Source organism: Triturus cristatus, chromosome 11 (assembly GCF_964204655.1).
Source record: "Triturus cristatus chromosome 11, aTriCri1.1, whole genome shotgun sequence".
In the NCBI taxonomy this organism is placed as follows: Eukaryota; Metazoa; Chordata; class Amphibia; order Caudata; family Salamandridae; genus Triturus; species Triturus cristatus.
Window position 1 is genome coordinate 105973532 of NC_140594.1, and position 285496 is coordinate 106259027.

General features: G+C 47.1%; 2 protein-coding genes across 3 annotated transcripts; one reads left to right on the forward strand and one right to left on the reverse strand.

Annotated features, from left to right (window-relative positions):
- The first annotated feature begins 39048 nt into the window (after positions 1-39048).
- LOC146783428 (glutathione S-transferase theta-1-like) lies at positions 39049-234153 on the forward strand. Of its 2 annotated transcripts, none has more exons than XM_085633002.1 (5): positions 39049-39403; positions 204316-204403; positions 226268-226418; positions 229162-229338; positions 232972-234153. In XM_085633002.1, the coding sequence occupies exons 1-5, from the start codon at positions 39127-39129 to the stop codon at positions 233164-233166; spliced, it is 888 nt and encodes a 295-aa protein (XP_085489128.1). In that variant the 5' UTR covers positions 39049-39126; the 3' UTR covers positions 233167-234153. The 2 variants fall into 2 exon arrangements, with proteins under 2 accessions (XP_085489128.1, XP_085489129.1); XM_085633003.1 differs by lacking the exon at positions 39049-39403 and adding an exon at positions 125856-126471.
- LOC146783429 (myb/SANT-like DNA-binding domain-containing protein 2) lies at positions 157214-159388 on the reverse strand. The gene is given in 2 exon segments (XM_085635067.1): positions 157214-158446; positions 158619-159388. Coding segments are annotated over 2 exon segments (1614 nt in total). The 3' UTR covers positions 157214-157602.
- Positions 234154-285496: the final 51343 nt, after the last annotated feature.

Below are 285496 nucleotides of genomic sequence, written 5' to 3' on the forward strand. Positions count from 1 at the left end.
CCAATGCACCACGACCGTCAGCCTGGGAGTTCAACATGACCTTGTTACCCCTGAGCTATTTTTACAGACACCTACTGGAAAATAAATTTGGTGATAATAACAATTCCTTGTTATAGAGACCTACAAAGTTCCCTATGCACCGACCTTGCTTTACAATACCCACCTATAATAGATTCCAGGCCTTTGATTCCTTAGACCAAAATGACTGACTCAAGATGGTAAAGGCTAGAAGAATAATAGGACCTAAATGGGAAAAAGGAGATAATATAAGTGGTCAATCAACTCCTTTGTTAGTACTATCGGAACAGGAACCATTAACATTAAGTAGTAGTAGAGATGTAGAGGACGATGCACCAGGTATAACCAACAGGGGCATATCCCCAGTAACGTTGGTTACAACTATATCAAATAATGCATCTGCATTATTTTCAACTGATACCATGAGAGGTGACTCAGTCCTAGAAATAGGTTATAAACTAGTTACATGGAACATCGCAGGGTTATGTAGAAAACTGGATACACCATTTTGGGCGGACTTTATTAAGGCAGGATATGACTTCATTTGCCTCCAGGAAACATGGTGTAAAGAGAGCATCCATATAGAAGGTTACACCTCCCACTGCTTGAATGCATCTCCATCTATGGTCGGGAGAGCTAAAGGTGGTCTTCTTATTTTGATATCCAACAAATTATCTATGTGCAAGATCAAAAGTTATACCACAGTAGATACTCATTGTCAGTTGTTGCGATTAGAATTTACTAAAGGTAAAGACCTTCTTCTGGTGAATTATTATAACAATGTTTTTGATGTAACTAGGGACAAAGTTTTAATCCCGCTCGAAAAAGAAATTGAAAGAGTACTTACATCGTCACGCAGACAGACAATTATTCTTTGGGCAGGTGATTTTAACATTCAACCCTGTCGTTTGGCTATGACTAATTCCTGTGGTTTTAGGAAGGAGATTGGTGATGATGACGGGGCTGACCATTTACACTTTCCGCATTGCAGGTATGGCAGAGCACTGAACAAGTTAATGGTAAAACTTGATCTGGATCTTTTAATTTGTTCTAAGAACATGGCTAACATCACGTGCCCATCTTTTACCGGTAGGAATGCGCAGACAAACATTGATCACATTTTACTCTCCAGTAATATCGAATTTTCAAATGTATGGATTGAGGAGCAGGCCTTAAGTGATCATAACAGTATTTCCATCTCTCTATTATGCTGGGGCAATAAGTATCCCAATGCACCAGATTGCATTGATGATGTAGTCGCTACCCGGATCAATGGTATGAGAGTAAAATGGGCAGGAATTGAACCCCAAAAAATGCATAAAAAGGTAGTAGAGAAGTGTAGGAAGGAGATAGATTATTGCCTTAACGATGAAGTAACCTCTGAGATATTATTGATTAACTTTGTTAACATCAACAGAATCATAGAAGGTTTATTCACTAAAAAAAGTCATGGTAATAGGGAACTAAACTTAGGTTGGTTTGACAAAAATTGTACCAGAACATTACATGACCTAAAAGACGCCCTGAGTAAAACACCACGTGACAATCCTTTGATTAAAATTCTGCGGGCCAACTATAAACTGGCACTTTCAAATAGGAAGAACGAACTTAGAGAAGAAGCATGGAATAATCTTAACCTAGCAGCAGACACCAATAATAGTAAATTGTACTGGGCAACTATTAATAGCCCTTTTTTAAAGAATGACAGTGTACCGGAAATAACTTCATATGTACATTGTAACGCATGGATTGAACATTTTTCAGAAATTTTTAACCCCGATAGGTGTATTTTAAATCCAACTATTTGTAATGAATTTCAGTGGTTACCATTACCACTGTCAGTAAACTTATACGAAGTAAAAGAGGGTTTAATTAACAATAAAGGAGGTAAAGCGCCTGGCCCTGATGGGGTGCCGGTGGATCTTTATAAAACCGAAATGAATCTCTGGGCCCCAATTTTAGTACGATTTTTTAATGCAGCAGTAGTAGGTAACCTCCCGGAAACATGGGGCCAGTCCATAATCATCCCTCTTTTAAAAAAAGGATCCAAATCTGAGGCATGTAATTACCGCCCAATCTCTTTATTAGATGCATCTATCAAAGTAATGAGTAGAATTATTCTGAAGAGATTGGACTCATGGGCAGAAGAGAATGGGATTTTATCAAAGGTCCAATACGGTTTTAGGAAAGGTTTGGGGACATTAGAACAGTGTATTAATCTTGACCTCCTTGTTAATAAATACACTGTTGCTAAGGAGGGCAATTTGTATTTTTGTTTTGCTGACCTAAGCAGTGCCTTTGATCTCGTGGATCACGCCATTTTATGGCGTGTCTTACTTGAATTAGGGGCACCCAATGAAATTGTACATTTTTTAGCTAGGCTGTATGCAAAATTAACTTGTAAAGTATGTTTTGGTCCTGCTGGCGAATGCACTCCTTTTTTTAAAGTTACCAGAGGCATTCGCCAGGGATGTGTCTTGGCTCCACTTTTATTTTCACTATTTATTAACAAAGTCGACACAACCCTTGGCCAAATTTCTGCTGATGCTCCGCTTATAGATGGGAAAGCAGTGCCAATTTTACTATATGCGGATGATGCCGTTTTAATATCACGTACCCAGATTGGTTTGCAACGATTAATTAATGCGTTTTCCTTATTTATTTTAAATAGAAATCTTTTGATAAATAAAACCAAGACTTTTGCGATGATCTGTGGGAAAAAAACTAAATTAGTGGGGTCATCATCATTTTTCATTGACAATGTAAAAATGCAAACGGTTAAAACATTTTGCTATCTTGGTCTAACATTCTCAGGGGACGGTAAGTGGACACAGGAATATGACAATATTAGTCTTAAAATGAGTAGGAACACCAATAGCATATTTAGTTTCTCATCTAAATTAGGGACGAGACGCATCAGAGATATGATGGCGATTTATAACGCCAGATGTGTTTCATCAGCACTCTATGGAGCGGGCGTATGGGGTCACAAAAGTTTCCCAACGCTGCAGCAAGATGAGAATAGATTCCTTAAGAAGTTGCTGTGCCTCCCATCCTCAGCCTCAACAGTTTTAATTCATGCTGAAGTGGGAATTGAACACATTTCTGACTTATCCGCATTACGCCCCTTGACTCTTTGGCGTTCAATTTGGTCAAAGACTGAAACAAAATTTATTCAAGCAATCATTAAGGATTGCTTGAGGCTTGACCATTCAAATCGAATCCCGTGGCTTACATACATCCAATATTGGTACCATCTTTTATTTGGATGTGATATTTTTCTTGAACCTGAGGCCGCAGCTTCAATCCCAAAAAAAGAGTTAAAAGAGAGGTTTTTAACCTACAAGAAGGAGATAAGGGAAAGGTCATCCAGGAAGTTACCAACCGTTATTTTTTATCAGGAGTTAAATTTAAATATTGGGTTCCAGACCTATCTGTCCTCTATTACCCGTAACTCGCATAGATTTGTTTTAACTCGTCTTAGACTGGGAATTGTCCACCATTTAGTGGCGTTTCCGCAAATGAAAAGTGGTACTAATTCTCTTTGCCCATGTGATAATACCTCAAGACAAAGCTGCTGTCATTTTTTATTGTTTTGTAAGTTTTATTATTCCTTGAGGAAATTTTATCTTAAACCTATCTTTTTAAAATATAATGTTCGATCCACAAAAATGGCTATGAAGTTGGGATCATCCCTAGAAGACTTCGATATCTGTTTTTATGTGGCTCTGTATATATTGAAGTGTATAGCTGCTAGGAAAGCAAGAATTATTAATTAGGATTATTTTACCCGCTGAGCACAATGCTTGATGCTGTGTTAATGAGTTAATGTATTTTTGTCTGTATAAACATGACTCATTGGAGTATGAAGGACCCTTTTAGAAGGTCATTATGCATTTAAATATTTGTGGAATATGTAATCTCCTCCAATGTGAGCGGCATTAATTGTTAATCATTAATTATTGGGTTTTGTAATCTACATCACAGCTATGTTGGGTTTTTAGCTTATGATATAATGTATGTATATTGCTTTGCTTATATGGTTATATTTTATAAACCAAATAAAAGCTTTTGAACTGAACTGAACTGAACATATATGTGGAGTTAGGTATAGAAAATAATGATTTACCTTGAAGCTATATGTATCACATATGTACATATATGTGGAGTTAGGTATGGAAAATATAGATTTACTTACCACTTGTTATTTTTTTCAAATATTCTTAGCTCGATGTTTTGATATTCACCCTCAGACGGTCCATCCATCAGACGCTATGGTTTCCGTTTCTTCACCAGCTGGTGGAAGAGGTGCTTTGCAACAGTCATGTCTGCCCAGCATTTCATTTGGGCTGTGGTTGTTGGTGACACCACCTGCAATTCTTCTTGGAGCTGCCAGTGAACAGTAAATTCCTGCTGTCGACTTCCACCACTGGCACGGTCCGCGCCACCACTGGTGAGGCCTACTGTGGCATAGACACTGCCTGCAGTCTTCTCACCACCCCTCCGGCTATTGTTCGATTGTAAGTGAGGAATACATGGTGTTCGTGAAGGGTGCTATCATTTTTATCTTGGAGTCTTGAATGTTTGCTGTTAGTTCACACAACAGATTAGCCTCTTACAAGCACTAATAAAACCAACATGATCACAAACCACAAACCTCTGGGATTCAGGCATCTAAAACTGCACTCCCATCCATACATTTCACGGCCGTCCATTATTTGGGTGTCACATCCTTTGTCCGTCATCATTCCTTTCAAGGACCCCTTTTGTTCGCAATTTTGGGAATTTCATCAAGCTGTGCAGTTCCCCTGCGAGAAGCCCCAAGAGTTTTAAAGTGCTCCCTGTTGGGCACCAGGCACTTCTCTTTTAAATTCTAGAGGCTGACTTCACACAGACTGTGGACTGGCCGATGGCCATTGTGTCTGCGGCTGACTGTCATACAGAATGATAATGGGCCCTATTGTGATAACAGCAGGTGGTGTGCCTTCTCCTGCAGCGGTCTAGGGCACGGCGTTCTGCTTTTGTCAAGGAGCCATGTTGGAGAACCATGCTGCGTTTCGAAATGTCCGACAGCCTTAAAGCCAAAGACTCTTATGGGGTACGTGCTCCTGGGCTCTGTTTATGTATTAGACCATCGGGTCCCCATTATCCATCCAGGGCTTTGCATATCAGACCTGAGCTCCTCTAAATGTAACCCATGTATCATACCACTGTTTCTTTTTCCCTGTTTTTGGAAAAATGCATAATATAATATTTCTGAAATGAAAAAAAAACTTCTTTGTATGCCTGCAATTTTCAGGTCATAACAAAAATGTCAATTTTAACTCTGGTGATTAATGTATCTCTTGTAGCGATCTGAGTTTTGCCTAATCCCAGTTTTGCTTCATCATAAAGTAGCGCAGAGGGATAATGCGCCTCTTGCAAAGCACAAAGTGTAAAATGCAGATAAAACAATTCATTTGGATAATAATAAATATCAATTAGTAAAGACAACCCTAACTACTATGCTATGTTTTAAATTCTGAGTTTGCATTTCCCCAAGGCAAGCACTCTTAACATATAGTCACAGCCACTATAATTATGCGATTGTGTGGCTGCAGCATTTCTCCATATAATTATCGCTTTGCAGCATTTGTCACATAATCCATCATCTGCTGCATAATCTGAAGATTTAATTAAAAATAGTTTCTTGCTCAAATGGTTTAAAAGTTATTCAAAACGCAGTGACACATGTGTCAAAGCCCCTTTGCAAAGGTTGACTGGTCACCTTTCATTCGCATTTTGCTATATTTGGGTGTTAAACCGGCACTAATGATGAGCAACGGTAAACAACCTTTACAACGAAACTTTGACAACGCGTGCAGTTACATCGCGGATTTTACAACGAACGCGATGTAACCACGCGATGCCATTACAACGCAAGTCTTTACATCGACTTGCGCTAGATGGCGTGCTAACATTACAAATAGTGTAGTTTACTATCCCAACACCTTCCCTACTGTTAAGTGGACTGGAGTTGGAATAGTAAATTACGCTTTTCTAATGTTATCACGCCATCTAGCGCAAGTCGATGTTAAGACTTGCATTGTAATGGCATCGCGTGGTTACATTGCGTTCGTTGTAAAAACCGCGATGTAACTGCACGTGTTGTAAACACACGCATTGTTACGTCATACATCCATGGGCAACCTATGCCCAGAAAGTGTTACCAAGTGTAACAAGCATTTGCAATGCAGTAGGTCTCGCATCTGCAAGAGTTTGAGCTATTGGCACTGTAAATGAAAATGCCTATAATTTATGTTTTTTGCAAACTTGCAAGCGGTGCGTAAACACGCACTTTGTTCTCATAGTCCTTGCTTAGGAGAAGCAAGACTGGCAGTTAAGAGGCGCAGTTACTGCCAGCCTTGCTTTATTTCAGATAACTGTGTTCTACGTTTTATTACACTAATAGTGAATAATGTGCTATTATTCACTATTAGTGTAATAAAAAAGTGACACAAAACAAAGAGTCGAGCCCAAACCAATGCCCATAAGGACGAGCTGCCACTGTGTTCCTGGCACTGATTTTGCCACACTTGAGACCAGGAGTCACGAAGGCAGTACCAGGGGTAGCAATGGGCAAAGCAGGGGTCATAGCTGCGACCTCTGGTGACCCCTAAATGACATCTATGTTTCTAACTCTAACAATTAGACAGTGATTAGTGTAGATCTGCTCCTGGCAGCAGTTGATATTGCCAGGGCTACTGCAAAATAACCTGACACACTGCCTGAATCAACTAGAATAAGACAAGTATCTCAAAGGAGACATGTACACTGATAAGTTTGATTTGTGGTTTGAGCACATGCTGCTGAGATTGTTAACATGTACCATGTTGCAATCTACATTTGTCAAGCTGACCTTTCACATTCTGAAGCAAAAAGAACTGATGGACAGAATGCTGAACATTTTAAAACAAGCCCTCCCAGCCTCAGATTTGGGTTTAATCCATTGTTTTTTTGATCACTATATCACCCTAGTTTGGACCCAGCCATATGCAAATCAGTCTTGACCCTGCGCCCCATGGGGACAGTCCAGCCCAAACTGCCGGGCCAGGTCCTCCTTGGACTGGAAACAAGCATTCTGGGACCGGTTTTGGGGTTTCACACTCTTAAGACCAGTTATGGAAGTCCGAATAATCAGCCATTAACTAGAAGTTATGGTGCAGCATATGCAAGTCAGGACAGCATGAGTGTGTACAGTAAGTAAGCTAGTTGGGTGCCGGATCTCTTATACAAGTAACTGCAACTGTGCAAGGCACATGCTTAAATGGACGTTTCTGAATTTCAGTCCGTGCCCTTCATTCTTCTACAAAGTGCCAGCGCAGTATCACACCGCTCAAATTAATTTCATATTTCCCTATACTAATTCCCCACTAATCCTGTTTGGGTTCCGGAGAAGAGTGGCACCTGCCAAAAAGCACTTCAACACCTCAACAGGGGTAGCAAGTCTATATAAATGCAAACCTTTCCCTCTTCTATCCCTCCACTATCCTTCTCAATGCAAAGAACAGACTAGCATATCCACCGCTCAAATTAATTTCATATTTCCCTATACTAATTCCCCACTAATCCTGTTTGGGTTTCGGAGTAGAGTGGCACCTGCCAAAAAGCACTTCAACACCTCAACAGGGGTAGCAAGTCTATATAAATGCAAACCTTTCCCTCTTCTATCCCTCCACTATCCTTCTCAATGCAAAGAACAGACTAGCATATCCACGGCTCAAATTAGTTTCATATTTGTCTATACTAACTCACCACTAATACTTTTGGGTTCCGAAGTAGCGTGCTACTCGCCGAAAAAGTGCTTTGACGCCTCATCAGGGGTAGTAAGCGCTACATAAATGCAAGTACAATACCATACTACTGCGTTGGGATGATAATGTCAGTTGTTCCTGAACATAAACAGAAATTGCCTGCCTGAAGCAGAAGGCATGATACATGTGAATGTAATTATCAGATGTGAGCGGGGTATTTACATGGACTTTTAAATATAGAGTGTTACTCCTTCTAACACAAACGTGTGTACAAATGCAAAAAGTGCATATATCTGGCCTTTCACAAGGGCATAACAGAGCACAAAAGGGAGCGCAGCTCAAAAGGTGCATCCTCAGTGGCTAACAAGGGCCTAACTTGCATTTTGTTTTCCGCCTCAAAGCCTGAATGGAAAAAGCACCAGCTAACTTCTTCACGCATAGTGTCTGAGAACTATAATGTTCCAAACTCTGAAAAGATTAGTGGTGTCTTTAAATTACAGGTTGGATACATGTAATTAGCATCTATTCTCTTTAATTGATGTCGGGCAAAGGTGGGACTTTGGTGCGTTCTCCATTCATAAAATCTTAATATGAGTATCTGTAATTCAATACTATTTCTGGGCACCAAACAAAATCCCAATTAAAAATTATACTATTGTGTGTTTTTATTGTGCTAACTTTACCAGGCGCACTGCCTTTTCAAGCTGTAAATAAGCGGAATTATAATGCAACTCACTCGATGTTTTGTGTTTAACATCCCAAAGAAGGATGAAAATCGGAATCAGCCCTGCCGTATTTGAAACTGCAGGTTTCACACCGATGTCTGTAGCAGGTTCATTAATGCAGACGTCGAGGCTTCTGCAGTTCTAAATCTCTGCGTTAGGCGAATAGTTTTTTATTCGCGCACTTTCACAGTTCTGGATATTTGAAAATAAAAACAATTGTAAATGAAAAAGATGGAAAGATATCTCGGCGCCTTGACTGGCCCCAGCTCTAATCAACCTGCAAGTCACCAGCGTCCTAAAAAGCCAGGCTTACAAGTTAGAGAAAGTCGGTATGGTTAAGTTTGGGCAACTCGTAACTCATTGATGTAACTTACAGCGCTTCGATGCCGCACACACCTAACAGTTTGCACTACATTATAATACAGCTAGGGAATCTTTGAATGTCTGATGTCGGTACATTTTGTACACAACTGTTCCACCATCCGTGACACAGCTTACAAGGTGCAGGACTTGTCACACGCATGCGCTGTTGCAATTTACGAGCATGCTAGACTGCAGGCTATAGTAAGAATCTAGACTTCATATAGGAGACCTGTGGCTTGCCTCATAGTTCAGTAATAGCATTGCCATGAGGCCGGAGACAGGAATGTTTCTCGGTTCAAGTTTAAAAACTCTCACTTTTAGTGGATACTTCAACAATGCAAAGATATACTCTGATGTGCTAAATTACAACGCTTCCTCCAGTTAAAGAAAAACACATTTTGTTTTTAAGACACATTATAGTTTTTACACGCTTGTTGCATGGTTTTCGTACCAAACATGTCCAGGGCTCTGGTCGTTCTCGGGACAGAGCTGACCCTTGGCTCGTGACCCTTGGCTGCACTCTGGCTCTGCTCTCTTTTAATTTCAGAGAAGAAACGCCGTGAGCGTGCACGTCGGTTGTCTGGGCAAGTGCACATCTCACGCCGTGAGCGTGCACGTCGGTTGTCTGGGCAAGTGCACATCTCCTGTCCCCCTTCGGATGCAAAACCCACAACAATAGATCTCGCCAAGATGTGCGAAGCATGCGCTGAGTCGCTAGGAGAGACCTAAAAATTAGACAATATTTTAGTAATACTATCACAAAGTTTCCTCCATTACGCTCCATAATTTCCGTTTTCTTGCCTCCTAATTTGGTCAACCCTGCAGCATAATTTGGCTCTCCCCTGCTGCATACTTCCAGTGGCACTGCATATGATACCTACCAGTATGGAAGACATGTGACTCCTACACCTTGCAGCACTCAGTATCTTAAGTACCACTTCCTATACATTGATTTACACACATATGAGTCATTGTCTGAAATATGTATGTTAGGTAAAGCACTCTTGAGACTCTACATTAGGATGATTAGCACTACAAAAGAAATAAATACACATGAGAGAGGGTCTACATAGAGATGAGGGACACCATTGGAGGCTGATAGTGAGGGAATCTGTGCAGAAGGAGGTCTTTGGTGCAGGGGCTTGACAAGGCCCCTGCAGCCCCTGTAGTGCAGGGGGGCAACCCTTCAAGAGAACCCCAAACACAAACCTTCCGCAAGCCCCATACAGCCCAAGGCCAATGTACTGCTATGAGAAATGGGAGACTCGGTGGCCCCTCAACTCATTCTGCAGAGTGCCCTCACCCTTTGCGTTACACCACTGCACTCGCGGGAGGGTGCATCAATAAAGATTGCCACGCTGACATCACTAAAGCCGGCCCGACCAGTGGCAGAGCTATCATTTCTGCAGCCTGTGCCCTGCTCCAGAAACTGAGGGAAAAGCACTTCAGGAGCTGATTGTAGGAAGGAAAAGCCTATGAATGGGGGATTTAATTTTATTATAACCTCTGTTTCTGTACAGTTTTTATTTCAACATTTGCAGTTAATGGAGAAGGAAGAGCACAATTAGAAATGTCTAACATAACAAAGCTGGAGTGACCTAATCCCAAAAGCTTGCAGTGCCCCTCTGTAATCTGCCAGACAAATGCTCAGAGCTGGATCCTTGGATACATTTCTCCCTCACTCTGTTAAATGGTAGCGGCAGTTTCAGTCGATAATCTTTCAAGTATTTGCCCGGCGGTAATCGCCTCTCATACCACTCGATAATTTACCAATAAAAGAGGCAGGCGCCGGAGACTGGAAGGCAGGAAACAAAGTTTTATTCCGTCGGAGCAGAACACATCAGATCAGACAGCAAGGTATCGTCACGAGGTGCTCTAACTGCATCTCTGAGACCTGGTCTCTTATACACTGGTTTATTGCTTTATTACACATAGTATATTCTTGAGATTCCCTTGATGCCTGAAAGAACATCCCCTGAAGCCCCGGCTCAGATCCGATCCCACACATAGATACAGTAGAAGTTCCCACCCTACCCGCAGTGGGAGATGGCTATCGCGCAGCAGGGAATTCCGCTAATTCCCGGGGGTGTGTGCAACCGGCCGGGTCTCAGAGGGTAGGGGCTTTGATCTACTGTAATCCCTTTGATGTGGGGTGTTTCCCTTACAGTAGGGGCAATAAACTGCATCCGCAGGGCTAGGTGATGGCCTGGGACTAGTTCAGACAATGGGGCGCAGAGGAAGGGGGTTATCAAAGGAGAGGCATGACCATGTATGGGTTGTCGGTCGGAAGTGGTTCCGTAGCAGGGTCGCGCAGAAGGAGAGGGTTTATGGCCTGTATGAGAGAGCGGGGGTGGCCAGCGCGCGGGGGGTGCTTGCAGCGCCAGGGGAAAGCGCTGGCGGTCGAGAGTGAGCGGGGAGAGAGTGGGGTGCCTAAAATGGCGGCCGTGCATTCGCTGTGCGTGGCGCTGGGGAGAGGCAAGATGGCGCAGATAATGTTCAGTTTGCAAGCTAAATTTCCACAGTCCTCCCTTTTAACATATCTCGCCAGCTTGTCCGGCCAATATTCACCTTTGTTAGCCTGTCAGTTACAGTATCGTCAATGTTCGTCACACATTTAAAGATACAGAGTCGTTAGGGTAGGCTGGAGTAATCTGACACATTTGTACATTGTCTCATACAGTTTGATAAAGTAGGCGAGGAGGAAGTACATTCAAAGTTGCAGTATAGTCGTGTACATGGCTGGTGTTGTATGAATGTTACTATACAAAGTTACATTTTCTTAACTTCTCAGTGTATAGTCGGAAGTGATTGATGCAACATCATGAAAACTTGATAAGAAGATAGTTAATATAATAAGGTGGTTGGGAGAGGATTTTCAATTTTGACATGGGTTCTTCTTTCCAGTGTCCTTGTTTTATAAAGAGCTATCACTGGTAAGCTCTCATTGTTGTTCTTCTTTCGTTGGCACTGTTGAGCACCGGCGGTGGAACTAAGGTCCAGCTCAAATCCGATTTCTTCACGTGGCAGGGTGTGACCACTCACTGCTCTTTGATCACAGTCCTGTTCCTTAACACAGTTCACCACAGGTACTTTTGAGACAGGGTGCCGGCCTTTTGTTCCTCGGTAGTAGGTCAAAGTCATAGTCCAAATGAAAGAGGAAGAGAGAATGGGGTGGCATGGGATCGGATCAAAAATGCGGACCAAAGGGGGGGGGAGAATCTTTTCAGCACTGGGCCCATCAATCGGGCCCGATGGGTTGAGACTTCAGGCACGCTGGTCAGTGAGCAGGGGCCTCGATGTAGCCCTCCGCGCTCATCGTTCTGATAATGGTGTCTCGTCTCACACCCTTGTTGCTTCGTCGCTTCCCCCTTGGTCGATGTCATAGATGCTTTATGATCCGCAGCCAGACTGTGCGTCACGTCCGACCCCTCTCTTCCGATGGCTGCAGGTTATCCTTGAATAGGTTATAAGAAACGAAAGTCTTAGAGATCTTGGCAGGGAAGACATTTACATACTTCATTCTCTCTCCCAACCACTGAGTAGTTGCGGAAATGCTCTTATCTGTTACTACATGATTGGTGCCTATTAACTCTGATGTTAATGTGCGTGTTACTAATCTATTAATTACTGCTGTGGTGCAGGGTTCTGTGGGTGTCCCTGTCCATCGTCTGGCCTTCTAGGTGTCGGTTTCTGCGCCTTATAATACAAGGTTTGGTAATACCCGTAAGTGCGAGGTGCTACTGTCATGCGTTCATGAGTATCCTTTTCATACAGTAGGTGACCCTTTATCAGTTTAAAACAGGGCCATCAGCTGTTTCGTTCGGGATACTTCTGAGATGGCTAGTATAGGGCTGGAGTTATCTCTGGGAGAACAGGGTGCTTTAGACGTTCTATTTCGGGCTAATTGGTCAGGGGTAATTCTGGGTGGTGGAGATGGTGTCCTTTAAGAACAAAAACCACTGACATATAGTCCCCGTGTTGAGGGTCAGATTGGGAGACATCAGTCGTCTTACCTGTCCTTTCCTTCTCAGCCGATTAGGCTTAATGTTTGTAAAAAGGAGAGGTAGTAACGTGGTAAAGTATGGTCGTTTTTGTTTCTGTCAATTTGTTCGAACACCACTGTGTTCAGGCCAATTATACACTTACCAAAGGGGTGTATGTCGTTAATTTATTCAAGAAGAAAAGAGGGCAAGAGAGAGCCTTTTGCGAGGGAGGGGGAGAGAGAGAGAGAGAGAGAGAGAGAGAGAGAGAGAGAGAGAGAGAGAGAGAGGGACGTGTGCATCAAGTAGGCTATTTTGGCATACATACGACACAAAACGAGAGAGAGAGAGAGATGGGTAAGATAATAGGCCACTTGGTGCACACACAACATGGAGTAGCATGGGTCTGTTCCATGTAAGAAAACACAAGCGGGGAAAAGACATAAATTCGGTGATCACGTACACACAAATGCCGGATAGGGTGTGACAGTACATGCATCAAGACGGAGACTCAGGGCTGCGTCGAGCACGGGGACCTCTCCTTTCCTGTCCTCTATTCCTATGCATGCTGCGTACCTTCAGTATTTTGTAGTTCATCTTATGGGTTGTCTAACCCTTTATTCTCCTCCCTTTGATCGGTGGACGCGCACTTCAATCATACAATGACGCTCTCTTCAAGTGATCTGAACATGAAATGCATACACATTCATATCGTATAATCGTAGTACACACGCACAATCATATCATACAGTTTTTCATGTTCCCAATGGTGGTCTGTAATTTTACGCACTATCTCACAACGTTTGTCTATGTTTTCCTTGATATTGAACTTGGTGCGGTCCATGTCCACTCCACTCTTCAGTCGGAACTTCGTCGTGACCTATAGAGGGGAAATAAGAGGGGAGGGGAGGTGCAGTATTCAAAATACCCCAGCGCGCGCAGACACGAAAGGTTCTACTTACCATGTACCAGGCTAGCCGCAGGGGTGGGTAATACCACGGACCCATTATTCTTTAGTTCGAGGCAAAGATGCTCTAGTTCATTCATCTCCTAAATTCGCGTTCCCTGGTCGTGCATGTATTTCTCAATTGGTCGTGTATTATGGTGCAGGATACCATACCTTGCATGCGACATATACCTTAAGTTATAGTTCATTATTGATTTGACAATTCTTGGAAAAAGGGCAGGCGTGATGGGTACAAATTCCGTTAAACAAAAAGATTTTTAGGCAAATTGTGTCTGTATTATCTGTATGCTTTCGCTTAGGAGTAACAATCATTTATTTAAAAGAAAAAAACTTTCAACAACCCAGATGATTAGTCATGACACTGATTTCGTAATTCCTTTTTAAGAAGCCCTTTATTTAAAACAATGTCAGTATGGAAGTACGGGCCTACAGCCGCCATAGACCGGCCACGGTGTGAGAGGCGTCGAGCAACATGAGCAACACTGGATTAACATAAAAATCGGTTCCCCCCTTTTCCCCACCATCATGTGTGTAAGCATCGCATATATATATATATCTCTCTTTTTTTAACACAAATGTCACGTGACTGGAACGCCACAAGGAGTTGTAGGCCACTCCTACATCAGCGCCATCTTGGGGCGGGGTCGGGTCAGTGCACAGTCTAAGTCTTTCCATGAATTAGCTGTTGAACCAGGATTCCTTTCGGTAGTTCGAGAACTTTCGTTAGCGTCAACTTTGCGTCAGCACGGCGTCACTGCAACCTTGTAGCAATGCCATGGTTCGTTCTTAGGGCGGGGCAGCAGGCGGGTTCTTCCGCCGACGCTTTACTGTCTCACTGTATTAAGCGGAGGCAAGGTGGCTGCCGCTCGGGGGGCAAAAGAGCAATGGCGGTGGTTTTGTCCTTACCGGAAGTCCGCAGGAGTCGAATGTCAAATGACTCCAACCAATTCTGCAAGGCTGAGGGGAGCGTTCTGTCAAGGGTGGGGCCCATGCCCTAGCAAACAAGCTTTCGAGTCCAGAATTGTCTCACGGTGGGCCAGGCCTGGAACCGGAGGGGTCAACCGCCGGAGTTCAATGGCAGCAGTAGCAGCAGCTCTTCGGTACGGCTATCGGAGAGGGGCCAACAGCAGCTACAGCGGCAGTTCAGATGGTATTGCCACCGGAGTGGTTCCAGTAGCAGCGACAACAGCAGTTCGGATGGTATCACCATCGGAGTGGGCCCCTACTTACTTGGCTGCGGGGGCCCACTCCCCGCGTCGGGTGCTAGCGGCAGTCTTGGTGAACCCTGTGCCTGGGTGGTTGCCTGGCGGTCGCGTGCAGGGGTGCCGGCTCAGCCGAACAGCGAATGAAGTGGCAGGGCGCAACTCAGCTGGCTGACGTGTGAAAGATGCGGTTGGGGTGCCCTCATCTGCTGGCGAGCCTCCACCTGGGGAGGTGGGGGAGGCCCGTCCGCGTCGCCTCCCCCCGCCAGGGCACCCTCCGTTATTGAAGGAAGAAGTGACTGGGAAGACCCGCACAGCGTGCCAGGGTGAAATTCAGCAGGCCGATGAAAAAGATGGCTGGGTGCAGCTTAGCTGGCCGGCGAGTTAAAGACGGTTGGGGTGCCCGGCGAGCCTCCACCTGGGGAGGTGGGGGAGGCCCGTCCGCGTCGCTTCCCCCCGCCAGGGCACCAGCCCTCATTAAGGAAAGAAGAAGAGAAAGCGGAAAGGCCCGCACAGCGTGGCGGGCTCCGCCTTGGTGTTGCCAGAACTTCGGCGCTTCGTATAGCCTCCGGCCTATTCGCACAATCGCTCGCCACTGATGTCAATGGATTTTTGCATGGCTTTTATAGCCCAAAGTCAACTAAGAGGGACCGCCCAAAACAGGCCAATGTTGCAATTTCGAGGAAGGAGAGGCGAGGACGGTGTCACGTGGACGTTAAGGCTTTGGGATGGAGGTTGCAGCAGACTGTCATGTAAATAGTTGTTTTAAAACGTGTTTTAACCTGTTTACCCTGTTGGTGTGTTTGTTATATCCTATAAGTTATTAAAATGTTATAACTACATTACTTCGTTGGAGTGTTTGTACATATTTGTAGTCTGATGACGAGCACAAGGAGGTTACTGTGCAATCGGAAAAATAACATAGCCCAATTGTGCGCGATCTAGCCCTAGTTTGGTGACGTCGATGGTGGGTGTCAGCAGGCTTCCGTTTGTGCGGGATTTTGTCATGCTTATTGGGCGGGGTGGGCGGTAGGGCAGACATGTTTAGGTAGCGAGAGTAATGGAGTCGGGCTACCTCGCGGTCGTCTCGACCGTGAGCTTGACTCCTTCCCTTGGTTTCATATGTCCCACAAAGGGCTAACTCCTAGCGTTATTTTAGTTTTTGTAAGGTCAGAAAGGATCCTACCAGTGCCTTTACTATCTTGTCGATTCCTGTTCGTTCATCCTTAGTTAATCGATTCATTCTGGTGGACTCTTTCTTTCCTATCTCATGGTCGTCTAGCGTTGTAGTCGACGTTGGGTTCGGCACAAGAGGCTCAGCCGGCGCGGAGGCCGTGAGGGCCGAGGCCCCTGTACTGCTTTCGCTCGTGTTCGGGGGTTGTGGGTGTTGCACTATTGATTGGGAGGGTGCATACGGAGGGGGCATGTAAATGATCGGGGGACCTAACAGTAACTCGTCATTCGTTCGCTGCTTGGAGGACAACTCAGGGTAGAGCAAAGAAGGGGTCCTAACAGCGTACTGGCCTGAGGTTTCGGGCTCCTGTCTTAGTTTAGTTTCCCTTCTCTCCTTTATGTCTTCTTCTAACTTTCTAGCGGCAAGGTGAGCTGCCTTTCGTAATTCCTTTTCTGCTTTTACTTCTTCCCTCTTTTTCCGTTGTGTCGCTTCTTTGCGCCACATGCCAATACTGTCAAGCATAGTAGGCGTCGTCTTATTGTTACGCAGAGCTACTTCTAGCGCTTCTATCTTGCGGTCGTCGAAGGATCCCATCAGTGGCCACTGACTTTCGGGGTCCTTCTTGGTATATTTATGCCACAGCTTGCTATAAGCTACGGCGACTAGTCCATATTTAGTGAACATGTCCTTATTAGGGGTGCCTTCCAGTGGAGCCGGGTGGTTCACCTCTAATAAGCGGTCCGGGCAGAACCAACTACCAATCAGTGGGGAGAAGATAGGCATGACGGGTTTCAACGGGGACAAAAGTCAGCACTACCTATCTTTTCACTGCTTGCAAAGACTAGACAGAATATCTCTATTCCTCGTTATTTGTAAGCAGAGAATACCTCCAAAGAACCAATATCGAACAACTAGTGTTCGGACAATCAATCAATCAATCAATGGGGAGATAAAGATAGGCACGACGGGTTTCAACGGGGACAAAAGTCTGCGTTACCTACCCTTCACTATTTGCAAAGACTAGACAGAATATTCCTATTCTACGTTATTTGCAAACAGAGAATATCTCAAAAAGCACTATTCTTCAAAACAATCAATGTTCGGACAATCAATCAATGGGGAGATAAAGATAGGCACGACGGGTTTCAACGGGGACAAAAGTCTGCGTTACCTACCCTTCACTATCTGCAAAGGGAGAGAGAGAGAGTATTTCTACTCCTCCCCGTTTGTAGACAGCAAATATCTCAAAGAGAACAATCAATGAGCAATACTAGTATTCAAACAATCAATCAATTATTTCGCACTTTTGTCGTATTTCACGACCTTACCCGGACCGCGTGGACAGTTTCTCGTCTTCCGCCTCCAGCGCCCGATCGTCCTCTATTCTCCGTATTTGCCGCGGCACTCCTGATGGTTCCCAGTCAGGACCGTAGATCACTCGAGAGAGGTCTGCTCGGAACCAGTGAAGTTCGGATGATCGGCTGCCAGACGAGGGTCTATTGGGCAGGAGCTCTCCCGATCGTTGCAGTCGTTCACTCTGTCGTCGGGACCTCTCCCACTGGATCCACGTGTCGCTGATGGGCCCCACGTTTGGGACGCCAATTGTTAAATGGTAGCGGAAGTTTCAGTCGATAATCTTTCAAGTATTTGCCCGGCGGTAATCGCCTCTCATACCACTCGATAATTTACCAATAAAAGAGGCAGGCGCCGGAGACTGGAAGGCAGGAAACAAAGTTTTATTCCGTCGGAGCAGAACACATCAGATCAGACAGCAAGGTATCGTCACGAGGTGCTCTAACTGCATCTCTGAGACCTGGTCTCTTATACACTGGTTTATTGCTTTATTACACATAGTATATTCTTGAGATTCCCTTGATGCCTGAAAGAACATCCCCTGAAGCCCCGGCTCAGATCCGATCCCACACATAGATACAGTAGAAGTTCCCACCCTACCCGCAGTGGGAGATGGCTATCGCGCAGCAGGGAATTCCGCTAATTCCCGGGGGTGTGTGCAACCGGCCGGGTCTCAGAGGGTAGGGGCTTTGATCTACTGTAATCCCTTTGATGTGGGGTGTTTCCCTTACAGTAGGGGCAATAAACTGCATCCGCAGGGCTAGGTGATGGCCTGGGACTAGTTCAGACAATGGGGCGCAGAGGAAGGGGGTTATCAAAGGAGAGGCATGACCATGTATGGGTTGTCGGTCGGAAGTGGTTCCGTAGCAGGGTCGCGCAGAAGGAGAGGGTTTATGGCCTGTATGAGAGAGCGGGGGTGGCCAGCGCGCGGGGGGTGCTTGCAGCGCCAGGGGAAAGCGCTGGCGGTCGAGAGTGAGCGGGGAGAGAGTGGGGTGCCTAAAATGGCGGCCGTGCATTCGCTGTGCGTGGCGCTGGGGAGAGGCAAGATGGCGCAGATAATGTTCAGTTTGCAAGCTAAATTTCCACAACTCTATGAAAAATAGCCCTTTTTCTTAACAATCTGATTTTCTGTCTGTTTGTGTGAAATATTTTACTTCTGTAGCGTGACCCTAGCTAAAAATGCAGCATATCGCTCTACAAGGCTCAAGACACCATTTATGTCTGGACACCTGTGCCAAATTAGTAATGGGGATATTTACTAACATTTCATGCAACACAAGTAGCTGCGCTGGGTCACCTGAGCGGAAGGAGCAGCACAGCACCGTATTGTCAAAGGTGTGGGTGCGGTTCTGCTTTCTCCTAGCACTAGGGCACATGTGACTGACTGCCCCGTGCCAAAACATTGTGGTCAGGTACGTTTTTTGTACAGGAAGGGAAACCTATCCTTTGCGGCCATTTCCTCTTTGCATGTGTGCTGCAGAATGCAGGAGACATGCAAAGAGGAAGTAACAAGGAGACATACAGATATTTCTCCTCGTTACACCAGCCGCAAATAGGCACAGCATTCCATCACAAACCCATGTGTACCGGTCTTTGTAAATATGGGTTTACATCAGGATACATGGGTAGATGCATGGGAGCGCCCATGCACCACCCATGTAACGCCTACCTGACAGAAGATAATGCGAGGCAGCGCCATGTACAAAGCCACACCAATCAGGATTGGCACCAGTGTGTGCTGGAAGTGCTTCTTTAAGGCTAACACGACCGGGGCATATCTGCCTCATTCTTCACACAGCCCATCTTGGTAACTGACAGCAATCTTACCACAGAGGATGATGGAGGAATGGCAAGAGGGATGACCAGAGGGCACACCGGGACTCACTCTCTTTCACAGCTGCAAGGTGCCTCCATGCAGTGCTGGGCACATTTTGTCAATCTCACCACAAAGGATGATGGAGGAATGGCAAGAGGGATGATGAGAGGGCACACCGGGACTCACTCTCTTTCACAGCTGCAAGGTGCCTCCATGCAGTGCTGGGCACATTTTGTCAATCTCACCACAAAGGATGATGGAGGAATGGCAAGAGGGATGACGAGAGGGCACGCCGGGACTCACTCTCTTTCACAGCTGCAAGGTGCCTCCATGCAGTGCTGGGCACATTTTGTCAATCTCACCACAAAGGATGATGGAGGAATGGCAAGAGGGATGACGAGAGGGCACGCCGGGACTCACTCTCTTTCACAGCTGCAAGGTGTCTCCATGCAGTGCTGGGCACATTGTGTCAATCTTACCACAGAGGATGATGGAGGAATGGCAAGAGGGATGACAGGAGGGCACGCCGGGACGCATTCTCTTTCACAGCTGCAAGGTGTCTCCATGCAGCGCTGGGCACATTGTGTCAATCTTACCACAGAGGATCGATGGAGGAATGGCAGGAGGGATGGCAGGAGGGCACACCGGGACGCACTCTCTTTCACAGCTGCAAGGTGCCTCCATGCAGTGCTGGGCACATTGTGTCAATCTTAGTTTTAAACTAACAGAGCATTGCCGGGGTGTAACGCGGGGCTCCTGTGGCAACGTGGAGGAGCAGACCACCCTTCAGAGGGCCCCTCGGCAGCCCAAGGTCTATGAATATCTGTGAGATGTGGGTGGATTGGGGGCCCCTTGCCATATTCTGCGGGTGGGGTATCATTTTCTGTTACGCCGCTGGAGCATTGTGTTCCAGGACATGTGGTTCAATGCAGTCTCACTTTTGGGGCCACGCAGGTGCTTAGCAATGATAATCATTCATTCCTTCATATATTAACGGGCAGTACTCTCTTCAGGGGTAATCATTTTAAGTCTTGAAAGGATCAGTTGGCCGTGCCAGAGTCCAAGCTGTGGCATAACATTGGCACAGAAACGTCTGCAACAGACATTTCAATCATTCAGGGTTTCTGCGGGTTTGGTTAATAATGCAACTCCGCTGCCTTGGGAAACCTGTTTTATTCACAGGGGAGAGTCTGGCTTTCTTGTATATCTGACTGTATGTAGTAGGTTTTTGTGATGTTTGCCACAGACCTGCAAATGGGATGATGACCAGTCTCGGTCTTGGCCACTCTCAGAGACTCCATTGACTTGAAAAGGAGTATTGGGAGCCTTCCAACTGCAGGCAGCCAACTACGACTGGTAGGTGACAGGAGTCAGCAGATCTCACAGGTCCTTCAGAGAGGGCAAACAGCCTGAGCTCCCGAAGCGCCGCTGCCCTTGGGGCTCAGCAGGTGGTATTCTCATGCAGGGGAGTGATGTTTCAGTCAACACCTGGGAAGTGAGAAAAAGGAAACCTGAAAATCATGTAGTGTCTTTGAGAAACAGTGTCAGCAATGCATTTGTGCACATGTAAGTGACCAGGACATTCAGTGACGTGCAGTGTGCACAGGAACCTCAAATACGGAAAAGAGAGGAGAAGCTTTAATGAGCTGCAGTTGCGATTCAGCCTCAGCCTCAGGCACCGAAGGCAAAGAGAAGCTGCAGGGTGTTACAGAACTTGAGGTCACGTTGGGTGAGCAGGAGCCTTTTGGAGCCAAGATTCAGACTTGAGCCTTTGAGGCCTGTACATGTGCTGGAGCCTTGAGGACCTAATTTGAGCACAAGCTGGGGACCTCAGAGTGAGCCTGTGGGGTCAGAAGAAGCTTTGTAAATCTAGTGATGAGTGGGAACCTCAGGGTCTTTGTGTGTGTAGAGCGCCGGGAGAGCTGGGAGTAAGCAGAAGTATCAGCGAATCTCATGGTGAACATGGTCTTCACTGACCTGAGGGTAAGCAGGAGCTTCCAGGTAAAAGTGAGCAGGAGATACAGGGCCTGACGGTGAACAGGGACAAGACACTAGAGAGTGAACAGAGCTGCAAGAACACCTGAGCAGAAGCCTCCTGGGTTCTGTCTGTGCGCAGGGTCCTCAGGGAGGTCTCTCAGCAGGAGTCTCAGCGGTCCAGAGAGTGGAAGCAAGTTTAAGGGTCCTGAGGATCAGTGGGTAGTTTTAGGACCAACTGATGATGAGCAAGAGCTTCACTGTCTTGGGCCTTCATGGTGAATAGAAGTCAGACCTAAGGATGAACAGGACCCCCTGAGGACCTGCAGGTCAGTGGAGAGTGGGGATCCCCGTGAATGAGCAGCAGTGTCAGGACCTAGCTAATGTTACTGGCCTTTAGCTTATAAAAGGCCTTATTTTCCACAAAGCTCTCCCATAATTAATCACCATATACTAATCAAGGAAAGCTTCATGAAAGGCTGTAATCTGCAAATGTATGCCACATTTGTTGGGGGTGCAGGTAGTTGGCACAATGGAGGAGAGAATGGGAGTGAGGAAGGGTAAGCATCACACACAGCGGTGAGCAACACTGGGAGCTGAGAGAGAAACAAAGAAGGAGTGAAGAACTCAGCACTAGGGTACAGGGGAGAGAAGAACACAGAGCACAGGGGGAGAAGCAAAGAAGAAAGCGAGAAGCACGCAAAAGCAGGGGAAGAGATGCACATGAGGGTGAGAGCAACACTGAGTGTGAGCAGGGTGGGTGAGAAGTTCGCAAGAGAGAAACATTTCACAGGGGTGGGCATTTGGGTCGAGCACATAGAGGCAAGAAGGTAGAAGCTAAAAAACTCACGCTCTCTCATGGAATACTCATCCTAAAAGATTGCTAAAAGTAATCAGTGGAAAGATAGAAGCCAGTCAATAAGATAAATGATACGCATGCTATGCTCCAAAGGAGGAACAGATACAAGATGAACAAGCGGGGACAATGAAAGCCATTGAAATAGAGGCAAGTAAATGAGACTGACAATAAAGGCAACCAAAAGCAAGCAATGGCGGGCTGTAAGCCCCTGTAAGTTCTTGAACCCTCTGCCAAACTCGACCTATTAGTGTACTTCACACATGAGCCAGCAGCTTTTAGACTTGCTAATTAACTAATTGCATACATTTACATGTTTGTCGGGTAACAGGCACCCTGCAGAGAAGGCTTGTTTCTTCTGTAGCTGTCCGTCCCTACTCTCACTTCACACCATAGGAGACAGTCTATTTCTTTTGCAGTCTGAGGCTACTGGAAGTCAGGGTTAACTGTTCAGGAGTGGCTGTTTTAGAAAAAATGATGGGATCTGTTTTGGTAAAAGTAAGAAAGTTTGGGAATGTTGGTTCCTGTGTTATAAACCCCAATGTCCCCCAATATAGGCCTAGGTAGTTACACAACATTTAACCTATATTTGTCCTACCATTGTTCCACATAACGGGTTTGGTGCTGACCTTTTACCTAGTTAGGTGCTGCATAAATGTTGTGTGGTTTTCTCTGAAAACTAGCCTCATTTATTATGCATGAGGATTCTCAGTATCACAGCAGGATTACCAACTTCTGCATAATAACTCTGTATAAGGGTCATCACTATCGTCATCTTTGGCCGATAGGCCCACAGTACCATGATACATATAGATAGAACCCCTGAGGGTGCGTTTTGGTAATATAAACATCACATATTCGCTGAGCAAACCAGAGGAGAAAGACTTCCATGCTGACACGGGATGCTACAGTCCCTACACGCATATACTCCAGCATGCAGTGGTCTGACATCCCTCACGTGGTGTTCAACTAGAGACCAAGACTGGGTCCTACGCTCTCTCACATCAGGTAATGGGTTGGCCCTTTCCTAGGGGGATTCTTGGCTATCCATATATATATATATATATATATATATATATATATATATATATATATATATATATATATATATATATATTACCTACTGGCGGTCGCCAGCAGGTAGTTATAGTTAGGACCCTGTTTCCATAGGAAATCCGCAACATTCTATTTTGAATAACTTTGGCGCCGGTCGACGAATCCTCGCGAATTTCTCAAAATAGGTGGGGCGCTACGCTCCGCTCCTACCCTGAAAGTCTCGGGGGGATTCGTCAAGCGGGGGCTGAGATAAAAGGGGGGTCCCAAAACGCGTTTTTCCCATGCATTTTTCCATAGGACCTTTAGACAGGGCTACAGCCCGAACGGCTGAACAGAATTACTAGAAATTTGGCAGAGAGGTAGTCCTCAGGTCAAGGAAGTGCCTTTTGTAGGTTTGGTGTAAATCTGTTCAGTAGATTCTGAGAAAATAGCCTTTAAATCAATATATATATCTGAGCCAGCTTACGGTACGCTTACCGTAAGCTTACCGTACGCGTACGGTGGCGTGCGCGAGCGCGATTCTGATTGGCTGTTAGATCTTAGTAAACATTCGAATCGGCCGAAACCAGGAAGCGGCGGCCGCCATTTTGTGTATTTCACTCCGGTAAAAAAGAGTGATATCTTGAAAAGGGGGCAAGGGAGAGAGTTACAGACCCCCTAACATTTGTAAGGGGGTCAAAGAAGGACAGAAAAGTACAAAGAAAACATTTATTGATTTTAAAAAAAATCGCGGGGTACGCGTACGGTAAGCTTACGGTAAGCGTACGGTAAAAAAAAAAATAAAAAAAGAAATGAAATTCAGATTTAAGTGTTTAGATATTAGGGGGCTCTAAAAAGAGCCGTTGTGTTTATTAAGTGATTTTTTAGTGGTACCTACAAGTAAGTACCGATGCAGAGTCTAAGGTTCAAGAGGAAGACTCTGTTCCCTTCATCATTGAAGTGCACACCATCTCCTCTATAAATGTCTTGCATGTCGTAACGCAAGTTGTTGTGGTAAATGGAACCCATACCATAGTCACGGAGGAAAGCAGAAACAGATTTGTTGACGTGCTTTCTTGCTTTGTCAATCTGCGGACAGAAATAATTGGACCAGTTCCATTTTTGCCTTTGGCATATGTTAGAAAACACAAAGGCAGTTTTAGGGAAAAGTGAAAACAGTTGTGCAAAGGTGTCCTTCATAAGCATTTCCAGACCTACCCCAGTCAAAGTGCCTAGGTCATTGCCACCACAGTGCACTATTATGAGGTCAGGGTGTTGGATGTGCATGAAGGATTTCACCAATGGCATCAATTGGTGCCACTTTAACCCTCTCTGACCAATCCATTTAATGTCTACATTTGGCAAAGCAAGGTCTCTCACCATACCTGTTTTCTCTGCAAACTTTTCACTCCAGAAGACATAGCTGTGCCCTACAATCCACACTGTGAACATCTTCAAAGGAGAACTGGATGGACTCAGGAGGTGTCTTTCAGTAGAATGGCAATATGAAAAGAAAGACAGTTTGGAAATGGAGGCATACATATTTTTTTCAAAAAAAAAAGAACTGATTGGCTGTTTCATACCATTCTAGAATAAAAACTAGGCTGTATGAGTAAATTAATAGAAGCATGTTTTGTATTGGTACAGAAAAATGTGTTACCAAAGAACAGTACTATGGATTTGCTGTTAGGTTTGAAAAGTCAAGCACTCTTGCTCTGTGGAATTGAAACATTGTTTGGCGAACTTCTGACCTGACTCCACACAGCAGTGTTCCATGAGCTGTTGCTATGGTAGCAGGCAGAAGTCAAGTTGGGGGAAGGGTACTAGGCAGAAGTCAAGTTGGGGGAAGGGTACTTTTGGAAAAGGGTTGGTTTTCAACCAATAGAAATGTGTGATTACATTTGAAAAAATGGGGGGAGCACTGAGATTTGAAACTTACATGTATATGTGTGGAAAAATAGAGGGAAACTTTGCCATTATCTGGTTCTGCTGAGAGGAGAGAGGTGTAGAGAACAGAGATCCTGGCTCTGATAATCTGCTGTTTGAGTGCCACATTTCTTTCACAACTAACTAATTTTAAAGGTGAGTTTAGAGTTTGAGAGGAGATGTATATGGTAAATTAAGAAATGAATAATAGAAATGTAATTCTTTTTGTTGAAGTTGTGTTTATTATTTTCTGTTTTGGGAGAAATTTAAATGTGAGGAACATGTAAAATAATATGGACTATGTTTTCACGATAAATTAAGGTGTATTGGTGTAAAAAAAGAATAGTTTAAGGGTTTGCGGTTGGACTCAGTAATGCAAATACATTCAGCATCACTAAGGCTGGTTGCCCTTGCTGGAGTGTAGGCAGTCACCCAGGATACACATGGTGGTGGTCTGGACATGGGCTTTTTAAAAAATCTGAAAAGTGGATTCATAATGTGTCAGTCTGTAAAAGTGATTATCACTTGCCAAAAAAAAAGAGCAGTAAGTGTGCTTTCAAATTGGCAAAGAAATTTCGTTTTGTGACTAATGTGAAAACATGTGAAAGACATAGCTGTGCCCTACAATCCACACTGTGAACATCTTCAAAGGAGAACTGGATGGACTCAGGAGGTGTCTTTCAGTAGAATGGCAATATGAAAAGAAAGACAGTTTGGAAATGGAGGCATACATATTTTTTTCAAAAAAAAAAGAACTGATTGGCTGTTTCATACCATTCTAGAATAAAAACTAGGCTGTATGAGTAAATTAATAGAAGCATGTTTTGTATTGGTACAGAAAAATGTGTTACCAAAGAACAGTACTATGGATTTGCTGTTAGGTTTGAAAAGTCAAGCACTCTTGCTCTGTGGAATTGAAACATTGTTTGGCGAACTTCTGACCTGACTCCACACAGCAGTGTTCCATGAGCTGTTGCTATGGTAGCAGGCAGAAGTCAAGTTGGGGGAAGGGTACTAGGCAGAAGTCAAGTTGGGGGAAGGGTACTTTTGGAAAAGGGTTGGTTTTCAACCAATAGAAATGTGTGATTACATTTGAAAAAATGGGGGGAGCACTGAGATTTGAAACTTACATGTATATGTGTGGAAAAATAGAGGGAAACTTTGCCATTCATAATGTGTCAGTCTGTAAAAGTGATTATCACTTGCCAAAAAAAAAGAGCAGTAAGTGTGCTTTCAAATTGGCAAAGAAATTTCGTTTTGTGACTAATGTGAAAACATGACTCTGTGTGCAAATAGGAATTACAGGCAGAGATTTATTGCGTTTTGCTCTGGTGATTTCACAGTTGCATTAGTAGGAAAAAGGGGGAGCGATTTTTTGGTGCAGAAGCAGACTCTTAGCACACACCCAGCTGCTTTCCATGTATAATCATGCACAGTATTTACAAGCGAGTGGGGTTTGAGGTTTCAGTCTGTAATGCAAATACATTCAGCATCACTAAGGCTGGTTGCCCTTGCTGGAGTGTAGGCAGTCACCCAGGATACACATGGTGGTGGTCTGAAAAAGCAGTCTGGACATGGGCTTTTTTAAAAATCTGAAAAGTGGATTCATAATGTGTCAGTCTGTAAAAGTGATTATCACTTGCCAAAAAAAAAGATCAGTAAGTGTGCTTTCAAATTGGCAAAGAAATTTCGTTTTGTGACTAATGTGAAAACATGACTCTGTGTGCAAATAGGAATTACAGGCAGAGATTTATTGCGTTTTGCTCTGGTGATTTCACAGTTGCATTAGTAGGAAAAAGGGGGAGCGATTTTTTGGTGCAGCAGCAGACTCTTAGCACACACCCAGCTGCTTTCCATGTATAATCATGCACAGTATTTACAAGCGAGTGGGGTTTGAGGTTTCAGTCTGTAATGCAAATACATTCAGCATCACTAAGGCTGGTTGCCCTTGCTGGAGTGTAGGCAGTCACCCAGGATACACATGGTGGTGGTCTGAAAAAGCAGTCTGGACATGGGCTTTTTAAAAAATCTGAAAAGTGGATTCATAATGTGTCAGTCTGTAAAAGTGATTATCACTTGCCAAAAAAAAGAGTAATAAGTGTGCTTTCAAATTGGCAAAGAAATTTCGTTTTCTGCCTAATATCAAACCATGACTCTTTAAAAATTGTTTTGAAAAATATGTAAATATGTGTACTGTATTATAAAATGTTTTATTAAATATTAATACTTTTTTCTTTTTTTTCAGATTGAGATAAATTTTTTTCGAAAACTAGAACCATTTTTAAAGCAATTAAAATTAAATTTAAATGAATAAATATTTTTTTGAGTGGGTATGGTAAGTCAAAAATTTCATGGTCCCTTTTTTCCACTTCTCTACAATCACATTTTCAATTTTTAATTGTAGTCTCTCAAGGACCTTGTAATGTGATAATTGATTTTTAGTGTTTTTTAAAAAAAAAAAAAAAAAATTACGCGCACCGTACGCGTACGGTAAAAAAAAAAAAAAAAAAGTTTTTAAAAACATATATAAAAAAAAGATGAAAGATAAGGTTGGCTCTTAAAAGAGCCGTTGTGTTCATGCAGGGACAGAGGAAAGAAAGATTGGGAAAATTAGTCTCTGCGACAAGTGTGCTGATCTATTTTGTTGTTCACTAGGGAAACACTGGTCTCCCTATGACAAATTAGATCATGACAAGAGGCGCATCGAATATCAACCCTCAGAAATCGAGGGTTAATTTCCAGAGGGCCAGCAAAAGGAGATGCTCCCCCCACAGATGAAGGGCTCACCTGACCTGCAGAAGAAGGACTCGGCACTGCAGATGATGGTCCAGGCTGAGCTGCTGTGGATGTGCTTGGTTGACTTACTGAAGGGTTACCTCCAGTAAGTCGAGCATGTGTCCTTCTGTGTACATCCTTGAGGTGTCTCATCATGGTATGATTCCCAAAGGAATACTTCCTGTCAGGATTACCTCTTGAAAGTACACGCTTACACAGCTTACAAGTTACTAAGGGTGCATTTACCTTTTGCTGGCCTTCAGGAAAAGTAAAATAATCCCATACATAAGAGGTCTTTTGTTTCCTCGCTCTCTGCCTCAAGGTAGTGCTGCTAGTGCTAGCCTCACTCTCAGAAGAGCTCTGCTGTTCTGCCATCGTATCACAAAGACAACCCAGCTCCTTCTCCTAAGGGATCACAAGCAGAAATGAGGGGAATGGGTGTGGTGTAGGAGAGTTCTAGAACTGAAAGTAGTTTCAACCAATCAAAAGTTGTGTTTCATGATCACATGACCTACCGTACGCTTACGGTACGCTTACGGTGCGCTTACGGCAAAAGTACGCATGCGCGTAAAAAAGACACGCGCTTGCGCGCATGCGCTTAACAGTCATTCCCCGACACTTCCGCATAACGTGCGCGTGTAGCGTACACGCGGACACGTCCCACGCAGAGTACGCGCGGCTACGCAAATTGCGTAAATATACGCAAACAGCGTAGATAAATTACGGACGTTGCGTAAACCGTACGCTTACCGTAAGCTTACGGTACGCGTACTAAAAAAAAAAAATAAAAAAAAGGAAAAAATGTACTGCAAATAAATTTTACATGTTTATTTTATAAAATATATTAAAAAAAACATATTAAAGAATTTTAAAAATTTACCCATAGTCTTTATAAAAGGATAGAAAATTAAAATAAAAATATGTTTAAAAAAATAGAAGAAAAAAAAAAATTCGCATTTAAAAAACCTTGCAAATTCACTGAAAAAACCATGGGTTTCACACACGTTATAGTTAGGAATTAGCATTTAAAAAACCTTGCAAATTCACTGAAAAAACCATGGGTTTCACACACGTTATAGTTAGGAATTAGCATTTAAAAAACCTTAGAAATTCAATGAAAAAACCAAAGGTTTCACACATGTTATAGTTAGCTGGACATTTAAGTGCAATTGCATTCACATTCGAGACAATATATTATCCTCAGAGGAAACACGCATATCTACTAATGCATTTGCCCTGATTTTCTTACTAGACCGCCAGTACCGTCTCCTAAGTTCGCCCAACAAATCTATTGGAAGTACGCTCTCTCCGTTCTATTCAACTCATCAAACTCAGACCGCTTAGTGTGAATCTGAACACATTTTTAAGTAAGTCAACCAACACTAGCCAATTTAAGCTGCCGTTCAATACCACCTTTTATGTGAGTCACAACCACCCAATTACATGTACTTGTCCTATTCATTCTTTCTACCATCAGATTTTCTTAATTCTATTTCGCGTCACGTAACCTTCAGAGAAAAGCGGATTCGTCTTAAAATTGTAAGTTATTTCTTATAACTTAGGATACAGCCCACGTACAGATCCTTAAGACCGGTTCTGCACCATTTATTTCATTTTATTTTATTTTCCTCCTCTTAGATAATTGAAAGGGTCGTAGTCCCCCTAAAAGGATCGGTCACTATACCTTCCCACTTGTCTTCAACTACAGTCTTCATAACGATTCCATTCATCCCGCATACCGTCATTGAGGTTAGCATCATCCGTTCGCCAATATGGTACACTGCATATGCAGGTCTTCGTTTGTTATTTTACACTTTTCCTTCTCTTTATTTAATCCAGACCTCATTTAGTGACAAACTCACAGAGGAATTGAGAAGTTTCATGACACACGAGTAGGACGTTTTCCCCTCTTTCCATCTTCCACTCGTAAGTCTCTATTTCTCTCAGGTGACTTAACCAGGTGTCAGGATACAGCTATATCTATACTATTCTCTCCTTATTCTTTAATTCTCCTTGTGTTTTCCAACACTTTAGTATTTAAGTTTAGACACTCTCTCACCAATAGATTGTTTAAAGCAAAAAGTCACATTTTGGTGATGGGATTTGATAAGGTGGACAGCAATTTTTAGTTCACAACTAGAAGATGTCCAATAAGATGTTATTGACTAGTGATTTTAATTGTTCTGCCATAGAAATTGTTAAGATAGGAGACTCATTATGATCTCTGGTTTGTTTTTTAACATTATTACGCAGCATACTCTTGATGGTTGTTCATGTTCTCACTTAGGTACCAGAGACAAACTTTGTATGGCCCCCTGATGAAGGCACATGCCGAAACGCGCGTAGGATTGTGGATACATCCTAAGGCCATATCAACGCTTAACCCTTTGTTTAACAGTCTTTGAATATCTGCTTACCACATTTGTAACCTTTGTACTTTAGTTCACATTGAGGAGATTTCCCTTGTTAACTGTGTCAAATATCTCTACACATGTTAAACCATCTGAAGAATTGTGATTTATTTACAGATGAATAGCAAATTCAAAATATGCAATTGTAAATATGGATATATATATTTTTTTTCTACAAATTTATAAAAATAAAATGATGCATAAAAAGCACTTTAGTTCTTACTAATTTTGGGTTCAAGAGTTATGCTGTTTTCTGCTATCTAACCTACATTCCTAAATCCATGTTTTTTCACATTCAGTTCTGTCTTACCCTGATTTAGGAAAAACAATTAGGGGTAACCCTCTGTTCTTTACACATGTAAATAATCAGTTTCAACAGAAGTAAAATCTTGGCTACCATTCTTTTAGGAGGGAAACAACCTATCTGGAGGTTCCCAGCATCCATTTTTCCAAACCCACACGGACTGCAGACCCAGTCTTTTTTCCTGGTACAAGAATGAATGATGGAGAGAACAAAATGTGTCGCTCACGTGCAGCAGCTTCCCCTCCATGCGGACATCCTGGAGATGCCACAAAAATGAAGAAGACAATGTCAGGGTCAAAGGCAAGCTCAGTTCATCTCAGTGTAAATGCACTGGGTGGGCGACTAGGGATGGGGGGCAGAGCTGCAGGACCATGGATGCCAATTGATCAAAATACCAGGGGGAGCGAGTCTGACATCCCCCGGCCTTTGGCCCCTCCAATCACATCACACAGCTGTGAGCCCTGGAAGTCTCTGTGCCTTTCTATTGGATGCTGAGGCGCTAAGAGAAGGGAAAGAAGTGGAAGCTACAGAAAGTAAACATGATTCTTAAACCTGTTCAAGTTCTGTTCATGCTGCTGTCCCCAGGGTCAGCAAGGGACGTGCCAGGCGTACCAAGTTCAAGCCAGGCACGGGTGGCAGCTGCCCCCCCTTGCTGTCCCAAACTGATGTCAATGAAATGACTCTGCGACAGACTCTTATTACTGGGACATTGGAAGACATTAAGAAGGTGAGAAAGCTTAGGTCAAATTTGATAAATAAAATAAAGCTTCAACCGAGACCTTGAAGCAGCGCAGCATTTCTGGGAATTGACAGTCACCAATGTATGGGCCCGATTCACAGAACTAACCTAAAACAAAATCCTAAACTTACTAACATTTTGGTATTCACAGAAGGTACTTACTCATTTCGGCATTCACAGAAGGCATTTAGGAGTCCTAAAGTTAGGACTCCTAACTTTACTACTCCTAAACTGAGAAAAATCCTAACTTTAAGACTTTCGGTATTCACAGAAGGCATTTAAGAGTCCTAAAGTTAGGAGTCCTAACTTTACTACTCCTAAACTGAGAAAAATCCTAACTTTAAGACTTTCGGTATTCACAGAAGGCATTTAGGAGTCCTAAAGTTAGGAGTCCTAACTTCTGTGAATACCGAAATGAGTAAGTCCCTTCTGTGAATACCAAAATGGTAGTAAGTTTAGGATTTTGTCTTAATTTTGTTCTGTGAATCGGGCCCTAAGTGACCTGCAATGATCTCTCTGTTCGAAGTACAGATCTGTACTGCACCCAGGAAGCAAAGGAACCTGCTACATAGATGGGAGTGGGCCAGAACTACAATACAACTTGAAAATGGGGGGGGGGGGGGTACAAGTTCTCAAAGATGTCAGGAAGAAGAAGGAACTCCTAGGCACAGACTGGTGGACTTTCCTCCTCCTGTACATCCACCAAGACACAGATCAGAAGGAGAGGGGTTCAGGCCGGCACAGAGAAGGTTCCAGGGCCGTGGCACCGCTGCAGGCACTTTCCCGGGAGTGAGTGAGAGGTACCTTTGGCACCAAGGTGTGTCTATCCTTGGAGCCAGGGCCAGAGAAAGCCCTTCCTGACAGCTGGGCACAGGCTCGGAGGAAGTGACGGGGGGCGGGCACAGATACAGAGCAGGAGAGCGAACAGAAGCCAGAGGGGAGGTGGATGGTGAAAGAAGGTGGTTTCTGGAGAAGCACCGGACACAGAAATGCTGTACCATTTGTGTACTTTTTTATCCAAGAAAATTGTATTGGTTTTCGAAATAAAAACACACAAGTAAAGCCTACGAAACAACTTCAGGCAGGCATAAACATGTCCGTTTTTGTACTTTTTGTATTGGGGAAAATCCGTATTATCCCTGATTTACATCCCCCCAGAATTTTGAATTATTTGAACTATTGAGGCCTTGAAAAGGGCCAGAGGGCAGGTATTCAGTCAGGCAGGTTTCTGGAAACTATAGCAGTCTGGGAATGTCCTTGGTGGGGAGAGAGTTTCATTGGCCTTGTATTCCTCAGCCTTCCTGAATGGACAGCGGGGCTAAGAGCATGGTGCGGTGTCCTGCCTCCACCCAAGTGCTACCAAAGAAGTGTGCAGGCTGTGCTGACAGGAGAGGGCTTCCCATGCCTGATGGTGGTGGGCGGCAGCAGTGTCCTGAGGTCCATGAGAAGAAACCTCCTGCCTCGTGCCTTTAACCCTGGAGACAGCTGTCAATGAACAGTATCACCATTCCCCAATGCAGGCAGAACGCATCTCTCTGGGCAGGCGAGAAATACACAGATGGGTACATGTTGCACTCCGATTTTAAACAAGCACTGGCAAAGCCAATGGATCTGGCACAGGCTTCCAATCTTTGGGTTTTTCAATAGTTTTTATTTTCTCTTACAACTTTTGTTAAACTTTATTGTGTGGAAGCTATTAGCTCTCTCCAATTAAAAAATAAATTGGGTAAAAATAAAAGTAGCATTTTTGTCTCAAAAAAGTATGCATTGCCATAGCAGGTCCTGGCACTGAGGGGTAATCATTTTCTGCAGATGTGCTCTTTGTGAAAGAGAAGAATGCTCTCCCTTGCAGTGAAGTTAGCTTAATGGCTTAGGTGGGCTGACGATTGCTGTTTGCTGTAGGGGGGGGGAAAGATAAATGGGAATAGCTCAACGATGGGCCAGTGGACGAAGAGGGCTGACTGCAAGCCTCTATAAGTTTCTAACATATATAGAATTTTATTATAATCAAAAGGTTTTGTCTAATGCCAAACCTAAAAATGGAGTGCATTCCAAGGTGTCCAGACCGTCTACAACCAATCTGGATTCTACAACTCATACAGTCAGATGGGAGCATCACATGCATTATGGACCCTTATTGCCCCCACTCATCCAGGACAAGGATGGTGGAGCTGGGCACTACCTCCCAGCTCCCAGGCGTCATAGCTCACCAATCAATCAGCATTTGTAGAGCGCCCCACTGTCCCCCCAAGGGGTATCTGGATGCTGAGGGTGCTAAGTTTCTGTCAAAAAGCCAGGTCATGAGTTTCTTTCGGAAGTCAGCCAGGAAGGGTGCTGTTCAGAGGTGAAGGGGCAGGTTGTTCCAGGTCTTGGTGGTGATGTAGGAGAAGAAGCGGCCACTGCTGTAGCTGGGACAGATGCATGGGGTGTGTGCAAGGGTGAGTGAGGCGGAGCGAAGGTGTCCTGTGGGCAGATGGAAGTTCAGCCGATGGTTGAGGTGGGATGGTCCTTGGTCAGGTAGAGCTTTGTAGGCGTGCGTGAGGATCTTGAACTGGCATCTCTTCTGGATGAGGAGCCAGTGGAGATTTCTGAGGTGGGGGGTGATGTGGGTTAGTTTGCTGAAGTCCAGGATGAGTCTGGCTGCAGTGTTCTGTGTGGTCTAAAGTCTTGGTGTAAATTCCAGCATAGGGAGCATTGCCGTAGTTGAGGGGGCCTCCGCGATTGTCTTTCGGGTGTTGACTGGGATCCATCTGAAGATTCTGCTGAGCATGCGAAGGGTGTGGCAGCAAGAGGAGGTAACTGCATTGACTTGTCGTTTCATGGTCAGTTGGCTGTCAAGGATGATGCCCTGGCTGCGTGCATGATCTGTCAGTGTGGGTGTTGGCCCGAGTCCTGCTGGCCACCAGCTGTGGTTGCATACAGGGAAGTTCTTCCTGTAGGTCAGTACTTCTGTTTGTCGGAGTTGAGTTTGAGGCAGTTGTTCCTCATCCATTTGTCTACATTGGTCATGGCATTGCAAAAGTTGGTTTTGGCATCGGTGGGGTCCTTGGTGAGGGAGAGGATTAGTTGAGTGTCATCTGCATAGGAGATTATGTTGAGTCCATGGGATCTGAAGACATCTGCGAGGGGGGTCATGTAGATGTTGAACAGGGTAGGGCTAAGGAATGATCCTTGGGGTATGCCACATATAACCTCTTTGGGTGCAGAGGTGAAGGGAGGAAGTCACATGCTCTGTGTGCGTCTTGTAAGGAAAGAGGTGATCCACTTGCAGACGTTTTGCTGTATGCTAACTTTGGGGAGTTTGTTGAGGAGGGTGTGGTGGTAGACTGTGTTGAACGCAGCTGAGAGGTCGAGGAGGATCAGGACCACAGTTTCTCTGCAATCGAGAAAAGTTCTGATGTCGTCTGTGACAGCAATCAGCGCAGTCTCGGTGCTGTGATTGGCACAGAATCCTGAATGTGAGGCATTGAGTTGGTGGTTTTGTTCAAGATAGTCGGTGAGCTGTTGGTTGATTACTTTCTCTAGTACTTTGGCTTGTAGGGTAGTGTAGAGATCGGTCGATAATGTTTGAGGTCCAGTGGTCGACAGATGGCTTCTTTAGGAGGGGACCTAGTCTACCCTATGTCTGGTCCCAGTGACATCCTTGCCTTTTCGAACCCTCTCCAAAATTAGGGGGAAAAAGAACATTGTTGCTGTCTGAACAAAGTGGAGCCCCTGGGCCTATACTGATGGAAAACGAACCCACCCTCCAGGGGCAGTTTCTTTATTTTGGCGTGAGGGCGCTGCCCCCTGTTTATTTTGTTGCACTCAGGTCTTATTATCCGGACACTTTCAGAGACAAGCTCTTGAGAAGTTAAAGCCCTGAAGAAGCAGTAGGTTTTATCCCGACCTCGGCGAAACGCGTTGGCACAAGGGATTGGAATTAACGGAATTAAAAGAAGACTATTATTAGGATTCAATTGAATTGTGTTTGGATTGGTGCTTTACTTACATTGCTGAATAGCGTTGTATTAGGTCCCATAAATGTTTTGATTAAATATTGGTTTTTTTTGCTAGCCGCAGCAGTGCACTGCTTGTTTTATTGCAGCACGGTGAGTTTCCTTTCAGCATGAGTGAGGGTGGACATGTGGGGGGTGGGGGTTTTCTTACACAGGTTCAGAGTGACGGCTGGGCCTTAGAGTGAAGTGCGCAAGTCGGGTTGGACAGAGGCCATGCTGTGCGCAGCCCAACATGCGCACTTGAACCCTCTCCTATTTGCGCAATGTTAGTCCAGGGGATTAAAGCAACAGCCCCCTAGTCTCCTAAGGAGCACTGGGTTCGCCTGACTGAGCCAATCCTCGGGCTGCTCCCATGCTGCTTGGAGGAGTGTGGCTCAATGGTTAGAGCGGCAGACCCTGAAGCAGAGTTCTGGCCAGGGACCAGGGTTCGATTCCCGCCTCGGCGGGGCTCGGGCTCAATTTCCTCGGACCTGTCTATTCTCGCCTCGGTGCCTATTCTAATCACGGGCCCCACGCTGCAACTCTGGGCAATAGCTTGCTTAGCCTCCACACCGGCCCCCAACAGCGCTAAGGATGCCTGGCTTCACCCTGGGGTCGCCCAGGAGTGGACACTTCACAGGGAAAGCCAGGAGGGGTTCCACAGCGGTATGAGTATCAGCGCCAGGAAACCGCAAAGGCGACACCGCAAGGTGGCCGTCTGGTGACAGTGCGCTCTATAAGTACCTTGACATTTACATTTACATTTACATTTGCTTACTAACATAAACAGCAAGGGAGCAGCTTCTACACTGGCTCAGAGTCAGGTGACCCGGGGAGTGACTGGCGCAATGCACCATACCAGAGACCCGAGAGTGCAGAGTAATTGCGAAGGGGCATCATTCCAAGGACAAAAGGCTGCTTGCCAAGTGACCCAATGAGGCAACGTGCCTACATACACAAGGAAGTATCGTGCCCACAGCCCAGACCAGAGCACCAAGGGGGAAGCCCATAATATTATAGGGGTGTTGTGCCCAGATATACATCAGGAAACTCACTCAGCCTCCGAAGCAGAGCAGCCGCTCTGGTTCATCACAGCGGAACTAGGTAAGTTAAAAAAGAACCTCTATCCCCGGACCATGCTTCGACTTTATGGAAGTTGAAAGTTGGCCCCTGCGCCGCAGGTTGCCTTTTCTGTGGTGGGAGGTAGGGTTAAACCTCGCAGCCTCCACACTCCCCCACCTATTCTTAATGTGCCCACTCCTCCAAGTTCGTAGCGCCTTGGGGCGATTCATTTCGAAGCTGCTGAGCGTGCGCATTTCCTTACTACATGCCCCAGTCTCGCACCCTGAGTTGTTGTGAATATCAGCTGTGGCCTGTCTCCGGTGCCAGGGAGGCTGGCATCAGCTGTTATTAATCCATGCTTCATTGCATCAGTCCAGGGGCAGCTGTACACGTGTCCGCACGGTGCGATTGGTGGTTGCAGGGATGGCATCTTTTTGTTGGCAATCAACTCCTGTATTGTTTGTGACACCTGTGCCCCTCTGCCCCGTGCTGCACTCATGTGAGATTACACTGGGCCGGGCTCAGCTGCGAAGGCATCGGTGTGGCGCTCTTCCAGGAGTTCTATGATCACCCCCACACTAGTGGGGCTCCGAGGGGTCCTCTTGACTCAAATAGTACACACAGTGTATCCTCCCGGTTAGAAGCATTGTGGTTGATAGGTTTGTGAGACTGAAGGGATGGTGGGGGTGGAGGTGGGAGGGGGCAGCTGTCAGTGAGGGGCCAGCAGCCCAGTGCCTTTGTGTTTTATTACACACGCACTCGTTTGCCCTGTTTTTCCTCAAGCATTGCCCTGCTTTGGCATAAGTGATGCAGACGGGGTGCTTGGATGACAGTACCAGCCTCTGTGCCAGTTGTCAATAGGTGGGTATCTTTCGCAGTTGCAGGCTCCAGGCTGATCAGGGCTCCCACTTCTGCGACGATGAGAAATATCCAATGTCTGCAGAGACACCACCGACCTCTTGGCACCCACGAGAATCCAACAGAGGTGTGTAACTCCAAAGCGAAAGCACATCATTGACATAAAAAGAGTTCGAAACGTATAGCACAGGAATACGAACGTCTTGAATTGCTGCTCTCGCTGTTCAGGGTCGGATTGGCCTATTGTCAGGGTCACTAAAATTATGCGATTGTTTTGGCTGCCAGTTTGTCCACATAATTTGATTTGCCACACGTGCCACATTAGCTATCATCTGCGGATTGAAAAATAATGTCGAGCTCAAAAGAATCAAGTTACGAAAAACATGGCATCGTGTGCTGCCGGCAGCGCCCTTGGCATAGGTTGGCTGGTGATCTCTCTGTTGCTTATTACTATTGTTGGGTGTTAAACTGGCACTAAAAAGGTGAAGCCTGTTCCATGCAGACAAGTGTAAAAACGGCAAAATACGTGCAGCAGTATGCGGCACACTTCGCTTGTCCTTGCTACATAATTTCAGTCAACCCTGCCGCATAACTCGAGCCAGCTCAATCTTTCTCCCTCGATGGTGGATGAAATGAGGGCCACTGAGTCGTGGAAATAACCCAGATCTACATGCAGCAGCAGCAGTGATTTTGTCACCCCTCTAATGCATTTTAGTTAGGGGGCACCTTCTTTTTGTGCAGCCCCATGCGCTGCCTCCATAATCCCCTTAGTCGAATAAGAGGTATTGTTCACCTATGCCGACCCCTTGTCCTGTTCCTTTGAGGAATCCTGGTTTTACGTCTTCATGTTACACCTGCGATGGCTCAGATGAGGGTTTAGTTGTAAAGATGTTAAGGATGAGGGGTGAGGACCACGCAGAGGATGTGACGCGATAGGTGTGGACGGGCAGGTCCATTTCTCCTGCCAGTTTCCCCGATGCCCAGTGTACTTAATGGTCTCTAGCCTTTTTTTCTTTTTACAGTTTTATATGGCGCAAACTCAAGCGAAGGAGAGCTTTGCATGGGTGCTTGAAAATGCACCTTTTGCCCACTCTTTTTCAAAATGTTCCTGTGGGGAGACCCCTCCTCATGACAGTTGGGCTGCTCTCTATGATCGTTAGACACTCGTCCCGAACGTTTACGTCACCACTTTCAAATATCAGCAACCGTCACTGCCACCCTCTCAAGGCTAATGAATATTGGGTGGCGGCGCCAGACATAAATACAGACAACGGAAGCAGGATTAATGTTCTGACAGCATCTTCGCTATTTATCAGATAATTGGTGCAGAACAAACTGCGGGTCCTCCACTATCAAAGGAGCCGCAAGGGCCCAAAGGAATCGATGTCAAACTGCTTACTAGCTATTTTACGTCTGTTTTAATCCCTTCACTGCTATTGGACTTCTCCTCCATGCAGAGCTGGTTAGGTAGGGAAATGCCCGATACCCACATCCATCGACAGAGTTGGTGAATCTACAGCAGTAAATGATCAAAAAGGAACAAGCACGCGCTTCTCCATTAATTTTTAGGGTGAGCCTAGGCAGTGCGCATGCGCTGTCCGGAAGACCTGAAGTAATCCAGATACAGAGAGTAATCCCGCCTGCTGTTTGCGATTGGGTCTCTTCGGCGTTTTTCTGACTCCTAATTGGCTGGCAGTCCAGAAGTCACTTCCTTTTCATCGCAGACAGCCCAGACCAGTTTATTTGCGCTGTAGGGCTGTATCAGTTTTGTGTAGGGACTACTTTGTTTCTTTTATCGCACCCGCTTCATGGGCCGCCATGTGCATATATGTTCAATATGCACGGGCGTTTTCATCATTATTACTTTTGTATTACCATGGCTTAACGTATATGTGCACGGGCGCCACACTTTGTTTAAGCACAGCACCCGTCCGTGCACATATTTCTAATGTTGTGGTCTTTCTCCTTGTGGCCTGTTTCTTTCCACACAATGCACGTCCCAGATGTGATGTCACTGCGGTGAGCTCGAGAACCTCTCACTGCATTCCGAAACCACATCCCGGGATTTCATTTTCTTGCGATCGCAAACAAAATGGTAAGTGGTTTTTCTTTTTATCATTTGTCGGACTTCACATTGCGCTGTGTGTTTTTTACTTTGTTACTTTTTATTATTCCTTTATTTTGCGCGTTAAACAAGTGAATTTATTTTTTCCATTCCCATCGGATACACTTTGTACACATGTTTTTACACTTTCTATTGGATCATAAAATCCTCTAATCGCAAACGCAGGTTGCTTCTTGCACCAGCATCCAGTTTGCCCGTGTACTCCAGAACTGCTTCCTGCACAGTGAGCTGATCAAAAGCAGGTCCATATTTCAAAGTATTTAAAAAGTAAAGCGCCGAATAACAGCGCTCCTCTCAATCTAAAATCACTCCCAGGCATCCGACAAATTGTTGCAATCACATACAGTATAACACATTTTGAAGAACAAATGCTTGTATAGTTTTTACTGGATAGCTCTATCCACCAATCACAAACACGGGTTGCGTGTACTACAAACACCCGATTTGCTCGAGCACTCTGGAAATGCTGCCTATATTTCGAGCGGACCAGATTGGGGCCCGTATTTCAATCAGTACGATTGGTCAATGAGATATCCAATGACAGCATTCCTTATAATTTAAAATTATTCTGAGGCACCCACGGAAGTGTTACACTCACGTATAGTACAAACCGTTATGCCCGAGATGTTACTCGAGCATATAGTACAAACCATTCATTATCCTAACGCACGGTTGAAACACGATTCCTTTCACTGCATAGTGCACAGCACCATACCAAGGGAGTAGCGTAGCCAAGGACAGAGCATACCCCCTGCTTTAAAGCACATCGAGAATGGGTTTGAACGAGCGAGGAAGCAAGCTCGAACTTCCTGTTGAAGGGTGGGGGGGGGGGTGTTCTCTCACCCATTCATCTTTTTTTAATTCAAATTTGGATTAGTTGGTTCATATTACAATTACATTTCAAACAATATGGCCAAAAAGCTTCACTTGGAAGGGATCTCAGAAAATAATCTAAAAAATAAATACCGAGATCGGCCTTTCCTGTGGGGTCTTTACACTCAAGAACAAGCATTTGCAATGCAATAGGTCTCGCATTTACGCGGTTCTGAGCTATTGACATTGTAAATCACAATGCCTTTTATTTATGTTTGTTTTTGAAACATAAATAAAAGGCTTTGTCATTTACAATTCTGATAGCTTAAACTCGCGTATATGCGAGACCTATTGCATTGCAAATGCTTGTTTAACAGGTAAATTCAGAGAGTTCAGTTTTCCTTTTTACCCAGTTTAAAGTGTCTAACACAATGGCATTGGCACAGGCATGGCAGCTACCACATTTATGATTACCAGAAACAAGTGATCGATTTATGGATGAACTTTACTCCCTCCTCACAGGCTGCTTTAACCAACGAGTTTCTCAAATTACGATTGCATCTGAGCACATACTGGTTTGGGAAGTGTTTGTTGTTGTGTGGGCTCCGGTATTTAAATTATGCCACTGTGATTCTGTGATCTGTCTCATTTTGTTACTGAGGTTGGAGTGTCGGTTACCACAAACCAGTTTTTCTTCCCTTGTCTTGGGTTTATTTCGAAATAAGGTTTCCCTCTTGTAGTACTTCGCCCTCTTGTATGAATCTCTAATAAGTCGTCTAGGCAGCTGCGGCCCGTGCAGGTAAGAGTGGTGGGGTCGGGTTGGGGGGGAGGGGATTCGATAGACGACCATAAGGGAAAATAAAATAAATAATTATTTTTCCCTCCTCGTCGTCTGTCGAAACCCCCCCCCCCCCACCCGGCCCCAAGATGCTGGTACAGTTCCTGCACAAGCACAGGAACAGGCTGAAGGGAAAACCCTGTTTTTGACATCTGGATTGGTAATTATCAAAATACATGTTATCTCACACATTCCTGTCACTCTTATGCATATATATTATGTATTCATTGTTGTATTTTTCATGTTTCAGACCGTATAAAAATCGGATACAAGCCCCCTGATGCTCTGCCCTCTCAGCTTGGATGGCTTGTGCCACCACATAAATACTACGTTCAGTGCCCTGATGAAGGTGGCATGACTATTTTGATCGGGAGCCTTTACTACTATGTAGCGGATAGGTCTGGGTAACTCCATCCTATAAAATGATGGGGGACTACGACACTCCGGACTACCCCAGAGGCTCAGGATGAGCCTAGTGTCCAAACTTTCTACTCTTTGGCTACCCTCAAAGAATCACTTCTGGGGAGGGCCCCCTAGGATAGTACATCCTCCTTACCTAGCAGCGGCTCGTAGAACCTGACTCATTTCCTCCAGAGCATTCTGACCCAGGCAGAGTTAGGCACCCCCATACGCCAACCTGACCAATCACTGTATTATTCTGTGCACCCTGGGAGCCCGGCCCCACCCATACGGCTCTTAGTTCCATCCTCTTGCCACCTATAACTCTTGGAGGCAGATTTACAAGCCCCTTGCGACACTTTTGCTCCACCGTTGCGTCATAGTTATGATGCAGCGGCCGCGTAAAAAAATGCGGCCAAATGACAACGTGACACATCTAGGGAGATGCGTCACGTTGTAAAGCTCTGTGTCACATTATACCTGCGTCAGGTATAATGTATGCAGGGTGGGCGTTCCCATGCAGGAAAGCCTTGTAAAAGTGACGCAGTGAAATCTACAAGATTTCACTGCGTTACTTCTAGGACGCCACTGCGTCAAAACCTTACGCCTTATTGAAGCAGGCGTAAGGATTGACGCAGTGTAATGGGAATATAGGCCTCAAAATGCATTGCTGGAGTTGCGTCATGCTTGCGAAACGACTCCAGCAATGCGTGACTTTCGCACCAACAGATGTCACGCATCTGTCAATCCTTGCACCATGGTGCACGGTATTGTAAATACGGCGCATCCTTGGTGGCGCAAGGGTTTCTCAGGGTGGCGCAGGGAAAGTGACGAATCTTTACAGATGCGTCACTTTCTTGTAAATCTGCCCCTTGATTTGTTTGCATTCTCAAATGTATTAGTAGCTTCTCGAGCTGGAAGTTTGGTGAACGTATTGCACACAGAATTTCACTATGGCATACAGATGCCTTGTAATCGTTTCTGCTGCATTAAAATACATTTACAAATGTGAAAGTTGGCAAGAAAACTGGCAGAGCAGGTGCCGGCGGAGAATTTCCATCATAACAACCTCTAGACATCTGAGCCGCAGGTGGTGACAGGTCCCCTAGAGACAGTTCCTTGACATAGAAGCCTTGTTAGTGTGGGTAATGTGCAGCTGGGAGCGGCTGTGGTCCCAGGTGATGGTGGCTCCTGCGTCTTGCGCCTACTGTTGTTCTGTCCTGGGTCACAGATCCTCACGCTACAAAGACCAGAGCCATCTAAGAAAGGCGACTGATGGTTAACACTTTAGAAAATTAACTTTTATTGTTTTTTGTATATGACCAACGGAAGCCATGGATCATCGGACAGGTAGTGAGCAGAAACTACAGGCAGATTACATTTATTTAGGCCAACAATGGCCTAAAACCAAAATGAACTAGATAACGCAGAATGTCTTTATTTGTGGTGTTCGCACTGAAAATGTACATTCTTTTAATGTAGGTGCTAAATGCAGTGGTTGTTCTGATGTAGCCTAGTGGGTTCAATTAAAGCGAACGAAGACTGCAAATCCCAAAAGGCAATGATTTGCTAAGTGCCTTCTAAGATTCATGGAGTTGCCTGGTTACCACCTTTAGTGGGAAGGAATCGAACTCTCTTCCATAAGCCTTGTATAGTCAAAGCAAAGCAGAGAAACAAGAAGAAATGAAAGTAATGATGGTATCTAGTCAAAATAAGCCAAAAAATCAAAAACAAATTAAATGAAATTGGAAAAACGGAGCTGTTTTTGATATTCTAATTTAAAGCTAAAAGCAAAATATTTGGACAAGATAGATAGAAATAAAATGCAACTATTTAAGGGAAAAGTACAATAGATTGAGAAGTGGTAAATTAAAAAGCAAAAGTAGCTGGGGTATCATAAGTCAGGTAAGGGCTGCATGGGGAAAGATCAAGAGTGACAGATGGAAAGTTGAGAATTTGAAGAACCAGCAAAAAATAATAAAAGAAAATAACAAACTGTGGGGGATATCTACAAGGCGGCAGTATAAAATTAATTTTATCGCTATATTAGCAAGGTCATGCTATCGGGTGAAACCTTGCCTTAGCGCCTGAATTCCTAACGCCCATCTTTGCATCTCTAATGAGATGCAAAGTGGGCGTTCCTCCCCAGGATAATGGGAGAAATGTCACTGAGCGACATTTCTCCTATTCTCAAGCCTCACACAAAGCAGCGTAGAGACAAGAAAAGTAGCCATAACCTCTGTTATCACTACTTTCCTTACGCCTGCTTTGAAACTGACTTAGCCATGATATCCTATGTAAGGTGGATATCATGGCTAAGTATGTGAGGCCCTATCAGCAAGCTATCGCCAAACTTTGTGGGATTATTGCTGGGTTTCCAGCTATAATCTCACGTATGGCAGTTAGCGCTAGGATTTTTATTGCTTTTGAGATAAGCATTGCTAATAGCACGCTATCTCAGCGATAAAAATCCACGCTAGCCGGCGATAATTATCCTAGCACTAAGTGCGCTTAGCGATAATTATCGCCTGTTGTTGCTGATATGCCCCTACGTATTTTAGGTTTAGATGTTAGGTTTAGAAGATTGACACGTTTTGTGATATTTTCTCTATTTTTGTATAAAACCGGCAGCTCTTTCTACGACACAGCCCTTCATATGGAATATGTGAGTCAGGGGTTTGCATTGCACAAATTTAGCACGTCTCTCGCCTCACCTATTTCTTGTTATTTAATAATCTGTCAGCACCACCATTAACACCTTTTGTATAGTGCATAAATGACATTTGCACTGTCTTTTAGCGATGTGCGCCTGCCGGGATGTATGCTTCTGCCAGATTAGCGCTGTGGGCCCGCCAGCATGTGTGCTTCCATTAGATTCAAGGAGGTTTCTCGCAGATGAGGTGCTTCATTTACAATATTTTGCCATAGGGCAGTGCCCCAAGTCTTCCTGATGCACTGCCTTACGGCAAAAGAAAAGGGCAGGAATGCGCCGTATCTATCAGATACGGCGCATCCCTGTCCTCTTTCCCTATGCTGGCGCTCAATTGGCTGCCGTGGGCCAACACAGACACCCTTAATTATTAGATGCATGCCATCATGATCGAGTACCCTCTCTGAAAAACGTAAGGTTCGCCAGCCTGATTTACAGTCGGGCAGACCGTATGTCGGCGACGGAGCCTACTCTGGCTCCATCGCTGACATACTCCTCCAAAGGCCCGACGGAGAAAGGGCCATCAAAGGTTTGCCATTTGACTCCCCTTCCAAATTAGAGTGGGACATATTTTCCCATAAATTCTTAAAACCCATATCTACGGTTCCCCTTATTGGATTTATATCATTCTGGTGTGATTTTGTTTATTACACTTTACAATTTATTTCTAATCCGGTTTGGGGTTTTTATCGTTTTGCATTTTTACTTTATTTCAGTTTTGCGACTATATAAAAACTTCATACATTGCATAAGTTAACCCTGTCTGCCATAGCTACCAGGGGGTTGGTCTCAGGTTAATTTAGTGACTTTGAGGATAAACACTGACTAGAGCTGTGATCATTCCTTATAGTGGGCAGTCGGCCACCTCAAATTATAATCCAATTTCTAACAGACACCAATGCCCAGCTCTATAATGCAGCCAGAATCAATTTGACTTCTCTCCACTACTGCAGAGCAGACGTTGCAAAAACCTACAGGCCTGCATCTAAATCCACTAGAAACGATTTGTAACTAGTCAAGTGAACATTTCCACCAAAGATGTGTCGGTGTAAAACAAGGAACTTCTTCTCCGCTTCTCCTATGTCCCATATATTGGCATGTTCGGGTCTTCATGGGTTTGTGCTTTGATCTGTGAACATCAGTTCCTTACTGTACAGGTGACAATAGAAAGTACAACACACACTTAAAGTAGTATATTGTTCCTTGTAGCAATGCTTATTTTTGTAGCATGCACCACATCTTCCTTTTTGCCCTCGTTGACTCTCTCTCTTCCACTTAAGCTTTTGTGAAAAACACTCTTAAAATCCGCATTTTGTGCACCTGCATTTTTGTGGCAAGTGTGCATAAGTCTACACTGCAATACTAGCAGGCCCAACAAGTTTCCGGTCTGCTTATGTGCGATAGTTTCATGTTTGCATTGTGTTGAAGTGGGACAATGTTACGTTTTATGCGTAACACCTCAAATGATACTTCGTGAAACAGTGAAACATCTCTACCAGTATTAAGTGTTACACCAGTTGTTTATTCACTTGAACCCAAGCACAGGAATTGCTGTACACAGTACCAGAAATGCACCCACAGGGGCGTAGCTGGGTCAATTAAATTGAGGGGTGGGGGGAGGTGTGAGCATTAGATTTTCTAAAAATCACGCTGGGATAGCTTGCTAAAACACAATATATGAGAAGCAGGATATAGTGGGGCTTTATGGGCAGTGGAAACAGAGAGGAGAACATATTGTTAGGGCATCTTAAAACACAACATTTTTAAAACTAATCATTTTTTTAAGGCCTTCAAAACAGAGACGAGAGAGAGTGTGTGTGTGCATTTTTATTTGGGGGGGGCATGTAAGAATCCCAGGTGAAACAGGACAGACACTTCACCATACCCGATTGTAAACACTTATACCCAACTATTTACTACAGAATACCCTTTTAAGGGGGAGGGATAACACCCTCCGCCCCCCGCCGGAAGCTGCGCCCCTGTGCACCCTGCAGTATAAATGACTCAGGTTTCCAGAGCTTCCTTGTTAGCCAGTTCCATGTGTGAGAATCCCATCCGGTCAGGGTGTTTTCTTTGCATTCTGGTACCTGAAGTCTTGAACTCGGAATCAAATGAGAAGGATGAAAGGTACCAAAATCAGGGCGTAACAAACACCCCCGCAGCCCCCGTGGTGCGGTGGGGGGGCCCAATCTTCAGTATGTGAAGGGGGCCCCCCTCAGCTTATCTGTGGAGAGCTGTGAGAGGCTTGCTCTAAAGCAGCTGCAGTGCTCAGCCTGCTGTGAGCTTCTCCTGCTGACCCAGGACTGAAGAGAAACAAAGTAACAAGTTACATTGTTTCTCTTCAGTCAGAGCCAGGCCAGAAATGGGATGGGGGTGGGGGCCCTCAGAGAGAGCATTCTCCACAGGGCACTAGAAGGGACGAGGCAGGACAGAGCTGGCAGGGACAGGAGAAGGGTTGCAGCTCCAGGAACAGGTTCTGCTGGGACACATTGGAAGGTAAACAAGCATTTGCAATATAAGGTTTTGCAATATATGCATTTGCATATATGCAAGTCATAGATGGTTTGGATTGGAATTGTTAGTTGTGGAATTGTGTTGTTATGTTATGTTATTTTAATTTGTAAAGCGCGCAGCTACTCGGAAGTGTCCCGGCGCTGTATAGCGCTGGGGAACCCATCCTGGCTTTCCCTGTGAGATGGTCCCTACTGGCATCTCCAAGGTGAAGACAGGCATCCCCGGCGCTGATGGGGCCGTAAGTGGAGATTAAGCAAGCTATTGCCCAGAGTTGCTGAGTGGAATCAATGGTTAGAGTGGGCACCGAGGCGAGAATTATCGAGTCCGCTGACCTTGGCCCAAGACCCTTGTTGTGTGGATTGGATCTGTATAGTGAAATAATGTGGCATGGTGTGCAGTGTAATTATGTGGATAGTAATTGTGTTGTATTGAGTGCACTGGAATTATGTGGAGTGGGATTGTGTGTCATGGAGTGGGATTGTGTGTTTTGGAGTGAGATCATCTAGAATGGTATTTTGTGTTGTGGAGTGGTATGTAGTGGAGTTACTTATGAGGTGTGCTGTTAAATATTGTAGCATGATGTGGAATTTTGTGGTGTAGATTGGATGTATGTGGTGTGTTATGTAATTGTGTTGTTAGTTTGAATCACGTAGTGTGTTGTTGACTTATGTGGTGTGGAATGGAAATGCGTAGAGTTGAATTTGTGTGACGTGGAAGTGTGCGCTGTTGAGTGAAAATTGTGTTGAGTGGTATTATGAGGCATGGTGTGAAGTGTAGTTATGTGGAATGTTGCTACCTGGCAGAGACTGGATTAATGTGGAGTGTATTTATGCAATATGGAGTAGAGCATAATTATGTGGAGGTAAATTATCTGGTGCTGAGTGGTATGTGGAGTGTAATTATGTTGTGTGATGAATTGTGTGGAGATGAATGGTGGAATTGTGTGACGTGTGGAATTATGTGGCCTGGTGTGGTGTATAATTGTGCAGAGTGAAATTATGAAGCATGTTGCAGAGATGTATTTTGTGGAGGGTAATTATGTGTTTTGGAGTTGAGTGTAAATATGTTGTGTGAAGTATAATTATATAGGTTGAAGTCGAATTATGTGTAGCTGAATTGTGTTGTGTGGAGTGTAATTATGTGTGTGGAATGTTATTATGTGATGTGGAATAATGTGGTATGGAGTGAAGTGGAAATATGTGTTTTTAAATTTTTAGGATTGTAATTATGTGGTATGGAATGTTGTAGGGTTAAATTACTTATAGTTGAATTGTGTAGCATGGAATTATGAGATGTTCAAATGTGCTGTGTGTGGTAGAATTAGCATAGCTGCCAAGGTTTCAGATTGCTATGTGTGACATTTTCACAATTTCAGTGTAATTAGGAGTGACATTTCAACGACTATGAGTGACACTTTCTCGTGAGCAAAATCAAGCAATGAAGAGGAGGGAAACATATAAATATCAGAAATTACACCCATCTGAGCAACTAGAATCTCTGAGAAAGTCACTGAACTAAAGTGCGCTAACAGCAGGCTACTGAAAACTGAGGAGGGTCAGACTGCGTGAATGTCACCCATTATTACAGTTAAATTATGAAAATGTCACACTTACCAATCTGAAACCTTGGCATCTATGAGTGAATCAGTGTGAAAATAAGCTCTAATTGAGGAGTATTCCTCTGCACCCTCATGGTGACTAGCCTGCCAGGTGTCTTTGCAAATTTGTAAGCGCCAAGCAGTTTTTCATCAACTACATGTTAATGTAACTCTACAAAATAAATACATAGGATGTTCTCTGCAGAAATCAGAGGCTTGCCTGCGCCAGGTTACACTTACTCCAGCACTTTAAAAGTGGCAGGTCATTCAAGGTCCAATCAGGCCTCCCATAATGTCTGGTTACTCTGCGTAGAAATGCTAATCTGTGGTCAGATTAAACCTACCAAAAAGAGCTGCTTTCCTCTATGAGTAACCAGTCAGTTTCTGGGATGCTAAAATCACAGTAAGACCCAGTGACCTACCCTCTTGTGCCTCCTCAGTGATCTCCTGTCTGAGATAGGATGCAACTGGGATCTAACATGTTTTAGGGCTATGTGGTCTAGACTGCCCTGGGCCGAAGCTTTTCGTCCATTTAGCCAGGAGTGTGAGAGGAGGGGCGATCCGAGCCTGAAGCAGTATGTGCAGTGGTGCCTCTGATGCTCCCAGACTAGAGTTAGGCCACAGCTCCCTGCGCCACGGTAGGCACCTAGACCCTCGGCGCAATCAGCTCGTCTGCGGAGCAAGGTCTGTAGGTGCATTAATACAACACCTGCTGGACGTAGGGGGACCTGAGGCCTCTTCTGTGTGTGTGTAAATTGGGCCTCATGGGCCTGCGACCAGCAGGCAGAGACTCAAACTTGAGAGGCTGGATGAGGCAATATAGTGGACAGTTGGAGCATGCCACTCGATGGACTCTTGTCAAAAGAGGAGCATTGAGGACCGCAGGAGGGCCAACAGGCGTTGGATGGCTGCGAGGTGACTGACCACTGAAATAGGTGGAACTACGAGAGATGACTGGAGGCGCTAACCCTCTGAGGAGCAATAATTCATGGCAGTAAGGAGAGGGGAGGTTATGTCTATGCACTCCGAGAGTGTAATGTGCTGTATTAATACAATGTCACCTGGGTACAGTGACGCTTTCGGAAACCATCGTCACGCATTTAGCAATCGCTCAATGTAACACCTCTAATCAGTGCAGCTATATATCTATCTTGCATCTGAAGAAATCAACGCTCTGACACAGGTAAGAGTTACCAATACACCTAGGTCACAGGAGTTACGGGACCTTCACAATTAATGTTTTTGTTTTTCATTCCGGTATGGCTGACGCTGAAAGTAGCTTTTACCGCCATGTGAAAGTTTCGAAGAAAACAAGTAGGAATCAGCCTGGAAACAGACTCCCGCATGTTATTACTTTAATACTTACTCATCGTTATTTCCGATCCCCTAACATCAAAACAGCAATGAAATTGGGCACTTTAGCGCTGTGGTGTCATCGTGTTGGAATCTTAGATCCTGGCTCCTCCATGCAGAGCAGCCGTTTTTGCATATCACTCCCCGCAAGGAGGCGGAGGTTATTCCGGGTCACAACATCACCCACTCCAGAGCTCTGGTGCCCTTCTCAAGTCCCTTGCTCCCACCAGGAACCAGTTCTTGCAGATGTCGCACTTGAGGCGGCTGACATCGTAGGGCTGCAGGTGCGTTGCGCTCTCGTGCCTGCAACAAATCGTCACAAGACCTAACTTTATGGACACACTACAGAAATACGGCAAAATGTTGTGGGCATAGAAAAGGGACATTCATTACAGGACTGCCACACAGGCAGCTGTACTGCATAACAAAATTTACCGCATCGCATTTAGGAGACAGGGGAAGCACCAGAAAACAGACGGCGGCCACATGGAAATAATACTACACCAGCATTGATTAGCAGCACTAGTACCCGACGAGGCGCAATGCCTGTTCTGCGTGATTTTGCATTTCAGTGCGGTGATGTGGGTCACCACACTGAAATGCGTTAGTCTAACGCCAGATGCGTGGTACTTGGCAGGGCTGAATTAGGTGACGTGGATTTGGACAAGCTGTGCACGCTAAGGATTTTATGTCATGGGGTATAAAGTGGACGTTTGTCTATTTTTCTTTGTAAAAATAATATGGGCTGTTTCTTTACCTTCCGGTACATTTCTGAACAATTTGTTAAGCTAAATTGTATTGTTGCATTGTGTGCGCATGCAGGGAAGAACGAGTGTCTGGCAGATATGCAAAAAATCATCCTACGTCTCAGTATTAACTTCCACACTTCTAAGCCGTAATTCCAATCCTAGAATGAGTTACCTGTTTACTTTAAAACGACAGTTAGTAAAACAGGTAAGTGCTTTGCGAGCCTGTATAAGTAGAAAAGGTTTTAAAGGGACTTGTTTTTGTGCAAGGTATTGCTTTTCTCAGTTCACGGAAAGGGTAAAAAACATCTCCAGATAATAATAGGGTTGACAGGATGGTGCGATAGCAGAATATTGATACGTGTGGATCTGGTGAGGACTGTGGGCAGCAAGTGCTTGATACGCTATTTGCATAAGAAAATACTAAATATTTTTTTGTTATCCTCCATTAGTTATTAGTAAGGAAGGGGGAAGAGAAGCGTTCACCGACAGCATTTGGTTAGTCTTAGGGAGTCTTAGTTAGTCTTGTGTTCTGTGGTAGATGCCGCCCAGAAGTCATAGGTATATGTATCAGAAGCTGCCATTGAAAGGAAGTGGAAATGCGCTTTAGATGTTGTTGGTATTGATGGCTACTGTGCGGTTGCAGACTTCGCTGGGCTGACAGTGGGTGGGGAAATGCCACGTTGTCACTGTAGGTTTAATTACATGAATCGCTCATTATCTCTGGTGTTTGTCCTTGGGGTACTTGCTGACTGCTGCTACACATGGGATCAGGTTTGCCTTTGACGGGAGGTATGGTTTAGTGGGGTACATAGTGTAAATTAATGTTGGTGTGAGCAAACAAAAATCGGACTCTTTGTACATTTAATATTATTGTGTGCATCATGCAGGGGATGAAAAGTTGCAGGAACGGCTTTGATGCCGTAGAGTCTAGTAGGAAGAACCGTTTTGGGGTGGTCAGTCGAAGAGATTGTTTAACATGTTTTAAACTACTACAGTGGCATTGGGGAGGGCAGCAGCTGAAAGGCTCTGTCTTTACTGGTAGGCAGTGGTTTGATGGGGACCGGCCATCAGTCTTTCTGTCGGTGGTGGACAGGGGAGCAGTGGGTGGCAGTCACAAGTTCACAGTGACATCCGAGAAGTGGTTTTAAAGGCGGTACGAAAAGCATAACTGCGGTTTTCGTAGGGATGAGGGTAGAGTTAATGGATGTGTTAGTAGCAGGCCCGAAGGCTGTGGTCTGTGTTTGGAGGTGGCCAACTGAGCGGGCTTCACTTGAAGGTGGCTCATCAAGTAGGAGGATGTGTTAGGTGGGCCGGCTGGAGACAGTGTTATGTAACTATGCTGGAGGGCGCAACAGCAGTATTTACTGATGTATGTAAATCACCCAATGAAAGGGCGGATGTGACCAATGGAGAAACCAGAATCCTTTTTGGGTCTCACCCTCCCTCCAGTCCTCCCTACCTGTGTGTGCATCCCCTTCCCTCCCATCGTCCATACTGTCTACGCCCTCTCTGAATTTCTCTCAGTACGTTCCTTCCTTTCTTCTTTCTTCCCTCTTATGTACTCTCCGTCTCTCTCCCTTTCTTATCTCGCTCTAATCTCAGCTCTCTGCCCTCTTTGTTGCCTCCCTCTCTCTTCTGCAAGACTTTCCCATTCTATCCCTCCTTTCTTCCTCTTCCCCATGCCATGTGTCATTACTGTGTCCTTTGTCCTGTCCTTCTGCCCCTCCTTTCTTCCTTCCCACCACGTGTCCCTACTGTGTCCTGTCCTTCTATTCCTCCTTCCTTCCCTACACGCCACGTGTCCTTTCTGTGTCCTGTCCTTCCGTCCCTCATTCCTTACCTCCACGCCACGTGTCCTTTCTGTGTCCTGTCCTATCTCTCCTTCCTTCCCCGATGCCATATTTCCACTTCCTCTTGTTTTCCTTTTGCTTGTCCTTCCTCCCTGTCCTCACATCTTCCTCTTTTTCCTCCCTTCAAACAATTTTAAGTCATTCTTTAATCTCGACCTCATCGCTTCTACTCTAACGAATTTCACAAGCTTAGTTTTATTAATATTAAATGCAATTAGCCTAAACAATAAACAACCCTGGCTATGTCAGCTATAAATTAAATCATTATCATTATATGTGATACCCGTCATCATCGGGGCTGCATATTGAAACATGGCACGGATTCTGTTTTTCTTGCAATGACCTAAAGCGCACAGAAAATATACAAGTTACCATAAATATCTCCATTCTGCTGATCATTGAGTAATTTCTATAAAAACAGATCAGAGGAAGAAAAAGCCAGCTCTCTTTCCGTTCTTGGAACTGAGGCTGTACTTATGCCTTGTGAACTATAATAAAACAGTAATAATAAAATCAATGTTAAATTAAATATAGAAATGTAAGATAACACTTGCACTTACTGACTAATTCATTGAAATTAATTAATTTAGAAAACAACTTTGAAATTATACAAAACCTTAGTAAGTGTTTAACAGTTATTAGTATTGAAATTGATCAATATCATTTAAATTAAATATTTAAATTCAAAATTCAAAAATAGTGAACCAATCTTATTAAATTGGAAAAAGTTGAATATATTTAAGGCTCCCAATTTTGGTGCCGATTCCGATCCGGTAAAAATAATTTGCGTACGACCCGTATCCGTATTTTTTTATGTACGAGTCGTACAAGTACCGTACAAACTGGCAAGTATGATTCGTCCGTGAAAAATAACTACGAATAGCGTCGGGAAAAGTCTACGAGAGTGCGTCGGAAAGTGTTCACGTCCGAATATCGTCGGGAAAAGTGTACGAAAGTGATCCGGACAGTTTCACGTGCAAATCGTAAAACACAAGTCCGAGCGCGCAAGTACGATCCCGACCGTCTGTCCGAATACACAATCGCACGTAAAAAGGCCTGTACGGAGCCAACGCTGGTGCACACATGTACACGGGTAAACTCATGCCCGTGTATGAGCCGTACAGCCCCCCCACCCCCAAATATGTGAGCACCGTACACCACCCTGTCCGCACTGTACCCCAGCCCCGCAACTGTATGCGCCGTACCCCCCATGTACATGCCGTACCCGCCCATGTACGCGCCTTACCCCCCTGTCTGCACTGTACCCCAGCCCCGCACCTGTACACGCCGTACCCCCCCATTTACGCGCCGTACCTCCGCATGTACGCGCCGTACCCCAGGGTTGCACGTGTATGCACCGTACCCCCACCGCATGTACGCGCCTTACCTCCCATGTACGCGCCGCACCCCCGCATGTACGCACCATACGCACCGAACCCCCACCGCATGTACGCGCCGCACTCCAACACCGTACCCCAGCACCCTCACCCAGCATCACGTATGTACGGATCGTACCTACACGAAAATGACTGTTACAGAACCAGAACACTGTAAAACAGCACAAGGAGGGTCAATTCGACTCGCACAACACCACAAAACACGTCTACATGACAAAATACATCTCAGTGACTGACCTGGCACATCCAAACAGGCAAACAGAGGCCCCAAATCACAACCACCACTTATAACACACCCACCAAAATTCAAACACAGCCACACCCAAAAACGGACCAATAAAAAGGGCCCACACACACAACCCATGAGCCTTTGCAACAGACCTACTGCTGCCAGACCCCACTGAGAAACAACTCCACAGAGAAACTACTCCACATCACTCATACCTCCACTACACCTTCAATCACACACCTTCACACAACCTCATCCACAAACATCCCCCTCTTCACATTCACACACACACCGTCACATTCACACCCACACACCCACAACCATCCACACCTACACCCACACCATGCCCACAGACAAGAATCCAAAGTTCACAACGGCGGAGCTGGACCTCCTTGTCAACTAAGTCATCAGAGTCGAGCCACAGCTGTTTGGAACATTGGTCAGACAGACCCGCATATCTGCAAAATCTGCCATGTGGCAGAGGATTGTCGACAAGGTGAATGCTGTTGCGCCCATCCGAAGGACCAGGCATGAATGCCAAGCCAGGTGGTACGATCTGCGCAGGGCAGTCAAGAGGAAAATGAATGAAGAATATGCCCAGACTAACATCACTGGAGGTGGGCTGCCCCGCAGACCCGTATACTACCATCCCTGGGAGGAGAAGGTGATGGCCCTGCTACCGCCGGTGGGAGTACACGGAGTCGAAGGAGTCGCAGAGCCTGGTGAGTACACAAACAACTTACGTAACATGGGGGCAATGGGGTCCACACCACATACACATCAAATGCACCCAACGTCCCCCAAGCACTCACCGCAAACAACTACACTCAAAAACCACGCTCATGCCACCAACGTCACCATGCACCCTTCACAAATCAAGGCAAGGCCATGTCCAAGCCTACAAAAACCACAAACACAAGACTGGATGTCCGGGAGGCTGGGAGGGTGGGCCCCACACAACACATTGTGGAAATGAGACGCAGACACCAATGCCCTCAGCCCATATGGCATAGGTACATAACCATGCACAATGCACAGGGACTGGCAAAGTACTGACAAGGTAGATGACACTTGGCCCTGCTGTATGCAGCACAAGGCCCTCCTGGGACCACTGTACACTCAAACACCAACTCCACAAGCACAGCTATCTAGCACAGGAACTCACACTCACTATCATGCCAGCATGCACCATGAGGGGACAGACACATCACCTGGGAGACCCAATGACAAATCACACTACACACAACAGCAGGCCCAGTCACACCCCCCCCCCCCTAACACAAGCACACACACCCGGGGCAGGCAACGGATTTACACACTCCCACAATGGACATGTGAGACAACAAGACCGATCCAGAGCCAAATAAGCATCAGAGCAAACAATCTACAGGTCAAACACTCAGATGAACATCCCAATCTGTCCCCCGCAACATACCCATCCCCAAGTGGACATTGAGAGGAATGCTAGGCACATCCAACTACCTGGAGGAAATGTGTCAACTTGAATATGTATGAAACATAGATGTCGCATGAAACACCATTAACATTGTCTCTCTCTCACACACAGGGCAACGTTGTCGATCTCCCCCAACACTGCGGGGGAAGAATCACTGTCCCAGGCTCCGCGTGAAGACGATCCCACCGGCAGCGACGACTCTCACCACTCCGTGGATGACCCCAACCAACCTGGACCCTCTGGTGCCCAAGCCCCTGCAGCACCTGCGTCAGGTACATCTGTGCCAACCACCACCCCCATTCCTGCCACATCCCAGGACACACCCAGGAGCCCTGCTCACACTGAACAACACAGCCAGTCTGACCAGGAGGGACAAGGTTCTCCGGGCACCCAGGAGGAGGCAGGCAACCCTGCAAATGCCATCCCTCAGGGGTCCCGTAGACCCGATGTGCCCACAACGGCAGGCCAGGCTCAAGTGGGCAGGGGTGGTGGGAGTGGAGGCAGGCGGAGGTGCGAACCTGACCAGCCAGCTCAGGACCCCGGTATGTCACACATACGCAACATCCTGGACTCATACCGGCGTGACACCAGAGGCATCAACCAGGTCGTGTCAAGACTCTCCGAGATGCACGGGACCCTCGATGACATTAAGAACCTGCAGGTCGAGCATCATGCCAGTCATCAACAACACCAAGGACGAATGGAGGCAAGACTGGCTGAGCTCCTGGCAGTGCACAGGGACGTGAGCCAATCACTCCGTCAGATCGCCCAATGCCTGGCAAACCCTCCCTGTGCCACCAGGCGTAGACCAGCACCAGACACAGGGAGGGAGGAGGAGGAGGATTCATCTGACGGAGCGTCCCCAGCATCGTCAAGGCCTGCATCTGAGGGTCCCCAGAGGAAGGTGGGTCGTCCACGGAAAAGACCGTGAGAGTCAGCGGACAATCCCCATCTCCCAGGTCACCTGGCCTGGCACTTGGCCCTCCGGCGCAACAGCAGCACCTCATCCAATGACATTCTCTGCCACATAGACTTGCTGGTCACAGTCTGACCAATGATGACCAAGACTGTGGTCTGGACTCTGATGACTTCCAATGCCAAGGATACCATCTGCCCCTGTGAACTTTGGATTCTATTCCCCCGGTACAGCACCCAATTGTATCTACCAAACCACTTACCCCACCGTAAATAAATATATTACTTTGGTCATGAGATGTTACTGTCATTTTGCATCATTCAACGACATATGTGTGTGGAAATGTCAAACTATGCCTGAGTGTTGAACCAACTCCAGCCAACCATACCCTGGGATCAGAGTCTGGTACAGGACACACATGGGTCACAAGGTATCATTCAATGTAGGCATGGAGCACAACACTCACCTGTGATGGCCTCCGGCTGCTGAGGGGGGGCTTGCTAAACTGTGCGGAGAGACCTATTTGGGAGATCATCATCAAGGCGTCATGGCTCATGTGGAGTTTCCCGGGGAGGGAGTCCCAGGTATGTGTGGCCAGGTGGGATAACAATGTCCTGTATGCTGGAGTACGGTGGATGTGAAGAACGGTGGCCAGGGCAAGGTTGGATGCACGGAGATGGCCCAACGGGATCTAGGATGACAGACGTACAAGGTTGGTTGGGATCGGGGTTGTGGACTGCCTCCTGAGTGTGGGTGGCGAGTGTGGAGGTCACCCTGCAGCAGACAGTGATTCATTGCAGCTATCCATGGTGGACGGTGAGGTGGCTGGGGCGCAGGGTGTTGAATCTGAGGTGTGCAGATGCCCCCTGGAAGTGGACCAGTTTCCTGGGAGTTTGGATGTACTTGCTCCGTAGAGGGAAGGGCAGTATTTGACACGGATGTTGTCATGGACCTGGGGGATGGTCTGTCTTTTCTTGGAGTGGATCCATCTGTGGATCATGTGCATAATGCAGAGGGCGTTGCAGCATGAGGTACAGATTCTGTGGACTAGCATGGCATATGTGAGCGAGCCAAACATGATGCACACCATCTTGTGTGTGTGGTACTGGGTGCTTGTGCAGGACTCTTGCGGGTGGGACACAGGCACTTGACCCAGCTGGAAGGGGACAATCCTCAGATGTTCACCTCAGTCCTGTACAAGTCCAGCCTCAGGTGGCTCGTGTGCAGCCATCCATCAATAGATCTCATGCATACTTGAATGATGGAACTGCCAATGTCTGTGTCTTTGTTGAGGGTGAGGAGCACCTGGCTGTCAATGGCATACGAGCTGATGATGAGGTGCTGTGCACATGTGATGGTGGAGAGGGGGGTCCTGGACACTCAGTAGATTGACATGCTGAGAGATGATACCTGTGCCATGTCCCAGACGATGACACCATACTACATGCTGAAGCCTTGAGTGCCACTCCCATGCCCTTGCTGGGCTACAGAGCCGGTGGGGAGTATTAGGGACGTGACCTGGTTGGTGTGACAGGGCCTGGAAGGCGGGGCAGCGCAGTGTAGGCAGTTGGAGTTGCACACGCAGCATGCAAAGGTGTCGTGTGTGTGCCCAGGGTATGTCTGACAGCAGGCGCTAGATGTGCGGATGGACATAGCTCGGAGTGTGGCTGATACATCAGACTGTAGTGTGATGTGGGTAATGCAAGGACAGGATGGTGGTGCAATGTGCACCTTGCATGTGCTGATGGTCCAGCCTTTGGCACCGCGTGGCGGCAACAGTGGCATAGACAAGCTGAGGACAGCAAAATGAATGGGTGGAGGGAGGAAGTGAGGAGCATCCTGGAGGCCTGTGTGTTGCCAAATCTGGATACTCTGTTGGCCCTTGCTGCAGGGGCCGCAGCAGCAGGCGGCATCTCCTTGCAAAATGACAGAATTTGCACACATAGACTAGGATGTCAGAAGGACAACTGCAACAGGTGCGTGTGTAAAGTAAGGAGTGTCCAGTGTCACATGGCACACCCAGAGACAATGCATGCACAATCACCAAAGAAGCATGACACCGGATCAGGAAACTGAAGGCCGACCTGCGCACAGGAGACACACCCTCAGCAGCTGTTGGTGGCCCATTGTGCGGACCAACATGCCAAAAAACATACACGACCATGTACTTCATGCCCAATAGGGAGCCTAAACCATGAGCAACTGCATGCATGTTGCTAAACTACACATGGACTCCTATGCATAATCTTCCACAACTATGCCAGATATGCCGCATGCAAAGTGGCAAGAGACCTGCATTGACAGAGATGAGGCACCTTGGAGTATGACAAACACCTTTATTACTCAGCCGCACACTAAGGGAAATGCATCAATTGGAACAGACTCACAGGTCATTTGGCTGCCCATGTGTGACCTACACTGGACACCCCCTTCAACACACAGATGTGTAAATCCTACTGAGCTGGCACACAAGTGAAGGGGTTGAGCCTAACACCCCTTGCTGCACACGGAGAGTCTACAATTCCCCATTGAGCCTCATATGGGGATGTCCCACACTATGTCCACCATTAGCATCCCGTATGTTCCTTGGAGCCGTTGTACACGCATTGATGCCTTCATCAGAATCCACACACCATTACAGATGACTGTCAGGAAGGGTGACCATCAATTCATGGGAGCCATGCAACACGTCATGTGGCCCATGGTGAGTCGACATGTATGCATGGTAACACAACATGCACAGGAGCAGTCCCCACATATCACAAACACGTACCACCCACAAAACGCCTTGCTGCACTCCTTACCCCAAATGACTTGTCACCATGTTTGTGCATGTAACTCTGATCCAGCACACGTTGCCATACTCATGAGGAATAGCAGGAGGGCAATGATGACATGAGCAGACGACAGCCGCAAGAACCTGGGGAGGACAGACACACAACAAGTCAGCGAAGAGCTAGTAATCCTCAGACATGTACATGTACTCTACAGGAATGATGTTGTCACCATGCCCTTAACAAATTTAGTGTCCCAGCTAATATGTGTGGAATGACATCATCACTCGAATGACACATCAGAACACACCTCCAAGTCACTTAGCACACAGTCAGCTGGACACACACATTGCAACACATGCCACACAAGGCTCAAAGAGTGCACACTCAGACACAGGGACTCACCATCATGAGAAGAAGTTGCGGATAAGCTGACTCCGGATGTCCTCATCCTCATCCTCACTTGCCCCGTGCCCGAGCCCTTCATCCTCCACGGGTGGATGATCCTGCTCATCCGGATCAAGGATGAGTGGCACGGCCTTCTCCACTGCCATGTTGTGCAGCATGCAGCACACAATGAAGATTTTGCAGACCTTCACCGGGGCATATGGGAGTGCGCCGCCGGTCTTGTGGAGGCACCGGAATCTGCTCTTCAGGAGTCCAAACGTCCTCTCAATCACGCGCCTCGTCTGCCCATGGGTGTTGTTGTACCGGTGTTCTGTGGCTGTTCTGGGGTTGCGGAGAGGCGTCATCAGCCATGGCATGTTGGGATAGCCAGAGTCCCCTACATGGAAACATCATGTGAAGAAGTGGGTCAGGAGATGCCGTAAGAAACAAAGATAGCGCTGAACACAGGACTAACAGAGTATACCCACCAACAAGACATGCTCGTTCCGCGTGCAGCTGCTGCATCATTTCTGGCAACCTGCTACACCTCATGATGTATGCATTGTGTGCGGACCCTGGAAAACGTGCACAGACATGGGAAATCAGCATGTTAGCAAGACACACCACAAGGGCATTAACCCCTTCGCTGCGGCGCGAATTCCGCCGCGGCGCTGGGGGGGTGCGGGGTGAGCGCGGCGCCGCCATGCTCATGATGGAACCACGCCGTCATGAGTCACGGGCGAGCTGTGCTCATGACGGCGTGGTTCCGTCACGACTCCGCCCACTTGCATTGTTCGCCCGCACAGGCGGGGAATCAGTGCCGCGTGGGCGGAGCGGCCGCAACGGCCGCTGTTATGATGGAACCACGCCATCATGAGCACACGCCGCCCGTGGCTCATGACGGCGTGGTTCCGTCATGAGCACACAAGGGGTTAATGGAGTGGTAATGTTTTCTGTTTCTATAGGCTACCTCCTCTGTCTGTGGTGGTATCAAAGCCACATGTGTCCCATCAATGGCCCCAATTACATGAGGCATCCCTCCCAGGGCATAGAACTCACCCTTGACACCTGTCAACTGCTCACGAGTGGGAAAATGGATGAATTCATCCAGGTGCAACAACATGGCTTCTATAACATCATGCAGGACACGGCTGAACATAGTCTGGGACATGCCACCGACATCAGCTAGGGTCAATTGAAACGTGCCGGTTGCAAAAAAATGTAGGGCTGCCATCACCTTCACCTTGGGGGTCAGAGCTGTAGGATACCTGTGTTGTGGTTGGAGGTGTGGTGCAAGACCGGCGGGTCAAGTACTCTATCAACTCTTGAGAGAATCTGTATCTGCGTATGCAGTCATGTTCACGCATGGCATCCAGGTCTGGCATTCGTCTGGGGAGAGGCGGTGCCCCGCAGAGATTTGGAAGCAATAACGAAGAGTGAGTACATTACCACACCAATGTCACTGAGGTGAGCACATGTTCAACAGCTAATACACATCTGCTTAATACAGAGTCTGTGCTGTGCAATACATCCAGGACACGTGGGCCAGCCAGGTGATACTCCTACGAACAGCCAGCCACAATAGTTGCATAGCAATATTGACGTGACATGCCATGAAATAGCTGTTGGACAGTGTAAGTGACAAGCCAGACACATTACATGAGTGACAGACATCCACATATCAGCATTAGAAGGATGTCATCTCATACAGACAGCTGGCGGGAGTCTAGACGCACAGGTCACATGTAATCTGGAAATGGACAGATTACACACATTTCCATTAAGGGGTCCATGTCAAAAACTTATGTCACAGACATTGAGACAACGCAGACATTGCCTCATGTCAGGAAGTCATCTGCGAAACATCATGACACATGTAACGTGTGAGTCCACATGTGGCATGGTGTGCGTATATGTGTGGCATGCACAAATGCACACATACACATGTTGGATGCTGCAACAGCAGATGGAGTTGACGGAACACCAGCGGAAAGCTCATGGGAACACATGACACACACATGACATAGTCACATCGTGGCACACTGGGAGTCACATGTCAGGTGTAATTATCCGTGTACCTGGCATCAGGGGACAGTTGCGGGTGTTGCATTCTGTGCCATACCAGTGATGCAGTGCTTGACACGTGTGTCGCACATGCACACATGTGCAAAGTGTGAAGGGGAAGTGTGCCACGTAGTGCCCCATCACACATGACATGTGTAAACAGCTCATCACACATCTATTGTGCCACAACATGAGGAGACATGTGCCACATCACTGCCTGACACACCTAGGCCCTGCACATGAAGGACTGCACTGACAATGACTTGATGTACAGCCTTGTGCGAGTCTGACACCTCCATTCCTTTCGTGTGCGCCTCCTATCACCAGTGTAAGCAGTGAAACGCAATACACATGCTCTGAGGGCGTGTGTAGGGCCTGTACTCACGCGTGTACGGGCCGTACACGCGTGAGTACGTCCCTATCACTATGGTTGGGGGTACCGTAGGCCCCAGTGATAGGCACGTACTCACGCGTGTATGGTCCGAACACGCGTGAGTACGTGCCGTATCACTGGGGCCTACGGTACCCCCAACCATAGTGATAGGGACGTACTCACACGTGTACGGCCCGTACACGCGTGAGTACGTGCCTATCACTATCGTTGGGGGTAGCGAAGGCCCCAGTGATACGGGCCGTACACGCGTGAGTACGGCCCGTATCACTGTAGTGATGGTGCCCTAGGGGTACGTGTGAAAAGCGCCGTACCTGTGTGGGGATTTAAGAATTACAATGGTGAGACATGAGGGACAAGTATTAGGGCCTAAATGCATGCTGGTTGTCATGGATACCGAGTTTCAAGTTCAAATTTGTACACCATGTGATCAGGAAAAATCAGTTGGCCACATTTAACAATGTTGCAAAGTGGTTGTTGACTTGACATGATGCTGCTAAATCGAAAGATGCAAAGGCTGTCACTGGTGTATGTTTAAAGGGATTGGAGGAAACGTAGGCTGCAAATTAGTCTGACCAATCACTCTGTACTCCTGTAAAAGAAATAGGCCATCAAGGCAGATATAAGGCAGGCAGAACCCATGAGAGGGCACTTGCCTGCACAACATGTCAGTCGATACCACTGCTGCTGTATTGTCTCCCTCTGGCACCATGTCAAGGACTGTGGAGAGGGCCCAGCCTTTTCCCCAGGAGGAGAACGAGGCCCTGCTGGATGTGATCCTCCCACAGTACCCCATTCTGTATGGTCGACCAGGGGAGCAGGTGAGTGCTGACTCCAATACCTTTGCCTGTGCACCTTATGTCTCTCATGCAGGGCTTGATGTAGTTCATGTGAGCACTCCTCACTTGCATTGTGCTTACTGTGACATTCACTGCATAGTGCATGGCACATTCCGCCAGTCAAATCCTCTTGGGCATTCTTGTTCTATTGTCCTGTGGTGATTCAGTGGTCACCCCGCTGTGACAGGTGACTGCACCCACAGAAGTGTGTGAGAGTTGAGTGGAGCTGTGGTGAGAGTGTCCAAATGATGTGTACGCCCCCTGGACATTGATGTGTGTGAATGTTTCTTGTCATGTGGATGAGTGTCTATGTGGAGTGTTGCACCACAGCTGCATGGAGGAGGCAACTGCTCAATCCATCTGATGTGTGAAGTAAGCCGTGCTGTGTGTCTGACTTGCTGAGCTAGCCCCACACGTGTGACCCCCGCCTGGCAAGTGGCACATGTGCAGAGTGAGGTTTGCATCCGCTGTTGCCAATGGCAGGTGATTGATGTGTGCCTGTGTGTGTCTGTGTACTCTGCTGATGTTTCATCAGTGGCCTGGCGCATGTGACTGCTTAGCGTTGCTGTCCATCAGCCTTGTGTTGCTTGGGATGCACAGTGTGTGCCATGATCAGGGATTGGTTCGCACCCCTCATGCCACCTGTGTACTTACTATGCCATGTAGTGCTTTGCTGCGTCCCCATTGGAAAAAGTCCCTATGACTGAGGTGCTATTACTTGCCAGTATACTATGCCCTGTTCCACAAATCTAAGATGTTCAACTGTGTGTCTCTGTGACATGGTGCAGGTGTAGTGATGTTGTCCCACTTTGTCATCCACACAGGTATCCCCCTACCACAAGGGGATGATCTGGAAGGACGCCGTCAAGGCCGTGCAATCGGTGGAGGGTCGCAGTCGGCGCCTGCCACAAGTGAGGAAGAGATGACAGGACATCCGGTGCTGGACCCGGAGGATCGCCCGGGTCATGCTGAAGGAGGAGGCTCCTCGCAAGCATAGCGGGCGCCGGCGCCTGACCCACCAGATGTGGCGTGTCCTGGCGGTGGTCTTCCCTGACCTGGATAGGCGGATACGGGAGTTACAGCAGCAGGAAGGGGGTAGGTACATGTGTGTTTGTTGTGTATCGCCAGCTTTTTATGCTGCTCAGTCGCCTGGAGACACTGCCAGGGTATATATGTGCAGTGCATATCCTGTTCCCCCAAAGTCAACCTGTGCTGTTCTTCCTCCCTTCCCCTCCTTGATATGTGTTACCTGGTCTGTGTGTGATCACTATTGCACATGGTCATCTAGGCTGCCAGTTTATCAAGGTGCACACTGCTTTCAGCATCATGTGTGGGGGTGGTCTGCCTGTGCCCTGTTCTGTACAGTCATTAGGGGGTGCATATTTGTTGCCACTGATGCTGATTCCCAACATAGGAGTGTGAGGTTTCAAATTAACAGACTTGCTGCATGCATTACCAATGTTGTGGCCTCAGACATGATGTGCATGAGTGGGATATATGCATAGTGGCGGGACGGTTGCTCCTGTAACAGTCAGCTCATTCCAGGACCATGGAGCAGCGTGCACACTACAGTCCCCTGTCACAGCCTGCCCTCCTACTCATGTGTGTCATCCAACACTGTGCACATTCACTGTGGGTTCATAATGGCTCTGCCTCTGTGGCATTGTTCCCTGGCCTGGGTAGTAGTTTTCACATGTGTGATACATTTGCCCACTGGACAGGGATACAGCAGTTTGCTTGTGCATACTCACACTGGGCAGTGCCTGTGTGGCTATTCACAACAATCTGTTGATGTTTGTTTGTGACCAATGTGTTTTTGCAGCCCTACAAGGTGATGTCGTGTTAATGAAGCTAGTTTTCAAGCACAGTTATTGTAACCCTGAATAAGAGCTCTCACTTCTTGATTGGTATCAGTCACATTGACTCAGGTATGGGTGGGTGTGCGCGGGAGGGGTGTGCATGTTCAACCCTGATGTTCTGACTTGTGTGTGATGATTCGCAGTACAGAAAGTCATCGTGCAGTGCCCCCGTGATGTTGGCCAGTGCTTGCTGTTGGTGCTTCATTGCCTGTGTCAGTTCTTGGCAATCATGTATCCTGCTTGGACATTTTTGGCACCTGTGTGTGGTTCAGATGCTACACAGTTGTGACTTTGTGTGCTGATATCTGTGGGTACATTCTGGCTGGGTGTGGACATGTGTGCCACTCCAGATGACAGTCAGTAGGTCATATGTGTAGCCAACTGTGTGATCAGGTGACGGATAGCCATGTGACAAATGACATTATTCAAGTTGTTACTCTGGGAAAATGTGCATTGGCACTCACTACACCTGTCAACAAGTCTCAATATTTCATATGCTTGACCTTGTTGTTTGGTTGTGAAGGACAATGATGTGCCTGCATGACAGATGTCTCCCAGGGAAGTGCACAAGACACCACCTTTACACTTTCCAGGGACACGCTGGCACATTTAAAAGTAATGCACAGTTTAGACAACACTTGTTTGGAGTTCATACATGTACCCACAGTGTGCTAGCATTTGGGTTAGTCCTTGGTTGTTGCTGATACAAAATTACGAGTGTCAAGTCATCCAGCCACCCTGGTGCCATGTATATTTACTTACTGCTACGCCATTTCTTCCTAACAGTGGCTGATTTGAATGAGTCTGGCAGCTCAGACAATGACTGTGTACATGTAGTTTGGTGTGCACCTCCTTGTGTGACTTCTGCTATACAGACTCATGTGTGTTGTGTTCACAGAGTGCCACATTCACACATGGTAGACATGTCCATTTTGGAAAGGGTTGTGATTCTCCAGGAGTCACAATGTATTTCTTTGGGGTGTCAAAAGTACTCACAGGTCTCTGAGTCTGGGGACACCTTCTGCATTGGCATGTGGTATTTGGCCTTGGGTACGACAATACTGTTTGTTTCCCAGTGAACAATAGGTGGCATGCCTTCATAGTCTTGCTGTGCTCAACTGATCCCAGACACTAGCTTCTCATGATCTTGTGAATTCAAGTCATTTGCTGTTGTGTCCTAATTTTCATTGTTTGCAAGTGGCATGGTGCGTCAACCAACTGGGGAGTGCAGGGCTTACATATGTGGGGAGTATCCTAGATGTTACTCCTGATGCCTTTCCTGATATGCACTGTTGCCTATTTTGTTTGGACTCATGTGTCAGATGTATACAGGTGACTGATTTTTTCCTATCTCTTCACCTTGCCGACAGCATCTTCGGAGGACACCGAGGGAGACACCGGCACGGACGTGGAGGAGGGATCGAGCAGTGGTGCCACCACTGCTGAGGAGTCGGTGGAACCAAGTGGCACGGAGGGCGAGGGGAGTGAGGCGGAGGACCTGCCCAGTACCAACACAGACTACGAGGCAGACGGGTCCGAGGCTGAGCTCCCAGAGGGGGCGGAGGCTGCTCCCAGAGCTGAAAGCAGCAGTACATCTCTCGCCGCCCCCTCCATTCCCATCACCGCCCTCCCACTTGCTCGGGTCCCTTCTGTCCGTGCTAGGCCACACCGTGTCTCCTTCGTGCCAGGCACCGCACCCCCTGCCCCCCCTGCTCACCTCACTGCCGAGTCTGTGGACATTCAGCGGCAGTTGCAGGTTGGGCAGACATCGATCCTGACTGTCCTCCATGGCCACACCAGACTGCTGACCCAGATGGTGTCGTACATGGAGGGCATGTCATCAGCGATGTCTGACCAACGGATGTTGCTGAGGTCCCTGGACTCGTCACTGACGGCAGTAGCGAGTCACCTGCAGTGCTGCCTCCCCCCCCTACCCATGGCCCATCCACAAGTCCAACATCCATGCCTGTCCCAAGCACACCCAGACATCCACACACAGGCACCCCACCAGACACAAGCTGCACACCACCACGTAAGGGCAAGCGCACACCTCCTGACACGCCCACTCAGGGGGTAGCAGGCACACCCACTGGGTCTGGGGCACACAGGCAGGCACACAGCCACAGTCCTCGTCCACATGACTCACTCCCCAGTCCCTCCGATGTCACTCCCCTTAGCTCCCCTGCCCCAGATTCTGAGAAGGAGGCCTACTTTGCTGGGCTGGGCCTCAGCCCCACTAGTTCACCTTGACGCAAACGGTCAAGGCACTCCACGGGTAGGGGAGTTAAGTCCCCCAGCCTGTCCACCACCTCCCCCAGTAGCGCTGCAACCCATCCCTCTGACTCCCCCCCCCCCTCCTTGGGGCCTGTTGTTTCTCCGGGTGCAGGGGAGACGCTTGAAGAACTGGCGGAAGTGTGCAGCGCCGAGCTCGCCTCCACCTTTGGCGCTGCCCCACCCCCTGTGGTGGAGTCGTCCGTCCCTGCACCCACCACACCTACCCTTCCCCCTCCTGTCCCTGCGGTGCCTGGTCCTTCCCCACATGATGCCCCCCCCCCCCCCCCAGTCGACGAAACACTCTTGTGATGTGCAGGCAAGCTAGGGGAGACGCATGGCCATGTGTCCCCCCCCCAAGGACTGCTGATATGGACTGGCCATTGGCCTTTGTGAATAGTCTCGTTTACACATTACTATTTTCTTTTTCTTTGGAACAGTCTTGCATTTCAGGTATTGATGTTAATGCTGATGCTACAGGAGTTGGGGTTGTGGGCATGTGTTATGTTTCAGGGATATGTTGTGGTCTGCTGCTCATGGGGTGGAACCTGGTATCTGCGTGCCATCACGCGATCTCTGCAAAGATTCTTTGTCGTGTATGCTCTTTGTGTTTGGAGACATTGTCCCAAGGGGTGTTCCTTCCTCTGTGGCACCTGACATCTCTCCTGCAGAGAGTTGCACGATTGTTGTGTTGCCCTGTGTCTACATGTCCTTTGTTGGTGATGGATCCCTTCAACTCTGTGAATGCCTGCTCAGCAATGTGTCCGCCTGCATTGTCTGTGCCATCCTTGGTACTCACTGTACTTATGTATGGAGTATTTTGCCATGCCTTCATGGATAAATGGTCCCTTTTCCGCACAATGCATGTGTGTAATCCCAGCCTAGTACACATATGGTACTTGTTCTGCTGGGTATTTGAACACCTGACTCACAATTGTGGGCATTGTATCTGTGGGAACTCCACACTATTCCTTCCATGACAGACAACATCTTGGTGGCTAGCCCAGCACCTGAACATTCCTATCAGTCCTGGGATGTGCGTGACAGTGTGTGTTCTCTTTGGCTCTCTTAGTTTGTTAGGCAGTGACATGACTATACAGTCTTGTGGCATGATCTCAGTGTGTGTATTGTGCTGCATCTGCCAGGGGTGGGTATGCATGTATTATTTGTCCTCACACCCACATGTGGTGTGTCATGCAGTGGGGGTTAGACCTCCTTCCTCCTGGGAGTGGGACAATTCTGTCAGTGATGTGTTGTTATGGCACTATCCTCATTGTCCTAAATTAGGGATACGTACATTCACCCATGGAGCTGTGGTCATCTGATTATGATGTACACCCCCCCATGTCTCTGTCCACTGCTGGGAGTGATAGGCACCCACCCCTCATATGTCTGGGCACTGCTGGGAGTCCTCTGCACCCACCCCTCACATGTCTGGGCACTGCTGGGAGTGATAGGCACCCACCCCTCATATGTCTGGGCACTGCTGGGAGTCCTCTGCGCCCACCCCTCACATGTCTGGGCACTGCTGGGAGTGATAGGCACCCACCCCTCATATGTCTGGGCACTGCTGGGAGTCCTCTGCACCCACCCCTCACATGTCTGGGCACTGCTGGGAGTCCTCTGCACCCACCCCTCACATGTCTGGGCACTGCTGGGAGTGATAGGCACCCACCCCTCACATGTCTGGGCACTGCTGGGAGTGATAGGCACCCACCCCTCATATGTCTGGGCACTGCTGGGAGTCCTCTGCACCCACCCCTCACATGTCTGGGCACTGCTGGGAGTGATAGGCACCCACCCCTCATATGTCTGGGCACTGCTGGGAGTGATAGGCACCCACCCCTCACATGTCTGGGCACTGCTGGGAGTGATAGGCACCCACCCCTCACATGTCTGGGCACTGCTGGGAGTCCTCTGCACCCACCTCTCACATGTCTGGGCACTGCTGGGAGTGATAGGCACCCACCCCTCACATGACTGGACACTGCTGGGAGTCCTCTGCACCCACCCCTCACATGTCTGGGCACTGCTGGGAGTGATAGGCACCCACCCCTCACATGTCTGGGCACTGCTGGGAGTCCTCTGCACCCACCCCTCACATGTCTGGGCACTGCTGGGAGTGATAGGCACCCACCCCTCATATGTCTGGGCACTGCTGGGAGTCCTCTGCACCCACCCCTCACATGTCTGGGCACTGCTGGGAGTGATAGGCACCCACCCCTCATATGTTTGAGCACTGCTGGGAGTCCTCTGCACCCACCCCACACATGTCTGGGCACTGCTGGGAGTCCTCTGCACCCACCCCTCACATGTCTGGGCACTGCTGGGAGTGATAGGCACCCACCCCTCACATGTCTGGGCACTGCTGGGAGTGATAGGCACCCACCCCTCACATGTCTGGGCACTGATGGGAGTCCTCTGCACCCACCCCTCACATGTCTGGGCACTGCTGGGAGTGATAGGCACCCACCCCTCACATGTCTGGGCACTGCTGGGAGTCCTCTGCACCCACCCCTCACATGTCTGGGCACTGCTGGGAGTGATAGGCACCCACCCCTCGCATGTCTGGGCACTGCTGGGAGTCCTCTGCACCCACCCCTCACATGTCTGGGCACTGCTGGGAGTGATAGGCACCCACCCCTCATATGTCTGGGCACTGCTGGGAGTCCTCTGCACCCACCCCTCACATGTCTGGGCACTGCTGGGAGTGATAGGCACCCACCCCTCATATGTCTGGGCACTGCTGGGAGTGATAGGCACCCACCCCTCACATGTCTGGGCACTGCTGGGAGTGATAGGCACCCACCCCTCACATGTCTGGGCACTGCTGGGAGTCCTCTGCACCCACCCCTCACATGTCTGGGCACTGCTGGGAGTGATAGGCACCCACCCCTCACATGTCTGGGCACTGCTTGGAGTCCTCTGCACCCACCCCTCATATGTCTGGGCACTGCTGGGAGTCCTCTGCACCCACCCCTCACATGTCTGGGCACTGCTGGGAGTGATAGGCACCCAAACCTCACATGTCTGGGCACTGCTGGGAGTGATAGGCACCCACCCCTCATATGTCTGGGCACTGCTGGGGGTCCTCTGCACCCACCCACGCACCTGCGCCCTTGCTGTGGTACACTGCTGTCCTGCCCATACACCACCCCCAATTTACAGCTGATGTGCTGCACCAAGCCGTACACCTACATCCGTGGCGTGTGTACGCCTTGTATCCATCATGTGTTGGGGCTGTAGGGGTACGCGTGTACGGCCCGTACTCACGCTCTGGGGGCATGGGTACGGTCCGTACACGCGTACCCCTACCTCACCACTGCAATGGTGGTACAGCCCATACCCACGCTCTGGGGGCGTGGGTACGGGCCGTACCACCATTGTGGCGGTGACGTAGGGGTACGCGTGTACGGCCCGTACCCACGCTCTGGGGAACGTGGGTACGGGCCGTACCACCATTGTGGCGGTGACGTAGGGGTACGCGTGTACGGCCCGTACCCACGCTCTGGGGAACTTGGGTACGGGCCATACCACCATTGTGGCGGTGACTTAGGGGTACGCGTGTACGGCTTGTACCCAGGGCCGGACTGGGACCCGAAACCGGCCCTGGCAAAGTGCTCGGCCGGCTCCCCCGGTGCTTGGGGGTGCCGCCGAGCTCTTTGCCAGGGCCGGTTTTCGGCCGATTTTGTTACAGGGCCGATTTTGCAGCTATGCTGCAAAAACGGCCCTGTAACAAAAACGGCCCCCAGCGGCCCAAAACCGGCCCCCACCCATGCGGCGCACCGGGGGATTGCCCGGTGCACGCTACGGCCAGTCCGGCCCTGCCTGTACCCACACTCTGGGGAACGTGGGTACGGGCCGTACCACCATTGTGGCGGTGACGTAGGGGTACGCGTGTACAGCCCGTACCCACGCTCTGGGGAACGTGGGTACGGGCCGTACCACCATTGTGGCGGTGACGTAGGGGTACGCGTGGTACGGCCCGTACCCACGCTCTGGGGGGCATGGGTACGTCCCATACCACCATTGTGGTGGTGACGGGTACGTGTCCACGTCCACTTCCGTTGTGGCGGGACGTGGGATTGGTGGACACGCCCCCAAAGTGACCAGACCATGGAGGTAATGAATGTGCAGGATGTATTAGTAATTTGTGTGGCGTGGGTTATGTTTCCTGCCCCTTGCACCCCCCCCCTTTGCCCCTGGGGGTTGTTCTGACCTTCTGCGGCGTCTGCGGCGGTTTCTGTACATGAGGTGGTAGGCTATGAGGGCCGGGATGACGCGTAGGTTGGGGTCCATCGCTGTCCGTCGCGTACCGGGGCTCCTTGTTCGCGTCGTCCTCAATTTCCCAAAGCAAAACCAAAGGAAATGATGGACGGAGTGTTGAACATTGCAAGCACTCACCCCCAGTCAACTGATCTGGGTTTAATCCACCACTGTTCTTTAGCCCACTCTGCCACCCCAGTTCAGACATGGCCATATGCAAATCAGTCTGACCCTGTGCCTCATGGGAACAGTCCAGCCCGAACTGCCAAGCCATGTCTTTCCTGGACAGGAAACAAGCTTCCTAGGACCGGTTTCTGGCATTTCAGCCGTCTTCAGCCAGGCTTGCTTGAATCCAGTGGCAAAGTGAGCAAGGGACTCATGTCTGAGCATACCCTGCCAACTTATGGCGAACAAAGCAAAAACAAAGGAAATGATGGACGGAGTGTTGAACATTGCAAGCACTCACCCCCAGTCAACTGATCTGGGTTTAATCCACCACTGTTCTTTAGCCCACTCTGCCACCCCAGTTCAGACATGGCCATATGCAAATCAGTCTGACCCTGTGCCTCATGGGAACAGTCCAGCCCGAACTGCCAAGCCATGTCTTTCCTGGACAGATAACAAGCTTCCTAGGACCGGTTTCTGGCATTTCAGCCGTCTTCAGCCAGGCTTGCTTGAATCCAGTGGCAAAGTGAGCAAGGGACTCACGTCTGAGCATACCCTGCCAACTTATGGCGAACAAAGCAAAACCAAAGGAAATGATGTACGGAGTGTTGAACATTGCAAGCACTCACCCCCAGTCAACTGATCTGGGTTTAATCCACCACTGTTCTTTAGCCCACTCTGCCACCCCAGTTCAGACATGGCCATATGCAAATCAGTCTGACCCTGTGCCTCATGGGAACAGTCCAGCCCGAACTGCCAAGCCATGTCTTTCCTGGACAGGAAACAAGCTTCCTAGGACCGGTTTCTGGCATTTCAGCCGTCTTCAGCCAGGCTTGCTTGAATCCAGTGGCAAAGTGAGCAAGGGACTCACGTCTGAGCATACCCTGCCAACTTATGGCGAACAAAGCAAAACCAAAGGAAATGATGGACGGAGTGTTGAACATTGCAAGCACTCACCCCCAGTCAACTGATCTGGGTTTAATCCACCACTGTTCTTTAGCCCACTCTGCCACCCCAGTTCAGACATGGCCATATGCAAATCAGTCTGATCCTGTGCCTCATGGGAACAGTCCAGCCCGAACTGCCAAGCCATGTCTTTCCTGGACAGGAAACAAGCTTCCTAGGACCGGTTTCTGGCATTTCAGCCATCTTCAGCCAGGCTTGCTTGAATCCAGTGGCAAAGTGAGCAAGGGACTCACGTCTGAGCATACCCTGCCAACTTATGGCGAACAAAGCAAAACCAAAGGAAATGATGGACGGAGTGTTGAACATTGCAAGCACTCACCCCCAGTCAACTGATCTGGGTTTAATCCACCACTGTTCTTTAGCCCACTCTGCCACCCCAGTTCAGACATGGCCATATGCAAATCAGTCTGACCCTGTGCCTCATGGGAACAGTCCAGCCCGAACTGCCAAGCCATATCTTTCCTGGACAGGAAACAAGCTTCCTAGGACCGGTTTCTGGCATTTCAGCCGCCTTCAGCCAGGCTTGCTTGAATCCAGTGGCAAAGTGAGCAAGGGACTCACGTCTGAGCCTACCCTGCCAACTTATGGCGAACAAAGCGGTACAAAAGGGGGTGGTGATGGACGGAGCATCAGAACAAATCAAACACTCACACCCAGTCAACAGACCTGGGTTTGATCCATCACCATTCTTTAGCCCACTCTGCCACCCCAGTTCAGACATGGCCATATGCAAATCAGTCTGACCCTGTGCCTCATGGGAACAGTCCAGCCCGAACTGCCAAGCCATGCCTTCCCTGGACCGGAAACAAGCTTGCCAGAAACCGGTCCTAGGAAGCTTGTTTCCGGTCCAGGGAAGGCATGGCTTGGCAGTTCGGGCTGGACTGTTCCCATGAGGCACAGGGTCAGACTGATTTGCATATGGCCATGTCTGAACTGGGGTGGCAGAGTGGGCTAAAGAATGGTGATGGATCAAACCCAGGTCTGTTGACTGGGTGTGAGTGTTTGATTGGTTCTGATGCTCCGTCCATCACCACCCCCTTTTGTACCGTCCTCAATTTCCCGGCAGTTTTTGGCTCCCGTAAAAAATGCTGCGTGCGGAGTGACGTCGGCACGAATCGTACTTGCTGGTCCGTAGAACGCTGCCTGACTCCGTCCGGACGTCGCTTATGCGCCGTCCAGATTCAGATTTGTATGTATTTTTTTGCCGGTCGGTGTTTTTTACGACTCGTACGGAAATGGTGTTTCTGTGCGAATCGTACTTGCGAGTTTGTAAGCTGTTTTTCCCGGGTACGAGTCGGACGGAAAAATCGCTCCGTACGACCATTCGTACCCGGGTTTTACCGGATCGGAATCGGCACCTTTATGGTATTTTTTTTACATTTCTGACTGTATTTATCTGTATTGTTTTTTTGGGCAGCTTGCTGGTATTTATCAATATTTACTGTATGTTTTGAGAATAAATGGAGTCATAAAATTGTATATTTCCACATTTATTTAACTGATTAACATGCCCACATACTTTAATGCCTGCGCGTTTTAGCAAATTAAGCAGCCAAATATATAAATGTTAACATGTGCCTGTATTTAGGGAAATCTAAACCTTTTTTTAACCCTCCACGCTGTCTATCTGCTCAGCTGTTGTCCTGGAAAGCACGAGAGATAGCATGGAGAGTCACCCACAAGAAGCACCATTTTCTGCATTTTTACACTTTTAATAATAAATACAGACAGCAAACACATTGTTTTATGAATGTATTTATCTGTAAATATAAATAAAACGGAAAACTGGGAGCCTTTATTATATTATGTTAAAGGAAACTAAATAGACGATCTTAACTATAAACATATTACATGCTCAACTGTATAAATATAATAAAACATAAAATATTGAGCCTGGAACTCTAACAAATATATCACTCAAATTTAATAAATTACTTCGAACTAAAAGAAATTGTGACCTCGACTCGAAATGAATGTGTTAATTTAGTTCTATTGAACACTTATTTATTCATACTAAACATCAAAGAAATGGCGTGTCTCATTATTAGGCTGGTGAATTTATTGTATTGGACAAGCCGATATCGCTCCAAAAATATATGAAAACTGCAATCCACGCATTTCCCAAACTCCTTATCAAGAGTGAGATGCAAGAAAAAGGCAATATAAATGGCTCCCTTGCACGTGTCAGCAGTGGCTCGCGAGCTTCAATGCTGCGACAAAGCTTTAACCGATATCAAAAACCGTGCACTCTACTAAAAGTCATAGTGGCCTATTTACAAACCCCTTGAGTCACTTTTGCGTCACTTTTCCCATGTTAAAAATAACGTAAAAGGGACTTGCAAATCTTCCCCATAGAGTTCCCTATTTTCACTCAGTGTGACTATCAGACATGGGAAACGTGCTTCGAAAGTGACCACAGTGAGTAAAGTGGTTCCAGATCCGCACATTTCGATGTGCACCATTTTTACTGCATGTGTAACACAGAACGGTTCGAGCTCTGTCTGCAGCGGGTCACACCGTGCTGCACACGGATTGGACGCTGTATATATAGTTTTCTTTTCAAGTCTTAAAAGGATGAAGCTGTGTCTTTCCTCTACTTTTCACATGTGAATTCGGGTCGGGGTCTGAGACAAACTCAGTTTGACTGTGTTTTGTCAAAGAAAATGAGTATTTGTAAACAGGATTTATTTGTTTAAATCCCTTTTTTTCCGCTTTAAATCATTTATAAACAATCGCGTTGCAATCGGTTTTATAATCCGATTTCTACATTTTTACCGCTGTGCAGAAGTGGGTTATGGTGTGTAGCAGAGAAGCAAAATCCGTCTGCTGCATTCTACACACAATGGTAGGAAAGAATGTGTCCAATATTTTTTGTCACCTCTTTAAAGTTTCTGTCAGTGTCGCCAATTTACAAGACTTATAGAAGAGACCCGTCATGCATCTAATGACATCACAGGAAGTGACATGACATCACATGCGGTCAGGGTTGGATTGGGATTAAAAATCGGCCCGGGCAGGTTTAAAAAAAAAGTGGCCCTCATTTGCATATTGCCTTGCAAAACACTACTTTAGCGAACTTTTATTAAAAAAAGGGGGAGGGGGGTGTTTAAAAAATGCACGGATTAGTTTACACTGATGAAACACCTGAAAACAAGTGAGGCCACTTTTGCTCAGGCCCCCTGCCCCGCTCAGTATACATATATTAATGGGCCAGCCCAGGGAGAGAAAGGGACTGACACCTCTGCCGTTTGATAAAAGGGAGGTAATGGACGCCCATTTACCTCCAGAAAGGCCACTCAGGCACCCACTTGGCCGCTGGCGGCATTGAACAATGCAGAAACCGCCCAAATCGCCCCCCCCAGGCTGCTCAAAAAAGCAGCCCACAGCTCGAACTGGACACCAAACTGGACACCGGCCCCTCGGGCATTGCCCGAGTGCCCTCAGTAACAATCCGACGCTGCATGCGGTCACATCAAGGCCCTTGTACCGCGCATAAAAACAAATCTGGTGCTCATGTAAAGCGCTCTAATACCCTTGGGTCGAGTTTTAAAACTGCAAAAAAAAACACAAGCGTTGAGTTCGCGATATATACATCTGCAAAAAAAAAAAAAAAAAGACAAGCATTGGCATAGCCAATAAGTCTCGCCTTTGGGACCTTATAAGTGTTTAACCATGCAACAGTTAATGTTGTTGCACCAAGGATATTGTGCTGCATAACTAAATATTTATAAGGTCCCAAAGGCGAGACCTATTGGCTATGCCAATGCTTGTTTAATGGCTGGGGTGAGCCCCTGCAGTATAGCGGGTCGCCGGCCTGAGAGCTCTTGACTGACGCAGAGAATGGGGTGCCCTTTCATGTACTTTGCAGGGGGGCCCTGTCAAGTTTCGTTACGCCACTGACCAAATTATAAAAAACTAGAACTGCATGCAGTACTAGCACATGGAATCGGGCAGGCATGGTTCGACAAAACCGGGACCTGAAGTACTGGGAATTTTAAGCCCAGCGGTGCAGGGGAACACACCCTAAGACTTCGGGTTCTTTCCAGTTTCAGACCTACAGAAACACAGAGTCTTCTAGGTGAAGTCAAAGATCAGTTTATTGGCTGCAGACCAATTACAGGTATCCGAGAAGTACAACAGCATGTATGTTCTCAGGAGACTGCTTAAAGTTACAGAAACGGGCTTCTCCTTAAATACAAAATATCATGCTTCAGGCACAAATTCCTTGTTTTACGATATGGCCATATACATGTATCCATTACAAACGAAAAGGCAGAGTCATGATGACCATCCCACATTCCAGTTAAGCCAGCCCACAATTATTTACCCAGCAAGGCTCAGATCCCACATCAGATATCAATAGGCCCCAATAAACACGAACATCTCCTGTTTGGAAAACAAGCCATAAAGCAGGAAGGGTCAGGTGTGAAAGAGATTAGCCGGAGGCTCGTGTGGGATGAAAAGGCTTTATGGTGTGTCAAACCCTGATGCTAATCACAGGTGGCCGTAGGACGGGGAGCTCGTGAGACCGGACTGACCTGGGGCAGCGGAGCCAAGCTGCCCAGGTCACAGAGAAGTCAAAGGAAGGCACATGTGTTCTAAAGGCCCGTATTTGCTCGTAATAGGTAGCCTATGTGAGGGCAACCATAAGATGGCCACCGCTCCTAGATGGAACCCACGAAGTCAATGCATAATAACGTATACATAGTGCATTTATCAATGAAACGTTATATAAAGCACTTGTACATACCGCATTGACCATTCGCTGTTCGCTAATACCGGGATAGACAGGGGTAGGGCCCTGTCTCCCACGCGGTCCCAAATTTAAAAGTACCACAGACCCTCCTTTTGCCCTAACATAGGCAATAACTATACTCGCATCAATCCGAGTCTAGGTCAATATTCACGAAGTCATGGAGATGTTGCTGTAGCATCATCCTATTACTTAGCTCGTCCCTCGATACAGGTTTCCTTACACATAATGTAGCACAGAGGCCACATATCGCAGGAGCACACTGTATGCACAGACAGAACAGGAAAAGAATGGCTAAGATCATTCCAATGACCATCAGAATCTTCCAACCCCAGGCAGATATCAGTTCCCAGAACCACCCCACCAGTGACCAATCTCCTTTATCCACGTGTATAGATTCAGATATTTTATGTAGTTTGGAGATGGCTTGATAAACTGTTGGAGCGTTATCTGGTATGAAAATGCAACAACTAGATTGGATAACCTTACATACCCCACCGCGGTCTGCAAGTATGACGTCTAGAACCATGCGGTTCTGCAAAGTCATGAGGCGATCCGCTTGGAGCTCAGCTGTCAAATTACCAAGGGCACCAGCCGTAACATTGACAGTGGATTCAACCACACGAGTCAGTTGTCTCAGGTTCCTACTATTGACCATCGGTCCCCAAAACGGCAGGAAACCCAAAAAGAAGTCTCCCGCTTCCTGACCGGCAGTATCCTCCTTACTAATCACGCCTCTCACAACTCTGGTCTTGTGATAGTCAGAGGCAGCAGTAAATGTTGGCGGTAGCAATTTTGCAATATAACATGTGCCCGAGAAGTCAGGGGGCAACCATGTATATGCTCGGTCATTGCAGACAAAATATGTACCCTTGGCAGCCAAAAACGCAGGGGAAAACTGTGATGGAAAAGTGTACGTTTCAGTACAGTCACTTCTCCCCAGTTGAGCTCTTGGATTCTGACCATTACCTTGTAAACAGAACTGACCTATGTGGGGTACGACCCAAATTGGGGATGAAATTTTCCGCTGCCTTTCACCTAGACTAATACTATACCCCGTCGCGTTCCACCCTACATAAGCTCTTAATTCATCTTTGGGAATAGATGAGTATGCGTCGATATCTCTGCTCATATCGGCAACTCCTTTCATTAAAGCTTTATTACTTGTGCTAGGTCTGATGGAACGCGGTTGTCGCGGGGAGTAGGCATCTAGTGCAAAAAGAAACATGGTCTGGAATGCCCATGACGATCCATTGTAACTAAACGACAGCACTAGATAAGGAATACCCTTGTTAATGGTATGTGGCATTAACCCACACACCCAGCAATTGGTTGTATTCATGACTAGTTGGTGCTGGTGCAGGAGCTGAATAAACGAGTTGTTTACAAACTCTGATCGTCTAGCTTGTTCATGTTCAGGCAGAGGGTGAAAAGAGTGTGAGGAGACAGTAGAGGAGGTATGGGCTGTACAGTGGGTGCAATGGGCTCTTGAGAGGAGAAGAATACAAATCCTACGGTAAACACTATCATACTACATAGTATAAACAGACATAATAATACAAAACGTTTGCTCTTCATTATTTTACATATTTTTGCTTTAAAGTTAATTTCCTCAGCGAGTCTCTCCATCTTGAAAAACTCCATCCTCTAATCGTGCCGCTCGCGGCGGGTGAGTATCTTCTGCTAAGGAGTACGCCTGTCGGTCCAGGGAACGCCCTAGACCAACCAGAACCGTTGACCTAACGTCTTCGGCCTGTACCCCAAAGTCTTGGCACCGCGACCCTGCGGCTGAACCCGGATGGTGGTTCGAAAAACAAAAATCAAGAAAGTCCTACAGATGGGAGAGCTATGATATCAAAAGGCCTTGGTCTCAAGTTATAGTGGAAACGGCCAGGTACTGTCTGATCTTGAAACAAGAGTTCAGGCTCTGTGGTGTCCAATCGAATTGACGGTGGCACAGCTTCTTGCAAAATATTGTCACTCTGTTGTGCTGGAGTTGTGCCTCTTACGCGTGCATCACTGAATGGTACAAAACGAGGTACAGTGTCTGTTTCAGAATCGGCGATACCCTCCTGGACCCACTGGTCATATGGTAGAGGCAAAGGTATCCTCTTGATGTGGGCGCCGTGGATCCAATTCTTTTTCCCCTTTACTCGAACAGCTGATCTTGTAGACAGAAGTACGAGGTGAGGGCCAATCCAACGGGGCTTATCGTTGCTCTTTCGCTGGAAGTTCTTGATGAGCACCCACGTGCCAGGGTCAATAGGGTGTCCTGGAGCTTCAGAGGCCTGAGGGAGAGTGCACCTGTTGGTGTAAAACACGCAATTTAGCCGTCAATTCATACAAGTAATCAAGCAGTACTGGATGTTCGATTTCGCTGAATTTCGTCGGTCTTGGTACACCCCATACATTGGCCGGGCGGCCAAAAATTATTTCATATGGGCTAAGTCCCACTCGTGAATGCACGGTCATTCTGGTGGACAGGAGTGCTAAAGGCAGAGCGTCAGGCCATTTAAGACTGGAGCTCGCCTGGATTTTGGCCAGCTTGAGTTTTAGAGCGCCATTGTAGCGCTCTACTAATCCAGCTGATTGGGGGTGATTTGCAGCGTGGAACTTTTGCTTTATCCCCAACCCCTCACACACATTCTTCATCACTTGACCCACAAACTCACTCCCATTATCACTCCACACCATTCTTGGCATTCCAAACCTAGGGAAAAATTCCTTCACAAGGGCTTTGGCTGTGGATAAAGCAGTGTTGTCTTTTAGGGGATATGCTTCTATCCATTTTGAAAAAGCGCAAACAACAACCAATACATATTTCAGGTTGTTGCACCTTTCCATGTGGAAAAAATCTAGCTGCAAAACTTCAAATGGATATGACGGAAGTGCAAAATGACCAGCTGGAGTTGGGGTTCCCCTACCAGGGTTGTATTTCAAACATACCATACAATTCTTGACCACATTCTCTGCACACTTGGGAATTCCAGCATTCTGCCATACTGGAGCCAACAACTTACAGATTCCTTTCATACTGATATGTGCCATTCCATGTGCCATAGTAACCACTGGAAGCACATATGCATCAGGTAACAACCATCGCCTATGTTCTGACAGATCAATCCAACAACCATTCTCATCCAATTTACCCGTACTTTCTCTCCACTTGCTCAACTCTTTCTCTGTGGCTTCAGCTTGAAGGGACTTCACACTCTCTATCATGTTTCCACACATTCCGACATCACCAACCCATCTTGCAGGGCCCGCAACATACATTCGAGTCTTCACATCTTTTGCTGTTTCTTTTGCGATTTCATCAGCAAACGCATTACCACGACCAACATCATCAGTGATTTTCTTGTGCGCACTGCATTTCATAATCGCAACTTGTAACGGTAGGGTCAGTGACTCAAGGAGATCATTCACCAACTTGCCATTCTGAATTTTAGCTCCATGCGAAGTCAGGAACCCACGTTCCTTCCATAGGCGCCCAAAACTATGAGCCACGCCAAAGGCGTACTGGCTATCCGTATATATGTTCACTTTCATTCCTTCAGACAACACGCATGCTCTTGTAAGGGCAATTAATTCTGCTGCTTGGGCCGAATTATGTGGCACACGTGCAGTTTCCACAATCGTGTGCAAAGTTGTGATAGCATATGCAGCAGTCGTATCACCATTTGGAAGCTTGAAACACGAACCATCCACCCATAAAGTACCATCACACTCAGTCAGGGGAGTATCTTTAAGATCTATTCTCCCTTTTGTCTCTTCTTCTGTTCTGAACAGACAATCGTGTTGCTCAATCTCATCTAGGTCTGCTGGAATTGGCAATAATGTAGCTGGATTCAACGTGTTGCATCTCTTTATGTGTATATGATTTGCTAACAGTGTTAATTCATATCCTGACAGTCGCGCACTAGTTAAGTGCTGTGTCTTGGTCCTGTTTAACAATGTGTCCACAGCATGTGGAACCATAACAATCAATGTGTTATCCATCACCAGTCCAGCAGACTGTCGAATAGACATAGCTGCAGCGGCTGTAGCTCTCAAACAACTTGGCAATGCCCTCGCTACTGGGTCCAAGGTTGACGAAAAATATGCGCATGGACGCGGTCTGTCGCCAAAAGGCTGTGTCAACACTGATAATGCGCAACCGTTCTTTTCGTGAACATACAATGTAAAAGGCTTACTGTAGTCGGGGGTACCCAACACAGGAGCTGAACATAATGCATTACGCAATTCCAAAAAACTTTTCTGACACTCCTCAGACCATGGGATAGGATTCGGTGTGTCTTTACATGTTAATGCTAACAAAGGTTTTGCCAGCAAAGAAAAATTTGGTATCCAATGCCTACAGTATGAAGTGATGCCCAAGAAAGCACGCACTTCTCTCTGTGTTCTAGGCACACTCAACTGTGCAATGGCTTGAATTCTTTCTGGGGTCAGTTTCCTTCCCTCCTTCGATAAGAGATGACCTAAGTAGGTCACTTCTTGTCGACAATATTGCATCTTTGAGAGAGACACTTTGTGATGGAAGGCAGACAAATGACGCAACAATGACAATGTAGCGTCTTTACAAATCTTTTCAGTATCCGCGGCGATTAGCAAATCGTCAACATACTGAATGAGGGTAGCACCACTAGGTAAAACAAGTGCATCAAGCTGCGCTTTCAAAGCCTGACTGTATATTGATGGACTTTCACAGTAGCCCTGTGGAGCGCGTTTAAAGCGGAAGCTGCGACCTCCTAAACTGAAGCCAAAAATGTCTCTGCTCTCCTCTGCAATTGGGATGCTAAAGAAAGCATTCTTCAGATCGATCACTGAGAACCATGCAGCGGAGGCTGGAATCATAGTTAACAAGGCAGTTATATCAGGGACAACTGGAAACTGTGGCACAACAATCTTATTAACTTCTCTAAGATCAATCACAAATCTGTAAACAGGTGGCTGTGAAGGGTCCGTTCGTTTTAAGACAGGCAAAACAGGACTATTGCAAACGTTGCCTCTTGTCTCTTCGAGTACACCCTTTTTAATCAAATCACTGACAATTGCTAGCAACGCTTTCTGACCTTCATTGGAGATCTTATACTGGGGAATACGTGGCAATCTAACATTGGCTTTTAAAGTGACCACGTATGGTGGTATTTCCAAAAGATTAAGAAAGAAAGAGTATGCTGTTCCTCCTGGTCAGGGGAGGTTGTGTGAAGTGTACACTCTACCCCAGGGCGAAGACAAAGTGAAAAATGATATCTAGACGGCCTGAGGACTCAATGCACGTGGTGGGTGGGGGACCCACAGGGGTGGAACTAAAACCCTCACACACCCAGCAAGCTAGGTGTCATGCTTCATCATCGGGTTTTGCTCCTCGTCGGGTCGGCGCTGCAATTCCCAACGGGCACCCAAAGAAGGGGCTCTTTGTCGGAGATCTTTTGTTCCTTGCCGAAAGTTGAGTGCAAGTGAGGGCCAGGTAGGTGTAGATGTTGGTGAGTGTATATAAAACAGGGTTGGTTAGTCTGAATAACGAGTTTATTGGGTCAGTAAACCACCCTATTTAAAAACGATATGAGTGGCGGTAGTCTGGACACAGTGGGTCAAAGACTCGCTCCGCTCAACTCAGATGGTCAACATGTTTCTCGCCTAATGGTCAGGAGGATCCAACGACAATTCATCAGGACCAATGTGGTGTAAACTATCTACAAACGTGAGGGTGTATGACAGGATATCACATTTATGTGTATGTGCCTAGTCAAATCTGCCCTATGAAAGTGTGGAAAAATCTAACACTTCCGCAAAGGTGTGGCCTAAAGATTGAGCTAGTACAGCTCCAGTCGGTGCGTGGCGAGCCTCTTGGGATGGCGTAGTAGCCTGGATTCTGTTGCCCAAGGGTGGTTTATGAACCTACCCCGCTCCGCCGAAACCGGTGAGGAGCAAAACCCAGATGATGAAGCATGACACCTAGCTTGCTGGGTGTGTGAGGGTTTTAGTTCCACCCCTGTGGGTCCCCCACCCACCACGTGCATTGAGTCCTCAGGCCGTCTAGATATCATTTTTAGGTCTCGGCTGCGAAAGGCTGCGCTTGCGCAGTCTCGCTCCGAGATTTAATGAGTTGGAGTGACTTTGAGAAGAGGGGCTTGCACCCGCCCATCTTCTCTCCTGTTCTCCATTGGCTGGCCTCTTAAATGCTGGCCAGCCACTGGAGAAGAGGTCCAGTCACTCCGTTGAAGCCCCGTCCTTTTCGGATCGGGGGGCGTGTTTTTTGCGAGAAGTCTCAGGGAGGAGACAACAGCAAAACACGCCCCCAAATCCGAAAATGAGGCTCCCTTTCTCCGAGGCATTTTTGCTGTGCCTCGGAGAAAGGCGGTGGTGTCTTTCGGTGCCCTCGGCTTGTTAATCCAGTCACAAGCTTTACGTGGGGGTGCGCGCGCGCTGCTTTGAGGTCCCCCTTTCCCGCAGAATCGCTGCTCGTGGTTTGGCTGCCTTGCTTCCCGTTTGAGACCAACTTTGATCCCGACCGGGGCGGAACTCTGCGTGTCTCTGGGAGCAAGCACATTGGAGCAAGTTGGTGTCCGAGGGGAGCTCCGGCGATCTTGGGAAAGCGAGCATGAGCCGCACGGATTACTATGTTTATCCTATCTCGGATTACCTCTGAGCTGCACAGCCTGCGGACGACGAATACGAAGACCTCTAGGAAACCTCGGACAAACTGCACCGGGCAAGCAAAAACATGGATCTGCGAGCACGTAAGAAACTTCGTCAGCTGTCGCTGCCCCCCGCGAGCCCTTTGCAGGCTCTGCTGGTGGCAGCGTTGGCCCTAATGGGGTGTTTTCGGCATTCAACTGGTTGCTGGCGCTCATTGCTTGTGGGGGTAAGCTGATCTGTTTTTATTTCTGTGTATGATCCGCAGTGTTGGAAAGTGTATTTTTAGCGTGAATGAGACGTGATTGCGAAGAGCTGGTGCAGAGGTGCAGGGACACTTTGTCCCGGTGCTGCACTATTATTAAACGTGTGGAGGGAGTGTAGCTCGAACACACAAGTCCTCGTGAAAGGGCGCACGTCGCTTTCGTAATAGGAAACCTTTGGAACAGGTCTCCGGTGGCGCTGTTAATGTCTTTAGTTTCGTGGTACCGCAGACTTACCTTCATTGTCTGTGCCGCTGCCATCATAATACACTGCGTCTGGTCAGGAAGTCTCGGCCGCTTGGAGGGCTGCGCGGTTATCATGGTAGAAGGAGGCGGCGTTTTCTCTGCAGATACCCCTACAGAATGTCGGTGTCCAGTAATACCAGCACTTTAGTTTTTCGCTAGAGCGTCTGCGATAGTGTTAAATGTAATCACCTAATTAAACATTTAATGGACTTCTTTTGATAAGATACGCCTCTCTTTTACACCCATTCCAACATGGCCGCCGCTTTCATCGGACGCCCTGCAGAAGGCGCGGCGATACGGCTTTTTATCCTTCGCAAGCGACAGCAAGCAACTTTAAAGTAAATTTTGATGGTGTTTCTGACTGTGCGAGTGGGGTTGGTTGCAGGGAGGGAGGTTGTAAAGGGTTTGTGTTTTGTATTGTGATTTACCTGTGTTAGGTTTATCAGAAAAAGTTATCCTGGTTTTTGATTTTTATACTTCAACTTTCCGTTTTTTTTTTAATCTGCTCCAAGTTCTGTGTTTTTTACTTGTGAGCGTTTAGGAGCAAACCACGAACAGAGGGCGGGAGGCATCGGAAGGGATGAACGGGGGGGGGGGAGGGTCATAAAGACGTGTGCGCGTGTAGGGCTAGGAGTGACCCACAAACTGGACCTTTATTCCAAACCTCGCTGCCGCGAGCCAGGCCAGCCTCTGCCCTCGAAGCCTTCATTCAATGCTGATCATGAATGAGCCCCGTCACTTGTGTTTGGTTTGAGGGGGGAGTGGAGGGGGAGGGCGTGGACTCCTCAGACACAGGTCCACCTCTGCGCCTCGGTTTCTGTGAGCGCTTTTCCCAGAGCGATGGTCGGGCGTGTTCAATGCTTGTTGAACCTGGCATTCTATAAGTTACTTAAATGTCTCCTCGCCTAAAATGTCAATTATGCTGTGTATTTATTTCGTATTGTTTTTTTCAATGAAAATTGCCTTTTTGAACGTTTTTTCAATCGGCATCGATTTCTATTTACACCCGCTGCTGAGTTCTGAATGTTTTATTTCGAAGTTATAGGGGCAAATCAACAGTGAAAACGGGGCAAACAAACGCTAGAGAGCGGTCGAGGGCGATCTCTAAACCCGCATTAAAATGCAGACAATTGCTATTACATTTTTCATATTGGGTTACTTCAAGCCAGCCAGAACTGCAACACCCAGAATGCACTAGGTTGTTTCATGAAATGAGTTGGAACGTTTCAGGCATGGCATAAATCCGTTCTAGTTAAACGCAGCACATTTATGGCGCGTGTTCGGGACATTGGTGTATTCAGGATGGATTTTAGCTCGGTTTCTTGAAGACCCGCGCCACTGGTGAAACGTCACATCCGTTGTAGTGAGCAGGCCCAGACTGACGCATCCCCCGCTGTTCTGGTGTGTGTGTGTGTACTTGCTGGGGTGCAACAGTCACGGTGGGAATTTTAAAAATTCCTGCTTTGAAAAAGCTTGTTTTAAACTTGTACGGCTTGTGCTGAACGGGTGTGGTTAGAAGGGGGTCCCGTGTCCAAAATGGGTAGATTTTGTGTACAAATGGTAGGAGCCCGTTCATACAAGCACAGCATATAAACACAAGTTTCTTAATCTGACATGTTGCTGAGTCGACTGTTCGTTTTTTTTTTTAGCCCATCTCTGGTAATGTGAGTGGAAAGTCAGCCTTCGTGGCAGTGCTTAATTTGAAAAAAAAAAAAAAAAGTAAATTCAGTATGCTGAGTCATTTCTTCCCTGATTTTGCACTCAGGTTTTCTGATTCTACATCCGAATCCCAACCCAGGCAAAGTTGTTTCTGCAATTTTGCTACTTGCAGTGTACACCATCATACATTCAGGATTAGGATTTTCGGAAGTCATGCATGAAAAATGTGGAAACATGAAATATCCTGTGGTTCAAATATGTGAGAGACACCCTAGGCAAGATTGGGTGTAGTGATCTATGGGAAGCATGCAAGAACCACCCAGCCAACAGCAAATCCACGATCAAACCCAACTATCAGTTTAAATTGGGTCAGATTCCAATATAGGCACTATGAGGGACCAATTTCTCAAAGTTAAAGTATCCAACAGCCTTGAATTTTTCTTTGATGCTATCAAGCCCCTAAAAAAACTGCCTTTAATGGGACGTTTTTGCCCCACTTGTGGAGCAGAGAGGGAAACTATAGAGCATGTATTCTTTCTCTGCCCCACCTATACATTATCCAGGAAAAAGTGGCTTATCCCTATTTGCCAGGTCATGGGCACCACAGCTCATATTATTGCATTCCAAATATTTAAGAACGATGTAAGTTACTTAACTGTCTATGCAGTATCCCGTTTTCAATTGGCAATGTGGAGAATCAGACTGTGGTGTACACAAGATAGAACGTCCCTAGCCCGTAGTGTACAGGCTTCTTTTAACATAAAACTAGATGGGTTTATTCATACATTTTTAAATTAAATTGTCCCAGTCGTGTTTATATTTTCTCCAGTCCTGTGAATTTGCTCAAAGATAAAAGCCAAATAATCATTAAGAAGGGAACTAATGGATGAACTATTACATATTTTTAACATGAGGACGCCTGACTAACAAGGGCTATAATTAGTGACTGCTTGAATTGTGACAAAGGTATGTCAATCCCATGGTTGGCTTACGTGAAAAGCTCTTTTGATGAGGATGGTCTGTCATATACTTTTTCTGATACCACCACACATGTATCCATTAATAAAAGAAAAGTTTCATCAATGTTATTAGCACAATCGCTTGATAAGAGGGTTTTGGAGGAGTATAGGAAAGCATTGATTGGAAAATATCTGTCCGTGAATACGGAGGTTACATCAGGTAGCTACATATCGAAACCAAGGAGGACCTGGGAGCGCTCTCTATTATTTAGATCCAGGGCAGACAGTAAAAGACCTACTTTGGTTTCCAATACGGTATCACACCAACTTAGATGTGATTGCATGCCTGTGTTGTAATGGTGTTACTCAGTCTATGATTCACTTACTCTTATTCTGTAAATTTTACGTGTTATACACGTAAAGCTTCTTGGCTCCATTAATAGGGAGAGAATGTGGCCTAACGGCTAGGGCGGTCACCTCGCAGCTGGGGAATCGGGTTTGAGTCTCAGCAGGGACGCTCCACATTCTGTGATTCTGGGCAAATCACTTAATCGCCCGTGCCTACCCAAAACAAGCATTTACAATGCAACGGTCTCGGCATTGTTAAAGTTAGAGCTATTGCCATTGCTCATGACAATGCCGTTTCTTTAAATGTTTTAAAAACAAAAAACATAAACAAAAATAATGTCATGAGCAATGCCAATAGCTCTAACTTTACCAATGCCGAGACCATTGCATTGTAAATGCTTGTTCACTTTGTCTTCGCCCTGGGGTAGAGTGTACACTTCACACAACCTCCCCTGACCAGGAGGAACAGCATACTCTTTCTTTCTTAATCATTCCAGGGCATGTATGCTGGACCTCATTAAATATAGCCCACCCGTTTTTACTTCCTCTCCCTTGTTGAGGTATTTCCAAAAGACCCACATCATTGGGACCAGTAGCCCAAAGGACATCCGGAAGGGATGACAATTCAGGTGGCATTGCATTCTTAGACAAATACATTGGGGAAATCACCTTCTTACCTAATGTAAGTTGTACTCCTGAGGGAGAACAATATAGAGTTGCATGCAATCTTTTTAGCAAATCTAATCCTAGCAGATTTTCACCACAACCTGTCGTTAGGATGAGGGGTGCTTTTAACTCGCAAAATCCAACAGAAAGTGACATAGGACTAGAAATCGGGTTCCTAACTGGGGCGCCAGAAAAACCTACTGAAACATTTATTTCGCCAGACAAAGGCGCGCCAGGGAGTTTTGAGTGCATAATTGAACTCTTTGCAGCACCAGTGTCTAGCAGAAAGGGCTCTGTTACACCCGCTGTAGTCACTTTAACATATGGTCCGCTCTGATCCACTGGCACTGAAACAACTCCCTCTCTCTGTCTACGGCTGCCCTAGTAATCATTACCTTCCACATTGTCGTCTTCTGCATAATAATCATGATTGTAGTACTGAGCTGTATTACCAGTTGCATTGGCTTGCTGATCAAAGCTATTTATCGTATTTTGAGGCGGAAGAGGACGCGCGTTCTGGGGAACATTTCTAAGCCCCCTACCTCTAGGAGCTTGCTGACCACCTCTACCTCTTGCGCCATACGCATTACTGTTACGCTGCATTAATTTAGGACAACTATACTTGAAATGACCTTCCTCTCTGCAATATGAACATTGATTGGGACCTACAGGGATATGTGATGAAATGAAATGAAATGAAATGAAATTAAATGAAATGATAATGAAATGATATCCGATTTATAAAGCGCAACTAAGCCCAAAGGGCATCAAGGCGCCTAACCAAAAAAGCTAAAATAGATTAAAAAAAAGACCACTTACTGGTATGCCTGAATAAAACACCATGTTTTAAGCGCTTTTTTAAATTGAGCCAATGACGGTTGAGCCTTAATTTCTGATGGAAGAGAATTCCAAAGGCGAGGGGCCAGATTCGAAAAAGCTCTGCCACCCCATCTAACTTTCTTCACGCGAGGAACTACAAGTAAATTCTTCTCAGAAGAGCGTAAGCTCCTACTGGGCAAATAGGGAGTTAATAGAGAATGCAAGGCATTAGAGGATCCTGGGGAGAGAGCTCCAAACACCAAACAAAGGAGTTTAAAGGAGATCCTCTGCTGAATTGGAAGCCAGTGGAGACTTTTCCTGGCTAAAGTTGCAGAGGACTGAAAGGGAGCAGCGATGACAAATCTTGCCGCAGCATTCTGTACTACCTGGAGGCGAGAGATGAGACCCCTGTTGATGTCAGCATACAAAGCATTGCAATAGTCCAGCCTTGAACCCACAAGAGCAACCACCGTCTGCTTACGAGCCTGAGGGGAAAGATAGTGAGTAATCCTCCTCAGGATCTTGATGACCCCCCAGCAGGTAGCCACAGTTCTGTTAACCTGCAAAGTCATATTCAATGAGCTGTCAAAGATCACGCCGAGATTTCTAGCCGAACCGACAGGCATAGGACAGATACCCAGCGATGGAGGCCACCACTCACTCGACCACACATCTTGGTTTTTACCAAAGATCAGCACTTCTGTTTTTTCCCCGTTCAGCTTCAGGGAGTTTAAAATCATCCAGTCAGCAACTGCTTCCATGCAGTTTCTGAAGCTGAGCACGGAAGTGTGGGCCGAATGAGCTAGGGACACCATGATTTGGGTATCATCGGCGTACGAGACAACTTCCATCCCCTGAGATTTCACCAGCCTAGCTAGTGGAGGCACATAGATATTAAACAGGGTCGGACTCAAGGCCGACCCCTGTGGGACTCCACATTGCAGGGATTTACTAGGGGAGAGAAACTCTCCAAGCTTAACCCTCTGTTCTCTAAGCTCTAAAAAAGAGGACAGAAGGCTTAATGCCGGACCTGATATACCAAGTTCCCCCAAACGAGATGTTAAAGTTGAGGGAGATAGGGTATCAAAAGCTGCTGTAAGGTCCAGTAAAACCAGAACTGTGGTTTGGCCTAGGTCCACCTTCATTCGGATGTTATCCATCACCATAGTAAGAGCTGACTCCGTACTATGGTGCTTTCTGAAACCGTGCTGCGAATTGTCCAGATAGCCAGAGGAATCCAGAAAGTTTGACAGATGAAAGTTCAGGTAAGACTCAAGCATTTTAGCTGGGGCAGGCAACAGAGATATAGGACGGAAATTTTTCAGTACTTCTGGGTCCAGGCTAGGCTTCTAAAGCAGGGGCCTTACTATCGCCTTTTTCCAGGGAGCTGGAAAGATTCCCTGTATCATGGCCTCATTCATAATCTGCAACATAGGAGGTAATAGCGTATCCTGACATGATTTCAGAACCTTCAAGGGACAAGGATCCAAGGGAGAAGCGGATTTGGTCTTTTCCAACAGCAGGCCAAGCTTTTCAAGAGACATCGGAGGAAAGTGGGTGAGAGTCTTAGAAGGATCTCTATTCCACAACTCCATTTTCGCCAAATTTGTGGAGAGATGCAATCCCAGAGTGCTCTTCTGCAGTTCCAGAGTAAGGTGGATGTCCTCAATTTTGTTATGGAAGAACTCCGAGATTTTATTGCATAATTCTTGCGACCCTACCACAGGATCAGGCATTTGAAGAGAGCACAAGGAGTCTACGATCTTAAAAAGCTCCTTAGAAGAGGAAAGGGATGAAGTAAGATTGGAAAAAAACTCCTGTTTTTCCTCAATCACCCTGACCTTATACACTCGCAACAGATGTTTATATGCCTCTCTTTCCATAGGGTCCCAATATTTCCGCCATTTTCTTTCCTGTCTTCTGACGCCCTGCCTCAGAAGCCTTAGGGGTTCAGAGAACCACGGAGCTGAGGGTTTGAGTCTAGCTGCATATCGTAGAGAAGGGGGGGCCAGTGCATCAACGGCTCTAGATATAGAGTTAACAAGATCCTGCGCAGCCTCCCCTACATCTTTCGGTGAAGAATGTGAAAGATCCCTAACAAAAGGGATAAGAGACTCATTAGTAATATTCTTAAAACATCTCTTAGATACTCTATTAGAAGAGCTCAGTTTAGGTGGCCCTGCAGAGGAAACAGCTAAGTCCAAAGGCACTGCCGAATGGTCGGACCAAATCAGCCTAACAGGGGCACCGACTGACAGTCTCGAATCATTCAAAAACACCCCATCTAAAATGTGGCCTGCTTGATGGGTTGGAGCCCTTACCAATTGGCCAAAACCACACGCATACAATGAATCAATCAGCGACAGAGTATCATTGGATACGTGGTTGATAATACCCATTCATTTGCTGATTATTCTGAAATTGTTGGGGTTGCTGATAGATACCTTGTGTTTGCCTATAATTATTCTGTCCTCCACGTGGCGGATAAGCCTGCTGTAAAAGGACCTTCGTTTTCAGTTTGTTTTGTTTTCTTATCTGTTCTATCCTTCTCATCTTTATCTCTATTTTCATAATACTGTGCAGTAGCCAGTATTTGCGCTGAAGAGGAAACAGCCCAGGAACTTTCTGAATCTTTTAATTTCTTACACAACTCGGGAAGTAGATTCTGCACAAATGTATCCACAAATAACCGTTGGCCACCTTCAGTACTCATGTCTTGACCACTGTGGTCGATAAACGTTTCTTCAAACCTTGTAAAGAAATCGGACACTGTCTCATCTTTCTTCTGCTTAGATGCGGATAGTTTATCCCAATTTACGTGCATCGCGGGCATTATAGTCTTCATGTAGGTAATAATTCTACCAGGGAGTTCTGCTACCAAAGGGTCAGGCTTCGCACCACCAACTTGGCCAGCATCTGCAGCAATGATATTAACCCATGTGTTACCCAATTCTGCAGCGTGATCTACATTACGAATGGATCCCCATAAAGGCTGTGGAACCACATTCCCAAACAACATATCTATGTCAGCCAGATTCATTACACACGATTCTGCAGTTTGTGATAACTCCTTATAATATCCTGTAGGATTTTTACGGGGGTCAGGCAATGTCTGCTTAAGCGCTAACACCTCAGAACGTTTCCAAGGGACATGCACCCAAACACGCTGAAAATATGGCTGAACAGGTGGGTTAGCAGCCAAATCACCAGGTCTCCAAACTGGAGGAACCTCACGCATTGGATATTGGCGTGCTTTTACCTTCTTCCCCACAGGGAAATCCTGCTCAAACAACGATTGCTGGCAATCATCATTTCTGAAGGACAGTAAAGTCGCAACTGCTTTATCTACATTGGGACCCACAATTGTACCTGTTCCAAAATCCAAGCGCACTCGACACAACTCCTGTGGGTTTGGGTTTGAACCATTATCCTCCAATTCCTCACAGAGGAATTCACACATTTTATCAAAGACATACCTCTGTTTTGGGGCATCCCATTGGTGAAAAACATTAACAACTGATTCCACATTATAGAGTGAAGGGAAACCAATCCACCTACGCGCCAGATGATCTAACACCTCCTTCTCGTCAGAACCAGGCAGCTGACTACGCAATTGCTTATGCTGTAAGCCAGGAGTCGCACTAGATGACCCAAAGAGAGGCGACATTAAACTAGTAACTACATTAGCTAGTCGTTGTCGTGCTGAAGGAGAAGTTGAGGCGAAAACGGGGGGATAGACAGAGGGAAGAAAAACGGAGTCAGATACAGGTACCGGGGTAGTGCAAGAAGGAGCGCCAGGGGAGGCAGCTGATGTGCTAGGCAAAGTCGCAGGAAGCGCGGGGGCAACAGGTAACAAAACTGGCGGCCCTTGAGAGGGCTGCACTATAGGGGTAGGAGCCAGCTGAGGAGGAGCTGGCGGTTGTGGGAAGGCTTGCGGCATATTTACTGGAGGCTGCACATTTACAAGCTGTGGAGGTGCTGTGGCATTCTGCGCATACGGGGGTGGCGAACTTAGCAAATGGGACATTAGGGAATCTTTCTCTTTCGTCTCATCTTGCACAAGGGGTGACAAAACAGGGTAACATTTATCAATCCCTAGTTTGCGCTGTCTATGTAACTGTTCATTCATTTGTTCCTCCTCATTATCTTTAAATTGCACAGCTGCTTGCATCATTGACATACCTCTTTCTCTCTTATTCCGTTTTGCTAGCTTAATTTCCTTCTGTTTGGCTTCCTTTCACCATAGGCGGAAAGAATCAAACATCGCCGGCCGGGCTTTCTTTTTAAACAATTTAACTTCCAAATTATCTAAGATATCTGTATCGAAACTACCATTTTGGGGCCACTTTAAAACACCGTCCTTTCTGGTGTATCGGATCCATACTTCATTATATGCAATGGGGCCCACGCCATGTTTTACATAAAGCTCATAAGTTGGAGTTCCTATTGGAGGAACCGGACATGAATCCTCTAACTGGAAATCCCTTCCACAACCCAAACAAAACAATCTTCCAAATACACTAGCACCAGGCATCTTCGCTCACTAGTCTAGTTTCAAACTTCAAAGGATTATCGATTACGATAGTCTCGTGAATACACGAGTCCTCTGGCTTTGGCGTTTGCAAACTCCAAATCAAAATGATCCCGAAGGATACCAAAAATCCCAAAGGATACCAAACAAACTGGGAGACGCTCCACTTATACTTAACTGAATATCGATGATCGATGGCGTCACCAGAAGACTCTCTCGATTGTTTCGCTCTACCAAAATCGTCAAGGATCCAAAACAGGGCGATTAATCAGGGCAGCAGTCCTTCGTAGCCGTCGGGACGCGGAGAACCTCGCAGAAAAGACTTTCGGACCACGTCGACATGCAGGGGTCGATGAAGTGGCGGCCTTCCTCCGGAATTTCCACACGAAGCTCCTCACGAACCTCTGGCTTGGACTGGTACCGCTGAAATCGTCCCGAGTTGGGCGCCAACTGTAGTACTGGGAATTTTAAGCCCAGCGGTGCAGGGGAACACACCCTAAGACTTCGGGTTCTTTCCTGTTTCAGACCTACAGAAACACAGAGTCTTCTAGGTGAAGTCAAAGATCAGTTTATTGGCTGCAGACCAATTACAGGTATCCGAGAAGTACAACAGCATGTATGTTCTCAGGAGACTGCTTAAAGTTACAGAAACGGGCTTCTCCTTAAATACAAAATATCAAGCTTCAGGCACACATTCCTTGTTTTACGATATGGCCATATACATGTATACATTAGAAACGAAAAGGCAGAGTCATGATGACCATCCCACATTCCAGTTAAGCCAGCCCACAATTATTTACCCAGCAAGACTCAGATCCCACATCAAATATCAATAGGCCCCAATAAACACGAACATCTCCTGTTTGGAAAACAGGCCATAAAGCAGGAAGGGTCAGGTGTGAAAGAGATTAGCCGGAGGCTCGTGTGGGATGAAAAGGCTTTATGGTGTGTCAAACCCTGATGCTAATCACAGGTGGCCGTAGGACGGGGAGCTCGTGAGACCGGACTGACCTAGGGCAGCGGAGCCAAGCTGCCCAGGTCACAGAGAAGTCAAAGGAAGGCACATGTGTTCTAAAGGCCCGTATTTGCTCGTAATAGGTAGCCTATGTGAGGGCAACCATAAGATGGCCACCGCTCCAAGATGGAACCCACGAAGTCAATGCATAATAACGTATACATAGTGCATTTATCAATGAAACGTTATATAAAGCACTTGTACATACCGCATTGACCATTCGCGGTTCGCTAATACCGGGATAGACAGGGGTAGGGCCCTGTCTCCCACGCGGTCCTAAATTTAAAAGTACCACAGACCGAGTGGGAGGCAGCAGTGAAAGCCTCCCTCACCAAACAGGGACACCACAGAAAGCAGTTGTGTTTCACAGCCTCTATCACATGACACATGTACCACATGGAGAGACCAAGTGCATGCCCCAACCACAAAACACGTTTAATTTAATGTGTTAGGTTCCCCTACACAAAACATGCAAAGCATGGCCAGCCAAGAGCAAGCTTCCTTCACACAAAACAGATACAGTACCGGAAGTAGCAGAGCATAGGTAATCCTGGCTTTTTATCTAAAATCACTTTGCAAGCTGGACTTTGAAGCCGATGCTCATAATGGTAAAGACCGAATGAGGTCCAGAATAAAATACTAAGGCGATGGTTAAAACGCAGGGGTTTCTGAAGGCACCACATATGGCAGCTATGAGCGCGTTGAGTGTCCTCCGTGACATGATGTAGCTAGCACAACAGTTCCCTCTAAGCTGCACGCCCGCCCTGCTTCCCCCTTTATGCGGCGCAAAAAGGCATTATCAGTCAAGTCAAAACTCTTAGTAATGATGGTAGCTTTATTATTAACCTTTTCTCGATGCAAGGTAAAAAAGAAAAAGGTGTTGTAATTCTTTATTAAAATTTTGCATAAGATTTCATCATGAAAACAATGACTTCAGCCTCACTTTTACAATAGATAAGTGAACAAATGAATAAGAAACAAGTGCGACTTAAGCCTGTTAATGGTTAAAAAGAACACATAAATATATAAATAGATATCAAGCTCAGGAAGGAAGGGAAAAGGAAGGGGAAGTGGGAGAAATACGAGGAGTCATGTACAATGCACTGAAATCTGTGTATACTTCTAGTACTGCTTATAAATCGGTTGTAGCAAATAGAGACTCTGGTGATCGCTCGCCCGCAAGGTTACTTTTTCAACTGAGTTTCCTTTCATTCTAAATAGAGTGAGGCTAGCTTAGGGAGTTGAATGCGACCGGCTTGCTTTCAGTGCGGCGCAGGTCGACACAGCTTCGCAGTGTCCATCTCCAGCTTTATCAGCAAGCTTCGTCCGAGAATAGTGCCTTTGGTCTGGGAATGAGCTTCGCTGTAACTGTTCGTGTCACACGGTCAGGAATATGCCCGACCTTCTAAACAATGCTAAACATCAGGGACAACTCCTCGGGGGACACACAACGAGTGTATCACCCCAGGACAGCAGCAGGAGGAGCGTAACAATTATCACAATTCTGGAGTAAAGTCTCTGACCTACAGGCAAGGCCGAAACACACCAGAGAAATGCATGAAATCTGATGGGGGGCATAGAGTGTCTCCATCACCATCAGAACCCCCTTCAAAACAAGGATAACACTGAGAACAACCAAAGTACATGAATTAAGATGCTCATACACACACACACACACACACACACACACATGCTCAAAATAGAGGAATATAAGGCGGGAGGAGGCTTGCTGTGAATGCAAAGGCTGACTGCCCTGAAGTCCCCCTCCACAATCCACCACCAAACACATGCAAATACACCCCCCCCCCCCCCCCATGCCTGCCTCACTTGGCCCTACTCTCTTTTTAGTGCCTCCTGTTTGCCCCTCTAGCTCCTTTTGGGGGGTCCTACATTACATTTCTGTTGCGCTGGTGGTAGAGTGTGTGCGTGGTGCAGAGCGGTGCAGCGGTGGGTGGAAGTGCTGAGCTGGGCGAGGCATAGAGTACGTTGCTGTGGAGGTTGTGTGTGCTGGGTGCATGCAGCAGTGATTGGCGGGCGGCTCAGTGTTGGAAGTGTTGGTGCAGCTCTGAGGCAGGGAGTGCACTGTTGACATCGGTGTCGGTGCTGGGAGATAGATGCCCCCGACAGGCATTTGACTCAGTCCGGTCTAAACATGAAGCCTCTTAAACTAGGAATAGGGGCACAACGGATGGCATTCTAAAGCCCGTGTGTGCTCCATCAGCTGTGAGGTGGATGGAAACAACATGAAAACCAGGCCCTTCACACAATGTTCATTTGTAGGTCAGGCCGAGGTATTTGATAGCTTTAGTTGTTTCAAAAGCCTCATGTAATCAAGAGAAATCATTTATTAAAAAACATGTGCATACATAAAGAGACATTGTGTCAGCCCTCTCCATCCACTTGACTGGTCAGATTGGCATTCCCATTTTGCTTCTCCATGCTGCTGGAAACAGCAGGGGGCAGCCAGTCAGCCCAGGTCAGCAATTGGTTCTCTTGCACTGTGGGGGGCGGCATTTTGATTGGCCACGTGCACACATCAACCTAAAAAGAAGTGCACGTTAGTTCCAGGGCGGGTAGGGCAATATTTTATTTTGTTTGCTATTATTATTTTGTTTCTATTCTTTATACTTTTCTATTTTTAGTCACCTTTGTGTGTTTAAACGATGTCTTCAGGTTGCAGGACTTCAAAGTCTATAGTAATTTATCTTTGTGTCAATAAGAATTATGGGGATATTTATCAAAGTTATGCATCACCCCTGCGCCACGCAAGGAAGCCCAAGGGCGACACAAAACCTAGGTGAGATTTAGCAAGCCACGCAGGGCCACCTTGCGCGGCCCTGGGCGGCTTGGTACTTCTGGAGTAAAGCATGGCAGCGTAAGTGCTGCCTTGTGTTACCCTACGTGGTGGCGGCGTTACATGGGTAGAGCGAGGGCGTTCCCATGCATCCACTTGTATTTCTGAGGCATTCCCAGATTTACTAATACTGGTAGACCTGGGAATGCGTCAGAATTGTACGCTTTGCTACCAAAAGCACAGCAAGGAGAAATATCTTTATTTCTCCTCATTGTTTCCTCTTTCTAAGTGTGCTGCATTCTCCAGCACACTTAGAAAGAGTAATATGCCTCCAAGGATGTTTTTTGTGTGCGGGAAGGTGTCCCTTCCTGCTCCAAAACAATGACACAAGGGTGCCTGACTTGGCGTCAGTGCAGGCAGAGGACAGGAATGTGCCATAACTTGATAGATCTCGCACATTCCTACCCTATCACTCTGCGCAGCTTAGCAAGTTGTCTTGCTGCATTGCGCTGCATAAAAGGATGCTAAATATGGGCCTGTATTTTCAAGTTATGTGCATTAAAACTAAACTGAGTTTCCATATCTGCTCTAACCCCACTTGCATGTTACTTAAAACCAGTACTCTTCTTTTAAACTTGTATCGACGGCTCATTATTTTATTGAAAGCATTGGCTCCATATTTGGGCAGTGGGATGCTTCCAACAAAGAAAACTAAAAAATATAATCCTTGCACCAACATTTCATGACAACTTGTCATTGACTTCACCAATGCTTGTTTCTATTAAGAAATTGCCAAAACTGGTGGCCCTAGCTCCGAAGCTGAGTGGCTTAGAAATTGAGGGGCATATGTATCAATGTTTTACATCGCCCTTGTGCAAAACCTATAATGAGAGTTACCAAGTCACGCAAGGCTATCTTGCTTGGCCCTGCGTGGTTTGGTAAATCAGGAGTAACGCAAGTTAATGCAAGTCTCTGCCTTATATCACTCTTCCCGAGGGAGGCGTTCCATGGGTGGAGGGTGGGGGTTCCCGCACATCCACCAATGATTTCTGAAGCATTCCCATATTTACCAATACTGGTAGACTTGGAAATGCGTCAGCATGCTATGTCTTAATTGGGGAGGCGTACAAGAAGAAATATCTTTATTTGTCCTCATGTTTTCCTCTTTCTATGTATGCTGCAGCACACATACAAGAGGAAAAAGTCTTAGTGGCATATGTTTTAGCCTCTTGCACCGCCGTATTATCACTTTTTGTGATGCTTAGGCGGGGCAAATGACCAAATCATGTTGTGTGTTTCAGTGGCGGCTGGTGAACTATGAAAGTGGTAGGGCGTAAATAACTAAGTGTAACATAGATCATGTGGCTAAGTGAAGGAAACAAGTCTGACTTCCTTGGGGAGACTTTTTGTTGAAGAAATTGTGTAATTCGCAGCATAATTTTCACGTATTAACAGAAATAATTAAAGAGGCTTCTAAACCACACATTTACACTCAAAAGAGTGTTGGGGTGCTATTTGCATTCTGCCCCTCTCTACATTTCTTCCCCAGTCTTCTTCTCTGTAGTATGTCTCCATCTCTTCACTGCTATAATCTTTTCTGATGTCTGTCCATTCTATGCTTTCTCAGTCTACCTATTGTATCTTTCCTCTCAGGAGTTTGTCTTTCTGCTAAACTTTCTCTTTTGCCTGTCTCTTGATCTTAACTCTGCTATCCCTCTTTTCTGCAGAACCTTCATTTCTTTCTTGTGTCTTTCCTCTGCTACTGTCCCTCCCTCTCTGCAGTGTCTCACTGTTTTTCTCTGTTATCATTCCTCTCTGCTGTCTGTCTCTCGTATGTTATTCGTCATTTAATCTGTTTCTTAATATTGCTCTGCTATCCTCAGTTTTTGTTCTTCTGACCTTCCTCTTTGCCGTCTCCCCTATCCTCTGCTCCTGTCTCCACTCAGTCCTTTCTCAATGTCACCTACCTCTGTGCTGCTCACTAACCTTTCCTCAATTACCATTCCTCCCAGCTGTCCCTCCACTGCTCTTCTTTCTCTATGATATGCTTGAGTTCTCAAACAATCCCTAACCGTCTTCCTGAAGCGTCATAAGAGGCAGCTTTGAAGCACTACGGGGCTTATTTACAAGCCCCTTGCGCCACCCGTACGTCACTTTCCCCATGTTAAAAATGACGCAAAAGTGGCGCAAGGGGCTTGTAAATAAGCCCCTACATGTTTTCACTGTTTGTGGACATTTTCAATGTCAGTGAAAAAACTGTGAGACTCTAACAATGTCGACTTGTAAACGTTATTCAGTGAGTGATGAGCAATGAATAAAAACAGTGACAGAAGAATTGAGGGCGCATCATCAAGTGAACGTTTCACTACCATTCTTCAAGCACGAAGTTAAGTTCACCAAGTAATTGCTCTATAAATCCTTTTCACCTATTTCACGCCAAGTGTTAAAACACATTAGACCATTCTTTCCATTTCAAGGTGAAGACGTAGGATGATTAATGCTAAAAAAAAAAACAAATATCTCCTGTCAGAATAATGTGCTAATCATCCAACAAAAAAATCATTTCACACAGTGAATGACATCACCTGCCACTGTTACCGAGCATGCGCAGCAAGGAAGATCATGCTCTGGTTTGCTGCTGGCAGGGACTAGTGTTTCAGGTTCCAGTCTGTCAGCTCGCCATGCCTGGGATCTGGGCACCAGTGTTTGGGAGCAGGCCTCCTCTCTGAAGGCTACCCTGGGAACAAGTGTCCCGACTGAGGAACGCAGACCATGTCCTCCCTGCACCCCTCACCAGTCATGATTAATGCACACAGAGGCCGGCCATTCCCTCAGTGGGTATTAAACTACACATCCACTTAGAAGTGTCAGAAGTCCGATGTGTCGCACTGCATGTCACACAGCATTATTACTGTCACCAGCACTTATCTTTGAGGATTCAGAACTCAGGGGACCCCTCCATTATTATGGGCTCTGAAACAAAACCAGGGTGTCAGTGACCGAGACAGAAGCAGCGCCTTGAACACCTTATGTCAGCACAGACTTCTATAGCGCTGCGATGCCCTGTATACTAAACTGTGTAGAGTCCCAATGCCTTTGTCTTCCCCTTACACTGTTGGTTCTATAATTTCACATCATTACCAAAACCAGACTCAAGGAGCTCTGGCAACAAACTACTACCAGCAAAATCCCAGCCTTAGCAGTGTCTACAAGGCCCTTGAAATGTATTATGTGTCTACTCAAATCACTCCAAATATAGTTTGTTTCACCCAAGAATGGATCCGGTTATAGGTTAGGAGGTGGGTGTGAGACCCCAGATCACCTTCAGGAAGGCGCCATCAATGAGGGACACATGAGGAAAGAGGGAAGTGACGACAAAGAAAGAACAGAGGCTAAAATCACAGAACAGGTTCACAAAATGTAATAAATGTAAGGCACGTGTCCATAGCATTAACACAACAGAGAGCGTTACACGCTTTAATAGAAACATCAAGAGAAAAGCAGCCCTGAGCTGTAAGGTGGAATGTGTAATGGATGTGTGTTCTGCCCCTGTCCCAAAACCTATATGGGTAGTTGTGAGACCGGCCTCGTGGCGTGGGCCCTCCCGACCAGCAAGCCACCCTGCAACCGCACCTGATCCCCGATGTCACAGACTTCCGGCCACCCTAACCCCACAAACCCGATGGCCGGCCGGGGCACCAGCCGAACCCACAACACTACCACGCATGCCCGGCCGAGGGAGCGGGAAACCCCCAAGCAAGACCAGGAGACGCCGTCTCAGTCACACCTCTGCTCTCCCCCAGGGAGGGTTTCGATCGGCCACCAGGCCCCCGTTGAGCGGGCGCCTCACCTGCTGGGCGTCAGGAGTCCCTCCCAGACCCACCTGAACAGATCAAAGGGCCGAGCGACAGGAAATCCCGACACACCGCCCCCAGGCACCAAGACCCCTCTCGGCGAGGACTCCGGACTTCAAGAGGAGGGGGAGTATTACAAGGGGTGCTGAAGGGACGGGAGGCAGAGAAGACCTGGACCTGCGAGAGCCCTGCTGACCTGGTCGCGGCTCGATCGACCCCTGAACCGAAGAACTCTACCCGAACTCTGAACCATCTGAGCCCTGCTGACGCCGTCGCGGCTCCCCGAACTCTGAACCATCTGAGCCCTGCTGACGCTGTCGCGGCTCCCCGAACTCTGAACCATCTGAGCCCTGCTGACGCTGTCGCGGCTCCCTGAACTCTAAACCACCTGAGCCCTGCCGACGCTGTCGCGGCTCCCCGAACTCTGAACCATCTGAGCCCTGCTGACGCTGTCGCGGCTCCCCGACTCCGAAACCACCTGTGCCTGCTGAGTGACTCGCGGCACTCCCCTCCAGGAGAATCGGCAGAGATTGCTGAGAGAAACAACATCCCCCAGCTCGAGGATTGAGAGCTGTGCGAAGGATACTCCGCAGAGACACTGAATTCAAAGACTGTCCCGCTACCCCCATACCCCCATCACGAGACCGCCGCCGCTTGTGGCATTGATTTAATACCTGCATTTCGGATCATAAAGATCCATTGAAACTATCGATAAAGTATACTGTCTTACAAAGAACTACTGTGTGGTGTCCCTCTGTCAGATAGTGCAAGCTCAGCGTGTGCGATCCTAGGAACGAGACCCTTCCAGGAAGGGCCTCCTCACCCTTGCTCGGCCTAACTCTGGGAGAGGTGGGTCAAAGGGTGGTCAGGAACGTATTCCGAAGCCCCCCGGAGAACGCCTTTCCAACATTTGGTGGCAGACAACGGGATCCGAGCCGACACCTAGAGATCGTGCAGTAAACGGCTGACGCACTACCGAAAAGAGATGGAAGGAGAAACCTCCCTAGGTGCCGCAGGTACCAACACAAGCCCGACATTCCGAGAGGACCAGTTGGAATATTATACGCATCGAGAATTAAAACAATTCTGCAAAGACCTTGGAATCGCTACCACCGGATTAAGCATGAAAGAAGATTTCCAGGGAGCATTGAAGACCTGGGTCGAGGCAGGAGCTTCCCTGGCCCAAACAGAAGGAGAGCCGCCAAACGAACCACGAAGCATCCCGGTGAGGAGCAGCGCCCCAGAGGGGGGCCTATCCCCGGAGGAGCTAGCGGACCGAGAAAGGGGCCGCAACCACGAACTAGAACTAGCAAAACTGAAAATAGAGGGAGAGCTAAAACTGGCCGAGAAAAAGTTGTCAGTAGAACAATTACGCCTACAAGGAGAACTCGAGGAAAAGAAACGCCAGAGAGAACACGAAGAAAGAAAGCTCCAACTAGAACACGAACGCAGCCTGAAAGAGATCGAGCTCAAGGCTAAAAGTGAGGAGTCCAGACCCTCGGGAAATCAACCACCCTCCTCCACCGTGGAACCAAAGGTCCACATCCCCAAGGATGTGGTGAAGGAATATTACAAGAACGACGACATCCAGCAATGGTTCAAGGCCTACGAAGTTGCCATGACCTCCCACCGAGTTCTGCAGAAAGACTGGGGGGCTGGTTTGTGGGGCCGGTTCCTGAGCGAGGGGAGAGATACCCTGCTGGACCTGCCCTCCACGGTGCTGAACTCCTACAGTCACATGAAAGAGGCCCTAGTAGCCAGATATGGGCTCACCCCCGAAATGTACCGGCAACGGTTTCGAGACTGCAAGAAGATACCCGGTACCACATGGGTAGAGTACGTGAACTTTTACAGCCGGGCCTTGGACGGGTGGATCAAGGGCAGCAAGGTCTCCACCTTTGAGGAACTGTTTGACCTAATAGCATGGGAACATTTGTCCGCAAATTGCTTTGTGGAGTTACGCCAGCACCTCCTGGACAGCAAGCTCACTGACCCTCGAAAACTGGCCGTCGAAGCTGACCGATGGGTGAACACCCGGGCCTCCCGGGGTCCCGTGGGAGACTACGGTCGCCACAGTCAGGGACCCCCCCGCCAGAGGGGCGGAGGGAACCAAGGCCGACCGAGAGAATTCCATGGGGGCTCCCAGCACAGTTCCCCCAGAGGCCAACCACCGCACTTTCCAGCCCCACCTCCAGCCAGCACCGGGCCACCGGGGAGGCCGGGACCCCGAGTCAAGATCACCTGTTTCCGCTGCCAACAGACCGGACACTATGCCAGTGACCCCCAGTGTCCCATGTACCAACGACCCGCAACGACAACCCCTCCGGCTCGACAAATGGCCTCCGTAGCCCTAGGAGAAGAGATGGAAGACTCTGAAGAGTGGGAACCAGCCGCCATGGCCCTGGTCTTCCTAGGGGACCGAGAGATGGTCCCCGGAACACCCCTACCCGCCAACACGAAGAAGTACCGACAGCAGGTGACGGTCAACGGTCACCGAGTCGAGGGCCTCCGCGACACCGGGGCCAGTGTCACAGCGGTCCACTGCCACCTGGTCTCCGAAGACCAGATCCTGCCTGACGCTTTCTGTCCAGTCATATCTTCGGACAATTCCGAGAGCCTCTGCCGGATGGCCCTGGTACCCTTCGAATGGGGGGGAGTCACCGGTAAATTGAGGGTGGCAGTCTGAACCTCCCAACCCGTAGACTGCCTCCTGGGCAACGACCTCGAGAGCTCCCCGTGGGGACAAGTGGAACGAAGAGCCCATCTAGAGATGATGGGCCTACCCGAATGGGTATGGGCCACCACGCGCTCCATGACTACCCGATTGCCTTCCTCCGAGGGAGTTGAGGCCATACCGCTGAACACAGTCGCCGTCCCCGAGGACCGGGACACGCTACCCGAGCCCGACGACCCTCTTCCGGAAGAAGAAACCGTTCCCGATGACGGGTCAGTGCATCCAGATCCCGAGCCACTGAGCTCGGGGACCTGCCCGAGATGGCCCAGTGGCACTGCGAGGAAGGTCCCTCCCGAGAAGAATTCTGCAGGGAACGGGCCACCTGCCCTTCCCTCATTGGACCCCGACAGCAGGCCGAAGCCCAGGCAGCAGGCGACCAGTCCGGAACCCACTGGGTATATTGGGAAAACGGCCTCCTGTACAGCGAACAGAAGTCGGCCGAGCTGGGATCGGCCCGAGTACTGGTGGTACCCCTGCGCTTCCGAAGTCTCCTCCTGGGCCTAGCCCATGATGTACCCCTGGCAGGACACTTAGGCCAAGACAAAACCTATCAGTGACTAGTTACCCACTTCTATTGGCCCAAGATGCGAGCGAATGTGGAGGCCCACTGCAAGTCATGCCTCACGTGCCAGGCCAGCGGAAAAAGTGGTGGGAAGCGCAAGGCTCCGCTACAACCCTTCCCCGTTGTTAGTACCCCTTTTGAGCGGGTGGGAATCGACATCGTGGGACCCCTGGATCCCAAGACCGCCCAGGTCCACCGATTCATCCTCGTCCTGGTGGACCATGCACCCCGCTACCCCGAGGCCATTCCCCTCCGCACCGTGACGGCCCCCGTGGTAGGCCGGGCCTTGATGGGGATCTTCTCCCGCGTGGGGTTCCCTCGCGAAGTCGTGAGTGATCGTGGCATAAACTTTATCTCCAAATACATGAGGTCCCTATGGCAGCAGTGCGGGGTATCATACAAGTTCACCACCCCATACCACCCCCAAGGGAATGGCCTAGTCGAGCGATTTAACAGGACCCTGAAAGGGATGATCATGGGCCTCGAAGAACCCCTACGCCGGAGATGGGACGTCCTCCTCCCTTGCCTGCTGTTCGCCTACCGGGAGGTTCCCCAAAAATCTCTGGGGTTCAGCCCGTTTGAATTACTGTACGGACACCCCATCCGGGGACCCCTGAGCCTGGTCAAAGAGGGCTGGGAAACGACTCTCCGGGGGACCCCTCCTGATGTGTTCCGCTATATCCTGGGGCTCCACAACCAGACCCGGAAATTCCGAGAGCTCGCTGAGGCAAACCTCGAGGCTAGCCAGGAAGAGATGAAGCGCTGGTATGACCAGAATGCCACGCTGGTCGAATTTCAGCCGGGCCAACAGGTCTGGGTCATGGCCCCGGTGAAACCCTGCGCCCTCCAAGACAAATGGACTGGTCCCTTCAAAGTGGTCGAGCGGAAGAGTCAAGTCACGTATCTAGTTGATGTGCAGTCCCCGCGGAACCCCCTCCGGGTCCTCCACGTGAACCGCCTCAAACCCCACTTTGTGAGGACGGAGTTGAGTTTGCTCCTGGCCACCGACGATGGGACTGAAGAAGACACAGAGCCCCTTCCAGACCCCCTGTGTGCTAAAGAGACAGATGGCTCTGTAGAGGGGGTGAGACTGTCAACCACTCTCACCCCCCAACAGTCCGATGACTGTCGCCAGCTACTAAGACAATTCACAGACATCTTCTCCCTAACCCCTAGGGTCACCGACTGGTGTGTCCACGACGTAGACACCGGCGACAGCCCGCCAGGGAAACACCGAGCCTACCGGGTCCCTGACCGGGTCCGAACCTGCATCCAGACCGAAGTAACCAAGATGTTGGCCCTCGGGGTGATTGAACCCTCCGACAGACCCTGGGCCAGCCCGGTAGTCCTGGTCCCAAAAGCGGCCGCCCCTGGTGTCGCCCCGAGCTGAGATTCTGTGTGGACTACCGGGGACTCAATGCGGTCACCCGAGCGGACGCTCACCCTATCCCCCGCGCAGACGAGCTCATCGACCGCCTCGGGGCCGCTCGCTAACTCAGCACCTTCGACCTAACCTGCGGATACTGGCAGATTGCGCTCACTGAGGGAGCCAAGGAGCGCTTCGCCTTCTCCACCCCGGATGGGCACTACCGCTTTAGGGTGATGCCGTTTGGAATGAAAAATGCCCCGGCCACCTTCCAGCGACTGGTGAACAGTGTCCTGTCCGGACTAGAGGAGTTCAGCGCAGCGTACCTAGACGACATAGCAGTATTCAGCTCCCAATGGACCGAACACATCCAGCACCTCCGACAAGTACTGCTGGCCCTGCGCCAGGCCGGCCTAACCATCAAAGCCAGCAAATGTCAAATTGGGCAAGGCTCAGTGATCTATCTGGGGCACCAGGTGGGAAGCGGGCAGGTCGCCCCCCTCCAGCCGAAGATCGACGCCATCTTGTCCTGGGAACCCCCCACGACCCAAACGGAAATCCGGGCCTTCCTGGGCCTCACCGGTTACTACCAGAGGTTTATTAAGAACTATGGTAGCCTCACAGGCCTTCTCACAGAGTTAACCTCCAAAAAGCACCCGAAGAAGATACAGTGGACTCCCCCGGTGCCAGGAAGCGTTCGATGCCTTGAAAGCCGCTATATGTACTGCTCCGGTACTCAAAGCCCCCGACTACTCCCAGGAGTTTGTGGTCCAGACGGACGCTTCAGAACACGGCATCGGGGCAGTCCTCTCACAGTTCAACGACAAAGGCATAGATCAGCCCATAGCCTTCATCAGCCGAAGGTTGCTACCTCGAGAACAGCGGTGGAGCACCATTGAAAGAGAGACCTTCGCAGTAGTCTGGGCCCTCACAAAGCTACGGCCCTACTTGTTCGGAACCCACTTCCGAGTTGAAACGGATCATCGACCCTTGCGGTGGCTGATGCAAATGAGAGGAGAAAACCCCAAGCTGCTACGATGGTCAATCTCCCTCCAGGGGATGGACTTCACTGTGGAGCATCGCCCCGGGACGGACCACGCCAACGCTGACGGCCTGTCCCGATTCTTCCACTTCAGCGAGGAGAACCCCCAAGTGTATGGGTAGTTCTCCCCGCCTTTCAGCTGGGGGGGGGCACGTGTGAGACCGGCCTCGTGGCGTGGGCCCTCCCGACCAGCAAGCCACCCTGCAACCGCACCTGATCCCCGATGTCACAGACTTCGGCCAGCCTTAACCTGGATGCGGGAGCGAACGCGCAGCGGACGCGCGCAGAGGGCGCGCCTAAGGCAAGCCCGTCTGCGCCCGTCCGTGGCCGTCCGGGGCTAGGGGCCATAACCCCTGGTCCTAGGTTGAGATACTCTGCCGCGGAGCTGCTTCAGTTGGCGACGGGTCATCAGGTGCTCAATAATGCCACCATTGCTAAACTGGATAAGGAAAACATTCGGAGGCCACAGGCTACTAGCAGCCATATTTTTCAGAGAAAAGCACCCCTGAACAACACCAACTCGGATCATGCTCCGGGTCTAAATATAGTGGTCTTGAATACTAGATCACTACAAAAACATCACCTGGAGATTTTCACGCTCCTCCAGGAGGGGGACGTTGACATCCTGGCATTAACAGAGACCCGGCTGGGTGATACCTCTGCCCCAGATATTATTGCTGCCCTTCCTGGGGAATTTGATGCCGTTTGGCATAACAGGGAGGATAGTAAGAGAGGGGGGGGGGGCGATTTTCTTCAAAGCCAAGTGTAGTATCTTCATATAAGGTTTACTGTTCTCCTGTATCTTGTAACTAGCTGCTCAGCCAGTGTGAGTGTTCCATGTGGAATGATGACCTGACTAGAATGTTGGTGTGTGAGAGAGACAGTTGAGAGGATGGGCTGAGCAGCTAGCAGGCTGCTCCTGGTGGGGCTATACTATGGACTTGACCATCTTAATAAATACACCTAAAGATCTATCCTGGCTACGTCTCCTGTGTCACATCAACCTATGGAACCAGGTCACTTCACCAAGCTTATGGCTACCAAGATCATCGCAGAGAGCTTCGATAACACCGATTTACTAGGAATCAAATTTTCCCTTAAATCTTCTTGCCTCCTACTCTTGGTAGTCTACCGCCCGCCGGTGACAACTCCAAGGTTCTACGACTACTTCACTGTGATCGTATCTGATCTCAGCACCCGGTACCAACATCTCATGGTAGTTGGAGACTTCAATCACCACTGGGAAATGATCCTGAGAGAGCCTCAGGCCAGACAGCTAGAAATGGCAATGTCCTCCTTAGGGCTCGTCCAAATAATCGATCGCCCATCCCACATAAAGGGACATACGTTAGATTTAATCTGGTCCTCGGATGAGCGGGACAGGCTCATGGACATCAAACCCTGTGCATGGTCAGATCATTTCCTAATCTCATGCTGGGCGCCCGTGAATGGCCCTCCTCCACTGGCTCCTCTCATTTGGAGGAAGGTACGGAGTTGGAACAAAATCCAGGCTGAGACTTTAGGAGCGATAGTACAGAGGCTATCTCCTCCCATCCCCGACACAGGCAACATTGATCTAGAAAGCATGACCTTGATTAATACCCTTCAGGCGGCTATTGATCAAGTAGCCCCAGAGCGGGTGGAAAGTATTCGACACAAACAGAAGGGGGCTCCCTGGTTCAATGAATCCTTGAGGGAAAGGAAACAAAGCCTCCGTCAAGCTGAAAGACGCTGGCGGAAAGTCTACGACCCAGTCGAGTTAACTGCCTATAAATCCCTCCTTACGCTGTACAAAAAGGCCATTACTTCCAGGAAAGCCGATTACTATGCGGAGCGTATTGCCAGCGCACCGAACATCCAAAAAGAGACCTTCAAGATTCTGAAAGAACTTAGCAAAAAGCCCGACATCAATCCTGCTGCTACACCCTTTGACTGCAACGCTCTTCAGGTTTTCTTTTTACAGAAAGTAGCCGACATCCTTCTAGAGATTAAAGACATTCAGATCACTACAGGCACCTCGGAACCGCCCTCTTCCTCTCCTCCTAAAGGCAACTTCATCTCCAGCTTTCCGCTCTTGGAAGCAAGTACTCTTTCGCTTCTAGCCTACGGGACCAAGTCCGGCTCCCCTATAGACCCTTGTCCTCCTCGTGTCTTCAGAATGGCACTTCCTGCGTTAGAGAATCAGATTCTTATGCTCCTGAACAAATCCCTCACAATCGGGCAGGTCCCTGCTAATATGAAGGAGGCCAGAGTTATTCCACTTCTAAAAAAACCTAGTGCTGATAGAGCCATACTTAAGAACTATAGGCCTATCTCTCCGCTTCCCTTTCTGGCGAAGGTTTTAGAGAAACATGTTCTGATTTCTCTATCAGCATTTCTGGAGAAGCATGAGATTCTCCAGGTCCACCAGGCAGGCTTCAGAGCCCACCATAGTACTGAGTTAGTGATGCTGTCGGTCGTGGATGAACTCAGACGAAAGGCCGATAATAAAGAATCGAGCGCCCTGATTTTACTGGATCTGTCAGCGGCGTTCGATACTGTCTGCCACCAAAAACTACTCTCTCGATTGGCAGACCTGGGCTTCCAAGGTCAGGTCTATAAATGGCTAGAATCCTTTCTTTCAGGACGAACGCAGAGGGTCCAATTTGCCGAGCAGGTATGTGACAAGGGCAACATGTCTTGCGGGGTCCCTCAAGGATCCGCGCTATCCCCCCTTCTCTTTAATATATACCTGCAGCCCCTGGTGACTGCGCTAGCCAAAATGGACTGCAGAGTGTTCAACTATGCAGATGACACCCAGCTCATCCTAAGGATGGAGAACTCGACCCAAGCTCAACAGTCTGCTCAGAGCATACTCAGGTTCACGGTTGGCTGGATGGCGGCTAACTCTTTAAAAATCAATCCCGATAAAACGGAGGTCCTTGCCATTTCAACTAAAGGCAACCCCTGGAATGAACTGTTTTGGCCGCAGGAGTTAGGAGCCCCCCCCATGCCAGCACCTGTGGTGAAAAGTCTGGGTATAAAGATCGACTCTGAACTCTCCATGACTAACCAGGTTAACGCGGTGGTCGGTACTTGTGTCGGTCTGCTGCGACAGCTGAGGAAACTTGCTCCCCTCCCCTCAGTCTCGACCATGAAGACAATTGTAGCTGCTACGATAGTCTCCAGATTGGACTATGGAAATGCTCTATATGTTGGACTACCTCAGAAGCTGACAAATAAACTGCAGATAGTTTTGAACGATGCAGCCAGGCTCATTTTTAGACTACCAAGAAGATCTCATGCTACCCCTCTGCTAAGTGAACTACACTGGCTACCCATTAAGCAAAGAGCAAAGTTCAAGGGTCTGTGTATCACACACAAAGCCCTCCATGGACATGCCCCTGAGTACATAAAAGAACGTGTTCTCAAATACGTGCCTGGACGGGAGTTACGCTCAGCAGAAGCTAGCAGACTAATATGTCCTCGCTTTAACCTCGCATCTAAAGGAGGCAGAGCCTTTTCGATCCTCCTGCCTCAGCTTTGGAATCAGTTGCCCGGAGAGCTGCGGAAAGAATCTAGACTTCTTCCCTTCCGTGGAAAACTTAAAACCCTCCTTTTCAGAGAAGCATTTGATCTGGCTGTAACCTTTAACATCTAAGGACCCAGCCTGTTCTCGTTGTCTTGTTTCTTCCTCTGTCTGAGCGCTATGAGACCTGTCGGTATATATGCGCTATACAAGACTGAATTAACAATAACAATAACAATAACTTCCGGCCACCCTAACCCCACAAACCCGATGGCGGGCCGGGGCACCAGCCGAACCCGCAACACTACCACGCATGCCCGGCCGAGGGAGCGGGAAACCCCCAAGCAAGACCAGGAGACGCCGTCTCAGTCACACCTCTGATCTCCTCCCCCAGGGAGGGTTTCGATCGGCCACCAGGCCCCCGGTGAGCGGGCGCCTCGCCTGCTGGGCGTCTGGAGTCCCTCCCAGACCCACCTGAACAGATCAAAGGGCCGAGCGACAGGAAATCCCGACACACCGCCCCCAGGCACCAAGACCCCTCTCGGCGAGGACTCCGGACTTCAAAGAGGAGGGGGAGTATAACAAGGGGTGCTGAAGGGACGGGAGGCAGAGAAGACCTGGACCTACGAGAGCCCTGCTGACCTGGTCGCTGCTCGATCGACCCCTGAACCGAAGAACGCTACCCGAACTCTGAACCATCTGAGCCCTGCTGACGCCGTCGCGGCTCCCCGAACTCTGAACCATCTGAGCCCTGCTGACGCTGTCGCGGCTCCCTGAACTCTGAACCACCTGAGCCCTGCTGATGCTGTCGCGGCTCCCCGAACTCTGAACCATCTGAGCCCTGCTGACGCCGTCGCGGCTCCCCGAACTCTAAACCATCTGAGCCCTGCTGACGCTGTCGCGGCTCCCCGAACTCTGAACCACCTGAGCCCTGCTAACGCTGTCGCGGCTCCCCGAACTCTGAACCATCTGAGCCCTGCTGACGCTGTCGTGGCTCCCCGACTCTGAAACTACCTGTGCCTGCTGAGTGACTCGCGGCACTCCCCTCCAGGAGAATCGGCAGAGATTGCCGAGAGAAACAACATCCCCCAGCTCGAGGATTGAGAGCTGTGCGAAGGATACTCCGCAGAGACACTGAATTCAAAGACTGTCCCGCTACCCCCATCACGAGACCGCCGCTGCTTGTGGCATTGATTTAATACCTGCATTTCGGATCATAAAGATCCCTTGAAACTATCGATAAAGTATACTGTCTTACGAAGAACTACTGTGTGGTGTCCCTCTGTCAGATAGTGCAAGCTCAGCGTGTGCGATCCTAGGAACGAGACCCTTCCAGGAAGGGCCTCCACGCCCTTGCTCGGCCTAACTCTGGGAGAGGTGGGTCAAAGGGTGGTCAGGAACGTATTCCGAAGCCCCCCGGAGAACGCCTTTCCAACAGCAGTGCTATATTGCCAGCACATGAAAGAGTCCAACTCCTGTTGTCCTGTACGCCCATGACGAGGTTATAACACCATAAACCGCCCACGGTTTACAGCATTTGAATGACATTTCATTCCATTTATGGAGGGCAAAGATATTAGATGGCAATGCATTGTGTCTGCCTCCCTCTCCACCATGACATCCATCCATGCGACAAAGCCCTAAGGCTAAACAGGCCTATATAAATAAACAAATGCCAGCCTGGGCCTTACCTGGTGAACTTCCCAACTCCTGAAGTCCCAAGTTCACAAGTAGCCCTACTGTCCTAGTAGTCCAGACAGCAACCTACAGTGCTGTGCACAGCGACGACCAACCAGGACAAGCTCAGGTTCAGCTGCTGCCGCACACTCGGGCCCTTGGCTCCAAATAACATGCAACATTGACGAAGACTCAGGCACGGAAAGCAGTTTCAGGTCGAGTCTGCTCAGACTTGATTCCCAGGCTTCCCGCCTGCCACACCCCTTCCCAACTCGTCACCACACCACACCCTGTAATGAGATGGGAAAGGGTGGGGTGGCAAGCTGTTCACTCTCTGATTGACGTGGAGGGTTAGCAATACCGGGCTTGTATTTAAAACGCCTGGGGTTAACTATACCTCCATGCCATCAGGGGGTGGAGAATGCGCCTTGCAGCTAGGTCTTTGCTGAGCTGAGGACCTCACAGCCTTCAGGGCTGTGAGGTTGTCAGCCCGGCAAACACGTAGGCTTGTTTGAGCCTGCCCGGGGAGCAAGCAAGCAGTCAAGCAGTGTCACGTGGCAGTGTCCACAAATGGTCAAAGGCCAATGGCGGTAAAGTCATTGAATGGGGCAGACAGTGCCTGGTGTTCTAGTAGTAACTAGTAAGTAGACTACTACAATTCAAAATACCAAAGGGGGTATCTTTTTTATTAAAACGAAATATGAGCATTGGACATATTGTAGAAAGTAACGGGGCAGAGCCCCGATGCCCTCGAAGAGAAATCGCCGCTGGTGTGTTTCCTTTAGGGCCCACTTAGTTTGCCTGTATTTTAGTTTGTTTGCACATTTAGGTTGCTTTTTGTCAGAGAACTCACGATTCCTCGGAAGCAGTATCCTCAAAATCCCACTTTCCAGCAGCACTGACTCTGTGTTTGGAATAATCAAGGGTATCGGAGAGGCTAGACGAGGGGAGGGAATTAGGGAGGGTACTGGGCGGAGGGAGACCTGAAAAGACAATGTCCGCGATGAACCAAATATTCCAATTCTTTCTATAGCTCTTCTAGTGTTAAGTCTTTTACTGTATTAAGGCAGCCTTACCTGAAAAGGAATCTGTGAGGATGATATTCAAACTATAACTGTTATTTAAGAAACCAATGCTCTTTAGTCCGCAAAGTTTGTGCTTTAATGTAACGAGGAAATTCTTTGTCACGGGGGGCAGAATATCACCAGAAAACAATATAAAGTTTGAGTTCTGATTAAATGTTTTTTGTTACATTCCTTTATGCAATTCACACATCAGTAACCCGATGAATTGTTTTTAATTGCAAGGAGAATTCCTCTAACAATGTAGTTCTTTATTCTGTCTATTGAAATCCTCTATGAGCACATCCTTAATAATAGTTTGCATGGGATATCCAAAATTATGCACGATATCCAAAAGCAATAGAAACAAAGAATACATGCCTTCTCTTTGCTGTAAATGTAATACGTCTCCTATAACACAGCTAGTATTATAGGATATAATAAACACTTCACAGGACCTTGAATATAGAGAATTTACAAATAATTGAGAAGAAACGAAGGAAAAGAGTCCTCCTTAGGTCCGTAACCTTTCCATGCTACCAAGTACCACAATTTGCCATAACGTTTACGAACGTCTTTAATGGCACTTACTTTGTACTCGGGGTGACCTCATACCATGAGTGGCAAGGTGCATTTGGTAGGAGCCCCTTTAGCAGGTTTCTACAATGAGGTATGAAAGACCGGGTGAAGTTTTAAAGAGGCTGGTAACTTGAGTTTATGTGTTACAGGAATGATGTTTGCGATAATTTCAAACAGACCGATTAACTTTGGATGGAATAAATTTTGATTCTTAAAGCAAATTTGCTTTGTGGACAACCATAGATACTCACCTCTGGCATAATGAGGCTCTGGTCTACGTTTCCAATCAGTACACATTTTGTATTGCTCCATGGCTTTAAGGACATGCAAGTGTAGTTTTTTGAGTATTTGTGACATTTGTGTAGAATGAGTTTGAAGGGATGGTATATGACTTTTCTGCAGCTGGCGATAATATTGGTAAGAGATAAGGATGGCAACCATAATTTGCAAAATATTTGACATTTGCGTGGTAACATTCCATAAGTTATTATAAGCGAACTCTGCAGCCCAAGGAAGAGACAACCATTAACCAGGTACATTGGATAAATGACATTGGAGATATTGTTTTAGCATCTGGTTAACCCTTTCTGTCTGAATGTCAGATTCTGGATGGAAAGTCATGGACAGGTGTGTTTTAATTTGTAGGGCATTACACCATGCTTTCCGTAAATTGGGTAGCATGGTCTGACACTATCGAATTTGGCAATCCATGATAATGTATAACATTTTCTAACAATAACTGTACTGTGCATCGGAGGTAGGAATATCAGAGCATGGTATAAAGTGTGCCATTTTCGATAACTGATCTACTACTACTATTATAGCATCTTTTTCATAGTCCTTAGGTAGTGGCATTAGAAAATCTAAAGATAAGTCTTCCCATATTCGATTCGGTGTTGGTAGGGGTTGTAATAAACCTTTTTTGGGTGAAAGGTCTACTTTAACTCTATTGCATTTATCACAGATGTATATAACGAATCGCATCTTGTCTCCACTTTGGCCACCAAAAGTTCCTGGTAATGAGTTCTAATGTTCATGTTTGGCCTGGATAACCAGCCAGTGGATTCTCATGACGCCATTGTATAACTTGTTCATGTAGTATAGCGGAGGGTTCATACCATTTTGATCCCTGAAAAGGTAAATTATCCTTGATGGATCAACCTTGTTCTTTCCTTTTCCACACATGACATTGGGATGGAGGAAAGGCTTGTCAATTCTTCCTTAAGAAACAGTCAGATTGCACCACGCTGATTATTTGGTCTTGAGGGATTATTGCTGGTGCTTCAGAATGGTGTTTCGCAGATGATATTTCTTGTCACGATAGGGCATCAGCCTTATTGTTTGCACTGCCCAGTCGGAATGTTATTATGAAATTGAACTCCACAAAAAAAAAGCTCCAGCTAAACTGTCTTGGTGTTAAGGCTCTTGCATAGCAGAGGAACTAAAGATTTCTATGATCTGTATAGACTGTAACAGGATGAGTGTAGCTCAATAAATAGTGTTGCCATTCTTTAAAAGCGGACCAAATGGCCAGTAACTCCTTTTCGGCCATTGTGTAATGTTGTTCAGAAGGTAGCATCTTTTTGGATAGATACGCTACTGGATGTAGCTAACCAGTGTGAGTGTCCCTTTGTGATATGATTGCCCCAAATGTTGTGTTGGAAGCAAACGCCTCAACGATGAAAGGTTGGGTTGTGTCTGGATGTTTCAAGATAGGGTTTGAAACAAAAGCCATTTTTAGACACTGAAAGCCTTGCTCAGTTTCCTCAGTCCAGAGAAATGTTCCCATAGAAATTGGCGATACCCAAGAATCTTTGTATGTCTTTTACTGTGGTTGGTGTAGGCCACTTGACAATAGCTTGGATCTTTCTTTCCACTACTGAGATTCCTCTTGGTGTAAAAATGAACCCTAGAAATTCTACCTCTCTGGTGTAAAACCCACACTTAGACAATTTACAATAGAGAACATGGTGTCGCAATGTGATCAAGATCGTTTTTACATGGGAAGTGTGGTTGGCCAGAGAATAAGAATAGATCAGAATATCATCAATGTAAACGATGACAAAATAGTCAAGATATTCATGAAGAACATAGTTTACAAAGAATTGAAATGCCACTGTGGCGTTACAGAGTCCAAATGGCATCCACCAATATTGAAAAAGATCATATCTAGTCCGAAACGCAGTCTTCCACTCATCTCCTTAACAGATGCGCACCAAAAGATACGCACCTCTAAGGTCAAATTTTGTGTAGATTTGTGCACTCCATACTTCATATAACAATACTGGAATGAGTGGGAGGGGATAGCAGTTTTTAACAGTGATGATGTTTAAGGCTCTATAGTCTATACAGGTTCTTGGCTCTCCATTTGCAAGGCACAAGTAAGAGTGGGAATGCAGCAAGGGATTTGGATTGTCGTATGAACCCATTCTGCAGGTATTTGTCAAGGTATTATCTTAGATGCTGATTTTCTTGTTCATTCAGTGCATAAATACGACTACAAGATATTTTTGCCCAAGGAAGGAGGTCAATTTGGCAAGCGTACTCGCTATGCGGGGTCAGAGTTTCCGCACCAGAGGTACTTAACAAGTCCTGAAAAGCTGCATATTCTTGGGGTAATTCTGTATCTTGTTTGGCTGCCGTGGCTATCAAATGGCACATGTTTTCAGGTTTTGTGTTAGAAGGACCTTTGGGGATGAATGGTGTAAACAGTTTTTAAGACACCAATCAGGGTTAAAGGTAATATGTCTTTTGGTCCAATTTAATAATGGATTATATACTGTCAACCATGGTATACTGACTATGACTCCAAACCGTGTAGCTGCGATAACATCAAAATTAATAACCTTTCTGTGGATATCGGTGCTCTGCTTACACCATTATTCTATGTCGATCATTTGATGAGTGATAAGTCCAGATGTCAGCAACAATCCATCCACTGCTCTTAGTGTTTCAGATTTTGTTTTCTTGACTATGGGTATTTTTAATTTAGAACAATACATTACATCTATAAAATTTCTGGTTGCACCAGAATCTACCATGAGGACTATTTGTCTTGGTTTGTCGCTGACATGTATTTGAGCATTCAAAGTCAGATGTGGAGCTAAAATCTGCAGCGTATTTGCTATAGCTTGATCAGGAGATGAGATGGAAAAGCTTGACAAACTCTCCTGTAGATTTCCCTAGCTATTTAGTTTTCCGGCTTCTTGCTAGCTCTCGGACCTAAAGTTTTTGGACACGTTGGGCATTCTTTAACGAAATGTCCCCTCTTTCCACAGTATAGGCATAATCCCTGGCCACGACGTTGTTCCTTTTCTTCTGAGGAAAGTGGTTTCCCGAGTCCACCTATTTCCATAGGTTCTCCAGCATCTACTGAACTGTGATTTCTTCTTTCTGTGGGTCATACCAAGACTCTGAATTCTACCTTTTTATTATTGCCTTTTCATTCATGTACACGATGATCTAGGCACAAGGCTAGTGCTATTAAATCCTCACAGCATGTGGGTTGTGGGTCGATTTGTGCAATAATGTCTTTTAAATCATCCTTTAAACCTTGATAAAACAGGAATGACCTTTTGTCTTCGGGCCACCTAGTCTCAGATACAAGACGAATAAAGTGGGTTAAATATGACACCAGATCTTTGTTGCCTTGTCGCAATTCCAATAACTCTCTATCTGCAGACCCTGTCATTGTTCGTCAATTGAAACCTTTCTCAAATTCAGTTTTAAAATTCTGCCAGTTGTACAGAAGTGGATCATCAGAGTTCACCAAGAGGACAGCCCACATAGCTGCATCTCCACTCCAATAGGAGATTAAAAACGCTATCCGAGATTGTGCGTCAGGAAATGCAGCAGGACACACCATGAAATGTAATTACATTTGCATCAAAAAGGTCTGTACTCTCATCGGATCACCTGTGTAGCACTCTGGGGATGCCAAAGGAACAGGCGAAGGTACTGTAACTGAAACTACTGGTTGGTGACCAGATGGGTCACTGGTGATGGGTACAGATTCTCGTTGTCTAGGGTTACCCTGATCCTGTAATTGGGACATCCTATTGGCTAAAGAAGCAGCCTCAGTGCGCGTAGCTACAACCTCCTTTTGTAGATTCTGCATTAGTTCACACAGTTCCTTAAGAGCGCTTGGGGATATTGCTGAGGTGGAATGGAATACCATTGGACATGCAGTTCTGACAGAAAACTCATGATTCCTTGGGAGCAGTACCCTCAAAAGCCCACCTTCCAGCAGCAACGACTCTGTGTTTGGAATAATTAACAGAGTATCAGAGAGGCTATACGAGGGAAGGAGATTAGGGAGGGTACTGCGGTGAGGGAGACCAGAAAAGACAGTGTCTGTGATTACCCAAATATTACAATACTTCCTATAGTACTTTAATTAAGTCTTTTACCGTACCACACCTGTTATGGCAGTCTTACGTGAAAAGGAAATTGGGAAGATGATATTCAAACTATAACTGTTATTCAAAAAACTAATGTTCTTTTTTAGTCCACAAAGTTTGTGCTTTAATTTAACGAGGAAAGTCTTTGGCACAAGGAACAGAATGTCACCAGAAAACAATATGAAGTTAGAGTTCTGATTAAATGTTGTTTGTTACATTCCTTTATGCACTTCAAACATCAGTAACCCGATGAATTGTCTTTAATTACATGGAGAATTCCTCTAAAAACGTAGTTCTTTATTCTGTCTATTGAAATCTTGTATGAGCACATCCTTATCAATAGTTTAAGTGGGGTATCCAAAATTATGCACAATATCCAAAAGCAAGGAAAACAAAGAATACACACCTTCTCTTTACTGTAAATGTAATATGTCTCCAAAAAACACTGCTAGTATTATGGGATATAATAATTGTTGCGGTCTTGTTCAGGCCTTGCAAACGAGCTTCACGCCAGAGCCTAACAAACACACACGCACTCTGGGTTGCAGTGTGAGCCGGAAGTCCCGAGCAACCCCGGCCTGTTTATTTAAGCCTTCTGGAGATGCCTGGCCAGAAGGTGATACAATATGTGCAATGTCTTCCTGGGTCATGGCCCGGGCCCCGCCTCTGCAGGACTCGTGGTTGTTACATCCCTCCCCAAGTTAGTGTTCAACAGAAATTGCATAATCAACAGATAAAGTCTTGAAGCCTACGACTGGGAGGGGGGCATGTCTCAGGTTATACCTCCCCTGGCTAGACCGCAGACTCGTGGGTTGACTCTGTGGTGATGGTGTGACCGAGTCAACACTTGGGTTGATAGTCATGGTAGCCGGTTGGGAAGAGTCTGTGGTGCTCTGAGTCCCGGTGGGGACGGATAACGTTCCACCCGCTGCCTCCTCGTCGTGTCTTACATGAAGGGACTCATCGCCATCTCGGTCAGGTGGTGGCACTCTCTTCAACCAGGAGATGTTTCTTGTTATTGTGTTGATACCCTTCTGGATGGTAATCGCAGTGCCATTCACTTTTAGGACAGTCCATAGCCCTTGTTCATAGGCTGTCTTGAACTTCCCTCTGCTGCGTCAATTCCACACCAGCACAACACTCCCTGACATGATGACACAAGTCTTGACTTTCTGTTGTCGACTGGCGTGATCGTTGTTCCTTTTCCACCGATCCTGGCTGTTGTTTGGTTCATAGGGTTCTGGGGAGCAGGCTTCAGCCGCAGGGATTGTGTCACTCTGATGCCCGGCAAGCATCAGGGACCATGATGATCTCTGAGTTGTGCAGTGTGGGGTGCTGTGGTATTCCCTCAAGAAGCGTTGCAGTGCTGTCTCAAGGTCCACTGTGATTCCTAAGATCTTGTTTAGTGTTCTCATGAAGCGTTCTACTTCACCGTTGGCTTGTGGCCACGCGACATGAGGCAACGATGGCATACTCCCAGCAATGTGAGCAGTTCCTTAAACTACCCTCCCTGAAAAGCCGGGCTGTTATCAGTCTTTAACTTGTGGGGTAACCCCAACAATGCAACTTTTCCAGGACGGGTTGTTGCTATTTCTTGGAGACTCACTGGAATGACAATTCGGGATCCTCGCAGCACTAAACCTTCTGCTGCTGTGCTCAGCTCATCACGCACCCTCCACAGCTTCCCTAGGCGTTCTCTCTCTTGTCTGTTCCACCTGCTGGTGTCACATAGAAAGTCTTCCGAGGATCCTTGCTGCAGGAAGGTCATCACTTTGTTTAGAACTGGGTCTTCGATGGTTGCTGCTGTAATCCCTTTGATGGTGAGAGCTTAGGGACATGCCCATTGTGAGATCATGACAACATATTCTTCTGTTGTTTGGTCCTGGTTGTTGTCTTCTTGCCTTGAGCTAGGTGGATGGCGTGAGAGGAAATCTGCAGGATGTTTTGCTCCGGGACGGTATACCAAATCCATTTGGAAATTTTGCATTTGTATGGCCCATCGTTCAATCTGTTGTGGGGGATGCTGAGCTGTGCCTTTGAATAGTGGAAGCAGTGGTTGATGATCGGTCACTATTTGGAATAGGTGGCAGTTGATGTATAGATTGAAGTGATTGCACGCCCATTTGATTGCAAGCTCTTCCCTCTCAATTTGGGAGTAGCGTGCTTTGGTCGGGGTGAAGGCTTTACTCGCAAAAGCAAGGGGCGCCCATTTGCCCGGTTCAGTTTCCTGTGTTAGGAATGCTCTGAGGCCCACCGGGCTGCCATCTACCAGGAGTTCGGTCATTCTGGTGGCGTCGAAATACGCCATGGTGATTTTACTTAATAGCGTTTCTTTCACTCTCTGGAATGCTTCATCTTATTCGTGTCCCCACTTCCATGCTGCGTCTTTCTCCGTGAGGGTTTGCAATGGCTCTGCAACCGTGGCAAGACCAGGTATAAACCGCCCACAGTATGTGGCCATTCCGAGGAAACTGCATATTTCTTACGCGGTGGTTGGGGCCTGCACTTGCTGGATGGCGTGACATTTTTGGGAATGAAGTCGGACGCCATCTAGGCTAAAGACATATCCGAAGAATTCAATTATGTTTTGAAAAATGAGCACTTGTCTCTGTGGAGAGTTCCTCCGTGGTCAGTAAGCCTCTACGACCTAGCTCAAAGATGCCTGTGGTGTTCTTCAATAGTTGCTGAATGTATAAGTATGTCATCACTGACATTCAGTACCCCTTGGAGGCCTGACAACATCTCACGCACTGCATTTTGGAATATCTCAGCTGCGGATGAAATCCCAAAGTTTAACCTCTTGTAGCGAAGCAGCCCTATGTAGGTCAAGAAGGTCATAGTGTACCGGCTCTTCTCTTCCAGCTTTAACTGGTGATAGCCGGCGTTGAGGTCTAGTTTGGAGAACCATTGGGATCCGTTGAGATCGGCAACTATGTCATCGACTGTTGGGGTGATGTGTCTTTCCCTTTTGATCGCCATGTTTATACATAGTCTCAGCTTTCCGGGTGGTTTTGGCTTCTCCGCTATCACCATGGGCGAAACCCATGGGGTCGGTCCAGTGACCTTCTCAAGCACCCCTTGTTGTTCCAGATTGTGGAGTTCCTGTTCAACGAGTGGCTGTAGGTGAAATGGTATGCATCTGTAATGCAATGCTGTTAGTTTCACTGCCTTGTCAATGTGCAATTTGATAGGCGGCCTCTTAATGCACCCTATACCCTTGAAAAGTTGAGGGAACAGCTCTAGGACATCTTCTGTCTGCAGTGCCTTGACAGCTCGGGCAAACGTGATGAGGCCGAGATCTACGGCCATGTGGCTACCCACCAGCGTGTCAGCTTCTCGGTCTACTATGTGGAATGTTGTCGTAACTTCTTGACCTTCTGACCTTACTGGCACAGTTATCTTGCCTTTAAGGGACAGGCGTTTGCTACCATAGGTAAGGATCTTGACATGTGACAGGACCAGCACAGGTTTTGGGTGGAGCTGCTTGTACTTATGACTCCTCATAACATTCACGGATGCCCCTGTGTCGATTAATGCAGTGACTCTGGACACGGCAATGTCTATGACGCACGAGGGTTGTGGGCATCTCTGTTTTAGGTTGCTGGCAAAAGAAATGAGGTACCATTCACCTTCATCCTCCATGGATGGGTCTTCTATATACTGTTGCCCTGACAAGGTCCTTGCTGTTTTCATCTTGTCATGATCTTCTAGTGGCAGTTGCCTAACTGCCTTCGAGGGTGGTCTCCTTTCTCATGCTCCTCTACTCCTCGGACCACCTCTGCACGCGATTGTGGTTGTGGGTGCCACATTTTGAGCATGTCCTTCCTTGAGCTGGGCATTCCTCCTGTGGGTGTTCCTCCCTTACGCAGTATCCGCAACATGAACCTGCTGAGTTCTTTGCTGGTCAACGTCCTCGGTTACCTTTGTTTGACATTCGGAGTGCGTCCGCACGTTCTGTTTTAATGGTCGTGGACTTCTCCGCCTGTTAGGTGATGGCCATATCCATTTCTGTCACCCTTGTGTCGGACAAATCATGCGATCTTGCCATTTGAGGATGTCCTCCAGCGAGATTCCGAGCTGATGAAGGATGAGGGTTTGAAGGGTCTTATTACGGCATCCCTGTATGACTTGTGCCCTCTCTTCCTTATTCTGGTCGTCGTCAATGCAAGTGCTGGCCAGCTCCCCCAGTCGTGCATGGAATGTATCGATGGACTTGCCTTCTCTTTGCCGTGCCTGGCGCAGTTTGAATCTCTCATAATAAGGGTTCAACTGAGGATCGAAATGCTCATTTAGGGCCCTGACAGCAGCGTCATAATAATTTGCGGCTCCGGTATTAGGCAGGTGTGCAAATAATTTGTATATCTCCTCACCTGCAAAATGCAGCAGTAGGTACCTTTTCATGGTGCCCTCGGACTCGCGCGTTGAGGTGAAATAGTTGTTTAAGTGGCTGATCCATATTCTCCATCTTGGAGACGCTGTGGGCGGGTCGATCAGTTCGCTGAAGGGTGACAACGCATTGATCTGGGTGTGCTGTGTGTTGGCCTGGATGTGCTGTAGGCCAGCCTGTGGGCCTAGTTGTGCCGGTTGCAGTGGTGGCGCTGCTTGCGCCGCTGCGTCAGTCGTTTTCCTAATATGGTCCTGTCCCCTTTGTTGGAGCTGTAAAAAACACACTTTGATGTAGTGGCTGTTGGTTTGTGTTTTTTATTTATTATTGGGTTTTTTTCTGAGTTGACCTTTCCTTTGGGACCTTAAATATCTGGCTGTAGAGGACCTTCAATGACTGTCTTTGCCTTTGGGCTCTTCAAGCATGTGTGCAGTGGTGTCCTGGGCTTCTGCTTATGTGCCCTCGTGTCAGAGGCTGTGCTGGGCCTCGAGTGAGGCAGACAGTTGCCCTTCTCAGCTGCTGGGATCCTGGGCCAGAGCGGAGACCGGTGTGCAGGTGTGCGGTGTCCCGGGCGGGGCCGCAGCACTTTGCTGGCTCGCGGAGTCGTATAGCCAACAGGGAACTAAACACGTTTGTGCGTGGGCACGGAGGGCAGCGTAGGCAGGCAGCTGTAGCTGTCTCTCTCCGCCGATGTTCTTCTGCTCAGCAGGACGGCAGACCGATGTGGGCCTCAAGTCACAGCAGGCAGAGTGTGGGATGTCCAGATGCAGGGATTCACTCCGGCAGCAGACAGGTAGGGCTGCCAGCAGCGCGATGGCTCCCTAGCGTGAAGCATCGAAGTCGGCTCTACGGTGTTCTCACCGGGTACGCGGGGTGTTAATTTTGCACCACCCTCGTCGCCAGTGTTGCGGTCTCGTTCAGGCCAAACACACATCACCACTTAGGGAATGGGGTGCACATAGCACCCCTCCCATGCCTCGGCCCCGCCCCTCCCTACAGCGCTGGTTCAGAGCCAGCAAATGCAAAATAGAATGATATACGGACAATGTTTTGTTTTTCATTTTCTGGCTCTGATCCAGGCAGTGGGCGATGCTCCTCCGCCAGTGCAAAGGAGCCGCCACTTGCCTGCCTGTAACGCATGCACTACTCTTGCACCATGGCAAAGGGGCACCTGCGTTGGCGCTAGGCAGCAGTTTGTGCAATAGTGCAGGCAGAGGGCAGCAATGCGCCATATTGTGACAGATATGGTGCATTCCTGCAGTATCCCTATCGTGCAGTGCAGCGCCGAGTGGTGTCTTGCTGCGTTGCGTGAAATAATGATACATTTGGCCCAAAATCTCCACTGCATGCAGGCGGTCTAGCCATCGTAGCCGTCTGCAAAGAGCAGTGGACAGAGATTCAAACTCTTTCCGGGTGGTGCTGAGGTTTACCCAACCACACTGCTCCGTCAGCCGGGCCCGCCCACTTCCCGCATTCTGCAGGGAAACAGAAGTTTTGAAGTAAAACTGAAGAAAACTTTGTATCAAGTTAGCAGTGAAGACAGCGACAATATATATCTGCATTTGTCACCAAAAAAAGGCAGTGCATGAAACACGGACTATGAAAACGCCTTAAAAACGTAATGTTTATTGCTGGACCGAGGGTAAAATGTAATTAATTGATCCTATTTACATGAACCTCCAGTGTCAGGCTGCAATCCTGGGTCACTTGTGCAGTTCTGGGGAATATGTTGGAGGGAGGCAGTGCTGTTGTACAGTTGCAGTGCAGGGTCAAGTGTGCAGTTTTGGTGGGTGTGGCATTGCTGTGGATTAGATGCAGTGCAAGATCAAGTCTGCGGTTCTGGGGATGTGCAGTGTTGGGGGGCAGTGCTGGTGGACAGTTGCAGTGCTGGGATAAGGGCGCAGTTCAGGGAGATGTGAAGTGTTGGGGGCAGTGCTGGTGGACAGGTGCAGTGCTGGGATAAGGGTGCAGTTCTGGGGATGTGCAGTGTTGGGGGCAGTGCTGGTGGACAGTTGCAGTGATGGGTAAGTGTGCAGGTCTGGGAGATGTGAAGTGTTGGAGGGCAGTGCTGGTGGACAGTTGCAGTGCTGGGATGAGGGTGCTGTTCTGGGGGATGTGCAGTGGTGAGAGGGTGGCAGTGCCGGGTCAAGGGTGCTGTTCTGGGGGATGTGCAGTGTTGAGAAGGTGGCAGTGCCGGGTCAAGGGTGCTGTTCTGGGGGATGTGCAGTATTGAGGGAGTGGCAGTGCTGGGAGTCCGCGGCAGTGCCGGGTCAAGGGTGCTGTTCTGGGGGATGTGCAGTGTTGAGAAGGTGGCAGTGCCGGGTCAAGGGTGCTGTTCTGGGGGATGTGCAGTATTGAGGGAGTGGCAGTGCTGGGAGTCCGCGGCAGTGCCGGGTCAAGGGTGCAGTTCTGGGGGATGTGGATTGTAGAGAGGGTGGCAGTGCTGGGAGTCCGCGGATGTGCCGGGTCAAGGGTGCAGTTCTGGGGGATGTGGATTGTAGAGAGGGTGGCAGTGCTGGGAGTCCGCGGCAGTGCTGGGTCAAGGGTGCAGTTCTGGGGGATGTGCAGTGTTGAGGGGGTGGCAGTGCTGGGAGACCTCTGCAGTGCCGGGTCAAGGGTGTTATTTACGAGGATGTGCAGTGTTAGAGGGTGGCAGTGCTTGGGACATCTGCAGTGGTAGGTCAAGTGTACAGATTTGAGGGGTGTGCAGAGTCTAGAGGAGGGTGGCATTAAAAGGGAACAGGTGAGTGTTGGGTCAAGTGTGCATTTTGAGGGGTGCGCAGTATTGAGAAGGCCCTGCATTGCTAGGGGCTGAGTTAAGGGTGCAGTTCAGGAGGATGTGCGGTTTTGAGAGGGGTGTTATTGCTAGGGAACCGCTGCAATGCTGGGATGCGTGTGCAGTTCTGGGGAGATACGTGTGCAGTTCTGGGGGACATGCAGTGCTAGGGGTGGCGTTGCAGGGGAACATTTGCAGCACTGGGTCAAGTGTGCAGTTTTGAGGGTAGAATCCCATTGCTGGGGGGCCTCTGCAGTCCCGGGTGCAGTTCTGGGGGATGTGCAGTGTTGAGTAGGCACTACGTTGCTGGGGCACAGGTGCAGTTCCGGATCAAGAGTGCAGTTTTGAGGAGTGTGCAGTGTTGAGAAGACGGTGGCATTGCTGGGGCATAGGTGCAGTTCAGGATGAAATGTGCAGTTTTGGGAGTATGCAGTGCGGTGTCATTGTGGGGAACCGCTGCAGCGCTCGGTCAAGGGTGCTGTTCACGAGGATGTGCAGTGGTGAGAGGTGAGAGGCAATGCTAGGGGTCAGGCGCAGTGCTGTGCTAAGGGTGCAGTCCTGCGGGAGTGCAGTGTTGAGAGATAGCGGTATTGCTAGGGACAAGATGCAGCGCTAGTTCAAGGGTGCAGTGGTACCGTTAATAGGCAGACACAGTGCTGGGTGAGGGGTGCCGTTCTGGGAGTGCAGTGTTTAGAGGATGGCATTGCACGGGCACAGCTCGAGTGCTGTGTCAAGGTTTCAGTCTTAGTGGACGTAGGGCTGTGTTTGGAGAGAAGTGACATTGCCGGGGGCCGATGCAGCGTTGGGCGAAGTGTGCAGTCGCGTGGGATGAAGTGCCGCGTTCGGTGCAGTGGTGCAGACAGCAGTGCCAGGGCAGGGTGCAGCGCTGGGTTACTCCCTGCTGATGGAGTGTCAAGCACTGCAGTCAGTGGTCAGGTGTGAGATAACAAACTGAAAGTAGTCATGACTGATGGGCGGGGCAGAGGAGGAAGTGTGGATGGGCATGAAATACATCCGCGTGTGCAAGCGATGCATGCGGGGGCGTGGCCTCGACGAGGGCTCCATTGTCAGCTTCCCTGCCTCACACCTCACTCTGCTCTGGAGGTGTATGTGTGAGGGTGTGCTCCCACACAACACTGCACTCTGCTCCGCGGGGGTCTCCCGGCTCTGGTCTCCTGCCGTTCTCTCCTCGCCCAGACTCTGGCCACCTCTTTCTCCCTCAGGCATCTCGCATCTCTCCACGGGGCTGTTATCACCTCTCCTCTTGTCTCCACCCTTTTCTACTCTCTTCTATCCCTCCCCGTGTAGCCCCTCTCCCCCAGGGGTTCTCTCCTCTCCTTCTCTGTGCTATCCATCCTTTACCGGCTTCTCTCGCCGCACGGGGGTCGCTTCTCTTCCTCCACAGGGTCGCCCTCTCCCCACCCCCCACACACACGCACACGCTCCCCCTAGCTCCTCTCCTCTCCGCTCAGGAGTTCTTCCCTCGCCAGGATGCTGCAGCTGTACTTGGACCTGACGTCCCAGCCCTGCCGCGCCGTCTACCTCTTCGCCAAGGCGAACAACATGGACTTCGAGCTTCGGGAGGTGAAGCTGGTCAAAGGTGAGGCCGGCCGGTGGGTCAGGGAGGGCGAGGGACATCACTCGAGGGAGCGTCTGGCCAGGGCGTGGGTACCAACCGAGCTACCGGAAGACCTGCTGGGAATCGATCACCAGACACCGCGATCAGAATAGTAATTAAAAGTCGATTCGTGTACACCTGTCTCAGGCTAATATAGACACATAGCCCGCCGCCGAGGGCTATACCGGTTGTTAAAGGCCCTTGCTGCAGGTGAGGACCTAAAACGAGGTTCGAGAGCCTTTAACATCCCATATGGCACGAGGCAGAAGGGCTCTGAAGCCATTAGAACATTCCACCCACTGAGGGTAGAACATTCTGAATTAAAAAGGGAGAGACAGGAAGACACACGTTGGAATGTTGGCGATCCCGGCTTCCACTGGCCATTACTTGGCTGTCTCAATGGAGCTCTCAACATTCTAATGTTCGATTACATTATTTAATCAGAAACTTTTAGTACAGGTTATAATTGTTAAATGTCAATATTATAATGATGTATGATGTAATGGGATGGCGAAGCCATTCGCGAACTAAGAGAGAGTTGATGTGTGCTAGGCAATTAGTCGAGAACAATAGAATGTTAAAGCATGTGTGTATCAAAATGTGCTTATAGTGCAAAGTCTGAATTGATTCAGGTATGCATTCCCATATTTGCTTTCAATAAGTCACAGTTAAGGTTCATGATTTTCCCAGAATCACACATTTTGACCAAGTTGGGAAGCTGGGATTTAAGCCCAGGTGCACCAGTCACGCATTCTGCAGATGAGGCACGGGCAATTATTTTTTCCTTTTTCTAACTATTCCAAGAGGGATCAAGGAGATCAAGTGGGGCAGGGATCTGGAAGGTCACATGTGGGAGCAGAGATCAACATGACCACCTAGAAGGGATCAGAGAGGCCACCTGGATGTATTTATTTAGAAAGTTTTATACAGTGCGAACATGACCCTTGCCGGTATCAGAGCGCTTTACAATAGTTCAGAGACAAATAGAAACAATAGTATCAAAAGTCGAAAACAAAGGATAAGGCATCACCCCTGATGAGGGAGGGTACGAAACAATCTCAGGAACAATAGATCAAATACAATAACATGAAAGGAGAGCAACAGTCATGAGCGCAATTGACACGTCGTGAACGATCCGAAGAGAGGAGATCCTCGGATCTAGGGCAGAAACGTGTTCATAAGTAGTACTTTAAATTCTTTCTTGAAAGCTGCTGTTGAAGGATTTTGTATGATTTCAGGGGACAAGGCATTCCAAGTTCTTTGAGCGATACCTGAGAAAGCGTGGTTGTAGGTTTTCTTTTCTGGGAATCTCTGTGGTCTCAGCAGTAATGTGCTCGAGCTTCTGGAGGATCTGCAGCCGTCAGACAGATCCAGCTTCTGAGCGCGGTATCTCGGGGTGTTGCAGTCGGGCTTTATGGGTCATGCAGGCAATTTTTAGCTGAATTCTTGCTTCGCAAGGTAGACAGGGCATTGGAGCTTTCAACTCAGGGGTGATGTTGTTGTTTCGTTTTGATCCAGAGTTAAGAGAGAGGGTTGCGCTTCCCTAGGCCAATCTGGGAATCACCAGGGCTTGCACTGCAGAGCTGAAATTGTTAGAGGAGAGGAAGGGTTTTAGTTTTCTTAAGATGTTCATTTGAAGGTGTGCTCCTTTGGTGGCCGCACTGACGTGTTTCTGCATGTTAAGGTTCTTGTCAAAAGTTATTCCCAGTGATTTTGCTGAATCAATAACTTGTGGCACGCAGTTGAGGGCTGTTAGTTGCTTCAGCCATTCCTCAATGACAGGTGACTGGTTGGGTGGGGCGATTAGGAGGAATTCAGTTTTTAGAATGTTTAGCTTGAGGTGGTTTTTGTGAAGATATCTTACGTCTCACAGACAAGAGCACGCACACACTTAGGAAAAGACAAAAGAAAACTACAGCACACAACAGACAGACGAGATGTGCAAGTAGGTGGAAACCATGGATGAAAGGAGTGTACCTTTTGCGGGTTTTCAGTGTCCGGGGTTTTCAAGTGTTTTTTAGCAGGCCCAAGATCACAATGCCCATCAACGGAGAAGCTGGAAAGTCTCACCCACCATGGGTATTTTGGTGGACACAACCCCAAAGAATAGAGAACGAGGGTGTTAGGTCCTTTCTCTGCTTCCTCTGAAGCATCCCTGGCTGGTACTGCCCTTTACAGCTGGTGCCCTAGGGGGTCAGGCACTCATTACTGTGCTTCAACTGGGTACCACCAAGGTGCTTCCACGATACACCTGAATCTACAAATGAAGGCCTCCTTCATTCAGGAGGTGGTCTGCAGCAGTATGACTGCAAGCATGTCCACTCACAGCTATCACTTTTAAGAAAGCCTTCATACAATTGGAGGGGGTAGGGTAAGGGAAATAAAATAACAAACAATGAAACAGAAGGGCCTTGCACTTTCGGGGGCCAGTATATGACTTCAAATGTAATATCGCTTGTGCTCTTCGGCAAAATCCCTACAGTAGCATGGGAGTCTGTGGGACAATGTCATCCTGTGGGCTAAAGGATCACGGCTCTCCTGCAATCACTGGGCACCTTTGAGCATCAGATCTTAACTACAGACTGTTCCCAAAGGTGGTGGATGGAGTGTTAGAAACCTGGTGTATACCTGCCCCTTGTTCTGGCTGCGCAGAATCCCCCAGTTTGGAAAGGGTTGGACAGTCACGAACAAGCGGGTGTGCGACCAAGGAAATGAGAATTTGATAAGAACCTCAAAACCTCACCACCCAAGAGTGAACGGGGATTCCCAACACACACAAACTACACCAAAGAGGAGTGACCATATTTTATGTCCATGGACAAACCATGCTCAGTGTACATTTAATTACATCAGGGGATCCACTGGTTATTGACAGGGTAATAGTCACAGTTCAGGAGGGCCCAGAAACAGCTCTAACAGGTCCCAGAGTCCGAGGTGAACTAGGACAAACAAAGTTTAGGGGACTATAGTCCATAAACCGCTAGTGACGGTCAAGGCATCAGGCGTTGCCTGCACCCGTGGGACCTGGGACACTCACTGGTTCCCACTGTCAACTAGAGAAATGTGGACTTTCAATCGACAGTCATGGTCCTACCACACACACCCTTGAACAGCAATGACACTTAACTGTACCTGATAAACAGATAGTCCAAATGGTTATAAAAATAGGGGTGATATAACCAAGGGTGAAAGTGAAAACTCCTTTTGTCCATCAATGGCTGAAGATAAGGGGATGCGGGCTTGTGTAAAAGCCAGGAGAGGGTCAGCTGGTAGTGCAGTCCCAGCACAACCTTGAATGGCAGAGAAGTGGACGTTGCCAGCTGACCACAGACACTGGGGGTCCAGGCGAGACTCCATGCCTTCATGAACATCCTTACAGGCGGGGTTTGCACGTCCTTCTGGGTCAGGCAGATTCTTTGCTCTCCATGAGAATCCGCTGTTCGAAGCAAAAATTACAGAGTTCAGGAGTTCCATGGCTCTAGAAGGAAGAAGGAAGACAGAGTGCAAGAAGATCACATGGACGAATCTAAGAGGTCACTTGATGTGATCAGATGGTCAACGTGGTCATCTGTGTTCTAGCAGATCACAGGAAGTGATCAAGATCATCACATGGGGCAGTGCAGATCATCATTGGGGGCATGGATCAAGGAGATCACATGGAACACAAATCTAGGAGCTTGCAATGGGAAAAGGATCAAGAAGATCCTAATGGGGTAGAGATCAAAGTGATCACAAGGGAAGTTGAGGTCACATGGGAAAATGGTTTACAGGGATGCAGTGGGAATGGAAGGGTCGAGGAGATAATCAAGTGGCGCTTGGATCAAGATCACCACCTGGCATCAGGGAAGAATGAGATCACCGTGGGGAAGTGATAATGGACATTTCATGGGGAATGGTGCAAAAACATCCCTTTGTGCGGGGCAGGATTAAAGGCAATCCCATTGGGGACATAGACCAAGGAGATCTGCTAACCTTAGATCACATAGGGAACACGTAGATTGACCCCAGGACAGGAGTAAGGAAGATCACATGGGACGGGGTTCAAGAAGGTCACCGCCAGGATTGGGATGCAGATCTGGAGGACAGGGCTGAGGGGGATCGGGAAGACAGAAATCAAGATGATGACTTGAGAAATAAGAGCATGTTGATCGGGCAGTACTCAAAGGGGCGCAGATATCCTAGGGTGAGCAAGACAAATCAAAGAGACCGTAGGTGAGGCAACAATTGTTAGGTGAATATCTTCACAAATCTTCATTTCTGGAGAGCTCCGTCAAACCTCACAATAGAAGAACAACGTTTTGGTCCTACTTGGGAAGACCATCGATCTAGCATAGATAAACATGGACAGGCTCGGTTGAACCCAGCATTGTCGACAGGTGATCAGCGTGGAGACCTTTCATGGACATAGGGAGAGAGAACTTTGGTCTGGAGAGCTCTCATGATCTCTGGACTTGGTGAAACTTCAAGATTGGCAGAGTCCTATGTGGATAGAAATGGCTAGCAAAATCCAACTTGGACCACCATGGTCAGATCTAGAAAGCACAGATATGGACAGACCTCTGACATGGAAAAACCTAGTGTGGATCTGCCTGGGTGGGTCTGATATAGACCTACAAGGGCAGAGGTGGAGGCAGGCATGGGCCCACTTGAGTCTGTCTGAGTGTGGCACAACCTCAAGTCTAGCCTTCAAGCCTGGCATTCTATTGAGGGCAGGCACCAGGGACCTTGGCTTTACTTCACATGACCAGATAATTTCTTAGAAGAAGGCCGATGCATGGCTGCAAATTTTGCATCCATTGCTTCAGACCATCGGTCTCTAACCACTGCAACTGTGAGTAGCAGGTTCTTGCAATAAACGCCACATGCAATGTAATAACCACCAAACCTGCCAGCACCACACTGGTCCCCTCATTCAAAGAAATATGCCTTAATTGTAACTCAGAGTTTGTGTAGTGAAGACAAACAAAGCATTCCTAAAACACACACATACATGCAGGGGTTGAAATTGTGGTTATGAAAATCTGAGGTTCTTTTCCTATGTTCTTAGTGGTCCTTCTAATTTTTACATTACATTGGTCTATTCTAATATAAGTAAAGGAAGTAGAGAATGTGTGGGGGTAAAATGCTTCATGACAAAGGCTCTCATACTGCAATGCTATCCGTGCTGCATAGATGTCCTACAGATCTTTAATCCATAATTAGTTTGAGCCTCTCATTCATTAAAAATTCTATTCTAGGTTTCTATCTTACTAAGTAAATATAATTTAAATAAGAAGATGCCTGGATACCCTGAAGGGTGACAAGCAGTGCTCTACAAATCCACCTTACATTACATTACAAGGAAGTCCATATCTAATACAACCTGTGATCCCATGCTTGCATCTTATACACCTTCGCACTCACTATCCATTTCAAGGAGATGTGACGGCTGAATTAGGGACATGCGGAGGTTCAGAACCACCTATTTCCTCTGTCACACAGTGTAGCTCATGTTTCCAAATATATCAGATGGTCACAGCTAATACAGTGCACTTCTTTACATTTTCTTCCTGTTACCTGCAGTGTTCTACCTTGTATTATAGATACAGGAAACCAAGACCGTGGAACATGTCACAAAGCCATTTGCAAGCATGCGGTATAACGCAATAAGGGTATGTTCACAGCGCACGTCATAGCAATTGACAAAGGCCCACTAAGAAATATATTTTCACTTTTTAAAGATCCACATACAAAAAGGAAGGCTTCTAAATTGGGGACAGTCTCTTCCAAAGTCAGTAAGGCAAGGAGAAAACCAGGGAGGGGTGCAGGAAGCCTTATCAAATCCATACACACCTACAGAAGCATAAGTGAAGCTCAAGTTACGAAGCCCACTCATGTAGCATTACGCGCCATCCATTCTCAAAGCTACATTCACCCAGCCTTGAAATAAGCCATGCACCACACAACAGGCACCATTGGAATTACAATGCATATACAGAGAAAACAATGGGGACAAAGAATAACACTACCAGGACAAAGGAAACAAAAGTGTGGCAACAGCCACAGACCTAGAGTTGGCACCATAACAAGATCCACAGACATAAGCAAGTTAGTAAAAAAATATTTGAAATAGAAGCATGAAAATACACACTGGAAGCATATGATATGTACATCATTCAAAATAGATGCAGGTAGCTGTCCACTTGGCGATAATCAGCAGAAATCCAAAAGAAAATGCATACTTGAAACTATTTACACACCTATCAACCTACCAGACCTGGGGAGGGTCGGCGGAGACAGCTGACAATTATGCACCACGTCCCTTCCCAGCTACTTCTTATCAAGCCACTCACAAATCACAATCCACCCCAGCTACTCCTGATCAAACTACCAACCAATCACAACCCTCCTCAGCTGCTCCTGATCAAACTACCAACCAATCACAACCCTCCTCGGCTACTCTTGATCAAACTACCAACAAATCACAACCCACCTCAGCTACTCCTTATCAAACTACCAACCAATCATAACCCTCCTCAGCTACACCTGATCAAACTACCAACAAATCACAATCCACCCCAGCTACTCTTGATCAAACTACCAACAAATCACAACCCACCTCAGCTACTCCTGATCAAACTACCAACCAATCACAACCCTCCTCAGCTGCTCCTGATCAAACTACCAACCAATCACAACCCTCCTCGGCTACTCTTGATCAAACTACCAACAAATCACAACCCACCTCAGCTACTCCTTATCAAACTACCAACCAATCATAACCCTCCTCAGCTACACCTGATCAAACTACCAACAAATCACAATCCACCCCAGCTACTCTTGATCAAACTACCAACAAATCACAACCCACCTCAGCTACTCCTGATCAAACTACCAACCAATCACAACCCTCCTCAGCTGCTCCTGATCAAACTACCAACCAATCACAACCCTCCTCGGCTACTCTTGATCAAACTACCAACAAATCACAACCCACCTCAGTTACTCCTTATCAAACTACCAACCAATCACAACCATCCTCAGCTACACCTGATCAAACTACCAACAAATCACAATCCACCCCAGCTACTCCTGATCAAACTACCAACCAATCACAACCCTCCTCAGCTGCTCCTGATCAAACTACCAACCAATCACAACCCTCCTCAGCTACTCTTGATCAAACTACCAACAAATCACAACCCACCTCAGTTACTCCTTATCAAACTACCAACCAATCACAACCATCCTCAGCTACACCTGATCAAACTACCAACAAATCACAATCCACCCCAGCTACTCCTGATCAAACTACCAACCAATCACAACCCTCCTCAGCTACACCTGATCAAACTACCAACAAATCACAATCCACCCCAGCTACTCCTGATCAAACTACCAACCAATCACAACCCTCCTCAGCTGTTCCTGATCAAACTACCAACCAATCACAACCCTCCTCAGCTACTCTTGATCAAACTACCAACAAATCACAACCCACCTCAGCTACTCCTTATCAAACTACCAACCAATCACAACCCTCCTCAGCTACACCTGATCAAACTACCAACAAATCACAATCCACCCCAGCTACTACTGATCAAACTACCAACCAATCACAACCCTCCTCAGCTGCTCCTGATCAAACTACCAACCAATCACAACCCTCCTCAGCTACTCTTGATCAAACTACCAACAAATCACAACCCTCCTCAGCTACTCCTGATCAAACTACAAACCAATCACAACCCACCTCAGCTACTCCTTATCAAACTACCAACCAGTCACAACTCTCCCCAGTCGTTCCCCATAAAACCAATTAATCGCACACAGATGTGCACCATAAGTATGTCAGCCAGAGGAACAACTTTTCAACACATTAGTTATCAGTGTTTGTTGCACTGCCTCTCAGCTTCAGCACTACTCAAGGAGGAGAGAGATGGTATAGAACAGCAGTTCTTAACCTTTTGACAGCTGTGGACCCCCACTGAATCATTATTCACATTCAGAGACCCCCACTGCATCATCACGGGAAACCAAGGATATGAGCCAAAGGAATCTCTATGATTTGAACCTCAAAACAATACACAAAAATATGGATCAGGCTTACATCTTAAACAAATTCACAAATGCTGAAATATTTTACCAGTATAGAAAAATCGAAATGAAATTTTTATAGTAAAATTGGAGCTTTTCTAAATTAGGATTTTTTTTCTAAAAGATGACATGATATGCTAGACTTGGCTTATTACTGTGTGTTTTTGCTCCTAATGCATGCTCTCTTTTTTGTCAGCATTTCACTTGAAGTCACGGCTCGCCTATCGTCCATACTAGGTTCTGTGTTCTGTACTTGTGCCGCCCCCACGAATCAAGCCATGGATATCAACTTCATTTTCAGACTTCAATCTCAAATTCCTTCACATTTCATAACTTTTTATTGTTTCTGTTTTACCCTTGCTTCTTTATTTGTATACACTTTATTAATCTGCCAATATTATTTAGTTTCCTAAAGTGTCGCGGACCCTGAGTGAGCGTTGCGGACCCCCGAGGGTCCGCGGACCACGGGTTAAGAAGCTCTGGGGTAGCAGAGTGCCAGGAGGACGTAGTGTGGATACCGCCTGCCTCCAGACGTGACCCCGGATGTGTTTGTAGAAAGGTAGCAGGGCCCAGCGTCCACCGCAGCACACTCCCATGCCATACCTGCCCATCTCAAAATACTGGCTGCACCACTGCTTTGAATGGGCCGGTACTGTCCGGCTACTGAGTACCGACACTTTTCTATTTTGAGAGGGGGAGTGCCTGCCAGGGGCGGCCTTAGGCATGTGCAAGCTGTGCACATGCACAGGGCCACCAAACCCCCCAGGGGCCACCACGAGGAATCGGATACAATACATATTCGTGGCGGCCCCTGGCAGGGATTTGGCGCATGAACGACTGAGGCGTGCTAAATCCAATGTGATGCACGCTGAATGGTTGTTCTTATACTCTTTTCCTTGCTAACCCAGTCTCGTCTTTGTGTGGGGTCGGCCTTGTTTCGGGCTCTTCTGGTAGGTCTTGTGCTTGTTTAGAACTTTTTTTCCAGGAGAATCGAGCTTGTTTTAATAGTCCAGATCTGGCACCTCCGGAGGCTCGCATGCGCGCGCATGCGCAGTGCCCGCGAGTCCTGCAGCGAAGGGGTTACAGAAGCGCCACGCATCACTGGCGGCAGGAGGGGTGGCAGCACCCGTGCCCGGCGTGCAGCGAGCAGCACCGAGACCGGCCGAGGCCATGCACCGGCACGCCTAGAGACCCTGGGCAAGAAAGGCCGCCTTGCAGAGGATAGCATGCCAGTGTGCAACCTTTGGTGCCAGCTGCGAGGTGAGCAGCCCGAGGGTCAGGGCATGGGGAGGGGGAGTGAGGAGGTCAGCGTGTGCCACTGCAGAGTGAACCCGAGGGAAGGTGAGCCATTGGACGAGGGTGTGGGGAGCCCTGGGGAGGAGGGCAGATCAGGCTTAGGAATGTATCCCAGCCCGTGGGGGTGAGGAGCCGGGGGCGTGGGGAAGGTTGGGTGAGGATGTTATTGTAGATGGTGTGTGCTTTGGGTCTGGGTGGAGGTAAGCCATGTGAGGTGGCGAGCTGGAGGTATTCTGGTGGTCATGGGAAGGGAGGGCATGATGAATCGTGAGAGAGAGCCTCTCTCTCACGATTCATCTCTGAGAGGGCGCGGGTCGGAGAGGTGGTCACCGTGCGCCAGGGGTAGGGAGTGGTACAGATCGGCGCTGTATGTTGAGGGAAGTGTGAGTCAGGAGTGCAGGGGCGGTGTTTACTTGTGGCTGAGGGGAGGCATGGTGACTTTTGGAGGTGTAACTTGGGAGGCACGGTCGTATTGGGGGGAAGAGGAAAGCAGGGTATGAGGTGTTAGACGTAATGTTAAGGATTCATTAAAATGATTACAATTACTTATCAACAATCATGAAAGCAGAGTATGACGCTGATACTTGTGATCTAATGAGTGGATCTGCCTGCACAAATCTTTTAAAACATCGAGTGTTCGAATGTACTTGGCATTTGGTTATATCTGTTTATATGGTGTTGAGGCAGACATGAAATGCAAGCACCTATGGATGGACGCCTGGAATAGGATGGCAGTGCCTACCCATGTTAACTCAACCTAATGCCCTTTTGCAGAGACCTTGGTAGGAGACTGGCTTCTTGATCATTTCTTTAATTGCATTCCAGTGCTTGTCATGTGACTAGCAGAGAAAACTAGTTTAACTAGTCCTCAGTTTGCAATTGGTGAAGCAGCCTTCTCTGTCCATACTAGGGACATAGTTACCATTGGTTCAGCAAGTACAGTGGTACTGAGACCCAAAACCCTCAGGGGCCCATTGAACCCTGATAATTGCTATATTTTACTTCCTGAGCAGCAGCCAAAGGGGCCATTTTCCTTGCTTATGCCACAGCCCATGGGGTCGTTGGTACGCTGTGCTAGTGATTCATACGTCTGCTTGAAAGTTGTCTCCTGACTGGATGTTCCTTGCACATTAATTTTGCTTCAGTGAACCTCTAGTGCCTTTTCATAGCCTTAGGACTCACTGTAATTAATCCTTGTTTAATAGGTGCTCTGAAAGCGAGCAGAACTGGTTGCTGGAATATGGCACTATACAAGAAACCTTAATTAAATATATTGTATTTTGTCTTTTGACAATGTGGTAAAGTGGACGAGTCTTTGGTTACCTGTAGGCTGTCTTCAGGATCAGTTAGTGACGTACTGAGACAGGTCTCTGTGTGCCAGGTCTCTGTGTGCCATGATTTCAAGGTAGCTTACTCTCTTCCTGCTAAGGTCACTTCCCAAATAGATCATGAACTATTCTCCAGGCTCTACTGTTCTCAGTGGACTGAGAAAACAGACCTTGTATGCCAAGTCACATGATCTACCCTATAGTTTTATAACACTCTTCAAATCAACCTTCCATATGTGGCTAGTCCTCATAATGTGTCATACATGTAGTGGGAAGGGTAATTACTATCAATCAGTCAGGGTTTGTAAAGCTCAGCTGCTTCACACATAAGGGTCTCGAGGCGGTGTGGGATTCATGCTGCTGGATCATGCTGCTTGTTGGTTGAACAGCGAGGTCTTGTGGTCCTTCCTGAACTGCTGGAGCGATGGTGAGGCTCTGAGGTGCAGGGGGAGGGTTTTCAGGTTTTCACTGCCAGGTGGGAGAAGTAGCGGCCTCCACTGTTTTATCAGCGGCTGCATTGGGTGGCTGCTAGGGAGATGGTTCTGGAACATATTTTCCTGGTAGGTTGGTGGAAATTCACTCGTTCATTAAGGTATGCTGGTCCTTCATTGTGTAGTCCAGAGAAGACATGGCTTGGCAGTTCGGGCTGGACTGTTCCCATGAGGCACAGGGTCAAGGCTGATTTGCATATGGCCATGTCTGAACTGGGGTGGTGTGGTGAGCAAAAAAACGATGGATTTAGGCCCAGATCTCTGTACTGGGGTGAATGTATGACATTGTTCTGCATTCTGTCGATCAACTGTTGTTTTTGCAAGAAAATAAAAATGACACATCAAAATCTTTCAGCAGCCGCCACTGCTGATTGTCTTCTTTTTTTCCCTACCCACTGCTAGCCTCGCCCGCTGCATTGCAAGCAAAATGAAGAGAATTCGAGTACACAAATCTGGTTATTCGAATCGAAAGAGAACGGTGACTCAGCAGGCTTTCGTAGTGTCACAGGAAGGAGCAATCCTGAACTTTATCACCCAAGGGAAACCTAAAGATGGAGAATCCTCTGGCCAGAGTACTGCTGATGCACTAGGTAAAACAGGCGCTGACGACCATAAAGAAGAACATAAAAATGATGATATCCATGAGCAGAATGATACTCATGAGCAGACCAATGAAAATGAACAAGGTGACTGAAATTGATACAAACATGCAGCAATTACCAACTCAGGATGAGGATTATTACAAAAGACCCACAGACAGAGAAACTGAAACATCATTCATCGGTCCATCAACATCTGGCATTCTGAAGGAGGTTCAGAGTTTACAGACGGATGATGCTGGTATTGAAAAGGAAGCCAAAGAGCAAGACCATGTTACAGACCCGTATTCTGAATATGATTTATGTGATTGGAGGGATCCTACTTTGTGGCCGAACTCTCTTACGGACACGCAACGTGTTTTTCTTGTTGAAAGGGGTCCCTCCAGAGACCCAGATTCTAAAACAAAGTATCCAAGTGATGAGCACTCAAAAAGTAAACGTCGTTTTTCTGTTACCATGTTACTGGTCATCTAACGCCTTTTCTGGACGTTTTATTAAAACTCCTTCCTGAGCTCCGCCCCTTCTGGGGCCCCCTACCTGCGCTCCCTGCACAGGGCCACCATGAGCCTAGAGCCGCCCCTGTGCCTGCACTCAGTGGCGTAACGAATATTGAAGGGGCCCCCTTCAAGGTACGTGTGGGGCCCCCTCTGGACTCTATCAGGAGCTCTCTGACCGAAGTGCTGTGCTGAGGGGGCCCCCAAGAGCTTGGGGGGACCCTCCCCCCCCCATACCGGGGGCTGCGGGGGCCTGTGTTATGCCCCTACCTGCACTTCTCTAGAGAGACGTAATACTTTGAATAGGAGAGTACCGGCACTTCTCGGAAACGTGTTCTCAGAAACAAGCACGTACGCTGAAACAGAGTACCTGCACTGGGCTGCGCTACTGTTTCTGACCTGCATCACTAGTATCGGGTGCACCTGTGCAGCAGCCTGCCAGTCACTGAAGGGCGAGCCACAGGTGTCACGGCAGTCCCTTTGCCTTAGCCCACCTCCCTCGTGTGCTTGGAGACACTGACTGCTGCACTTCGGCCACGCAGGCGTAGAGCACAGCATTATCTCAATCAAAACTGCCGGCACTACATCAGTGTGCGCGCTGGTGGCAATGCCGGGGGTCACGCACCACGTTTGTATGTCACATTTCCGGGTTCAGCCTATGTGCGTTCCCCATCCGCCAGCTGGCGACTGCCCATCTATTGATTGCTGGGGATTACGGAGACATATGGCTGATGGGTGAGCACAGCCACCGCACAGAGGACACTCCCTTCCTTCCCAAGCCACTGGCTTCCCAGGCCCGGTTGTGCCGGGCAGATCGCAGTTCTGCATGCCCTGGAAATTCTTTAGTTTTTTTCTGAAAAGTAGTAGGATCTGGAGCGCTGCAAGATGTACAGGGCACCCACCAGGGTGATGTGACCTGTCTCCTCTCATTGTGGGCTGGCCCAATGCCCCTACCGAACCGCCCCACCTGTTGTGCCACCGGCCATCTCCGCCCCCCTCAGAAGGTGTGTTGTCCTCACAGCCTGTCAGCATCCCTTGCCCGAGGAGGTTGCTGTGTTCATCGTCCTGGTAGACACCATGCCTGGGCTTTACGCCGGGTTCATATTCCTATTCAGCCTTAAATCACGAATTTGGATTTTCCTTTTTTGTTTTGTGCATTTAATTTAGAACTTTGATTTGCAGAATATGTTTATTTGGAAAACCCACACCCTGCAAGTCGATGACCCACCCCTATACCTCGACAGCACTCTTGTTACTTTGTGTACAGGCTATGGACCCCCATCACCCCACATCCCATGTTCGTTGGTCCTATCTCCATCCACCCTTTACTCTTTTTCTTTATACATCATCAAAAATTACTATCGTACTTATTCCAACTTTATTGTTCTCTATGGGCATCCGCGTGAGGATGCCTCTTGATGTTGGTGTGACAATGTTGTTTCATGGTTCCATGCACATACACTATTGCACATTAAATAATGGACATCAGGTAGTTTTGTGTAACCCTTTTTATTGTGATGAGGGTGCTGGTAGGTACGTTTGCATTTGTAAAGATTGATGACATGTTCACATACAAGAAGAGTGTGTGTGTCTAGTCAGGGTGTGTGTTCAGTGATTTGTGGTCACGGTAGGAGGGGTTGGTGTATATGCCCATGCGAGGCCTCATCTATGCCTCTGGAAACACAGTATAGGGCTAAGTTTGGGATTAATCAGGGTTTTCACTGCAAGCAGGTGGCTGGACATGATAGGGGGACTCTGCAGACAATTGCAGTCCACCACATCTTCCCAAGGCGGCCTAGGTCCTGCGGGTGTGACTGGTGGGCTTTTTGCCACGGCCAAGAGGTATTGCAGGCCCTCATTATGCCTCAGGAACTGCTGCTCTCCACTCTTACCAATTGGGGATGTTCCCTGAGAAACACCCAGTACCGGCCCATTTAAAGCACCAATAGGTCCAGCACAAACTGGTTCTGGTTCTGCTAGAGCTTTTTGTGTTTTTCCTGTAGCTTTGAAGGAGGGCACTCAGGGTCCCAAGTTAGGTTGTCATAGAGGGCGTGAACCCTCCATTTTTATAAATATCACATCGCACGAAGTCCTGATGGGCGAGGAAATACTTCTCACTGAGAGTATCCCTTCCCTTCCCCTGGCCAACCCACCACACATGCGTGGCTGTCTCACTCGGCCACCTGTATGGATCTGGGATGCAAGGCTGTCTCTTGGGGTGCAGGGCTTTGGGAAAGGCCCTTTGATCCCTAGGGTAACTTGCCCATGTGATAACGGGGAGATCACTAGGATAGGAGGGTGCAACTGGGGGTTCATCAGAGACTCCTGCAGGGTGGGTGATAGTGATAGGGAAGTACTGTATAGATGGAAAAACACCCATCGCTTTGGTCCCCATGCCCGGGAGCCTGACACCAGGAGGTAGCAGAAGAGGGACACTGCTCATTGCCAGCAATTTCGTGTTAGGTGGACCATCCTGCGATGGGCAGGCAATGTTCTAGTCCTCTGCCACGTGTGCCTCTGCGGTGGTGGAATGCAGGAACAGGGAGTAATCCATTATGTGTGCCTCTGTGGTGGTGGAATGCAGGAGCAGGGAGTACTCTGCCACGTGTGCCTCTGCGGTGGTGGAATGCAGGAACAGGGAGTAATCCATTATGTGTGCCTCTGTGGTGGTGGAATGCAGGAGCAGGGAGTACTCTGCCACGTGTGCCTCTGTGGTGGTGCAATGCAGGAGCAGGGAGTACTCTGCAGTGTGTGCCTCTCTGGTTGTGGAATGCAGGAGCAGAGAGCACTCCTCCATGTGTTTCTCTGTGGTGGTGGAATATAGGAACAGAGAGTACTTTGCCATGTGTTCCTCTGTGAGGGTGGAATGCAGGGATTACTCTGCCACGTGTGCCTCTGTGGTGGTGGAATGCAGGAGCAGGGAGTACTTGACCATGTGTGCCTCTGTGGTGGTGGAATGCAGGAGCAGGGAGTACTCTGCCACATGTGCCTCAGTGGTGGTGGTATGCAGGAGAAGGGAGTACTCTGCCACGTGTGCCTCTGCAATGGTGGAATGCAGGAGCAGGGAGTACTTTGCCACGTGTGCCTCTGTGGTGTTGGAATGCAGGAGCAGGGAGTACTCCGTTATGTGTGCCTCTGTGGCAGTGGAATGCAGGAGCAGGGAGTACTCCGCCATGTGTGCCTCTGTGGCGGTGGAATGCAGAAGCAGGGAGTACTCCGCCATATGTGCCTCTGTTGTGGTGGAATACAGGAGCAGGGATTACTCTGCCACGTGTGCCTCTGTGGTGGTGGAATGCAGGAGAAGGGAGTACTCTGCCACGTGTGCCTCTGTGGTGGTGGAATGCAGGAGCAGGGAGTACTCTGCCACATGTGCCTCAGTGGTGGTGGTATGCAGGAGAAGGGAGTACTCTGCCACGTGTGCCTCTGCAATGGTGGAATGCAGGAGCAGGGAGTACTTTGCCACGTGTGCCTCTGTGGTGTTGGAATGCAGGAGCAGGGAGTACTCCGTTATGTGTGCCTCTGTGGCAGTGGAATGCAGGAGCAGGGAGTACTCCGTAATGTGTGCCTCTGTGGCGGTGGAATGCAGGAGCAGGGAGTACTCCGCCATATGTGCCTCTGTTGTGGTGGAATACAGGAGCAGGGATTACTCTGCCACGTGTGCCTCTGTGGTGGTGGAATGCAGGAGAAGGGAGTACTCTGCCACGTGTGCCTCTGCGATGGTGGAATGCAGGAGCAGGGAGTACTTTGCCACGTGTGCCTCTGTGGTTGTGAAATGCAGGAGCAGGGAGTACTTTACCACGTGTGCCTCTGTGGTGGTGGAATGCAGGAGCAGGGAGTACTCCGCTATGTGTGCCTCTGTGGTGGTGGAATGAAGGAGCAGGGATTACTCTGCCACGTGTGCCTCTGTGGTGGTGGAATGCAGGAGCAGGGAGTACTCTGCCACATGTGCCTCAGTGGTGGTGGTATGCAGGAGAAGGGAGTACTCTGCCACGTGTGCCTCTGCAATGGTGGAATGCAGGAGCAGGGAGTACTTTGCCGCGTGTGCCTCTGTGGTGTTGGAATGCAGGAGCAGGGAGTACTCCGTTATCTGTGCCTCTGTGGCAGTGGAATGCAGGAGCAGGGAGTACTCCGCCATGTGTGCCTCTGTGGCGGTGGAATGCAGGAGCAGGGAGTACTCCGCCATATGTGCCTCTGTTGTGGTGGAATACAGGAGCAGGGATTACTCTGCCACGTGTGCCTCTGTGGTGGTGGAATGCAGGAGAAGGGAGTACTCTGCCACGTGTGCCTCTGCGATGGTGGAATGCAGGAGCAGGGAGTACTTTGCCACGTGTGCCTCTGTGGTTGTGAAATGCAGGAGCAGGGAGTACTCCATTATGTGTGCCTCTGTGGTGGTGGAATGCAGGAGCAGGGAGTACTCCGTTATGTGTGCCTCAGTGGCAGTGGAATACAGGAGCAGGGAGTACTCCGCCATGTGTGCCTCTGTGGTGGTGGAATGCAGGAGCAGGGAGTACTCCGTTATGTGTGCCTCTGTGGTGGTGGAATGCAGGAGCAGGGAGTACTCTGCCACATGTGCCTCTGTGGTGGTGGTATGCAGGAGAAGGGAGTACTCTGCCACGTGTGCCTCTGCGATGGTGGAATGCAGGAGCAGGGAGTACTTTGCCACGTGTGCCTCTGAGGTGGTGGAATGCAGGAGCAGGGAGTACTCCATCATGTGTGCCTCTGTGGCGGTTGAATGCAGGAGCAGGGAGTACTCCGTTATGTGTGCCTCTGTGGTGGTGGAATGCAGGAGCAGGGATTAATCTGCCACATGTGCCTCTGTGGTGGTGGAATGCAGGAGCAGAGAGTACTCTGCCCGTGTGCCTCTGTGGTGGTGGAATGCAGGAGCAGGGATTACTCTGTCACATGTGCCTCTGTGGTGGTGGAATGCAAGAGCAGGGAGTACTCCTCTGTGTGTGCCTCTATGGTGGTGGAATGCAAGATCAGGAAGAACTCCGCCATGTGTGCCTCTGTGGCGGTGGAATGCAGGAGCAGGGAGTACTCTGCCAAATGTGCCTCTGTGGTGTTGGGGGTGGAATACAGGAGGAGGGAGTACTCTGCAATGTGTGCCTCTGTAGCAGTGGAATGCAGGGAGTACTCTGCCACGTGTGCCTCTGTGGTGGAGGAATGCAGGAGCAGGGAGTACTCCTCCATGTGTTCTTCTGTGAGGGTGGAATGCAGGAGCAGGGAGTACTCTGCCGTGTGTGCCTCTGTGGTGGTAGAATGCAGAATCAGGGAGTACTCCTCCCTGTGTTCTTCTGTGAGGGTGGAATGCAGGAGCAGGGGGTACTCTTCCGTGTGTGCCTCTGTGGTGGTGGAATGCAGGAGCAGAGAGCACTCCTCCATGTGTTCCTCAGTGGTGATGGAATGAAGGAGCTGAGAGTACTCTGCCACATGTTCCTCTGTGACGGTGGAATGCAGGAGCAGGGAGAACTCTTCTGTGTGTGCCTCTGAGGTGGTAAAATGCAGGATCAGGGAGTACTCCTGATACATATAAGGCATGGGAAAGGGGAGGTGAGCCCTTTCTCATGTCGTGAGGGTAGAGAGGCTCTTCCATCTTACGGAAGGGGTGCTGGAGGGATACGATCTCCCAGTTTATTACCTATAACCAAAGAGTATCCCACCCTGTATATGTCTAACACACGAGGCACTAGTCTCTTCAGGTGGTACACCGTCTGCTCAAAGACGGGAAAGAAAAGAGTTCCTTTTCTTTATATAACCCTCACACACTCTAGTGTCATGCTTCCTCATGGGGTCCCCCTGACTCCTAAAGGCCAGGGTGGGCTCGACTGTAGTTAATGGAGCACTTAAGATAAGTAGACCAGGGAGCATAAAGATTAAAAATCCTCCAAACTACTCCAGGGTATCCCTTTATTGACGGAGTTGTTGGGGATATTAAAAAAGAGAAATGTAGGGTATTGAAGATATGATGGTCCTAAGACCCTAAAACCAACATGCTTCAGCCCTACTCTTATGGCCTTGAATGGTCCTGGGCTTTTATCAGGGTGATCAGTCTCACCTGCCTGGTATATAAAGTTCACAACACTTTCAAAACTTTACACAAACTAATGTGCAGGTACCTACCTGCATTAAATGGACGAGCTTATACGTGCCCTTTACTTTTTTCTTTCTTTTCTTTTCTAGGTCAAAGAACAAAGCACAAAGAAGTGTCTTGAACCTCTCTCTTAAAATATCTGAAATCTACTTGACACAGCAGGCACCCCTTGGCTTCATCTCCTATCAAAAGCTCATAACATGTGGGAGGATCATTACTTGAGGCATACTCCTTACTTTTGTCATAAAACAAAACAGTCACAATGTTGCAATGCCGTGGCCCAATAATACAACTGAAAATTCGGGACCCCCCTGTTCTCTCGAGGGGGGTCAAAAGCTTCAATGCTCTCTGAGGTCTGGCATAGGCCCATAAAAATCTCCAAGTCATCCTATCCAAAGCCTTAAACCAAGAATTATTAACCTCAAGGGGTATGGCTCTGGAAAAATATATAATTTTGGATAGAAGCATTATTTTAACTAAATTGCTCCTACCAATCTGATTAAGTCTAAGATTGTTCCACCGCCGCAGCTCCACCTTAGTTTTACTAATTAGAGGGTCTAAATTTATCTCCACAATTTTATGTGTATCTGCCATAATATTAACCCCCAAATATACTGCATTCGGCACCACCCACCTGTCATCACATTGCACATTGCTGTTAATGACTATCTGAGTTTTATTCCGATTAAGTCGGTACCCAGAGATTCAGCCAAATTGCTTGGCCTCTAGTTCAATTTCCTCGACTGCCCTAACGGGATCTGGGGTAACTATTGCCTGGTCATCTGCACATGCTAAGATCTTAGTTTCCCACCACTTTGTAGGCATTGGTGAAATTAAGGAATTACCTTTAATTTGCCGAATTAAAGGATCTATGTGATGGGGAAAAAAGAGGGGGGAGCCTTGCCTTGTGCCCCGTTCAATCACCACCATCTCGGATAATCCCCCCATTAAGGAAATCTTAGCAATAGGGTTAATATTCAATGTTTTAATCAAAATGATAAATCGGATCCCCAATCCCTTATCACCCACAAATATGTCCAGGAGACCCTATTTAGCACTTTCTTGGTGTCCAAGAGCTTTAGAGTCATAGGGTCTCCCGAGATCTTAGCCACGTCAAATAAGGTAATGACCTGGCAAATATGATCTGTTGTATCTATTCCAGGGATAAATCCATGTTGTACCGGGGACACAATCTTCTTTATTATACCAGATAAGCCTGTGGCTAATACCTTGGCGTAGATTTTAGTATCACAATTGATTAAGGTAATTCGTCAATAAGATCCTAATTCAAATGCAGATTTACTCTTTTTGGGAAACACCACTATCTTAGCGGAGGCCCATGAATCAGGGGGCGGCCCCTCTTTTGAATTCGCAGAAATACCTCTAAGATATACGTTTTAAGACTAGTAACAAAAGTTTTATAAAATTCTCCCAGAGTGAAATCCGCCCCCCCACTGCCTTTCCAGATGCTAAGTTAGATATGGCAGATGTGACTTCCTCTATTGAAACGGGTTGCTCCAAAAACTCACGATCCTCTTCACTTAGGACTTGCCAGGTATTTTGATCCAGGTATGCCCACATCTCTCCAGCTTCTACCTCTTCCTCAGCATATATTTCTGAAAGGCTGCCCGTATCCCGTCTGGATCAAAAAAAATTCTGAGACCAGGGTCTTGGATTTCCTTAATATCGCCAGAGAACATCTGCTGTCTCGCACGAAACACTAATTTGTGCCCCGCGTGTTTTTCCAAGCTGTATACTTAGCCACAGCTTTCTTTATCGATACGTCTACTATAGCAGCTTTGGCCATTGCAACGTTCAACTGGGCCTCTTCACTCCCTAGTCCACTTGACACAGCCTCTAGCAACCCTAACTCTGCCACCGATAAGGCTTGATAGAGTTCCTGCAGATGTAACTTCTCCTTTTTCTGTCGGGTCCAGCTAAACCTGGAGGTTTCCCCACGCACCCTCGCTTTAAAAGCATCCCAAATTATACCGGTAGGGGCATTCCCTATATTTTTGGCCATTAAAATTGGGATCCACCTCTTCATATGATTAACGTAATCCTCATACAGCAACAGGGCCCTCTCAAAAGACCAACCCCTGATAAAAGATGGAAGAGATTGTATATCCAATTCTAAAACTAAGGGCTTATGATCCGACATTCCTCATGGGTACTTATATATTCGACAGGCTTGTAACAACCCCCTAGATATAAATAAATAATCTAGATGAGTATGTACTTGATGAGGTACTGAGTAAAAGGTATAACTAGGATCCATTAGCTCCATCTCATCCCACACGTCATGTAACCCATGAATAGTTGCAAGCTGAGTCAAAGACTAAATATCTTAGGTTTATGCCCCAGGTAAACATTAAACCCTGCTTTTAAGCCAGCCCCCTTAATGTTTATATTAGAGTCCCCACAAATCACCAATGGGAGCGACCACCCAGTTAATTCACCACCAAGCCAGTCCAGTAATGACGGATCATCCGCAAAAGGCCCATAGATAGAGAACAATGTAAAGGAACCACTTGTATAACAGCATTCTGCTATGGCTCATCTACCATACCTGTCTTCCTTAGTTTTAGAGAATCGAAGCCTGCCCTTTCGTGTAAGGATAGCTACACCACATGTGCGGGTCTCTTGCGAAGTACTACATATATTCTGATAACCCGAAAACTCCAACATGTGTGTTCTGACCCCTTCAATGTGGGTTTCCTGCATTCACACAATATCTGCTTTTAAATATTGGAAGTGTACGTTCACACTTTGCTTCTTCCGAGGGTTATTTAAACGACAAATATTAACTGAGGCTACTCTCAATTTACTCATCTATTATCTGTGTAAACCACTGCCTGCCCTCTACCTTACTAGATACAAAAATCCTTCGAGCGCCCTTCATCACCCCCTCAGAACCCCTCCCAACCAAATCCCGTACCTCCCCCCCAGTTCTCCTCATCCATCCACCCACTTACCACAAGCAAATGGGTCAGCAATGACCCTGGTGATGCCACCTACTACCATTCTACCCCCACCCCCTCAGCTCCAGCCCAGTCATCCTATCCCTCCATTAATTCCTACAGAGAAGCCAGAAAAAGAAACCCTCTCGAAATACCCCCCTTCAAAATAGATATACCATCACCATCACCTCAAGGACAGAGAGAAAAAAGAAGGGGGGGTCAAATACAGGAAGCGTCCATAAGCATCAGCTCGGTCTAGCCTCATCTGAAATCTCTTTTAAAAAATGTTGAGATTTAATTTTTGACAAGAATGCCCGTGTCCTTCCCTTGGATTTAACATTGAGGCGGGCTGGATTCATCCAGAACACTTCACCTCCTATTTGCTTAAAAGGTGTAAACAGTTGCCGTAGATGCCACCTCCTCTCAACTGTCACATGGCAGAAGTCAAGTCTGACAAAAAATGCATGCCCTTCATATGGCCGCTTTGCCTCTGACCTTGCATATTCGGAAATAGGCTGTCGTAAAAGGAAATTGCCAAAATAAACAAAAAATTGCTCTAGGCTTCTCTGCTTGTTGAGATTGATTCTTCTTGGGCATTAAAGGAACGCGATGGACCCTTTGTACCTCTGCCTCCCAGTTCCACTGGGCTAGGTCAGGAAATGCCCCTTTTAACAACCTCAGCATAAAATACCTTATATCATTTTCCTTCACATTCTCTGCCAAGTCGAGGAACCATAGATTATTTATTCTTTGGCGATATTCAAAAGCTCCCGCATCCACATAATTATTTGCGAGCTGAGATTCCTGACTATTCTGCCTTTTCTCCTCTATCGCTATGCCGACAGCTGCTTCCTCTGCCCGTTCTTCCACCGTCAAAATCTATTCCACCATTTCAGAACAAATTTTGTTCACTTTACGCACTGCTCCCTGTATCTTCTGTGTGGCCAGGTGAGCTTTTTTGTGCTCAGATCTTGCTTCAACTTGCATGTGTTTCAGTGTTGAATAAACCAAGCCCAAGCTGGGAGTAACTGCTGGACTTGCATCTATTGGCACCCTTGCGGGGTGTCTGTTTTCTCCACATAATTTTTATTATATATCTGACGTGTGGCAGAATAATCCCATTTTAACTGTCTCGTAATATTTGAATCAAATCCAGACCCTTTACCGCTCATCTTCAGTTTCTCACTTTGCCTTTTTTAACAGGGACAACTGCTTTTTCTTAGAAGGTTTGGTCATACAACTGTAAGAGCTCCCCCCTGAAATATCTGGGTCAGAATCCTCCTCTCTTAGCTCCTCACTCAGACAGGAGAGATCTGACTCATCCATAAGTGAAAAAAACGTTTCCATTCCTTCCGGAGGTTCTCCCTGTTGTGGTAGAGCCTCTTGATTTCTCTTAGTGCAAGACTTCTGACCTCCTGGTCAGGGAACTCTGCTGGCCCCCCTAGCAGCTCTGCCATTGTGCTGCTGCCGCCTACACCTCTCTGTCCAGGTAGGTGTTCGAGACCCTCCTCCACCCAGAGGCTCCTGCCTGCTCCTCATCCCTGGTGGTCCAGTGGGAGAGCCTTGCTCTTCTGGTGGTCCGCTCGGCCAGCCTTTTCTGTTTTGACGGTCTTTCTGTCTGTCTTTTCTGTTTTTACCGTTATTGTGCCCGTTTGACTGTCTTTTTGTCTGTCTTTTCTGTTCTTACTATTATTGGGCCTGTTTTTCAGATTTTTGTATTTTTTGCTGTTTGTTGTGTCCTCCATTTTACTGTGCACTGTGCCTGCTGCCCTTTTCCCGCAGCTGTTGCCCCCTTCGGCCCATCCCCCGTGCTGTTTCCTGCTCCCACCTCCCAGCTGCGTTTCCCTCCCCGTTCCCTATTTAATGGCGGCTGTGCGCAGCAGGCACACCAAAGGCAAGCTCGTCTGCGCCTGTCCACGCCCCGACAGCGACCAGCACCAGGGACCCTGGTTCTCTGACCACCCACCACTGCAAATCCACTACCCTCCACGCACTCAACCCCGGAAGAAACAACAACTGCCAGCGGTCTATGCTGAACACCCCCATGGCCAGTTCTCCTGCCGACACTGCTGACAAACCTTCACCAACCTCCGCACCCCCACAGCCACTGCCCTCCCACCGGATGGCAGCACACCTGAAGCCCTGAGGTGCATCCTCCTCAACGTACGCTCCCTCCACAGACATGCAGTAGAAATCTTGAACCTCCTCGACACCCTCTCGCCAGACGTCTCCTTATTCATGGAAACCTGGACCAACTTCACTACCGCCCACGACATAGCTACTGCTATTCCAGACGGATACAAGATCCAGAGGAAGGACCACCCCAACCACCCAGGAGGAGGACTTGCCATTTCACACAAGAACTCCCTTTGACTCACCACCTCCAGCATGAATGACTCCTCCTCTCCCATGGAACACCTCCATTTCCAGATCCAGACCAGCCCCAGACGACCCTACGCGGAACCCTCGCCTACAGACTGCCCAGACCACGAACCGCGTTCACCACAACCATCACCGACCTCTTCGGGCCCCATACCATCGCCTCCATGGACTACATACTGCTCGGGGACTTTAACTTCTACCTCAACAACCTCAGCGACCCCAACTCCACTGCCCTCCTGGACAACCTCACCAACATCGGACTAAACAGCTTGTCACCACCTCTACCCACAAGGCAGGACACACCCTCAACTCCATCTTCACAGGAGGTAACAACATCCACTTCAGCAACACCACGCAAACCCCATGGACGGACCACCACTCCGTACACTTCTCTTTAGACAAAACCACCACTCATAAACCTACACCTTGCCCTCCAAGAAGTAACTGGAGCAAGGTCACTGAGGAGCACCTCAATTCCACCCATAACTACGATCCCCCTCCCACCTCAACCGATATCAACTCTGTAGCCAACGAACTACACAGATGTATCACCATCCCCACAGACAAGCTCGCCACCCTCCGCAACACCGACAGATAGTGTCCCATGAAAGCTACCTGGTTCACCACTGACCTTCGAGAATCCAGATACCTGCAGACGTCTCGAGAAATTATGGAGAAACACCAAAACCTTGGAAGCTCAGACCACCTACAAGGACGTCATGACAGAATACCACCAATGCATCAGATCCACCAAAAGAACCTTCATCCAGAACAAAATCCTCGCCAACTCCAGCAACTCGAAGGAACTCTTCAAAATCATCCAGGAACTCACCAAACCCCCCAGCAAAGCCTCGGACGTCACTCCCTCCCAAGACCTCTGCAACAATCTCGGCTCCTACTTCCATCTGAAAATGAAGTCCCTCTACGACAACTTCAACGAACGGACACCAGACACCAAAACCACTCCTTTCTCCAGCCAGCCTACCAATTCTGCCTGGACCCCAGTCACCACCGAAGACACTGCGACAACCGTGAAGAGCATTCACTCAAGAGCCCCCACCGACCCCAGCGCGCCTCACATCTTCCACAGAGCCGCCGCCACCATAGCACCCGAACTACGATGCCCCATCAAGCCACCTTTGAATACGGCACGTTCCCTGATGACTGGAAATGCGCAGAAGCCAGGTCCCTCATCAAGAAGCCCTCTGCAGACCCCACTGGCCTCAAAAACTACCGACCCATCTCTCTCTCCTTCGCAGCCAAAGTCTCCGAGGAGAGCGTCAACATCCAGCTAACGAATTTCATCGAAGAGAACTCCATCCTTGACCCTTCCCAATCTGTATTCCAGGCAACCACAGCACAGAGACCGCCCTCCCCACCGCCACAGACAACATCCGCACTCTCCTCGACCAGGGCCACACCGCGGCCCTCATCCCATCAACCTCTCTGCTGCCTTCAACACCATCTCGCACCGCACTCTCACTGCCAGACTCCACGAAGCCGGCATACGTGGAACCGCCTTCGACTGGATCCGCTCCTTCCTCACCAGCCGAACCCAAAGAATCAGGCTCTCAGCCTTCCTCTCTGAACCCACAGAGACCAACTGTGGAGTACCCCAAGGACCATCGCTCAGCCCCACGCTCTTCAACATCTACATACCCCCCTCACCGCCATTGTCAGGCAACATGGACTCAGCATAGTATCCTATGCCGACGACACCCAGCTCATCCTCTCCCTCACAAAGGATCCCCACACCACCAGACTCAGCTTCCAGGAAGGAATGAAAGGCTTCGCACCCTGGATGAGCAGCAGCTGTCTGAAACTCAGCTCGGAGAAGACAGAAGTCCTTGTTGTGAGAAATTGGCCTGGCATATGCTGTCCACTAGTTATAGTGGACACCTTGCACTAGTCCAAGCAACCCCTTATTGATGATAGGTTAAAGACAACCTTTATTGAAAGCTATCCTAGTGGTAGCTATGGAGAGCAGCCCCCAGGCTAAGTCTTGAAGGAATGTAAAGCAGCTTGTTTTACCAGTCTATAATCTCTTGAATGACCAAATGAAAGGGAACCACACCAGGTATATATATAAAATATATATATTTATTTCTAAACACACCCTACTAGACTCTTTATGAGGCTAGAGGTCCAAACACATAAGTTACACTTCAAATATTACAGTAAAATAGCACAAATACACGTTAGGCTCTAGGGGCAAGCCAAACCATATAATAAAATAGTGGTATAAGAACCACAACTTAACTAGACACAAGGCCTAGAGCCTGTAGAATCGCTGGGACCCCAAGGAACCACCTAAGGTAGTGACACAGGGGACCCACGGGGGCCCTGTGCAGTGTGAGAACACAGCCGCGAGCTCCCGTTAGCTTCTATGTGGAAAGTCACGGTTAGATTTTTAAAGATTAGGGACACTTAGAAATGAGTCAGTGAGTCAGGACCAAACCATTTTGGACTTAGGAAGTTCTAGGGTCAACACCCACGGGCGCACCGGAGTACTCGTGTTACCTCACCCAGGGAAGTCGGGTGCTTAGGTGTCAAATGGTGTCGGTCACGTCGTCGTTTTCAATGGGAGCTGGCAAAGAAGTGCTGCTGCCGGGAAGATACGAAGTGTCCGAAGAGATACAAGCCTGGATTGAAGTCGAGAAGAACCTGAAAGCAGAGGGGACAGAGTCTGGGTCACTTGCCAGTGACCAGGGGCACGATAGACGAATGCCCACCGATGATTTCAGGTGAAGGAGGTGAACCTTGACTCTTCAGCCACAAGGACCAGGAGGCATCGAGGATGACCAGGAGCTGGATTCGAGCTGTCCCACAAAGGATGTTGAGTGCTGCAGCGTCAGTGCCCGGATTGGACACAACAAGCCTTGGCAACAGCAACCCACGCAGAAAGGAGAAAGATGCTTCGGTGCAGATCAACAAGGTCTGAGGGACTCACCACTTCGCAGGGAGTCAGGGCATGTCTGGAGCAACCAGGGAAGCCTAAGAAAAATCAAAGTTACCTTCACAGGGACCCACCAGTCGACAGACCAGGGATCGCGAAGGGACCTCATGAGGAATCACAAAATGGCGGCCCATGGGTCACTTGGGGTGACTAGGCCGACAATCTTCGGTGGATTCTCTGCTCGAGGTGGGGGCTACAAGTAACCCCAAGCACAACTTCAAGAGACATCGAGAAGTCAATGCACTTGCAAATGTGCACGGTGACCAGGAGTTCCGGTTCCACATTACTCATGAGGGCTGCGGGTCTCAGCTTTGCTGGGGACTCGGGTCGTCCTCTGAGAAGTCTGGAAATCCTCTTCTTGCATTACAAAGTCTTCGGCGTCCGGCGGGAGCTTCGGAGATGCAGACCGGCAATTGCTTCGTTGGTGCCTACCAAGCAGGGGAGTCACTCCTTGACACCAAGGGAGATTTCTTCAGTCCTGTAGTCTTGAGCAGAGCGTCGAAGTTCCAGGATTCAGTTACAGAGTTTCGTCCAGGGATATCTAAAGTCCTGTTGCCAGGGGTTCCTTACTTATACCTAAGGAAGGGGTTGGACTAACTCTAGGGACCCACCTATGGGAGGGTTTGGAAAGAGGGGTGGCTACACCCATTTCCTTTGTTCAGTTTCGTGCCAGAGCAGGGGCTGGAAGCCCCTGAACTGGTCTGAGCTGAACTATGTACAGGGACACCAAATGTGCCCCCAGTGCAGGACATCAAAGCACTCTGAGAAGGCTCCCACCCAGCCCCAATACACATCAGCCTGTCTGGGAGGTGGTTACACCACCCTGTGACAGGAAACCTATTGTCTAGGCCTCCCCTGCTGGAGTTTCGGTCAGCAGCAAGAGGCCAGACCCGTGTCTGTGGCTGCAGAATCCATTTTGTGATGCCAGGGCTCTGATAAGTTGGTACCGGGTATACCCGTGCTGTCATGTCTCTCCCTCTAGAAGGGTGGAATCATATTCTCACATCAGGATTTGATGTGGGGGTATGATTCCAAGGTGTTTGACACCAAACATGACATGTTTCCGTGCAGTCAGTCCAAAGTTAGCATTAACCGTTTTAGATATAATACACTTAAGAGTCTTTGGTCAGGCTGTACTACTGAAAACCTCGGTGGATAGATTCCAAAGGCTGCAGGGGGGCTCAGCTCATCCCTGTGCACCCTCTCACATATAACCAAGCACCCTGCCTTCAGGACTGATAAGGCCTGCCATAGGGGTGACTGATAGGTTTCCATGTGCAGTGATAGGTGAGATATAGTGAACCTATATCTCTGTAAGGGGTGCATGCACCACCTTACCCATGCTGCAGTAACAGACCTGTGGCGTCATTTTGGAGGGATTTCCAGGGGTGACATAATACATGCTTCAGCCCCTGGTAGGCCTCTGGGGTATCTATGCACTGGTTACATAGTATACCATATATTAGGGACTTATAAGGGCACCTCAGAATTCAATCTGTGGTGTACCTAAGGTACTAGGAATCAATTTAGAAAGGAAGCAGCTAGGCTGGGGTCCTGAATAGCAGGGCCCCAGCCAGACTAAAGTCAAAAAACAGTGAAACACCAGCAAAAAGTGGGGGTAACCATGAGAGGCAGATCCTACTCTCCTACACTCATCCTCAAACCCACCCCCTTAGCATGGGACAATACCTGGTGGCCCACTGCCCTGGTCAACCCCCCCACTCCCACGGACCATGCTCGGAACCTCGGCAACATACTCAACTCCTCCCTCACCATGTCCCGACAGATCAACGCCATTGCCTCCACTTGCTTCAACACCTTCCACATCCTTCTCAAGACCTTCAAATGGATCCCCCCTGAATCCTGAAAGACCGTAACCCATGCACTCATAACAAGCAGACTGGACTACGGAATCGCCCTCTACGCCTGAATCAACATAGCCCTGCTCCGCAAACTCCAGACCATCCAGAACACAGCGGCCAGACTCGTCCTTAGCATCCCACGACAGGAACACATCACCCAACACCTACTAGACCTCCACTGGCTCACCGCCGAGAAGAGAGTAGCCTTCAAGCTACTCACTTACGCCTACAAATCTCTCCACAACACCGGACCCCAATACCTCAATGAAAGAGTCTCCTTCCACGCACCCAAGTGAGACCTCTGCTCCGCCAACCTCGAACTCGCTGAAACCCACGCATCTGCAGAGCCAGAGCGGGGGGAAGAGCCTTCTCCTGCATTGCGGCAAAGACCTGGAACGAGCTCCCGATCAACATCAGACGCTCCCCCACTCTCCACACCTTCAGGAAGAGCCTCAAAACCTGGCTCTTCGGCTGACTCAGAGCTGCAAGCCACCCCCCCCCCCCCCCCAGCGCCTTGAGACTGTCACGGGTGAGTAGCATGCTCCACAAATCCCTGATTGATTGATTAGTGCAGTCTCCTAAGTCTTTCTGAAGGTTTGCAACCTGAGCTGCCACATCTGACAGCTGATATCTTCCCCCTCCAATATAGTTTTTCCACATGCTTCCTGCAACAATAATTTCTCCCCAATATTAATCTCTTTTTGTGGAGGTAAGCCTGTACCAGAGCTAACAGTTCCCGGGGGGAGGAGCTATCAAGTTGTTTTGCATGCGCCACAGGACCAAATGTAGGAGTAATAGACCTACCGTAGTTCCTTGCTGACTGTCCCAGAACCTTCTCAGTAAAGATTTCAGGGATTGAGGGCTGTCTCTCCATTAGTGCATCGGGAGCAGTCTGTATTCTCCTCACTCCCTAGGGCACCCGCCTTGGATCATCCACAACGACATCATATTTCCCAGCAACCAGTGCGGCAGCTTCTTCTGTCCGGGCACTGGTTTCCTGCTGTGCATGACAGCCCGTGGTGAAGCCCGCACCACAGACCAGGCCTGTTCCTTCGCCGTCTTGCTCCCCTTCGGCAGCATCCTCAAACTCCTGTGCTCCAAGCGGAACAACCAAGCAAGCCGCCAACAACACACGTGAACCGCCAACCAGCCTCACCCGCCCACAGAGGTACCGCAGTCAGTCTGCTATGCAGGTATCGTTGGCATGTTTAAAAAAAAAAGTAAATAAAGTCGAACATTTCACACTAGAGATCAATGAAGGCTTCATTTCCATTCCTCTTCGTTTCCACCGAATAACCGGATCCGGAGGGTCAGCTAGCGTGGCACACTATGCAGCCACCATCTTGCTCCATCATGTTTCCTCTTTGAATGCTTCTTCGTACTTGCTTTGAATTTATCGTTAAACTGGTCCATAGTCTCATCTTCTTCTGCTGAAGACCTGTTGGTATAAACGTACAACTTCTTTAGTTACACTGTTGAAAACAAAGCAGCAAGATGGAATCACATGGCATGTTGTGCAAAGAGGAACCAAAGCAACTCGTATGCACATGCTCGGGTCCTAGGGCAATCACAAAAACAGAAGAAGGACATGCATGTTTTGTGATAGCCAATTGAAACTGCCATGTTGGAATGGAAGAAGCTTATATATAATGCAAGTAGAAGAAAGCAGAAAAATAAAAAGGAACAAGACTTTAAACACATAATTTAGGGACATGTAAGATAAACATTATAGAGGTACATTGTTTCATCTGTAACTGTTAATAATTTAATTTAATACTAATGTCTATTTATTGATGTAATCTAAAATTCGGAATTACATCACTTTCAAATTATTTTAGATTAAACATATTTACAAAAACCTTATGGTGTCATCCTGTTCTCTTGTTCTGCACTTCATTGTTTCATGTGACATGGGAAGTTGTCATTAGATTTTTGTTTTTAATAAGCACAGAGTACGCACCAGTTTACCGCTGGTTCACCCCCTCTATTTATCAATCAAGGTGGACATATTGTAACAAAGTGTTACCCATTTCATGTATACAGAATGTTGCAGCAGAGCCCACAGAACGCGCAAACAAAATGCATCTATTTTTCTCTTACATATGTAAGAGACTACGTATAAATAGATAGAAGTGCATCAAGGTGCAATTTGTCAAAATACACTGCTTTTTTATTTCAGACCTGATAACATCTATCGGTGTACATATATTATATAAAGAGACGCATGTAAAAATGTGGCAAAACGAGTATCATACAGAAATTGAAAGTAAAAGGGATGTCCAATGTGGAATGTACTTACAGCAATTTCATACCAGGGCTCTACATTTGCTTTTATTAAAAAAAAATAAAAAAAATTCTGTTTCTTATATTAAAAACAGATCCAACACAAATTGTACATTTCACTTACTCTGGCCAAATGCATTATTTGTAAGCATGTTTTCAATAAATGTTCACATTTTAGGGTATATGCCCCCTGTGAAAAATTTGAGACCTCTTCAAAGATCCTTAATCAATCTGACAACCTACCGTATCAAGCTGAAAAACAGTCTGCGGCACTAATCCTTATGAAGGACAATAACTAGAAATTAAACTTTAAAGGGTATCCAATGGCTTTTTCCAGACACTCCACCAAAGACCCTGCAGAAAGAAAGTCTCGCTCCACTTCCACAAATTTAATGTACATAGTTTTGGGGAGAACCCCTGCTTCAACTTTGCAGTTCTGAGCTAAAAATTCATTAATTGCAGCCCACTCTTTGCTGTGACATTTAACAGTAGACTGAAAGTGTAAAAATAAACACTGCTGAAGAGTTCTGCCTTCGGCGATCCCGAGATAGCAGTAAGTGATTTTGTTGGACAGAGAGGTTTCTTTCAAGATTTGTCCTGAAAAATCCTCCATATCACCTTTGCTGTCATTTTTTATGTCCTGGACTTCATTTTCCGGAGGAGCTGATTTTTCATATATGTCTTGATAACCAATGGCATAAAGTCCAGGGCTTTTTGGAATACCACCTGGTAATAAATACTGAACAATGTTCCCTCCAATAGGCTTTGAGTGGGCTATTGGTATCCAGCTAAATTCCATGTGCAGCTCCAAACATCTTGCTTCACTAATAGTAATCTCTAAAAATTTATAATACACATTTTTCCAATTCATTTTCTGTACTCTGGTCATGATGACTCTCCCTTCTGGTTTCTCCGGATTAAAATACTCTCGCAGTCGTTTGCCCAGTGGTACTTGGGAACTAATTTCAGCATAGTGATATCGAATATCTTCTTTCCACCATGTATTAAAACCAATCCCAAAGATTGCAAGTTTGTTAGAAAGATGTAATCTTGAAAAATCTGTCCAACTCTGAAAGAGCTCCCATTTCAACTGAACGGATTCTAAAATGTTCATAGTGTTCTGGTAATTCTCTTCTTTCCTAGTGCCATGGACGTCGATTCACCAAAATGCCTGGGGCTAGCAGAAGTGACATCACAATGCCCTTAGATTCCAGTGACATCACAGGAAGTGACATCATACGCCCTTTGATGTCTTCCTGGCAGTGATGCCATGTGACCTTTGACCCTGGTGATATCACAGGAAATACGTCATGCAGCTCTTCGGATGACTCTGATTTCATTTTCACTGGCTTCTTGGGGGCACTTATTTCAACTATATCAGGGTCTCCTGTTTGGAAACCCTGCTGGTCTTGATTGTGATTTCCCCAGTCTTCTTGTGAAAATTCCTCCATTGTGCTGCTGTCTGATTCAACCTCCTGGTATAAACCACTGCTATTAATGAGTACAGGTGTGCAGGGTTTGGAGTCCCAGCCACCCTGGCCAAACACCTGTTCCAATTGCTCAAATGTGTAGCTGCTCTTTCGTTTCCCAACACCATGTTCTTTCACCCGGCTATAACACCGGCGAAGAGTCTTCATGCATTCCCGGCATTGCGACGGAGTCCGTTCGTAGCCCAGTTCGGCCAGGGCTCGGGACACCCGCTCATACATAGCGGGGCCAGGAGCCTTGCTGGCAAATAGGGTGCCTGATCCCTCCAGTTGCTAGTAGTGCGCCTCCGCCAATCGCTCGTTGCCCCATACGGCTATAAGCGCGTTAGTTTCTGCTGGGGTCCAGGACATGCCGCGACAAGCGGCAGACGTGGAGAAGGAGACTGAGGGCGACGAGGCAAGGCCCGGACCACCGGCGCATCCCTCTAGAGGCGACGAATGGCTTGGGGTAGAAGGCGCCTACAACGATGGGCGTCCATCGCTCAGCCCGGGTGAAGTAGGGGACATAGCCTCGCGCTTCGGAATCTTCAGTGGCGGCGGAGCGGGATCCGATTGCAGATCCGACTCACAGGGCGCCAGTAGTCTGGGCTCCATACCTGTTGTGCCTATTTAATTCTATTTTGGGGGGCATGGAGGTCCCAAAAACTTGGTTGGGAGCAGAGATCGTCCCAATATTCAAAAAGTGATCACCTCTGCTCCCATCCAATTATAGACCAATAAGCTTAATAGATGTCCCACAAAAGCTGTTTGGGAGATTGCTATTGAACCGTCTCCAAGTATGGATTGCAGAGAGGGACATACTGAGCCCATATCAGGCTGGGTTCAGAGAAGGTGTCTCTACAATAGATCAGATTCTCCGATTCAATAACCTACATTGGAAAACAGTGACTCTGGGTAGAGGAACGCTGTACACGGTCTTTGTTGACCTGCGGGCAGCATTCGACTTGGTGCCCCGTGCCAAACTATGGGCAGTACTCAAGGATCTAGATGTCCCGGGTGACATCCTATCCATGCTGATGAGGCTCCATTGGGGCAATTATGCCAAAGTGAGGTGTGGTAGAGGAGGCACTCTCACAGAGGGTTTTCCGGTGGATTCTGGGGTAAGACAGGGCTGTGTGTTGGCACCAACCCTGTTCTGCCTCTTCGTGAACGGTGTCGTAGATTTCCTGACAGGGCTGAGTAATATTGATGCCCCGGTGTTGAATGGCAGGAGGGTACCCGCAATTTTGTTTGCGGATGATACCCTCCTGCTTTCAAAATCTCCGATGGGCCTTCAGAGAATTTTGGACGGTTTCATGAACTTCTGTGAGCTTCGTGGTTTGGAAGTGAACGCGACGAAAACTAAGTTCATGACTTTTAACTCGTCCACTTCAACGCGTCCAAACCCTATGATAGGACACGAAAGACTAGACCGGGTCTCCACATTTGAATACCTAGGTGTCACTTTGAACCAAACTTTGACGTGGGACACCCACATTACGAGAGTAAACTTGAAACTCACCCAACTCACAGGTGGCATACATAGGATGATATCTAGGACCTCCTACAAGCCACTTGGCCCACCACTCCACATCAACAAAACCCAGGCTAGAGGTGCAGTCACCTACGGGGGTGAGATATGGGGTCATGCCGTGTGCTGTAAGTTGCAGATAACTGAAAACAACTTTATCAGGCAACTCACCGCTCTACCATCAAGCACCCCGCTACTCCCGTTGAGACTGGACCTCGGCCTAAGATCAATCACTGAAGAACTGGGACTTAAGCCTTTGACATATTGGCGTAGAATATGGAGTTCGGTCGAGCTATCTAGCTACAGAGCAGAATTAGAAGAAATTCTGGGCCTACCAAACGTGTTGCAAATACCTTGGTTCAAGTATATTAAGACCACTTTAGAAAGGATGGGGAAATCGGAGCTGTGGCAGGACCCGCGGAGTGCCTGCCCTAGGATCTCTCGCAGATCGCTGGTGGAGGTATACCGCGAGTATAAGCTACAGGCTGCAATTGAATCCCTATTCCAAGACTCGTTATCAAGGCACTTCCTTGCTATCAAGGATCTTTATCAGCTAGAATTGGTCCTGGATGATGTCAGCCCACCATTAACTCGAAAATTGTATTTGCAGTGGCGATATGGAACACTCCCAGTGAGGGCTTACACGGAGCACTGGCATAAAGCGGCGACCACTCCAAATTGCCAAGTATGCCCTCTCAAGCGAGAAAACGATCTACACATGATCTTTTTCTGCCCTGCATACAACATTCCACGTAAATATTGGCTTGTACCACTTCTTAGGAACCTAGGTTTCAGGGAACACCGTTCTGCATTTAGAGTTTTAAAATCTGATCTGTCTGCCCCCACTGTATGCGCAGTAGCCAAATTTTTAACTGCAGCATGGTTTATTCGTAATCGTTTTATGTCTAGTGAACAATACACTTCCGAAATGTTTTAAGATTTCCACATGATTTTACCATTGTTATGTTTTTTGTCTAATTGATATTGTATTTTACTCTGTATCTTTTATGGTCCTCAGTGACCGAAATAAAGATTCGATGATGATGATAGATAGAAGTGCACCTTTATTTCGGGATACTCTTCCCTAAAAATCTTCTAAAAAATGTACGATTCCGAAAAAGTGCCTCTTTAATTAAATTTCAGCAACATCCTTATAATAAAAAAAAATGCTTTATAAAAGCTACACAGTTGGATACAATACATACCATTTTAAATGTACATTTGCTGCTGTGGCTCTTTTATTATTTCACTAGCAGCTAAGCATTGTTGCTGCATTTGGCGAAATAGTTTCGCGTATTGAAGCAATTTTAGTCTTTGAGACTGATTCATTGGAAGGTTTCTTTACGGGTAGGTAAGGTACTGTATAGTGAGAAGACTTTGCACATGTTTTTTCAGAGATAAAGACATTCTGCACTATCTATTGTGTTAGAGTGACAAACTTCGGTTACTTCAGCAAGACTGTCTATTTACCCTCTACGGTAATCAAGCATTTTCCATGAGGTAACAAAAAAACCTCTAAATTGCATTTCCCAGCTTTGAAATCCACACGTAAATGGCCTATTGCCCCATTTAGGCTTACTTGATGTTCGCACTGGCCTTTGATCACCCTTGCATGTTTCCGGTTATCTCAGGACACAGCAGTCACAGAGCAGAGAGTGGAATGATGACAGGAGTACAGATGGCGTGCTCACTCGTAATCAAAATAACATAGAAGTTTGAAGCGGGTGAAAAGGAGTACTAAGGCCATGGGACAAGGATTAGAAGAACACAAGACGAACAATAGGGAATGGTATGCTACAATCAATAGAAACGGAGGAAAAGTAAGTGGCAAGCACACAAATGAATGAAAAGTAAGGGTAGGATGTAAGCCCCTTTTAAGATTGGGACAAAGTCACAAGTTCAGGCTGACCGTGATGGAGTGCGGCCCGGCTTTAGGGACCCAGGTAGGCCCGGTGAACATGGTACCTTAAATTCTGGTTTGTTGGGTGTTGCAATGATCCGCTTCGAAGATGTGTCGCACAGCCATGGCATTGCTTCAGTTCTGAAGTGCGGTGATGCTGTGATGCGAGGGGCTGCATCGTCGTTGAGGATCCCGTTGATGAGGGACACGAGGGCCTGCACCAGCGATGCATGGCAGAGTGGCAGTTCTGATGATGCTTCGGGTTGTGATGAGATGCAAATATTCTCATCTGTTCCACTCCATGCAGTAGCAGCAATGTGTCGGATCTGCTTGGAGTTGTGGCACGCACCAGAGGAGATGCATATGTTCCAATGTATCCACAGAGGCTGGGAAAGCATCCTAGGACCATTTCCAAAGGTCCAGGACTGGGTTAGCCCACTTGGCAGGGTAGACTCCCAGATAGCAGAGTCCAGGTGCAAGGTTGTTGGAAGATTGTTGTGTCCCTGAGACTTCAGGTCAGTAGGCCAGCCAACTAGCCCCTGGAATCACTCGGTGTTCTGGTTTCAAGAAATGTAGATCCAGTCATTCTCACCTAGGCAAGAGGGTATCAGTACAGCAGAGCAGGGCAGCAGTTCCTTTAGAGCAGCAGTCCAGCAGACCGGCAGTCCTTTCAGCAGCACAGCAGTCATCCTTGTTGCCAGAGTACCCACAGGTCCAAAAGTGTACTGAAGAGTTTGTGTCTGAGGTCCAATATTTATACCCAGTTGTACTGTGAAGTGGGGAGAAGCTTCAAGAGGCATGCCTTTAAAGTGCACAGCTGCCCTGCCTCCCTGGCTACAGACTAACTATAGGAGGTAGGTAGCTGTTTGTGTGGAGGCAGCACAGCCTTTTCAAGTGTAAGAAGGGCTAGGCCCAGCCCCTCTCTCCCATCCTGCCAGTGATAGCCCTATCCATACACACCTAAGCTCCCCAGTGTGTGTGTGGTTGTCTAGGAGGAATTCACAAAGTTCAACTGTCAACTACATCCAGTAATGTGACCCAGGGATAGGCGACAGGCACTAAACGCCTAAGGCTGGAAACTGCTAACTTTCTAAAAGTGGCAATTTCAAAATTGTAATTTAAAATCTGATTTCACCTTAAGATAGGATTTTTCATTGCAATTTCAAAGACACCAAGCATGAACTGGTTACCTGTTCCCATTTGGAAATCATATCTTATTAAATGTAAAATGATTTACTAGTTTTCACTTGCAGGACATGTAAAACTGAAAATTACATGTCCTACTTTTGAAATGCATTGCACCCTGCCATGTGGGCTGCTTAGAGTCTACCTTAGGGGTAACTTATATGTATTAAAAAGGAGGGCTTGGGACTGGCAAAAAAGCTATTTTGCCAGTTTAAAACTGCACATAAACACAGGCTGCAATGGCAGGTCTGAGACACGTTTAAAGAACTACTTGTGTGGGTGGCACTATCAGTGCTGCGACCCACTAGTAGCATTTCAATTGCAGGGACTAGGGACTTACACGTAAATTAAAGATATCACTTGGGTAAAGCCTATCCTACCATGTTTTAAGGACAGAGCACAAGCACTTTAGAACTGGTCAGCAGTGTTAAAGTGTACAGAGTCCTAAAAGCCAACAAAAACGGGTTCAGGAAACAGGAGGATGCAGGAAAAAAAGTTTAGGGATGACCTACAGAAAGGACCAAGTCCAATAGGAACGAAGGGCAGCAAGACAAAAAGATGGAACGGGCAAATAAAATGAAAAATTGAAGGAGGGATAGAAAGAAGGAGAGGTTGAAAATAGAATGCAGCAATAGAAAAAAGAAATAGGGGACAGAAGGAAGTGTTTTGGAAGGAAAGAAGAAAAAGAATTAACAAATGAAAGGAGTTCAAAAGGATAGAATGAAGAGGAGAAGGAGGGGCAAGAGGATGATAAAGGAAGGAGAAAGATAGTAACGAATTGGAAGAGGGATGGAAAGAAGGAAAGAAAATGAAATAAGAATCTGTGGAAGGACAGAAAGATAGAAACAATGAGAGATTGAATGAAAGAAGGCTGAACAGATGGAATGAAAGTTGGAAAGAGGAATGAAAGAAGAATGGGAACAAGTAAAAAAGAATAACAAAGCCAGAGAGATTGATAAGACAGGTTTAAAGAACAATAAAACAAAAGATAGAAAGGAGTAAAGAATGAAAGACAGACGTCAATACAGGTATTTTTTAACCAAATTCCTTTAAAAATATGCTGTAAAATGTATTCTTTTGCATCATTTTGTACAAATTTTTCATTCACCAACAATATTCACTATCTTTCATAGGATACATTGAGATCACTCCCTCTGATCTATCATTTAATGTCATAGGGCTCAACGTGGGACGGGTTATTTTTCGCCCTCGCGGTATAGTGTAGCAGATTTTTTGTTCCCCCACTCAGAAGGATAAACAGCTTGGGTGTGCACTGCAAGCTATTCCGTCTCCGGGTGTTATGGGTAAAAACCCAGGGAACACGGCCACAATGTCGCAGTCAGAGTACCCTTGTGTCCGTCCTTCTGATCACTTTCATGAGTGCACGGGTACAAAATTCCTTTAAATTGGGGTCACTCCTGGCTCCCACTTGGCAGATTGACATTTTCTTTAGACGACCAATGGGGGTCATGGGATGGTTTCCTAATGTCAAGACACCTATAGGTACATTGTACTTACAAAAAAGTAAGGACTTCGGGCACTCTGGGCAAAGTAACATTTGCCGCCCCTCCACTGGCAATGCGGCCACATCGGCTACTTTTGGGGGTAGCCTAGCACCACCCCCGCATTTAGCTTACTATATGCCTACCTGGCATTGGCTTGCCATAGACCAGCCCCGGCCACTCTCACCTGTTCCACATTTTCTATTTTCATTGCCACAGACGCTGCCTTTGGCTCACTGTGGGTTAAAGGTGGGCGTTGGGCACCTCTTAGATGGTGGATGATGGTTTTGCACTGTTCCTGGATTGCAGGTGCGCGTGGATGAACAAGCAGCACGCGCATCGCCTGACTGGAAACAGCCGGTCCCTGAGGCCTGAGAGGGATCAGCTGGCGCGCGCCTCTGGGGCCTGCAGCCGGAGCTGTTTACCAGTGTGTGTTCCAGGTAAGCTCTGGTGAGATTGCTCAGCACTGGACAGTGTGGGCAGGGTGGCAGTGATGAATAAAGTTAGGGTAGCAGTAGCGGATATGATTTGGGGGTGCGTTGTTAGGTATAAGTAGATTGCAGTGGCAGGCACAGGTGTGGCTGCAATCAGGGTGACCAGCTGGCATGGTGCAAATTCAGGACAGTGAGCGTAAAAAATCAGGACATAGGGTCAAAATTCAGGACAGAAGGTCAAAGAAAGATTCGGGACAAAAGGTACATTTTACAGACACATCAGAGGAGGTCGCGCAATATTACATAAGTAAATAGACAACCAACACAAGCCAAAACAAGTTGACGTTCGGTTGAGAGAACCTTGCACTGCATCTGTTGTGTGCCGGAGTGAAACTTAAATACCCGTGTTTGCATACTGGATGCCCCTGGGTAACATGCGCCAAAATGAAACCTCCACCCACCCCAGAGCCTGGCCCCTGGTGAGGTGACAGGAGCCCATAATCAAAAGCAGTTTGCCATGCCCAGGGCTCTGGCAGGAGGAGGCCCAGCAAACGCTGTCCCTGGCCCATTATCCTTCTGTATGTGATAATTAGGCCGCCTTATGGAGGGGCCGCTGCAGGCCACTGGTCACAGCAGGAGCGCGAGCTGGCCCCTGCAGCGATAGTTACAGGCCTCTCAGGCTGCTTGCAGGGAGCAGCTGGCTCTAAAGTGCGAAATTACAGACAAAAGGCGTCTGTGAAAGAATTCTTCACAGACAACGCATAAGAGGCCCAAATTACGGGCAGTCCTGAAATTTGCGGACAGTTGGTCACTCTAGTTGCAATGAGCATAGCTGGAGATACAGGGCAGACACAGAAGGGTTCCTCGTGATGTAATTAAGCAGGGGTTGAATCGTTGGTATGGGTGGAGGTGCAGTTGTGGGGGTTAAGTGGTGGGTATGGGTATTGATACAGTTGCTAGGATGAGCACTATTATAGCAATAGGTGAGGTGGTAGTGGCAGAGGTAATTTAGGTAGCAAATTAATGATGTAGCTAGGGTTTAAGTGACAGAGTTGATTTTGGGAGCACGTGAAGGGTATGGGTAGGTTTGCAGTGGCAGAGGTGATTATGAGAGCAAGTGAAGGGTGGGGTGCAGTGGCAGGGGTGAATCTGGGCTGTGATTTTGGACTGCATAGGTGAGTATAGGTAGGTTTGCAGTGGCACAGGTGATTTTGAACTGCATTGGTGGGTACTGGTACGGTTCCAGTAGCAGAGGTGAATTTGGGCTGCATTGGTGAGTATTTGTATGGTTCCAGTGGCACAGGTGATTTTGAACTTCATTGGTGCGTATACGTTTGGTTCTAGGGGCATAGATATTTCTGGGTTGCATTGGTGGGTACAGGTATGATTCCATTGGCAGATTTGATTTTGCCCTGCTTTGTCTAGTATAGGTAGGTTTACAGTGGCACAAGTGTTTTTGGGTTGTATTGGTAGGTATAGGCAGAGTTCCAATGGCAGAGGTGATTTTGCTTTGCATTGGTGAGTATAGGTAGGGTTACAGTGGCAGAGGGATTGTGGGAGCACTTGAAGGGTAGGGTTGCAGTGGCAGAGGTGATTGTGGGCTACATTGGTGAGTATAGGCAGGGTTGCACCGGGAAAGTTGATGTTGGGCTGCATTGATGAGTATAAATAGGTTTGCAGTGGCACAGGTGATTTTGAACTGCATTGGTGGGTACTGGTATGGTTCCAGTAGCAGAGGTGAATTTGGGTTGCATTGGTGAGTATTTGTATGGTTCCAGTGGCAGAGGTGAATTTGGGTTGCATTGGTGAGTATTTGTATGGTTCCAGTAGTAGAGGGGATTTTGGTCCGCATAGGTAAGTATAGGTAGGGTGAGGGTTCCAGTGGCAGAGGTGATTTAGGACTGCATTGGATGGGTATAGGTATGGTCGCAAAGACAGAGGTGATTTTGGGCTGCATTGGAGAGTATAGGAAGGATTGCAGTGGCAGATGTGATTTTGGGCTGCATATGTGAGTTTATGTACTGCTGCAGTGGCACAGGAGATTTTGAGCTGCATTGGTTGGTATAGGTACGGTTTCAGTGCCAGATGTGATTTGGGGCTCTGGGGATAGGGTTGCACTGGCAGAGGTGATTTTGCACAGCATTGGTGAGCATAGGTAGGTTTGCAGTGGCACTGGTGATTTTGAACTGCATTGGTGGGTACTGGTACGGTTCCAGTAGCAGAGGTGAATTTGGGTTGCATTGGTGAGTATTTGTATGGTTCCAGTGGCAGAGGTGATTTTGAACTTCATTGGTGCGTATACGTTTGGTTCTAGGAGCAGAGTTATTTCTGGGTTGAATTGGTAGGTACAGGTATGGTTCCAGTGGAAGATTGGATTTTGCCCTGCTTTGCCTAGTATAGGTAGGTTTACAGTGGCACACGTGTTTTTGGGTTGCATTGGTAGGTATAGGCAGAGTTCCAATGGCAGAGGTGATTTTGCTTTGCATTGGTGGGTATAGGGAGGGTTACAGTGGCAGAGGGATTGTGGGAGCACGTGAAGGGTAGGGTTGCAGTGGCAGGGGTGATTGTGGGCTACATTGGTGAGCATAGGCAGGGTTGCACCGGGAAAGTTGATGTTGGGCTGCATTGATGAGTATGGGTAGGTTTGCAGTGGCACAGGTGATTTTGAACTGCATTGATGGGTACTGGTATGGTTCCAGTAGCAGAGGTGAATTTGGGTTGCATTGGTGAGTATTTGTATGATTCCAGTGGCAGAGGTGATTTTGGTCCGCATAGGTGAGTATAGGTAGGGTGAGGGTTCCAGTGGCAGAGGTGATTTAGGACTGCATTGGATGGGTATAGGTATGGTCGCAGAGGTGATTTTGGGCTGCATTGGAGAGTATAGTAAGGATTGCAGTTGCAGATTTTGGGCTGCATAGGTGAGTTTATGTACTGTTGCAGTGGCACAGGAGAGATTTAGCTGCATTGGTTGGTATAGGTATGGTTCCAGTGGCAGATGTGATTTGGGGCTCCTGGGATAGGGTTGCACTGGCAGAGGTGATTTTGCATTGCATTGGTGAGTATAGGAAGGGTTCCAGTGGCAGAGGTGATTTTTGAGCTCCATTGGTGCGTATACGTTTGGTTCTAGGGCAGAGATATTTCTGGGTTGCATTGGTGGGTACAGGTATGATTCCAGTGGCAGATTTGATTTTGCCCTGCTTTGTCTAGTATAGGTAGGTTGATAGTGGCAGAAGTGTTTGGGTTGCATTGGTAGGTATAGGCAAAGTTCCAATGGCAGAGGTGATTTTGGTTTCCATTGGTGGGTATAGGGAGGGTCTAGTCAAGAGCAAAGTTCCCCTTCTTGGCACACTAAATTGCTATAGACTCACACACATTCTGTCACCAGAACAAGACACCAACAATAGAACTTAATCCAATATTCATATGCAAAAGATCAATGTATTTTATTAAAAACTAATCATATAGCTTTATACAATAACAAATTCATACACCACAGAATTAAAAAAATTAAAAACACAATTAAATGTACATAATCATGAATACTCAACAAACAAAGACATGGGGAGAAGTGGTAAGAAAAAATGTTTTCTTATCCGCAAAGATGGAAGACATATGATCAAGATCAACTCCTTTCCTAGGTAGTAATGCCACTTAATAGTTCAGAAAGCAGATGTCGATAGAATCTATAGATCTTCCTTCTAAACTTGCGTTGACGCGTTTCAGTGGGACTCAAAACATAAAAGACCACCTTCAGGACAAGTATAATATTCTCCCATGGAGTATACGTGCAATCTTAAAATTTTGGATAATACATTAAGATGTGGTGACAACTCAGGGGTCCTTGCCTCCTTGTCTTACACCACCAACGACACTCGATGGAGTCGCACGGATTTTGACCTGCCAATCTAAAAGAATTGAGAGACTGTCGTCCTGTGCTTATGTGGTCACCTGATTCAGATATTTAAAAGGAACAACCACATCTTAATTAGTACGTGGAGATTGAATGTTCATTATTAATAAAACACCGGACAAAATCCTGGGGAGGCCTTATTTAATTCACTCACTCCCTCATAGTATCTCGATCACAGCTTGATTTCGAGGTTCCTTAATTAGCTCATATACCCGGCGCAAAAGCCTCGTAACAATCTACGGGTCCACATGTCTCGACCTGCTTTGCTTAGTATAGGTAGGTTTCCTGTGGTAGAGGTGTTTTTGGGTTGCATTGGTGGGTATAGGCAGAGTTCCAATGGCAGAGGTGATTTTGGTTTGCATTGGTGGGTATAGGGAGGGTTGCAGTGGCAGAGGAGATTGTGGGATCATGTGAAGGGTAGGTTTGCAGTGGCAGAGGTGATTTTGGGCTACATTGGTGAGTATAGGCAGGGTTGCACCAGGAGAGTTTATGTTGGGCTGCATGGATGAGTATAGGAAGGGTTGCAGTGATAGATGTGATTTTGGGCTGCATAGGTGAGTATAGGTATGTTCCAGTGGCACAGGTGATTGTGAGCTGCATTGGTGGATATAGGTATGGTTCCAGTGGCAGATGTGATTTTGGGCTGCATAATGTGATTTTGGGCTGCATTGCTGAGTACAGGTAAGAGTCCAATGGCACAGGTGATTTTGTGTTGCGTTGGTGGGTATAGTTAGGGTTCCATTGGCAGATGTGATTTTGGGTTGAATTGGTGGGTATAAGTATGGTTGCAGTGAGCATATCTGTAGGTGCCTTGCAGGAACAGGAAGGTACACAGTGGGGTAAATAGAGACTGTTTACTGGTGGGTATAGTTCCAGCGGAAAATGTTTTTTAGGGGTGCAGTAGTGGGTGAAGGTAAGGTTGCAGAGGCAGAAATGATTTGAGGGTGTATGGGTGGTTACAGGCTGGGTATAGTGGCAGAAATGATTTGGGGTGCATTTGTGGCTAAAGGTAGGCTTGCAATGATGCAGGGCCGGCTCCTCTATTAGGGCGGAGGAGTGTCGCCTCACTGCTTTCTCGCATTTTATGTTTCTGCTTCTCATGCTGCGAGAAAGCAGAAGGCAGGGAATGCCTGGTTGGGGGCTGGCAATAGGGTATGCCTGGTTGGGGGTGGGAGGGTGGTCGGGTCAGGGAGGAGTGGCTTGCACCACTCTGTGTACCTTGACTGTTTAGTCGGTCCCAGTCATGCGCATTCTACATTTACTCTATGTAGGCTGCCTGCAGCCTACATGGAGAAAATGGCCTCCCTACAGGCGCCCGGCCGGGCGTTGTCCGCACCAATCACAACGCTGCCATTGCAGCGTAGTGGTTGGCTTAGGGGAGAGGAGGAAGGATGCCTCTTCATGTTCCTGGAAAGAAGCAGGGACCCGGCCATGAGTGGAGGCGGCGTGGGACCTTGTCAGGTAAGTTTAAAAATAAAAGATTTAACACCCCCCCCGCTTGAACCCCCGCGCGAACCCTCCCAACCCCCCGAGTCATGCGAGCCGCGACTGCAATGGTATATAGTAGGAGTTCCAATGGCAAACTTAACTAGAGGTTGGGATGCAGCAATAAAGAAGAGAAGGGCAGCCCCTGGTTTAACTGCAGGTTTATAGGCTTGTATAGTCATGGGTGTGGGGGTGCACAGGCAAGTATGAGAAGGGGTGCTGGAGTGTACAGGAACCATTGTAATGACAGGGTTAGGTAAAGATGAAGAGGGGAAATAAATATTAGGGTTAATGTGGCGTTTATAGCCCTGAATAAGAGGGGAGGGTGGATGTGTGTGTGCGCGTGTGAGCGTGTGTGCGTGCGTGCGTACATGTGTGTGTGTATGTATATATATAGATATGAAGAAATTATGGGGTGGATTGGGTAGGGGTGCTGGTATAGGTAGGGGTGCTGTGGTCGGGAGAGGTACAGATGTTTGTACATAGTAGAGGCAGGTGGCAGTGTTACACATGGGATATCCTGGGACTTAAAAAGGCCCAAATGTTCTGAGAAAACTCATCTGTGGCAACACACCAAGCCAGAATGCTTAACTTCACTGTTCACTAGGAGGCAGATATAGAAAGGATTTTAGTGTTCACAAACCCTCTGATTCGGTAAATCAGAGAGTTAGGGAACGCTAAAACTCTTTTTCAAATGTACTAAATACAGTTAACGATTTAATGATTCCGAAAAGGTTTTTTGTGGTTCGTTAAACGAGTTTAAGAAAGCACATACAATTAGTGTTTGGAAGGAGTGTGTTTAGGGCATCCGTTCCAAGTACAGATTCCTTGTGGTATGCTTTAATGTTCTGTGAGCAAAATCCGGTCGCAAAGCATTATTATCTTACCGAATACACGAAGGTAGTGGTAACACTTTTGCAAACGTGATGGTTTCCCCATGGGACCCCATCTCCTTTGTGAATGGTGAAAAAAACATTTTTAGGAGTAGGCAGTGGTCGGATAATTACGTCTAAACAAAGCTTGCAAAACGTTTCTGTTTTTTTAAGCACATCCCATTTTCCTTTATGACAAACAAGCTGCATTTTAAAAACAATGATTACTTTATTTTTAAAAGCATTCACAGACACAGTTTTCTGGTGATGGTGCACTGACTTACTATTTCAACATGGCCATGCCCAACACATTATAGTTGTGGTTTAAACAACAGAGGTTTACTGCACACCATTTTATAGAAACCCCAGACTTGGCTGCGGTTGTACCTTGTTTCTGGGATCCGAGAGCATCGCCATGGATTCTTGCCTTTCATTAATTTCATCTTGAATTTGGCTAAGCCGAGATGCCTCCTCCTTGGCTGCAGAGTTGGTATTATTTCCCAAACTAAAACATGCCTATTTATTCACTGTCTGTTTTTTTGCAGTATTAATTACACTTTCGGATCATTCCTCTATGGGCGAGTTATGACTTTGCTGTTATTTCAATGAGCTGAGTTTAGTTTAAATTATTTTTATTAGTTTAATTAAATAGACCTTAGTGCAATAGTGTCAGGCATATAATCCCGATCATAAATTATGTGCACTAAACATACAGTAATTTGCTTTAAAAAGTATACAGATAATTATAATAAATAGATTAAAATATAGGAACTTGGCATAACGGTTTGTGGTAAATTTAGAAACAGAGGGGCATATTAGCAAGACCGGCGCTAAAATTATCACCGTTTTAGCGGCAGGAAACTGCCGCTAAAACGGCGATAATGGGGTTGCTAATATGCGTTATAGAATTCCAATAGAAGCCCAGGTTAGATGTCCTGCAAGCCCATTATCGCCGTTTTAGCGGCAGTTTCCTGCCGCTAAAACGGCGATAATTTTATCGCCGGTCTTGCTAATATGCCCCAGAATTTTTCATACAGCAATTTTTGCTCCATTCTAAGTCCATTGCTGAAATGCCTCTAAATGACAAGCATCTTCCTTTCGTTTTTTGTAGAGATGATATATATTTTACATATATGCCGTGCTAAAAGAGCATAGTTGACCTAAAGTCCATATTCAGTCCTGCATGTTACACAATCTCATTCTTTTGGTTGTTAATCTTTCAGAGCAAAACCCAAAGAGATGATGGACAGAGTGTTGAACATTGCAAGCACTCTCCCCACGTCAACTGATCTGGGTTTAATCCATCATCATTCTTTAGCTCACTCCGCCACCCCAGTTCAGACATGGCCGGGCATATGCAAATCAGTCTCTTGGGAACAGTCCAGCCCAAACTGCCAAGCCATGTCTTCCCTGGACCGTAAACAAGCATCCTGGGACCGGTTTCTGGCTAATCAGCCGTCATCAGCCAGGCTAGCTTGAATCCAGTGGCAAAGTGAGCAAGGGACCCACGTTTGGGCATACCCTGCCAACTTAGGGCGAACAAAGCAAAACCAAAGGAGATGATGGACGGATGTGGAACATTGCAAGCACTCACCCTCAGTCAACTGATCTGGGTTTAATCCATCATCATTCTTTAGCTCACTCCGCTACCCCAGTTCAGACATGGCCATATGCAAATCAGTCTGACCCTGTGCCTCTTGGGAACAGTCCAGCCCAAACTGCTAAGCCATGTCTTCCCGGGACCGGAAACAAGCATCCTGGGACCGGTTTCTGGCTAATCAGCCGTCATCAGCCAGGCTAGCTTGAAGCCAGTGGCAAAGTGAGCAAGGGACCCCCGTCTGGGCATACCCTGCAAACTTAGGGCGAACAAAGCAAAACCAAAGGAGATGATGGGTGGATTGTTGAACATTACAAGCACTCACCCCCAGTCAACTGATCTGGGTTTAAACCATCATCATTCTTTAGCTCACTCCGCCACCCCAGTTCAGACATGGCCATATGCAAATCAGTCTGACCCTGTGCCTCTTGGGAACAGTCCAGCCCAAACTGCCAAGCCATGTCTTCCCTGAACCGGAAACAAGCATCCTGGGACCGGTTTCTGGCTAATCAGCCGTCATCAGCCAGGCTAGCTTGAATCCAGTGGCAAAGTGAGCAAGGGACCCACGTCTGGGCATACTCTGCAAACTTAGGGCGAACAAAGCAAAACCAAAGGAGAATGCATGGTGAGTAAAAAAACGATGGATTTAGGGTCAAGATCTCTGTACTGGGGTGAATGTATGACATTGTTCTGCATTCTGTCCATCAACTGTTGTTTTTGTTAATCTTTCAGCACACTTTACTTTAGTTTGACTCACTTTATAAACACAAGAGTACAACAGCATTTTCGTCACATGTGATTTCCATGTTTGCAGTGTTAGCAGGTACCCTTCACTAATTGTCATAAGGTGTATATTAATACTTATTTCGTTTTTTTAGAAACATAGGGTTTAAAAAAAAATAATACTCTGATCATTTCCTGAGTATGGTCTATCTTATTAATTATAATAGAGACTGAACCGTCAACGCATTTCCCCTCTTACTGCCTCAGAAACAAGACCGCGCTCACCATAGATTGTGTAATATTCACCAACAGACTTATTATATAACAGATTTATTTTGCAAGAGTGGATCAGCGCAGCTGTAACACCTACCATGGACTCTGTGTCCTTAAATCTTTCTCGGGTTACATCAGTGCTGTATACGAGACCATTCACCCCGCCCCACCCCCATTCCAATCCATTGGATTTTAGTTCTCAGTTGTTTTATTTTGTTTACCTTGCCGAAGTAAAAAGATTTTTCCTCTATCATTTACACCTTCTTTGAATAATTATTTTTCTCCTTATCAATTTCTTCTGTAATAGTCTACCTGGTTGTTTTTTGATGTATGCTTAATTAATTTAATCGCAAATGGGACCTTTGAAGGCAACAAATCGAAGTGAGTCTGAATTTGCAACCTACATCACTAACATGTATGAGGCCGGTTGGATTCGACTTACTACGATTCGGATTCTAGAGAACAGAATAATTAATACATAGGTGATTAGCACATATGGTCCTAGGTAGTATATTCTGTTTAACCCCTTCGCTGCTAGGCCTTTTCCCCCCTGTGCTAAGCCTTTTTTTGGGCTATTTGGGGTAGTTCGCGCTTAGGCCCCTGTAACTTTTTGACCAGATAAGTTATCCACGCCAAATTTGTGTCCTTTTCTTCCAACATCATGGGGATTCTAAAGGTACCCAGGGTTTGTGGATTCCCTTGGAGGGGACCCCGCAATTAGCCAAAATACAGCTAAAGTTTTTTTTTTGAAAAATGGGAAAAAAGTGCTGCAAATGAAAGCGTCTGTTTTTTTCCCTGCAATTGGTATCCACAAAGGGTTTGTGGGGCTGAAATCACAATTTTCCCAGCTTTCAGGGACTGACAGACTTTTGTCAGAAAACCAAAATTTCTTTACACATTTTTGGCATTTTACTGGGACATAGCCTATTTTTGCTATTTTTTGCACTTTCAACCTTCTTCCAGTTAATGGTAGAAATGGGTATGAAAGCAATAATGGATCCTGGAAAGCTATGCATTTTAGAAAATTCTGAATTCAGCAAGGAGTCATTTGTGTAGATCCTTCAAGATTTCTTTATAGAAACTAACAGTTGAAAATAAGAAAAATTGAAAATGAGTTGAAAAAAACAGCCACTTGTGCCAACTTTTTCACCTGTAACTTCTTCTAATTATTACACATGTTTAAAAGCAATATACCGTTACATCCGCTGAACCATTCTGGTTGGATATATAGGACTTGTAGGTTCACCAAGAACCCGACGAACCCAGAGCCAATAACTGAGCAGTGTCTTGCAATGGTTTTTTATTATGTACCTGGTATATAGCAATTAATTTGGAAAAATATATATAGTGAAAAATCAGGATGAAGGACACCTATGTATTTCTGAAATTGGAACAAAATATAGAGTTTACAAATAGTACCTATTTGCACATTTCGGAAATTGTGAGTACCCATAATAGCATGAGAATTATAGTACATTTTTCAAAGTGATTTTTTTCTTTACACAATGTCTTTCATTTAGAAGGCAGAAATGCATCAAAAGTCATTAGGTAATAACATCTGCTCTACAATTCTGTGTTACCCTAAGTCTCCCGATAAAAATGGTACCTCACTTGTGTGGGTAGGCCTAGTGCCTGTGACAGGAAACGTCTCAAAACGCAAAGTGGACACACTTCTTTTTTACAGTGAAAACTGACTCTTTTTTTGCAAAGTGCCTAGCTGTAGATTTTAAACCCCTAGCTCTGCCGGCACCTAGGGAAACCTAGAAAACCTGTACCTTTTTGAAAACTAGACACCCAGGGGAAACCAGGATGGGGTGACTTGTCTCGCTCTCACCAGGTTCTGTTACCCAGAATCCCTTGCAAACCTCAAACTTTGTGAAAAGAAAAACACATTTTCCTCACATTTCTGAGGTGGAAAGTTCTGGAATCTGAGGGGATCCATAAAATTCCACCCACTCCGCACTCCAAAGTCTCTCGAGAAAAATGGTACCTCACTTGTGTGGGTAGGCCTAGTGCCCGCGACAGGAAACGCCCCAAAATGTGACGTGGACACACCACATTTTCACAGTGAAAACTTGACCCTTTTTTAGCAAAGTGCCTAGCTGTAGATTTTGAACCCTAGCTCTGCCGCCACCTAGGGAAACCTAGCAAACCTATACATTTTTGAAAACTAGACACCCAGGGGAATCCAGGATGGGGCTTGGGTTCAGCTCTCCCCAAGTTCTGTTACCCAGAATCTCTTGCAAACCTCAGACTTTGTCAAAAAACACATTTTCCTCACATTTCTGTGGTGGAAAGTTCTCCACAAAATTCCATCCACCCCGCATTCCTCAAAGCCTTCCAAGAAAAATGGTACCTCACTTGTGTGGGTAGGCCTAGCGCCGGCGACAGAAATGTAACATGGACACACCACATTTTCACAGTGAAAACTGACCCTTTTTTTGCAAAGTGTCTGGCTGTAGATTTTGAACCCTAGCTCTGCCGACACTTAGGGAAACTTAGCATACATATACATTTTTGAAAACTAGACACCCAGGGGAATCCAGGATGGGGTGACTTGTCCGGCTCTCACCTGGTTCTATTACCCAGAATCCCTTGCAAACCTCAACCGTTGTAAAAGAAAACACATTTTCCTCACATTTCTGTGGTGGAAAGTTCTGGAATTTTCGTGGATCCACAAAATTCCACCCTACCCGCATTCCCCAGAGTCTTCCGAGAAGAATGGTACCTCACTTGTGTAGGTAGGCCTAGTGCCGGCGACAGGAAACGGCCCAAAACACAACGTGGACACACCCCATTTTCACAGAGAAAACGCAACACAACATAACATAGCAAGCCAGCTTGCTGTGCTGAGTGAAAGCGCAGGATTGTGCTGTATTTAACACTATACGCCGCTTTCCTGTCCTTTCCTAGTACTGGCGCACTTTTGACTGCCTAGAGCTAATGTAGGCACTCTTGCGTCATGTTGCAAAGGTGCCTGCATTGTAGGTAGAATAGCTTTTCTACAGGAAGGGACATCTTCCTGCACAAAACAATCTCCAGCGGCATATTGCTCTTTCTATGTGTGCTGCAAAATGCAGCACACATAGAAAGCGGAAAAAAACAGGATAAATGAAGATATTTCCCCTTGTAGCATACTGACGCATTCCCAAGTCTATTATCAATGGTTAATCTGAGAATGCGCCAAAATCCATTGGTGGATGCGTGGGAACACCCACGTTCCACCCATGGAATGCCTCATTAGGGCAGAGTAACGTAAAGCAGCGATTTGTGCTGCCTTTCATTACTCTGGATTTTTCAAGCCATGCAGGGCCACGCAAGGTGGCCTTGCGTAGCTAGTTAAATCTCACTTAGATTTTGCATCTGCCTTGAGCCCCCTTCCTTGGCGCAAGGATAACTCAAAACCTAGATAAATATGGGCCAGGGTTTGCATCTCGAACAGCTCACATGCTATAGTGCTAGCCATGTTGGGTAGTTGAGTATTTAACTGAGCGCTGGAATTCATTCTGGTGACCACCTTGCTTAGGAAATATGTGAAACAAGCAAGTTCAGATATGTTGCTAGTATTCAAACAAAATGTTAGTGCATCTGTACAAGTGAAAACCCTATTTTTGTAAAAAAACATTGGTTTAAGGAGTTTACTTGGATGAACTTAGGGCAGCAACAAAGTAGATACAAGAGAGATTATGTCTAGTGATGGCAACATCTGTAATAATTGCTCACTTGCAATGTTCTTCCATCTGACTCTGAGCTCCTTAAATGAGAAAACCCGTGCAGCCCACCCCCAGAATATTCTGTCTGCAGGCCCTGCTTATTGACTCTCTCGATTCATTCTGCATGGCTTGATGACTCAAAGTTGTCTAGATCTGCAGCCCAGGATATGGTCAGTAGCTTCCTCTCTAACTTCTTCTTTAAAGTAGTGTGTGACACTTCCACATGTGTGGTTTTCTGTAATCATAGTAATCTTTAGGTCTTTGCTAGCAGTGACTTGATACGTAAATCTGGGGTTATTATTGGACCTAGGATCCCTTGTAAAATATGCTTTAGAGAATCCAGTTTTGGGTACATCACAAACTAATGAAATTTAGTGAAAGCAGATTTGTGTTCTAAATACTGAACAAACATCTAAAATTCTAGACATATCTGCGTGCGACGCGTCAATTGTATGCACCCCTATTAAGCACTCTATTTGCTAAATCCGAATCAACAGCCAACATTCCAGATGTGTCTGAGTTCGACTAGTAAATGGAAGCAGATGAGCTCTTCTATACACAATAAACTTCAATTTATCTAAAATGGTTTCGAATTTGGCGGGAAACCCCTGATGTCCATAAGATATTGTGGGTAAAAACCTTGGACCTTATTCACAAAGGTAAAGTTACACTTTTGTGTAAGTTTTGGATTTTTTACAAGTCACAAAATGTTCTTGCAGGATAGAATCCCCACCCTGAGCCCTCCACTACAGTGTCAGCCTTGCTCTGATTCCAGGAACGTATGTACGCCCATCTATTTCAAAGTTCACCAGCCGCCACTGATAACAACTACAATTATATTTGATTATTTAATTTCAAAATAGATTTGATTATTTAATTTGTTAGCACACCATTTTCGTGCACATACTTCAGGCTGTAACAAAGAAAAATATAAAATTTAACAATATGAGAACGTTCGCCCTTCTGCCAAAACATGCAGCGGACTTGTACTTGTAATGTTACATCTGTTAGCCTTGGAAAGACACAACAGACCAGCAAGACAGGCCGTTTCAACTCATTCACAATATTATGCTCTGTCACTGAGTGAGATAAAGAAAATATAACTTTTTCTGATACACTTTCTGGGACCTGAGGGACAGGAAGTGCTCGACAATCGGCCAGAATGAATTGGAGAGGAAGAACATGGTCTAAATGAATATGAAATATGTATTAGAAAGCGCGATCTGCATTAATGACCTAAAGCCAACACCGTCATTGAAAGATTCTATTTTGGAAAGCTGATACAAAAAGGCAGAAATCCAGTGAAGGATTATATAACAAATTTAAGGAAATCGTCTTCATCATGCAAATTTGGAACTAACGCAGAAGAAAGATTAAGGGATCCATTGATGCTGAGGTCTAAAAGGGAGAAGATAAAAGAGGAACTGTGACAAAAGGATGATTTCACACTTAATGAAGTCATAGCAATAGCGAAAGATATGGGGGCAGATTTACAAGCCCCGTGCGCCACTTTTGCGCCGCCGTTGCGTCACTTTTGTGATGCAGCGGCGGCGCAAAGCAAGCGCCATGCTGCGCCAGATTTACAACGTGACGCATCTAGGGAGATGCATCACGTTGTAAAGCCCTGCGCCACATTAAACCTGCGTCAGGTGTAATGTATGCAGGGTGGGCGTTAAGTCAGAAAAAGCCTCGGAAAAGTGACACAGTGAAATCTACAAGATTTCACGCAGTCACTTTTCCAACGCTGGTGCGTCAAATCCTTACGCCTGCTTCAAGCAGGCGTAAGGCGTGACGCACCATGTTGGGGATAGGGTAGGTTGGAACAGTGCTGGAGTTGCGTCGCGCTTGCGACACAACTTCAGCACTGCGCCAACCTTACGCCGGCAGATGCGTCACGCATCTGCTTGTCCTTGCGCCACGATGCACCGCATTGTAAATGCGGCGCATCTGCGGTGGCGCAAGAGCAAACTTGCGTGACGCATCTTCCCTGGCGCATCCCTGCTGATTTGCAGGGATGCGCCAGGGAACATAAATCTGCCCCATGGAACATGGAATGGGAAGTGTGGAGCAGAGAAGAAGGGATGGAAAGGACAATATGACAGTGTATGTGGTTAGATCGACACAAAGTACACCACGCACAGAAGCTGCGAGGGAGGTCTTACCGAGGAGGCAATGTAGAGCACATGGCCACCAAAAAAGATTCTCCAGCATGGAAAATAGTTTATAGAGTGAGTGGATGTACGGGCTAGTATGCCAGGAACTCTAGGGCAAGCAAGGATCTCATGAGAGTGAATGAGGCCGAAATACACATTGAAGAATCTGTGCTGCGGGTGATGAGGAAAAGAACAAGCATTTGCAATGCTATAGGTCTCGCATTTTTTAGAGTAAGAGCTATTGGCATTGCAAATGACAATGTATTTTACCAATGTGTTTTGGCTTGGAGTGTAGTGGATGTGTGAACAGAAACACAGCTGCAGCACTGCCTTGAGGAATTACAACAAGGAATTACCACTGGGAACAGAGAAACAGCTGCAGCACTGTCTATAGGACTTAGAATGAGGAATTACTGACAGGACCAAAGATGCAGCTGCAGCACTGCCTATAGGACTTAGAATGAGGAATTACTGATGAGACCAGAGAAGCAGCTACAGCACTGTCTAGAGGACTTAGAATAAGGAATTACAGATGAGACCAGAGAAGCAGGTAGCAGCACTATGTAGAGGACTTAGAATGAGGAATTACCGACAGGATCAAAGAAAGAGCTAGCAGCACTGTCTAGAGCAGTGTTTCCCAAACTGTGGTCCGCGGACCCCCAGGGGTCCGTAACACATTCCCAGGGGGTCCTCGGGCAGTAATTTTAAAAGCACAACAAAGTTCCTTGAAGAATTAGCAGTTTTCCAGCAACAATAAAAGTGTCAAGATAACGTCAGTGATTAATGTACCTGCTGGAGAGAAATGAGAGTTGTGTCAAGTGGCAGCTTTGACTTATCTAATGTAGCACAGAGGGTTAATATGCCTACTGCAAAGAACGTGTACCATGCATTTTGAAAAACTGTTTTTTATGTGCATAGGTTAGTGGGCTACTGCTTTTGTCACAGAGATTCTTTTGTTACTGTGCAGTTCATAAGTGACAATAGTAATCTAGCACAGTGACATATAAACTGTCATCAAAGAGCTGCTTGCAAACTGCATGGTACAAGTTAGAAACATATGTTTTTTCCAAGTCTTTCATTATCCTGATGCTGCTAAAAAGGTTTATTTGTGTGGAAATACATTTTTATTTTTAAAGTCAATGCTAACCACTGTGTTATGTTCTAAATCCTGAGTTTGTGCTTCTCTAGACCAAGCACTACTTTTAAAATGCCTACCAGTATGAATGACATGTGAATCCTACACCTTGTAGTCGCATTTGCCTTATGTAACATTTTCTATACACAGATTTACACGTATGAATCATTGTCTCTATGGGGCAGATTTACAAGGAAAGTGACTCAGTGTGTGTCGCAAACCATTTTGCTGCGCCACACTGAGTCACTTTCAAAGCACAGGGATGCGACATATTTACAACAATATGTTGCATCTCTGTGCTTCCCCCTGCGCTGGTGCACAAACTGCTGCCACGCGCCTGCACAGGCACATTTGCACCAAGGTGCAAGGATGCCTGTGTCGTGGCAACATTGTTTATATGCAGGAAGGGTTCCCTTCCTATGCATAAACAATCAGAAATGGCGTTTTTCAACTTCTAAGTGTGCTGCATTAGCACACATAGAACTTGCAAAACGTCATTGTTTTACTGATTGTTTATGTGCAGGAAGGGACACCTTCCTGTACATAAACAATCACCAGAGGTGATATCCTCTTTCTATGCATGCTGCAGAATGCAACACGCATAGAAAGAGGAAAAGAACGAGGAGAAATGAATACATTTCTCCTCATTGCGCCTCCCTACGCCTCCCCTGGGGTGGTGTAGCATTCAGACACATTTCCAGATTTACGATTCGTCGTAAATCTGGAAATGTGTCTGGTTCCATGGGTGTTGCGTGGGAACACCCACAGCAACACTCATGGAACGTCCCTTTCACGCAAAGTGCTGTGTGCAAATGGGCCATATTTACAAGACCAGGAAAAGTCACGCAGGGTTGCTTTTCCTGCCTTGGAAATATGGGGCACTAAAATGCGTCATCGGTGCGTCACTTTTTGTGACGCACCGGTGGCGCAAGGGGCTTGTAAATCTGCCCCTATATGTGTGTGATGTAAAGTGCTCTGACATCCTTCAATGGTATGAGAGATGCTTTAAAACAAATGAAATACATGTGACAGAGGGGCTATGGAAAGATGAGAGGCACTGTTGGAGGGTTATAATCGGGGAATCATTGAAGAAGCCCAACAAAGATTGTCGTATCCTGGTGCATAGTAAGGTCATCATTTACTATTCTTTAAAAGCTGATACAATTCAATATATAATGATACATTTGCTGTAGAATGCACCATTGTTTCCTAAATTTTCTTGGGGGTAGAGCCTCCCAAAGCCCCCTTTGTAATGGTCAGGCTCACTCACTGCACTTGGTGTGCGCTGTATGGGGACTGGTCTGAAAACATTTGCCTGGGTTGCTTTGGGTTTCCAGTCTGGCCCTGGCAGGAGCCTCATACTGCGAAATAAAACCAACCATTTAAAAGTTAGTCATGGAGATGCAGCACTAACCCTCCTGTTTTTTGCAAATTCTTTCAATATAAAATACTAAAATCCTTAGTAATTCGAGTATTTGTTTTGTGTGCACATGTGTGTTTCTTGTTTTCGAATTACTGTTTTAATGTTTGAAATTTAAATCATACAAATTGCTTGGGGGTCCCCGGCTTTCAGTGGTGACTCAATGGGGGTCCTCAGGAGTAAAAAGTTTGGGAACCACTGGTCTAGAGGACTTAGAATGAGGAAATACTGACCGGACCAAAGATGCAGCTGCAGCACTGCCTATAGGACTTGGAATGAGGAATAACCGATGAGACCAGAGAAACAGTTGCAGCACTGTCCAGAGGACTTAGAATGAGGAATTACCGATGAGACCAGAGAAGCAGGTAGCAGCCCTGTCTAGAGGACCTAGAATGAGGAATTACCAACGTGACCAGAGAAGCAGCTAGCAGCACTATCTAGAGGACTAAGAATGAGGAATTATCTTGGGAACAAACACAGCTGCAGCACTTCCTAGAGGAGTTAGAATAAGCAATTACTGACGGGACCAGAGTAGCCATTTTAGTCTGGGCATGCCCAAGCAAAAAGTGACGGAGAGGAAACAGACCAATCAGAACTGTGTGAAGATGTAGGAGATAAAGGAGAAGAACTCCTGCAATGATGCTTATTATATCCCTGCAACAGCTTCTTTATTATCTCCCGGAGGCGTGCCTTTGATACAGAAGGTGAATGGCATCTACTATCCCATTTACAGACTCCCTGAAGGAGCCTGTCAGGGGAAGTGTGACACACTTCATGAGTGTGTTTCCAGATTGCTGAACAGCAGTGCACCAGGACTACAGGGAAAGTGGAGTACATATAGGCAAAAAGGGACCTGACAGGAAATCCCTCCCAATGCCTGAACAAAAAACAAGGTAAAAGACAGGACTAGCATTCAGAAACATAGCCACTGCAGACAAAAGAAAAAGAAAGGAGAGGCAGAGCCTCTGAACTCCAATATTCTAGGACTAACAAAGAGAAGGCTACTGATGGCCTAGACAACAGGAGGAACTTCAAGCCTTTGAGAATACAGGGAAACTCATTAAACAATGTGAGGCCAATGAACCTAGAACTCACAGCCCACAGTAACCTCAAGGGAATGAGCACCAACCACTCAAACAACCCTCAATCCCTGCATGAGTAGGAAACTGCAACCTGTTAGGAACTTCCAGAAATCATAAGGACAATGCCTGTGACACCCCTGCAGCCTCCTTTTCACCTTCTTCTATCCCAATTAGCTCTCTGACTTGAAGAGGTGCAGAACCTGGGCAGCTGCAATAGAAACAAAAGCCTCTAGAAGAACTGCAGCGCCCGATCAGCTGCTTACAACAAGCATGGCTCTCAAGCTGCTTAATTTTTCATAACAGCAACACCTGAGCTGCCGCTAATAAGCATGGCTCTCAAGCCACCTTGACTCTCAGAATTGCGGTGCCCGAGCAGCTGCACCCAAACGGAGCATGGCGCCCAAGTAGCCGCCACGGAGGAAAGGGTGCGAAAGAGCTTCCCACCCACCACAGGGAGCAACCGCCATTGCGCCCGAACTAGGACGGACCATCAACGCCTCCTTCAAATCCGTCATCTTCCCAGATGAATGGAAGCGGGCAGAGGTCAAACCCCTCCTCAAGAAACCCACGGCCGACCCGACGGACCTGAAAAACGACCGGCCAATCTCTCTCTTCCCCTTCGCTACCAAAGTCACCAAGAGACTCGTAAATGCTCAGCTGACTGCCTTCATCGAAGAGAACTCCATCCTGGACTCCTCCCAGTCCGGATTCCGCAGCAACCGGAGCACCGAGACTGCCCTCCTCTCCGCCACTGACGACATCCGCATGCTGCTTGACCAGGGCCACATGGCGGTCCTCATCCTACTTGACCTCTCCGCAGCCTTCGACACCGTCTCACATCGCACTCTCGCAGCCAGACTTCACGGCGCTGGGATACGAGGAACCACCCTCAACTGGAACCAATCCTTTCTCTCCAACAGAACCCAGAGGATCAGACTCCCTCCTTCCTCTCCGCACCCACAAAGATCAACTGCAGAGTAACCTAAGGATCATCGCTCAGCCCCATGCTCTTCAACGTCTACATGGCCCCCCTCGCTGCCATCATCAGATAGCACGTGCTCAACATAGTATCATACATCAACGACACCCAGCTCATCTTCTCCCTCACGAAGAACCCCGAAGACACCAGACTCTGCTTTCAAGAAGGAATGAAGGACGTCGCAGACTGGATGAAAAATAGCTGCCTGAAGCTCAACTCGGAGAAGACTGTGGTCCTCATCCTCGGACCCTCCACCTCCACCTGGGACAACACCTGGTGGCCCTCCGTCCTCGGGAGTCCACCCATCCCTACAGACCATGCATGGAACCTCTGCATCATCCTTGACTCCTCCCTCACCATGACCCTCCAGATGAACTCCGTCGCCTCCACCAGTTTCAACTGCCTTCGCATCCTCCGTAAGACCTTCAAATGGATACCCCCAGAATGCAGAAAGACCATCACCCATGTACTCATTATCAGCAGACTGGACTACTACAACGCCCTCTACGCCGGAATAAACAAAACTCTCCAACACAAGATCCAAACCATCCAGAACACCGCAGCCAGACTCGACCTCGGGACCCTGTGGCACGAACCCATGACCCAACACCTACGAGACCTCCACTGGCTCCCCATCGAGAAGAGAGTAACCTTCAAACTGCTCACTCACGCCTACAAATCCCTCCACAACATCGGACCCAAATACCTCAACAGGAGAGTCTCTTCCCACGTACCCAAAAGGAACCTCCGCTCCGCCGACCTCGCCTTAGTGGAGACCCCCCGCATCCGCAGAAACAGAGCTGTCGGAAGAGCCTTCTCCTACGGCGCAGCCAAGGCCGAGAACGAGCTCCCAGTTAACATCAGATGCGCCCCGACTCTGCACACCTTCAGGAAGAACCTCAAGACCTGACTCTTTGACTGAACCGGAGCTGCACTCCCCCTCTGCCTCTCCCCCAGCGCCTTGAGACCCTCAAGGGTGAGTAGCGCGCTTTATAAAAACCCTGAATGATTGATTGACCCCTGCAATTGACTCAAAGAAATAAACAGTGCCTGGGCAGCCTCATGCGACTTACAGTGGCACCCATGTTGTCGCTGATAAGTATGTGATAAGTATGTGTATAAATAAAGGAACATGCACAGTACCCCAAAACATACAAACAGGGCCATAATAGGGAAAGACAGGGACTGCAGTCACAATCCTCAGCCATATAAATAAAGTAAAAGAAAAACAAAATACATACCGGACAATCCTCAAGGGTGCCGCAGCACCCACCCCTCCGTAGTCCTACAGTAGACATGGTGCACATAATAACAAGCAGTGTTCTGATGATGCATTAGCACAGGTTGTCACTAGGTGTCCCTTGGGACCTCTTTAGGCCACATATGGTATTGCACCCTGCAGCATGGCTAGGGAAAGGATATTGCGCAGCGGTGAGACCTGTTGACTGGTGAGCTGAGGATTCATGTTCGAGTCTGCTGTCAGTTGAACATCCTGTGATAATGAGCTGATTGTTTTATTTCCCCCTAAGCCCATGGCTAGGTGCGCTATATAAATAAAAGTGAGCAATGTAAAATGACAAGAATTTAATACAGCGATCTCAGGGTGGGCAATCAGTGTAGTGCAGGGGGTAGACGGCAAAGGGATAGGGCACTGCATCACAAATTATGCGTAAAGTAACCAATCCAAAAAATGAGCAAAACAGCAGTGGCCTTGGAGGAGTAGTGGGGGCCATGTGAGAAGTGTTGTGGGAGGGGTGAGGGGGAGGCACTGGGAGATAAAGGGAAGGCAAGTAAATGAAGGGACTCCTCACCGCCGCCTGCAGCCTCTTTATGCAGCCCCCTGACCATGAGTGACTCACCTGTGAAAAACCTGATGCCTCAAGACACCTTCGCACCCATTGCCCCTGGCATGAGTGGAAGTGGGCTAAAGTTGTCCCACGTCCCTGAGCATCCTGAGACCTGAGCCACCTTGCTGGTTCAGCCTGACTGCTTTTCCAGTCCAAACCTGCAGCCTCTTTCCGACTGGATCGATCCCCTTTGACTCACATTGGGCACCCGATGCCGTAACACACCTCTGCACCCGGATGCCTCACATACTCAAAGACTGCTTATCAGTCTACCCGGGCTCGGCGCTCACGCTTCTGAATGAAGCGGTACAAAAGGGGGTGGTGATGGACGGAGCATCAGAACCAATCAAACACTCACACCCAGTCAACAGATCTGGGTTTGATCCATCACCGTTCTTTAGCCCACTCTGCCACCCCAGTTCAGACATGGCCATATGCAAATCAGTCTGACCCTGTGCCTCATGGGAACAGTCCAGCCCGAACTGCCAAGCCATGCCTTCCCTGGACCGGAAACAAGCTTCCTAGGACCGGTTTCTGGCATTTCAGCCGTCTTCAAGGCTCCGGTCTCTCTCTCCATCTGTTTAATCTCTACATTGTTCCCTTGATCCAGTCCCTTAAAGACAGGAATGTGACGGTCTTTAATTATTCGGATGACCTGCAATTAGTTTTCTCGGTCGATAACTCACCATCCCTGCATTCAAATGGGTACGACAAGGAGGCCGCAGATTTGCCACACTTGCTCCTTCACGCTGGAGATCCGGTCCTGCACTGACCTCTTGCAATTCAGGAAGTCCCTTAAAACGTGGCTATTTGCACAAGCCTATAATTAAAGTTGTCCACTGGTAGCCTTCAGAGCCTTTCCCAGCGCCATGAAACCACCCGGTGTACGTGCGCTTTACAAGTCATTATTAACATTAACATTAACATTAACCTTGCTGGTTCAGCCTGACTGCTTTTCCAGTCCAAACCTGCAGCCTCTTTCCGACTGGACCGATCCCCTTTGACTCACATTGGGCACGAGATGCCGTAACACACCTCTGCACCCGGATGCCCCAGAGCCTCCCGATGTGACCTGTTGGTGTGACCTTGGACTTTGCCCGATACAAGTCCAGGAGATTGGTCCCGTAAGTCACCATTATGGTGCACATGCATCAACAAAACCAAAAGCGATTCCTTAATAGCGATAAATAAGGAATCGGTATCAAGGAATCGCTTTTCACAATGCATCAACAGATTCGGTAAAAAATAGCGATTCCTTAGAAATCGCTATATTTTACCGATAATACAATTGCGAGTATAGCAAACACCGATTAGGCAAATGCGAAATCAGTATCACCGATTTACCTAATAGCGATTTCGGTATTAGCAAAATCGGTATTAGCGAAATCGGTATTAGCGAAAACGTAAATGAACGGGTCGCACAGGGAACGGTATTATGACATCACCACCAGGAAATACTGCAGCCCCACCCTCATTCCCTCGCCAGAGGAGCTGACAGGAGCAGGTACTGGAGACTGCCTGAGCCCAGTGAAGCAGTACTGACAGGACTACCACCCTACACACCCAGGATGGAGAAAGAAGCACCATCCAGCGCTGATGCTGCACGCAAGAGAAAGCTCAAGTTCTCCAACTGGGAGCTGGAGCACCTGATCGAGGGGGTGAGCAACAAACACGATCGGCTGTTTGGGAAGCTGTCCCTAAAGGTGCCAGAGGCAGAGAAGCGGCGCATATGGCTGCGCATCCGAGAGCGCGTCAATGCGGTGGGAGTGACGCCCCGCAGCATTGACGATCTAAAAAAACGGTGGTACGACCTCAGAAAGCGGGCCAAGGAGAGGATTGCTGAGAGTCTCCGGGAGGCAAACAGAACAGGAGGCGGCCCATCAACAGTGCAAGCCAACACTGCCCTGGAGGAGCTGGTGGAAGGGACCATCGAGCCTGAGGCCGTCGTGGGAGTCACACAGATGGACACCTCCGGCGCAGCCACAAGTGCCCAAGGTAAGATGAATGCCTGTGCCCATACTCAGCATTGCGTAAAACCATTCCCAACCCCCCAGCCCAATCACAGTGTGCATGCAGATTTGCCCCACACAACTTCACTCATAACAGTAGTGCATCATGGGAGTTGTAGTCATGTCAGCCCTGAGTGCATGCACAGGAAGAAATAACAGTATATTACACTACATCAGTAGAAGCTAGAAATAGACAGTTTATTAAGGGAAGCATAGAGGGACATGTATGTTTAAAATACTACTTAGTTGTAACCTTCCCACTAACCATGCACTGTTTCACACACAGATGCATCTCCTGGCGATTCCGACGACAGCGGCCGGCTGATCATTTCGGAGACACCAGCCGATTCGGACGTGGATACGCCGCAAGAGACGCAATCACCACCTCCACCAGCAACCACACCACCACCACCACCACCACCACCACCACCACCAGCACCAGCACCAGCAACACCTGCTGGCGCATAAACTGCAAGAAAAGAGCGGAGACGCAGGACACAGGTCCCACCCATGCAGGTGATGGATGCATGTCAGACACCTGCAACACCATCGGGCTAAAGTCTGAGAATCGTCCCACCGCCTGCAGAACCACCAGCACGTGTCCGACTCCCACTGCGCCACAGGTCTCTGCGCAGTACACAAAGCGTAGGCCACGATGCAAGCTCCCCAAATGGTGGCATTGAGGAACGGATGCTGCGTGTCCAGCGCCTGCAGGGGAGACACATGGCTACAATCAGCACTAACATAGCGCGCCTTGCAAGAGAAATGCGTTCCATGACTGCGGCAGTGAGGGACATGACCACTGTGGTGGCAGAGGGCAATGGGTACCTGAGGGAGGACATACAGGAACTCACCCGTGCCATGAGAGAAGGGCATGACAGCGGGAGAAGGAGGCACCGGCAGAACTTGCTCCGGTCCGCAGCCTCTACGAAGGCCATCACCAGGCTGAGCAATAGCACCGCAGTTCTGTCACGCCGCTCGGTGTCACTGCAGGGGGACCTGGGTCACTTTTGCGGTGATGTTGCCAAGGCCCTAGGCCAGGTGACCGCTGCAGTTGAACACCTGCAGAGCGGCACATTCAGTGCTAGCGCATTGGGAGGGGAGGACGGCAGTGAGGCTGCCTCAAGTGTGAGCAGTGTTTCGGTTGCGGAGGCCAGCACCAGGAGGTGCAGTTCGCGGTGCTCCACAGGGACAGGCAGTGGTGAGGTGGAGGAGACACCTGAGAGGAGGCTGGGTGTTCGTGGCAAGCGCCACTAGACAAACTGACAGCCAAACATGACCGTGGTGGGGTAACCAGGGTCCTCCCCTATTGGACGCTGCACAGCCGTGACTACAACGGCCATTTGTTGTTACACCTGTATTGGGGATATATTATTTTATTTCTTGTTTGGCCGCACATACCTCAGTGCTCCTGTGCATTAAACAGTAGCACCACTAATGAAATCATCATGTTTCATTCTTACCTGGATCAGAAATTATGATGCATGATGTATGTCCGCCTCCTATGGCCCTCAGCTGTGTTCGGGACGTGTGCCTGTCGGTGTTGCGCGGGTGGTTGGTCATCCCGGGAGTCGTCATTCCTGTCCACCTCTATGGGTATCCCCCTCCTGGTCGCAATGTTGTGCAGCATGGCACATACAGCTACAATCCTGCAGCAGGTATCAGGTTTGTATTGCAAGGCACCGGCAGTCTTATGTAGGATTGTAAAGCGACTCTTCAGAATCCCAAAGGACTCTATGGACTCTATGACATTCCTTGTGCTTATGTGGGCCGCGTTGTATCGGTGCTCCTGTGGGGTTGCTGGATTGATGTAGGGGGTGAGTATATATTCCCGCAAGGCGTATGCATTGTCACCTACAAGATAGAAGCAAAGGCTTAGCAACGGTGATGTATATACATGTGTGGTGCTCATGTGTGGAAGAGGTATGTGTACGTACCAAGCAGGAGTCCCTCTCCGAATTCTCCGTTGAGTAGGCGCCTGTGGATGCCACTGTGTCTGAATATGTAGGAGTCGTGTGTGCTCTCCGGAAATTGTGCCACTAGGTCCGTGATGATGTGCTTGGCATCGCACACCACCTGCACGTTGATTGAGTGGTAGGACTTGCGGTTGCGGAATATGTACTCATTGGCAGAGGGTGGACAGATGGGGACATGCGTACAGTCGATGCATCCAATGACATGGGGGAAATGGGCCACCTGGTGGAATGCCTGTTTGTTGCGGTCCAACTGCTGTGGGGTTGTGGGGAAACTGATGTGGGTGTGTATCATTGTCAGCATGGCATCAATGAATTTGTGGAAGAAGCGTGAGAGTGCGCTTTGCGATACGCCTCCGGCTTCGGCGATTACCCTCTGAAAACTACCTGAGGCCAGTAGGTGCAGGCTGCATAGGACCTGGACGTGTGCAGGGATTGCATTGGTCCGATGTGTCTGGTGCTGCAGTAGTGGTTCGAGGTCTGCAATTAGGCGCATGATCATGGCACGATTCAGTCGATACTTGTCGTACACCTCATCCTCATTCTGTCCTAGCAAGGTGATGCGCACTCTAAATACTCTCTCCTGGACCCTTCTCCTGCGTTGTCCTGCTGCATTGATTCGCATCCTCCTTGCAAGCACGTAGAGGGCTGCCATTTTGTGCAAGCCAACAGGGTCTCCTGGCCCACATTTAAGGGTTTACTGATTGGTACCATCTGTGGCACATGTATATTTTTTTTTACTTTTGTATTTTTTTTTGGTAACTTTACCTCCAGGTTCTGATTCCCCTTATTCTGCTCATGCTAAATAGCGATTTTTGGGATTTTCGGTATTTGCGATTTTTGTTGCATTGCGTAGAGATTCGTTATTAGCCATTGGCACTTGCCCGGAGCTAATTGTGATTTCGGTGATTGCGAGTTCGGTATTTAGCGATTCTGTATTTTTGCGGGTTGGTTATTTGCGATTAGTTATTATTCCGGTATTTATTTTGCGATTCTTTATTTTTGGAGGATTTGTGTTGATGCATTGGGATTCGGTTTTTGATACTCGCTAACGGCTGATTTTACCGATTCGGTATTTTACCGACTGGGTTTTTGCTTGATGCATGTGCCAGTATATGTTTTCCCTCCATCGGATAGCATTTGCCGCCTCTGAAAATTGCACTAAGTGTTGACTTTTGAAACCTAAAAGTATTTCTATCTCGAAATGTACTTACCTGATTTTGATGATCTTGGTGCTAAAACATATATAAGAGTTACTTTTTATAAATTTATGTGGATCTCCTTATTGAGTCAGGCGCATCAATTATTGATTGTGTGTGTATTGCAGATGCCTCACACTACTCTGTGATAAGCCTAAGGCTGCTTGACCACACTACCCCCTAGAAGAGCACCTTGGGATTGCTCGAGTAAGTTCCTGTCCACTTATAGGGGAATACCTAGACTCTTTGCACAGTTTCCCTCTTTTTGGTATACTATATAAAGAGCCAGCTTCCTACAGCCACAATTGAGCACTCTGGAGTGGAAGCTGAGGATAGTGCAAGTTTCTCACAGGGCCTGTCAGTGGGTCATAAAAGTGTTCACAATACATGGTTATCCAATCCTTTGTGTCTTTGCAGAGCGCACAGAGCAATAGTAATTTATTCTAGTCACAGTTGTGATTCTGTGCAAATGTTTGTCTAAAAGAGGTTCACAGTTGTCAAAATATTGACGAGGTGAAAACAAAGAAAATCCAATCCTTAAAGATGAGTGGATGTGCTGTGTGTTGGGGGTGGGGCCGTGAAGTAAAATAGATGCAAGGAAGTGCATTCAGGAGATCGTGAAATGAGGGTGCTGAAGAAGACAAAGATGAGGTTTAAGATATGCAGATTTGGCAATAAAAAGGGTGAAAATGTCTAACAGAGTGAACACAACAGGTGTGATTGAGAAGACCTTGAAGATCACTACCCCTTTCACAGGCCGCAGTAAAATTTAGTTAACAGTTTCACAATTTGAAAACTGAAACATTTTCAATATTAATGATTTACAACAAAATCATTATCGCTATTAATTTACCTTAAATAGCTAACAACCACTGACAAAGCCAAAAGTCCTGGCTGGTTTTAGGTGTATGTCAGTTGTTATGTTATGTGAATGGAAGCAATAACAGAATGGATACAAAGGAAGCAAAATACTAATCGAGTCGCACACTAGGAAAATCACAGACATTTACATTACGTATTAAAGTCCCTCCCTTAATTATACAGGACACACCCCTTTCTAAAGAGCTTTTTGCGTCCCACTTAAAACCCTGCATCCAGTGCTTCCAATGCTTCACCATGCTAACCCCTTCTCTGTGCTCTACTTCAGTTCTCCTGGCTCCCCTTAGTGATCTTTTCAGGTGCTCTCCCCTGGAGCATGCTCTTTAACCTACACACCATGATAGAGACTTGAATATGAATTTCAAGCGGATGGAAAAATAATCTGTCTCTTGGTGCATGCCTCTGCGCGGAGATGTAGAGAATCCAATAGGGAAGTAATGGCAACAGACAACTCTTGCTAATGTAGCCAACTCCATAGTCAGTTTCTGGGGGTACTCATTTCTCATATATTGGCAGATTAGGAGACCCAGGCGCAAGGCGAATAGGATTTTCTCAAATTGAAACAGTTTGGCAAACTAGTCAAACTAAATAATAATAATAATACTAATAAGCAAGCTCATAAAGCGCATGGTTACACTCACTAGTGTGTCCCCGCGCTGCGGCTAGAACTCGTCTGGAACAATAACGGGACATAGCTTAGAGGAAACCTATGGGCGGAAGAGCCATGTTTTCATTTTTTTCCGAAAAATAATTTCAGAAGGTTCCTTCTGGAGAGCGAGAGGGAGGTCATTCCAGTGTTCAGAGGCTAGATAGCGGAAGGATCGGCCACCCATTCTCGCTCTTTTGATAACCGGGGTTTTGACCTGTCCAGTCCCCGAAGATCTTAGATGTTGGGATGGAGTATAGAGGGACAGTAGGTTGTGTAGATAACTGGGCCCTCTCCCCTGCAGAATACGGTGACTAACACACAGGGCCTTAAAAAGTATTCTCTCCCTCACTGGGAGCCAGTGAAGGGCAGCGAGGGCCTTCTTGGAGGAAGCTCTCCTGTGCAGCATCAGAACAAGGCGGCCGCCGGGTTCTGAAAGCATTGAAGTCTCCTCAGACACTTACTACTTGCTCCCAGGTAAAGAGCACTTCCGTAGTCCAGGGGGGAAGTTACAAGCGCATGGACTAGGGTTTTCCTCGCTGCCACGGGAAGCATGTCTAAGGTTTTCCAAAGCCCTTTCATTACTCCAAAACACTTCCAGGCCATAATTCTAGTGTGATTCTCAAAGGAGAACTTGGAGTCCAGCCACATCCCCAAGTTCTTGACTTGATTGCTGGGGGAGGGGGTCGGGCCCAGAGTCTGCGGCCACCAAGATGAGGACCAGATCGAGGGAACATTTCCCACCACTAGAACCTCAGTTTTGCTGCCATTTAATTTTAAACAGTTATTCGTCATCCAGGATGCCAGCTCCTGTAGGCAAGTAGAAAAATTGGTGGCAGCCTCTTCATGGGATTGTGACAGTGAGACCACCTGTTGCTTGTCATCTGTGTATGACACGACACTGATTCCATGTTTGGTAATAATCTCCGCCAGTGGGGCGATATAGAGATTGAAAAAAGAGTGGGGCTTAATATAGAGCCCTGGGGGACCCCTTCAGCAAGCGCCATGCTTTTGGAATAATGAGGTCGCTAAGACACCTGAAAGCTTCGATCCTGTAAAAAGGACCCCAGCCATTCTAGCCCGCCCGCCTTTTCTGAGGCGCTGTAGGAGTAGTGGGTGGACTACAGTGTCGAATGCGGCAAGAATGCGTCCAAGAGGACCAAAGCAACCGTCTGGCCCTCATCTACCTGTCTGGGAATAGTTTCTGTTGACGGGAGCAGTGCTGACTCAGTCGAGTAAGTTGCTCGAAAACCCGATTGCGTAGGGTGCAATAGGCTGTGTTGGTTAATGTGGGCTGTCAATTGCATATTGACCACTTTTTTGGCTATTTTCTCAAAATATGGCAGGAGTGAGACCGGTCGAAGGTTTTCCAGCTGACTCTCACTCACATTCAGCTTTTTTTAATGGGGAGGACAATCACTTCTTTCCATCATTTTGGGACCACTCCAGACTCAAAGTAGAGTTCAAGGAGGTGCCTAATATAAAGTACAGGATCTCCAAGTTGTCTCTCAGAACTTTAGGAGTAGTGGGGTCCCTAGGTGAACTGAATTTAATACTTAAGGCTATCAATCTATGAATCAATCAATCAATCAGGTGTTTTTTTAAGTGCGACTACTCATCCGTAAGGGTCTCAAAGCGCTGGAGGGTGTGGGGGGGGGGTTCGCAGGTTCCAGTTCATCAAGGAGGGGGTCTGTTGAAGAGCCAGGTTTTGAGGTTTCTTGCGAAGATGGGGAATGATGTTATCTGTCTGAGGTGGAGCGGAAGGTTGTTCCAGGCTCTGGCCGTGCGGAAGGAGAAGGATCGGCCTCCCGATCTGGTCTTTCTGGTGCGGGGACCACGGCATAGGAGAGCTGGGCTGATCGTAGGGTCCTTTGGGGTGTGTGGAATTTGAGTCAGCTATACAGGTATGCTGGTCCGGTGTCGTGAAGGGCCTTGTGAGCATGGGTTAGCATCTTGAAGGTGACTCTAGCTTCGATGGGGAGCCAGTGGAGTGTGCGCAGGTGCTGGGAGATGTGGCAGTGTCTTGACAGGTTGAGGACCAGTCTTGCGGCGGCGTTTTGGATGTTCTGTAGCTTGCGGCTGAGCTTTTTGTTTATTCTGGCATAGAGTGTGTTGCCGTAGTCGAGTCTGCTGGTGACCAGGGCGTGAGTGACGGTCTTTCTGTGATTGAGGGGGATCCATTTGAAGGTCTTACGTAGGAGGCGGAGGGTGTGGAAGCAGGAGAACGAGACGGAGTTGATCTGGCGGTCCATTTTGAGCTCTGAGTCCAGGATGATTCCCAGGTTGCCTGCGTGGTCTGTGGGGGTGGGCGGGCTTCTAAGGGCGGGGGGCCACCAGGTGTCGTTCCAGGCGTCTGGGTTTGGGACCATGATGAGTACTTCCGTTTTGTTGGTGTTTAATTGTAGGCAGCTGTTTTTCATCCATTTGGCGATGGCTTCCATGCCTTATCGAAAGTTGTGTCTGGCGGTATTGGGTTCGTTGGATAGGGAGAGGATGAGTTGGGTGTCGTCTGCGTATGACACAATGTTGAGTCCGTAGGTTCTGACGATGGGGGTGAGCAGAGCCATGTAGACGTTGAAGAGCATAGGGCTGAGGGAGGACCCCTGGGGGACTCCGCAGGTGGTAGGTGTAGGGTCTGAGAGGATAGGGGGAGTCTGACCCGCTGCGTTGTGCCGGAGAGGAAGGAGCGGATCCAGTCGAGGGCCTTGTCTTGGATCCCTGCGTCATGGAGTCTGCGTATTAGGGGGCGGTGAGAGACTGTGTCTAACGCCGCTGAGAGGTCGAGGAGGATGAGGGCTACTGTTTCTCCATTGTCCAGTAAGGTACGGATGTCGTCTGTTGCGGCGAGGAGGTGGTTTCCGTACTGTGTTTTTTCTGAAGCCGGATTTGGAGGAGTCGAGGATGTTGTGCTCTTCGATGAATATGGCTAGTTGGCTGTTGATGGCTTTCTCGATGACTTTCGCTGGGAATGGGAGCAGGGAGATGCCTTTGAGGTCGTCACAGGAGGGGAGATCAAATCTGGAAAGGTAGTCTGCCTCCTCCACGTTGGTCCTGCCCTCGCTATCAGAACTCCCATTACGTGCCTCATCCGGGAAGGTAGTACAAATCAACAGATCCGCTTTTGGAAGCTGTAGTTCTGGCTAGTGACGAAATGTCTTTGAAAATTGTGAAAAGTTCTCTAGAAGAGTTCTCAGCTTGCTCTATCCTATCATTGTAGTAGGTGTCACAAGTTTTTCTTATGAGGAAGTGATAGTGCTTTAGACTGGTTTTGTATTCAACCTTCCTGTGATCTGAAAAGTCTTTCCTCCATACTCGTTCTTACAGGAAGTCTTTGCTGTCCTGAGTATTTCATTAAACCATGAGGCCGATTTTAATTGTCTCCCCGGCGCCCTAGAGCACCATGGGACTACTCTGTCTAGTGCCTCCGTAATCCGTTCATCTAATAAGCTACAGGCAGACTCAATGTCCTTGCCTCCCAGTGGCACGGCCTGCTGGAGTGCGCGACTTAAGTTTGCTGCTGAGAACCTATCCCACTTCCTATGCAGCGTCTCTGCACCTATCATCTTTGGCATTGGGGTATTAGGTATCAGGGCACTAAATGGAACCAAAAAATGATCAGTCCAAGGAATTGCAATGGGACGTTCAATTACTAGATCCCGCCAGTTGGCAATGCACACGTCCGCTCAGGCATGCGCATTAAGTAGGGGTCTGGTGTCTGCAAGCTAGACCGCTAACTGGCACCCATACCAGGAACCGGAAGTGCGTCACAGTCCCTAACCCGGCCCTCTGCTCAAACGGCACTAACTGCTGCATCGGACCATGGCGGGAAGAGTGCTCGACACCAGGAGTAGCAAGGTGAGCTCAAACAGTTTAAAAACTGTGCAATACATTCAGTTTAAAAACAATTAAGAACAGTGCCTGAGCTTGTTATGTTTAAAAGCGCATTAAAAAGATATCACGTTACCGCCACGAATGGGTCAAGCAGATCCTGCCACTATCTGCCCTCACCGCAAACTAAAACTGCAATGTAGTAGTGCTTACTCCAAGGGTTGTTATTTTCACGCTTGAGCATATTTGGTAAACAGACCATGAGATGGGTGTTGTCTGTCACAGGGTTGTAGCCAATGAGTTCCAGTCCAGTTTTTGAAATCTCATATTTATAGCAGCCTGATTATAAATTCTCTAATTGCTGGCAAAATATGAGTACAGAGGAGTAAGTTCCAAATTGATTGGCAAAAACTCATAATCTACCCATATGGGGAGGCTGGGTTTATAATGGGTGTTTTTCTTTGGGCTCTGAGGCAGTAAGTGGAAAGGGGCAGTGGCAGTGGTGAACAGTGTTGTGTTCCATTGGTAACCCAGGAACAAGATACTATTTTATTCCAAGAAAGGAAGCGACTAAAATTTCCCTGGAAGGAATGATAAAAACTTTAGTATTTGAATCGAATCCCATTGCAGGTTTAGACTTTCATCTATCCTGTATGTGTTGATACAATGAATTAAGTCAGAATCAATAATTGTAGCATTTAAAAGCTCACATAATCTTAGTGCACAGACACCCTTCATTGTCACACAGAGAGAGAAAAAATTAGGGGGTGAGGACCGTGGCTGACATAGCTTAGAATACAAGTTTGCTGGTGAGGGAAAAAAACAGAAAGACTGTTTAGTGAAAACTATAAATGAGTTACGCTCACCCAATAAAAAAGATGAGTTTGTCAGATTTTTAGGTATGTCTGTGTTTTGGAAACAGTTCAAGAAACATGAGAAATGTATTCAAACAAACAGAATCTGAAGTAGCATGGTAGGTGTGAAGACGTTTTTTGGGATGTTAAAGATGCTTTAGAGAAGTCGCCAAACATATGAAGGGGCATATTCTCAAGGACTTATTGCCGATTTAGCGGCATTTTTCCGCCACAAAAGTGGTGATAAATTTAACTCCCTATTCACAAGCCTGCGCTAACAGCCAACATCGTCAGTTTACCTGCGATAGCTGGCACTAAAAACAACGCCAAGGCTCACAGCGACAACTAACGCTAATCATATGCAGAGTAGGCATTCCCGTCAAAAAACCCATGATAACACCCCTTCTCGATATTCTCAATGACCAGCCAGACCGGCGATGCGGTCCAAAAACAGGCAATAAGGCACGTTAGCAGCAGGGACTTAAGAGCAGCTTTTTTCTGGTCTTAAGTAGGACGAAAACCTGCAGTATAAAGGGAGACCAGCCCAGAGCCACATCTGAAGACCAACAGATGCCATGGAGCTACTAATTATGTAGCTTGGAGACCCAAGAGGGCCACAACACCCACCGCCAGCACCCCCAGGACCACCCCCACCCCCAGAACCACCCCCTCCAGACTGCCACCGAGGCAGTGCAGAACAAGACAGCAGTCCTTCCGAAAACACACCAGCCTCAGAGACTTAACGCCAGAGGATGTCATTGCCCACTACAGGCTCCAAAGGACAACCATCCTCCGCATCCTGACCCACATTGTCCACAGGCTGATGGTACCAACACAGCGGACAACCAACATCCCTGCACAGACAAAGCTGCTGGCTGTGCTGCACTTGTTGGCCTCTGGTACCCTCCAACCAACAACTGCCAGAGTCGGAGGAGTCTCACAGCCAGTTCCTCACACCTGTCTTGGATGCCATCATCAGCTTGATACCCCAGCACCTTCACTTCCCCCACTCTGAGCAGGAACAGCTGGAGACCAAGCCAGGCTTCTATGCCATAGCTGGCTTCTCGCACGTGTTGGGGGCAATTAACTGCACATACATCGTAATTACTGCAACAAAAAGCACACGCATTCCGAAAATGTGCAGGCAATAGTGTACCACTGGGGACTGATCACCAATGTCGTCGCCGACTTCCCAAGCAGTGTGCATGATTCCTACATCTTCCGACAGTCCATCATCAACCAGCGCTTTCAGGGCGACACCTATAGACATGCACTGCTCGTTGGTAAGTACCAACGGAACACACCACACACCTCAACTCCACAATCAAACAACTCACAACTGTGGGAATGCACATGTAACAAAATCACATACAACATGCCAACCAACATGCCCACCTACCAGACACGACAACACAAGTAACTGTAGTAACAGGGGCCAGACATGTAGACAAACCACCCACAAAGGCATACCCCCTCTGCCACACAATTGCAGAATGTGGGGAGAGGTGGGAAACAAGAATGTGCGAAGGAGGCAAGTGACCCATGAATAAGAATGTATACAATGCCATGTGTGGTGGTGATGTGCTGGACAGTCTTGAGTATGCAGAGCACAGACCTGCCCATGTGGACATATACTGCTGGTGTTTGTAGTGTTGTGGACAGTGGATGCAACCATGTTACCTCAGGTAGTGGGGAAGACCGTGGATATGTAGCTATGTTGCCCCCCATGCAAGCGTAAACGTAGTAGGCTGGGCCGGCGTACGCCAGTCCAGCATAGGAGTGTGAATAAATAGCCCGGGGCTCTGGGCGTGGTTCACTTCCGGGATGGCCACCAAAGTAACTTCTGCGTGTGTCTCTGTGTCTGCCATATCCTGACCATAGGCCTACGCACACGTGGCTGACCACCTTCAACGGCCAAATTTACACCGGCGATGAGGTGGCTACGTCACACACCACCCGGCGCACATCTCGTCATCGCCTGCAGGGGCGTGTCTGCCTGGGTGGCGCCTCTCACCCTGCCACAAGGCCTCTGCCATGACCGGTGGTGCCTGGGCGATCCTGTGCGCCTGCTGCACCCCAGCCCACTGGTCCCCAGACCTGTTCGGCGCCCAGCAGTGATTGCCCGCCCCTGCGCACCCTGGCCTCACTGCTCACCTACCGCCACCGGCATGTCTCCAAGACGGTCCACCATGTGCCGGTGCAATCTTCAAGCCCGAGGCCTGTGAGCTTGGCAGCCTCCTCAGCTGATCACTGGCTTCCGTGCAACAGATCCCCAGCACACCCTGCGGCACCGCACCGCGGAGTTCTGTGCGTGCTGACTTCTCCCTCCAGCCTACACTGCGGTCCAGCAGGTCTCACACAAATTAAATCCAGTCCTGACCTCCAGGCCTACAGCATCATTGCAGACTGCACACCCACTCAGCTCTTCTGGTGGGCCTACCTCAGTGCACCGCAAGTCATCGCCACGTGGCGGTAGGCCCGTGCCGGACGAAGTGCCTCAGGTGCCACTACCTCGGTGCACCACAAGTCATCGTCCCGTGGGGCTACCCCACAAGTCCACCTCCAGCAGACAACAGCATGTCCTCGGTAACACCACTGGAGCCCTTCACAGTCACGGGGCCACACCCATCCCAAGCAAGCCACTGGAAAGCCTGGGTGGAACGTCTGGAGACGTTCTCTGAAGCGCATGACATCCCAGTGCCGCAGCGGTGGCCCACACGTAGGCGTATGAGGAGTCTGAAGAAATGTCCCAGGGCTCTGGGCGTGGTTCAGTTCTGGGCTCTGGGAATGGTTCAGTTCCGGGCTGGCCACAAAAGTAAGTATGGCGTGTGTCTCTGTTGTAGTGTCGGCGCCACCCGGCCCTTAATCGACAATGTTGCAATGTAGCATGCATCCGGAGGACGGGCTCGCCCAAATGGATAAATAAAGGAGCACATGACCGCTCGGGGTCTTGGCTCATACATGCCAACTGTTGTGTGTGTATCTTCATTGCCGCAGCATAAGCCAAAGGCCTAGCCTCAATTGCAGCGCGAGTTCCGCCAGGCCTGAACTCTACATCTGTGTCCGCCCTATACTTACCATAGGCCTACACACACGTGGCCGCCCACCTTCAACGGCCAACATTACAGTGTTGTTGTCAGGCTTGCGGACATGCGCAGATAGGCATAAAAATGGTGTGCCGTAGGAGTGCAAGTGATGCAACCGCGCAACGCACACAAGTAAATAGGCTCGGGGAGGGAGGAGCAGCTGTGAGGCTACGTAATACACATTGATCCCGCACATTTGCCAGATGCAATACATGGCAAACATGAATCCCAAAGTCGCATGAACCACAAAACTTGCAAGTCTGCCAACACAGCATGCAGAACCACCAATTTACACTAATCTCACTTACCTCCCACAAGTGATCAAGGATATGCATTCTGTCCATGGATGATGACACCCCTCCGAGCCCTGAACACCCCGGCCCAGAGGCAGTACAATGTGGCCCACAACTCACCAGGGGAATTGTTGAGGGCACATTTGGCGTGTTAAAGTCACGTTTCAGGTGCCTGGACATCAGAGGTGGAAGACTCCTGTACAGCCCAGAAATAGTGTGCATGATGATCATTGCATGTTGTGTATTGCACATCATATGTGTACGCACCAATGCCCCATGGATCCAAGTGCCAGATGCACTGGACGATGATGAGGAAGATGAGGCAGGTGGACCACACCCCACTGCAGCTGCAGCAGGAATAGCCTGAAGTAACGCAATCATTAACAATTTCTTCGCATGAGCACGTCACATTGCGACTGTCCTTAGCAATCATGGAACAGTACAAAATGACCACATGAACAGCATGCGTAAATAAATTCATTGCAACACACATTCCCTCTGTGCATGTCAGTCCTCTGCATTAGCACATCACTCTGACAAGTGTAAGTGCAACATTAAGTGCTAACAATCTCACAAATAGCAAATAGATGGTTGGCATGTCACCTCTGTACAGAGAGGCTGTTTAGGGTGTCACGAATTCGAAATGCCATTTCAGGGTGTCAAATGTAGGATGTAATCCCACTCATCAGCGCATCACATGTGTACAAAAACATGACATGAGGGCTGTCATTGGTGTTCAAAAAAAGACAACAGGGTGTCATTTGGGGTCAAATATGACATTTCAGGTGTAATTTGAGGTCAAATATGAATCTTCGGATATCATTTGGGGTCAAATATTAACCACCCTGATGCAGAGATGCACCCTGTGACTCAAGACCCACAACATGAGCAACATGGACGTAAGGGGGATGGGGGCACAGTGAACACCTCAGCAACATGGGAGATGCACACCAGCCAAAAAGCCAGCAGAAATACCTTGCGTGGGACACACCAAGGCGTCCCCAGGACATATGTGCCATGTACAGATCACATGTGTACCGGAGTTTGTGGGGTTCTGGTTGGCCTCTGTAGTTGCTCCAGCTTCCTTCATGGTGCTTCTCAGTTGTTGGGGTATTTTGTTCATTTTTTGTTTTTTCAGCTTTTATGGTGATTTGAGAATAGCATGCCTGGTGCTGCTTATCGCCGATATTTTTATCGCTGTTGGGCCCATTGCCACTTTTTTCACGTTCAGTTTCCTTTTTTTATTGGCATCCTGGTAATTTTAACGTGGACATTTGACGCGTTATCGGGAGACCATCGCCTGTTGCCGGCGTGTTGAGAATACACCGTTAACACTGCGTTAGTTTCCCATGATGGACGGCGTTATGTAAAATTGCGTTAACCTAGGTTGGCGATATTTATCGCCCGTTCTTGAGAATATCCTGCAAAGCATTTTAATCCAAGAGATAAAATCACCAAAATGGCAGATGCACATTGGACAAGATTGGGAGATCAAGAGAAAAACTAAGAGCCTGATTTAGATCTCGGCGGACGGGTTACTCCATCACAACGGTGACGGATATCCTGTCCGCTGAAATTAAATCCCATAGGATATTATGAGATTTATTTTTCGGAGGATGGGATATCCATCACCGATGAGATGGAGTAACCCGTCTGCCGAAATCTAAATCAAGCTCTATAGCTTTTATGTCTATATGCTGGAAAGGGGCAGATTTATATTACTCAGTAATAGAGAAATTAGCATTAGCTGTGTTTTGGGCAATGAGAAACCTAAACACTTTTATATGGGGTAGGAAATTTAGACTATTAACTGATCATAAACTGTTTATGGAGGTTCTACCTAAGAAGGATTGGACTCCATCTCAAGTACAATATGTTGGTTGAAAGTTGCATTACAGGAATGTGTCTATGATGTGACTTATATTCCTAGGAGAAGAAAATCTCATCGCAGACTGTCTATCAAGGTTACCTCAGTAGAAAATTGACCATGAGGGTCCTAATAACCATTGATGTTATACTGAAAGATGAGTAACAATGGGAGTTGCATGAGACTCTATGCTTAAAAGAGGAGTGTACAAAGCTGAAAAGAATGAGGCATGGGAAAGAAAATTGTAGCGAAGAATGTCAGAAATTTAAGTGGGTAAATAAGAATTATCAGAACGAGACCAAATAATATTTAGAGAAGAAAGAGATAGGATTTTGAAGAAAAAATGTACAGACTTGGTACAAATGCGCCATTTAGGTATTAGTAAAACAAAGGAAAGACTAAGGTGGGGACTACTGGTTGCCAGAATTAGATAACCAGGAGTAGAGAGAAACTAAACAATGTGTGGAATGTTCATAAAATGGCAAAAGTTGAAGACTAGAAGATAATCAATGATAGAGAGAAATGTACCTAATTAACCATGTGATGTCTTAGCAATAGACACTACAGGTCCATTGCAAAATGTTAAATGGGGTCAAAAGTGATTGTGTTAATCGACACATACTCAATACTATAATGGCCATAATTACCATCCATTGTTAATGGTATGTAAGGGAATGATTCAGAGTTTGACGGGCAGAAGTAAGTCTGTTTGGTAAAGTACTTTACTCCTGCCGTTCCAAGGCTTCTCTGCTCACAGAATTTAGAGTTGGCCACCAGCCCTGCCAGTGAGGGCAATGCATTGTGGTGTGCCAAACTGCACCAAAGAATGGCAGGCCTCTTTCACAGTGTGTGTATGATGTACCAGTTATGTACAGAAGAGTGTCTGTGATCAGTGAAGCAGCAGTGTATGGAGGGCTAGGAATCTAAAACACAAGTATGGGATCGAGATAAACATCTGTGTCGGCAAGGGCCCACCCAAGTAGAATTTATCAAAAAAATGTGGTATAAGAAATAATTTAGTTGTAGGTGACATAAGCTGTTCTACTGCACCCCTTCGTTACACCCCAAAGTTGACTCACATATGTAATACTACTGTATTCCATTTATCAATGTTGCAATGTGGTCTTCAGGTACACTTGTTTCATGCAAACTCTTTTTTTCTTCTAGGGGAACATTATAGTGCAGAGTTCAAGAGTGTGAATCCGCTGCGGACCGTGCCAGCCCTGAAGGATGGAGACTTCGCTTTGGCAGAGAGGTGAGGGTTCTAATTGACAAAGTCTTTCCTCTCTTTAGGCATCACCATTAGGGTATGGTGAGCTGTCCATCTTTTCACTGTTGATAAAAAATGGCCCATTGAGTGCGTGGCCAGCTGCCGAAGGAAATGGCCGCCGCCTTGTAGAGCTCCGGACCTCTGGGGGGAAAACAACATAAATCCGGCTCATTAATCCACGCATTGCCCACTGAAAATAGCCTGCGGGTGCGTCAGAACTCTGCCCGCACCTGAAAAATGACTTGCCCAGCTTTGGACGCCTTCCCCGCTACCGGTGGCTGCACGAAACCCCTTGCGGCCTAACACCATGCCGAGACCGGGGACTGGCGTAGGTGCGACATCCGACATTGACGTGTGCAGGCGCGGGCCTGGTGGCGCTCACTGACCAAGTGCGCCCTGGGCTCCTGCGTGCACATACACATTCACCTTCCGGGACCTCCCGAATAGCCACTGCAGCCTCGACTGTGCACCAAGACCCTTGGGGAGCTGAGAGTGAGGGGATCCCATCGGCCGGCTGTATTCCAAGGTGGTGAAGACCAGCTATTCACTGCGCCTCCCCTCAGGTATCATCCACTCCATAGGCGCCATTTTAACTCTGCAACAGCCACTGCCGAGACCATCACACTCCGCTTGGGCGTAGAGCAGACTCCTTGTCGGTGCGGCGCTGTGCTGAACCGCCTGGCGGGGGTTATGAACGTTGGCTCTGATCAGGGTGCTGCCGCTGGGAAATTCCAGTGCTGCAAATCGCTCTGGACTGGGGATTCTTGCGGAGCCCTTGAACTGTGGTGCTGCTGAATAGTGGGTACCAGGGACCTGTGCTACGACTGAACAGGGAGCCGGACCGGTAAATCTACCCTGAAATCTGAGAGACATTGCCCTCTCTATCCGCGGCCTGCACCTGGCCGGACCCTGGCCTCTGGTGTGCATACATCGAGGCTCAACCCAAGATCGCTGTGCTCCTGTGCCCTGGCTCCTGCCTTATGCTCCGGTCCCACTCCTGAAACTACAGTAAGACACACCAGATAGCAGGAAGCCTGACAGGCCGCGTGCACCATTGGGTAACACGATCAGGCGGCGGTGATTACTGTTTCTGGGCAGTTAGTGCCCGTGGGGAGAGGACGTGGGGGCAAGACACGATGGGGGGCCGGGGCCAACGAGTGACCCAACAGAACAAATTGGAGAAATACGCCTATTCTAAGTCAGATAAAGAAGTGAACGACCGAACCAAGACTGGAAGGTCCTCTGTCAAAGAAACTACCCCAGAGAAAGAAATACAGGACATCATCATGTCCACCTTAAAAAAAGGCCCATGCCTCTCTAGAGTCCCGTATAGATACTGTGACCACTGTACTCACACTTATCCGTGCCGACTTTCGGAACTTGAGTTCCCGTGTAACAGAGGTCGAATCCATAACAGCCACCGTGAATGCAGACACAGCCTCACTGAAAAAACAAGTGCAACGTTTGGAACTCGACAACAAGGTCATGGCAGCGAAGCTAGATGATCACGAAGGCCGCTCCCATCGCAACAATGTACACCTGGTGGGGGTGCCGGAAGACGCAGGAGGCCCTGCCCTGGATCTCTTCATGGAGGATATCGTAGAGACTCTCCTGCAGCCTAGAGGTCTTTCCAATTACTTCTCGGTCGAACGAGCCCATTAGGTCCCTGCGGCCTATACTCGCACGTATTTTTAATTTTCACGATCGAGACCTTATCCTTCAGATGGCTAAAGCTGCCCACCACTCCGATTTCAACAGAGTACGATTTCCTTTTTTCCAGACTACACTGCGGCGGTGGCCAAACAACGGCGGAATTTCCTGGCAGTGAAGCAAGCAATCAGAAACCGTGAGCTCAAATATTCTATGCTATTCCCAGCGAAATTGTGGGTGGAAGCAGATGGAAAGGCATGTTTTTTTACCACTCCAGAGGAGGCACAAGACTGGCTGGAGGGATGGCGTCCAGGCCAACATCGGGGAAGACCCGGTCGGAACAATGCGCTAGATCACTCAATACAGCGATCGATGACTCAGATAGCAGACTTGTCGGAAACAGAAACCCGGCCAGAGGAGGACTGAACTACTTCTGCTGAACACCTACTTTGGGGCAGGCTCTTCACGATCCACTGTTCGGTAAAGCCAATTCGAGAACAACAACAGCCACAGAGGCACGCCGTCGGGACACAGCCACTAGGAGCAAAGAACCATTAACCACTTCGCTGATGATGAAGCGGGTTACTCACACATACCATATACTCACCTGGCCCATACCATTCATACAAGTAAGCTGGTAAAACCAGGCTGGCATCAATTTTGTGATTTACCTGTAATTTGATATTCACCGTTACCAAATATTACCAACTCGATCTCCTTGTCAATACATTTTTCCTATACTCAATGAATCAGGTTGCTGTGTTAGTTTAAAGTAGAAATTACATTACCTTTACCTTTGAAATAACCACAAACTCAAAAAGGTTTAAAATCTTTATCTAAATCATTAATTTTGTGAGTCAGAATCAAATACAGTCAACACCTTCTCCCTTCAAGAAGAAATTTAAAGTCATGTATAGCAAAAAGTCACAATAAATATCAATGAAGACGGTACCTGTAAAGGGAGAAAAATCGAGAGCAGTACAAGGACATACTACACAGATTCATAATTACCTAGGATAGTGCGATGACCGAACACCCTGGCCTAGGAGTCAGGTGAAGGTCTCCCAGACGGGACGGGAGATGAAGATCAAGACAGGTTCAAGACCGGGAAGGTGACCTCTTCTAAGTTCAACGCCTGCATTACACCCCTCTCTGGCACTACTCTCCTCGAATAATTCTTCTGAAATTCCCCTTCTAGATGATTGGATTATAAAATCAGTATTTCGGCTTTTCGAGCAGGGTCTCTGGCATCTGAAAGGTCTGAGACAGCGTCTTGGACAGCGTCTGTGGCAGCTTACGTGTGGGGTCTGTGATGAGTCGGAATGACGAGTCTGACAGGTCTGACAATGTTTACTAGCTAACTTACCTTAATTATACTATTCTGTGTTCGTGTACAACCCGAAATGTTTCAGTATTCGTGTTTTCCCCTATTCTGATTGGACAGGGCAAGGAGGTGAGTTCCACACACCATACTAAAAGTAATAATCCACATTTGTAAAGCGCGAACAATCACCCGTAAGGGTCTCTAGGCGCCGTCAGGAAGATTAAGCAAGCTATTGCCCCGAGTCACATGGTGCTGGGCTGATCTGCCACCGGCGCCGGGAATCGAACCATGATCCCCAGATTCCGGCGTCAGTCGCCCTGGCCGCGGCGCCACACCTCTTCCTTTAAAAAATTACTTTCTTAGGACCATTGTTCTATGTTTGCGCCCCTTAATTTACTTTCCCAAAGCTTTATTCCCACCCGCATTTCACGTTATGAACAATACATTTTGAAACATTATTCAAGTTTCTTCCTTTGTCCGGGTCAATAGGTTGAGTTCTCAGGCGTCTCTGTCCAGAGTGGCCTTGTTGTGTTTCAATTGTGCCATCATGGTTTCCGGCAAGTTTCTGTGCGCCTGCGTGCTATTGAGGTGGGGTAGGGATTTCAGTCACCCTCCGAGGCCCAAATGTGAACTAATAATATAGTCAGAAAAAGACTCGTTAGAATGCGAAAATAAATGATTTCACTGTATTCCACTTATCTCTACTCTATCCCCATTTACTTATTTTAATCTTTCGCATTAGTGTTTAGTAGAACTTATAAGGTTTAGTTTAAGCCATAGCATGTGCATTATCATGTGAGTTTTAAGCAGCCATATTAGGAGCTATTGGCAAGCTGCAAAGTCCCCCCCCCCCCCCAAGCACAGGTGTCACACTAGGTAGATGCAGCAGTGAAGGCGTCATACTAGGCATGCGCAGTGAAGTTCCCGCGGTTTTGGCGTCCATTTTAAGACACTCGGGTTACTTGTTATTAATACACAAATAAAAGCTTCCCCTAGTTACAGTATGTTGTGTATAATGCAATTTTAGTATTTACGAAACAGATTGGTTACGTGATTACATGTTATTTGAGAGGATTGCATACAAGCAAGTTTCTTTTATACGAAACCTTGCTCCATCAATCCCCTCTCTGATGGCATTTATTGCCATCATTAAATTTTTACTGAATCAGATGCCAACTTTAGCACATCTCAATTCCTTCTTCAACCCTTTCATTCTTTTCTTTTTCCTTTTTGCATTGTAATCCTCTCATTCTTTTGTAAAGGTCTCCTTTTAATTCTTCCAGCTGTATTTCTTCTAATATTCTCTTTTTGCCCCTTACATTCACTTTCTCCCTTTGCAGCATTTGTGCCAAAACATTATTGCTAATACTAACAGTGTTATTCCCATTATGGGCAGTATTATTTGACCTAGAATACCTTTGCCTATGTTAGAAATACTATTTGTCAATTTCTTCCATACCCTTTCAACTTCCAGTGGTTTTATCTCTTCTAATTTCGTAATATTTTTAATATATCCTCCAATTTCAACACTTTTATCAGGAATATACGTGCAACAATGTTGCGTTTTCAATAACCTACAGACTCCGCCCTCTTTTGCCAATATTATGTCAAGAGCAAGTCGATTTTGCATAACCATAGATCTGACCGCAACTAATTCAGGTTTAATCATCAAGAATCCTCCAGCAGTGTCAGTAGATAACTGATCAACTACTGTAGACCACTCAAATTTTCAGTGAATTTAGAAGAACTCCCACTGAAGGTATCAATGCACCAAAAATGTCACCTACTATTTCAGAAAAACGAGCTCTTTTTACACGTGTTAGTCCATTTTTGTCTTCATTGCTTCCAGTGATTCTTTTAACATGATATACTTTAGGGAATACTATTCCAAAATAGCTATTCCCATAGCAATGGTCTGGCAACCTAAAATAGGCTTTATTGCCACACACATAATAGATTCCAGGAAATACTGGATCTGTCCCTCCTTTTAGGCCCCATCCCCCAATTACTAAGAAATTATGTTCATATTTACTGGCACCAATAAACACATTGTTATATTCAGTCTTTAACCTATGGAGACAGATTTTCCCTTTCTTTTCAAAGTCCAAGGACATAGCAGCATGAGTACTGCTATTTGCATAATGCTCTTCTTCCTCAGCCCATTTAGGTATCTGAGGTTTAGGTTCAGAAGCTCTTCTTTGGAAATCCTGTCTCCATGTCTCAACTAAATTCAAAAATATTTTCTCTTCTTTATGTAATTTACAGGTTAAATTGTGCTTATGTACTTCAGCTATATCTATTATTTTCATGGTTAGAAAATATTCACCCATAAATTGTGAATTTTACAGGGTTCATGCTCTTTCGCATAGGATCCTCGGAAAAAATCACATCTACATTAGAATACTAATATTGCAATTTCCCTGTTCTATAAAATAAGTTTGCTAAAACACTACATGAAATACCATACGTCAATGGTAAATGATGATATGTTACTCCTTCTGCTACAGATGCGGGTAATTTCATACACACGTAACAATCACTAACCTCCATGGTCTCTACATATTGTACTTACAGGTTTGTAAAAAACATTTAAGTCTATATCATTTTTCTTCACAGTGTGATGTAAATCTAACTCATCTGTTGCTTCTAATTCTACCCTATTTCCTTTGATGGTAGCTACCTTCTCATGTGTATTAGTGCTGTTCTGTACATTTGTAACCATCAAATAGGGAATGGCCACTGTTAGTACTAACCATATTATAAGTACTAAAAATAAGCTACATATACATATTCTACAACATTTCTTTACACAATTATGTTTTCCAGCAGTTCTATTGTCAGCCATTTTTCAAATGGGACAAGAAGATTTCTCTTCTTTACTTTAGTATTTTAACTCTGTGAAAGAATATTTAAAAAAAAGGGGGGGAAATTCTTTTCAAGTTGGTCTCAATTCTTCATCAATTTGTTCCGCATTTAAGCTTTCATCTTCTTCTCCAGTTATTTCCAAATTCTCGAACTCTTCAAGAATAATGTAAGTCCATTCAGGACCTTTGAATTTATTATTTATTATTTTCAATCTTGGGCTTCTTTGTTTTGGTGTCTCAGTTGATGGTCCAGATCGACTGAATACTTTGTCTACTTGCTCTGGTTCTTCTGTTATTGTTTTAAAATGGTATTTCAACCTCTTGATAACACCAGGCCAATTATCACCATTTCTGATTCTTTTAGCTTGCACTGCACTTTCACTTTCTTCAAGTGTTCTTTTAATTTCATTAGTTTGAGGCACAACTTGATTATTTTCGTCTTCCGAATCTCTCTCTACCTGACCTTGTCCAGGGCTTATTATCTTAATGTCACTTGCCTGGATGCGTTCTTTTTCCCTAGTCTGACCCTGTTCAGGTTCAGTTTCGATTAGTTTTTCTTCTTCCTTTACCTGAACTTGTTTGACTTTTCCTATCTGGTCCTTCTCAGGTCTTTCTGTTTCTTGATTTTCTTCTGCCTGAACGTGTTCCCTAAAAACTAACTGTCCCTCCTCTGACTCTGGGGCTGTGACTTCAGTTTCATCTGTCTCAGTAGATTGTACTTTTCTTATCTGATCCTGCTCAGGTTCCCTGACAATCGTGTTTTCTATTTCCCGAGCGCGTTCTTCTGTACCTGTCTGGTCCTAACTCTTTTCCTGACTAGCTAATCTAGTTTGGCTTCTGGTTCGTACAATCACTTCTGGTATATCTACTATTGGGATCCAATCATCCTGACTGGTGCTCGGTTGTTCGTGGTCAGCTACTTCAGGATCTATTAATTGGGATCCTTCAGCTGTGCAAGCTTCAGCCCCCTCAACTGCTTGAGTCAGTTGAGGTTCTTCCTCGTCAGGTGCTGGTACTCTTTTAGTATGGCTTGCATGAATCCAATTAGGGAAACCTGCACACTTTATTGCTGTTGTTGAAACCAAGATGTGGTTTGTCCAACCTTGGTCCCACCTTGGTGCTAGGCACGATTCTCGAGTGTGATTCTTCACTACAACCCAGTCACCGGGATTCAGATCATGCGCTTGGTTCGGCTGCCTGGGGACTGCGTCTTCTCCAACCTGGTGAGATATAGAATGCACTTGGTCAGCCAACTCTTTGCAATTCTCCAGTACCAAATCATCAGTTATATTCAACAGCTTGTGTCCTGGTATACATTCCTGCCTCTTTGCTCTTCCCATGATTATTTCATGGGGACTCAATCCGGTATTCTTGTCTGGAATACTTCTAAGTCCCATCAGAACAAGAGGTAAAGCATCAGACCAGTCCAGTGGAGTGGATGCACACACCTTTCCCAGTCTAGACTTAGTTGTGCCTTTCAATTGTTCTACCACTCCAGATGCCTCTGGGCGGTATGCGAAGTGCAGCTTTTGTTCAATTTTAAATTCTTCACAAATTAATCGAATTATTTCATTATTAAAATGAGACCCTGATTCAATAGTTACTGGAAAACCGAAAAGAGGTATAAGCTCTCTCAATAGTAGTTTGGCTACTGTCACGCTGTCATTTCTTCTGGTGGGGTATGCCTCCACCCACTTTGAAAATAAACAAACAATGACAAGTACATATTTCAATCCTCAACAAATAGGCAACTGAATGAAATCAATTTGAAGTCTTATAAAGGGACCTTCAGCCTTTCCGATCTTCCCCCTACAGAGTATTGTTTTCTTGCTGGGATTCATTTTTTGGCATGTCAAGCATCTTTGGCATAGACTCTCTGCAATGTTCCTGAACCTTGGATTAAACCAATCTCGTTTGAAGAGTCTAATCATTGCATCTCTGCCTATGTGGGTGTCTCCATGATACATCCTAGCCATGGGTGCAAGTATACAGTCTGGTAACACAGGTCTGTCATCTAAGTAAACCCATACACCATTTTCTGCCCTTCTCTTACAACCAATTTTCTCCCACTCTTCTCTTTCTCTTGTCTCTGCCTCATCTTGTAGTTCTCTTACTTCTCTCCATGTTTGTAATCCTGACAATAGCATAAGTTAGCAGCTGATTCCACAATTTTCAACGTTCCTATTTACTGCCATTTTTAATTTTGCGCAGTGTTGAGCAACCTGGTCAGCATATCGATTACCTGCATGTCACATGGTCATTTCCTGACTGATGTGCAGCACATTTGACCACTGCCACTTCTTTTGGTAATTGTATTGTTTTAAGCAATTCTTTAACAAATTGTCCATTTTTAATGGGAGACCCTGAAGAAGTCAGAAAGTCTTGCTGCATCCAAAGCTGGCCAAAATCGTGCACAACCCCGTAACCACATTGACTGTCAGTGTAAATGGTTACTCTCCAATTTTTCTTATTTTTGCAAGCTTTAATTAAAGCTATCAATTCGGCTACTAGTGCAGACTTGACTCCTGGTAAATCGGATGCTTCGACTATTCCAGCCAATGTACACACAGCATAAGCAGCACTCAAACCTCCTTCCTCATGGCGCATACATGAGCCATCTACAAAAACACTCATGCTCTGCATCTTTCAAAGGCTCATCCTGTATGTCTGGACGGGGTTTAGTACTGAGTTCTGTTACGTCAAGACATTCGTGTTCATCTTCATCTTTCACTTCTTCATTGAATGGATCTGGTAACAAGGTATCCGGGTTAAGAACAGTACATCTAATTATGGTCACATTCTCTGCTCCTAATATGATCCTCTCATATTTTGTCAATCTGCTTGGAGTGAGATACTGAGTTCGAGTTCTTGTTAAAAGAATTACAACTGCATGGGGAACATACACCTTTAGAGGGTGTCCCATCACAATAGACTCACTTTGTTCCAGACTCATGCATGTTGCAGCCACAGCTTTTAGACATCCTGGCAATGCGGATGCTACAGGATCTAAAGTAGCAGAAAAATATGCCACAGGACATCGCATTAGACCATGTCTCTGTGTTAAGACTGAGAGGGCACAATTATCTCTCTCACAACAGAAAAATGCAAATTCTTTAGAATAATCTGGCATACCTAGAGCAGGTGCTTCACACAAACAATTTTGTAATTTCACAAAAGATTTCATGCTCTGATCATCCCACTCTATTGGGTCTTTTGCTTGTTTCTTTGTCATTTGTATCAAAGGTTTTGCCAGTAGAGAAACCGTACAATCCATTGCCTGCAATATCCCACAATACCAAGGAACATTCTTATTTCCTTTTGGGATTGCGGTAGTTTCATTTCTTTCATAATTTTTATTCTCTCTGTAGTCACTCTCTTTAGTCCTCGTTCTATTTGGTGTCCCAAATATTTTACTTCGTTTCTGCAAAATTGTAGTTTTTCAGGGGACACTTTATGTCCACCTTTGGCTAGATGGTTCAATAGGGCAATGGAATCAGTTACACAGTCACTCCTTGCTTTGGATGCGAGCAGTAGGTCATCAATATACTGTACCAGGACTGACTCTCGGGGTAGTACTAATGTCTCAAGACATGTTTTTAAAATTTGGTTAAAAATCGAAGGACTTTCTGTGTACCCTTGAGGAACGCGATTCCAAACATAAATACGTTTCTCAAATTTGAAGGAAAATAAAAACTATCAGGATGTAATGGGATGGAGAAAATGGCATGGCATAAATCAATTACTGTAAACCATCTTGCATTCCATGGTATTTGGTACAAAGTTACTGCAGGGTTGGTGACTATAGGGCAACATGGCACAACAATCTTGTTCATCTTTCTTAAATCTTGAACTATCCTATATTTTCCATTTGGTTTCTTAATGCCAATTATAGGTGAATTACAGGGACTACTCATGATTTCCTTTAAAATGCCTTGCTCGACCATTCGATCAATTTCTGCTGCAACACCAGCCTTTACTTCGGGACTCATCTTGTATTGTCTAGTATTTGGATAGACCCCACCTTCTTTTACAGTCACTTTAACAGGGCCTACATCTGTCATTAACCCTACTTCTTTTCCTGTTAAATCCCACACTTCAGAATTCACTGTCGTTTTGACCTCATCTGGTAAGTCAACTTTGGTCATCACTGAATATAATTAATCTATTTCTGATCCTTTTTTAGCTAACATGATTTTGTACACTACGTCTTTGTCTGGGGTCTGAATAGCTACACCATCTGGTGTGCAAAATATGGTGCAATTCATTTTGCACAATAGATCCCTTCCTAATACGTTCACAGGACTGGAGTCACACACTACGAACATATGCATTTCTTTGAATTTGCCAATACATACCTCCATTGGTTTTGTAATAGGGGTCCTAATTTGTTTATTAGAAACGCACACTACTTGGATCGCTTCTCCCGAGAGGGGTAGGTTTGGAATGTCTGCTGTTCTCACAGTAGAACGGGTAGCCCCAGTGTCCAACAAAAAGTTATGTCATTTCCTTCTACCTTTCCATCAATATATGGACCTGACTGATCTACCAATAAGGATGCGCCAAGTACGCACTCCTTTCCCTCCCCTCTCAGGCAGCGTCATTGATCTTGGTCTTCAAAATAATTATCCTACAAAAGAAACTGCGATGTTACATAATTTTTCTTACCACTTCCTTCTTGGAATCCGGTGTCCGCACTGTATTTGGCTTGACTCACAAAATTGGGCAAAGGGGCAGATGGCAATTGATTCTGTAGGTTTACAACCTGCTGTGGTTGACTCATTATCACCCTATTCTGCGTCTGTGGATTTAAATTTTGATTTGGGCCATTAATATGCTGTATGCTTTTACACTCGTTTTTCCAATGCCCCAATTTTCCGCACCCATGACAAGGGAACTTTTTCTTCACCTCTTCTCTACTCAACCGCCCTTTTGGTTTACCCCCATTATTTTCATCATGACCTTGCCCCCTTTCTGTATTTCCTGCCTGATTCTGTAGCTGGAGTTCTTGCAGTTCTGCTAATTTCACTTGAGCCCACATCACTTTCTCCTCTAAATTCTTTTGTCTATTGTCAATTTCATCCCCACAGTATTTTGCATATTTTAAGATCTCATCTATGGGCTTCGCTTGCCAGCACAAATTATGCTGCTTAATCATTTCAGATATTTCTTTTCTTAACCCTGACACAAACCGATACACAAAATGAGTCATGTCCTTATCCCCAATACTCTCAACTCCACTATACTGTTTGAACACCTGTAGAAGGCGCTCATAGTACGCATGTACAGACTCATCTTTTTCCTGGGTTGTTCTATCTATTTTTATCCAATCTATTTCTTTTGGGGGAATTTTCCCTTTTAGGAAAGTGATTACCTGGTTATATTTCTTCATAACCTCCTCTGACGGAACTCCTCTTCGCTCATCTCTCGGGTATTCATCACTAGGCCAATCAACAGTAATCTTATACTCTGTCCATAAATCAGTAGGTACCACAATGTCAACCAGACCATCCAGATCCTTCAACAAAACGTTTGAAACTTTCACAAACCTTTCAACCTTTCAACCTGTCTATACCATTCCACCGTTTTTTCTCTCAATTTTGGGAAATCATTTGTGAATGATAAAATATCCTGTCTTGTCCACGGGACATGTACATAACCTCCTCCTGGAACTTCTCTCATTGGGTACAACCTTTCTGCCTTCTCTGTTTCTTTCATTAAATATTCAGATGTGGCTCGATTTGTCTGTGCTTCCTCCTTTTTCTTTGTCCACCGAACTTTCCATCTGTCTAAATCTCCCCATTTCTGCGATATCGTCATTAATTCTTTAACCTGCAATTTTCTTCCTGACATGTTCATGTTCTCTAAATCTTTATCAGAAAATTCTGCTCTATAAGGTTTTTGCAGTACATTGGATCGGCCTATCTCTATTCCCATTTCAGAGGCTAAATTCACCAATTTCTCATGAAATGTTTTTGTGTTTCAGATTATGCTGCTGCAAATAAACAGCAATTCTTCCTCACTATAGGTGTTTAACCTATCCAGTCCTACATTTCCAGCTATCATTTCTTCTAATTCAACTCTTAATTTGAAAATGTCCAATATTTACGGTAGTGGGTTTGGTTTCTCTATTTCTTGTGCCCATCTTTCTATTTCTTCTGGGGTTACTATTGTGGCACTTTTTGATCCTGTGGATGTCTCAATTCATACTTCTTTTGAGCATCCTGGTGTGACTCTTCTGGGTGTGTCATTTATTTGTCCTCTTATCAGTAAGTCCATTAATGAAATCACTGACTCACACTCACTAGCTTGGTCGTCAATTATTATGTTCTCTTTTCTAGGTTCAATAATGGGTGCAGTCATGACAGATGTTTTAGGACAATTTGATTTATCCACGTACAATGGGACAACAGGACCTATAGTCACTGGTATAGTCAGAGCTTCAGGATGCTTGTTTAACTGGGTAATTTTCTGTATTAATTCACTTCTATTTTTATTTATTGCTTCCCTTTCTCTTTCTTGAAGTACCCTATCCATTGTTTTGTCATGTACAACCTGTAGAATTAAAGGCGTATCTAGAACTGGGGCACTCGGGGTTGCTCTATTAGGTCCTTCTTGATAAGGTGGAGGATTTGTCATCAAAATATCTTCTAAATAACCATCTTCTGAGTCTCCACTACCTGTCATTGTTAAGTGCTTTGTTTTCTCTGTGCATTTTCCTCCAACCTGTTCCTCAGTCGTTAGTACAGGATATAATCCTTCAGTCACCATGGCTTGTCTCCACTGTTTCATCTTACTATCCCGGATTTCACGTGGAAATTTTGGATATAATTTGCTCAAATTCCTGTCACTCCTTGGTCTATCTCTTTCAAATGCCTCGATCTCCCATTCTTCTAGTGCTTCATACTGTGTTAATCTGGGTGTTGGTTCTAATTCATTCCTTCTAGTGCGTAAATTATGTAAAATTCTTCCATTAAATGTTCCATACTCTGGGAAAGCCAGTATTCCATCACCTTTTGTATAGTCTATCCAAATTTCTAACCATACGCAAGTATGATAACCTCTTTTTACCATCATGTAGGATGCGGGAGTTTTCGGAGGAGGGATGAGAATTCCTTCTTTAGTTTTAATGGGTTTATCCTTTTAAAAATAATTCTTAATTTTCTGCATAAGTGACATTTTTCTTTGCTCTCAGTGACGTCAGTATCACTCCTTACCACTGACCCCTCCTTTACAATTCTTGCGTCAGTCACACGCCCACTGTTCCAACCAATCCCAGTGCGGCTCTTTGTGACGTCAGTGCAGCACTCGCAACTGACCCCTCCTTTACAAGGTAATACGACAATTTATTTTCTCAACACTTTTCTTGTAATTTTGCATTAATTAACAACATAGAAACGTTTGCTACTTTGCCAGATTCTCTAAACTTCAAAAAATAGTAAATTCCTTTTACTGCGAGTAAAACCTTCCGCTTACTCTTCACACTCTACGAGTAAAACCTTTTCCACTTACTCTTCACACAAGCATCAGAGAACCTGCTACTCCTTCAGTATTACCCTTTCTAGGTGATATAAGACCAAAGTTTCACCAACAAACTCTTTTTGCTACCATTTACTCTCACTTTTATACGAAAGAAGAACAATCCCTAAATCAGTGCTTCTAGTTCTGCGTAACCTTCTGCACCTTTCTGAATCCTGACAAGTAACCTCACTGCAGTGTGGCTTCCATTTACCAACCACTATTCAATATTCCCGGGAATTTCCAGACAACACAGAACAGAAAACAAACGAATAGCGGGTGTTAATGCATAAATCAATAATGCAATCCACAATATTTCTACCTAACTTACTAGAACCAAACTATGCCTCTGCTACCAAGAAAAACTGCTGAAGCCGGTTACTCACACATACCATATACTCACCTGGGCCCATAACATTCACACAAGTAAGCTGGTAAAACCCGCTGGCATCAATTTTGTGATTTACCTGTAATTTGATATTCACCTTTACCAAATCTTACCAACTCGATCTCCTTGTCAATACATTTTTCCTCTACTCAATTAATCAGGTTGTTGAGTTAGTTTAAAGTAGAAATAACATTAACTTTACCTTTGAAAGAACCACAAACTCAAAAAGGTTTAAAATATTTATCAAATCATTCATTTTGTGAGTCAGAATCAAATACAGTCAACACCTTCTCCCTTCAGGAAGAAATTTAAAGTCATGTATAGCAAAAAGTCCCAATAAAGATCAATGAAGACGGTACCTGTAAAGGGAGAAAAAGAGAGAGCAAGCAGTACAAGGACATACTACACAGATTTATAATTACCTAGGATAGTGCGATGACCGAACCCCCTGGCCTAGGAGTCAGGTGAAGGTCTCCCAGACAGGACGGGAGATGAAGATCAAGACAGGTTCAAGACCGGGAAGGTGACCTCTTCTAAATGCAACGCCTGCATCGCACCCCTCTCTGGCACTACTCTCCTCGAATAATTCTTCCGCAATTCCCCTTCTAGATGATTGAATTATCAACCAGTATTTCGGCTTTTCGAGCAGGGTCTCTGGCATCTGAAAGGTCTGAGACAGCGTCTCGGACAGCGTCTGTAGCAGCTTACGTGTTGGGTCTGTGACGAGTCGGAATGACGAATCTGACAGGTCTGACAATGTTTTATAGCTAACTTACCTTAATTATACTATTCTGTGTTCGTGTACCACCCCCAAATGTTTCAGTGTTCGTGTTTTCCCCTATTCTGATTGGACAGGGCAAGGAGATGAGTTCATCACACCATACTAAAAGTAATAATTTTCTCAGGACCATTGTTCTATGTTTCCGCCCCTTAATTTACTTTCCCAAAGCTTTATTCACACCCACATTTCTCGTTATGATCAATACATTTTGAAACATTATTCAAGTTTCTTCCTTTGTCCGGGGCAACAGGTGTCTGTCCAGAGTGGCCTTGGCTGTGTTTCAATTGTGCTATCATGGTTTCCGGCAAGTTTCTGTGCGCCTGCGCGCTGGTCAGGTGGGATAGGGATTTGAGTCACCCTCCGAGGCCCAAATGTGAACTAATAATAAAGTCAGAAAAAGACACGTTAGAATGCAAAAATAAATGATTTCACTGTATACCACTTATCTCTACTCTATCCCCATTTACTTATTTTAATCTCTCGCATTAGTGTTTAGTAGAACTTATAAGGTTTAGTTTAAGCCATAGCATGTACATTATCATGTGAGTTTTAAGCTGCCGTATTAGGAGCTATTGTGCAGCTGCAAAGTTTTGCACCACAAGCACAGAAGGCGTCATACTACATTGATGCAGTAGACGTATGCGCAGTGAAGTTCCTGCGTTTTTGGTGGCCATTTTAGGACACTCGGGTTACTTGTTAGTAATACACATATAAAAGCTTCCCCTAGATACAGTATGTTGTGTATAATGCAATATTAGTATTTACGAAATAGATTGGTTACGTAAGTACATGTTATTTGAGAGGATTGCATACAAGCAAGTTTCTTTTATACGAAACAGGACACTATACATGGGCAAGCGACTATTGATCCTTTTATAAGACTTTCTGTGCGCTAGAGAACTACGACATCTCAAAACTCTACTTTCATACTAGTAATAAGGGCAATTTATCCCATGTTTGAACCCCGAGGGACACACGGAGGCTCTATCCACCCCCACATAGGAATCGGGTAATAGGTATTAGGCACCCTGCAAAGTTGGGGTGGCGGGAAATTCAACAACAGTCTTGCAGGGAGGCAGGGAGAGAGTTGGGATGTTCTGGGACAGTTCATATTTTTTCATTGTTTTTGTTCTTCTTTGTTCGTTGGCACACGATCTGACCATGCATAACATTCATGCAATGTTTTACTGCTATCTAATTGAACCGCGCAAGCAACACATGGGCCTCATGCCGCAGTCACATGAAACCATAATCCCTATGACATCCTCCAAACAGCATCTACCAATCATCTCCTGGAACTTCAATGGTCTTCAGGATAAACTAAAGAGGGGGCTAGTTCTACAATATCTGAAATGTAAGGCGCCAGCGATTACCCTGCTGCAGGAGACCCACTTAACGGGGACAGTCTGCAAGGCCCTGTACAGATGGGGTTTTAGACTGGCTGTCCATTCAGAATTCACGTCTGGCTCAGGGAGGGTGGGAATTCTTCTAAAGAAACAATACCCGATCATAGTCAAGCACATGTACACCAATGACCAGGACCTCTTTGCGGCGATCTCGTGTCAATGGGAAGGACGAATAATAAACGTGGTCTCTGTATACATTCCGCCTGTGCTTCACTCCTCAGCTTTCACAGCGCTCAGCGACTTCCTCCTACGCCTCCCACACGCCTCTCTAATAATAGGTGGCAATTTCAACTCCACTTTGAATGACACTCTAGAGCGTACACCCCCTCGACAACAACACCGTTCACACTCGGCACTGACTGATTTCCTAAATGCAATACGTATTGTGGACATTTGGTGCATCTCATTTTCCATTGACGAAACAATACACTTACTACTTGGGGGCTCACAATAGCCTCTCTAGAATTGACTACATACTGGCAGCTGCAGCCGAACTAGGGAACTTCCAAACAGTAACACACTTGCCAAGAGGCATCTCTGACCACTCACCGATTAGTACTCTTTACACTTGGCACCGCACACCACAGATTCGTATATTCCCCATCTATCCCGGATCTTTGAAGTCTCCAGAGGTAGGGAAGGGGCTAACTGACACTACCGAATATTACTTCACCGAAAACGCACCCTCTGTCTTTCCCCAACCATCCTCTGGGAGGCATACAAAACGGTGCTTCGCGGGCAAACTACCTCACTAATCACCCACCATAAGAGGGAGAAAGTCAAAACTGTAGAGACACTGGAAAGGGAAGTGGAAGACCTGGAGAGATCCCACAGTCAGGACCCATCAGAAGCAAACGCCCACCTATTGCAGCTATCGAGGGGATTAAAAAGATTGCGTAACTTTCACTTAATATTTTGGCCCATATTGTGAAGGGCTAGAGCAGGCAGCTTCCAATTCTTAGACCTCTCCAAGATGTTTTAGGTGCCGACATTTTAGCGATGGAACCAATGGTGCTACAAACTTTATGATTATCACTCAAATGATGAAATATTTTTTATAAAGCGAATGTCCTACAACAAGATACAGGAGGTGGAGGAATAAAGCCCCCTCTGAGAGGAATTTCATATAGTAGTAGCATTAGCTTTGGACCAAAATCAGTTTCTCCGTATCTGATAAGGTTTTGATTTAAGGAACATTGTGAAAATTTCCAATCGAGAGAATTATATGATAGTCTTGATAAAGATGGTGTTAATATATGAGTGCCATCGAAACGCGTAGACGCAGCTAATTCGGTAGTTGACTGGTCCAACAGATACGTCCAGACGAGCGTGTATTGGGTTCCAGTCAACAGTTTGTTTTTCCTTACGGATGTATCAGAACCTATGACAAATTGTATTGTCTGTTGTTTTTCTCTTGGGGTGACTATTAGGATTGATGTTGGCACTTTGTCCCTTATCATCCAGCAAAGGATATTGTATGAACTTGCTTTTTTGATTGTATGTTTTACATACTATGGATTTGAGACACCTAGTTTTTTTTTTTTTTTGTTTTTTTTTGAAAAACCTTTATTGACGTTTCAATCATTTACACGTATGGGCCTACAACCCCCCGGGGCCGGCCGCTAAGTAATCAGAACAATAAAAGCAAATGTAAACACAGGCGGCACCTCGGAGAGCAAAATCTTCAATCCAATATAGTCCGGCCAATGAGCCGCGCAGGTAGGACACCAGGAGAAAAAGGGTTTTTCATTTTATGATAAGACAAAACAGTAGGATCAGGTGCCAAACAATTTCCCAACAGCGATAAGGGGCAAGGATAAGAGACGTAAGCAATAGGCAGCAATATATTGAATCAATGGCGCAGACACGGGAAAGTCCGGATGGGGAAGAATATCAAAAACAGTTGCGCCTGCAGACCCCAATATCTAACGCCCAGCGAACACCCCGGAAACTGTGGCACACATGAAGAGGCAACGATTCACAACAAGGGAACTGTACCGCGCTGATCCCAGAAAAAGGAAAACAAGAAGAAACAGAGAAGAAAAAGGAGGCCATGGAAAAAGAGATAAAGACTAAAGAGTCCCCTCCCCCAACCCCCCACCCTGCACCTCTGCGAATGAGTATGGCCCCACCCCCCAGCAGTGTGCCTGTCGCCCTGGAACTAGACCCGAAATATAGAAGAAACAGGGAAAAAGGAGTAAGAAAGAACCCCACCAGACGGGGGGGCGGAGAGAGTATAATAAACTGGAGGAGGGCCTTCAAAACATACCCCCGGCTTCTCCCTCCCGCACGGTGAAGTCTCCCCACAGCAAACAATAAGCAGCACCAAGTCGATCATATCAAAAAAAGGGGGGGGGAATGGGGAACATTATGCACCAACTATGCGAATAACCATGAGAGCACGCAACCATGAGTCCGCCCGTCTACTAGGTGACCACCCCCGAAGGATCAGCCTCAGCCTTGACCACTCTTTACGATTCTGCCCATGCCTGCCCCTCGACCCAGCACCATGTCCGATGTTCCAAGGTACAGGAGTGTCCAAAAACAACCGGGAAGCGACGCACACAGGTGGGGTGGAAGTCTCTGAGTACCAGCACAGACCGCATCATGGAGGGGCGTCTTTTCCAGTGCCGCCCCAGGATCTGCACTGCACACAAGGTCCAGACAGGCTGAATCAGCCAAAGGAGACACACGTTGCTGGAATTGTCCCTGGGTCGCCGGAGATCGTGCACGGGACAAGACCACCATCTTCCACTCAGGTCCAATACCTCCGGAACAGATCAAGCCCTCAGTTAGCCGACCACACGGTAGCATACTGTCCGGAGTGTCCTGCTGTGCACTAATCGCAGGGGGGGCCGCAACATCTTCCTCCTGTGTGCAGTGTGGGAAGCCACTGTGTACCTGTGGACCAGCATGCCGCCACTGTCCCAACGCTGATGCCACCCCATCTAGCTTCCTCCCCAGGACCCCGGCGCCATGAACCAAGGAGAAATGAAGGGCACCAAGGGCCTCCAGGAGGTCACCGTACCCCAGAGCAGCTCTCTCCGATCGCTCTGCCACACTCCCAAAAGTCACACACCCCCAATCCTGCTGCGACCCAGTGGACAGGATGGTAGGCTGCATAGCAACAAAATGGCCGCTGGGAAGGCCCGACTCGTATTGGGGCCAGGACCCCGGGACAAGCGCCTCGAGGTCCACGTCGCTGAAGACAGGGATCCTGGGGCAGGCACAAATTCAGCCGTTGCGCGGTCACGGGCAACAGTCGTCTCCGCCACGGACCAGCTCCCGCGAAAAGCCGGGAGCAGCCCGCAAGGATCAGGGCGAGCTAGGGACGGCGTCCGGGCAGCTCACCGTCAAAGGCAGGGGCAAACACCACAGGATCCGAGAATTGCACCCCCGGGCGTGTCCTCGGTCCGCAACGCTCAGCAGGGGGAGCGACTACAGCAAAATGCAGGCCGAGGGCAGCACCACTCCGGCGGACCGACTCCACCCAATCACCACAGGCCGCTGTTGTTAAACTGCCACCCGGCCAAGGCGTCCACTCGAGGTCCCGGCTCCGGGGCCGCACGGGCCGCAAAGTTCAACCGCTGATTTCTCCGGCGGTACGGCAGCCAGAAACCTCGGAGTCACACGATCGGTTGCCACTTTCGTTTACAAACACGATCTCATAGCGCAGAATAAGGATCTCATGCAGGATATCCGTGCGGGATGCGGAGGTTCACGGAGCCGGGAATCTACGCTGCCGTCCCGGTCGCCATCTTGGCTCCTCCCCGAGACACCTAGTTTTTAATTTTGTTTTTATGATAATTTTAACTTGATCTGTATGAAAAAATGATTTTAATAAAAATCATTTATATTGACTTCTACCTTTGATATTGATTTTTAGTTTAATGTTTGGGCTTTTGATTCTCTTCTTGTCTTTTCTATTTGTGGCTTTGAATATACATAAATTTGCTTTGGAAAGGATATTATACTGTGTGCATCTGTGGGTTTTATTAACCAAGGAATAACTTAACGTTCATCCCCAAAGATGAGTGCCAGTGGCCCCAGGGCACAAGTCGAGGGTACATGTGGGTATCCACTCTTTTCACAGGGTGGAAGCTGTCAAGAAGTTCGGCCCAACAGAAATATGTTGAACTTGTCCCGGTATAATTTTCAGACACCGGGACACATTCAGCAGCACCTGCACGTTGCTTGCTATCGTTCTGAGCAGCAACATGCAAGGGGGCTTTGCTATTTTAAATTACAGTTGGGCCCAAAACAGAGGCAGATTTTAAGAGGCCATTAGGCCTCTTTTTATTTAAGTGTCCTGGGTGGGAGCTGTCTGGAGCCTCACACCTGAATGCAAATGCAATAGAGGAGAAACAAAGGCAAACAGCTTATTACTTCATAAGTACTTAAGAGAGCCATACTTTTACCTTTTTCAGTCTCTATATGTAAGAGATATAGATGCACTCTAAGTAGGGGATGTGGCCTAACGGTTAGAGCATTTGACCTCAAAGCGGGGAACTGGGTTTGAGTCTCAGCAGGGACGCTCAACATCCTGTGATGCTGGGCAAATCACTGAATCCCGTGCCTAAAAAAATGAATGTGTCCATCTGTCCTGCAACAGGTGCTCATGTAAGGCGCTCCGATACCTTCAGGTCGAGTTTGCGCTATATAAAACTAATGTTGAAAAGGGCACCAGGCAACAATGGAACAGGGACCTTGATGTTCCACTAATAGATGCAAAAAGGACATACTGCTGTGTGCAAATTAAGGTAACCTCCCTTAGACACAAACACAGACTTCTCCATTAGATACACCCACAGGCTGTACTATACCCCCACTGGAACTAAAGTTATTTGGCATAGATGGTGATCCAAAATGTTCCTGATTTCAGTACTTAGAGGCCAGATTTATACACTTTACAGGGACATGTCCTAGGCCGGAAAAAAGTTGCATGAAATCTTTGTTATGGTCTCAGATGATAAACAGATCTTTCACCCCTTCCCCACTGATGGTTCTACTAGGATATGTAAGAGACGTTCCACCATATTGAGAAGACATATTGCATTCTTCTTGGTCAAGTGCAGGGTAGATATGAGCTTGGGGAGTGATCCACTTCTTACAGTCAAAAACTGGATGTGCGACCTAGTGTACTGCGATGATAGCAATGATGTAGAAGCAACTCCCCTCCTGTGTTCACCCCGCCCAAGCAACATCTGGGTTTGCCTTTGAGGCAATCTATCAAAAACAGAAAGATCTCAATAGCCAGACACAAAACCATCGACTATGAAGATTAATGAAATGGTCAGTGCTAGCAATGGAACCATGGGTGTCTATAATGAAATGATGCGGGCTGATGTCAATCACACTTACTGGGATGCGGGACTCTGACACCAAGGGTTGTCCTGCACAGCACAGACCCACGGCACATTATCTACATAGAATGGTCAATGGGATATCATCAACATGCTCACATATATATGTGGAATGAATACGTTTAGAAATAATTTTGGAAATCCCATTTGTCTTGCCCTCTGCTATGTACGCATTGCGGATGAATATATAGTCTGTATGTTATGACCTGTAAATTCAACACCACTTTAACGTATTGTGCATTATAAACTGTTAATAAAATCTAATAAAAAAGACTTCCCCTAACTCTAACTAACTGAAATCAGGACAGATTGTGAGTCTAAAATTGACATCACATCAGTCTTAATTTGCCAAAAGAATAGTCCAAATGAATGGTTATCCGTCTCGACATAGGCGGGGATCACCATACTACTCCCTGACGGAGCTCCAGTATCGGCTTTCACTGTGGGCAATAACGTCCAGCTCTACTGCTGCTATGTTGTGACTTCTTAATGTAGGATATTGGAGCCACATGTGTTTGCCCACCTTGGATCTAACTTCCCTTTGCCATCACCTTCCAGTGCTGCAATCCTGCTCTATCTCGCCCGCAAGTTTGACACCCCGGACCACTGGTATCCAGCAGACCTGGAGAAGCGGGCTCGTGTGGACGAGTATCTGTCCTGGCAGCACAACTCTCTGCGAATGCATAGCTCCAGGGTATTCTGTTACAAGGTAAGCAACAGAGGGTGTTGGTCAATGCCTGGACACACTTGTGTGGTATGGTGCCACCATGACGTGGGTGATGAGAAAGGTTTGGCAGGGGAAAATCAACATTGACTTTGGGCCCTGGCTACCTTGAGCCCTGATGCAATAAGGACTCCCAAGTACAGCAGAAGAGGGCGTTGGATCGTTGTCCTTGCATTTGGTCGCTGAGACCACCTCCAATACACACTACTGTCTGTAGAGCTCTTCAGAAAAGAATCTTTCAAATGTGGTACATAGTTATTTCAAGTCTTCTTAAACGTTTGTGATCATGACGTTGCTATCCTCCAACTCCTTTTTCTGCAACATGTCTCCTCACAACAACAGGTTCATGCTTTATTGCATTCAAAGCAGGATTTATATGTAGCTCCTTTTCTCCCATCCCCCATGTTATGGAGGCCAGTGTGGAGAAACACATCAGCACCTGCAGGCTCTTTTGAGGTAGTGGATGGGGGTAGGTTGTCCTCGTACGCTTCTGAGTACATGAACTATAGCATTCTCATTCATAGAGTGCCTTGTTAAATCTCTGCTTCATACAGAAGTGCAGCAGAGACAATGCACTTCTTGGAGAGCCTCGAAGGGAAAGGAAGATAGGCTTGTTTGCCTTTGGGCACCTCCTATCATGGGCGTCTGCTCAATAAAGGTTTTAATTGACGTGAACCTGCCATCTTCCGGCTGCTTCCATTAGACATTGCAAGGCTGTGGAAATGCCAAAACAAGCATAGGATACAAACTTCCCCAGAAAAAGAGTGACTTTTATGCATGAAAAAGTATATATGGTGGAATGTGATCTCAGAGCATGGCCTTGGGATGCTCAGAAGTATTTCATTCTCTGCGTTGCGGAGCGGAGCCCCGTCTTACGCCATGTGTAGATTCCATTAGGGAATCAAGTAGACAAGAAGTGAGAGTGTCAGCAGTGTCTGTATGGGTGAAGCACTTGGTGCCTAGCAACTGTAGCTCAGGAGTGCTAGTGAAAATATGCACCTGGAGACTCCTATCATGGTAGAAATGTGGACAGAGCTTGTGGTTAACCTTGTGGTTAACCAAGGTTGAAGTGCACCAGTCCTTGGGCCAGATATGACTATTACTGTAATCTTTCAGTTTGGGGAGCTCCCACTCTCTACTGGCTAAACTACAGCTTTGACAAGCCACTCCTGTATCTTTTATTCTTGAAGCCTGGTGACTGTCTAAAGACTAGCAGAAATTTGTAAATAATCTGATTTTCCCCTAAGTTTCTCTAAAGATCTCTTTGCTTGCAAAAACGTATTTCCCTCCTCAGCAAGGGTAACTCAGAGTCTCAATTTCTTATTAAGAAAGCCTTTCATTCAAAGCAGCAAGAGGTCTTTTGCCTCCATCATCAGCTGGAATAGGTTGCACCCTCCCTTTCTCTGCAACCTACCCCCTACCCCCAGCAGCAGTGGGTCTTCTCTGTTTCCAAGCAACAATGGTTGGCAGCATCCTTCCTCTGCTGTGATGGATGGTGTCCTTCCTTCTTCTGCAGTAGTGATGGTAACCTGCTATTCATGGCACGTTGTGGCCTCCCTTCCTTGGTAGCGATGGGGTGCAGCTTCCTTTCCTTAGCAGCAGCGGTACTTAATATCCTTTGTTCATCTGCACAACTGTGTTGTAGCCTCCCCTTCCTGGTGCAGCAGTGTGGAAATGAGCCTTTTTAGAGGCCCACCGGTGCAGGGGTTCACCCGTATCTGTCCACTCGTTCTTAAACCAACAAGGAAGAGATTGGCACGGAAGCTGTAATATCAATAGATTTATTAACCTCTCATGAGTGGGACTACGTCAATACAGTACCCTCAGGCCACTGTAGGAGGTAGTCCATAGAATAAGGAAACCAGGGGACTTATATATACATTTGTTGCATAGTCAGCATGGAGACTCAAAGGGGAGGTACTGGCACATACAAGAATAGTTATTGACTAACATGGGCATACAAAAATTGCTTGGTCAACAGAGTGGGAGGGGAAATATTTATGCTTACATCAGTTAAAACAGCCTGACAATTACACTATAAGAGAGGTGCATTGTAGCAGCTACAAGCCTTTCTGAGCATGCACTGCTCTGGCTCAGTATTGAAAGAGTTAACTATAGGTGATGACTCATGCAGAATAGAAAAGCAGGCAACAGTGAAGACGGAAGAAGCACATGGCTAACTAAAATGGATGCCACAAACAAAATGGCTTCAGCTTATGCCAACAGTAATTTCTGTGATTTCCACAGCAGTGTGTTGAAGCCTCCATTTCTTAGCAGCAGGAGGTGCTAGCTTCCCATCCTCTACAGCAGAGTGCTATAGATACCTATTTTCGGCATCAGTAGGTGGCAGCCTCACTTCTTCTTTAGCCAAGGGTTCCAACCTTCCTTCCACTGCAATAGAAGGTGGTAGCCTTATTTCTGCTGCAGCAGGGGGTGGTAGCCTTCCTTCCTCTGCAGCGGTGGGTGACTGTCTTGATTCTCCTTAGCAAACTGGTAGCCCTCCTTCCTTTGCAGTAGACAGATAAAGCCTGCATTTCTGAACGGCAGAAGGTCTTGGACTCCCTCCCTCATCAGCAATCTCATCCTGCTCTTTCCCCACACTTTTTTTATCTTCTGTCTCAAAAGGAATACGTAAGTCAATAATAACTATATCCACCTTCTCAGAAGATGTAGTCTCCTCTCCAACAGATAAAGTTACCTAAGCACTGATGCTCTGTTCTTTCTGCAGGCCCTGACGCCCATCATCTTTGGTAAAGAAACTGACCCTGAGAAGATGGAAGCTGCCTTGAAGGAACTCCACACCACCCTTGATCAGTTTGAGGAGAAGTTCCTGCAGGACAAGCCCTTCATCGTTGGGGACGAGATCTCCTTGGCGGACCTGATGGCCATCGTGGAGCTCATGCAGGTGAGAGGGAAGTGGGGTGGGTTATGTTTTATTTTATTATTTAAACCCTAGACTAGAAGCCCTCTGGATAAGTGACTTATTAACCTGTTTTACATCCTATTGTGAAGCTAAACAGACGAAGTAGGGAATAACTGAAACAATGGTGTCTATCAAAGCCTCTGTCTGCATTGTCCTAGTGGTACGTCCATGTCGCTGAGATCCACGTGCACATCTCAAATACTGCCCTACCCTTAACGCCTGTTCTCATGAAGGGTCTTCTGGTGAAAGTTACATCTTCTGTGTAAATTATCAGCAACCAAGAAAATAGAGATTGCAGAAAAACTACTGCCTATGGATGAACACTGGCCCACTTGACAGTACTCATCAGGAATAAGAATTACTTTTTTTCACTCCCAACTTCCAGAAAGGAGTGAAATACTTCCACTTCAAAAGTTCCACTGGAGCCTTTGTGAAGTCTGGACACTCAACTCAAATTGGTAGACACAGAGACGTTTTAAGGCATGGGCAAAGTGGGCTCTCGCCCAGGCCCCAACCTTTCAGGAGGGACCCTGATAGAGTCAGCTCTATTATGCAGAGTCTTGCCCTGATTACCGTAAATAATTCTTAAACAGATAGTTTTAAATACCGTTTTCCCTTCTTTTTAAAGAGGGTGTGGAGTCTATTACAGACATTTTGCAGAGAAATGTTAAGTTTGTGTTTCATGCAACATCCTTAACAGGTTTTTTTTTAGATCAAAACGGGACCTCATATATGAGACATGGGAGAGGGTCACAGAGATTATTTGCAGTAATATTACTATGAAGATGGTGTGTGAAAACGCACGCCACTATCCCTGAATATTAGATGTAAACACATTTAGAATTTGGATGATTGTGCCTGTGCACTGTCAGTGACCCGGCCAACTGGCCATGAGCGAGCTGAGATTGGATCATCAACTCAAAGCTGTCCTGAAGAGGGCTCACCAAAATAAGTTTGGCCCAGGTCCCCCAAAATCCTTAGGATGTCCCTGGGGAGGCAGTAATCCAGGATAGTTCTGAGAGTCTTGAAAGGGTATAGTTCTGTTGCGTGGGCTGGTTTTTGTCTGTTCGGACAATATCATAATGCAGTGACATTAAGCTGTTAGGACTGTCAAGTGGCTCAGAATGACGTTGTTTAGCTGTGCAGAAAGCATCTAGATTATGAGATTATGTATGGAGGACATTTTTGTATCTGACTGTATAATAATAAACACATTAATAATATTAATAATTATAATGTATATACTAGTGATCGTCATAAACATAATAATCATGATATAGTAATAATTACATTATTATTTACCATTACTCAGAATGTACCCTGCAACAAGGTGTCCCTGAGTGAGTAAACAATGGCAATTGTTGTAACCCCAATGATACTCATTTTATTACTAGTGGTGGCTCCTCCGTTAAGGCAGAGAAGCGTCAGCCCCCACCCGGCTGAGAACCAGCAGATTCAAACATGAAACATAAAACGATAATAAAACAAATGTATTATCATTTTATTTTTCATCCTGCAGGCTGCCAGCTGAGCCGAGTAGGGCGGGCGGGGCCATCCTGATGGACAGCAGCTGCAGCAGGGATGATCAGTGGGGGGCACTGCAAGTCTTTGGACAGCCAAACCGACATGCGCACTTAGATCTCTCCAACCCGTGCTGTTTTGCACAGTCGGGTTGAGAACATGCACCGGCTCTGAGCGAGAGCCAAACCAGCCCGCTCAGACCAATCCCGGTGCTTCTTTCACGCTGAGTAATAGTATTACCAGCATGAGAGCAGCATCTGGATTGGTGTTGGAGAGCCTGGGAGCCTAAGTACCAGCCCATGGACTGCCGGGAGTCAGACAGGGGCAGAAGAGCACCGAGGCAGTGGCCGGCAGGTAAATAGTCTTTTATTTATTCTTAATGACTGAGGAGACAGAGTTCAAAGACTTGGTAAAAAGCCCTTGTAAAGAAGCTTGGAAAGACAAGAAAATAAAAATGTGTCCGACACAACGGGTTCTCATGGCCTAAGTTGAATTTGAATTTTTAGAGGTGGGGCAAATTACATTGAACAGTCTGTGTTTTTGCTGCAGTTCTACAAAAACAAAATAACGCATGAACTGTTGTGTCTGGAATACTGCACTGTGGTGCAACACAAAACAATGGCTCCCCGTCCTATGCGCAGTTTAGTGAGGTGCGCGTAAATGTTCACTTAGACTGGCCTCCTCACAGATGTACAGATGCCGGGGTCAAGCTCGGAGCGCTGCTTGTGTGGCCGATATTATGGCCGGGGCATATGCCACCTGCAGATAAAATGCAGGGAGCCTTACATTATATTTCATTATCTAGGCTGAATATAAAGTCGAGGTACACAGCACTGGCGATTATTTCGGTGTTGTGCCGCCCTGCATTCATTAGTCAGGCTTTCTTGTCCACGGTTTGTTTGACAACGTAATCTCGAACGGCCCACACCTGGTGATTTAAAGGTGAATGCAAACTCTGAAAGTCCGTGTCGCTCAAAATGTTAATAAACAGGCACCGAATACCCCTTCATGTGCCCAGTAGCAAAGGACAAGGGGATGACGGCAAGTCGGCTAAAAGTGCTGAGTCAGCAGACAGCTTGCCTGTGAGATCCTGTTTCCTGGGGACACCCACCCTTTCCCTATCTGTGGCCCGCCACTCCCTGCTGTAAATATGCGCTTGCCCAGTGCCACACGGGCACTGAGCAGCGGGGGCATATGTTTAGTGCAGGCGGACACACCATACTGTGTCAGGAGCCAGGATTTATTGTATTCGGATGTGCCAAGCAGGTATGATGTAGCAGACAAATGTGAGACTTTGAACGCCCGTAGACTGGCCAAAAGCTTGTAAAATCCCTCAGGGCAACCGCAGAAATCAGTGCTGGATTCTAGGGGCAGCGGTTTGAGAGGGCATGTGTAAGGAGACATACGTGATATATTGAATAGTGTGGCATGAAGTAATAAACAGAAAACATTCTGCTGCATTTGAGGCAGTGTCTGGTCATTTCAGACCACGGCTGTGACCGGGTGGGAGCTTGATGGGTAAGGCACACAGATACATGTTGGTCCACTGCAATGGTATGTGCTCAGAAAGCTAAAAACAGTAAGGGAAAGTAGAAAATGCTGAATCTTCGACCTCATAAGAGGTTTATGTCTAAAAAGTATGTATTTGAATTCACTACAGGATTTGTAGGCTTGTATGTCAGTGAGTAAATTAAGCCTAAATTGCGCCTTCTCCCGCAACTTCCTGTCTGTCTGCCTTCATTCGGAGTCTTTGAGTGACTTTTTTTTTTACAAAGAAAGAGACATCATTTTAGAAACATGTTCAGACATCTATCAACATTCACACATTTCAAGCCGGTACATTTTTGTGAGGTATTTGTAGAAAATTGTCACTATTAATAACAATTGTATGTTATTTGAGGAGCGCTAAATGCTGCATTTTTAAAATTGCTGAAAATAACATCTGTTTGTTGGCATTTCTAAGGTTAGCAGTATTCAGTTTAACTCACCCCCACTACTTTGAAAAGTAACCACTCGCCACCACATTTTGCGCCTGTCCCATGCACATTATGGGCAGTTTGATCCAGAATTGAATCTGTCTTGTTTTTCATGCAGCCTGTTGGAGCCGGAGTGGACATCTTCAAAGACCGTCCAAATCTGGACGCTTGGCGTGGGCGAGTGGTGGCGGCCCTCGGCGCCGAACTCTTCCAGGAGACACACAAGACCATCCTGAATTGTTTAAATATGAAGAGGGAACCCCCGAGCCCAGAGATGGTCGAGGCTATGAAGGCCAAGCTCCGATTCCTCTAGAGAAGACGCCGTGGTCCGAAAGAAGAGCTCGACCAAAGTCTGAGGTGCCTGGGGGGACGATGATAGAGTCTTCAACGTCCCTCCGGGCAGCACTAGAGCATTCTAGAGGGATACTGAAGATCAGAGACTTTGTAATAACCAGGTGTAATATGTAGCGTTGTCTGGTAGGATTGCAGTTATGCCTAATTGGGTAGATGGGTTGTTCAAGGAGCTAGCATCCCCATAACACCCATTAAAGAGCCTTTAGTTGGTAGTGTCTGCCTGGGACAGAGTCACTTCCTGGGCCAAACAGACGTAGCTTCCTTTGACTCTTCTAACAGAGTCCAAACCCAATCAATGAGGTGGGACGTCCTGCCATCATAGTCTTTACTAACTAGCACATGTAGAGTGTAAGTCCATGTCACGGGGACATACGACAGTTCCAGACCTGGAAGGTCCTTTAATAGACCTTTGCTTTTTGCAACACATTCCTTAATCTCTTTTAGCACTTTGCAGGCAGAGCCTCTTTCCATAAGCCTTCCCTCTTTATTACATATGTGTGCTGCATTGTGAGTGACAGGAGAAGATGTCTCACTCTCTCGCAATATGACTGAGCGCAAGTCGAGATGACTCTTTAGGGACCTCCTAAAGAGTATGTGGGTGACATACCGGAAATAACACTTTGTAGCAGAGGTGACCTATTTATGACCAGTCTATATGTTCATCTAATGCGAGACAGGAACAGACACTCTTTCCAAAGATAAGATGCACAGCAATAACAACTGACCACACCATTTCCTTTGAGTGTAAAGCTTTACTTTGTTTATTTAACTTCAACAGGAAACTGGACGAAAACCTTATTTACAAAATGTCTTTTCTCCTTCTGTGTTCACCTTTGATACATGTAGCGCCTGTCCCGGCACCACTATTAAAATGCGGTCTGAGAGCTCGTTTCGAGTTTAATCTCTTCACTCTACTTTGCAATAAAGTGAACCTCTACTAATCAGATGTTGATGGTTACGCGTTTACTTCCCTGTGACTGTGGTGAATATACAGGTAAATGTAAAAAGAGGTGGTCTCCCAAAGACCCCTGCTCTTCGCTTCACGCTCATCCAACACCATTTTTTCAGTCATCTCTGACAGTCCTCTGATATTACTTCAGGCAAACGAAGAAATGATTCCGTAACCTCAGTGCGGACTAATGGCACGGCCGGACAGACCTTTTATTCCACTGGGCATTTCCCTGGTGGGCTGGAAGCCTTGGAGGCTGGTTTTGAAAGCCCAGAGCAGCTCCTGGCACTACCGCTCTCCAACTCCCCGAGGAGAACTGCAGGAGGCTTCAAAAGAGAGAGAGAAAGGAACAGAGATAGGGGGAAAGTGGAGAGAATGTGATCAGAGAGGGAGAAGGAGAGAGAATGGTTGGATAGAAAGAGAGAGGTTCCTCGAGGAGAACAAAGGAGCTGGGCTGGTTTGGGCATGTTTGCCAGGGCTGCTTTGGGTTCCCCTGTGCAGCCCTGCTTAATGGGTGTAATCTTGATAGTTCACCTGAAGCACAATTCATCTAAAGAGCTCCCTCTCATCTGCAACGATCCATGAGCAAGGAACTGAAACACATCTGAGATTCCAGGAACCTGGGACCTCCCAGAGGATAAACCTGAGAAAGGTTTCCAGTTAAATCTTAAATTAAGATGGCCATCCTCATATCTGCTACATTTGGTACCTGTGGGCCAACTGGTGCAAATTAAGTCTACCAGGGGCACACCCTCAGTGGTCCATCCATTGCCAAGAGTAATTCCCAGAGCGGGAAACATGACCCTAAAATAGTAGGAACACACAGCTGTGGCTTTCTTTGTGTTGTCCTTTTGTGACTAAAACAATCTTAGGAACCCCTTAAAACTGTTAAGCACCCATTACAGATGTAAGTCATTGAAAGTGTGTGTGCCTTTGTGCCTTTTCATTCAGTGGTAGTTACTAACTTCAGTGGAGATGGACATCCATCTACAATCGGTGTTGCTTGTATTAAGTTAGCGTGTTCCTGCAAATCCAAACAATACAATTACACAGTAATATTGGTTTGTGATGTTCCTAACTGAATTTCATTATTTGTTTCACAGCGGGTTGAAGCTATCTTTCTTTCCCACAGTAGTTCTTTTTTGTTTTCCAGATATCTGTAATTATCGCTGTTGACCTGTAGAGTAAGGTGACCATGTCTAGTGGCGAGCAATCAACTGGAACCCGAAGATCCAAGTTTTAATCTTGGCTCTTTCTTGATGATTCGTCTGCCTCTGACTCCACTTCCTTAACTAGCAATATGAAGCTCTTTCAACTTGCAACATAATTACAATTTCAATAATTCTTTGTTGTGCCTCAACAAATTTTAACACAAACTCACATTAAATTAGATACACAGTGAACTTAAAATACCCCTCTCCATGCGCAGCCAACATTATACAGAATCAAATTGAGTTTGGTAGAAACAAACTTCTTGGAAGTTGTTTAAGAGTAACAATTCCCTTACTTCCTAGTCTAATACCGCGACACAGACCTGAATAATACTTCATAAAAGGTCACGCCCTATTAAATACTCTGCAGCCTTGCATGTTTAGCAGATGGATTTCCATGTGTCATTATTTGAATTGGGCTTTTTGCAAATAAAGCACCCCCACATTCTAGGAATTATGTGGCAATGCCCCTGTTTTTAGCTGATTAGCCTGTGGTACCATGCCACAAGCTGATGCCAGTAAACTGGTGATTTAACATACCGAGCAAGCATTAAAAAGATGGACATAGCAGAAGGTGTGGACTGCTTTGTCAACCTGCTACATTGAGCTTCAGCGAAACACCCTCAGTAAATCCTGTTTAGATGTGCTCAAGCGTAGGAGTCTTTCTTTCCAGTTATTCGTTTCTCCAATTTGGAATTGGACTTACTGTGGCCAGCCAGTGCAACTGGAAGTTTGGATTCTCCATTTGTGTCTGACATATCTCTTCAGGCGTCTCATCCTTCAGGTTGAAACTGTCACCCTCTGCCAATGGCCATGCCTGAGTGATAGAAATGGGCCACTTTCCTGCACCCATTAACATCTCCACACCAGCTCTCCGATGCCTACATAGAACCAACCCTTGGTGCTTTCAAAGCAGTGAATTATCTTGTATTGCATTCATTCCTACCCATATTGTTTAGTATGGGTTTTGTAATATGTACTTCTGGAATGTTTGGCAAATGTATTTGCATTGGGTGTTTAGATGGCACCTACATGAAGCTTTTTGGTTCCTACTGAGCGCCATCAGGCACAGGAAGCATACATCAATGCAAACAGAATTAAGGGATTTCACAAAATATGGATAGTCCTCACTTGATAGTCAAAATCTTTAGAAAATCCTCCAGGAACATACACGTATTTATTTCTTGTAAAACATATTATTGCTTATCTCAATCACAAAACAAACATGTAACAGTATTACTGCTAACCCCTTAGCACCACACTTTCAGCACTACACCAATGGTAATTTTCAGTCTAAGCAAGCACAGGCTCAGCATGGTCTATGATGACAGGCACTGAAGCCAACACTTCTTTATACAGAAAACTAAATTCAACAATTTCCATATAATGAGTGATTTTTTTATGACCTCACTGCTTCATGGTAATGTCGTCTATGAGGGAAAATCAAACATTTTTAAAACCATTTCTCAAACGTTACAGATCATTTCATCAAGTGCATCCATTACACATTGGTTATTTTGTCTTTTTCCAATAGTAAATATTTCTTCAAATCACCCAACCACCCCTCAATACTCGTGCCACTACTTCACGTCCATGTTAGTGGACAAGTCTTTTGGCCTATACAATGCCTGGTGCTAGGTCATCAATTTCTCTTTCTTCTCAGTAGGATAGAGATAACCATGCAGTTCTGTTTGTTCGAAACAAGCAGAACTGCATGGGTATACTGAACAGACACCTCACTACCTCTGAAGATACCACCCTTTTCAAGAGTCAGTTACCTACTATTACCACCGTATATGTTTAAATGTTCCAAGCACTGTCTTACATTTAGGACGTCTTGCTGTGCATCATATATTAAGTTGGTGTTTAAGTTTGCCATGAAACACTTATCATAAATGAACCTAAATTCCATGTCTTGTGGGAAAAATTTTACACTGCCACATTTTCAATGTTATAGCTAGCCATCAGTCAGTAACTGGTAAGCCTAGACTTTATTTCTACTAGTCGCACCATCTTGCCAGTGCTTTAAAAATCTTGGGTGAGCAAATTCTGTACGCTGGGACTGGTTTCTAGTTCTTTCAGGAGGTTGCTGCTCATGTCCCCTCATATTGGCATCCACCCAAGGAGGGGCTAGGAAGAACTCTCCTCATGTTCCAAAAGGAATGTTATATGTTTCTTAAAGTCTAAGAATCTTCTCCACCTGTCACAGAACCTGTTAAAAGGGATAACGTTTAATCTCCATTTTAGTTTTCCCTTCTAACTTAGGTTCTTCTTAAGATGGTGGTGTGAGCATTTTTTTTACTAACAAGACAAAATGCCATGCACACATTTATTATAGTACGACATTGTTGTTCTGTTGTCTGCATTGTTAGTTTCAGGGACACATACTAGAACGCGATGTCTTTGCTTTATTTTGTGCTCGTGGGAGACAGCTCTTTCACCCAGACTAAGTAAAAAAAAATTCTGCGTCTCTTGCAGAAAGAGATAAGGACGGTGTTTTATTATTTAAACAGCATCTGTTTTGAATTCAGGCAAGAGGCATTTCTCACTGGAGATATCATGGATGCTGCAGAGAGCTGTGAATCAGTTGCAGCTCTGCAGGCCTGACATACATTCTAAGAGGGAAGATAGCTGTGCAGGCAGAGATGTGTGTAGGCTTGCACACTGAGATGGAGTGCATTTATGAATACACTGAGGCTGACTTCCTGAGACATTACACCAAGGTATGGGATTTGATCATTCCAACTGCTTTTGGCAGAATGGTACTCCCACACCGATCGCACTAGTGTAGGGGTATTAGTGATAGGAGTCATTTTAGGAATAATCAACATTGTTGAATTATTTGAATTTTTCACTATTCTAATAATGCTTATAACAGTGATGTGTCTTATCTGTCTAATAATTGCAATTCATATTTTATTTCCAATGAATAGATATTATCAATTAACATTTGAAAATGTATTATTGTGTCTTCTGTTTGTGAAACCTTGGGCATGCAAAAGTGACATACAAAAGGGTTAGATCTGTTCCCACAAATTCCTTGGGTACAAGAGGGGTCATGTTCAAGGTTGCCGACAACATCTATAACTTTAGTGGACTAGGGGGCATATTCTCAAGAACGTGTGATAACCATCGCAAAAGTTACTTAACGCAACCTACAACATCGCAGTCTATTGCGGGAAATTTACAATGTGTTAACCAAGTATTCTCAACACGGCGGTACCGTACGATATTCACCAGATAACGTGCCAAATGGCCGCATTAAAATCAACGCCACACCGTAAAAATGCATAACACGAACGCTTAAAAAGCTGCGATGAGGCCAAACGCGATACAAAGAGCAGCAAAAACCAGCCACAGGCCTGCAAATTAGACAATAAAATGCACAATAAAAGTAGAACAAGAAAAACACACCAGAAAGAATCCAAAGTGCGTAGCACCATGGATGCAACCTGACCCAGCGCAGAGGCCAACGCGAACTCCACAACCCCCACAGACCACCAGCAAGGAACAATGGGGACGGGGACAACCGAGGAGAAGAGGGAGAGGAACACAGGGTGCAGTCCGCAGCAAAACCAGATCAGCGTCACAGAGGTGACAGAACACTACCATCAATTGACCCACAAGTAGACCACCTGAAATGCAGTCGGAGTGCCGAGGAGGCCAATCGAGGAGGCCAATAGGCGTTGGCATGATGTGACAACCTAAATCAGGCACAAACCCTTCGCAAACAGGAAGGCTGCAACGGCGACAGGAGGTGGCAGTCCTGCACCACAGGAGGAGCTGGAGGAAAGATAGGCCACAGTCATCAGTGTGGAGATGGTGCAAGGAGTAGGGAGTACGGACACAGCCCGAGAGGACCGTACACAACAGCAACAGGGTGAGTAACGACCAGGGACTGGGGGGACGGGGAGAGATGGGCACAATGGCACACCTGCACAACGATGTGAAGCACACTGCACACCCACAATTACCCTGGATCATGTCCCTCATCCCCTTGGCACTCTGCAGCACACACACATAGCAATCACAGCACACCCACATTGACTACAATGTGGTACAATGCGCAAAGCTGACACTGAAGAACAGAGGACACAACTGGCTCAGCACACGCACAGAAACATGCCTACTACATCTGACAGAGCAGGAAACTGTGCAATGGAAAAGTACACGTACGACCTCACATCTATCATGTAGTCCAAATGTACACTGTCCGCAGCAGTACTCGGCACCTCCCAAACAGTCACAATGTACATTGTCAAACAGTCTGCATGTAAACCAGAGCAATACGCCAACATACATGTCAACACATTGTCAACATGCATCTCCCCTTCACATTGCAGTGGGGCACACAACACCTCCAGCGGGCACAGAAGACAACACATCTGTGATGCCTGAGAGGACCACCACACCTTCAACACCGACGCCCTACAACAAGCCATGGACATCCCACGCAACCCACCACCAGGCCCCAGGCAGCCAAGCTACTCAGAGAACACAGACCCTGCAACAGAGCACACAGCAGGAAGCACCCGCCAGCACAGCTGGCTCATGACACTTTACCCACTCACCCATGGCACCCTAATGCCATGTGTCAGCACACCAAAAGGAGGTGGCCGAACAGGTGTGGGTGGGGTCTGAACCCATGGAAGGCGAACTAGATCACATACGTGGGTCTCTATTACCCTTCAGGGACCACCTACACCCCACAAAGGAGACCCACACTGCCATAGACACATGCAGATGCACATTCACAGTACAGAACCACGCCCCGGGTCACACAAATAGCAGTCACACACCCACGTTTGCTCTGCGTACGACGGCCCAGGCCACTCCCCTTACGAATTGAGTGGGTGATGACAAAGCTACATGTCCAAGCTCTAACCCTCTGCCTGCGGTGACATGTCTGTGTCCACTGTACACAGCACAATGTAATGTCGTAGGGCCCCGGGCCCTCATGCATACAACAAGACCACAGGGACACACGCAGATATCATGTTGAACTGGCTACGGGCACGTGCGCATGGCCCCTTTATTGGCAGGGCCACATGTACAGTGACGCCTGTGCTGGATATGTGTGGGGTGAGTGTCAGCCAGCACGCACAAAATGCTTGGTGCTGGCAACAACTTGAACAGTGGACACCAGTGCAACGTAAACTGAAAACACCTGCATAACAGAGTCAACTGCTGAGCAACATGGAGGGAGCCGGAGAAAGTCCAGAGGACACCCAACATGCAACCAGAAGTGTCCATGAGTTGCAGTGACCTGTGGTCGGGGTACTAGAGATGAGCGTGCTCATGTGAAGAAAAAGTCTTGGATTGTGTCCCTTAGAGATATTCCTGATGCAGATGCAGTGGAGTGTGTTAGACCGGCATCATCTTCCTAATCAACGTCCCAGGTCTCCCACACTGCTTGAGATGACATTGCTGCGCAACCGCTCCACAGCACAACACCCAATCAGTAACGGACGATGGCTTGCGGTGCATTGAGTCAGTGGCACCTGGAGTGCTGAGCAGGGTATCTGGCCGATGATGGCAACCACGACAGGTGTGAGCAACTCCGTAAGTCTGTCAGGACCACCGTTTCAACTCTGGCAGATGGGGGTTGGAGGTGGTACTTGCGGTCGTGGCATGTGCCTCCTGCGGTGATGCGACGTCCGGGCCGGTCAGGACTCGATTTTATGTGTGAGCCCTGGTGGGCCGCAGTTGAGTACGGAGGATGCGGACAGCGCAGGGACACAGACACATTGCATCGATCCATCAACTGTTTTTATTAATTTTTCAAACACAAGTACAGGAATTCGGTTCACTGACGTATGAGTTCCCTTGTTGAAACAGCATTATATAGCGCACATGATAGGAACATAGTTGGGTCGCAGAATGGAAACTCCACCCAGTTGTATGGAACCCCTAATGAAGTACAGATCTTAAGCATTGGTATGTGCGGCCCATTATTCCCATACATGAGCACGTCAGGATATCCCGTTGAGTCCCTCAGCCGAATCCATATCTACTTTCAAGAAACAATAATGAAACAAACATATAAAGCCTCAACCACCTCAAAAATTAGACCAGCTCCGTTGTTCATATCACCGTCTCTGCCCCCGTATATTCCCCCTCTCCCCTGGTGATGTGCAGTGAGTGAGCTGCGGCACATAATCGTGTGTTTAGATGCGTATTCCCACATCGCCCAATCTAGGTGTAAGTCATATGTGGAAGCCTACGAGGTCACTCCGACGGATCTCCTGTTGCCCATCTTGGTGTCAACCCCCCCCCTGCCTGCTCATCCCTCCCCTCTCCCTCCTCAACATGTCTGAGCGCCTGAAGTAGCTCCTCCCACTGCGCGGCTATGGGCATCTTCCTCAACCCTAGTGTCTCTTCCCGTCTGATGGCAGTCCCCTCCGCTCCGGCCCATGCAGCAAGTGAGTGCCTCCATGCTTGTGGATGAGGCGGATCTTGTGCCTTCCACCTCCTGGTTATGAGGCGCTTTGCGACTGTGAGCCCTAAATCCAGAAACCTAGACGTCACCTTAGTTGTCTGCGTCCTGCGAAAGTGGTGCAGTAGGTAGACCACCCAGTCAAAAGATATATCCCGTCCCGTTATAGTGTGCAAGGAGTCATGGATTGTACGCCAGTAGGAATGTAATTTGCAGCAGCCCCACAGCATGTGTATGAGATCAGCCCCCGATTCAGTGCACCTAGGACACCTTGCGTCCGTGTGACGGAAATAGCTGTTAAGAACCGCGGGGTGAGATATGCCCTATGTATGACGAATAATTGTATCTGTCGGAGGCGCATATTTCTAGGTATACGCACCGGGCCTTTCAATATGCGTTCCCAGTCTGTATCTGTCAGCTGCCTCCCCAGGTCCACTTCCCATTTGTGCCTGAGTGGCTCTAGGGTAATCGCCGTGTGTATCCTCAACGACGCTGCAAACCATCTAATCAGATGGCGGCCTTGTTCCAGGACGTGCAAGTACTGTATAGTAAGGTGCTGGCTGGGCTCCGCGGCCATGTCTCCCCACCTAGCAACCAAAGTCCTAACTAAGGAGTGATAAGTCAGGAATTGTCCCGGTGGTAGTCCCCCCTCCTCCACAAGTAAGTCACACGAAAGGAGCGCTCCGTCCCGGTACAGATCTCCTAGGGTCTGAATATCTGCCTCTCGCCACTGTGTGAGCGCGAGGGAGGTAAGCGGCCCCGTCCCACTGGGGGATGCCCTCTAATTGCAGTGCTGGCGCACACGGGAGCACGTGCCGAGTAAGGAATAGGCTCCTGCGGAAACAGCGATACGCCACAGCAAGGAGGAGCGGGACTGGGATTGCACTCCTGGACGCTGGATGGAAGAGCACCAACAACTGCTCAAGTGAGTACGGCGGGCCCACGGACGCAGTGTCCTCGCGACCCCTATCCGCGAACCAGCGCGCTATCCACTGCAGCTGGGCCGCTAGGTAATAATGCTCGAAACAGGGTACGGCCAAACCTCCCTGGTCCGTAGGGAGGTAGAGTTTCTTGAGCGACATCCTGTGCCGGCTATTCCCCCAGATGAATTCCCTAAGAAGTTGTGACAACTTAGTGAAGAAGGCTGCTGGGACGTAAAGAGGTAGGTTAGCGAAATAGTATAGAAGCCGCGGGAGGATCACCATTTTGGACAGCGCCACTCTACCCGTGACTGTGAGCGGCAGCGCGTTCCAGAAGCGTACCTGGGATTTAAAGGCCGTGAAGGCCTTACCCAGATTGCCATCCAGTAGGTCCGCCGGTTGACGGTAAATGTGAAATCCCAGATACCTGAAGGTGTCACCCCTCCACTGTACTCTGGTGCCATTTAAGATGTATCGTATCCAGGGTCCTGTCGCCCCTCGCCGAACGCGTAGAGGCAAGATTTACTTGCGTTCACCCGAAGTCCCGAGAGGGCAGTAAAGTCACACAGAATATGAGCCAGTTGAGGTGGGATGTCATCGACGTCTCTTACGTATCCCAACAGGTCGTCTGCATAGAGTGACACCTGATGGACGGCGTCCCCCAGTGGTATGCCAGCCCCCATCCGTTCTCGTATAGTCGCTGCCAGGGGCTCCATTGCCAGGGCGAACAGGAGTGGCAACAGTGGGCATCACAGACACATTGCATTGATGACCCCAAGGCCATCACCTCAGATGTCATCCAATATCTCAGAAGAATGTGTCCCGGACCTAACCAGCACAGAGTTAGTGGCCCTGGATGCACTGCGGCCGGCACAGGCACCCAGCCACAGGACGGTGACTTGCGGTGCAGTCAGATGGGCCATGCAACCTGAGCGGGTCCTCATCATTGTCCGAGGTGTATGTTGCGGAGAGTTGCGGGGGACAGTGGAAGCTGTCCTCCAGGGCATGATGCAGAGGGTGGAAGCTGTCCAGAGGCAGCAAATGGAGGAGTGGAATGCCACGGCATCGTTTTCGCCACAAAGTCAGTATCACCATCATGATGGCGACGACAACCCCGAGTCCATGGACTCAGTCGCCACCAAAGTTCAACCAGAACGTGTCCATGGGTCTCGGGGAACAGACTTAGTGGCATCACGGCTGAAAGGGGATGCAGTCTGCGATGAGGCGTGTACAATGACATCAAGTCTGCCATAAATAAATCAAGGCTGAATTCAAAATTGTGTGTGACTTACTCAACCGCAGTGTAGGCAAGAGGCAGCGGTCAGCAAGGGCCAGACGAGTTTCAGCAAGCCCCTCCTGGTACTCTAACACACGACGTTGAGATGACATTTGGGGGTGACTTGTGGTTGACGGAGTTAAAAGCACAAGAGCCGAGCGGGTGTTCAGTCAGCAACGATGACGTGTCCTGCCTGGTACGTACTGGAGTGGATTGACGTCAGGCCTGCTGGACCGCAGTGTAGGCCGACGTCGTAGTCATCAAGGGCCCACAGACACGTGTGGTTGGGAGGCCAGGCACATACTTGGTGTCACCACATCGAAGGGAGTACAGTGAAATGAACTCTTCGTTAATGTGCGTACTCGAATAATGTATGATCAAGACTCAGTCCCAAATGTGTGACCTACTCGCCCGCAGCCTGGGCCAGAGGCAGCGATCAGAAAGGGCCCACAGCCACTTGTCGTTGGGATGCTATGCACATGGTTGCTGCCACCTGATCGTAGGGAGTACAGTGAAGTAGAATCTTCATTTTTGTGTGAACACGATCAATGTAGGATCAAGACTCAGTTCCAAATGTGTGACCTACTTGACCGTAGTGTAGGCCGGAGGCAGCAGTAGAGTACGTCAATGAGAAAGGACTAAAGCGGGCCTGTGTCCTGGAGGCCGTGATGGTCTGGGGAGGTTGCCAAGGTTGCGGACCTCGGGCTTGGAGCTTGCGCTGGCATGTGGTGGGCCCTCCTTGACACACGCCGGTGTCGGCAGGTGATCAGTGTGGCCTGGCTGTGCAGGGGAGGGCCTGATGGGTTCGGGGTCCTGTGGGTCGTGGTACAGCAGGCACACAGGATCGCAGGCAAATCTGCTCACGAGGACGGCGTCGGCCTCGTGGTGGGGTAAGATGCGCTTCCCTGGCAGAGACGTTGAGCATTCCAGAGGAGGACCACGCTCAGGGCTACGTGCTTTTTATTCACACCCCTACGCTGGCCTGGCGTACGCCGGGCCATCCCACTATGCTCACGTTTACGGGGGGACGTAACAGGCAACATTTCCGCGAACTCCCCTACTGGCTGGGGTGACATAGTTGCATCCACTACACTCCATACACCAGCAGTGTATGTCGCCATGGGTGTGTTCTGCATACTGCAGTCTGTCCAGCACATCGCCGCCACTCTTGGCATTGTGCCATTTCCCAATCATGGTTCTCCTGCCTCCTTCACACATGCCTGGTTCCCACCTTTTCCCACATTCGGCTACTGTGTGACTGAGGTGCCATGACGTTGATGGCTCATGTTCACGACTTGCCCAGGTTACCATTGTGAGTTGTTCTGTCGTGTCTGGTGGGTGGGCATGTTGTTTTGCATGTTGTATGTGATTTTGTAATGTGTGCATTGCCAGAGTTGTGTGTTGCATGTTTGTGGAGTTGAGGTGTGTGGGGTATTCATTTGGGACTTGCCAAGGGGCTGTGCATTTCCCTTGGTGCCATCCTGGTGGCGCTGGTTTATGATGGACTGTCGGAGGATGAAGGAATCATGCACACTGGCTGGGTATTTGGCGACGACGTTGGTGAGGATTCTACGGTGTTCGGATGTTGCCTGCACATTGATGTAAGACGTGTGCTTTCTGTTGGGGTGATTGTGTGCTGTGTCACCAGGGGGCACAGGTATGACATGTGTGCTGTGGATTGCCCCAATATGTGCGTGCATCCAGCTATGGCGTATGGTCCTTGCTTGGTCTCCAGCGGATCCTCTGCATTGTGTTGGACTTATAGGGCCTGGGGTACCAGGCTGATGGTGATGTCCAGGACAGGTGTGAGGGACTTGGATGTGGCTGGCGGGTGTTGGGTGGGGGGTGCTAGGGTCCAACAGGCGCAGCACAGCCAGCAGCTTTGTCTACAGAGGGATGTTGGTTGTCCGCTGTGTTGGTGCCGTCAGCCTGTTGGGCGATGATGGTCAGGATGAGTGGGATGGTTGTCCTTTTGGGCCTGTAGTGGGCAATGACATTGTCAGGTGTTGGGTCTGTGAGGCTGGTGCATTTCCTGGGGGTCCACTGTCTTTGTCTGCGCTGCCTCTGTGGTGGTTGGGAGGGGCTTTTGGGGGTTGGGCTCCTGGGGGTGGTGGCGGTGGGTGTTGTGGCCCTCTTGGGTGCCTGGCACGCATGGTCAGTGGCTCCATGGCATCTGTTGCTCTTCAGGTGTGGCTCTGGGCTGGGCTCACTTTTGAGGTGCAGGCTGTGGTCCAACTTTGCACCAGGTCAGAGCAGGTGTTAGTTTCCTGGTGCAAACACGCCTTATCACATGTTTTGTGTTCTTTTCGCCGATGTGGCTGGTCGATGTGAATGTTGTGGAGTGGTGTTGTCACTGATTTTTGCTCGGGAATGTCTACTCTGCATCTCATTAGCGATAGTTGCCGGGGTCATCTTTGGCCATGTTTTTGCGACTGCTAACACCGAAATGGTGATATGGGCTGTTTGCACCTGCTTGTAAATGGGGTGGTAAGTTTATCGCAAATGTGGCTGCGTTAAAGTGCTGATAACTCCTTGAGAATATGGTCCTAGGAGTTTAAATGCAGTACTGTGAGCTAGCTGGACCAACATTTACTGTTGATATAAGAAGACTCAGTCCCTGTATTATAAAGTTTTGTGGACCTAATACACAGTCCTACTAAATTCATAGGAACCATATCACAGAACGAGGCAGTTCTGGTTGAAGAACTGCCCGCCAAATAAGTTAACCAGGGTGACACAATTATTGCACTGCATTAAAGCCACAATCAGTGTATAAACTGGACATGCAGCTGTATTTGTGTATTTTCACCCATTATGAGCACAGGACATGACTATAGGGGTGTAGGGGTGATCAGTGCCTCCATTAACCAGGCCATCCAATCATGAGAAGGATCATTTATCAGGATACAACTCATTGTAACTGAGAAGTGTAATAGTCGGACACAAAGTACCTGATTTAGAGTTTGGAGGATGGGATACTGTTTTACCAACATAGTGGCTATCCTGTCCGATGTATTACAAGTACAATACAGCTTATATCCCTAATATGGCAAATGGGATGTTTTGTAACAGAGAATCCCATCTATCAAACTCTAAATCAGGCCCCAGGTCGGTTACTGCCAGTTCTCCTAACTTATAGAGAAGCATTAGATCAAGAAGAGGAATACGAATCGGTTGCCTTCCCCAGAAAAAAATGAGTCCATAGCAGATTCAGTTTCTTCAAGCGAAGGGTTGGGTCATCGACATTCATCATCTTGGCTGAAGCTATTGAGACCATTATCTAAATTGGCAACCCCTGTTACAACGATGGCAATCAATTGATCTATCTGTTCATGCAACAGTTTCAATATACTACAACTGATTCCTATGCCGCGATATTCTCAGACATGCGCTCCACCACTGGCTCTGTGCCAGACCAAATCAGAGGATACACAATTTACTTCAACCAATTTATCAAATCGTTCAATCACTTTAAACAACTGCAGGAATAAACAAAGGCTCAACCAGTTAAATCAGATTGTATTCCTACAACAAGTTAATATAAAACTGGTTTCAGAGTTCTGAATGTATCTGAAAATTGAGTGAACTCAAGTGTAGTTAGGGGTTCTGTAATTTAGGCAAAAATGAGCAGTGACGGAGGGCAGCTCCGAAAGGTGCCCCGTCCTATCAATGAGTTGCTGGAGGGAGACCTGTTAGTATTGACCCTTACCCTGACACTTAAAGGGGCCAGCAGGTATATGATGTCACCATATGTCTCTACCCAAGCTCACATCATCAACAGAGGAACATTCTGGGTTGCCTATTGTTGATGTTCTTGCTTATTCTTGATGATTGTTAGCAGTGGAGGACTGGATCAACATTACCTTTTTCCCTCTACACTGCATAGCCCCTTTAAAGTATCCCCTGTTGTTATCATCATCATATTACAGGTTGTGTTTCTTCACGCATGACGCATGTCTGTGCTATAGGCTGGTCGAGTTGAAGTAGACCTTGAAGCTCTTCGCTTGACTCTGACATATGGCCTAAGGCTCAGTTCAGCCTCCTCAGGCTGCAGGTTGATTTACAAACATTAGAATCTAAACAAACTCAAGCACATACTAGGAAAATCATTTCCCATAGGAGAAAAAAATACAAAAAATAAAACAAATCCTCTGGGTCCGTCTAGAAGGAAATATCGCCATCAAAGGAATAAGCAGGTCCTGTAGCAAGGAAATCGCAAGTCAGGAACCCCCGGACTGGTTGGAGTGAGCAACCAAGAATCTATGTGGTGATGCACTGACTCAGCCTACAGGTCACAGGAAATGAGGAGATGAGCCGGATGTCCCTTTTCATCATCTTGGGTTGGTAAGAAACAGATAATAGTGGTAGGCCGGGCACACATTTTCCACTGTATTTTCAGGGCTGCACTGCAGTACAAGATCAGAATTTAAATCCCTTCTGACTCCCAAGATGGAGACACGGAGCAGTAAATCGAGAGGGAGCAGAAATTCAGGCAAGAACATTAGAAACACAAAAGACATCTCCATGCACCTGCCACTCCAAAAGCAGTGCGCCTCCTCCCTGGCACCCAGGAACTGGGCCCAGGGGTCAACAGTGAACATGGCCACCAACTTGGGTGAGTGTGGGAGGTGTAAAAAGGCTCGCGGTCTGATCTTCTTATCTAGCATTTTCATTACCTTCAATATAATCCCTACCAACATCTTATTGTCTACTAAGACTTACATTCTACATCACCAGCAACGTAGAGCTTTCAAGTTTATAAATTCTTTCTATAATTCAACTGACAGTTCGTCCCCACCCAGGTTTACTTATCTGGCCCAACGCCCACCTTATATGCACTCTCGCAAGAACTTGTCTGAGGGCATCAAAGAGTTCAGGAAGTTGCACCTCCTCCAGAAGTTTCTCTATGTGGTCAGCTATAGGGTGTATCTGCTGGGCATAAATGCCTTGTTAGCAAGTCTAAAAGTTCTGTTAGGCCAGCCATGGTCCCACACAACTACTCCATCGCTGTCTCAGATCAACATTATGGAGTTTGTGTCCTTTGTCTCGGTTTACGAACCAAGCGAGTGTTCTACACATCTTGTCAACTTTCCTAAGTTATAGTCAACCAGAGTCTGTACAGCATGCAAGCTAGCTTTTTCTTTTCTGAAAGACTGGCATAAACCTATCCCCCCAGTTAGCTCGCTTTGCAGCACTTTTACTGTATTCGTTGGGAGAGGGATGGTTCACTTTTCGCACAAGCTTTTTTCACACTCTATGTTAGACTAATAAATCTTATGGTTTCATTACGGGCTCCTGCCATCAAGCAGCTTACCCAAAGAGCCTTACTATTTTCCAAATTAATCTTCAATTGCCTGATTGCTGTACAAGAATCTGCATCAGCCACCGCGGCCACTTGCCAGCCCGTATGCGGAAATGGACAGGATGCCACCCGCAGCATGGTCCAATAATGACCGACACAAATATCTTGCTTGTGAGATCATACAAGTCTTATGCGCACACCCCCATGGCAAGTCCACGTGAGGGGGGCAAAGAGTCCCTTAGTTGCCAATGTTAGCAATTGTTATAGTTATAGTTGAGTTTTCCTGGACAATCTGGGACATTAATGAAGATTTCCCCAATGAGCTACCTCCCACTCTGGACCAATCCAAGATCAGATCCAGCTGGATTTTAAAGTTTCCAGCCCAAATTATGAGAACCAGCCCATGATGCTAACCCAGGAACTCTACCCCAAATCATCGCCTATGTAACCGTAAAGGCCCCGACTTGGATTAAACTGAGAAAGGCGAGATATGAAGCATTACACCCAGGCCTCCTTGAATGTTCACCCACCAGTGAACATAAATGTTTACAGCCCTTCAATAACTATGTCTTAGTCCCTCAGCAGCCTTTACTCGTGGCCCAGTCGTCTACGCTCAGAAATATTGAACATCCAGCTCTTAGTTTGACTCTAGGTGACATGGGGAGAGGCAAGAAAGGCTATCAAGCATCTACAAAGTAGTGTCTGTCTGGAAGATGAATTACTGAAGTATAATCGGCAATCACGGTAGACAAAGATAAGGCAAATGCAAACCAGAGACAAAAGTATAAATGCCAGACTGCTGAGGAACACAGCAGTACTATAATGATACAAGATCCCCTTCCCCTGCCAACACCATTTAATCACACTTGGTTACAGGTCAATTCCCCAGAGCTTCACCATACTGCATTGCACCTGTTCAAAGAACTGTCTCCTGCCATCAACGTATAGGCGCAAACTGGTGGGTGGCAGCAAACTACAAGCAATCCTTTCTCGCCTCACTATAGTTGGTTTATTATTAAAGTTTTCTTTGTGCCTTTACACCCGATGTCTGGGAAGATCCAAATCTGGTACCCATCGGATGATGGTTCACGCCATTTTCGGTCATGGTGCCCTTGTCTTTAGACATTGTAATTGAGGCAGAAGCGTCCTAAGCGCTCTTTTGGGGGTTGTTGCAGTGTTTTTCTTCTGTGTGCTCTGTCTGGATGTCCTTTACTGTTGCAATATTGTTAAATGTGGATAAAAATCTCACAAATCTGCACACAGTTCGCTCTTTCTACTCCTTCCAGTAAGCCCAGACCACATTATTGCGTTGTGCCAGGACTAGTTATCTAAATCACAATACTTGGCTGAATTTATTTTCAACGTCGCCTGCATATCCCTGATCTGCGCCACGTGAGAGCTTGTGGGATCCACTAAGTCAGTCCCTCTTCGGCATCAGAGAGTCAGGCCCTCTTCAGCATGAGAGAGCCAGGCAGGGCCGGACTGGGAACCGAAACCGGCCCTGGCAAAGTGCTCGGCCGCCCCGCCCCCCTTCCCGGGGGATTGGGGGTGTCGCCGAGCTCTTTGCCAGGGCCGGTTTTCGGCCAATTTTGTTACAGGGCTGATTTGGCAACTATGCTGCAAAAACGGCCCTGTAACAAAAACGGCCCCCAGGGGCCCAAAACCGGCCCGACCCGTGCGGCGCACCGGGGGGATTGCCCGGTGCCCGCTACGGCCAGTCCGGCCCTGGAGGCAGGCCCTCTTCAGCATCAGAGAGCGAGACCCTCTTCAGCATCAGAGAGTGAGATCTTCTTCAGCATCAGAGAGCGAGACCCTCTTCAGCATCAGAGAGTGAGACCCTCTTCAGCATCAGAGAGCCAGGCCCTCATCAGGCCCTCTTCAACATCAGAGAGTTAGTCCATCATCACCATCAGAGAGCCAGACCCTCTTCAGCATCAGGGAGCCAGGCCCCTCTTTACCATCAGAGAGTCAGACCTTCCTCAGTATCAGAGAGTGAGTGCCTCTTCAGCATCAGAGAGGCCGGCCCTCTTTGGCGTATAAAAGACCAGAAGTTGATTAAGCATTCCTGGCTGGGTTGTCCACTTAATTCAGTCATCCAGTGTCATCAAAGGTTGTTAGCGGCGGCATTATTGGAATGACCGTCTGCTGCTCATGTCTTCTATGGCTGCAAGGCATTAGTATTCAGAGGCAATTACTTTTTGCCAATTGGCTCAGTCAGCTGGAATCAGTTTGCTGTAATGCTGAAGATGGGTTAATACTTGTAGTAGCTAAAGAGCAGTATTCACAATTCCTTGTACTGGGAAAACTGGGAGAAACCCAACCCGTAATTGATGAGCCATTAAATTCCAGTGACGTCTGCATAAGAGCTCCACCGACCCATTGACCCTTTCAGTGGAATATGCACCCTATTTGAGTCACTAACTCCTGTGCACTGCATAATCTCATGAGGCCTGCACCAAAGCCTGAGCAACAGCAGTACCTCATTCTTCCATAGTGTACCTCACTTACCCCGTCAATATTCAACTTGGGAGGGGACAATAATGTGCCCCTTAGATCAAACTGCAATGAGGTTCATCCAATCGTCAATACTCTTCTGCGCACACTGGTGGTCTCCAGGGCTCTGTAGTTTGAAGACCAAGACACTGTCTTTTGTTAATGGCAAAAACTTTCATTATTTTACCCTCTCATCTCCTGTTGATCTAAACTGAAGTGATGGCTTGCTGAAAAGTACCATCAATATGGCTCTGGACTATGGCAAATTCAGTTTCTATATATTGGGTAATTTGCACTAGAGCTGCTCAGTGCACAACAAGACTGCTTTGATCTGAGCGCTTGCCTTACTAGCTCTCACCAGCATGCCTCAAGACTTGATGCAGTGTCAGTACTAGGACAGCCACCAGTTAATATTTAATCCCAGAGTTAAGGCCCTTTTTAAAAAGTTGTCACGCACATCCGCTAATCCCACCAGGAGAAGGCTGGAAACATTGAGCTCCATTTACCCTGGAGCAACAGGCTACTCATACCTCATGACCAAGACCTGGAATGGCCTCACAAATCACCTTAGAACCTCCCCTACCTCGTGGACTTCCGAAGGAACCTCAAGACAAGGCTCTTCCAGACCAAACAAGCATGATCTCCTCTTCCACCTCATGCCTGCCCTACTCAGGGTGATTAGTGGCGCTCCACAAATGCACATAACAACAGGCGCAGGCAGGCCCACTATGTCACAGGTTGCGAAGAAGACTGAGAAAGTCTGAACTTTGTACCGGTGGCTGTTTAGAAACTGTGTGCGAGAGTCTACCAACCAGAGAAGGGGAATTCATGCAGCATGCCAGACCCACTGTGAGAAGTATCCACTCAGGCAAACTCTTAACTTTTGCCCCATTTTTCAAGCTTCTGCAGGAAAAAAAAGTAAAGTCAGCCGGGAAGTCTAAACAAATCTCCCAGTGACAGTGAAAATGTATATCAATGTTTATTGATTCAATGTAAAACATAATGAAGAACATCAAATGGCACTGACTGTATTCAGTTTCAGCATTCATTAAACTTTTCATGGCAAGCTAACAAATATATAATGCCCCTGCTACAAACACAGACACACATAAACACACACAGACACACATACCCTCCCCTAACTCTCTTTGGTCATCTTGGTGCGTCCTGGTGTCAACGTCTCTGTTACTCTCACACACTTCTTTCGACTTCCTCTCTATCTCATGGCTTCAGGATCTCCACTTCCACACATGCCTCTTCTTAGCTCTGTAGAGTTTTTCCCGTAGATCATGTATGTGCTTGCCACATACATTCAAAGAGGATAAGAAAAGACCTTCACAGGTGACGGAATGAACCAGACATCAGCTCCTGTCTAAGACTCTCCATGGTGGTGCCCCCGGCTCAGCCCAGCCTGCAATTCAGCTGAGCTGGCATTAAAACCAACAAGTACCTCAGCAAGTACCAGCAATCTAACTCTAGCCCATGCGTGTGGCAGCCTCCATGGCCCTGCTTCTTGGCCCCAGTCACTGGCCCATAGATGGCATATTCCGGATTCCTTCAAAATACATATCTCTCAAAATACAAAACCCTCTTATATACACTTTTCATGTTCCCCACTAAATGGACAGTTGAGTGACTGAACCCTCATTAGTCCCTAAAAAGAAACCCATGGGCCCACTTCCCAAACTGCAGTTTGTAGCACTACAGTAGCACTACTTACTTACTACAAGATACAACGCACAAACCCACGCGGGGAAATCGCCTCTATATTTTCCATGGGGAGATCTATGGGCGTGTAAGTTCTCCTCTACTAAGTAGTACAAGTGGGAGGGACTGGAGGAGTTGTGGGAAAATGGGGAATATCTACTACTAAATGGGAGAGGTTAAGGGTCGGATAAGAAGGGGTTTACAGCGAGCTAAGGAATTGGATAGGGAGGTGCATGATAATGCAAACACCACCTACAATGGGTAAGAGAAAGCTATTCGCAAACTGCACTTATGAAGTTACTGCTGCCCTAAAGGGGACAAAACAGAAGTGAATGTACGTCATCCCAGTCTTGGAGTAACGCAAGCACCACACAAGCTCAGCCACTGGCACTGCAGCACATCACCCCTAGAAAAGAAACGGGAGCCATGGGAAACAATGTTAAAAATAGTTACATTATTTCAGCTTTTAAATTTTGTGTAGGTTTAAAAAGTATGCAGAATCATTCATTAGATATTTTAGTAATACTTAACTTAATAAAAATAGAAATTACATTTTTAATATTTATTAAAAATTAACGTGTAATTTACATTCGTTAAAATAACTTTAATTTAGTAAGTAATGGTTACAAATAAAATTGGTCGGTAGGGAGTTTTATTGAGTTTTATGGAGTATTGGCCTATGGAAATCGCTGCTGTGTCACCATTCGCGCGTTGCTCCCATCTGGCCGGGGGACAATCAGTAAATTTCATTTTGAAAGATCACAGAGCGGCGCATTACACGACCACGGGTGACGCAGTCAGGATTCTGTGGAAACGGGGGAGCAGACAGAGAGATTTGGTTTTTGCTGTTACACCTGAAAGATTTCTGTCACTTTGCAACACATTGTGCTGGTCATATCTTTGCCAGCAAAGCACTGCGGAGGAGTTGTTTTAAGTCTTGCGCTGGGTGAAAAGTTCACTTCCGTTTCGCAGTGTTTTTTTCAGTCGATAAAGGCTCAGAAGGTGACTCATTGCGTAGATGATTCCTCTGTGGCTACGAAAGGAGGGGGAAGGCTGCAGAGTGGTATTTGTTAGTTTCAGTTTTTGATGGACAAGTTATGGGTGCAGCACAGACTTCGAAAGACATGATGGTCGAAAGAAAAAGTGGAAACATTAGGAATGATTACAGAAGCATTTGAAGGCCAATGAAGAAAGACTCAGACACTTGTGGAACATGTCATGTGTGCACAGAGGGTGGTGTGGGCAGGTTGGACATGTTATAGAGAGCTACACTTTGCAAAGTCAGGTGCAGTGTTTCTGTACCAGGACTCCTGAAGTTGGTGGAGAAAGACGCTCGGAGAGCGTGGGCAGCTTCCTTGACAAACTGCAACACAGAAACGACAGAAGACAAGATTGAGTGGTGTCTGCAGGTCATTTCACACACATGGTGCAAGTGGGTTTGGTTTGTACTATGGGGGCATGTGGTGTGCCGAGAGGGGACAGACATGCAAAGACGAAGGGAGGACCATTGAATTTCTAGAATTTCTTCAACTGTTAGTGGCACTGGAGCTGTGGGGTGGAACATGTGAAAAAGGAAGGTCATTTTTAGGTCAAGCCTACGCAGCGCACGCCCTGCTGTATTCAGTTATGGACTTGAAGCTCAACCCACTCTCCGCCCATCTTTGTCATTAGCTTGTGTCACTGTCCTTTGTAAACTGTGACTTTTCATTGGCCAATAGGCTTAGTAGCCCCTCCTTACTACCACCATGTCTCATCTTGTAACCTCCCATAAGGACTGGCCCTCTTATGAGTGTCTCCGAGCACTATTTCTTAAAATGTTATTCCCCTGCCTGATGCTGCAGGCAAGACACGCTATCTCTTAATGCTTTTTTCTTTTTATAGCATGGCACGCCACAGTGGCGGCCGCGCCTTTGGTTTATTTGGAGCACTGAACGCTGCCGCATCTTTTTTTGCTTCTATTTATTCCAATTTATTTTTGCTTAAAACCGCCCCATGCAACTCTTTCGCTGTACTAGAGGCCACGCCCCTTTCTTTAGATGAGCAGCATCTAAAGAAAGGTCCATGGCTGTTAATAAAGTAAAACCGTGGCATGGGGCGCTTTTACTAAAAATAAGCATTTGTTTGCCAACTTGACAAACAACAAATGTTTTTTTCTGTAAAAGTGCCCCATACCGCACTTTCACTTTAATGGCGGCTGCACACCTTTCTTTAAACACGGCTTATCTAAAGAAAGGGTTCACACAAAAAATATTTGAAATACCATAGGTCTCGCATTTGCGAGACTTTAAGCTATTGTCATTTACAATGCCAATAGCTAGAACTTTCGTAAATGCGAGACCTATTGCATTGAATAGCAGGGGATGCTGCCTGTAAGGACGTGAGTGTGTGGGCAGCTGAAGTCGGGTGGGCAGTAACTAAACGGAAGAAAGTGCATTTGCATGCTTGCGTCAGTAGAAACCTTTTCTCTACTGCCTTCAACTAAAAAAAATGCTCTGGGGGTGCGTGGCCTAGGAGTGAACCGTGATGGCCGCTTAACTTCGTAGCTTTGTGATCCTTCCTCCTCCGTCTATCCTCTACCCTAATCCGTTTCCCCCGAGGGTCAGAGGCACACCAGAGGTCTTGCGGAGTGGTGTCCCGTTAACCCTGAGCTCCACCGAGTCCAGCAGGCTGAATTAGAGGAGTTGTCCGCCCGAGGCCTGTAGGGCGTCCTGAAACCGGGACCCACGGTACGGACTGGTCACGCGGCCGAGGCGAGTCGGACCCATCTGAACCCTGCAAGCACCCGGGCCCGATCAGCAGCCCCTCAGAATTGTGCGGCGATGACGGGGGCTTGGCGCCTACAGCTGAGCCTAGTGAGTGAAGCTCGCTTCAGCCTGGAGTCAGGACGGAGGCTGAGTGCGGAGCGCCTGACCGGGAAGCCATTGTTCTGTGACGTCGGCTCCTCGGACTGCGGCGAGACCCAGGAGATGCTGAAGGACACCGGCGGGGTCCTGGAGTTAATTGGGTGACACGGATTGATCGAGCCAAAGGTGCAACTCCACAGGAGGTGGTGGCCCCTTCCAACTACACTAAAAGCTAACGCCATAAGCCGGGAGGCCCCTGAAAACTGACGCTCCTTGTACAGCGGGCAGGGATAATGGGTGTATCAGCCTGCCATATACCCTGAGACTGAGAGTACTCAGAGCCGTCTGTATGTAGCCTTTGACCTCTGCCTGGGCCTGTTAACTGCTTGACAACATTTCCTGCGCCGGAGAGCGGGAGCGGGTGAGCTAATCAGGTACACTCGCCCACCGTCCCTCCCCCCCTCTCTCCTTGGTTTGCTGGCCCCCTTTGCTTGTTTGGGAGGAGAGCGGCGTATCCCCCTCATATCTCCCTCGCTTCAGTCAGACCTAGGTAATATTACAAACCTGCAAAGTAAGGATTGGCTGCAATGGATAGAAATAAGCCCTCAGGCTCTAAAGGGTCCAAAGTAGCGCATACCAACAAGCTTGACCAATATACGTTGCCCAAAGATGTGCTGCTGAGCTGTCAGTCTAGAGGTGCATCCCTGGGGGACCTAGGTGATGAGGAACAGGAACTTTCACTAAAAGATGTCATGGACGCTATTACAAGTGTTAAAACCTCCCTTGAGCACAAGATGGACACTATTGCTATTGACGTAAACCTGATTAGAGCGGACCTCACCAAACTAAATGAGAAAGTCAAGCAGGCAGAAATCGTCACAACCAGTCTGACGGGAGATGTTACGCAACTTCAAGGGGAAATCCTAGACCTACAGAACTTTTGCAAATTCACCAAAATGATGCTTGATGACTATGAAGGGCGCATTCGGCGCAACAACCTGCGCATTTTGGGGGTCCCGGAGTGGGTGGAGGGGCAGTCTCCTGACCTCTTTGTCGAGGATCTGATCCTAAAGCACCTCCAACCCAAATTCTTTGTTATTGAACCGGCCCACAGAGTACCGGGGGGCATCCTAAGCCAGGGGCTCCTCCGTGACCGATGCTAGCGAGGGTGTTAAACTTCTGTGACAGGGATGCTATTCTTTAACAAGCTAGGGCGGGGGCCCAGCTCCGATATGAGAATGCAGACGTCTCCTTCTTCCCTGACTTTACGCAGAGGGTGCGAAAGCAGAGACGGACTTTCCTTGCTGTGAAGAGGGAGCTTAGGGAAAGAGGCTTGAAGTACTCTATGCTGTTTCCTGCAAGTCTCCGGGTCGAGGCGGAGGGGAGAACCTGGTTCTTCGAACATCCTGAGGAGGTTGGCGGACTGAATTGAGAGCAGGAAGGCCCGGAGCTCACTGGATCAACGCTCCAGGAATGGCGAGGAGTTGCAGCCCACTGGATGAAGGCACCGTGACGGCGAGGTGAGGCCAATCCTGGCTTCCTCGGCCTAGAAAGGGACTGTATCAGGTATTGGGTGGACATGCTGTTATGATGGGGAGGTACTTCTCCAAGACTATTGAGATCCGGGACTTTGATGTGTGTTTTTCCCTCGGGGTCCTATCATTTACTCTGGGGTAAAGGGGTTGGAGAATGGTGAGCTGCACCCCACTCCCCTTTTTTCTCCTTTTAGTTTTTCTTTAGGGCGACAGGCACTCTGCAAGTTTGGAATGGGCAGTTTTGCGCACAGAGTGCAGGGCAGCGGGGCGGGGGGTTGTTGGGTGGGGTACAATTTGTTTGTTTGTTGTTGTAATTGTTACATCGGTGTGATATATGGTTCACCCATAGACGGGGTGCCGTATGTGTAAATATGGAGGACTCCGGGACTTACGATCTGAATGGCAAATGCAATGGGGGACAAAAATGTTAGAATTTTGAGTTGGAATGTGAACGGACTAGAGGCCAATATCAAACGCAGCGTGGTTCTCCGATACATAAAGCGGCAGGCACCGGATATCGTTCTGCTCCAGGAGACACACCTGATCGTAAATCTCTGTAAGGCAATGCATAGAGGGGGATACAAGATGGTGGCACACGCTGGGTTTACTTCTGGTTCAAGAGGTGTGGGTATCATGGTGAAAAACACGCTCCCAGTTGCCATAAGCTCCACCTGGGTAGATGATCGCGGCAGATACGTTGGTGTTTCCGGGATGTGGGAGGGACGTCTCATCACCTTTCTGTCCGTGCGCATACCCCCGGGCCTGCAGGGCACTACTTTCACTGACCTGGGTACGGTCCTACTCGCCATTCCGGATGGTCTGTTAATTCTAGGGGGCGACTTTAATGCAGTGGTTTCCGGTACACTGGATAGATATCCCCCATGGGAGGTGGGTCCCTCTGCCCGTTGGCAGCCGGATTTCCTTGAAGCGATGGGTCTGGTTGATGGATGGAGAGTTTATTATCCAGACCAGAAACACACCTTTCATTCTGGGGCGCATCATAGCCTCTCCCGCTTAGATTATTGTCTTATACCAGCTGCACAAGTCACTTACATACACAAAATCAAACACCTGGCTAGAGGCATCTCCGACCACTCGCCCGTATGGGTTCACATGATCCTTAGTCAGAGCAAAGTAGGTAAGCTAGCCCCAATCAACCCTTGACACCTTCGTAACCCTAAAATCCGTAAGGACCTTGTCAAAGCCATGGATGAATATTTCTCTGATAATGTGGGGTCTGTATCCTCTTCCCAGACCCTGTGGAAAGCATTCAAGATGGTAATTTGGGGGCAGGCTTTATCATTGATATCTGGCTCAAAAAAAAGATAAACAACAAGAAGTACTCAAACTCGAAACTGAAATTTATAGATTGGAGAGCGACCTAGAATCTGGGGTGACGCCAGAGAAACTCCATCTACTGAGCCTAAAACAACACCACTACAAGGCTCTAGTCTCCGATAGGGCCAAGGCCCTGAGTAGGATATACGACCTGGGAGATAAAGCGGGGAAGCTCATAGCGTGGCTGGACAGGAGGAAGTGGGCAAGCAGGCTGGTCCCGGAGCTTAGGGTGGAGGGAGGTGTCTCGATTACGGAACCGCAGGAAATAGTGGACAGGTTTGCTGGTCATTTCCAGACTGTCTATACGACAGTGACTTCACTCACAGAGGTGGATTCTCAGGAATTATTGCGGGATTTTAAGCTCCCCTGCCTCTCCCTTGAGGACCGTAATTATATGGACAGCACTTTGAAAGCGGATGAGATTGCCTAGGCGATCCGTTCTTTAAATTCAGGGAAAGTCTTGGGTCCTAATGGCTTCCGAATCAAACTATATAAACTACAGCCAGACAAACTTGCCCCATATTTGAAATCCATGTTTGAAGCATCCAGGGAAGCAGGAGTGTTACCCAGGGAGCAGAGGATAGCTACCATTGTCGCTATTCATAAAGAAGGAAGACCTAGAACGGACTGTGCCTCGTACAGGCCAATCTCTTTCCTAAACGTTGAGCCTAAAATATTAGCCAAACTCTTAGCTAATCATTTGGTTAAAGTGATCAGTGGTCTAGTGCATCCAGATCAATCTAGCTTTATGCCTCATAGAAACACGACCCTGAATCTGCGCAGAGTTCATAGGGTACTAGATAGAGCCCACATCCTTCGAGAGCCATCTGTGATTGTGTCCTTAGATGCGACCATGGCCTTCGATACCATTGAGTGGCCTTACCTCTGGGCGGTATTGGCAAAGATGGGATTTGGTCCGGAATTCATCCAATGGGTGCGTCTTTATATACCGAACCACTGGCTCAAGTGGTAGTAAATAATACATTATCAGCTACATTCCTGCTTAGTCGGGGAACTCGTCAGGGTTGCCCGCCATCCCCTTTCCTTTTCTCCCTGGCCCTGGAACCACTTGCAGCCTGGATCCGCTGGGACCCGATGATAAGGGTATTGTGATGGTCCCCCGCGCATTTCACTCTATGCGGACGACATTTTGCTCTATTTGGCCTCCCCCACGAAATCCCTTGCAGTGGTACTGGACATTCTCGCAGTTTTTGGTAGATTTTCTGGCTTTCCCGGCAATTGGGGTAAATCCCTATTATTTGTTTTGAGGGGAGACCCACCCGTCCCTCCAAGAAACTGCCCATTACAAATCAACACTATGGGGTTTAAGTATTTGGGGATTTTTGTCTCGCTTGAGCCCTCGGTCCGTAATGCCCAAAACCTCCTTCCCCCACTCCGCAAACTCAAAAATTATATTGCCAGTTGCTTCCCTTTCCCTCTTGGGCAGAGCTGCCCTGTTTAAAATGATGTCCCTACAAAGGTTTCTCTATGTCCTACAGAACACCCTTGACCCAGTTCCGGCACGCTATTTTAAGGAGATTGAGGGCCTGCAGAGGGACCTACTATGGGACGGCAAACCACATTTGCCTTGAGTAAGTTAACGCTAAATTGGTATGACGGAGGTATTAGCCTCCCAGATATCAAAAAATACTACTGGGCATCCCATCTTGCAGCCGTCAACCATGGCACGTATGGTCGTGCTGATGATCCCGGCTATTCCATGGATAGATGGCTGCTTCCGGGTGGCAACTACAATAGAGCATCCGTCAGCCATGGCGATGCGAATGGTTTTGTTGAGTGTCCTCATAAACCTCTCCACCTCTCCATTGGCTTGGGGCCACCGTGGTGTTATTTTGCGGTGATGGATCCCCCAGCTCTTGAGATACTCTGCGAACTCCTGCCCTTGGAAAGGCGGTCCATTGTCGGTCTTGACCACCCCGAATATGCCATGAGTGGCGATGGTTTTTTCGAACTTCGCGATCACTTCAGTGGCTGTCTGGCTCCCCACGATTTCGACCTCTGGGTATTTGGTGAAATCATCGATAATGACCAACGCATAATGTCCATCGGGGAGATGTCCGAAGTCGGCACTCACGCACTCCCACGGTCGCAGAGGATTGTCTTCGGTCGCCACCGGGTGAGGGCGTTCCGGCTGTCCTGCGGCTTGGCACCAAATGCAGGTTCTCACCGTCTGTTCCACCATCGCATCCATGCCTGGGAACCATACTTTGGCTCGGAGCCTGCCCTTTGTCTTTACCATTCCTTGATGTCCCCTGTGGGCGAGGTCCACCGCCTGTTGAGCGAGGCTGGCCGGCATGACTAGTCTTGGGCCCCGCAGAAGACATCCTTGGGCGTCAACGGACAGCTCACTTTTCACTTTCAAGAATGATTCCAGTGTCAGCTTGGCTTGGGGCGTCCTTCTGTTGAGCGAGGCTTGGATTGTCCTCCAATCTCCCGACCTGACAGCCTCCGCTGCTGCTCTCACGCATTCATCACCTTCTGAGGCTTCTATGATTGCGGCCAGGCTCATTGGGAGGGGTCGTGACCGCTCTGTCACATACCGGACGTACTCCTCTGTATCCTCGGCCTCCTCCTTCTCTTCTGTTGTGGCTTTCCGCGGGTGCCGTGACAGATAGTCCGCCGGGTTCGTGGCCCCTGGTTTGTACTCCACCCGGTAGTCGTACCCTTGTAGTTGGAGTATCCACTTTTCAATCCGGGGTGCCGGCTTCGAGGACGACCCTTGGAATAGAGGAATGAGTGGCTTGTGATCGGTTGTTACCGTGAAATGATGTCCATACACGTACACGTTAAAATGCCGGCATGCCCAGTGGATGGCGATGGCTTCTCGCTCGATTTGCGAGTACCGCTGCTCTGTTTCGGTCAGGGACCGGCTGGCGTAGGCAATGGGGGCCCACTCCTCGTTGTCCTGGAGTTGTGTCAGGACCGCTCCCAGCCCAAACGGGCTCGCGTCGACCGCCACTTTGGTGGGCTTTGCCGGGTCGAAGTACGAGAGGGTAGTGTCCGCGGACAGGGCCGCCTTCGTTGCTTGGAACGCCTGCTCCTGTTCCGGGCCCCACTGCCACGTGGTAGACGACTTGGTCAGCTCCCTGAGGGGTTTGGTGAGGTTGGAGAGGTCCGGAATGAAGCGGCCGCAGAAGTTGATCATGCCCAGGAAACTCCGGGCCTCCGAGATGTTCGTCGGAGCTGGGACATCCTTCACCTTGTCCGGGTCTGGGGCCACCCCTTGGCCCGAGAAGGTGTACCCAAAGAAACTGATCTTGTTCTGCAGGAACTGTCACTTCTCCCTGTGCAGGGTCAAGCCTGACTCCTGAATCCTCTTGAGGACCCCTCTCAACCGCTGGTGGTGTTCCTCTATGGTTGACGCGTATATGAGCAGGTCGTCGCTCACATTGAGCACGCCGGGGAGCCCACTGAGCACTTCTCTGATGGTATTTTGGAATACCTCGGCGGCACTCGAGATGCTGAAGTTCAGGCGCCGATACAGTCTGAGGCCCATGTGTGTGGAAAATGTGGTGATGTACCTCGAGTCCGGATGAAGTGGTAGCTGGTGGTAGCCTGACCGTAGGTCCATCTTCGAAAACCACCTGGCCCCGTTCAGCTCTCCCAGGATGTCATCAATGGTGGGCGTCAGGTGTCGCTCTCTCTTGACCGCGGCGTTAGGGAGGCGCATGTCCACACAGATGCGGACTTGTCCTGGCTGCTTCGGCTTCCTGGCGATGACGATCGGGGATACCCACGGGGTTTGCCCACTGACCTTTTCGATGATACCTTGTCTCTCCAGGGCCTCCAGCTCCTCCTCGACTTTCTGCCGCAGGTGGAAAGCGATTCGCCGGTGCCTCAGCGCCACTGGTTGGACCGACGGGTCGATGTGTAAGGATACTTCCTTTCCTTTCAGGCACCCGATGCCGTTAAAAACTTCTCCAAACTCTTCCATGATGGTATCCAGTTCTTCCTCCAGGACTGCCATGGCAAACGAGATCAGTCTCAATTCTTCGGCCGATTGCCCGCTCAGCATCATCCCGCTGCCCTCTTCCGTGACATAGACGGTGGTGTTGATGCTCCTCTCACCATGTTGTAGCTCTGTTTTGAAGCACCCGATGAGGGGAATGGGCGTCTTCTGGCCGTACGCGAACACCCGAATCTTCGCCTCTCTCAGTGGGGGTTTGACCCGCAGTTGGTGGTAGACATTGGCGGCCATCAGCTCGATGGAGGCCCCAGTGTCAATTGTCGCCTTTACCTCTTGTTGTTGGACTAGGATGCGACATTTCGGAAGTCTGCGCTTCTTCTTCTGTGGTTGATGGATTGCAAACACATAATGGACGGGGTACTCTTCGGTGTCGTCGTCCATGTCTTCACTGTCTGCCTCTTCGCGTACCGCATGGGCCGCCTCCTTCTTGACTCTGGTGGAACGGCACACCGCCGCAAAGTGGTTCATCCACCCGCAGGCGCCGCACTTTTTCCCTCTGGCCAGGCAGTCTTGCATGCGGTGGGGTTGGCCGCCACAGTACCCACAGTCTTTCTTCTTTGCCTCCGGCTGCCGTTTCCCTCCGGCTTGCCTCCCTTTTGGCCGCACTATGTTCACCGCTTCCACCACTTGCACTTGCTCCGTCTTCAGAGGGCGATGTAGGGCTGCCTACATATGCGAGGCTCTCGCTTGCGATAGCTCCTTCGACCGTCCGAGAGTAAGGATGTCCGCCAGGGGCTTTCCTTCTTCCTGGAGGACCGTGACATGAAGCTTAGACGAGTAACACCCCTGTATAATCTGCCCTCGGATCTCCTCCTGTTCGTCGCGGAACCCACACGTGCTGGCTAACTCCTTCAGCCTGCCATGGAACGCATCCAGGGACTCGTCCGCCTCTTGTTTGGCCTGACGGAAGATGAACCTTTCATAGTCTCTGTTCGCCATGGGCTCGAAGTGGGCGTTGAGCGCGTTCAGCAGTGTATGGTACGTTTTCGGCGTGGCTTCCACGAGAGTTTTGTAGATGCGGTGGATGTCTTTGCCTCCTAGGTGGAGCAGCAGTGCTCTGCGCCTTTCCCTCACGATGCCAGCCCCTTCGAAGTAAAATTGTATGCGGTCTGTCCAATCCCTCCAGCACGGGGCAAGGGACGACGGGGCACCGTCAACGGCAAACGGCTCAATGGCGGGAATCGACGCCATCTTGGCACGTGCGCAGCACGCGGTGGAAGCTGGCTTCCTCTCCTCTGCGTCGACGCCAACAGGCGTGCACCCCCTACGGGCGTTGCGCATTGACTCTCCTCGCACTTCTACACCAAACGGTGGGTGCGCCTACCTCCAGACGTCATCCGCGGGACCCCTCAGGCGCTCTTGGGCTGAGGCGATCACACCCGGCGTAGGCCTGAACCGGAGGAGGGCGCGGTCGTCGTCAGGCACCTCGTGGGGCAGGTGCGGCACCACCTGGGCAAGACATACCCCTTACAGACTGTGGAATGGGGCACCAGGGCGCACACAGCGTCACGTCCGGCGGCTGGATGGGCCTCCAGGGCACTTGCAGTGTTCCCCACCAGGCCTAACAGCAGGCTCAGCCGGGTCACCATGAGGGGGGGCTGCACACTCAGGCTCAGGACACATGGGTGGCCAAAATGTTCACTGTGAGGCACAAAAACAGCACATCAGGGCTCAAAAGACCCCTCGTCGCCAGTGTGGAGTTTCAAATGGCCTAGAATGCATGGAGGCACCGGCGGCTGTGCACTGTAGAGTCTGCTAGGTTGGGGCACTGCTTTCCCCACTAATAGCAATGGAGTTGAGAAAATAGAGTTGTTACTCAAAGAGCGAGTGTATCAAAGGGCCAAAAATTTAGCAGCAAAGGGGTGGCAGTTTAATGTTGCATTTTTAACAGCATTTTCACAAATTTATAGACCAACTTGATGGCATACTGTAATAATATCTATAGACAGTCTATACTCCATTAAAATGGACTCTTTGCCCAAATAAATCCTCTCTGGTTTGACTGAGGAACTTTTACAAGTTATTTATGCTGGTTTGCTTCAAAGACAAACCTAGGGAACCATGTTGTATGAACGTGAATGGACACGGCTTTGCTGCCTCTTATCCTTGCGCGCACTGGAAGACGGGAAAGAAGAACGTATTTAATGTTTTTGCTGACCTCTTCTGGAGAATGTTAATGACCTTATGTACACATTTTAACTTTCAACTGCATCAGGTCCCTGTGGCTTATTTTACTCCCACCTCCCTGTTCGTTTTCCTTCTTCCCTTTTAATTTCCCATAATAGCTTCAAGCAAAGGGGAAAATAAAACACATGGGTAAAAGACTGTCGTTTACAATGCCAATAGCTCTAACTCTCACAAATGCAAGACCTATTGCATTGCAAATGCTTGTTATGTGCTATCACTAGTCACAGGCTGGTGGCAGGAGATAAGTGAAGGTTGAGCAGCTCAGGTTTTTGTGTTCAAGCATGTAGCACACATCATCTTTGGAGCAAGACACATTCCATGAGTGGAGAATGCTATAACGGACGGCCTGTTGTGTATACTGAAGCAAAGATTTTGTGGCCTGACACCAGGAGCAGATCGAATGAAGACAGAGATGCCAACAGACCTCTGGGAGCCAGAATGGGAAAGGTGTTCCCATAAATAGAGGGATCTTTAGCAATCTCACCAAGGAGAGCAGGAAGGCAGAAATATCAGGTGTAGCGGTATGCAGTAGATATTGGGGCTTAGGAGCATTTGAGCACACTCTTTTACTCTTCTTTCAACCAAGAGATCTAACCCTGAACACCAGTAGTCTTGTCTCAACCTTTGTTTTACTGATCCCAATCTGTCCTTCATTGGTAAAAGTATGTCGCTTCTCTCGTAGGTTAATGCAAGGAAATCAAATTCCCTTCTATCATGCACCAATGTGGTCAGCAAACTCACCCCTGACCACCCTAAATCTTCAACATTTATCATTACAATGTTTTCACTCTTCCCATTTCAATTTCACCTCAATTATTTCCTAAAAGACTAAATCCTTTTTATGGCTTCCTGCATCCACTCATCTACATTAATGCATTCTTTTGTCACAAACATAGTTTCTCTTAATCATCATCTTCTTCAAATTCTTCTCTCACCGCCTCCTCATTGTGAAGGTGTGCAGATCTGCAAAATTGGTCAAAACTGAGCATAGTGTTTTCAAGTGGTAGAAGATGTAATTTTTCAAATATGAAAGAATCGCCCCCAGTGGATAAGCTGAAGAGTGATGATTGTGAAGTTGAGATGCTATTGGAGTCGGGGACTAAGGTCACACGAATTTCAAAGATGTCGGAGGATGCCCCCTAGAGCTGAATGTTAATTACTGTATCTTGTTTTTGCTTGTATGAAATGTCATTGCATAAATGAAGTCATTCGCATGGCCACTGGACCGGTCCTGAATCAGAAGGCATTCGGAGGTGAACAGATTATGAAACTTCCCTCAAGATGTTAGATCACATGCAGAAGTACAGTCAGATGATTCACTAGTGTATAATCCACACTTTAGACTGTAGATGAGGTATACAAAGCGCTGAGGCGCAGGTCCAACAGAATGTGTCCTCCAGTTATTCTCATTGCCAGTGTGGAAAGGTACTAATGGACCACAGGAAGGCAAGGTGTAGATAAAAAGGTTTAGTCCTTCAAGCGCCGCAGTCCACCGCTTCCACCATGCAGAATATCTGTCTAATCCCGGTTGCCAGATTCCATATCACACAATACTCCACATGCCACACTCTGCAGAATGAACTGCAAAAATAAGTCACAACACCACACATGTTTTATGTGCAGGAGGTGTAAGAGTCGTTGGCTTATTGAGTTATGACTTTTTATTAAATCAGCTTGTTGCTAGCCTGTAAGGCATGGCCAGTGTCTTTTTTATTAAAAATATAGATCTGACTCATTAAAGCAGCCTTTTCAGTGACATTCCTTTGCCCAAAGCTACGTGAACATGTATATAATGAGAGTTCATCTGTGCTGTGAATGCCTTTGTGAATGAGGCTAGAGAGTTGACACGGAAAGAGAGATTCCTGGGCTGGAGTATTTCAAATGGAACACAGAGGTAAACTGAGAGGTTTTCAGTGAACTTTAAAAAGCAGATGGACATAGTATTCCCATCCTCATTCTGTACCCAGCGTCAGAATGATAAAACTTCAATTACAGGCTTGCGGTATTACATGCTACTCGGCCATATGGGCGGTGCGAGATACATCTCAGAATGAATCTAGGGACATTGTATGGTACCAAGAAAAGCACAAATCATACCCTTGAAATCAATAGATTCAAGAATCAAATGTATTTATTGCTGGTGTGCAGACTTTTATACCGTTAACATCCACCCAGAGGTTTGATTTCTACCAAACATTCATTTTTTTCTGTACAGTGTTGAGTGGGCTTAGTGGGGGCAACTTAGGATCTCAGTCTAATTCAACGTGCATTGGTATTCAACAACGTTTGGGTATAACCGGGTACCATTCATATCAAGGTTGTTTTAATAATAATCTGTTTGAAAGGGCTTGTTAAAAATAAAACCCAACCCGTCGGGAAGCCTACAACGCAACTAGCGTTTAATGCGAAATAGCAGACAGCCAAGCAAAATCAAATAAAGATGGCGGTCGTTTCAACTGATCATGGCTCTTCCTAGAAAATGTCAGTAGGAGCTACAAGCTAAAATCCATGTAAAAGCAACCCAAAATACAATTCGATTCAAGTCAATGTACTGGATCATGTGACAGAAATGTGTTATTCTCAGGAAAATCTTATCTATTGTGCAAGTGTCAGTATCGTGCTCTCAAGGAAGCGAAGGATGGCCTTGAAGGGGGAATATCATTAAAATGCACAATAGTAGCCTCATTATTATCATAAAATGCAGGTTTGAAAACAAGTTTATGCTACTGGAAAATATGTAATGTACAATATTGAGGGCTATGGCTTACGAGGCTGCTGAGGCCATGAAAGGTTTGTGATGCATACAATGCCAAGGGAAGCTTCAAACAGACGACAACAATCATATCTGGGTTTAGAATGGATACATCCGTAAACATATATATATTCACTGAAAAAACTAAAGGTTTCAGGGGCGTTATAGTTAGGAATTGGCATTTAAAAAACCTTAGAAATTCACTGAAAAAACCATAGGTTTCAGGGGCGTTCTAGTTAGCTGGACATTTCCCTCGTACAAAACCCTAGAAATTCCCCTGTTATAGTTAGTTCAGCTAACTATAACTCGCGCCCCCGCAATGCACTGCTGATGACGTCACATATTACATCACTCATGACATGGTTAGTGACATCTCAAATGACATCACTGATGACATTCCAACTACAACATCACAGTGCCGTTTGGAGGTGGTGCATGCCAGTTTACAACATCAACTGCTGCGGCTCTTGTAGCAGGCCACATGTTACCCAAGGATGTCAGCAACTAAACACAGCTGACTGACAGTAAGTAACATTACAACACCACAGCAGAACACAGAGACACACTTACCGCACTTCCTGTACACGGACATGTCTGAGACACCCCGTTCCCCTTGCCGGATGGGCACGCCCCTGCACTGACCTGTGAACCCCAGACCAGCACACGCCAGTTGTGCATGCAGGAGGATGCGTGCGTAGCTACACATCCAGGCTCACTGCCAACGCTGAGGTGACAGCACACTGTGATGTTGCAGGGCTCGTGCCTATCATGTTAAGACAATGACCACAGGGACACACTTACTAAGATGTGGGTTTGGGGGGCATTGGCGGTCCTGGAGTTGTTGAGATGAGTCTTCTGGCCCTCATGGGTATCCCTGTATCATGCTCATTGACTCTATGGTACCTGTGGGTGTTCTGGTGTGGCTCTTGGCTGTGTTCCCTTTCATGGTGCAGGTAGTTGTCCTGCTTAACACCAGCAGAAAGCAGGTGTAAAATCCCTGGTGCTAACGTGTCTTATCGCCGGAATTTGTTTCGCATTGCAATTGGTGTGAAAGTTGTGATGTGTTTTTTTTCGTGTCCAGAACAATATACGAACTGAGCAGTGTATCTCATCAAGATCCAGCACCTGACGCACTATTCCCAATCAATATAAATACAATGAGATTTCTTAATAGATTTTGTGTATACACTGTAAGTGCAGCCAATACCTCAGTGCAATTCAATACAGGATTTTAGTATTTAGAATAAATCGGAAAGGTGCACCTCGTGTCTTTTTGCACGGGAACGGCTACTCTCCATTTCATTATCAGCACTTTAACGGAAGTAAAGCTGAGATAAATCTAACACACTATTCAGAAGTTGGTGCAAACTGCAGATATCACCAGTATTCCAGCGATAAGTGCCCCAAACTTTAACACCATGGTGGACTCCATCAAATAACAGTAATAAGAACAAGAAAGAGTCACACAGCAGTTAAGAGAACAACCAAAAACGTTATTAATTTTTTTTTCAAACTTTATTTTTTATAATAATAAATATATAAATGAAAAACTATTTTCAAACTTTCTTTTTTTATTAACATATATATGAACAATAAACTAATAAACCACATGTAACAACAATAATAAAAAACAACAAGGCGGAACACTACTGTGGGGACAATGGATGTCGACGACAGACCTGGAAAATAAGAAAGATTGTTAAAAAAACAACAACATGGTATTCTCAACAAAATACCACAAGAAACAAATCACAGATATATAAAATGCATACAGCTAACAAAATTTTATAAGTTTAACTTACACAAACTGTAAATGTTGCCACTTTAAAATATTTACCGAATCTGAAGAAAATGTTTTGCAGAAGGCACCACACCAACAACGTTTTTCTTCAGTGGTGAGGAAATTTTTTACTTTTTCCAAGGAGCAAACAAAGACCAATGCCACCTTCGTCACTCGCAAGATTTGCCAAAGAGTTCTGTTACGAGGAGATCCTAACAAAAAATACTCGTGTGGCACAGCAAGTATGATGAAACACCTAAGGACCCTTCATCCAAACAGTCTTGCACGAGAAGAGTGCAAACAGATGAGAAACACTCCTGTTCTGTATTTGTAAAAAAGAATCACAAATAAATGTATATTAATAACTTTCAAATTTATACTATTCCATTACTGTACAAACACATTTTATATAAAAACTGACTATGAAACTATAGCCCTGAACCACAAGTGTGACGATCATTAAAACACTACATGCATAGTGCATACTACTTTGAAGCAGTTCATGCCCTAAAGCCTACCTCACTAAAAGACTACATGCTAACTGACTAAATGATTACAGTACTATAAGGAGACACACTGGGTGACTCACAGGGTGTTTGCTAGAAGAGTATGAATACTAACTAGGGAATAGAAGGTGTGAAACACAACTGTGTAGGTGATTAGAGGACTGCATCCATACTGCATAGGCAGTTAAAGCAGTCCATGTGCTAAGGCCTGGCTCACTGCATGACTACTTGGGTACTGACTGAATGATTATCGTACAGCAAGGAGAGTGCCTAGGTGAATTTATAAGTGCTAGGCTTTTCGCACAGGGAATAGATTAGTACTTGGTACTGAATGGGTCACTAGAGGAGTGCAAAGGCAGTGACATGTGCTGGACTGTATGGATACTGACTAGGAAATTGAAAGTGTGAAAGACAAGTGTCTAGGTGGTTAGAAGATTGCATGCATAGTGCATAGGGGTTTGAAGCAGTCCATGTGCTAAGGCCTGGCTCAGTGTATGAATACGTAGGCACTGACTGAATGATTAGAGTACTGCAAAGATAGTATATTGGTGAATTTATAAGTGTTTGGGTTTTAGCACAGTGAATGGATTAGTACATGGTGCTGAATGGGTCACTAGAGGACTGCAAAGAGAGTGACAGGGTATTTCCTGGAAGTGTATGGATACTGACTAGGAAATTGAAGGTGTGAAAGACAATTGTGTAGGTGGTTAGAGGACTGCATACATAGAGGATAAGGGTTTGAAGCAGTCCATATACTAAGGCCTGGGTCACTGGATGAGTACTTGGGTACTGACTGAATGATTAGAGCACTGCAAGGAGAGTGCCTAGGTGAATTTATTAGGGTTTGGCGCTGTGAATGGATTAGTACATGATGCTGAATGGGCCACTAGAGGAGTGCAACGGCAGTGACAGGGTGTTTGCTGGAAGTGAACGGATACTGACTGGGGAATTGAAGGTGTGAAAGACAAGTGTGTAGGTGGTTAGAGGACTGCATGCATAGTGGATATGGGTTTGACGTAGTCCATGTGCTAAGACCTGGCTCAGTCCATGAATACTTAGGCAGTGACTGAATCATTAGAGTACTGGAAAGAGAGTGTCTAGGTGTATTTATAAGTGTTTGAGTTTTGGCACAGTCAATGGATTAGTACATGCTGTTGAATGGGTCTCTAGAGGACTGCAAAGGAAATGACAGGATGTTTCCTGTAAGTGTATGGATACTGACTAGGGAATTGAAGGTGTAAAAGACAAGTGTATAGTATGTCAGAAAACTTTTATTTGAAGCAATCTATTTGGTACTTAGAAACTGACTAAATAATCAGAATACTTCTAGGACAGTGCTTAGGTAAAACTTTTAAATTTTCAGTTCTGCCACAGTGAACAGAATAGTACATGGTACTGCACCTTAGTGTCAAACCCTGACTCATTTTATCAATGCATAAGCAAAGACTAGCTTCTAATGCTACTAAAACCTGACAACATGAGAGGTTTTAAATTAGTTATCTGTCAGCAAATACATGATGTTACCAAATGCTTCTCTCACAGTGGTTCTCAAATGCACACAGACTCACAGTGTAATTCTAGACAACAACCACTATACCTAGGAGTTTACCAAAAATCATTCACTACTGTGGAAGTGGTAAGCGAACTGCACACAATCTTCATATTTCAGGACTGCACTTTTGTGTCACAGCCCGACTCATTTAATCAAAGCATAAGCAAAGACTGGCTTCTAATGCTACTAAAACTTCACAACATGACAGGTTTTAAAACAGTTATCTGTCAGCAAATACATGATGTTACCAAATGCTTCTCTCACAGTGATCCCAAATACACACTAACTTATAGTGTGATTCTAGACAAGCACCACTATCCCTATGAGTTTACCAAAACTCATTCACTACAGTGCAAGTGATAAGGGAACTGCACACAATCTACATATTTCACGACTGCACTTTAGTGTCAATGCCCGACTCATATAATGAAAGCATAGGCCATAACTGTCTTCTAATGCTACTAAAACTTGACAACATGACAAGTTTTAAAACAGTTTTCTGTCAGCAAATACACAATGTTACCAAACGCTTCTTTCACAGTCGTTCCCAAATGCACAAAGACTCACAGTGTGATTCTAGACAAGCACCAGTATCCCTAGGAGTTTACCAAAACTCATTCACTACACTGGAAGTGATGAGGGAACTGCACACAATCTACATATTTCACGACTGCAATTTACTGTCAATGCCTGACTCATATAATGAAAGCATAGGCCATAACTGTCTTCTAATGCTACTAAAACTTGACAACATGACAGGTTTTAAAACAGTTATCTGTCAGCAAATAAACAATGTTACCAAATGCTTCTCTCACAATCCTTACCCAAATGCACACAGACTCACAGTGTGATTTTAGACAAGCAACACAATCCTAGGAGTTTACCAAAACTCATTCACTAGTCTGGAAGAGTTAATGGTACTGCACACAATCTACATATTTAAGTACAGCACATCAGTGTCAAAGCACGACTCATTTAATCAACATATAAGCAAAGACTGGATTCTAATGCTACTAAAACTTCACAACATGACAGATTTTAAAACAGTTATCTGTCAGCAAATACATGATTGTTGTAATCTAGTACTTGGTACGTTCCTTCTCCCCCCTCCTCCTCTCCTCCCTTTGGTTCCACCCTTTCCCTGTCCCCAACATTCTACTGCACCCTTCCTTTGTCATGCTGGATCCTGTGATGGTGTACGACCAATAAAGAAGAGTTCTCACTTACTGGCTTTCTGGTCACTTTATAACACTGGCGACGTCTTGCCGTGTGGGGACGGCTCACCATCACCCCCAAATTCTTCAAATCCAGCTCTCCTGTGTCGGCGGTCGTGAGTACCTGGGAGGCTCCGCTGCTTTTAAATTGGTCAAAGTAAGACGGTGATTGTGCATATTAGTGACGCCTTTCCTTCCACGTTTCGCAAGTGTGCTTCTGCCTGCATGTGGCTGAGAGAAAGAGGAAGTTTCTACTTTTACTTCGCCTCAGTGACCTTGTGACACTTGCTCTGTGCGTCTACTAGCGCTGCCTCTCTTGTCCTGCTGTGGCTCCGTCCGTGATCCCGGGGTGAAGGATCCGATTTCTACTGTGTTTTTGGTAGGGTTTCTGCCTGCCCCAGTGGATGTAAGGAGCGGTTCAGCTGCCTTCGTTGCATTTTGCCTCACTTGGTGTCTATTCCTTTTGGCCATCCAGCGCTGCCGCACCGATTACTACCGCAGCTGGGTCCTCTGCCTGGCGGGTTCTCAGTGCTGCTTTCTTCAGCGACGCTGTGTTGGCTGCGGTTTAAGGCACTGTCAAGAGCCTCTGTCTTCTTCGCCTTGTGATTAGCCGCGTGAGGCAGCCCCTGGGTGTTTCCTTCATGTGAGGCATTTTTGACGAGATTCCTGACGGCAGCCGTGCATTCCTTCCCGCGCGCTCGCAGCTGTCCCGTCATATTTGACACTCCACAGCTGAGGTAAATGGGGGTGCGCTTCTGATTTTATCCACCAGGTGGCAGCGTGGCTCTTCTTAACGATCTGGTTTGGGGAAAATACAGCAAGTTCTTCATCTCTGGAGCCCCAGCGAAATTCTCCACATATCCAGGAAATAGCTGTGGAAATCCTTCAGCGTAAGGTATTTTCTTCGTTTTCGCTGATGGGCACAGCCTTTGGAATTTTCTGCCTGTCATTTCACGCTGACAGGCACAGCTGCACATAGTTATCATCCCTGTTGTCACGCTTGTCTGCTCACGCTGACAAGCTCAGTTTCTCTTTTCTAACATTATCAGTCAAACGTTCTGTGGATTTTCCTGGCGTGGGGACTTTCGCCAGAGTATTGTAGTGTATTTTGGTTATGTTCATTGTATTTTTATGACTGTCCAAGCTGGTACCCTTGCTAATTTTCTGTACTGCTGCATCCTATATTGAAATGTACATGGACTTTTGCATTGGGTGGGTGTAAGACTATTGTGAGGTATTGGGTTTTCTCCTCGTCACATACCAAAGTTGTTCATTGTTGTATATTACTGTACTGTACCTCCTCCCTTAAAGTTAATATTATGGCAGCTGCTAATATGTCGCAGCCCCCACCTTTCCTTAACGAGGCAGGAGAACCTGTTCTGCCTTGGAAACAATGGTTTGGGCTACTGGAGTCTTATCTAATTGCTATTGGGGGGGGGAGAAATTTTCTCATTTACGTAAGCTACACACCCTGCTACATAATTTGGGCATTGAGGGACGCAAGGTCTATGATGACATTTCAACTAATGCTGAAGGTGGAAGTGATGATGATGGAAATGTGTATATGGTGGCAGTGAACAAACTACAAAAACATTTTAGTAAGAAAATTAACGTAGTGTTAGAGAGACATAAGTTCTTCTCAAGAACACAGGGCAAAAGTGAGAAGGTTAAACCGTTTATTGCAGCTTTAAAGGGTCTAGCGAACACGTGTGAGTTCGAGTCACTTCAGGATTCCCTGATTAGGGACCAGTTGCTCAGGTGCACCAACAACCATAAAATTCAAGAGAGGCTGCTCGTGGCCAATCCTGACCTCAGGGAAGCCATTGATATAGCGGTAGGGATTGAGCACACGGCGGACTGTATGGTTGAAATGAAAGGTGAAGGGGGCAAAACCATGGAGGTCAATGCCATAAGCAAAGATCACAAAAGTAAGATGGTTAACACCCCACTTCAGGGAAATAAACTAAAGTGTTATAGGTGTGGGAGCCCAACACATCTAGCCAACCACCCGATATGCCAAGCACGTTCCGTTGTCTGCCACAAATGTGGGAAAAAAGGACATTTGTCCAGGGTTTGTCACGATCAGCGCTCGAAAGCGGTGTTGGAGATCGAGCCACAAGTATTTCCTGATCCCAAGTTAATTTTTCAACTTAGAGACACAGACAATATGGACAAATTCCCTTCTTGCAACATTACCCTGGATAACAAAACCCTAACTGTCTTTGCTGATTCATGTTCCCCGTACACCCTTGTTGATGCTACGGTGTTTTCACAACTGTTCCCCTCATGGGAAGAAACGCTACAGCCCCCAGACATTCAACCAGGAGGCTACAATGGGGACCCCATACCCCTATTGGGCATGGCAACAAAGGAAATAGGGTTCAAAGGGAGGAACACGGTGGGCAAGATTTACATTACCCAGAAGGGGTCCAACTTGTTGGGATGGAAACACCAGAGGGAACTCTGGATTAAGTTAGACCCCAACAGTCCCGATCAGGTCCTCTTAGTGGATCCCTCAGTTGGAGGGATGGATGTTTGCAATGACTTCCCCAAAGTGTTTTCTGATGATCTAGGTTTACTCAAGAATTATCAGCATTCCATCAAATTGAAATCCAATGCCAAGCCGGTAGCACACAAAGCCAGACCCATACCACATTTGATGCATGTTCCCCTTCGTAATGAGTTAGACAGACTGCTGTCTTTGGGGGTGATTGAACCCATAGAGTGTTCACAATGGTTGGCCCCCATTGTTCTTACCATCAAGGCTACCAGTAAGGATATCAGGCTGTGCGTGGACCTCAGGGACCTCAACCAGAACATATGGGTAGACAGACACCCCCTCCCACGTATCCATGAGGTGCTTACCCTCATTAATGGTGCGAGTTGTTTCAGTGTTCTCGACCTATCCTCTGCCTATCACCAGGTGGAGCTTCATCCCAACTCACGGCATCTCACCTCCTTTGTGACACCCCTGGGAGCATTCCAATTCCTTTGCATGCCTTTCGGGTTGGCTTCCGCTGCGGCTGCCTTCCAGAGGATCATGCAGCATGTATTGAAAGACCTTCCCAGAACTCTCTGTTTTCAAGACGACATACTAATCTACGGGAAGGACTTAACCAAGCATAATGCCACTCTCAGAATGGTCTTGACCAACTTGGAAAAATCTGGGCTCACTCTAAAAAAAGAGAAGTGTCGCATTGGAGTGGGTTCGGTTGAGTACCTGGGGCACACCATCTCTCAAGATGGTATCAAACCTAAAGTAGACCTAGTAAAGGCGATTCGGGACACTATGGCCCCCAAAGGTGTTCAAGACCTGAAATCATTTTTAGGCCTTTCTGAATATTATTCCAAATTTGTACGGAACTATTCCTCCATTGTGGAACCTTTACGCAACTTACTTAAATCCAGAACTTCATTTGAGTGGTCTGATGCCTGTCAGAATGCCTTTGATTTGGTTAAAGAAAGCATAATCTCCGCCCCGTCGCTGGGTAGGTTTGACCCTAACAAAACCACAGTCCTTTGCACAGATGCGAGCAACAAAGGGTTGGGGGCCAGTCTCACCCAAATGGGAGAGGGTAAGAACACATTGTGGCTTTTGCATCTCGTGCTCTAAAGGGTGCTGAAATCAACTACTCGGTGGTGGAGAAAGAAGCATTAGCTTGTTTCTGGGCGATCAAACACTTCCGCTTCTTTTTGTGGGGAATTCCTTTTACGGTGAAGATGGACCACAAACCGCTAATGTTTGCTTTCACCACAAAAGGAGCCAACAAAACCACCCCCAGAATTGCTAGATGGATTTTGGGACTGGAAGGCTACAATTTTTGTGTGAAATACATGCCAGGTCATCAAAACACGGTTGCTGACTTTTTGTCACGGTCTCCATCAGAGGGAGAGAGTGCTCCTGTGAGTTGTGAATGTGATGATATGATACTGCAACTCACCTGCTTGAACAAGGAAGAATGGAATGAAAGTATGCAAACTGATGCGGAAATGTGTTTGATCAAAGAGTTCATCAAGAAGGGTTGGCCTGAAAACAAGAATGACATTCCTACCAACTTAGGTAAATTCTGGGATGTCAGAGTAGAACTTAATATACAAGGAAATATGATTTGCAAAGGGGAGAAAGTCATTCCACCAGAGAATTTGAGAGAGAAGATTGTGGGACTGGCACACGTAGGACACCTAGGGCGGAGTCTAACCAAGAACAAAATTAGACTGGAGTATTGGTGGCCAGGTATGGACGCCATGACGGAACAAGTGGTGAGAAATTGTGTAGACTGTAGCCGTAGTGACAAACCCACCAGACCCGCAAGCCCCCCCTGTCTCACGTCGAAGTGCCTGATCGTCCATGGTCTAAGTTAGCCTTGGACATCATTGGTCCTCTCAACTTAAAAACATTGAAGGAACGCTTCATCTTGGTGCTGGTGGACTATCACTCACGGTGGTTGGTCTACAAATGCGTCCATCAAATCGACACAAGAGTCCTTATACAATTCTTAGAAAATGTGTTCTTTGAGGAGGGGTTACCCGACACCCTCATAACAGACAATGGAGTACAGTTCACTTCGGACAATATGAAAGAGTTCCTGAATCACAGAGGCATCACTCACCACAAATCTGCGTTGTATTGTCCCCGTGCTAATGGTTTAGTGGAAAGGATCAACCGGTTGTTCAAAGAGTGTTTGCAGAGAGCAGAAGTAATGGGAACACCAGCTAATGCAGCGTTAGTGGAAATGGTATGGGCCTATCGCACTTCTCCAAATAGCGTCACTGGGGTTTCCCCATTCACCTCTCTCAAAGGAAGGATCCCGAAGACGAAACTTACTCCACCGGTAGGGTCAAGAAAGGACACTTGTGTGGTAAACAGAGGCGAAATCTCAAGAAAAGTGGAAAAACACCAAGCTAAATACAAAGTCAGATACGACCAGACAAAACATGTAAAAAAACAAATGTTCAAAGAGGGAGATTGGGTCCGGGTGGATTTACCTAAAGCACGCAGGAAAGAAGCGTCAAGATTCTCGGATCCTTGCAAAATATCTAGTGTAGGAAAGAATGTAGTCCATCTCGACAACGGCCAAACATGGAGCATGGAGAGAATCATTCTTCATGGACAAGGGGGTGTTTTCGACAACGGTAGTTTCCCAGAGACAGAGGCTCAAACTCTCAGTCCCAGAAGATCTCTGAGAACAAGGAGCTCACCTATCTGGACCAGAGACTACTGTATTAAGTGAGAGATAATGAAATTGTTTTCCTCTGTGTCCTTTCCCTAGCATTGTTGTTCATCCGCTTACTTTGTTAATTGCAGTGACCTTGTTGTTGCTTGTTTTACACTGCTCCTCCTGGTAGGCTCTTGGTCCGCCCCCTTACTCCCTCCGTCTACGCCTCTTTCTCTCCCTGAGCCTCTTTCTCTCTCTCTCACTCTCGTTCGCCCTATGCAGGGAGGTGTGTTGTAATCTAGTACTTGGTACGTTCCTTCTCCCCCCTCCTCCTCTCCTCCCTTTGGTTCCACCCTTTCCCTGTCCCCAACATTCTACTGCACCCTTCCTTTGTCATGCTGGATTCTGTGATGGTGTACGACCAATAAAGAAGAGTTCTCACTTACTGGCTTTCTGGTCACTTTATAACAATGATGTTACCAAATGATTCTCTCACACTGATCCCAAATACACACTAACTCACAGTGTGATTCTAGACAAGCACCACTATCCCTATGAGCTTACCAAAACTCATTCACTACAGTGCAAGTGGTAAGGGAACTGCACACAATCTACATATTTCACGACTGCAATTTACTGTCAATGCCTCACTCATTTAATGAAAGCATAAGCCATAACTGTCTTCTGATGCTACTAAAACTTGACAACCTGACTGGTTTTAAAACCGTTATCTGTCGATACACGATATTACCAAATGCTTCTCTCACAGTGGTTCCCAAATGCACACAGACTCACTGTGTGATTCTAGACAAACAACACTATCCCTTGCACTATATCAAAACACATCTAGAAGTAGTACTACATTTTATTATGGAAACATAACATAACTCATTTCACAAATTCATAAACAATGACTGGTTTCTAATTCTACCAAAATATAAAAACTGCACAGTTATCTGTCTACAAACACATGAAAAACACAAATGCCTATCACAGAATGGTTTCTACATGCACACACATTGTAGAGAAAAAAGTACTCGCTACACTTTAGCAGGAAAACTACATTAGTCTGATTAAAATCAAAATAGTCTACATACATCCCCTCACAATTAAATAACTCCTCTTTCAAGTTCTTTTGTAGATTAAGGAGTATATCAATCACTCACCATCTTTTCTTTTACAGAATTTCTGCACTGTGCACCTCTCAGCAAAAGCAAAGAATGGAAAAGTTTCCCTTCGCACATAAACTCAAAAGCAAACACACATTTCTATTGGTTAAACATTTCAACCCTTTCCAACTGAAATACATTTCAACCCTTCCCCCAATCTGCCTTCTGCCTGTTACCATAGAAACAGGTCATGGAACACTGCACTGAGCTCACAGGTCACAAGTTCAGCACACAATGTTCCTACACAAGACAGGAAGTGTGCTTGACTTTTCAACATATCAGCTTATCATATATAATGTTCCTTACAATCTGTTTTTGTTAAACAATAACAATCATACCTTTAAAAAACAAAAATATACACCCTACCTTTCAGTGTAGAAAGTTGTTATACAACCAATGATTTCTTGTCGTTTTTCAAAAAACGTTGCCGTGGATCCGCGCACCCACCGCGAGAGAATCCGTGCATCCAACGCGATAGGATGCACGCACCTTGCGCGCATTTCGCCGCTTTTTTTTTTTTTAAAAAGGGGGGCCACCGGGGGTCCTTCTGGCACCCTAAGCAGATCTAGTGGGTCAGAGTATTTCCACTCTGCCCCCTTTATATCTTATACACACTTATTCCCCTTCCATCTTCAGCCTCGCTTCTACCGAGGCAGAAAATGGCCGCCAACAGTTCCTGGTTTCGAATGTAGAGAGACGCTCAACAGCCAATTAGCATTCAGCGCGCGATCGGGAGGGTGCACGCTCCGTTCGGGGAGGGTGCGCTTACGGTGCGGGTACGGTCCGCGGATCCTCCGCGGCCATAGATATCACTAACTTTTTTACCCTAATTTTCTCAGGAACTACTGAACAGATTCACACCAAATATGCAAAAGGCACGAGTCCGAACTGAGGACTACCTCTTTGCCAAATTTGGTGTCATTCCGTTCAGCGGTTCGGGCTGTAGCTGCGACAACAGATCCTATGGGAAATTGCATGGGGAAAGCGTGTTTTGGGACCCCCTTTTTTCTCGGCCCCCGCTTCACGGATCACCGCAAAACTTTCAGGGTAGGAGCGGAGCGGAGCTGGCCAAAAGTTTGGAGAATTTCGCGAAGATTCGTCAATCGGTGCCAAAGATATTCCCAATAGAATGTTGCGGATTTCCTATGGAAAATAGGTCCTAACTATAACTATCTACTGGCGACCGCCAGTAGATAATATATATATATATATATAGTTGTTAGATAAGATGTAAGAATATTTTCACAGGCTTCTCATAAGCAGCTACAGGACTGGAAGCACAGATAAACAAACCACATATTTTGTCAAAGGGGACCCGAGATTAAATCATAATTCTTCAGTTTTTAGTGAACAACCCATTAGCAGACATTATCATAAAATTCTAAACACTCAGAGCAAACTCTACAGACATCTAAGAATACACACAATAGCTATTCTGGGAAGACTAACACTTTCAAAACGTTATGAATCAAAGAATGTCACCTAGGAAAAAACAACTGAGAGCAATATGATTAGGTATTTTAACTGTTTTTGGGGGGCTTTCCATCACTTAATAGTATTCACTAACAACCATATCTATTGTTAGATAGTAGTTCACTCACTACTAAAACTAGTAATTGGAATTGAATGAAGAGGCACAGAAGCCTACACATTTTGAATCTTCCTATTTCTTACGTCTCTAATATGCACAGAGCAGTTTAAAGAGACTCATAAGTAGGGCTTGTGGTTGTATGTTTTTTTTGAGGTCTCGCTTGACCCAGTGCATGCGCTGGTCTCGCGAGACTTTTTGAGAGGGCTCCAAAAAGTGCTACCATGGCCAGCCTAGAGCTACAGTGCATGTGTGCGGGCGCGCGCGCCGCGCTTTATCGCGATTACTTTCACTTTCGGGATCACATCGGGCCGCTTTGATGTTCTCCGTGAGCTTTGCTTCAATAGATTGCTTTTGTTCACAGCGAGCCGTGGCTGCTGAGAGTGCATCATGCATGTTCCTCTTCCTTAGCTTGGCGTGCGCCCACATGTTACATTTTATTACTAAGCGTGACTGGTGCCCACGTGTCTTTCTTTAGTTCACAGCGTGGCTGTTGGGCTGGTTTCATTTAACTTAATTAACTTGGTGAGGCGAGCAATATTCAGTTTTAATTTCTCTCAATTGACTCTGCATCGAGTGTAAACTAGCAGCTTTCCGACCATTGCATGTTGTGCTTTTGCAGTGTAAAAACATCTGAAAATTATTTTCTCAGCGCAGCATCCGTGTGCGTCTTGTTTGTTTCTGTCTATTTCAAGCTCTGGGCAGTGCGAAGCAGCCAAACCGGGACCTGTTACTTGACTGCCACTCATCGCCATGTCTGGTTCCCCACTGAAATGCTGACAATGTGGGATGGGAAGGCACAATGTTACCACATTTGGTGGGTGTACACGATCATTCAATCCTACTGGTAGTTCATACTCTTAAAAATTAGAGCTATTGTCGCGGTAAAACTGCGACTAGACCCCATAACTCAAGTTCAGGGGTATACAGGAGATGACTGAATACCCCTTGACAACTATGAGTAGGAAATTAATTACACACTTATGGCAGTAAAGGTGACCGAAAAGCATTTACACGTTTTGCCAGTGTTTCTTTAAAATACTTTTTAACTGTCATTTCACATCTTGCACTGGGCAGGCGTAACCGCATTCTTTACAACCACTGCCGGTTTATGTCTGAGAGTGACTTAAAAGGTCCAAGGCTCAAAAGGCCCTACACGATTATTCCTGAAAATCAAGTCAGGTTTTCGTTAAGTACTGCAGGGTATGAATTTGTATCCAAGATTTCTTTGTTTCCGTGATGCTTTATTAGAGACCAAATGAGAGATTGTTGGATTGAAAATCGCTTCGTTGAAACCTTATTCATTCTAATAAATACTGTAGTAATACCACATTTAAGCTTCAGTTTCCCCTTTCTGTGACTCTGCATTAAATGATTTATGCAAGTGTGCTAACATAGATTGTGCAGTAGGCTTTTCAGTCCATAGTTTAATTTACATATTTCCTAACTACCAAATTCACCCTGATCTATTAGAAATATCCAGGTGATTTGAGGAGCATATCTTGAAGGCTGTATGAAGGAGCAAGGCATTGCCTGTAATTTCTGCCAGGTGCGCCCTGTACACATCAGCAACGAGGGAGACATGGGAGAGAACAGTCACCGGTGTTGTTGCTCCTCCTGGAGCCCTCCTTCATGTTTCATGTGTTGTCTGCCAATCAGATTCAAAGCCTGGCCCTGAGCCTTGCTACTTACTCGCCCCCACTTCAGCGAATCACAAAAGTAATATGCATAAACAGGATCTTCCTTTATCCATAGGCACTGCAGCATTCAAGTACTTCTTAAATGGGAAGTAACAATTTAAAGCAAATGGAGGCTGCACGTGGTTGGAGGGATCTTTCTAAAAAAGTGTGGTTTTAGTTTAAGGAGAGGTTTGCCGTTACATGGGGCTCCTGCACAAATCATTTGTTGATTCCACAGAAAGTTTACATGACAGAAGTGTGTGACTCCCTAAAGCTGTGCCAAGCAAGGAGGAAGGATGGTCTGGTAGACCGATGTAGAAGATGATGTGGAACAGGTAGTGAAGCATTATCTCAATTGTGGCTTGTGTGACAAGTGTCTGATGAGCAGAATACCAGAGTGTTATGGGGCTTTGTACAAGAGGATGGAAGTCTGAATTATTCACAAGGTACTGAGCGAGTGATCATAAGGTTTTTAGATGAAGTATTTTGCAGAAATGATTTGTGAAAACAAATTATTCTTGGTAATAGAGCGTACAAGTGCCTGAATAATTTTCACACCAGTTTTTCCAACTAAACAAATAGAGCCCATAAACAGGCAAGGAGACTCTTAAGAGAAAAGCTATCCTTCTTTGTGAGAACGAGAAAGTCTCCATGGTTTTCCCCTTTAATTCTGTATCTTGAAAACTCACGAGGACCCCTCTTAACACCCCCCCTTTTTTTTAGGTCGAGCCTGAGCCAGCGCACATGCGCTGCTCTGGCGAGGATCTGTTGTAGTTCAGTACTGGAGAGAAGCCCCGTCCACCCATTTTTTTAAATTGGTTTTGTGTCTTTGTCCTTTGTAAATGCTGGCTGGCGTCTGATTCCTTAACAGGCTTGTTAGTCCCGCCTTAGTATGGCCATGTCATCATTTGTAACCTCCCATGGCTACTGGCCCCTTTACTTGGTTATTAGACGGTACATGTACTATTTCCTTTACTGAGATTTTTCTATGTTAGGCACAACAAAGGGCTTTGCTTACATTCAGCATGCGGTGTGCGTTTTCACCTTCATATCTAAGGGTGCCATTGATCCCTCTCCCTCCACCATCAATGCCCTTTGTGTAACTTGTTTTTTTCCACGGGGCGCAGTGTACACTTTATAATGTTCGTGTTTTTAAAATATTATTCTCTATGTTGGGGCAGCCCACTCAATCTCTGCAGCACACACAGCGCTACGTAATCACCGGCTGCAGCCAGTGTTCCTACTCAACATCAGTCTTCGTCACTTTCAGGCACGCAGCTGGCCATGGATGAGGGGGGAGGAGGAAGGATCTGTAGACTTCCCCGGGGTGAGGGTAAGGTAAGCACTCCCAATATAATAACTCAAAATTGGAGGGAAAAGGTGCGTCTTTGTTTAAATAGCAGTGGTTTGTTAATATTGGACAGCTTTTCACGTATGTTCCTCTTCATTAGCTTGCCGACTGCTTCTGCATGTCCTAACTATACCATTTAATTACCCAGCTGCGCAGACTGAAACATCTGCACAATGTGCTCTCTGCTTTTTAGGCAACATGGGGTGTGGAGCAAAGTAGCAGAGTGACGTGAAAAGTATGCGAGAAGGCTCGAAGACAATGAGAGGGAAGATAGGGAGCAAAAGAACAGACAAGTCATGCAGAGTTTGTCAACTGTTTACCCACTGTCCCACTAACACAGTCCCACGCTCTCCCATCTGGGAACATAATTTCGTACCAGAACAACAGTCAAGAATTCCAGGTGCTCTGCCGCTAATGAAAGAAGTACATTGAGCACACAGTGTGCACACTTTTACGCAAGTACATTTTCTATGTTAAAAGGTAAAGCCGGATGAGCAGTCTGGCGTTTCTGCTGCTCTTCGCCCGAGGTCACATATCTATTTGGCTCCTCTCCCCACCCATAGCACCAGAGCCAGCCCTCCTCACTATGGAGGAGTTTCAAATGTTCCGGCTCGGAAAAGTGGGGAACGGGACCCCAAGGAGACCCCTGCTGCAGTTTTCCTGGCCCAGCAGAAGAGCATGATGGCAAGTATCAGCAACAAGAGCTTCAGTATCCTGGAGAGATGCCCAACTCCTTGACTCGCCATCTTCACACCCTTCCTCCATATCCTAAGATACTATGATCCCTTCGCATTCCGTACTAATAAACCTTCCTTGTACTACCTACTAGTCCCTTCTCCCCTATATCCACTGACCGCACATCTTGCCCCTATCCTTTCAAATAACCTCCAGACCCATCCGTCCACCCAGACCACTGATTCTTACAATCAACTCACCTGCTCCCACATTCAAGAACTCCTCCACTAATATACCAAGGCCCATTATGCAAACCCGCTTTGTCTTTCATTTCAACCTCTCTGTACCCAAGAACACACCGGGCCACTGGCATATAATGCAGTATTTCTTTCACAGAATATTTCTTATGCTTCCTATACAAGTTTATATCCAAGTTGTCAGAAGGTGCCTTCCACAACCGCAATGCTTCTACATGTGCCTCCCTCAAAATCCGACCCAAGTCAGCATACCACAAACTCAGTAAAAGACATTGTAATTTACAATGCCAATAGCTCAAACTCCAGCAAATGCGAGACCGACTTGCATTGCAAATGCTTGTTTAACATTTCAGTCAGTATTTATCTATATATTTTTTTTTTGCTAATGTACTTGCCCCTATGTATTTGGGGTTTGGTAAAAAACA

Coding starts and splice junctions, on each gene's coding strand:
- LOC146783428 (XM_085633002.1), top strand. CDS start 39,127: ATGTGCATATATGTTCAATATGCACGGGCGTTTTCATCATTATTACTT. Junction 39,404..204,315: donor TTGCGATCGCAAACAAAATG/GTAAGTGGTTTT, acceptor TTTTTCTTCTAG/GGGAACATTATAGTGCAGAG. Junction 204,404..226,267: donor GACTTCGCTTTGGCAGAGAG/GTGAGGGTTCTA, acceptor ATCACCTTCCAG/TGCTGCAATCCTGCTCTATC.